Source organism: Trachypithecus francoisi, unplaced genomic scaffold (genome assembly GCF_009764315.1).
Source record: "Trachypithecus francoisi isolate TF-2019V2 unplaced genomic scaffold, Tfra_2.0 Lachesis_group9, whole genome shotgun sequence".
Lineage (NCBI taxonomy): Eukaryota > Metazoa > Chordata > Mammalia > Primates > Cercopithecidae > Trachypithecus > Trachypithecus francoisi.
Window position 1 is genome coordinate 14,222,091 of NW_022681474.1, and position 288,358 is coordinate 14,510,448.

The 288,358-nt window shown below is 43.0% G+C and overlaps 2 protein-coding genes, 1 long non-coding RNA gene and 1 pseudogene across 23 annotated transcripts in view; 1 reads left to right on the forward strand and 3 right to left on the reverse strand.

Annotated features, from left to right (window-relative positions):
• Positions 1 to 18,990: 18,990 nt before the first annotated feature.
• Positions 18,991 to 24,807, reverse strand: LOC117082808 (annotated as a pseudogene).
• Positions 24,808 to 68,240: 43,433 nt separating this feature from the next.
• Positions 68,241 to 187,565, forward strand: ZMYND11 (zinc finger MYND-type containing 11). 20 transcript variants are annotated; one of them, XM_033209653.1, is made up of 16 exons: positions 68,572 to 68,664; positions 112,144 to 112,278; positions 129,992 to 130,086; positions 140,235 to 140,394; positions 151,764 to 151,925; positions 168,220 to 168,297; positions 168,951 to 169,043; positions 170,510 to 170,597; positions 171,140 to 171,195; positions 173,050 to 173,127; positions 174,199 to 174,317; positions 179,403 to 179,610; positions 180,020 to 180,088; positions 180,948 to 181,220; positions 181,521 to 181,706; positions 185,282 to 187,551. In XM_033209653.1, the coding sequence occupies exons 3-16, from the start codon at positions 130,022 to 130,024 to the stop codon at positions 185,402 to 185,404; spliced, it is 1,758 nt and encodes a 585-aa protein (XP_033065544.1). In that variant the 5' UTR covers positions 68,572 to 68,664; positions 112,144 to 112,278; positions 129,992 to 130,021; the 3' UTR covers positions 185,405 to 187,551. The 20 variants fall into 20 exon arrangements, with proteins under 20 accessions (XP_033065541.1, XP_033065553.1, XP_033065543.1 ...); XM_033209654.1 differs by lacking the exon at positions 68,572 to 68,664 and adding an exon at positions 121,515 to 121,630 and having other exon boundaries at positions 112,143 to 112,278; XM_033209650.1 differs by lacking the exons at positions 68,572 to 68,664; positions 129,992 to 130,086 and adding an exon at positions 68,241 to 68,558.
• On the reverse strand, positions 169,752 to 181,512 carry LOC117082714. Its single transcript, XR_004436740.1, has 3 exons — positions 181,423 to 181,512; positions 178,456 to 178,576; positions 169,752 to 170,503 (listed from the first exon to the last, which is right to left on the reverse strand). It is a non-coding gene; the product is annotated as an uncharacterized LOC117082714 (long non-coding RNA).
• Positions 187,566 to 203,324: 15,759 nt separating the features above from the next.
• The window catches only part of DIP2C (disco interacting protein 2 homolog C), a 153,322-nt gene continuing 68,288 nt past the window's right edge, over positions 203,325 to 288,358 (reverse strand). The window contains exons 17-35 of one of the 2 annotated variants that reach the window (XM_033209869.1): positions 288,116 to 288,324; positions 286,941 to 287,055; positions 286,246 to 286,447; positions 281,668 to 281,777; positions 280,158 to 280,238; positions 272,826 to 272,949; positions 272,140 to 272,261; positions 270,908 to 271,019; positions 270,717 to 270,826; positions 266,929 to 267,059; positions 255,727 to 255,895; positions 252,701 to 252,871; positions 239,069 to 239,098; positions 237,585 to 237,646; positions 217,033 to 217,090; positions 214,944 to 215,018; positions 211,984 to 212,158; positions 209,757 to 209,880; positions 203,325 to 206,420 (exon numbers count right to left, since the gene is read on the reverse strand). In XM_033209869.1, the coding sequence (XP_033065760.1) occupies positions 206,168 to 206,420; positions 209,757 to 209,880; positions 211,984 to 212,158; positions 214,944 to 215,018; positions 217,033 to 217,090; positions 237,585 to 237,646; positions 239,069 to 239,098; positions 252,701 to 252,871; positions 255,727 to 255,895; positions 266,929 to 267,059; positions 270,717 to 270,826; positions 270,908 to 271,019; positions 272,140 to 272,261; positions 272,826 to 272,949; positions 280,158 to 280,238; positions 281,668 to 281,777; positions 286,246 to 286,447; positions 286,941 to 287,055; positions 288,116 to 288,324 (2,433 nt within the window). In that variant the 3' untranslated portion in view covers positions 203,325 to 206,167. The remainder of the gene's footprint in view (positions 206,421 to 209,756; positions 209,881 to 211,983; positions 212,159 to 214,943; positions 215,019 to 217,032; positions 217,091 to 237,584; positions 237,647 to 239,068; positions 239,099 to 252,700; positions 252,872 to 255,726; positions 255,896 to 266,928; positions 267,060 to 270,716; positions 270,827 to 270,907; positions 271,020 to 272,139; positions 272,262 to 272,825; positions 272,950 to 280,157; positions 280,239 to 281,667; positions 281,778 to 286,245; positions 286,448 to 286,940; positions 287,056 to 288,115; positions 288,325 to 288,358) is intronic. The other variant, XM_033209870.1, reaches the window with a different exon arrangement.

Below are 288,358 nucleotides of genomic sequence, written 5' to 3' on the forward strand. Positions count from 1 at the left end.
GTCCACTGCACTCCAGCCCAGGAGACAGAGTGAGACTCCGTCTCAAAAAAAAAAAAAAAAAGTTTAACCCTTACCTCTTTTTCTACCACCTCTTTAAGGCAAATAACTCTTAGATTTCTACTTTGAGGCTATTTTTTAGATTCTGTAGGCATGCTTTACTTTTTATTCTTTTCTGTCTCCTCTGACTTTGCCTTTTCAAATAGCCTGACTTCAAGTTCAATAAATCTATCTTCTCCTTGATCAATTCTTTTAAGTAACTCTGATGCATTCTTCAGTATGACAATTACATTTTAACTTCAGAATTTCTGCTTTATTCTTTTTATTTCAATCTCATCGCTAAATTTATCTGATAGAATTTTGAATTCCTTTTCTGTGTTATATTGCATTATTTAAATTACCTCAACCAACTATTTTGGATTTCCTGTATGAAAGGTCACATATCTCTGTTTCTCCACGATTGGTCCCTGGTGCCTTATTTAGCTTGTTTGGTGAAGTCATGTTTTCCTGGATGGTCTTAATACTTGCAGATGTTCATCTATATCTAGACATTGAAGAGTTCAGTCTTGATTGTAGTCTTCACAGTCTGGGCTTGTTTGTGCCTATTATTTGTGGGAACACTTTACAGGTATTCAAAGAGATTTAGGTCCCAAACACAATAATACATTATCTTATACAAACACGTAGAGGTACTGCCTTGGTGGCCTTGGATTAACATCAAAAAAATTCTCTTGATTTATCAAGTAGAGACTCTTGTTCTCTTCCCTTACTTCCTCTCAAACCAGGAGAGTCTCTCTTTCTGTGCTGAGGCATGTGAAGCTGGAGTTGGGGTAACATAAGCACCCCTGTGGTCATGATCACTGAGACTGTGCTGGTTCACACTTGAAATAGGCAAAGAACTTGGTCTCACCCGAGGCCCACTGTAAACACTACTTGACTACCATATGAGTTTATTCAAAGCACTAGCCCTAGCCCTAACCCTAACCCTAACTCTAACCCCAAACCCTAACCCTAACCCCAAACGCAAACCCTAACCCCAAACCCTAACACTAACCTGAGCCCTAGCACAAGCCCTAACCCTTACCGTAACCCCAACCCTTACCTTAACCCTTAACTCTGACCCCTAACCACTGACCCAACCCCCAACCCTAACCCTTAACTCTAACCCTTAATCCCTAACCCTAAAACCCTAACACCAACCCCAACACTAACCCCTAACCCTAACCCTCACCCTAACCCTCACTCTAACCCTTAACCCTTAACCCTAACACTAACCATCTAACCCTTCTCCATAACCTAAACCTAACCATTACTCCTAACCCTAAATCAAACTCTAAGCAAACCCTAACACACTAGGGACACAAGAACAGAGGTGTACATATTCATTCTGTCATACTTATGTTTGCACTTCCTCTCACACATACAAAACACACTCACATATGCATACTCCTACACATATTGAAATGTCATCTGATTTGTGACCCAAAGAACTCTCAACTAAGAAATAAATGAAAGGTTGCTTACACTGATTAATCCTGAAGGACGTGCCAATTAAAAGAACTTTAAAATATCTTTGCCTGCCTGTGTGCGGGCTGGGCGTGGTGGCTTATGCCTATAATCGCAGCACTTTGAGAGGCAGAAGTAAGCGGATCACTTGAGGCCAGGAGCTTGAGACCAGCCTGGTCAACATGGGGAAACCCCTATCTCCACTAAAAAAAAAAAAATTAGTCGGGCATGTTGACACCCCTGTGTCCCCAGCTACTTGGAAGGCTGAGGCCTAAAAATCATTTGAACCCGGGAGTCGGAGGTTGCTATAATCCAAGACTGCACCACTGCACTTCACCCTGGGAAACAGAACGAGAGCCTGTCTCAAGAAAAGGATTGATATTTACTGTTGGCAAAGGCTATAGTCATTCTCTTGCTAACCCTAAACCCTGGCTCTGACCCAGACTTCATCACATTCTTCCCCGCAATTCCTCAGGTATGTTTCCTTTCTGCTAATTTTTTTCCTCTAAACTTCTGACACTTAATACTCTAAATAGTAAACCAACCCATACCAATCCCATCCCCAATTTAATACTAAGCCACGCTAGGACTTGACATCACAAGAACAGAAAGGTACAGATCAACGTCTAGTATAATTATTCAATTAATAATGCTCAAGAGGCCGGGTGCAGTAGCTCACACCTGAAATCCCAGCACTTTGGGAAGCCAAGGCAGACAAATCACCGGGGTCAGGAGTTTGAGACCAGCCTGGCCAACATGGTGAAACCCTGTCTCTACTAAAAATACAAAAATTAGCCAGGCGCGGTGGTGGGAGCCTGTAATCCTAGCTACTCAGGTGGCTGAGGCAGGAGAATTGCTCGAACCTGGGAGCCAGAGATTGCAATGAGCTGAGATCGTGCCATTGCACTCCAGACTGGGCGACAAGAGTGAGACTCTGTCTCAAAAAAAAATTTTTTTTAAATAATGCTCAAGAAAATAATTGTCATTTCATACTGGCACGTATTTTGAGGATTATACAACATGATCACGACATCCTTTTCTCAGAAAATTAAGCTGGTTTGGTATACTAAAGTCATCACTGCAAATAAACATCAAATAAACAGAACAAAGAAGAAACCCACATAATAATTTCAATACATGCAGGAAGTACTTAAACAAAGTCAACACCATTTCATCATAAAAACACCCAACAAACCACGGATAGGAATTTTCTAAACACCGCAATAGGACTTTAGCACCATCTCTATTGTTAGGGCCCAGTGCTATACTCCTAAGATCAGGACCAAGGCATCAATGCTCATTTTCATCACTGTATTCAACACTGTATGGGAAGTTCCATCCACAACAAATAGGAGAGAAAAAGAAGTAAAGAGCACATATATGTGTTAGGCAGCAGTAAAAATGGCTACTCACAGATCACATGAGCTATCTTATGTACAGAAAAATCATGATGAACCCCCAAAATATTATTAAAACTGGTAAACTACAACACAAAATTACAACACAAAATGTCAATACATAGTAATCTGCTGTATTTCCAGACACTAGCAATAAAGAACATGAGAATGTAATTATGAAAACCATTCCACACTGGGGGTGGTAGCTCATACCTGTAATACCAACACTTTGAGAGCCTGACATGGGAAGATCTTTTGAACCCAGGAGTTTTGGGCCAGTCTGGCCAACACAGGAAAACACTCTCTCTACAAATAACTTAAAAATTAGCTAGGTGTGATGGTGCATGTCTGTAGTCCTAGTTACTCGGGAGACAGAGGAGGGAGGATAGATTGAGCCCAGGACGTTTAGGCTGCAATAAGCCACGTTCGCACCACTGCACTCCAACCTGACCAAGAGAGCAAAACTATGCCTTGAAAAAAAAAGAAAAAGAAATTACATTTTTAAAAATCAACAGGCTGGACATGGTAGCTGACACCTGTAATCCCAATGCTTTGGGAGGCCAAGAGAGGAGTACCACTTGAGAACAGGAGTTAGAGGCCAGTTTGGGCAGGACAGCAAGACCCTACCTGTACAAAAAATCAAAAAATTAGCCAGATGTGGTGGTGCACACCTGCAGTCCCAGCTGCTTGGGAGGCTGACGAGGGAGGATCACTTGAGCCCAGGAGACAGAGGTTGCAGTTGAAGGGGTGGCCTGCCCCTCCACACCTGTAGGCATTTCTCATTAGGTGGAACGAGAGACTTGAGAAAAGAAATGAGACACAGAGACAAAGTATAGAGAAAGAAAAAGTGGGCCCAGGGGATCTGCACTCAGCCTACAGAGGACCCACGCCGGCACCGGTCTCTGAGTTCCCTCAGTATTTATTGGTCATTATCTTTACCACCTTAGAAAAAGGGAAGTGGCAGGATAATAGGATCATCGTAGGGAGAAGGTCAGCGGTAAGACATAAGAATAAAGATCTCTGTGACATTAATAAGTTTAAGGAAAAGTGCTGTGCCTTGATGTGCATATGCAAACATCTCCATAAACCTTTTTAGTGCATAAAGAGAGCATTGCCGCTAGCACGTCTCACCTTCAGCCCTAAGGCGGTTTTCTCCTTTCTCAGTAAACAGAACATACAATCAGGTTTTACACTGAGATGTTCCATTGCCCAGGGACGGGCAGGAGACAGATGCTTTTCTCTATCTCAGCTGCCAAGAGGCCTTCTTTCCTCTTATACTAGACCTCCTCAGCACCGACCCTTCACGGGTGTCAGGCTGGGGGACGATCAGGTCTTTTCCTTCCCACGAGGCCATATTTCAGACTGTCACATGGGGATAAACCTTGGACAACACCTAGCTTTCCTAGGCAGAGGTCCCTGCAACCTTTGGCAGTGTACGTGTCCCTGGGTACTTAAGATTAAGAGAATGGTGATGACTTTTCACAAGCATGCTGCCTTCAGGCACTTGTTTAACAAAGCACACCCTGCACAGCCCAAAATCCGTTAAACCTTGAGTCACCACAGCCCATGTTTTTTGCAAGGACAAGGTTGGGGCTAGGGTCACAGATTAACAGCATCTCAAATACAGAAAAAAATGGAGTCTCTTTTTTTTTTTTTTTTTTTTTGAGACGGAGTCTCGCTCTGTCGCCCGGCTGGACTGCAGTGGCCGGATCTCAGCTCACTGCAAGCTCCGCCTCCCGGGCTTATGCCATTCTCCTGCCTCAGCCTCCCGAGTAGCTGGGACTACAGGCGCCAGCCACCTCGCCTGGCTAGCTTTTTGTATTTTTAGTAGAGACGGGGTTTCACCGTGTTAGCCAGGATAGTCTCGAACTCCTGACCTCGTGATCCGCCCGTCTCAGCCTCCCAAAGTGCTGGGATTACAGGCTTGAGCCACCGCGCCCGGCCAAAAAATGGAGTCTCTTATGTCTACTTCTTTCTACATAGACACAGTAACAATCTGATCTCTCTTTCTTTTCCCCACAGCAGTGAGCCATGATCGTGCCACAGCACTCTAGCCTGGGAGACAGAGTGAGACCCTGTCTCAAAAAAATAAAAATAAAGCAATTGCTCATAGAAATATGGGTTTATTTCTGAACTCAAAATTCAGTTCCATTGATCTATTCAATTGATTATACCAGAATCATGTTGATTTTATTACCTTTACTTTGTAGTAAGATTCGCAATTTGGAAATGTGAGCCTCTCAGTTTTTTTTGAGACTATTTTGGCTATTCTGTATCCCTTGAAATTTCATATAAATGGTAGGATCAGTCTATTGATTCCTGCCAAAAGGACATTGGGATTGTAACAGGAATCACAAAGAATCCGTAGGTGACTTTGTGTAGTACTGCCACCTTAAGAGTTATTAAGTCTTCTAGTTTATGAATATGAGGTGTCTTTAAATTTATGTATGCTTTCTTGAATTTACTTCAGCAATGTTTTGAAATTTTCCATTTACAAGTTATTCTGTTGTTTTTTGTTTTTTTCCAGAGACAGTCTCACTCCATCACCCAGGGTGGAGTGCAGTGGCGAGATCTCTGATCACTGCAACCTCTGCCTCCCAGGTTTAAGCAATTCTCCTGCCTCAGCTTCCCAAGTAGCTAGGATTACATGTGCATGCCACCATGCCCGGCTTGTTTTGTATTTTTAGTAGAGACGGGGTTTCACTGTGTTAGCCAGGATGGCATCGATCTCCTGATCTCATGGATCCACCCTCCTTGGCCTCCCAAAGTGCCGCAATTACAGGCACGAGCCACCATACCCAGCCTCATGTACAAGTCTTGTACCTTGGTTAAATTTATTCCAAAAAATATTTTATTTATTCCAAGGAATATTATTTATTTATATTTATTTATATATTTATATTATTTACAATAAATAAATAATATTTATTTATTCCAAAGAATATTATTACTGTTGACTGTTTTTTGAGAGAGTCTCACACTGTCATCCAGGCTGGAATGCAGTGCCACAATCCTAGTTCTTCAGCATCAATCTCCTGGCCTCAAAAGATCCTCCCACCTCAGCCTCTAGAGTAACTAGAACTACATATGTGTGCAAGCACAACCAGTTAACTTTTTAATATGTCTGTAGGGACAGTGTCTGGCTATGGTGCCCAGCTTTCATTCTAAAACTTTTAAAAACTCTAAAATTTTAGCCATGAATCAGACATAAATACTGTGGTGGTTAATTTTAGTGTCAACTTTACTAGATTAAGGGATACACAGAGAGCTGTTAAAGCACTATGTGTGGGCATGTCTGTGAAGGTGTCTGCAGAAGAGGTGTCATACCGGTATAACATATCATGGCATATCGTAATACTGACATGACACCCACAAGACTGCTGTGACACCCATAAGACTGATGTGACGTTCACAATGCAGATGACACCTGTAAGACTGTTGTGACACCCAGAAGACTGATGTGAAGCCCGCAAGAGTCATGACACTCCTAAGACTCATATGACACTTGTAATACTGACATGACACCTGTAAGGCTGATATGACACTCGTAAGACTGATGGGATACCTGCAATACTGATATGATGCACACAATACAGATATGACACCCTCAACACTGCTGTGACACCCCTAAGACTCACGTGACACCCTCAATACTGATATTTCAGTCGCAATACTGATACAGCATCCAGACTCTCACCAGGGTGTTTGGTACACAGCTTCCACTGACCTGAATTTGGATTGGGTTTGGCCTCTACAGTGAAGTTTGATGTCATCTCTGCTTTACTGACATGGTATTACTGTGGCTGCTTATAATTCACTTTACAGTAATTTCATACTTCTAGGAATCTTGCAATAGCAGTGTAAAGTGTAACTTATCCCTTCTCTTAGATTCCTCAGCAGTTACAGCAACTCCACACAAAACACTCCAGTGTATTTTACCAAAGCAAAGACAGCCTCCCAGCTAACCACCAAATAACTCCCATATCAGGAAATACAGGGTCTCTACCTGACAATCCAATCCACAGACCCATTTCACTTCACGGCCTGCCCCCTTTCCATTTGGATTGGGTTTTCCTTTTTCTGGAATGTTCCTGAGCTGTCCCTCAGTTTCACAACTTTGGCAGATAACTCCAAGCTGGCCCCATGTTTCCACCTGAGCAGATGCAGACCCTGCGTTCGCAGCGGAAACACCGCAGCCCGATGCTTGCTCTCCTCAGTGCAACCCACCAGAAAGAGCACAATCCACCTGCCACGACTGGTGATCTCAACTTCATAATGGCAAAATTCTCTTCTCCAAACCGAAGGTTCATCATGTCAGTCTCTCATTTAACTTTTACAATGGGTTCCCACTGGCCTTAGTACAAGGACCACAGGACTGACCATGACCTCTACACACCATATGCTCCTGCATGCTGCCCTTTCCAAGACATTCAACCACAGTGGCCTGCAGTCTCTCTCCTACCGGGACACAGCAGCCTTCTGGGTGTCTCGAGTATTTAATGCATGTTCCCTCAAGCCATTCACCCAATGTCCACCCTTAGCAAATTGTCTAAGACATTGTTCAGCAAAAACCTTAAAGTCACAGCAGTTGTGGTATCTAACAGTAGTAAAGTTAATAATGTGGTTTCTCTAAAAACAAAACATAATTATTTCTTAGATAATCTGCAAGAATCACCTGCAATTTGTAGATCAAGGAATAATAGTTTAATGGAACCAAAGTCCATGTATGAGATAATTAGGAAAGAAAATGAAATATCGGTGTTGAACGAAAGGCAAATGGCACGACTAATCACTGAAATTTAATAAGAACACACTGAGCCAGGCATGATGGCTCATGCCTGTAATCCCAGCACTTTGGTGGGGGTCTGAGGCCAGCCTAGGCAACATGGCAAAACCCATCTCTACAAAAAAAAATACAAAAATTAGCCCAGCACGGTTGTATATACTGTAGTCCCAGCTATTCGGGAGGCTGAAGTGGGAGGATGGCTTGAGCCCAGGAAGATGCAGTGAGCCGAGATGGTGCCAGAGCACTCCAGCCTGAGCAATCAGGCCAGAGCTTAGAAACACTCTCCTCCTGACTCTCTTCAGGCAGCCAGACAGAGAATTTTCTCTCTTCTGCTGCCTCCTTTGTGTTTGAATATAAAACACAAAAATAAAAGCTTTATGAAATAAATTTAACCAAGCTAAACAAAACACCTAAATAAAAGCTTTGCCTGGGAACCTTGCTCAGCCTCATGTCAACTTCTATTACTGGAGAGCTGAGGAACTCTGCTCAGTAACAACACCACTGACAGCTGGGTCCTGAAAAAGGTTTTGTGTTAAGCAGGAATTATTTTAAAATAATTAAAGCTTGTCATTGGGTCATGAGAAATTGTTGAATACAACAATTCCCTCAATTGAAAACAAGATAAACTAAGAAGCATATTTTAAAAATATTATTGATGGAAACAAATAGCAGAAATACATAGGATTAAGAATTCTGTTGAAAATTAGAAAGAGATAAATTAGAAGTCAAATAAGAGAAACTTATTGGCCAGGCACGGTGGCTCATGCCTGTAATCATAGTACTTTGGGAGGCAGAGGTCGGCAGATCAGTTGAGGTCAGGAGTTTGAGAACAGCATGGCCAACATGGCAAAACCCAGTCTCTACTAAAAATACAATAATCAGCAGGGCATGGTGGCGCAGGCCTGTAATCCCAGTTACTCAAGAGGCTGAGGCCAAACTGCTTGAACACAGGAGGCGGAGGCTGCAGTCAGCTGGGATCTCCAGTGCGCCACTGCATGTCAGCATGTGAGACAGAGCAAAACTCGTCTCAAAAGAAAAAAAGAAGAAACTTATTGAATCAAACTGGAAACTGAGAGAAAATGGGTGATTTCCCAGTAAAAATACACATTAACAAAATGGACTCTAAAATAAGGAAAATTTAAATACACCAATTAGCATAGAAAAGCTTGGAGTGACCCTTAAAGATCCCCCATTTAAAAAGGACCCCAGGGGCAGGGCGTGGTGGCTCACACCTGTAATCCCAACACTTTGGGAGGACAAGGCGGGCAGATCACTTGAGGCAAGGAGTTTGAGACTAGCCTTGCCAACATGGTGAAACCCCACCTCTACTAAAAACACACAAAAAATTACCTGGGCATCATGGCGCAAGCACACTTGTAGTCCCAGCTACTTCAGAGGCTGAGGCAGGAGAATCACTGGAGTCCAGGAAGGGGAGGTTGCACTGAGCCAAGATCACGCCACTACACCCTAGCCTGGACAACAGAGTGAGACTGCATCTCAAAAACAAAAAAAAAGAAAAAAGAAAAATACCACAGGGCTGGACGCAGTAGCTCACACCTGTAATCCCCAGCACTTTGGGGAGGCTGAGGTGGGGGGGAATCACCTGAGGTCAGGAGTTCAAGACAAGCCTGATCAATACGGTGAAACCCCATCTCTACTAAAAATACAGAATTAGCCACATGCCTATAATCCCAGCTACTTGGGAGGCTGAGGCAGCAGAATCATTTGAACCCAGGAGGCAGAGGTGTTATGCCCAGACCGTTTGTTCCCCGAAAAAGACCACCAGAGTCCAGAGTCAAAGCCAAGCGGCAAGGATCTTTAATGCAAGTTCGAACTTGGTCCCTCCGTTCCACAACATACAGGAGGGCCCAGAACAATGCGTGCGCTTGCCTTTTATAGCCTAATGTAAACAGGACTTGTAAAGTTGCAGAGGAACGAGGGAATTCTCTAGGTTACAGCATTACAATTGGTTAACATTTTAAGTTTATACATTTAGCAGTTTTTTTATTGGTTCCCGCGCTCTCACAAACGGCTGTGTTCTTATCGGGGATTTTCCAGGTGGTGTCCTTCTAAAGTTGAGATATATGGTAGTCTTTGAATTGAAAGATATATGGTAGGGAGACATATGGTGGGATGAGCCCAGGAAGTTGAGGGATATATGGAGGGGAGACATATGGTGGGATATGTTTATACTGGGCTCAGGAAGTTGAGAGATATATGGCAAGCACTAGTAATTAGAACAGAAAAAGAACAAGACAGGGACTTTCACATTGCTTGTCTATACAACATCTGAAATCTATAGATAACATTGTTGGTTAGGTCCGGCGTCAACTTTTAACTAGGCTCAAGGCGCCGCCCGGGCTGTCTGCCTGTAGGGTCAACTTCTAACTAGGCTCAAGGCGCCACCCGGGCTGCCTGCCTGTAGATTTCATTTGGTCTCTTTCAAGGTTGCAGTGAACCGAGATCTCACCATTGAACTCCAGCCTGGGAAAAAAGAGTGAAAATCTGTCTCAAAAAAAAAAAAAAAAAAAAAAAGGCAGGGGGTAATCCCCAGCACTTTGGGAGGCTGACGTGTAAGGATCACTTGAGCCCAGGAGTTCAAGACAAATATGAGTGACATAAAGATACTGCTTAAATTAGCAGTGCATGGTGGCTGGTGCCTATAGTCCAAGCTACTTGGGAGGCTGAGGCAGGAGGACTGCTGGAGCCCAGGAGGTCGAGGCTGCAGTGAGCCATGATCACACCATGGCACTCCAGACTGGGTGATAGAACAAGCCCTTCTCTCTTAAGAAAAAAAAAAAAATCAATCAATAAAAATGTAAACGCTGAGTGCAGTGGCTCATGCCTATAATCCCAATCATTTGGGAAGCAGAGGAGGGTGGATCACTTGAGGTCAGAAGTTAGAGATCAGCCTGACCAACATGGTGAAACCCCATCTCTACTAAAAATACAAAAAAATTAGCTGGGCTTTGTGGCAGGTGCCTGTAATCCCAGCTATTGGGGAGGCTGAGACAGATAATTGCTTCAACCCAGGAGGTGGAGGTTACAGGGAGCTGAGATGGCGCCACTGCACTCCAGCCTGGGGACAGAGCGAGACTCCAAAAACAAAAGAAAAAAAAAAAAAGATAAGAAAAGACACTGCAGGGCCATATGGGTTTACAGCTCAGTATAAAGTAACCCTAACGAAATCTGATTTTATTTAAAATGGTCAAGGTCAAGGAAAAAAGAGTAGTGACTTTCTTCAATTATTTTATGGTATAATGTCAAAGCTTGATATAGTTAATATATGTCAACTAACTTAGGATGAGAATGTTTATAAAACAGATGTCATTTTATGTACCATTACACATATACTGCAAATTAAACAGACTTTCTCAACAAAAGAAACTGTTGTTGACGACTTCACTTCCATTAGACGCACATAATGGTTTTTCTGGTTTTGTTTTCATGTTTTTCCTTTTTGAGACAAGGTCTGGCTCTGCTGCCTAGGCTGGAGTGCAATGGAGTGAGCATGATAATGTGCCTATTTTTCCATTTTCCTGTGTTGTTTCCACTATGATATCTAATAAACTTTAAAACACCCAGCACTGGCCAGGCGAAGTGGCTCACGCCTGTAATCCCAGCACTTTTGGAGGCCGAGGTGGGTGGATCACCTGATGAGGTCGGGAGTTCAAGACCGGCCTGACCAAAATTAGAGAAACCCCACTTCTACTAAAAATACAAAATTAGCTGGGCATGGAGGCGCATGCCAGTAATCCCAGCTATTGGCGGGGGCTGAGGCAGAAGAATCGCTTGAACCCAGGAGGCGGAGGCTGCAGTGAGCAGATCGCGCCACTGCAACCAGCCTCGGAAACAAGAGCGAAACTCCGTCTCAAAACAACAACAATAACAGCAACAAAAAACACGAGCACTGATCAGGGGCGCCTGTTCCCTCGGCCTCAGGCTGTGGCGCCTGCCAGTCCCCACCTCGGTGTTCCTCCTCTTCTCCCGGTACCAGGGTCTCTCCCAAGAAACAAACTCGCATTAGTAACCGGCATCTTGGCCTGCGCTGCGGGTGACCCGCTCAAGCCTCCATGAAGGGATGCTAGTTCAAAGTGAAGTCCGGAGACAAACAGCCCGAAGGGAAACGCGGGCACGCCTGCTCCGCTGTACTCACAGTGGAGCAGGAAGTCTTTTCTTCACTTTTGCCTTGGTGGTCCCAGGTGTCCTGGAGCTGCAGCAGCGTCTCCCTCTCCTCACGGCGGACGTCACCCGAGGTGCCCCCAAGTGTCCTGAAGCCGTGGCCCCTCCTGGGTAGGTCCTGAGGAGAGAAAGCTTCGTCTTCACAGTGGATGCCCGTGCATCCGCCGTGCCGATCGGTCACGGTTCAGGCGTGCAGCGCTCTGGGTTTGGCAGGGCTGGGCGCTCCCTCGCAGCAACTCTGGCGCATCTCTGAAAATCAGCGCCTGAATTTTTCCAGATAGCAAGCAAAGATGAGGACTAGTTCACACCTGTAATCCCAGCGCTTTGGGAGGCCGAGGCGGGAGGATCACTTGAGGTCAGGAGTTCGAGACCAACCTGGCCAATATGGTGAAACCCCTGGCTCTACTAAAAATACAAAAAAATTAGCAGGGCATCGTGGTGCACACTTGTATTCCCAGCTAATCAGGAGGCTGATGCAGGAGAATCGCTTGAACACGACAGGTGGAGGTTGCAGTGAGCTGAGTTCGCGCCATTGCACTCCAGCCTGGGCAACAAGAGCGAAACTCCCATTAAACAAACAAAAAAAAACCCATCAAGCACTGATCCGGGGGCGCCTGTTTCCTCAGTCTCAGGCTGTGGCGCCTGCCAGTCCCCAGCGTCCCAACCTCCGGACCGCCCGACGGCGTCTCCGCGTTCCCCCGGTACCGTTCTCCGGGTACCAGGGTCTCTGCCCAGAAACAAGCACGCATCTGTAACTCACATCTTGGCCTGCGCTGGGGGTAAGCCGCTCAAGCCTCCAAGAAGAGACCCTCGTACAAAGTGAGGTCCGGGTACAAACGGCCCGACAGGAAACGTGGCAGCTCTCGCCCCGCTGCACTCAAAGCGGGGGCGGGAGGCCTTTTCCTTCGCCTCGGCAGTCCCAGGTGTCTCAGAGCTGCAGCAGCGTCTCCCTGTCCTCACTGCGGATACAGACCCAGGTGTCCCCAGGTCTCCCGAAGCCGCCGCGGCCCTTCCTGGGTGGGTCCTGAGAGGAAGCTCTGTCCTCACAATGGACGCCTCAAGACGCCGCCATGCGGATCAGACGCGGTTCGCAGTGCCGGGCGCCCCCTCGCGTCAGCTCTGGGGAATCTCTGAAAATCAGCGCCCGGATTTTTCCAGGCCCTGATTTTGGAAATTTCAACTGAAATGGAGACCACCATCCTGTGCCTGACCCAAATGCATGGAGATAGCAATCAAAGAAGTTGGCCAGTTCACGCCTGTAATCCCAGCATTCTGGGAGGCCGAGGTGGGCAGATCACTTGAGGTCGGGAAATCGAGCCCATTCTGGCCAACGTGGTGAAAGCCCATCTCTACTAAAAATACAAAACTTATCTGGGTGTGGTGGCACACGCCTGTAGTCCCATCTATTCTGGAGGCTGAGGCAGGAGAATCCCTTGAACCCGGGAGGCAGAGGTTGCAGTGAGCTGAGATCGCGCCACTGCACACAAGCCTAGCGACAGAGCGAGACTCAGTATCAAAAAAAAAAAAAAAAAAAAAAGAAAGAAAGTAAAAAGAAAAGAAAGAAAAAGGAAGGAGAAAAGAAAAGGAAAAGAGAAGAGGAGAAGGAGACTCCAGGCTAGGTGCACTGGCTCACACCTGTAATGGAGTGGGATTTTTTTCTGGAGACAGAGTTTCGCTCGTATTGCCCAGGCTGGAGTGCAATGGCGCGATCTAGGCTCACTGCAACGTCCACCTTCCAGGTTCAAACGATTCTCCTGCTGCAGCCTCCCGAGTAGCTAGGATTACAGGCACGTGCCACCATGCACACCTAATTTCTGTATTTTTAGTAGAGAACGGGTTTCGCCATGTTGAACAGGCTGGTCTCGAACTCCTGACCTCAGGTGATCCCCACGCACCAAGGCCTCACAAAGTGCTGGGATGACAGGCGTGAACCATAGCGCCTGTCCAAGAAATTTTTTTTAAATTAGCTGTGCATGGTGGCTGATGCCTATACTCCTAACTACTTGGGAGGCGGAGATCGGAGGATTGCTGGAGCCCAGGAGGCCGAGGCTGCAGTGAGCTGTGATCACGCCACTGCACTTCAGCCTGGTGACAGAGTAAGACCTTCTCTCTTAAAACAAAACAATCACGCCTGTAATCCCAGCACTTTGGGAGGCTGAGACGGGTGGATCACGAGGTCAGGAGATCCAGACCATCCTGGCTAACACGGTGAAACCCTGTCTCTACTAAAAATACAAAAAAATTAGCTGGGCATGGTGGCGGGCGCCAGTAGTCCCAGGTACTCTGCAGGCTGAGGGAGGAGAATGGCGTGAACCTGAGAGGCAGAGCTTGCAGTGAGCCAAGGTCGCGCCACTGCACTCCAGCCTGGGCGACAGAACGAGACTCCCTCTCAAAAAAAAAAAAAAAAAAAGGCCCGTTGTGGTGGCTCACACCTGTAACCCCAGCACTTTGGGAGGCAGAGGCGGGTGGATCAACTGAGGTCAGGAGTTCGAGACCAGCCTGGCCCATATGAGGAAACCCTGTCTCCACTAAAAATACAAAAATTAGCTGGATGTGGTGGTGGGCGCCTGTAATCCTAGCTACTCAGGAGGCTGAGGCAGGAGAATCGCTTGAATCCGGGAGGCGGAGGTTGCAGTGAGCCAAGATCGCAGCACTACACTTCAGCCTGGGTGACAGGGCAAGACTCTGTCTCAAAAAAAAAAAGAAAAAGAAAAAAGAAGATGGCCAGTAGACAAAACTCAATTTATTTTCTTTCTTTCCTTTTTAAGAGACAGGGTCTTGCTCTGGCGCCCAGACTGGAGTGCAGTGGGCGTGAGCATGATAATGTGCTACTTTTCCATTTTCCTGTGTTGTTTCCACTACGTTAACAAATTAGCCTTAAAACACCGAGCACTGGCCAGGAGAGGTGGCTCACGCCTGTAATCCCAGCACTTTGGGAGGCTAAGGCAGGTGGATTGCCTGAGGTCAGGAGTTCGAGACCAGACTGGCCAATATGGTGAAACTCGTCTCTACTAAAAATAGAAAAAATTAGCTGGGCGTGGTGGCGGTTCCCTGTAATTCCAGCTACTCGGGAGGCTGAGGCGGGAGAATCGCTTGAACCCGGGAGGCAGAGGTTGCAGTGAGCCGAGATCGCGCCATTGCACTCCAGCCTGGGTAACAAGAGCGAAACTCTGTCTCAAAAAAAAGAAAAACACCAAGCACTGATCAGAGGGCGTCTGTTTCCTCCTCAGGCTGTGGCGCCTGCCAATCCCCAAACTCCCCACCGCCCGACGGCCCAACGGCGTCTCCCCATTCCTCCTCTTCTCCCGGTACTAAGGTCTCTCTCTAGAAACAAGCTCGCATCCGTAGGCGGCATCTTGGCCAGCGCTGCGGGTGACCCGCCCAAGCCTCCACGAAGGGACGCTTGTACAAAGTGAGGTCGGGGTACAAACGGCCCGACGGGAAATGCGGCCGCGCTCGCTCCGCTGCACTCACAGCGGGGACAGGAAGCCGTTTTCTCACCTTCTCCTCGGCGGTCCCAGGTGTTCGAGAGCTGCAGCAGCGTCTCCTCACAGAGGAAGCGGCCCCAGGTGTCCCGAAGCCGCGGCCCCTCCTGGGTGGTCCTGAGGAAAGGAAGCTCGGACCTCACTGTGGACGCCCCAGGACGCCGCCTTGAGGTTCGGACTCGGTTCGCGCGCGCGGCGCTCCGGGTTTGGCAGGGCCGGGCGCCCCCTCGCGGCAGCTCTGGAGAATCTCTGAAAATCACCCTCTGGATTTTTCCAGGGCTGAGATTTTGGGAATTTCAACTGAAATCGAGCCCGCCATCCCGTGCCTTGACCGGAACGCAATGAGCTAGTAATCAAAGAAAATGACCAGTTCACGCCTGTAATTCCAGCACTTTGGGAGGCTGAGGCGGGCGGATCACTTGAGGTCAGGAGTTCGAGGCCGGCCTGGCCAACATGGTGAACCCTTGTCTCTACTAAAAATACAAAAACAAGCAGGCGTGATGGCGTGTGCCTGTAGTGCCAGCTAATCGGGAGGCTGAGGCAGGAGAATCGCTTGAACTCGGGAGGCGGAGGTTGCAGTGAGCCCAGATTGTGCCACTGCACTCCAGCCTGAGCAACAGAGCAAGACTCCGTCTCAAAAAAAAAAAAAAAAAAAGGAAAACGAAAAAGAAGATGACCAGTAGACAAAACTCAATTTATTTTCTTTCTATTCTTTTTAAGAGACAGGGTCTCATTCTGTTACCCAGACTTGAGTGCAGTGGTGTACTCACGGCTCCTGGACTCAGCTTCCAGCTCCCGTGTTCAAGAGATTCTCCAACCTCAGCCTCCCAAAGCACTGGGATTACAGGTGTGAACCACTGTGCCCAGCCCCACCTGATTTTCTTGTATTTATTTATTTTAATTTTTAATTTAATTTAATTTTTTATTGGCAGGGGGTGGGTCTCATTACCCAGGCTGGTCTAGAACTCCCAAGCTCAAATGATCGTCCCAACTCAGCCTCCCAAAGTGCTAGGATTACAGGCGTGAGCCACCACGCACTGTCTGATTTTCTTTCTATCAGCAATAATGTATAGGACTAATTTGAACTTGAAATTAAAAAAAAAAATACCACTTACAATAGCACCCTCAAAATTGAATTTTTTAAGTATAGATTTAACAAAATACATTTCAATCCAAATACAATCCAAATATGCATTCAGAAAACCTTGGATCATGGTTGGGAAGAATAAAAAATATATAAATAAATGCAGATATTCCTTGTTTGGGAGCAGTACACTCATTACTGTTAGCTTTACCACAAAAGCTAAAGTAATAAAGAGAGTGATATTGGTGAAGGAACGGACAATAGATAAACAGAATAGAATACAGAACCCAAAAGACCCAAATAAATGCTGTCAACTGCTTTTGTCAAAGGGGCAAAAATACTCAATGGGGAAAGAAAAGTCTGTTCCACAGATGGTGACAGATCAATCAGAAACCATGGGGAAAAAAATGAATGTAGACAGAAACTTCACAGCTCACCCCCAAAAAAATCACTGAAGATATAGTCTGTAGACTTAAATTTTCACATATAAAATTGTAAAAGTTATAGAGGACAATCCACATGACTTTGGATTTGTGATGAGTCTTTAGATACAATACCAAAAGCCAATTCATAAAAGAAAAGAATGATAATGTGGACTTTATTAAAATTTAAAATGACTACTCTGTGAAATATCTTGTTAAGAGAATCAAAAAACAAGTCACAGACTGAGAGAAAATATTTACAAAACAAACCTGAAAAAAGACTTGTGTGCAAAATATACAAAGAAATCCTAATAACAAAAAGAAAAACAACCGAATTAAAATATAAAGTCACCTCACCAAAAAATATACACAGATGACATGCCCGGGTGCAGTGGCTCACGTCTGCAATTTCAGCACTTTGGGAAGGGGAAGCAGGCAATCACTTGAGGTCAGGAATTTGAGACCAGCCTGGCCAACATGGTAAAATCTTGTATCTACTAAAAATACAAAAATTAGCTGGGCATGGTGACTCGCGCCTGTAATCCCAGCTACTCGGGAGGTGGAGGCAAGAGAATCACTTGAACTGGGGAGGCAGAGGTTGCAGAGAGCTGAGATCACGCCACTGAACTTCAGCCTGGGCGACAGACCAAGACACTTAAAAAAAAAAAAAAAAATTGGAGTTTTGCTGTCACAAGCCAAACTAACAGAAGCTAAAGAGAGACCAGAAACAGATCCTTCCCTTGTGCCTTCAGAGGGAGCATGGCCCTGCTGAGAAAGAGTAGAAATGGGACTCGGCCCACCCCAACTAAGGCCTTGTTCCATATGTGCCCGCTGACCCCCAGACCTTGCAGCACCATGCTCGCTGCAGGTGCCATACTCGCTGGCCAGACCTTGCCACCTGTCTGAAATAAACTAAGATAAGCAGCATCCCGCCATAAGTCTTACTCAAGGGGGTTGACTCGATCACCCGCTTGTGCACGAGGCCAGGAGAATGACTGATCCCTACCCCTGGCCTCGTTGTAACTCTAAAGTCCCCACCCAGGTATGGGCTTTTCTGCCATTTTCCAGTCACACAGCGTTTGTGTTAGCATGAGTCTTCATGCAGCTGAGCACCCTTCACTCCACCCCATACATGTAATGACACTCACCTAACTCATAAATCACGCATGTCACCCTCCTTAAGACACCACAGTGCACTCCCCTTGGGGAGCCAGCCAAGAATCCTTCCTCCTGGCCAACCTTTAGGGCATAAGACTTAATATGTCTCTCTTCTGCCCAACCTTTAGGGGCATAAGACTTAATAAAGCACGTCTGGGAAACTTGCTTGGCCTCGTATCAACTTCTGTTTCATGGGAGCCTAAGAACATGTAGTCGGGAACACTGCCAACATCTTTATTGCCAACTTCTGAACTTTGGAACTGAGACAACAAATCTCTGTGGTTCTAAGCTACCCATTTTGTGGCACTTTGTTACGACAGCCCCAGGAAACAAATGCAGGCACATTCTGCTCCATCTGCCACTCTCTCCAGACCACAGCTGCTCCCCAAGCCCACCCCATGAGAGGCTGAGGACAGAAGCAGGACCCTTCACAGACCACCATCACTGCTGGATGGTCACTTCCAGCACTGACTGTCTGGGAGCTCCAGCCTCAGTTCTCAGTTTCCTGGAGCAAGTGGGAGGATGAGGACAAGGAGGAATGAGGGCGCTGGCCTCCCAGGAACTGTCCCTGAGCCTCCACCCTGCTGTCCCTGAGCTGTCCCTGAGCCTCCACCCTGCTGTCCCCGGAGCTGCCCCCGAGCTTCCACCCTGCTGTCCCCACAGCCTCCACCCTGCTGTCCCCAGAGCCTCCACCCTGCTGTCCCCAAAACTGTCATTGAGCATCCACCATGCTGTCCCTAGAGCCCAGAAAGCCTAGGGCTGGCCAAACCTCATCCCTCACTCCTCCTCTGGCCCCTCTTCCCAGCCATCAACACTTTGAAACAGCCATGAAGCCCCTTTTAATCTCTAAAAAGGTGCATCAGGAAGGCACAGAGAGCTCACACCAGGTGGTCATAGTGCCTTACCTGTGTCTACTGGGCCCTGGCTGGCCCTTTAAGGGCATGAGGACGGAACAGCTGAGAGACCACACCCCTCAGGGGCCAGGGATAAAGAAAAGGGACAGCAAAGGAACCTGTGGGCAGGATGCTGAGGGTAGAGGTTCCTCCCCACAGGCACTGAGCAGAGGGTTCCTTCCTCCCTGAAGCTGCCCCCAAGCTTCCATCCAGACAGGACCTCTGACCACTGCTAGGGGCCCGTTCTCAGGAGGTTCAGTCCCAGACAAGGGCTCCAGAGACTTAAGTCCACTTTCCCAAAACGGACGATTCATCTGGCAAGTCAGGGTCCTAGAACATCCAGGACTGAGCCTTGCTGAGGATGGAAGGGAGTAACATGGCCTGGTGGGGGACATGGGGGCCCAGTCCTCCTGTGACAGATAGGCAAGTGGCTGTGCCCTCCACTCCGTACACCCCGCTGACAGCACATCCTCTGAGCTCAGGTCCCAGTGCCTTCCTGCTCCTCCTCCAGGCCCACAGATTTCCAAGGATGCTCTGGGCCACAGGTGAGCAGCGCAGTGACCTCCTGACCCAGGGTTCTGAGGTCCTCATGGGGTGCCAGCACAGTCCTGGTTCAGCAGCACACTGGCTCTGTGGGCCCCCATGCAAGTCTGGAACAGAGTGCGGGAGGAGGGAAGGGCTCAGGCAGCATGTTCAGAACTCATCCTGGGAGGAGCTGCCTCCTTTATGGTAAGCCCAGCCTCCCTCCTCCTCCAGGAAGCCCTCCTGAGGTCCTCCAGAGACCAAGCAGTGCCTATGTCTTGGATATTCTGTCTTTCCTCCATGTGCCAGCCCAACCTCATCATGGGACCCTGAGTCCCTTCAGGCTCCTCACCGCTTGGCCAGCACAGGGCCTGGTGCTCACAGCAGCCTGAACCAAGGTACAGATGGTGATATCTGCCCAGGACAGAGCCAACTCCTGACAGCATGAGCCTCAAGTCCTTTCAGCAGCTACAGAGACTGGGCATTCCCACCACACACACACACACACACACACACACACACACGAGTCGTTGTCAGGACTGGTGACTTTCAAAGCACTGGGCTATAGCCAGCAGACCTGGATCTTTCCGTGGGGCCACAGGAGGCCCCCACCTCCAAAAGGAAGCTGTTCCCTTGGTGAGACCAGGAGCCTCCATCCCATGCACCACACACACCACACCCTCCATCACTGCACTGCTCCCTGGAGACCAACCTACAGCAACAGATCTCCCCCTGAGGGTCTAAATAACCTCTGGCAGGTGCCCTGATTCTCTAGGGAAGGGCTGGTGCCTGCAACAGGATGACAGTCCCGGGGACAATCACAATCTGTGCCCTGCTCAGCCTTGTCCTCGGCTGCCCAGGCTCTTGACAGTCACACTTATCACCCTGGGGAACGGGGGAGACTCTGCCAAGAGCCAGGTGCCCGGTTTATGGTTCAAATTGAATATTTGGACAAAAATCTTGAAAACTAGGCTCCTCACTGAGAGAGACAAGGATTTTTCTGCATAGTAAGCTGGAGCCACGGTGTGGAGGGGACATCCTTGCCGCACAGGGCCCAGGGATACCCTAGGGCACAGGGAGGGAAGATCCTGGAGAAGAGGGGTCAGTTTGGCCCAGAACCCAGGGAGGGGCCCTCACTGCTTCTTGTCTTTTGTCCAAAGTGAGGAGTCTGAGGGGAAAAACCAGAGACCACTCTCACTGGAGCCCTCCCTCTCCCCCTCCTCCCACCCAGGGGGCATGAACCGCCAGCCCAGCAGGGAGGGGAGGGCCTGATGCAACCCCCAAGTTGCTCACTGATTCCTGGGCTGTGGGAGCCCAACAAGGCCACAGAGGGGGAAGTGCAGAGCCCACTCCTCAGCTGTGGTGCCAGCATGAAATCTGCGGGGACCAGGGGACAAGGCAGAGCAGGAGCCCAGAGGCAGTGAGAGCCCCGCGGGCAGTGCACACACCACAGCCCCTTCCCCACGGCCACAGGACAGACACGTTCGCAGAAGGAAGAGGTGAGGCACATGGTGGGTGCAGACAGCTGCAAACCAGAGGAGACAGAGATAAGTCATGAGAAATTTACATTTTTCCATCAACAGTGGAACTGGAGACATGAGAACAAAAAGACATGAGAATAAAGCTAGTTTTTCCCCATTTGAGATACAGCGTATAGATTGAAATACACTGAATATACAAAAAAGGCTCCAAGCACTGACAAGGCTCCCATACTGGCCGCCAACCCTCATGAAAGCCAACATCTTGGGCAGGCCAGAGCTCTGGGCAACACCTGCCCCCGACGCCCTGCCGTGGTCTCTGCACACACCTGGAAGTTCCCATTGTGCACACTGTAGAGGGGCCGGAAGAACGCCGCTGGAGAGGACACATTCTGGTAGAAGGTTCTCTTCACCCTGAGGCCAGGAGAGGCCAGTCAGAGGCCTGTGGGGACCCAGGTGGCCTGAGGTCACTGCAGAGGCTGAGCTTCCTTCCATCAGCAGGAGGCCCGCCCACCTCGTCCCTGCCACTGCCTCTCTCCCGTCTCATCACATTCCAACCCACTCTCAGGGTAGGACCCAACTGGGCCTCCTTGCCTAGCAGCCTCACAGAACTGATTTCTACTGAGGCAGGTGTCCTTTGCAGCATGAGCGCCAATGGTAGGTTCAGAATGGGGAGTTACCAGCCGGGTCCTCAGCCCGCAGAGGGAGCCAGCACCTCCAGGAACCTCGTCTTTGACATCAGCAGGTCTGTGGCTCCCAACCTACCCAGTGTCTCCTTGAGCACCAGACTTTTTGCCAAAGATCCACTGACCCTCCCACAAGGATGTCACCTGGGGCTCCAACCCAACAGGAGCAAATAGACCTCCCAACCTCCCCGCAAGGGTGTCCCCCATTTCCCCACCTCAGGGGTCACCACTCGTATCTCATCCAGTCACATGTCCCCTCTATTTCTCCCGCTAAGACCCTGCAATTCCCTCCACTTTGCTCTATCTCCACTTCTTTCACTGGCTCCTGCCAAATCATCTCCCTGTGGGCACCCTGCTGTCCCCCATTCGTCCCCATCAGGTTCCCCCGTCCCCTTGTCCCAGCAATCCATTCCTCAAAACATAAACTAGGTCGTATCACACAGTTTCACACTTTCCTTTGCTCCAAGGAGAAGTCAAGCACCCTCCCGCTTAGCCCCACCGAGCACCCCTCTCCCCACATCCTCTTCCTCACATCTGCTGTCTGACATGGCCCCTGCACCCCCTCTTGTAACCTGATATGTGGTACACGAGGCATGACGGTTTATTGAAGGAGGGCCTTCGTCCCTCTTGTTCTCTAAGGCATCTGCCAGGGTGAGAACAGGGTCCTGTGCACACCAGATGCCTCAACTGTACTTTCATAGAACGTGTGAACAAAGGAACAAACCAAGTTTCTCCAGAGGCAGAAAACTAGGACCTCCGGCTCTTGATCTCAGTGACTCTGGGTCTGGTCGGGACCCAACTGCCCTTGTCTTCGGCCTCTGCCACAGATCCCCCTTACCTTCTCTCCCTGGCAACTTGAGAACCCTCTTCTGGCCCAGAGTGGAGACTTGAAAAGCCCACTCTATCCAGGACCAGACAGTGGAGAGAGGAGGGGAGGAACCAGACAAGGGTGGCCCTTGATGGCCTACCCACCCCACACTCACAGATGCACACAGTGACACATCTACACACATACACTAGCATGTACACTCTTACCCACTCACACATGTACACACACACACACATCAGCTACCTACCTGGGTGACGGCTTGAACAGGAGGTAGGTCAGGCCAGTCAGCAGGAGAAAGACAGACACAGCAACAAAGGTGCTGCCTGGCCGCCCCCAGGGTGGGATCAGGGGGCCTGTGGGCAGGAAGGGCCCAGGGGCTATGAGCAGCCTCAGTGCACACATGTGCACACATAAACACATGCACACTCACCACACTTATGTGCACACACACACAGAGACACAGGCACACTCACCCTACTCCCATACACACACATGAAGTACACACATGTTCATGTCAGCATGTGTGTTCACACACACACCTGGCTCCAGTTCCTCCCCTCCTCATCACTCCAAGTTGACATCTCCTTATTTAGAGTGGGGAGTCTGTCCTGGACTGCTGCTCCCAGGAGAGAGGACCCCAGGGGAAGCCAGTCAAAGTGTTACCTGCCAGGCCTCTTCCTGCCTCTTGAAGCCCAGCTCATAGCTCAGAAGTGTGGTCATCAGCTCCAAGGCAGGACTGATGCTCCAGGTCAAGATGCAGTGGCCAGAGCTGACATTGCTCTGCAAATCAGAGAGTGGGTCCAGCTTCACTGGAACAGAGATAATCCATGTAAGGCTGAAGCCCCATGGGTCTGGTGTGTCAGTCAGCACAGCCAAGACTGGGGATCTGAAAGATTTCCAAGGGGCATGGTCAAGGCCCTCTCAGACCAGGCACCTCAATGGGAGACTGGAACAGAAAAGCCCCAGGCGGGACAGGACAGCCATGACTTCCTCTGGCCTCTGCAGCTACAGTACGTGGTTTCTAAATATTGCTTTCCCTTTCCTTCACAGTCTGCTGCTGGAAGTTCTTCCCAGCATCTTACTGGAGTCCTTCCTGCTGTGACTGAAGTGCACTTCACATGACTCAAATGCCAGCCCCTGCCCCAACCAGCAGCCCTGCATCTCTATTTTCTGCCAAAACCCTGCCCCTGCAGTAACCACGTGGACCCTCCCCTCCCAGGGTCCAAGCCTGCCCCCAGCCCTGGATCTCACTTGGCAGGGACTGAGAACACTCACTGGGCCACAGGAGTCATAGGTTGCAGGGCCCTGATCCCAGCCCCCAAGCAGCCAGGATGTTCTTGGCAAGGGGCCCTGCCCCAGGTCTATAGCTGATACTCACCGTGTCTCCAGGGCAGGTACTGCAGCTCCACCAGGCTGACCTGCTCCCTCCCAGACACGCAGTGGTGGAAAGTGATGATGAAATTGTTGGATGGCAGGAGCACAGCCTCGGGTGGCAGCACTACAGTGCACTCACTGACCCACGATATGCACTTACGTGTGCCATCAGGAGCCCTATTGCTAGAAACAGCAAGTGTCAGCACCATGGGGCTGCTATACTGTCCTGGTGTAGCTGCTGCCATCCTGGGGACCTCACCCTCATCCCTGTCCAGGTGGGCATGGCCCTCCACCCTCACCTGGTGAAGAGGAGCCCGGGGCTGGAGCCCTGGCCCAGCTCTGGGACAGACCAGCGGCAATCGATCCTGAGAATGTTGTTGGTGAGGCAGGTGAAGTTTCCAGCCCTTGGTCCTGGAGACAGTGACGGTTGGGAGCCCACAATGAGTGCTTCAGGGCAGAGCTGAGTTGGAGGGTTGTGGGGGGATCTGACACCCTAGCAGGGCAGTCAGCAGTGAATCATCCCAGAATCTGTCCAGGGAACCACTGGGAGGCCTGGGAAGTGGTGGGCTCTGAACCATGGTACACAGGCAAGTCAGACCCAGAGAGGCATCAAGAGGGTGAAGGAAGGGAGACCAGGGTCAGTCCAGGGACTGGAGGTACGGAGGTAAAGGTAGGGAGAATAGAGACGGAGGTCCAGGCTGACCCCTAGAGGACGTGCCCCAGCACAGTTTGGGCCAAACCTTTCCCGAGGGCCTTGACGTCGGACAACCCAGTCCCCCAAACACGCCCTAGTTATCCACTCACCTCATGCAGACACTAGTGCCCAACCCTCACCTCATCCAACCCCTGAGACAGAGACTCCCGAGCGGACACAGGTGCAGATGCAGGTGCAGGCCAGGAGCCAGGTGCCACGTGTCGCCCCAGGGCCTCACTCTCCAAGGTCCAGCCTGCAAGGGGCTGGGCTGAGGGCCTGTGCGAGCCAGCCCTCTCTGGAGGGGTGCTCCCCATGAATTTCTCCCCAGCAGGTTGCTCAGTGGGTCTCCATCTGCACTCACATGGTGTCCTGTGAAAGATGCTGAGCACCACTGTCCAGGCTTTACCGATAAGGAACTGAAGCTCAGAAAGGCCACTTGACCTAGCCAAAGACTCATGGCTGCAGGGTCTAAGATGCACCCTCAAACTTAGGTCCTGGACTCTGACTCAGCTTGGTCTCCATGTCTGCCAAGAAGGCTCCTCTCTAGGATGGGCATCCTCTGCCAGCCCATCCCCTGTCCCTGGGCCCAGGCCCCATCCTGCAGGAGAGTAAGGATTGGGGGCACCAGTCACTACCAACAACCACCATAGGTGCATTTTCTACTGTAATTCTCACAGCAGCTCCATGAGGGAGAAGCGCTGTCCCTGTTCACAGGCAAGGAGCTGAGTCCCAAGGAGGGAAGGAGGGGAAATGACTTGCCCAGGGTCACACAAAAAACTTCTATGCATGCTTTTTTTTTTTTTTTTTTTTAAGACGGAGTCTCCCTCTGTCGCCCAGGCTAGAGTGCAGTAGTGTGATATTGGCTCACTGCAACCTCCGACTACTGGGTTCAAGTGATTCTCCTGCCTCAACCTCCCGAGTAGCTGGTATTACAGGCTCCCGCTGCCATAACAAGCTAATTTTTTTGTATTTTTAATAGAGACAGGGTTTCACTCTGTTGGCCAGGCTGGTCTCGAACTCCTGACCTCAAGTGATCCACCCACCTTGGCCTCCCAAAGTGCTGGGATGACAGGCGTGAGCCACTGCTCCCAGCCTCTACGCATTCTCTCTCCCTTTTGTCTTCTTCAATAAAGACCCATCCCAGGGTTCTGCGCCAGGAAGGTGGACGAGAGTGGCAGCGGGGTATCCATGCAACAGATGGCACTGCCTGAACTCTGTTGCACTCCTGTTCCAAGGTGCCTCCGAAGGAGAGCACCACCAGAAGTGCAAAGCCCTCCATGCTGGAGTGTGAGGCCTGAGTCCCAGGACCCTGGAGGAGCCAGAGGTTGGCTGGAGATGAGGGGCTGCATGTCAGGAAGCTCTTGGGGGTGGGAAAGCTGCTGATGCCCTATCACCCCATTTGCAGTTCCAGTGGTACACCCATAGCCCATAGGCAGGAAGCAGGGCCAACCTGATTATACAAGACTGATTAGTTTTAAGGAGGAGAAAAAAACAGACATGCACACAGACTACAGCACGCACACCCTTAAGGAATCCACACACCCTCAATGGGCAGCAGCCAGTACTCTAACCCCACTCCACCCCACTCCCGGCAGCCTGTCCAGGTGCCCACAGGACAGTCCCCTGTTAAGACTGATGATCAGGAATCCTCACTCTTCCCTAGAATGGAGCGTGCAGCCTGACCCCAATAGCCACAGCATGAAACACTGTGGCAAGTTCTCTGCAGCAGTGTCTGTCCCTTCTTGCAGCAGTTAATGGAAAGGTGGGAATGGGGAGGACAGTCAGCCTGCTCTTGGAATTTGTGAGAGCAGGGTTGGAGTGACCACCAGGACCTGGGGGAAGCACAGGCACAACAGTCACAGTTGAGAGCTGACCCAGGCGCCAGGATGGATGACCACTGCCCTAGCAGTGGAGAAACACCCACATCTGCGTAGAATCAGGCCAGGCCAGCCACAGGCTAACCCAGGAGCAGATGGCTTGAAAGCAGGGAGTGAGGTGGCTCCAAGCTCAGCAGGCCTCGTTTCTAGACAGGGAGAGGGGATGGTAGGGCAGGACCCACATGTGACACCTGAGAGCTATAAGGGAGGAGGCCAGGACACCCCCTGGAGGAGCACTGGAGGGTTGGATACTGCAACAAGGCAGTATGGCCATCTGAGGGGAAGGTCTTTGCTTTTCCTCTGCACTGAAAACTTACATCTGTACTTGGTAAGCTGAGCAGGGCAGTGTTACCACCCTCCTACAGGTGAGGAAACCGAGGCTCAGACACCTGGGACCTGCCCAATACCTGGCTCCTGACAGCTCTGTTCTTGGCACATTCCCACCAGCTTCTACACAAGCCTGGGAACTTCCTGAGGTCAGTGCCTGCGAGTCACCCCTCAGCGCATACCCCAGCAGAAGACACCTCAATATTTTATAAATGGGGTGGAGATGCAGGCAGAGCTGCCTTCCCCCATCCTCGACCACAGGGTCAGGCAGTCAGGGCAGGTGCACACACCCCTACCTGCAGGCTCCCTGCTCATGGATGTCACTAGGAGGCAGAGGTTGCAATGAGCCACGATGGTGAGATGATGCCACTGCACTCAAGCCTGGGTGACGAGCAGGACCCCTGTCTCAAAAAAAAAAAAGCCAACAGGTCTGGGCTAACCTTTAGTTTCTTCTTCCATGAAGTGAGGGAATTGGACGAGACATCTTTTACAGGCATCTCTAAAAGATGACAATGCTGGGATAACTGGGAAAGACCTACACTCTAGCGATCTGCCTGCTTGTTTGTTAAGTGATCTCCGATGACCTGTAACTCCTGATTAGAGTTGGATGTCATCATTAGTATGCCCTTACCCAAACTGTTATTAGTTTTGGATTTAGGAACTCTGGGAAATTCTGCTAACTACATTTCTCTGGCTTTCTCACATGGATCTAATCCAAAACTATTTCATAATTCTAAAGAAAATGAAATGGTCTTTTGAGCAAGGAGACTAAAAAAATCAAAGCAAACACATCCATCTTCCATTGCATATTGGTAAATGTATCACTCACTTCATTGAACCCCATCTAATCTTCCCAGCATAGAAGAAATTACCTCAGTGTATAAATAGTATTTCATCTTTATATTCATGATCTGTCATGCATGTTTAGATTGTGACAGCTTAATATGTAGTATTGCTATGTGCATAAGAATAATGTTATACAAAAATCCTAAATTTTATATGAACACCTTTTGAGTAATGCACAAACTTAGCACTGCTAATGCAATGTACCATGCTAAATGTTTTGTAACTGTAAGTTATACTAGTAAATTACAGTTTACCAATGTACTGATACACTATGGAGACTTTAATTTCCATATTTCATAATGTTTTCACTTAAATTTTTTATTACAGTGTGAACAAAGTTTTGGATTTGAGACAATCTTATCAATTCTTATTAGTCGGTTCTTAGGACAGAAATAAATGTAGAATATTGGAGAAGATATTTATACAATGAATGGATCCAGAGTCTGTTATATACCCAAATTATGTGACCCTATAGAAGGGCAAAGTGAGACTCTGCAAGATCTAAATGTTTGCTCAGGCTTCCTGCTTGCACAAATCAAGAGGAAGAGCTTAGCAGCCAAACTATTTAAACATTTTTTTAATTTTAAAAATAATTCATCACACACCAAAATGCCCCACATTTTACCTTAAGTCTCTAAATTGTTTCTAAGCTGTCTCAAATTCAAATTTCTATGCCATCTGCAGAAACCTGGTCTCTAGCATCAGACTTTTTTTAGCAGGTAAAAGTTGCTATTCTGGAACAAAGCAACAGTAAAAGGAATCAAGATGAGACAATGTGGATCACTGGGCTAGGACAGCACCCCTACTCAACCAGATGCACCTGCTTGTTCATATAGATTTCATCTAGAAAGATGCATTTCTTCATACAGTTTCAAATAACTTCTTCAGAGGCATGAGTCAGAGTTTCATTAACCACATTCCAGAGTGTTTTTCTTTATCAAAACACAAGGACATACATGTAGATACCTGATGGTCTTTTGCAGATGAATTTGCAAAAGAAGCTTCACGGTGAAAATATCATACATTAAATGTGTAATAAAACAGTGCTTGTTAAAATAGAAAGACTGACAGGTCATTATACCCTAAAGTAGATTCGACCTTTATTCTCTGAAGCATCGGATCATCTTTAGTTCTAAAAGACATTGGAATTTTAAGAGAAATGTTCACACTTCTGAAAGTCAAGAACATTTAAAAGTAAACAGAGGTAAGTCCTGCAGTTCTCTGATATGGTCATGTTCAGTTTGCGCTTAGAATGAGGTCCTTTCCATGCTGAAAGGAGCAGGCATAGAAATAATCATGTCTGTCGTGTGTGAACTAAACTTGTTTTGGAGGCCGGGAGCGGTGGCTCATGCCTGTAATCCCAACAATTTGAGGCCGAGGCAGGTGGATCACTTGACGCTGGAGCTTGACACCAGCCTGGCCAACATGGTGAAACCCCGCCTCTACTAAAAATACAAAAATTAGCCAGGCATGGTAGTGGGTACCTGTAATCCCAGCTACTTGGGAGGCTGAGGCAGGAGAATCGCTTGAACCCAGGAGGCGGAGGTTGCAGTGAGCCGAGATCATACCACTGCACTCCAGCCTGGGTGACAGCACAAGACTCTGTCCCAATCAATCAATCATTTAAAAATAAACTTATTTTGGAGAAAACCTTCTGGGTTGGGTGTCTAATAACAGTTCAGCATACAGACCTTGGCTTGGACACTACTGACATTTCCCATCTTCATCACCTTCTCCCAGGCCCACCACAGAATCTCTTGCCTTCATTTTATTCATGCCTTGTTAAGCCGATATCATTGTTTTGTCATAATCTAAGGTATAAGAAGGATCAAGTAAGTTCGTTTCAAGTTTTCTGCCTTTCTAGGAAGACTTCAACTATGTTGCATTTTTGCTAGTTTTTTCCTCATTCCATAAATCTCAATTTTCCTGGCTTCTTAGAAAGACTTGAGATAAATCTTATTAACTTTTCAAAGTCTTTCTCCAGGCTCTTTTCTAAGATTTAATAAATCCAGCTCACAGTGAAGACTTCCCTTCTTGAATTTTAGGTCAGTTTTTATCTAAATAAATACTTCCCTACGGCATGTCTGCATCTTTGCCTATAATATTTCACTCCTGAACGAGATTTTAAATCTCTTGAACACAAGAATCACACATTACATCTTTTAAAACAGCATCTAAGACCATTGATTCATAAAGTGCATCGCATGTAAGAAATACAGCTGGGATACACAATTTGGTTACAGTGTTTACAGTTCATCAAGTATTCACTGTAAATAGACTTTATACCTCTTTACTTTTGCAGCTACTGTGGGCTCCTCATGATTCATTGCATATAAACAACAACCATATAGCCATCCAGTTCTCAGACTCTAACTTCTTAGACTAATTAACTTCCAATGGGGGTGTCGGGGGCGGGGTACTGAGGGGCACTACAGCGTGACTCCAGCCACCCGGAACATTTAAAAATAACAAAGAGGATATTTCAGGAGCTGTTGCTCAGGCCCTTCCCTCCAGGAAATAGTGTGTCTGCATCTCCTCCCCCTTCACCCAGGGTGCCTGCCTCAGGCCAGATCCTCTACACATGAGATAAAACTCCTGAGTGGAATCCAGAGCGAGCGGGGAATGAAAGAAGAACTAGATGAAGAGGCTTCATTCAGAGCGGGGCATGGATTCACAAGCCCACTCAACAATCCACACCCTGGAGGGAATCCCCACTCTTTCCAGGGACAGCCCTGAGGTAGACAGGCTCTCTAGATGGTGGCCAGAGGGGCTGTTCTTCCTCTTCCTGGCCAGTCAGAACTCATCGCTGGTGTTTCTGGACTTGCCTCCCAAGATAAGATAACTCCAGAGCAAAGACCACTGTAAAGCTTTAGAGTAAATGATTCTACAACTAGCTTGATTTCTTGTTATTCATCACCAACTTGAAACAAAATCCTAACCGTGGGAAAACACACACACACACACGCACACGCGCACACACACACACCCCTTCTGGGAGGTGGGTGGCATAGGTTTTTCTTAAATAACTAAACAGTAGCAGGCCATTTGTGTAGAATGCTGATATATTGAAAATATCATTCATCCAAACTGTGACTGACAAAAAGAATAATACATACCTAAGACATACTTGTACTATGTCCTAGGGCTCTTTATATATTCAGAGCCAGCTAAAAATAAGACAGGGATGGAAACTGTCGCTTAAGAATCTTTCCCAGTAACGTTAACATATTAAGCTACTAGGAAAGGAGAGAGATTTTCCTATCTGGCAAGAAAATGATTGCATGGTCTGATTTATACAGAATAAATGTGTCTTCAAATTCAGTCTCTACCTCTTCACGCTGCTCTTTGAAACATTGGATTCACATGTGCAACATCATATGCAAATAAGTGTTTTCTGAAAATCTCATTGTAATTGCTTTTTTAAAAGAGACAAGGTCTATCTTGCCCAGGCCAGAGTGCTATTCACAAGCATGGTCATGCACTGTAGCCCCAAACTCCCGGGCTCAAGTAATCTTCCCACCTCAAACTCCCAAGCAGTGTAGATAGGACTACAGGCACATGCTCCCAGCCTCCTACTTTCTTATTTAGCAACCTCTTAATCTTCAAATGAGAGTGGAGTATCCCTTATCAACTGCTAGGAAATAAAGATGGTGTGTCATTTCATATTCAAATATAAAGAAGAAATACATTTCTATAAGGTTAGTAATTTAAATAAATCTAGCTAAATAAAATAACCTTCTATAAGGTTAGTAATTAAACAAAATAACACATCTAGCTAAATAAAATAAATTATTTGCACACAGGTCCAGGGCATTAAAACAACTAAAAAGGAGAGAAAAATATTCCAACTTTTTTTAGTGTTGCAAAATGATATTTTCAAAGCAACTAAACTTTTTTTTTTTTTTTTTGAGACGGAGTCTCGCCCTGTCGCCTGGACTGGAGTGCAGTGACCGGATCTCAGCTCACTGCAAGCTCCGCCTCCCGGGTTCACGCCATTCTCCTGCCTCAGCCTCCGGAGTAGCTGGGACTACAGGCGCCCGCCACCTCGCCCGGCTAGTTTTTTGTATTTTTTTTTTAGTAGAGACTGGGTTTCACCGTGTTAGCCAGGATGGTCTCGATCTCCTGACCTCGTGATCCGACCGTCTCGGCCTCCCAAAGTGCTGGGATTACAGGCTTGAGCCACCACGCCCGGCCGCAACTAAACTTTTAAAATTATCTTCAGTTACCAAAACTACTCAATTTTCCAAAATTCCAGATAAATGTTACTCATTAAAAGGCTATTTTCCTGGTTAATTCTCAGCACATACATGCTTTCTATTTGCACAATATTCTTAGGCACTCTTGGTGCGCTAACACTGCAATGCCCTTATTCTGTGTGCTCTGAAGTCTTTAGGCGCTGCCCTTGTAGACAAAATATATGCAGATGCAATCTCATCCCTGGTGTTTACCCTCTTTCCTGAACCTTGGCCATGATGTGCTTCCTGTAAGCATTCTCTTTTTAAAACTTCACAAGTGGGTAATGAATTTCTGATCATCAATGCATGGCCTGTAGTACTTCACAGGAAGTACGTAAACAACTACTATCCTCAAATTTTCATCTCCAACATCATTTACAAAGACCATCACTGTTTTACAACCTAGTGGTCTCACTCAAAATAAGTTTGCTATGTCTAAGTACTCTAAACAAGTGATTTTGTGTGTAGGCATTATATATGAATATTGATCTCACTCCTTTATTCACTTGGACATAAATGTTCTGTTTACTCTTTGTAAGGCATATACAGAGGTGAATAAAATACAGACTGTGCCTTGGTATTACGGACTCAACATAGAAACAGACATATAAACAATTTTAACACATGAATTTGAGTTGTGTTGTGTGCTCTTAAAGAATGCCTTCTAGCTGGGTGCAGTGGCTCACGCCTGTAATCCCAGCATTTTGGGAGGCCAAGACGGGTGGATCACTTGAGCTCAGGAGTCTGAGATCAACCTGGCAACATGACGAAACCCTGTCTGTACCAAAAATACAAGGCCAGGCATAGTGGCTCACATCTGTCATCCCAGCAATCTGGGAGGCCGAGGCAGGTGGATCACTGGAGGTCAGGAGTTTGAGACCAGCCTGCCCAACATGATGAGACCCTGTCTCTGCTAAAAATACAAAAAGTAGCCATGTGTGGTGGCACACACTTGTGATCCCACCTACTCAGGAGGCTGAGGCAGGATAGCTGCTTCAACCTGGGGGACAGAGGTTGCAGCAAGCCAAGATTGAACCACTGCATTCTAGTCTGGGCGACAGAGTGAGACTCTGATTCAAAAAAAAAAAAAAAAATTAGCCAGGCATTCTTACAGGATCCTTGGGGTGTCACTTTTCTGGCTGGAAACCTCTGTGGCCAGGGGCACCTTTCCCTGAGTTTTGCTCAGGCCCACTGGGCTCATTCTGCTCACTCGGCCTGGCAGGCTGCATTTGGCTCATGCTACTAGCCTGGATCTTATGTCTGCCAAGGGCGAGCCAAGCATGGAGTGGTGAGAGGTGTGTGAGTGAGTGAGCGTGGGTTCTGGCCATTGCACACAGTCAACCATGCTGCAGTGGGGCAAGCAGCTCCAGGTGCCAGCATGGGTGCTGGCTCTCTATGAGGCTGTGGCTGGACCAAGGGCACTGCCAGCAGCTTCCACAGCTGGCACTAGGGAATTCAGTGGCACCGTGAAGCTTGGAGACTTCAGGAACCACAGGGCCCCAAAGAGGGAGTCACAGCCCTGGCTTGTGGAGCTCCCAGGTCTGGGCACCCTGAAGGGCCACAGAATTTCTCTCCTTCTCTTTGCCTGCAATGTGGCAAGCAAGGGGCATATTTCAGCTCTGTTTGTCTTACAGCTCTTTCAGTCCTGCCATTTGAGAGGTCCTGAGTTCTTGTCCTGTGTCCAGGAAGAATGAGGTATGCAGACAATGGAGGGTGTGAAGAGGAGCTTAACTGAGTGACAGAATAGCTCAGAGGAGGCCCTGGAGTGGACAGTTCCTCTCTGCAGCTGGTTGTCCTAATTTCTGCTCAGCTTTAGCTGAGCCGGGAGCTTTTACGGGCCTCAGAGGGGAGGAAGAGCACACTGATTGGTCCATTCATGGCCATGGGTGGGCCAGGAAAAGGCACCACAAGTTCCCATTTTGATCCATGGGATTGGCAGCAGTCCCCAGCCTTAAGGTCCTCCCTGGCCTGAAGGTGGGGCTTCACTAGGGACCCACCCACTTCTGCCCAGGAACCTGTCTGCCTCCTGCTGCTGTTCATGACACCCATGTTGTAGGTGCCAAGGTGTGCCTGCAGGCCAGCACCAAGCTGCCCTCAGCTCCCCTTGGCTTCCTTCCATCGACACCCAAAGTCTAGAGTGGGCCAAGGCTGGGGGCTGGTGTGTCAGCACTGCCCTGAGTGTGTGCACACCTGGCTGGGCTGTGAGTGTCTGCTCTGAGACTGGAGCAGGCACTGACAGCAGGGAGAAGCCAGGTGGTGGGAGCAGGCACATCCAAGTCTGTGAGGGAAGGGGGGGCCTTCCTGAGGGCCCCCAAGAGTGCAGGGATGCCTGGGTCCACAGCCGTGGTTTGGGTGGCTGCAGCTGTGCCTTGGGGGACGAGGCTTTTGTCTGCTCCATGCAGTGGGAGGTACAGGTCTGCGGATATAATATCTGGATATGATACCCTTTTAAATTTGTCCTAACTTTTCTTTTTTTTTTTTTTTTTTTTTTTTTTGAGACAGAGTCTCACTCTGTCGCCGGGGCTGGAGTGCAGTGGCCGGATCTCAGCTCACTGCAAGCTCTGCCTCCTGGGTTCCCGCCATTCTCCTGCCTCAGCCTCCTGAGTAGCTGGGACTACAGGCGCCCGCCACCTCGCCCGGCTAGTTTTTTGTATTTTTTAGTAGAGACGGGGTTTCACCGTGTTAGCCAGGATGGTCTCGATCTCCTGACCTCGTGATCCGCCCGTCTCGGCCTCCCAAAGTGCTGGGATTACAGGCTTGAGCCACCGTGCCCGGCCTGTCCTAACTTTTCTATAACACTGTTTAAAGTGACCCATGTTGCATCATTAATGTCATTAATTAATTCATCGTAGAAAATATGAACCAGTGACCTATGACTCGCTGACATTTTAATAAATTTCTGATATCCACAGAATTCCTTGGACACTAGGAAGAAAAAGAAAATGAGAGCTTGTTAAAGTGACAGAAGCCAACCTCCCTCACACAGTCAATGATATTTTGACTCCTTGCTTCAGTGTTCCTCTTACACAAAGAAAGAAAAACACAAAGGAATAGAGTTGATGGTGTAGCCATTGTTAGGAAACTTAAAATTGTCAGTTTCAACCTTCACTGAACTTGAAAAATGTACTATTTTTAGTCACATTTCCTATATCAGTCAAACCGGTTTCACCAGTTTTTCCCCTACTCAGAATCCAGGTAGGCCCAAATCAAAAATACTTTGTTGTCAACACATATAAGAATACCCAAACACCCATCCAAATGTTCACCATGAAGTATGAATAACGCCTGAGAGAGCAAAAGCAAACAAATTGGTTCCTCCTAACAGTAAATTTAAAGTAATTGAGAAACATGGTCAGTTTTGTACACAAGAATCAGGGTAAAATGTTGAATGCAACAGGAGATAAAGTTGGAGCACTTCAAAGAAACACAGGAAAAAACAAACCAACTAAAGTAAAAATATATAAAAATGTAGTGAGATTGACCATGTGTTCGTAATTGTTAAACTTGGATAAGAGGTACATGAAAATGAGTCACTCCCTCTCTTCACTGACTTTTGCTTATGTTTGCAATTTTCCATAATTAAAACAGTGGAGAAAATAAATCTGAAAAATCCAATTTGTGTTTCTTTAAGGTCTTCTTTAAACAACTAAATACAAAAATAGAAAATGGTTAGAATATGTATAAAAACAAGATGCATTATAGTATAAGTTTTCTGGGGGAAATTAATACAGTACAGAATATTGAATTAATCTCGGGGAAAAAAGACCACCAATTAACCATGAAACTGTTGTGACTCTTTTTTTTTTTTTTTTTTTTGACACGGAGTCTCGCTCTGTCGCCCAGGCTGGAGTGCAGTGGCTGGATCTCAGCTCGCTGCAAGCTCCGCCTCCCGGGTTCACGCCATTCTCCTGCCGCAGCCTCCCGAGTAGCTGGGACTACAGGCGCCCGCCACCACATCCGGATAGTTTTAGTAATTTTAGTAGAGATGGGGTTTCACCATGTGGGCCAGGCTGGTTCCGAACTTCTGACCTCAGGTGATTCACCCGCCTTGGCCTCCCAAAGTGCTGGGATTACAGGTGTGAGCCATCGTGCCTGGCCAAATCATTACTTTTGAAGAAATAGTTAACAATGATAATTTCTTTTTGAATGATGATAACTTTTATTAATAAGTTAAACATATTTATATGTAATGTTGTAAATTTTTTATATTGGGTGCAGTGGTTCATGCCTGTAATCCTAGCACTTTGGGAGGCCAAGGTGTTGGATTGCTTGAGCACAGGAGTTTGAGACCAGTCTGGGAAACATGGAGAAACCTCTTATCTACAAAAAAATACAAAAATTAGCCAGGTGTCGTGGCATGTGCCTGTAGTCCCAGCTACTCGGGAGGCTAGATGGGGAGGTCAAGTCTACAGTGAGCCATGACTGTGCCACTACACTCTAACCTCAGTGACACAGTGAGATTGTGCCTCAAAACATTTTTATTTACAATAAAAGTAAACAAAATGTTTATAAATTCCTCTCCAATGACTTACTATTCAAGCTCTGGACTGATTATGTGATTTTCATGACAATGACATACTTGCTCTACTCTCAGACAAGCACAGTATAATGACTAGAAAAATTAGGAGTGCTATTGACTGAATTGTGTCTGCCCAAAATTCATATCTTGAAGCCCTAACTTCTTATGTGACTGTAATATGGCCTTCATAAGGATAGGGCCCTGATACAGTGACACAATGGAATTAGTGTCCTCATAAGAAACATCGAAAAACTCTCTTCCTCTCTCTCTCTCTTCTCCCACCATGCCAGGACACGGTGAGAAGGCAGCTGTCCGCTGGCCAGGAAGCAGGTGCTCACCAAAAACCAAATGGGCTAGAACATTAATTTTGAACTTTCCAGCCTTCAGAACTGTGAGAAAATAAATTCCTGTTGTTTGGCCTACCCCATCTATGAAATTTTTTAATGGTAGCCTGAATAGACTAATAAGAATAAATTAAAATTCCATATCCCTTGACTAAATTTTATTCATGTCTTATGCTTTGGCAATCTTTGGCCAGTACTGCTATCAGTTAATTTTATTTTTCATTCCTTTATTCCAGTTTAACAAAGCCACTGCAGTAACAGAGGAGAGAAAGGATAAGCAAGGAGTAGAGAGAATCTATATGCCAGGCAAGTGCCTCATTAAATGTTAACTTTTTATGATTCACGGTGCTTAAGTGTATTAGGACACCAAAATGTGTTTTATGAAAATTGAAGGTGAATCTGAATGGAAGACGTTGCCTTGATTTAGCCTCTGTCTTGTCCAACCAAGGTAAGGTTACAGAGGTGAAGTTTTATAGGTAAATGCAATGAGTACTTGCCTTGGATTCAGAGAAATTTGGGTATATGATCCTGGAAAACCCACTCAGACATTCTGAAATTTAGTTTCTCCCATGTAAAACAGGAACAATAATGACTACCTTACAGAGCATCCTGAGAATCGAGATAGCACACAGTACTATGCTTAATGACCGCTGTTATTGCTAAGAGAAAGAAGTTAACTCAGAGGAACTATGGTGTTTGAACTGACTAGCAATAAATGCTGAATGCAGTGCAAAATTTTGTCTCTAAGAACTACACACCTAAACTATGCACTACACATAGAAAGGCAGTATTTAAAAACTTAAGGCTAACTATATAGTTTTGTTTTAATGGAAAAAATCACAAGAAGCCTGCACTCCATTTGTAGAATTGTTACTTCCTCATATCTAGAGCTACTTGCGGCCTTAGACTTGGCTATTTCTATAGAGCTAAGCTCTTGTCCCAGCTTCTTGTTCCTAAACACACAGCTCTGCCTCTGGCAGTTTTAAACCAAAAACAAAATTTTAAGCTCCCCCGCCACCCCAACTATTTGAATGGACTTCCTCCTAGGCCAAGTCACTCTAAAATGCAACCTGAAAGAAGAGTTCAGGCCACAGCGGGAAGTGGGGATCAGACATGCCTCATTATACCCTCCAGCGTTAACATCAACACAGACCTCAAGTCTGATGAGAAACATTTACAACCTGTTCTCTCTGAAGCCTGCGACCTGAAGGCTTAATCTGGATGACAAAACTTTGGTCTCCACTACCTCTTACTGTAACCCAGACATTCCTTTCTATTGATGGTAACTTTTTCGACCCATTGACAATCACAAAATTTAAAATCTACCTATAAACTGGAAGCACCTCCACCCCCAGCCCCATGCTCAACTCGTGCACCATTCTGGACCAAACCAATGTACATCTGAAATGTATTTGATCGACGTTCGACTCTTTTCGTCCACAGAGTGGAGAATCTAACCCTGTGGTGTGATTCCTGAGACCTGTGCCTAGCTAGTGGTTTCAAGCCTTATTTACAACGATGAATTTTGATTCTTTTCAATTAAAAAATATTTCATTCGATTAATCTCATGTTAATGAATAGAATGGAATTGTATTCCAATGACCAAAAATAAGTCAGCAGTGATAGAAAAGAAAAATTGTTCCCAGACCAAGACCTATTTGTCAATAAGAAAGCACCAAGAAGTTATTACTTCCTGCAATATATAAATGGAAATGTCCAAAAAGAGTCAACTAAACCTGAGTTCAAAAAAAGGGAAATCACAGACTTCTGTACCCTGTTGACTGGAATTCATTATTAGACCTAAAAAATGTAAAATTATACAAAGTCACTTCTATGCATGTACAAGTGTGATACACATACTGTTACAGGATCCTTGAGGTGTCACTTTTCTGGCCAGTAGTGCCTTTGCCTGAGTTTTGCTTGGGCCCTCTGGGCTCGTTCCGCCCACTTGGCCTGGAAGGCTGGGCTTGGCTTATGCTACCAGCCTGGATCCCACGCCTGCCAAGGGTGAGCCGGACATGGGGCAGTGAGAGGTGTGTGAGCGAGCATTGGGTCTGGCCACAGCGCAGTTAGACATGCCGGCTGCTACAGTGGGGTGGGCAGTGTAAATACATAAATAGATCTTCAGATACTCTATTTTGTCAGACTTTGTCTAGAATAACTTAGAAAACTTCTGATATTCACTTGTAAAGTAAGAATGATTAATACATACATTAATATGGAAGAGATAATTATTAACCTTAAATACACAAGGACAAGGCAGAAATAGAATTTTACATCAGAAGATACTATTTCCCATTACTATAAGGTACTATTACCTAAGTTTCAAAAATAGTGATGAAAGGAGTCAAGTTCTGTAAAAATATTTAAAGAAGTTTATTCTGAGCCAAATATGAGTGACCAAGGTTCAAGGCCCAGTCTCACGTGGTTGTGAGAACATTTGCCCAAGGTCATTGAGCTACAGCTTGGTTTTATATGTTTTATGGAGACGTAAGACATCAATCAATACATTTGGAGCATGCGTTGGTTCGGTGTAGAAAGGAGGGACAACTTGAAGAGTTGGGACTTACAGGTCGTAGGCAGGTTCAAAGATTTTCTGATTGGCAATTGGTTGAAAGAGTTAAGTTATCTAAAGGCGTGGAATCAATAGAAAGGAGTGGTTGGGTCAAGATAAGGGGTTGTGGAGATCAGGATTCTTATTATGTAGATAAAGCCACCCTTTAGAGACAATCGATGGCAAATGTTTCTTATTCAGGCCTCTGAAGGGTGCTAGACTCTCAGTTTCTCTTCAGGATTGGAAGGGCCTGGACCAGCGAAATATCTACTTACATTATTAGAGGTTCTTTATAGATACAATTTCCCTCCACAAGAATGGCTTTGCAGGCCATTTCAAAATATGGTAGATAAACATATTTGGGGGTAAAATATTTTGATTTCCTTCTTTATCTGTCATGTGACATTATGCCAGGGTCAGATTGGAAAGTAAGCCATGTTATACAGGGTTACATAAAACCCATCTGATGAGATTTTATGGTTTGTAGGCATGACTCCCTAGGTGACCAGAAAGGGACCCCATCTAGAACCCAAGAGAGGGTTCTTGGACCTCACGGATTAAAGAATTATAGGCAAGTCCATAAAGTGAAAGCAATTTCATTAGGAAAGTAAAGTAATAAAGGGATGGCTACTCTATAGACAGAGCAGCAACATGGGCTGCTTGACTAAATATGCTTTTAGTTATTTCCTGATTATGTGCTAAGCAAGGTGTGAATTCATCATGAGGTTTCCAGGAAAGAGGTGGGCAATTCCTGGAATTGAGGGTTCTTTCGGTTCTTTCCCTTTTTAGACGATATAGGGTAACTTTCCGATGTTGCCATGGCATTTGTAAACTGTCGTGGTGCTGGTGGAAAGGTCTTTTAACATTAGTGCATTATCATCTGTGTGTGATGAGCAGTGAGGACAACCAGAGGTCACTTTTGTCGCCGTCTTGGTTTTGGTGAATTATGGCTTCTTTATTTACCACAACCTGTTTTATCAGCCAGGTCTTTGTGACCTGAATCTTGTGCTGACCTCCTATCTCATCCTTTGACTAAGAACACCTCACCTCCTGGGAATGTAGCCCAGCAGGTCTCAGCCTTATTTTACCCAGCCCCTATTCAAGATGGAATTGCTCTTGTTCACATGCCTCTGACACCCAGACCACTTAGATAGGAATTTGGACAAGAGAAGAAAAGGGTCAGTTTCATCTTCAATAGCAATAAATCACACTACATAAGTAAATATATGTGATAGTAATTAAATTTAGCCTCCCAGGCCGGGCGCGGTGGCTCAAGCCTGTAATCCTAGCACTTTGGGAGGCCAAGACGGGCGGATCGATCACGCGGTCAGGAGATCGAGACCATCCTGGCTAACACAGTGAAACCCCGTCTCTACTAAAAATACAAAAAACTAGCCGAGTGTGGTGGCGGCGCCTGTAGTCCCAGCTGCTCCGGAGGCTGAGGCAGGAGAATGGCGTAAACCCGGGAGGCGGAGCTTGCAGTGAGCTGAGATCTGGCCACTGCACTCCAGCCTGGGCGACAGAGCGAGACTCTACCTCAAAAAAAAAAAAAAAATTTAACCTCCCATAGTAAACCTTTCATGTGGATTCTTAAGTTTTTTAAAATTTTGTATACATATACATGAAACTTAACATCTGTGACTATTATGAAGACGAAGCAGATGTCTAGGAAATTAATGTACTTAATGGGGAAATGAAGAACACTGTGTAACTTAACATAATGACACAGGAGCCTGGAAGGAAAAATTCTGTTCTTTAATCCTTAGGGTTTTCTCAGTTGAAAAATAAAAAAGCAAAGCCATGGACAATGGAACCCATCCACTCCCAAAAGGAAGAAAAAAAAAATAGCAAAGCAAAGCTCAGGAGGAATGGAATACACTGAGATTTATACACCAGGCAGAAAAGCGGTTGTTCTTGATCCCTTTCTGATGAGATAAAGACCTCTAAAATCTTGGGATGCAGCTGAGATTGCTATTTAAGTGGACAGAGCATTATAGGCCAGCTCCTTGTGAGCTCCATGCCCCACAAGTGTGCGGCTTCCAGCATAACCTGCCTCTACTTGTTGCAGCGGGACTATGATGTGGGTTTCGATGGCAAAAGCTCCTGGAGTGATTCCCTAGGGGTCAAAGTTTCCTTCCGGGAGGAGTGGCTAAAACCAGTAAATTTTCCTTTCACAATCTTAACGCTCCCAAGCTTTCCCTCTCAAAGTTTCTTCTCCCCACCACGCGCCCACCCCCCCACCACAAAGTCTGTATATAGATTGAGCAGTTCAGTTGATTTTGTGAAAGAGAGAGGTTAACTTGGTGACATTGTTTGAAACATACATCAGTTCAGGGAATGAGAACGAAACCTAAGTTTTGACATTGTAAAGTTTTCTTTCAAGCATAGCAACTCTGCCTCATTTGTGTTTCAGACAATGTTCCATCATCAGTGTATTTAAAATATTGAAATGACAAAACTCAATGATTTTATGTCTCTTTGCAACGTAATACATAAGCTCTTTGTAGGGCAAAAGCTGAATATAATTGGTGGACTATTAAATGAGAATTGTATGTTTCACCAAACTGCTGAGCTAATAAATTCTAGAAGTTGTCTGTTAACTAAACAATAGGAGATTAGCTGGCACACTACTTTTTATTTATAATAAGTAATTTTTATGTATATTTTTATTCATAATAAATGTCAGCAATTTTAAGATATATCAACTCTATTATTTTACCACCATGATGATTATAGCACTTTTAATCTCAAACTATGTCTTACAGAATGTATGTTCCTTTGAATAAAAATTTCACCTTTTTTTTTTGAGACCAAGTCTAACTCTGTTGCCCAGGCTGGAGTGTAGTGGCATGATTTCGGCTCACTGCAACCTCTGCCTCCTGGGTTCAAGTGATTCTCCTGCCTCAGCCTCCTGAGTAGCTGAGATTACAGGCATGCACCACCATGCCTGGATAATTTTTGTGTTTTAGGTAGAAATAGGTTTTCACCATGTTGGCCAGGCTGGTCTTGAACTCCTGACCTCAAGTGATCTGCCCATCTTGGCCTCCCAAAGTGCTGGGATTACAGGTGTGAGCCACTGCTCCTGCCCTAAGAATTCCTTATAATCATGCTTAGGCATAAGAATAACTCAAAACACAAACAAAAATGGAGTTTCGTGCTTGTTGCCCAGGCTGTAGTGCAATGGCTCAAACTCGGCTCACTGCAAACTCTACCTCCTGATTTCAAGTCATTCTCCTGCCTCAGCCTCCTGAGTAGCTGAGATTACAAGGACCCGCCTCCACGCCCAGCTAATTTTTGTATTTTCAGTAGACAGGGTTTCACCATGCTGGCCAGGCTGGTCTTGAACTCCTGACCTCAGATGATCCACCTGTCTGGCATCCCAAAGTGCTAGGATTACAGGCAAGAGCCACTGTGCCCAGCCAAGAATAACTTTTAAAGTTCTTAAATCTCCATCAAATTGTTAAACTACAGAATGATTAAATATAAAATTTGTAATATTGTAATAACTGCTCAGATTATTCTTTGTTGTAGGAGGATTTAGCATCTTATAAAAATTAGGTCTCAGAAGAGCAGATGTTTCTTTAACCAGCCAGATGCAAATAACTATAAGGTCACACTACCGAATATGGTAGCCAGTGGTCACTAATAATTAAATTAGATGAAATAAAAAATACAGTCCATCAATTGCACTGGCCTTTCTGTCAAGTGCTAAACAGATCTGTGTGACCAGTGGCTACTCTATTGGATGGTGCAGATACAGGACATTCCCATTATCTCAGAGTTCTCCTGGGCATTGTTGCTCTAAGGAGAAGCCTCCAGAAAAAGAGACGCTAGGTCGATGAGGAGTGTAGGGGAAGGGAGATGAGCTCAAAGGCCATATTTCCTCAATGTGCAGCCGTTCTTCCTTTTTAGCAGTGTCATCTCATAATGGGAAGAAAGAGATGAAAGGTTTTCTGTCTTACAGGGTTTGAAATGCTGCTTGTCCTGGGATGAGCTCAATCAGGATTGATTGAATGATGCCTCCCTTTCACGTAGAGATGTAGCCCAACAAGATTTCAACAGATGTGGTATTAAGTTGTTTCAAATAACGAATCCTTTAGTATGAAGGCATAGTGAATCTAGTTATTACAGAAAAATATGCCCTTGACGAATTGGGGGAAGGTTATTTTTACATTCTAGCATTCTCTTAAGTATCAGTGGACTCTTCTAACAAAAGGTATCAATAAGCTTTATGAGTCTTCAAAGATGTCTGTATGGCAGATAAAGTGTCAGTCTTTAAAAGGCTACTGTGCTATTCCAGATAGGCACAACAATTTTGGAAAAGAGGGAAAACATGTTTTAGTTAAAAACTTCAGGACCCAAAGGAGGCAAATGTGTTTGGGCTAAAACAGCCAGAACAGAGAGAAAAATCACCTATTTTAAAGTAACTGATACATAATATTCAATGATTTTTATGGCAAATGATTTCAACATGGGCCAGAAAGCTGCACTTATTTTCCTGATGCTGCCAGATAAGCCATGGGTGTATATTTTTGTTACGATATTACTCCTTGAATTAAAAAGTATGCAAATACATTTATTTATTTATCTATTTTTATTTTTTATTTTTGAGACTCTATCGCCCAGGCTTGAGTGCAGTGGCACGATCTCGGCTCACTGCAAGTTCCACCTCTCGGGTTCAAGCAATTCTCCTGCCTCAGCCTCCCGAGTAGTTGGGATTACAGGTACCCACCACCATGCCTGGCCAATTTTTGTATTTTTAGTAGAGACGGGGTTTCACCATGTTGGCCAAGCTGACCCTGAACTCGTGACCTCAAGTGATCCACCCACCTCAACCTTTCAAAGTGCTGGGATTACAGGCGTGAGCCACTGTGCTCAGCCAAAATACATTTATTTAAATTAAAATTCCCCTAAGCACTTGTGTTTGCGTACATGTCTGTGTGTATAGGTATATGTATTAGTCCATTCTCACACTACTATAAAGAACTACCTGAGATTGGGTAGTTTATGAAGAAAAGAGGTGGAATTGGCTCACAGTTCTGGAGGCTCTACAGGAAACACGGATGGGTGGGCTCAGGAAACTTACAATCACGGTAGAAGGTGAAGGGGAGGCAAGCATGTCTTACCACGGTGGAATAGGAGGAAGAGAGCAAAGGAGAAAGTGCTACACACTTTTAAACAACCAGATCTCGTGAGAACTCACTCACTATCAAGAGAATAGCAGAGGCAGATCCACCCCCATGATCCAATCACCTCCCACCAAGTCCCTCTCCCAACACTGGAGATTACAATTAGACATGAGATTTGGGTGGGGACACAGAACCAAACTGTATCAGTATATTTTTTAGATATAACTGAAACTGTTGTGGGAAGGCAAATGTAGGTGATGTCTGTAGTTATTGATACATGCTCTGACTGGTGTCACTTCATCTCTCAAAAAGATTCAACAGCACAGAAAGGGTTCAGAACCACAGTTGCCAACTGGCTGTAAGAAGTGAAAGAACAAAACAGGTGCATATAACAATAAATAAATAAAACTTCATTTTCTTGGTGAAGAAGAAAAAGGAAAATAAAGAGGAAATTAGACTTCCCACCCTTTTGCTCTTAATAAAAATATAAGATTTGATCCTTTCAATCCCCACTGGAAATCAGCAGTTCTCTACATACAAGTTACTAATTTTCTTGGTTAAATTGATATAATCAGTACCGTATATATTGAGCATATATATGTAGACATGTGTATATATATATGTGTGTCCCTCTTAGCTTAAGAAATCTACCCCGCACTCCTCATCTCCATACAGTCATGAAAAAAATCAGCATCTTCAACAGAGTGAAACCGCCGCTCAGCTGCGGCCCTGTGGGGCTGCCAGGCACTGCTATGGGGGCCCCTCAAGGCAGGGTTTCGCCTGTGGTCACCCCCGGTCCTTTCTGTAGGGAGGGCTCTGGGCCACACAGCTGCTGTGAAAAGCCAGCCCCTGCCATGGGCTGGCTAGAGTCTTTTTTTTTTTTTTTGAGATAGAGTCTTGCTCTGTCGTCCAGGCTGGACTGCAGTGGTGCAATCTTGGCTCACTGCAACCTCTGCTCCCTGGGTTCAAGCAATTCTCGTGCCTCAGCCTCCCGAGTAGCTGGGACTACAGGTGTGTGCCACCACACCTGGATAATTTTTGTATTTTTAGTAGAGATGGGGCTTTACCATGTTGCCCAGACTGGTCTTGAAGTCCTGGGCTCAAATGCTCTGCCTGCCTTGGCCTCCCAAAGTGCTGGGATTACAGGTGTGAGCAACTGCACACAGCCTAGAGTAATTCTTTACCAGAATTGGTACTTTAGGAATTTTAGCTATGCCATTTAATTTTCCTCAATAGTTGTGGAGTAACTAATTTGATAAAAGTGTATTGCCTTGAAAGAGGTTGAATTCAAAATTATTTTCTTCTTCTAGGACATGTTTACAGATCTCTGGATATACATACCGCAACTCAAAGAGAAAGCTGTAACTGCTGTGATGTGTCACAGACCAAGTTGGAATCCACTCGCCACAGTCTAGGTGACCTCAGCTCACACCTGAGTGGACCGACTCCTCAGTGTTCTCATGATCTGCAGTGCTGGAATTCCCACTCCAGGAAGTGAACAGAAACCACACACTCATCCCTGACCACGTGCCTAAACATAAACTGGCCGCAGATTTGTTCAGGCAATATACTCATTTCTACTGGAGAAAATCAGGGAAGGCCACCCACTGAAGAAAAGCTTCAGGCAAACAATTTGCTCATGAGAAATATACCAAGCACAAAACTCTACATCAGCTGGTTTTACTGATTCTTAACTTCCTGATGTGGACAATTTGAATTAACTAATTGGTCTAATTTTCCTGGAGATGTGGTAGGAACAGAATAACGTAAAGGCATGTTGACATGTCCTTACATCTTTTCCTTCTTTGGAAAGACGGATAAAGATAATGAAGGAATGGCTGAAAGGAAATGAGATCGGAAATAAGAAAGACATGCAGGCAAAAATGTTGTGAGTTCCGTTCTTGTACTGGTGCATTTTTTGGCAAGCCAAGCCTAGCCCCACAGGTTCACAGGGTGTTGGTGAGAGTGTGCTACCAGTTCTATAAATGTGGTAATCGTGACACCTAAGAAACTATTTCGGCCACATGGCTTGCTGGGGGTATATTCATTCAAAATCAAAACAGGCATAGTTAATTCACTCTCCCAGCAACCACACAGCAGGCTGCATTGGCTGTGGGGTTATTATTCCCTCCAGCCAGGCATAAAAATCTAGGCTGCATACACAAGGAGGTTTGACTGTTACAATAGAAACCCATGTAACCAGGACCCACAGGGAATCGAAAGAGAGAATTCCTTACAGTACGTGGAGATGGTGTCTTCTGGGAAAGAAAACTCCTAATGAATTATCAATATAGGCAGAGGCTTTACTCCTTAGTCTTTGATTAACTCATTATTCAGTCTATTTCCAGATGTAAGCAGATCTGCTAAACTCTCCTTTAATAGCAATTCTTTCTTTACGCATTCTTTCTTTACACAGGTACATCAACATATATGACAAATGCACGCATGACAGCCACATTCCTCCTAAAAGACATTTTTTGAACAAGCATATGTATTAGCAGAGTAAAGCTTTCTGATTCTTCTTTGGGATACATTGCATCCTTGTAGGAAATGCCTGCCAAGAGCAGGAGTTGTAGAGATCCCTGCACCTGTATTCAGGATCCTTGCATGGAAAGAGAGTCCTCACTGGCCCTATGTGGAATCTAAGCTGTGCACGCTGCTAAAAGGGTTGCAATCCACCAACATCTTACAAAAGGAAGGAAGAAAATCCTCTGGCAAGGATGATGAAGTAGCAGGTAACTCATAATCATAAATACCTCTTAAAAGGCAGCAGCTTCTTTTATCTCTTCTGATAAAGACATTTAAAAATTCTTTTTTCGAATAGAGTCAGTTCAAATATGGGAATATATTTTTATTTTGTGTCATTACATTGTCAAGCATTTAGAAATAGTCCCTGGAGGCTGGGCACAGTGGCTCATGCCTGTAATCCCAGCACTTTGGGAGGCCAAGGTAGGTGGATAACCTGAGGTCAGGAGTTCGAGACCAGCCTGGCCAAGATGGTGAAAACCCGTTTCTACTAAAAATACAAAAATTACCGGGCGTGGTGGCGGGTGCCTGTAATGCAGGAGAATTGCTTGAACCTAGGAGGCAGAGGTTGCAACGAGCCAAGATTGCACCACTGCACCCTAGCCTGGGTGACACAGTGACACTCGTCTCAAAAAAAAAAATTATCTGGAAAAACAAAGATATTTATGTATTTCATAGCCAGTGGAGTGTATATCACCTTTGTCTATAGAGATGGCATAAGTAACAATGTTTCTTGACTGAACCAGGGTTATGTGTGTGCATATAGGGATGGGTTCGTTCTTTCTTTCTTTCTTTCTTTCTTTCTTTTCTTTTTGTCTTTCTTTTGTCTTTCTTTTTTTCTTTTTTCTTTTTTTTATGGAGTCTTGTTCTGTCACCCAGGCTGGAGTGCAGTGGCACAATTTCAGCTCACTGCAACCTCCGCCTCCAGGGTTCAAGTGATTCTCCTGCCTCAGCCTCCCCAGTAACTGGGACTACAGGTGTGTGCCACCACGCCTGGCTAATTTTTGTGTTTTCAGTAAAGATGGGGTTTCACCATGTTGGCCAGGCTGGTCTCGAACTCTTGATGTCGGATGATCCGCCCGCCTTGGCCTCCCAAAGGGCTGGGATTACAGGTATGAGCCTCCATGCCCAGCCTATCTTTCTGAAAGAGCAAAACATGCAGCATAAGCTTTCTATTAGTTTTAAGACTTCATCGGGCTTGCTATTCCAATCTAAGTATTTTAAGTTCAGTTATTAGAATTATTATTTTATAGAAAAATGTTATTTTATTTTTAAATCTGTAATTATCTTTGTACATTGAAATTTAAAATGTTTGTAATGTTTCATGCTGATACCACTTTATTTGAGTGCTAAGACCAATTCCTATTCTTTTTTCCATCAAAAATGATTGAAATTCTGCATTCTCCAAGGAAAGAAACGAGTGATAAAATATTACAGTAATGTCAGTGATCACATAAAATAAGGATTATACTCTTTTAAAGTACTTTTAAAATGATTCCTAAAAACCTATTACATTCTTTTAAACTTTGGAACTAATTTAAAAAATTACCAATACTTTGCCTTGTTACATACAAATTAACAGACATTTACCTCATCTCTGAGTGTGGATGTTATTTTTGTTAGATACCTTCAAGTCCAAAAGATGAAAAGGTGGCTTGTGCCATAGAGAAAGCTCCTTCTTGCCTGGAGCTGGGAGTGGCCACATGTTCTCAGTGGCACACCCCTCCTCCATGGTGATGTGGTGGTCGATCTGATTGACGCTGAGAATCTAGGTCTGAATGGGAGGACTGAAAGCAGGGCGGCCAAAGCAAATAACAGTGTCTGTGGAGCCAGATACTAGTCTCATTCTTGGGCAGATTCTGCCAGGTTTTTACATCTACAGCATAATTACAGGACTTTAACAAGCTGCAGTCATAAAAGTGGATTTACCTGCATGAGCAGTGTCTTTGTCACAATGAGGAAAGAGAAATGGGAAGATAGTCTGTAAGAAAAAATATTTTTCTCCTTACTCTCATTTTACATGAAGGATGCAATGGAGTTCTGTTTCATGTAAATGTGCTAATTTTCTTACTTAGGCTTTAATGGGAAACCTGGTGAGTAGCAGGGTCCTCTGCAGAGAGTAGGCTTCCCTGGGAGTGATGCCCAGAATGGGCTCTGGGCCTGCCTACCCTGGGCACAGCAGGGTCACGGGCACCATGCGTTTTGCCTCTGCCACACCCTCTCCACCCCCCTGCCCACCCTGTTGGAAGCCCCTCACAAAACCACTCCTTCTGGGCATTTCACATCTTGTCCTAAAGGAAAACAGCTGGAAGAGAATGAGAGAGCAAAAAAAGAAAAGAAATCATCTATTAAATCTCAGCCTTGTTTTGACAAAATCGTAAATTAATAACATGCACATTCTAAACATTTATCTTCCAGAAATTTTAGTACCTAGGTAAACGTTTAGAATTTAACTATATTACCTAAATTCTAAAAAGGCTTTCTGCTTTCCTATCAGTTTCTCTCCAAGATCACAGTGGACTTTATAGGTTGACACATGAAAGGTAGCAATTGTTGTTAATAATAATGAAGTCATAGATAATATACAGTTGAGAACTGAAAGGGCAAACGATTGTATAGAGTCTCATTCCTATGTGTTATGCCAAACCTTTTATTCATGCTTAAAAGTCCTGGCTAGTGTCCACAAAAACCTACTTTTCCAGCTCTCTCTATCCTCTCAAGCTGTTGCCCTAGCTGTTCAGTAACTAAATAGTCCTAAACTGTTGACATTGTTATCCTAAAATTCATGAATACAAGACCATTCAGTAAAAACTCCAGCAAACAGAAAAATCAGAAATACAAGTGGCTTGCTAATTTAAGACTTTACTTCAACCACTGGAAAGTAATAAATTAAAATGAATACATTAAAAACACACACTGTTTTCTTGTTTTCCTATCTGCAACCATGTCTGGGGACAAAGAAATTCCATGATGTAAGCCTTTGAAAGATAACAATGTTATTGATTTCGAATGTCACTGCAAAGAAATGAAAGAGTAATTCCAAAGGAAGGTAAACTCTAAAAGTTGAGAGGAAATCTCTTTTTATCTTGATTCCAATTATGAAATACAACATTATTAAATTATTTTTGTTACGTTTTATCCTACTTAAATTTAACATTAAGTTTGGAATAAAGTCTCTAAGACAGGATATTACAAGTAACAGAACACAAGAAAAATCCTTCATGAAGGGTCACTACCAATCGGTTGAAACATGAGTGGGTGTGAGCGCACTTCCAGACCTTCTGTCAGTGCTTGCAAGAAGACAGAATAAATAGCATTCCACACTCTACACTGACACATCTCCTGAAAACTACTGTTATCATTTAGGTCAATTTAACACACTGAAATACATCTTTCATGTTGATGACATTCTACTATATAATTTGAATTAAGGCCCTATCTGTGAGTTTAGAGTCACTAAAGCAGCAGACAAATATTTGTAAGTACTTATGTTGCTAGGCACGTGCATTTTATTTATATGTTAGTTTTCATTGAGACATAGGAGGAGTTTACCAACTGTATTAAGAACTTCAATCAGAAATCCAGAAGGAAAAACACCAGGGTGAGAGCATCTGGAAAACTATCCCCTCAGGCACATTTTCAGTTCAGCAGAAATGTGGCCCTGTGTCTTATAAACACTTCAGTGGCCTCTTTGCATGAGGGAAAAGGTAACTAGGAGATGATATTTATTAAGGTAAGAAACACTGAACACTGAAGACTCCTTCCTCATTTTCAACAAGGCAAAGAACTGGCAATCCCTGCTGAGCATTCATTTTATAGAGGAATAAAACCAGGATAGGAAAAAGATCATTTATGATGTGTTTTTAATTAATTTAAACAAGGTAAAAAATTATACTTTTGCACACGTTGCTGTATCTGGGATTTTGACATTTAAAAACACAAGTGTCAAGTATGCTACCACTTAATCTTTGATTTCATGTTAAGACTTTGCTTTTGTTTTAATTACATAGTGATGTGGAATTTAATGCAAAGGAATCCCAGTTTTTTCTATGTTCCATAAAGGTGGTTCCAACTAACAAGCTTAGTTACTTTAGTAAGAAATGGAATTTTAAATATTAATAGTCTAATTCTATTTATTTTATTTTCAAATGAACACATTTATTGAGCACTTACGGGTACCACAAAACCCCCGAATGCTAGTACTTATTTGGTACCTGCACATGCACATACATACATACATCATCATATCATATAGAAGATGTCCCTTACCCCAGGACAAACAATAAAGTGGCACGGTGGGTGCTGAATGGTCATTTGAGTTACAATCATCTAGGTGAGTGAGTGAAAGTCAAACTCAGATATTATATTTGAAAATCTATTTGAGCACACATTGGCATTCTTACCACCCCTAGGATTCTCCCATGTGCTTGATAATATTTAGGACTGTGAAAAATAAAGCCCGTTTCCCCCTAAATATTTTAAAATAAATTTATGAATATAATATATAATTTATATTTATATAATATATATATAAATATAAATATATCAGTGTTGATACCTAAATGTTGTATTAACATTTAGATATAATGTTTTTGTGAATAAATAATACATATTACTCAATATATATGTTGTCACCACTGTCTTAATTGTACTGTAGTGGACAGAAAGAGATATTACTTTTCATTGTTCATATTAATAGAGGGGAACAGATACAAGCATAAAACAAAATTGGATATTAAAAGTAACGATAAAATAAATGGGATGTTATTTTCACTTGACTAAGGTTCTAGCTGCAAAATAATAAAATCTTCACTTAATGTATCAGGAAGAGAGTTCTGAGTCCCCTTCACCAAGATGTTTCTCTGCAACCTAGTCTCTTTGCTGACAAAGACCATTCTCAAACATGAAACTTTTTCTCAAATTTCTTTTCTGAAGTATGGAAAGTAATCAGTAATCGAACACCAACATGGCTTCACCTCATTCCAACAGTGAAATTGCTCATATGAAGGTCACCAATATTCTCAAAAGGTCCCATCTGCCTTCATTATTTGACCTCTCAGCAAGTTTTAAAGTATCAGGTCATGCTCTATGATCAAGACATTTTCATTTCTCACTTCTTGACAACACCACACTGAACTAGTTTTCCTCCTTCTTCACAAGTCAACTTTTTGGGTTTGTATTTACACTTGAAACAGGGGCTCACCCTGTCACCCAGGCTGGAGTGCAATGGCACGATTATGGCTCACTGCAGCCTCAGACTCCCAGGATCAAGCAATCCTCCCACTTCAGCCTCCCAAAGTACTGGAATTATAGGCATAAGCCACTGGACCCAGTACAAGTCAGCTTCTTGTTCTTCTTCGCAGAGTCTTTCTAGTCCACGTAGGGATCTAACAGGGCTTTTATTTGGGTGTCTTTCTTTTCCCCATCTATAATGTCTAAAGACAGCCCCATCTAGTCCAATGATGTTAAGTAACAACTAAATGTTAATGATTCCCAAATGCATGTCCCCAGTCTTTACCTTTCTCTTAAGCTCCTGACTACTATATCTGTACCCATCTGCTTATCTGATATTTCTTCTTGTACGTCTTGAGCATAACTCAAAGTTAACATCAGGAACAGAATTCCTGATTCCACTCAAAACCTGTTCCTCCCCAAATATTCTCCATTTCCAAAAATCACACTATTCTTTCAGTTACTCAGTCCAAAAATTTGGGAGCTATATTTAACTTCTTCACTTCCTTCATTCCCCAATTTTATCCAACAAGACCTGTCAGTTCTAAACTCCTAAATATATAAAAAATGATTGACATCTGTCCAGCTTCAGTTTACATCCAACTCCTGGGATGGATATTTCAGACTCAAGTGATGTTATCAAAGACCCAGTTTCCTTCCATCCTTCCAAGAGGCAAAAGGCAGAATTCTAGACCAATGAATGTTTGGAGACCTCTTTCATCTCTATTATGCATGATGTCAATTGCTAGAGTATATGTTTTTGACTTTTAGTATTTTAGGAATACAGATTATGGGACGATCACAGTGATCTAGCTAATAAAGTTTAAAGGGAGGATGAACTCCACAGAGAGGAAGAAGGAATATATTTGTATGAGGTAAAGGAGACATGGAGGGAAGGAAGGAAGAAGGAAGGAAGGAAGGCAGGAGGGAGGGAGGGAGGGAGGGAGGAAGGAAGGAAGGAAGGAAGGAAGGAAGGAAGGAAGGAAGGAAGGACAAATGAACCTACAGTTCCAAAATATTCTGTAAAATCCACATATTGAAGGAAAACTCTCTTCATTCTTTTCTACCATATAGGAACAACACACTTACGTCAATATCTAAAAATAAATTTAGTAAGTTGAGTTTAATAGGTAAAAAATGATTTTAATTAATTTTCTTAGCTTGGTGATGCATGATGCAAGTATACTAAATTGCTTCTGACTTTACCTTTCATTTTAAAGTTAGCATATTTTGTTGCTTTTATTTTCACATTAAACAAATTTTTACATTATGTATATAACGTCACATAAGCAATTGGAAAACTAGGTAGACTCAAATTCTCTAGCATGGAAATTGGCTATGGCACACGGTCACATACTAACAAAAATTAATGTCATGTTGTAAGATTAACAATAACAAAAATATTTCAATTCAGATTATAACATAAAAGCATACACAAGCTGAATTTTAACGCAAATGCTTTGATGAAGAATTATAGGCAAGGCGCAGTGGCTCATGCCTGTAGCCCTGTTACTTCGGGAGACTGAGAAGGGCAGATCACTTGAGGTCGGGAGTTTGAGACCAACCTGGTCAACATGGCAAAACCCCATTTCTACCAAAAAAATAAAAAATTAGCTGGGTGTGGTGGCTCACACCTGTGATCCCTGCTATTTGGGGGACAACAGCATGAGAATCACTTGAACTTGGGAGGTGGAGGTTGCAGTGAACCAAGATCACGCCACTGCACTCCAGTTGGGGCGACAGAGAGAGACTTCATGTCAAAAAAATTATAACTAAAATAATATAGTAGTTGTAAGTCTCACATCTGACCATACTTTTGAATTCCTTCTCTTTATCTGTCCTCATCTACCAAGTCTTGCCATAAAAGAATCTGAGTAATTGGATCTCTTGGAGTAATTAATAGACATAAAAAGCACGATGGGCCTAGCTGTGAATTCCATACTCTTAAACACTAGACGGCCAAAGGGAAGATTTTTTTTTTTTCACTTTGAGTGACTCTTCTGAATATAATATTTTGGATTTATTTTTTGCTTGTTTTTAGAATTTTTCACATATCTAAAAGCCTTGGTTTAGTGCGTGCTTCTTTCTAAAATTTTCTAAATCGGTTGCTCTGATGGACAAAATATAAATTTTTAATACTAGGCAAGGAGATTTTCTGTGTGTGGCACTACAAGTAGTCTTTAAAACATGTGCTCCTAATTGGGTAACACATCTGAAATGACAGACTTGAACAGGAATAGTAATTAAAAGTCCAGACTTCAGATCTGTCAGTAGATAATCTTGGACTCCAGCCTGGGATAGGTCACTTGTCAGCTGGGAACCTAGGCCAGATATTTTATCTTTCTAATTCTGTTTCCTCATTAGTAAAATGTGGGTACTAGAGTTATCAGTTGGTAAGGATTAAATGAGCTGAAACGGTAAAAGTTTAGTCACAGTATATGGTTCTCAGAATATTTTATTTTAGTTTAATGAATACAGGTCCTTATTGTGCAAGGGATCTAATAATCAAATATAAATTTATAGAAGAGTTTCTAACTACAACTTCTCATCATCATATATAGAGTTTTTAATCCCCATGAGGAATAAGAGTTCAACATCACTATAACTCTTAATATAAAATATTGAACTGATGCTATGGTTTGGCTCCGTTTCCCCACCCAAATCTCATATCAAGTTTCAATCCCCACGTGTCAGGGGAGGGGCCTAGTGGGAGACACTGGGATCATGGGGGTGGATTTCCCCCCTTGCTGTTCTTGTGATGTGAGTTCTCCTGAGATCTGATGGTTTAAAAGTATATGGCACTTCCCCCTTGGCTCTCTCTCTTCTGCCGCCAGGAGAAGGTGCTGGCTTCCCTTTTGTCCTTCTGCCAGGATTGTAAGTTTCCTGAGGCTTCCCAGCCATGCTTCCAGTTAAGCCTGCTGAACTGTGAGTCAATTGGACCTCTCTTCTTCATAGACTCCCCAGTCTCAGATAGTTCTTGACAGCAGTGTGAGGGTGGACTAATACAACTGACTTCTGGAAGTTGATTGAATTTGAGGGGAAACCTACATGAAATGCTATCATGAGCATTTCTTCTGATTGGACTCCCACTTAGTCTATTGGATTACCATTTTCCTACTGAACACACTTATGTCTGGCTTCACTTTTGCTTTTATTTTTCCAAAATCCCAGTCAGAGAATGCTAAAACCAATGCTATGAGGTTGAACCATATGAAAATGCCAGTATCCAATTTCTTTGACCTATAAAAATGGCTTCAATTTGATATTACTATGAACGGTAGAGTTGTTCTTCATTTAACAGAATAAATGTATCCACAGGAATATAATATTTAATTAAAAATAAATTTTCTGGGCTGGGTGCAGTGGCCCAGCACACCTGAGTGTAAACGCAGCATTTTATGAGGCCGAGGTGGGTGGATCACTTGAGGTCGGTAGTTCAAGACCAGCCTGGTCAACATGGCAACACCCTGCCTCTACTAAAAATATAAAAATTAGCCAGGTGTGGTGGCACATGCTTGTAATCCCAGCTACTCAGGGGGCTGAGGCATGAGAATTGCTTGAACCCAGGAGGCAGAGTTTGCAGTGAGCTGAGATCACGCCTCTACACTCCAGCCTGGGCAACAGAGTGAGACTCTGTCTCAAAATAAATAAATAAATGAAATAAATGTTCTGTTACCTGCATTACATGGTACTTTTGCATTTAGTTGCTTGCTAAACAAATACCACTTAAAGTTGCACAGCAAGTCTGCTAAAATCCAACATTTCACTTTGTGAAAGGAAAATAAATATCAGGACCCCAAAATCACTAAGCCAAAGGTAAAAGTCAAGTTGGGGAACCGCGTCAGACAAACCTGCTTTCCATTTTATTTCCAAATAAGATAGCCACAAAGATTAAAAAAAAAAAAAAAAAAAAGCTATATACCTTATCACAATTTTGCTCACAAGGAAATTCCTTGGGGGGACTCAAGATCTTTACCCTAAAACCATTCTGTTGAATTTTACCCTGGCAAGGTAAATTGATAGCTTATTTTCACAGGCGTGGGACAAAGGACAGAACTCAAAGGCATCCTTCTGCTCACCTGAGACAAATGCATATCTGATTGCTTCCTCTGCCTTATCATTTATGTAAATGCAGAGTTGCGGAGCCAGACTAAGACATAAGTGACAATCTGTCTACCCCCATCTCACGTATAAATTGTGTATATCAGCGAAAGGCTGATAAAACACTCAAAAGAATACAACCGTTTGTCTCTTATCTATGACAAGAGGAAGCAAGGAAGCCCCTGCTTGAGTTGTCCTGCCTTTCCAGACCCAAGCAATGGACATCTCACATGGACTGACTGATGTCTCATGTCTCCCTAAAATGTATGAAACCAAGTTGTGTCCTGACCAACTTGGGCACATGTTGTCAGCACCTCCTGAGGCTGTGCCATGGCACGTCCTCAACCTCAGCAAAATAAACTTTCTAAATTGATTGAGACCTGTCTCAGATACTTTTGGTTCACAATTTCTAGAACAACACTTTTTAATAATTGAACAATGAATATGACACAAGAAAATAAAAATGCAAAAAAGAAAAAGTCAAACACAAATACTTTTGTTTTCCAGAGATTAATATAGTTAATATTTTTCATATCACTTTGTGGTCTTTTTCTACTAACATACACATTTATTTTTACAGTATATGATCCTTTTCTTTAACGTCTATCCTAATCCTAGTTTTGTACTTCACATTTAAAAAGACCTTTATAATTTCCTGGACACTTACACTCTCCCAAGACTAAACCAGGAAGAAGTTGAATCCCTGAATAGACCAATAACAGGCTCGGAAATTGAGGCAATAATTAATAGCCTACCAACCAAAAAAAGTCCAGGACCAGATGGATTCACAGCTGAATTCTACCAGAGGTACAAGGAGGAGCTGGTACCATTCCTTCTGAAACTATTCCAATCAATAGAAAAAGAGGGAATCCTCCCTAACTCATTTTATGAGGCCAACATCATCCTGATACCAAAGCCTGGCAGAGACACAACAAAAAAAGAGAATTTTAGACCAATATCCCTGATGAACATCGATGCAAAAATCCTCAATAAAATACTGGCAAACCGGATCCAGCAGCACATCAAAAAGCTTATCCACCATGATCAAGTGGGCTTCATCCCTGGGATGCAAGGCTGGTTCAACATATGCAAATCAATAAACGTAATCCAGCATATAAACAGAACCAAAGACAAAAACCACATGATTATCTCAATAGATGCAGAAAAGGCCTTTGACAAAATTCAACAGCCCTTCATGCTAAAAACGCTTAATAAATTCGGTATTGATGGAACATATCTCAAAATAATAAGAGCTATTCATGACAAACCCACAGCCAATATCATACTGAATGGGCAAAAACTGGAAAAATTCCCTTTGAAAACTGGCACAAGACAGGGATGCCCTCTCTCACCACTCCTATTCAACATAGTGTTGGAAGTTCTGGCTAGGGCAATCAGGCAAGAGAAAGAAATCAAGGGTATTCAGTTAGGAAAAGAAGAAGTCAAATTGTCCCTGTTTGCAGATGACATGATTGTATATTTAGAAAACCCCATTGTCTCAGCCCAAAATCTCCTTAAGCTGATAAGAAACTTCAGCAAAGTCTCAGGATACAAAATTAATGTGCAAAAATCACAAGCATTCTTATACACCAGTAACAGACAAACAGAGAGCCAAATCATGAATGAACTTCCATTCACAATTGCTTCAAAGAGAATAAAATACCTAGGAATCCAATTTACAAGGGATGTAAAGGACCTCTTCAAGGAGAACTACAAACCACTGCTCAGTGAAATAAAAGAGGACACAAACAAATGGAAGAATATACCATGCTCATGGATAGGAAGAATCAATATTGTGAAAATGGCCATACTGCCCAAGGTAATTTATAGATTCAATGCCATCCCCATCAAGCTACCAATGAGTTTCTTCACAGAATTGGAAAAAACTGCTTTAAAGTTCATATGGAACCAAAAAAGAGCCTGCATTGCCAAGACAATCCTAAGTCAAAAGAACAAAGCTGGAGGCATCACGCTACCTGACTTCAAACTATACCACAAGGCTACAGTAACCAAAACAGCATGGTACTGGTACCAAAACAGAGATATAGACCAATGGAACAGAACAGAGTCCTCAGAAATAATACCACACATCTACAGCCATCTGATCTTTGACAAACCTGACAAAAACAAGAAATGGGGAAAGGATTCCCTATTTAATAAATGGTGCTGGGAAAATTGGCTAACCATAAGTAGAAAGCTGAAACTGGATCCCTTCCTTACGAAAATTAACTCAAGATGGATTAGAGACTTAAATGTTAGACCTAATACCATAAAAACCCTAGAAGAAAACCTAGGGAATACCATTCAGGACATAGGCATGCGCAAGGACTTCATGTCTAAAACACCAAAAGCAACGGCAACAAAAGCCAAAATTGACAAACGGGATCTAATTAAACTAAAGAGCTTCTGCACAGCAAAAGAAACTACCATCAAAGTGAACAGGCAACCTACAGAATGGGAGAAAATTTTTGCAATCTACTCATCTGACAAAGGGCTAATATCCAGAACCTACAAAGAACTCAAACAAATTTACAAGAAAAAAACAAACAACCCCATCAAAAAGTGGGCAAAGGATATGAACAGACAGTTCTCAAAAGAAGACATGCATGCAGCCAATAGACACATGAAAAAATGCTCATCACTGGCCATCAGAGAAATGCAAATCAAAACCACAATGAGATACCATCTCACACCAGTTAGAATGGCAATCATTAAAAAGTCAGGAAACAACAGGTGCTGGAGAGGATGTGGAGAAATAGGAACACTTTTACACTGTTGGTGGGATTGTAAACTAGTTCAACCATTATGGAAAACAGTATGGCGATTCCTCAAGGATCTGGAACTAGAAGTACCATATGACCCAGCCATCCCATTACTGGGTATATACCCAAAGGATTATAAATCATGCTGCTATAAAGACACATGCACACGTATGTTTACTGTGGCACTATTCACAATAGCAAAGACTTGGAATCAACCCAAATGTCCATCAGTGACAGACTGGATTAAGAAAATGTGGCACATATACACCATGGAATACTATGCAGCCATAAAAAAGGATGAGTTTGTGTCCTTTGTAGGAACATGGATGCAGCTGGAAACCATCATTCTCAGCAAACTATCCCAAGAACAGAAAACCAAACACCACATGTTCTCACTCATAGGTAGGAACTGAACAATGAGATCACTTGGACTCGGGAAGGGGAACATCACACACTGGGGCCTATCATGGGGGGGGCGGGGGGAGGGATTGCACTGGGAATTATACCTGATGTAAATGACGAGTTGATGGGTGCTGATGAGTTGATGGGTGCAGCACACCAACATGGCACAAGTATACATATGTAACAAACCTGCACGTTATGCACATGTACCCTAGAACTTAAAGTATAATAATGAAAAAAAAAAAAGAGAAAGAAAAAAATAAATTATGCTGGCCAACTTCAAAAAATAAATAAATAAATAAATAAAACCATCAGATCTCTTGCAACTTACTATCACAAGAACAGCACTGGAAAGACCCACCTCCGTGATTCAATTACCTAGCACTGGGTCCCTCCCACAACACGTGGGGATTATTACAATTCAAGGTGAGATTTGGCTGGGAGCATAAGGCCAAACCATATCATCTAGTGAATGTATATCCCACATTTTGCTGATTCATTCATCTGCTGATGAATACTTGGGTTGTTTCCACCTCCTGGATATTGTGAATAATGCTACTATAAACATTGGCATATAGATTTAAAAAATAAAAAAATAAAAATAAAAATAAAAAGACCTTTATAAACAACTTCTTTAAAAAGTTACATAAATCCTATCATAGGAATAAATCACAATTTACTTAGCTGTCACGCTATCGTGTGCGTGTGTGTATATATATGTATATATACACATATATATATACACACACACACACACACAAATCTTGCTGGCATAATATGCCATTTACATAAAGGATAATTAGCATTCATTAGTAAATATACAAGAAATTCTATAATTGTTCCTAAATCTTGTTGTAATCTATATTCAATTACCTTCTCTTCCAGCAACTGTCCTTTTAAAAAAATGCAATAACTAATAAAAAATTAAAAATGTTCTCGCTGGGCGCGGTGGCTCACGCCTGTAATCCCAGCACTTTGGGAGGCCGAGGTGGGCGGATCACGAGGTCAGAAGATCGAGACCATCCTGGCTAACACGGTGAAACCCCGTCTCTACTAAAAATACAAAAAAACTAGCCGGGCGAGGTGGCGGCGCCTGTAGTCCCAGCTACTCCGGAGGCTGAGGCAGGAGAATGGCGGGAACCCGGGAGGCGGAGCTTGCAGGAGCGGAGATCCGGCCACTGCACTCCAGCCTGGGTGACAGAGCGAGACTCCGTCTCAAAAAAAAAAAAAAAAAAAAAAAGTTCCGAGTTTCACTTTTTCTTTTAGCTTCTTTGCCTATATTCTGTATGAATTTTCAAAATAGGTATTAAAAAAAGAAATGAATACAAATAAGGAAGGACAATCAGCCCCTGAATAACACTGTGTGTGGAAAATTACCACCAGGCTTCACTGTAGAAGAGGGACTGCGGATTGACTGATGGAAGGAGGAGGGCGAGGAAGTGGAAAGAAACCCATTGCTTTCTATGTTTTGCTTTCTACGCATGGTAGCTGAGGATGCAGAACTTCCTGTGCTTGAAATTCTCAGTGCAGTTACATTAAAAGAAAAAAGGAAGTTGTGCTCTCTGAAGCTTTTATTTTTTCTTCTTCTGTTTTTGGGGGGAGGTTTGTTTTTTGAGACCAGGTCTTGCTCTGTTGCCCAGGCTGGAGGGCAGTGGCACAATCAGGGCTCACTGCAGCCTTGAACCCCTGTGCTTGAGCAATCCTCCTGCCTCAGCCTCCAGAGTAGCTGGGATCACAGATGCGCACCACCATGCCTGGCCTCCAACTTTTCTTTGACTTTATCTCAATACTGCACATAAGCAAAATAAACCAATCAAACTGTAAATGCAGAGACAATGGCCAAATAACGTAGGAAATATTTTTGAATTTTAATATTTTGTAGAAAATATAATTTGGCATTATAATTATTTACATTTCATTTTATTGTTCTCCTAGATATTTACTTTCTACCATTTCCCCTGGGAGATGTAATGTGTTTACTATTTTTTCTTTTTTTTTTTTTTTTTTTTTTGAGACGGAGTCTCGTTCTGATGCCCAGGCTGGAATGCAGTGGCCGGATCTCAGCTCACTGCAAGCTCCGCCTCCTGGGTTCATGCCATTCTCCTGCCTCAGCCTCCCCAGTAGCTGGGACTACAGGCGCCCGCCACCTCGCCCGGCTAGTTTTTTTTTTTTTTGTATTTTTTAGTAGAGACGGGGTTTCACCGTGTTAGCCAGGATGGTCTCGATCTCCTGACCTCGTGATCCGCCCGCCTCGGCCTCCCAAAGTGCTGGGATTACAGGCTTGAGCCACCGCGCCCGGCCTACTATATTTTTCTTTAAGTATTTAAGGGATTTATCACCAGACAATTTATTGAGACATAGTTTCCTTTAAATAATAGAAGAATACAAATGGACGTTTTATACTTTACCACTTCTAGAAGACAGTTTCCTATGAACTATTCATTTATAAGTGTTTATAAATGTTTATTTATTTAAATGTTCCTATCCCATCAGTCTTTCTACAATTTCTCTCAGCTTTATTCATATTAAAAACCTAAAACATACATGAAGATAACATCAGTTTTAATTTTATGCCAATTATTCAAACCTAAAGAAAGCTTTTCTGAAAATTAACAAAAGGGAGAATGCTTTAGAACAACATAAAATTCCAAAGGCATCAATGGTAAATACTGTGATGATTTCTTAAACATTAGTTTGTATGGGAACATGAGTAATCACAACTGTGAGAAAGCTGAAGAAAGAGAATGAAAATCTTAAATGCTATGTACCACAGTACTGGGTTTTAAAGAAACTAAAAGGCCAGGCACGGTGGCTCACACCTGTAATCCCAGCACTTTGGGAGGCAAAGCTGGGCAGATCATGAGTTCAAAAGATAGAGACCGACCTGGTCAACATGATGAAACCCCATCTCTACTAAAAACACAAAAACTCGCTGGGCGTGGTGGCGGCGCCTGTAGTCCCAGCTGCTGGGGAGGCTGAGGCAGCAGAATTGCTTGAACCCAGGAGGTGTAGGTTGCAGTGAGCTGAGATTGCCCCACTGCACTCCAGCCTGGCGGCAGAGCGAGACTGTGTCCCAAAAAAGAAACTAAAAAAATTCCCACACAAATTCTCATTTGCTATTGCCACAAATAGGTGGCAATGAGAAGGGAATTTCTGTAAAATTTAACACTGAAAAGGCATGTTCACAGCTCTGTGTTCAGACATGATCATTGACATGTGTGTATAGACCTCAGTAATGATGGCCAAGTGCAGGTGCCTTTTGTTTTAATGTAAGTTCACTGCATGAAACTCCCCACAAGCTGACAGTGGAGCCTATGACTAAATTTTGTCATTCCTAAAAACTGAAAAGATGTTGGAAAGGTATCCCTGACAAGAGGCTGGAGGAAGTATGTAAACATGCAAGTGTGCATTTTCTGGTACTTTAAATGTTTAAATGAAGAAGAGAACAACTTCTTAAGATATTACAGCGATTATTCCCATGCCTCTGTATATTGTGAATCCAAGAATTAGTCTCTTAAAGAGTCCTGGCTTCCATCCCAGGGGAAGAAGTTTTCTACAGGGAAGCACCGGTGTGATAGTGCCTGCAGAGAGGCCAAGCATTATTAAGTGCAGTGGGGAAGAAAGGAAGCCAGAGATAAGAGAAACAGGACCAGAAAGTCTATCTGATAAGAGAGCTTTTGAAGGACAGAGCAGAAACAACAGGATTTCCAGGAACAGAGGCCGGTATAGCATTGGAATTCATAGAATTTTAGGACTGATGAGAACCTTGTGCGAATTGTAAACTTCCATCATTTACAGAGAAGGGAACTGAAGCTGGGAGAGGTTGCTACATGCCAAAAGTTACATAACTAGTCAGAAGCAGAGTCTGGGGAAGTGGCTGCTGGAACTGCAGTTCTGAAAAACAAACAACAAACAAACAAACAACCTGAAAGAGTCAACACAGGCTGCAATTGTTTCTTCTGTTCAGATAACGGCAATTCATCTGGAGCTAAAGATCAAAAGCCAGGAGGAAATCCCCAGGATCCAGCCTGGGTCGGGCTGTGGGTCTGTGGGGACCAATGAGGAGTTGGAGATACACCTGCAATCAATCACGCACATTCGGGTGTCCTTAGATGTCTTCACTTTGTTGTCCTGTGTGCTCGACTCCAGGACGTGGTAGAAGGGGAGCTCCTTTTGTGTCAGGCATTTCACAATATTTGGCCCGTTTAATATTCATCATTACCATTTTACAGATAATAATAATTGTAGATGCTAATACTGAACAGTTATTCCAATCAGGTAGTATTATAATTTTACATGTATTTTCTCATTTAATCCTCTCAACGACCACTATGAAATCATACAATTGTATTATTCCCATTTTACAGATGAGGAAAATGAGATATAAATTGGTAAATAACTTATCCAAGGTCAGCAGCTAGAGAATGGTGGAGTTAGGACTCTAACCCAAGCAATCTGATGTTAGAAAATCATACTCCTGAAAAACAGGGAAACCAAGGTTCAAAAAAGTGAAATCACTTCAATGTCTCACAGTGAGTTGGAATTCGGACTCAGGTGCACTAGTGCATATTCTTCTACATCATGCTACAGAAGAGAGACAGGGGCCAGGCACGGTGGCTCACTCCTGTAATTCCAGCACTTGGGAGGCCAAGACGGGCAGATCACTTGAGCTCAGGAGTTCGAGACCAGCGTGAGCAACATGGCGAAAGCCCATCTCTACCAAAAATACAAAAAATTAGCTGGGCGTGGTGGCATGCGCCTGTGGTCCCGGCTACTCGGGAGGCTGAAGTGGGAGGATCACTTGAGCCCAGAAGAGGACATTACAGTGAGCTAAGATGGTGCCACTGCACTCCAGCCTGGGTGACAGAGTGAGTCCAATCTCAAGAAAAGGAAAGCAGGGAAAGGGAGACAGGGAAAAGGTTGGAATCACAATTTTGAAGGAAAGAAGACACACACACACACACACACACACACACACACACATCCCTTTTTCATCTTGTGTGATGAGTTGCCCTTGAAAAGACAGGATCCTACTTTTCTTTAAATGTTCTGAAGCATATTAATCTGGGTGTGGGAGGACCTACTTCTAATAAATAGTGTACATTCGTGGACAGAAGTAGGGAACTGAATTTCAGGAGCCACAGCTTTGGAGCCCTGAAGAGATGCCTGGAGCCTGGGTTTCAAGGCCCACAGGCACTGGAACTAGGCCTGGCAAGCACTGTCAGCTCACCTCCTCGGTTGCTGCGTAGTAAAAAGTTGCCACTTAAGTATTGGAAGAATCATGGCTTTCAATGGAAATGGATTTCCTATACTGAGAGTTTCTTTTTCTCTTCTTTTGGAGACCGTCTTGTTCTGTCGTCCAGGCTGGAGTGCAGTGGTGCAGTCACAGCTCACTGCAGCCCTGACCTCTTGTGCTCAAGCAATCCTCCTCTCTCAGCTTCTCAAGTAGCTGGGACTACAGGAGTGAGCCACCACCTCCAGCTATTTTTCTTTTTTTTAATTTGGTAGAGATGGGGCCTCATTATGTTGCCCAGGCTGTTCTCGAACTCCTGGACTCAAGTGCCTCCCACCTCGGCCTCCCAAAGTGTTGGGGTTATAGATGTGAGCCATTACTCCTGGCTGAAAGTTTTTTAAAATTAAAATGTGGATAGTACCAGCTTCAGTCTGAGCCACAGAGGGTGGCAACAGCAATGAATGGTAACTACTGTTACAGAGTTTGGACCACAACTTTCTAGGTTCAAAAACATGATTTTTAAAAGCATCCACACGTGACTGGAAATCCTTAAGCAATATTAATAAACTTGTTATATACTAACTTATATGCCAGAATGTTAATCTAATAGAGAAGAAGGAGAAACCACAATCATATTCAGAACATCAATATCTAATACTAAAGACTATGGAAAACTGTAATCAGAAGTCAGAAAGGCATGGAATGAAATCAAAGAATATTGTATAGTCTTAGAAAATATTTTGGCCGGGCGCGGTGGCTCAAGCCTGTAATCCCAGCACTTTGGGAGGCCGAGACGGGCGGATCACGAGGTCAGGAGATCGAGACCATCCTGGCTAACACGGTGAAACCCCGTCTCTACTAAAAAAAAAAACACAAAAAATTAGCCGGGCGAGATGGCAGACGCCTGTAGTCCCAGCTACTTGGGAGGCTGAGGCAGGAGAATGGCGTAAACCCAGGAGGCGGAGCTTGCAGTGAGCTGAGATCCGGCCACTGCACTCCAGCCTGGGCGACAGAGCGAGACTCCGTCTCAAAAAAAAAAAAAAAAAAGAAAATATTTTATTAGGGCAACCCGCTTGAGTCCCCTTCCATGCTGTGGAAGCTTCATTCTTTCGCTCTTCACAATAAATCTTGCTGCTGCTCAAAATATATATATATGTGTGTGTGTGTGTGTGTATATATATGTGTATATATGTATATAATATATATAGGTCTCTGAGAGAGTCTCCCTTTGCAGTACGAACTAACCTTGTGGAGTGGCTAGATCATGACTGCTCACTTCAGCATCTTTTACTGAATGTTTCTTATCCTCTTGCTTTTTTGGAAGTCTGAGGATGGGGGGCTGTAGCATGTGTAAGAGATGACACTCACTAGGCACACATTTTTGAGGGCTGCCCCACATCAGGAAGTGGCTCTGGAGGCAATGGGCCAATAAAGGTGCTGTGACATTTACACTCACAGCCATCTGCAGCAGTCCACACTTTTTTATTTTATTTTATTTTTTTTGAGATGGAGTCTCGCTCTGTCACCCAGGCTGGAGTGCAGTGGTGCAGTCTCGGCTCACTGCAAGCTCTGCCTCCCGGGTTTATGCCATTCTCTTGCCTCAGCCTCCCGAGTAGCTGGGACTACAGGCGTCTGCCACCACGCCCGGCTAGTTTTTTGTATTTTTTTAGTAGAGACGGGGTTTCACCGTGTTAGCCAGGATGGTCTCGATCTCCTGACCTCGTGATCCGCCCGTCTCGGCCTCCCAAACTGCTGGGATTACAGGCTTGAGCCACCGCGCCCGGCCAGCAGTCCACACTTTATTACAGCTACAGTTACCATTTTCTTCCACAGTATTTCCTGATAATATTTAACAAAATAAATAATGAGACTAAACCCTAACTCATGTCAAATGAGTTTGAGCAATTATTACCTTACACACACCATACTGTACCAATAGGCAGGTAATGACATCTGATCTGGACACTCATTCTAGAAAATAGAGCAGTGCTGCTCTGATTGGGGGTGGAAGGGGTAGTCCCACATCTTGGTCCTGCAGAGACAGCTCCCTGACAGCTCTGAGAAGCCCCAGGGCTCACTGGCACCCACTTTGAAACTCACCAATCCAAAAAGGAGAATTAAGAAGTAAAGATCTGTCTGTATTCAATTCCATAAAGAGTATAGCTTCATCACGTAAGATACTAGCACAGCCATTAGTTACTGGTCTTCTGGGCTTCCTCCAAACCTCGAACCGTTGGCCCCCAGACCCACACACACACATGCATTCAGTTGAGGGGCAAATGAGACAAATTAAACTTTTAATGGCCTCTTGGTATGCATTTCAAGAGAGTTAAGATCAACCCAATTTTCTGCCAGCAGTGTATATAAGTGTTCATTTGGCTAACTCTCAGTAGCATTATCACGGGAAAAGAATTCTGTCATATGAAGCAATATTACATTGTTTGAATATGTCATTACTAGTGATTTGAATAGTTATCAGCATTTATTAATAGTTTTATTCCTTCTTTTGTAAATTACCCATGGCTTTTGTGTTTTATGTGGGGAGGGATATTCATATTCATCTTAGTGGATAAATACCACCTTACGTGGAAAATAGAGCCAAGGGTTAAATTCGAGGCAAAACCAACAGGAAAATCAGGTTAAGTTATCTAACTTACATTAGGATGAATGAGAGATGGTATCGGGGTATAAAATTTGAAATGATGCCTACAAAGTATAACTGGAGAAAAATGTGGAGTTATGCAGTCACTTCTTTCCTAAAAGGTAAGTTTCCTTTTATTGATACGATGTTGTCTTACTCGAGTGCCTTCTGTAAAATACACAGAACCATGCAGTCCTCTATTTTACAGATGAAGTAACAGACTTTTTAAAAAGGTGACTCACTGAAAGCTCTTCCTTGTTGGAATTCCCCGTCCAACATTCAAACCAGGCATGGCTTACTTTTCTTCTGACACGTTTTAATCCCTCTACTAAATTTTAACGATATATATTTATTCTTAAAACGAATTAAAATTATTCTGTGATGTTCTTTGAGATAACCAAAAACTCTCTGCGATGTATCAGAATGAGGGCTGTAAATGGTATGAAAGATTGTGTTTATTTGACTAGTGTATATCACAGACCTATTCAAGTACCACCCATTTCTAAATTCGAACAATCTCAGAAATCAGCTGTAGAAGCAGACTGATGTATTTTATCAGAATCCCCAAATTCCTACAACGGTCTCTTCCTAATGATTTTTCAGGTGGGGACACGTGTCAAGACGCCCAATAGACACCTGAAACGCGGGGTAGTGCTGAACCTTACTTACACTACGTTTGCTCCTACACACACCTGCCTATAATAAAGTTTAATTTATAAGTGAGGCACAATGAGAGATTAACAACACTAATAATAAACCAGAACAACTGTAACACTATACTGTACTAAAAGTTATGAGAATGTGGTCTCCCTGAAAACACCTTGCTGTCCTGTATTCACCGAGTTTCAGAGGACAGCACTCTGACTGACAGGTGTTCCCCGACTCCCAGAGGCGAAAGGTCCTTCGGGAAAACAGGTGAACACTATCAAAATATGCTTAGCTCCGAACCTTTCTTAAACCACAGTTTTAAGGGATCGTCTCTGATTAGGTCTAGAATGCCTCTCCATAGAAGATAACCTACTTCTCGCGCAAATCTGCAGCGTTCTTGCAGGGCTGCTGATGGGTGGTCCTGTTCTTTTCGCAGTCCTGTTTGCGCAGAGATGGAACGAGGAACTTAGCGCATACCACTCTTTTTGACGACAGGAGTAAAAGGCTGTTCAGACTACCTAAACAATGTTGTTAAGGGAAGCACTCGTACTTCTCAGACTTCGTCGTTCCGGACCCCGCGAGCCCGGGGCAGGCACCAGGTCCACCCGGGGCTGAGCTGCCGCGGCGCCTGACAATGCCCCCTCGCGCCCCGGCCTCGGCGCCCGCTCCCGGCTCCAGCGCGCCTGCACGTACGTAGCCTTCACGTGTGTGTGGATACGGAGTGCATGTGTGGAGACAGAGGAATATGCTCCAACAAATTTCGGATAGAAGCGCCGAGGACAGGACGTGGGGAAGGTAGGAGCCGCGTGCACGGCTCCGGCCCCGGGCGGGAGGCGGCCGCAAGCCGGGCCAGCAGCGCGCAAGTCCGGCGACAGCCGCTAGAGCCCCCAGTGCTCGGCCCGGCCGCGGGGCGCCTCGACCCGACACAATAAACTCCGAGGGCCGGTGGGGCCGAGCGGCCGCCGCGCGCAGCATCGCCATGTGAGCGGCTGCCGCGGCCTCGCGGGGACCCAACTTTCCCGGGCGGCGGCGCCCAACTTCCAGCCGCCCGCTCCGGCCCCGCAGGCCCGCGGCCCCCCGGGGAGACGCGACTCTGCGGGCGGCGGGGCCCTCCCGGCCCTCACCCCGCACGCGGCGCCCCGGCCGCCTCGCCTCTCTCGCTCTGGCGCGACCGCGGCGTTCTCTGAGGTGGAGTATTACAAACATGGCGCCCCTCGAGCCCGGAGCCCTTCGCGCGGAGCCGGCGGCGGGGTCCGGGCGGGGGGAGCCGGGGAGGAGGGAGGAGGCCGGCAGGGAGGGAGGAGGAGGCGGCCTGAGCGTCCCCCCCGCCCCCCGCGCCCGTCGCCGGCTCAGGCCCGAGAGGCGCCGGGCGGCGGGAAGGAGGCGGCACCGGAGGGGAGGGCCGGGCGCGGCGGCGGCGGCGGTGGAGGAGCCGGAGCATAATGGTGGGGAAAGCTCGGCGGCGGGGCGGGCGGGGGCGTCCGTGGAGATGGCGCGGCCCGCGCGGTGGAGCCTGCCTGGCCGCGGCCTCTGGGGCGGCGGCGGCACCAGCGGGTGCTGATGGTCGCTCGCCCGCTCGCGAAGGGCTCCGAGCTGCCGGGGAGCTTTGTGGATGGCGGGCCGGGCCGGCGGGGCCTGCGAGGGCGGCGGCGGGGCCTGCGGAGGCTGCGGGCCCGCGCCCCCTCGCCTTGGGCGGCCGCAGAGGAGGCCCCGGAGGACCGCGCGGGGCCTGCTTGGGCCGGGAAGCCGCGGAGTCGCGTGAGCACCGCCCGCCGGGCCCCGTGCCCCTCTTTCGGTCAGGCCTCCTGGGCCCGTGCGCAGTCGGGGCCGGCAGGGAACGCGGCCCCGGGCGTGTGGCGGGCGGAGAGGAAGCGTTTGTCGCGCGGCATGTCGTGTGCTAGCCCGGGAGCGGCGGGCAGGGCTGGCCCCGAGGCCCGGGGCGGAGATTCGTCGGTCCCCCGGGGCTGTAAGCGACCCCGGCAGCGACGCCGCCGCCTCAACAGGTCCTCGCGGACCTCCGGGACAGTCCTGCGGGGTCCGCCGCCCTCCTCCCACCCAGAGCTCCGGGGAGAAGCTGCTGAGGACGCGGCCGGGAAGGGGGGGGGGGTGCGCCGGGACCCGCACTTTCACTTGCAGTCTCCCCTCGCGCTTTTCTCCCGAGCCGGGAGGAGGAGGAGCTGGCGATGTGTGCGCCGTGCCTGATGTCTTCTGCAGAGTGACCGCCGTACCTGTTTTATTCGTGTGTAGCAGTGCTCGTTGTGCTGTGCGGTGTACTATGCGGTGGGTACGCAGTACCGGGGATCGTATATGGTGTGTACTCTGTGTCATAGGCAGTGTGCTCGAAGTACCCGGTGTCGTACCAGGTATCATACACGGTGTGTACATGTATCTTCCTCACTTAGGCTGTGCACTCAGTCCCCGGTATTTTGTGCATTATGTGCATGGTACCCTGCTGCCATATGAGGTGTGTGTGTGGTACTCCATGTCATATCCGAGTGTATATAGTATCTAGATAGTATTGAATGTATTTACCTTACCTGGTGTCACATACAGTGTGTATGTAATACCTGGTGTCGTATATGCTGTGTGTATAGTACCAGGTGTCATATACTGTGTGCACACAGTACTTGGGGTCATATATGGTGTGTAATACTATCCTTTCACACTGTGTATGCAGCACCCGGTGTCATATACAGCCCTTACGCAGTTCCGGTATTCTGTGCAGTATGTGCAAGGTACCGTGCTGCCATATGCGGTGTGTGTGCAGTATTCAATGTCATATACGTTAGGTATATAGTATCTGGTGTCATATACAATGTATATACACTACCTGGTGTTACCTATGTTTTGTATATCTGGTGGCATATACAGTATGTATACATTACCTGGTGTTATATATGGTGTGTAGGTAGTACCCAACGTCATATGCCATGCATATATAGTACCCAATGTCATATGCACCATGCATGCACTATCCTTGTCACAGAAGCTGTACCCAGTGTCAGATGCAGTGTGTGCCTAGTACCTAGTGTCATATGTACTGTGTACACAGTACCCACTGTCTTATCCAGGGTATGTAGTACCCTGGGTCATATACGGTGTGTACATGGTATCTGGTGTCATGAATGTCTGTGAGCCTGGAGGAGATACCCAGGTGGCCCATTCAGGGCCCTGCTGGTAGGAGGGAGTGGTGCAGGTTGGGTTTTTAGGGAGGTCTAGAACCCTTGGTCTGCCTCACTTAGGTGTTCTGCATCCCACAGTAAGCTGAGTCATATAGAGGCAAGAGCATTCTTAAAAATAATTTAATCTGTTTGTTCGAAAGCAGAAAGTAAATGTTTACTTGTTTTCCTCTAAACGGAGAAATATAGTAATTTTAGCTTAGTAATTATGGTGTGCACAACGTTTTCAGATGTTTGAGGTTATTGATTTTAATTAATGGTTGGGTGTTATCAGGGAGATAGTGTTGGTTGTACTTTGAAAGTTGGTAGGCAGAGTCATCTTTGTAGTTTTTCTGAATGTCTAATTTTTACACGCAGGAGAAAAAATATGAATGTAGAGGCATTTAATTTGCCTTGTTTTTGACTAACTGGCACAGGTTACATTATAGTTGTTATTTTTGGTTGACTCATCTTTATAAGATGACCAGGCTAGAGAATCAGAGAGGATATGGGATGTGATTATGACAGAATCAAAATATTTGTCTTGCTTAGCTCTGTGACTTAAATGATTTCTGTATTTCACATGGTGCTTTTTCCCCATAGAGATTGCTCATATGAAAACCAAATCTTCCTTTTACAGTCTCTAAATTGGACAATTTATTTTTGCAATTACCGTTTGTGAGGTGTTTAAATAAATGTACATGTACAAGCTTCCAGCTTCACAAAAAGAAATCAATTACAATGTTAAAATTTAGTTCTTTCATTCATACTGAATACCATTCTGTTGGTGTTTTTTTTTTTGTTTTTTTGAGACAGAGTCTTGCTCTGTTGCCCAGTCTGGAGTGCAGTGGTGCGATCTCAGCTCACTACAACCCCTACCTCCCAGGCTTAAGCAGTTCTCATGCCTCAGCCTCCTGAGTAGCTCGGACTACAGGCGTGTGCCACCACACCTGGATAATTTTTTGTATTTTTAGTAGGGATCAGGGTCGGGGGTGGTTTGCCATGTTGGCCAGGTCTCAAAACTCCTGGCCTCAAATGATCCACCTGCCTTGGCCTCCCAAAGTGCTGGGATTACAGATGAGAGCCACTGCACCCGGCCCTGTTGGCATTTTGAATGGATGTCATGCATGTTTCAATGAATGACATATGTTTATTTGGACTCTCGTCCTTCATCCTTCGGTAACCCTCCCAGTTTTTTCTTCTTAGGGTTGTTACAGTGGTGTATAATAGAGGCATTCATACCCTTTGGCATACCTTAATTGAGACACTACTTGGACCTAAGAATTTTAATACTTGCAATAAAAGTATCAAATGCTGCTGTAACTTGCTTACTTAAAGCCCTAACCTTCTGGTGTCAGATTTTCGGTAACTTTCTTGTCCTTCAGTTGAATTCCACATGGAGAAAAAAAAAGAGAAAGTAGAGTTAGCCTTATGATAGTTAAAACTTTTCACTGTTTGAAAACCTTAAATTGGATTTAACACTGAATTTTCTTTCTTCCTTTTTTTTTTTTTTCCTTTTGTTGAGACACTCTCACTCTGTCGCCCAGGCTGGAGTGCAGAGGCACAATCTTGGTTCACTGCAGCCTCCGCCTCCTGGGTTCAAGTGATTCTCCTGCCTCAGCTTCCTGAGTAGCTGGGATTACAGGTGTCCGCCACTATGCCCGGCTAATTTTTCTATTTCGCCATGCGAGTCTTAAACTCCTGGCCTCAAGTGATCCGCCTGCCTTGGCCTCCCAAAGTGCTGGGACTATAGGTATGAACCATTGTACCTGGCCTATCAATACTTTGATGAATGATATTATTATTCATTTATTTTAATTCATTTGAATAATACAAATAACTAAAATACACTGTGTGAGAGTTCTTATTTTAACCATTGGTTTTACGTAAATATGTTTCTTTTTTTCATTTCTGGCACTGTGTCCATAACTGCTTCAGTTTGCATTTTCTGTATTTCCTTGAAGCAGATAGACTTTCCGAATAAAGGAGAACTGGTGTTTTCTCTTCATTTGATCTTCATTAAAACCTCACCAACATTTCTACTAGGAATTCAGCATATGTGAGTTTAATTTCTACCAATATCTCTTATATACGTTCAGTTACTTGCAGTGCCATTATCAGGTTTTCAAAACAAACGTAAATCTGCTTTGATACAGTGATTTGTGCAGATATTAGTGACCTGGAGGTTGTTCTTCAGGTTTTCAGTGTTTTGCCTTCTCTTAGTCTCGACTTTTGAAATATTTAGTAGCTACAATTTTATAACATAAATGAGGACCATGATAATAATATATCATGTATGTCTGTCTACTGTATATCAGCCACTGTGCAAAGTTACTTACACGTACACTCTCCAACTTAAACTTACAAATAGTCCTTTTTTTTTTTTTTTTTTTTTTTTTTTTTTTGAGATAGAGTCTTGCTCTGTTGCCCAGGCTGGAGCGCAGTGGCGCCATCTCGGCTCACTACAACCTCCACCTCCTGGGTTCAAGTGATTCTCATGCCTTAGCCTGCCAAGTAGCTGTGACTGCAGGCAGGAGCCACCATGACTGACTAATTTTTGTATTTTTAGTAGAGTTGGGGTTTGCCATGTTGGCCAGACTGGTCTCAAACTCGTATATATCTGCCTGTCTTGACCTCCCAAAGTGCAGGGATTATAGGCATGAGCCACCACGCCGCCCAGCCACACATTGTCATCTTAAAAGCGTAGCAGTCAGTCTTCCTTTTAATTATGGAGGGTTCACCTTGTAGCACACCCTTAATCGCATCCTATCCCAGACACACACACACACACACACACACACACACATACAGAAACACACAAGAAGTGGATGAGATATTTTTTGAGACAATGTGATTTATATAACATAAAAGTTTGAGAGTCTCTGGGATAAGAGGTAAATGATAGAAATGAAGATAGTGTGAGGGAGATAAGAACCCAAATCAAAATACCCAATACAATAGTCTTTTTGAATAACCATGACTTAGCTACGGTTTTAAAAACATACGCAGACATGATTTATTGCTTAAGGAAAGATTTTGTGTGCACCTGTTGTTACTGTTTTTCCATTAGAAAATCCAGGGAGTTATTTAGTTTGTGTCATGGAAATGCTGTACAAGTTTTAGTATCAAAATTATTTGCAAATGCAAAGAAATCTGTAAAATAAGATTTTTTTTTTTAGTGTTTGTGTAATCCATTATTATGTCTTAGGACAGAACTTTGGCAAATTATTAGACATAGATATTTAACTCAATAAATAACCTAATTAGATATTTAATCTTTCATTGCATATATATTTTTCCTGTTCAGTAATTTCCTGATTTTTATCTCAGGTTTCTTTTAAAGAGAATTTAGCATATTGGAAAATATTTTCATAATTAAAGTGCTGGGTAAATTCTTTTAAAATGTGTTCAATCAGATAGCAGTAGAAATATCCTTAGTGCACATACTTAAGTTATTCACACTATTAAGTAATTGTACAGTTACAGTTGCATTGAGTATGTGGCACATTTCATTTAATGTTGGTAACATCCGCAAATGTCCAGAATGTTTGCTCCATAAATGTCTACAAGTTTGCCCACTTTTATGTAAAACTAAAGAAGTAAAAATGACAAAAGTAATAGAATACTGCTATATCAGAGTTTTAAAGGAATCATATAGACTCTTTGATCTGTTTGTTTTTCAGAGATGAGAGGGATATATTAACAGATCACATTAGCTTACACATTAATTGGAAAATGTGTTTTGCTGAAATACAGTATTTTCATTTTTCTGTAAACTTAATATTTAAGTATAGTGGGTAAACTAGTTTTACATCAGTGCGTTTATAGTTCAAGTTACTTCATAATTTGTTTTATAAGATCACTTTAAAATATTGTATTTTCATATAAGGAGAATATAAGCAATTTTAATATCTTGACCTCATTTATTAATACATTGTTATTTATCGAAACTCTGCTATGTGTCATACCCTTCTTAGACGCTGAGGCGAGAAAGATAAGATGGCTCTCGCCTTTGTAGAGTTTACAGTTCAGGGTAACACATTTATTGAAGCAAGCACAGTAAAATGTAAAGGCAAGAGGACTGCTTGAACTCAGGAGTTTGAGGCTACAGTGAGCTAAATCAGCCACTGCACTCCGACCTGGGTACTGTAGGACAGTGAATGAATTAAGATAAGTCGTATTTGAGTTAAGATTACTTGCAAAGTCTTAACACTGATGATTTAAAATTTATCCTGATTTGTAACTTTGAGATTTTACTATATTAACAACCTGAGGGTATTTAAAAGCAACTTTATTATAATTGGTAACTTTTAAAGTGCTCTGTTGAAAAGTAGAGCTGTATTAAATATCAAACATATATTGTGTTCTCCAGATGTTATCTGAGCATTTAAATGAAAGGTAGATCCAAATTACATTTGTAGTTTTTTATTCTCTGCTGTTTGGTCTGCACGTTATGTTAAGTAAATTTAAAATATAGGTTAAGAGCAAAGGATATTCATTTCTAATTTAAGCATTTATCATGTGAACATGAAAGATACTAAAAGATTCAAAGGATTTCTGTTGAGAGCTTGTCATATAATATTAGCTCTCATAACTAGGGTTAAAAAGCCTATTTTTAAAAATCAGGAAGATATTGTGGTTTATAGCAAGATAATCTGATTTATATACATTTTAATTTGGCTTGTATACATTAGGTCGCTTTACAAGTCTACTTTCTAAACAGTTTTTAGGAAGCTGGGTTTAATCATGGAAGTTGTTTGTGGCAGCACCATTTGTGTTATTTGTGTTTTGTTTCGCTTTTAGACAGGGTCTCAGTCTATAGGGAGTGCAGTGGTTAGACTCTGGTTACTGCAGCCTCCACTTCCTGGGCTCAAGTGATCCTCACAGCCTCCCCAGTAGCTGGAACTACAGGTGTGTGCCACCATGCCTGGCTAATTTTTTGTAGTGATGGGGTTTCACCGTGTTGCCCAGGATGGTCCCAAACTCCTGAGCTCAAGCGAACCACCTGACTCGATCTCCCAAAGTGCTAGGATTACAGGTGTGAGCCACCTTGCCCGGCCTGTTTTTTCAAAGGTGTCACTTTTTGAGTGTCTTAACATACCAGGCAATTTTCATATCCTGTTTCGTCCTCACAAAAGCATCATGAGGGATGTGTCATTATAACAATTTATAATAAGGGAATAGACTCAGAAGGATTAAGTTACTGGTGCTCAAGGTCGTAGAGACATAATTACATTGGTCTGAATTCAAATGTATGACTACCACACCTGTAATCTGCTATGCTGCTCTGTTTCCCAAAAACCCGTCAACTTCTTAAATCTTTATAGTGATATACCTTCATTTTCCCAATGCATTTTTATAAGTGTAAAAGTACGTAATATTAACAAAGTATAAAACTGTGTACCACTGCTTATAAAAGCAGGAGGTAGAAAGACAGGAGTATTAGGAAACTCCGGGCAATCAAAACATTCTATTTATGAAGTTCTGGTTAATGCCTACTCACTGGTAATGACAGCTAGTAATCTGAGAATAAGCATAGATAATTGGTTCATTTTCTTGCTTGTCACTGTGGTAGCTCACATTAGGAAGATAACTTGGTTCAGGGACAGGAGCACTGGAGGCAGGGCACCTGCAGGTCTTCATTTTAATACTTACGTAATGGAGAAAATTGTTGGAAAACATTTGGAATTAACTCAAGTATTCTTGCTGTCTTGGAAAGGGAAGTCATTGTCTTGAGGTTGTAACACTCCCCCTACTGGATAAGTTCAATTTGGATTCAGATAGCTAATTTCTTGAAAGCTGTATTAAATGCTAATTTCTTGAAAGCTGTATTAAATGCTAAGGCTTCAGCATTCCGTTGGGTGTGTTCTGTCATCTAACATAAAATAATACCATTTTGTGAGAAGCATATGGTTAAGAGAGAAATAATCAAGTGATAGCACCCACAGATTGAGATCATCCTGACACTCATCAGCAGTGATGCTGCAGTGGAATAATTGAGGGCTAAGCATGAGGAAAGCTCTCTCAACTCTTGAAAGCTATTATGAATTTTTTAGTTTTCTCTTCTTGTAGATTCTTGATTTATCTGCCTCTTGCTTGTTTTTCTGTCTCGAAAGTATATCTGACAAATGCTGTTTTAGAAAGCAGGTCCTTAATTTTCTATTGAATTTTGACATGGGGCCCTTCACCAATTAATGTAAAATATACCTACTTTCACTGCCTAGTTCTTGCAATACAAAAAAAAAAATTGAGAAAAATTTGTTTGGGCCTTCTTCCATTGATGTCAAATTTAATAGGTTTTGAGAGGAGGTTATTTGCCATTAGAGATGTTGTCTTTTTAAATTATAAATGATATAAGTCTACAGTATTTTTTCTACTGTACTTGTAATTTGGCATTTTCTTGTATGTTTAGAAATACCAAATTTAATATTAAAGTACCAGAGATCCTTTATTTCACAATACTTATTTTACCAGTCTGCACATGTATGTTCTACAATTATAACTTAATGAAGCCTTTTACTTGTGATCAATATTCATGTTGGATTATTTCGGGTAAGAAACTGCCATTTGAGGCAGGGTCAGGTGGCTCATGCCTGTAATCACAGCACTTTGGGAGGCCGAGGTGGGTGAATCACTTGAGCCCAGGAGACAGAGGTTGCAGCGAGCGGAGATCCTGCCACTGCACTCCAGCCTGGACAACAGAGCAAGACCCTGCCTCAAAAAAAAAAGAAAAAAAAAGAAACTGCCATTTCAATCATTTTAAAGTTAATTTTTTAATATTTTTAGGACTATTCAAATAAAAATAATATTAGTCTCAGTTATTTTCAAATGAATTAAAAGCTGAACAGCCAGCAGCCCAATTTAAAGTTAGACTTTCCACTCATGCTGAGGAAAAATTCACTGTCATTGCAGTCATATTTGTACCCCATTTATTTATTTTAATTTAATTTTGTTTTTTAACACAGAGTCTCGCTGTGTTGCCCAGGCTGGAGTGCAGTAGCACCATAACCACCATAACTGCTCACTGCAGCCTCAATCTCCTGGGGTTAGGGGATGCTCCTGCCTCAACTTCTCGAGTAGCTGGGACTATAGGCATATGCCACCACACCTGGCTGATTTTTGTACTTTTTTGGTAGTGGGGAGGGTTTTGCCATGTTGCCCAGGATCACCTCAAACACCTAGGCTCAAGTGTTCTGCCCATCTCGGCCTCCCGAAGTGTTAGGATTACAGATGTGAGCCACCTTGCCTGGCCTATTTTTTTTAAATAAACTGTTTAGAATTTTAGATGACAGTGTTACACAACTCACGTTAGGAACTAGGAGTGAGTTAGCGTAGTGGTTCTCAGTTATGGCTGGCTGAGCATCTGAATTCCTTTTTTTTTTTTTTTTTTTTTAACAAAAACATTAAATCAATCTCAGGGGTTGGGTTTGGGCTCTTAAAATGTATTTTATATATAATATATGCATAAATATTTCATTAGCTTTGGGTGCAAGTGGTTTTTGGTTACATGGATAAATTGAGTAGTGGTTAAGTCTGAGATTTTAGTGCGCCCATCACCTGAGTAGTGTACATTGTACCCAATATTTAAAAAATATTAAATATTAAAGAGATTTTTAAAATCTCTTACTCCTCTTCCACTCTTCCCCATTCTGAGTCTCCAGTGTCCATGATACTACTGTGTATGCCTTTGTGTACCCATAGCTTAGTTCCTACTTACAAGTGAGAACATGCAGTGTTTGGTTTTCCATTCCTGAGTTATTTCATTCAGAATAATGGCCTCTAGCTTCATTCAAGTTTCTGCAAAAGACATTATTTTATTGATTTTCTTTTATGGCTGAGAGTATTCCATATGCATATATCACTTTTCCTTTTTTCATTTATTGGTTGATGGGCACTTAGGTTGGTTCCATATCTTTGCAATTGTGAATTGTGCCACAAGAAACATATGCATGCAGGTGTCTTTTTGATGTAATGAGTTCTTTTCCTGTGGGTAGATGCCCAGCAGTGGGATTGCTGAATGAAATGGTAGATCTACTTTTCGTACTTTAAGGAACGTCCGTGCTGTTTTCCATAGAAGTTGTACTAATTTACATTCCTATACATTCCCATAAGCATTCTCTTTTCTCCACATCCATGCCAACACCTATTGGTTTTTGACTTTCCGATAATCACCATTCTGGCGGGGGTAAGGTGGTATCTCACTGTGGTTTTAATTTGCATTTCCCTGATGATTAGTCATATTTAGCATTTTCTTACGTGTTTGTTGGTTATTTGTATATCTTTCTTTGAGAAGTGTCTCTTCATGTCTTTTGTCCACTTTTTGTTGGGATTTTTTTTCTTGCTGTTTTGAGTTCCTTATAGATTCTGGATACCAGTCCTTTGTCAGATGCATAGTTTCCAAATATTTTCTCCCATTTTGTGGGTTGTTTACTCTGATGATTATTTTCTTTGCTGTGCGGAAGCTTTTTAGTTTAATTAGATCTTGTTTTTCTTTCTGTGGCATTTGCTTTTGGGGTCTTAGTCATAAATTCTTTATCTAGGCCACTGTCCAGAAGAATTTTTCCTATGGTTTCTTCTAGAATTTTTATGGTTTTTGGTTTTAGATTTAAGTCTTTAATCCATCTTGAGTTGATTTTTGTATAGGGTGAGAGATAGGGATCCGGTTTCATTCTTCTATATGTGACTATCCAGTTTTCCCAGTACCATTTATTGAATAATGTGTCCTTTCCCCAATTTTGTTTCTGTATGCTTTGTCAAGGATCAGTTGGTTGTAAATATTTGGCCTTATTTCTAGGTTTTCTATTCTTTTCCTTCCTATGTGTGTACTTTTATATCAGTACTATGCTGTTTTGCTTACTATAGCCTTGTAATATAAAGTCAGGTAATGCGATGCCTCCAGATAATAGTTATTTTGCATAGGATTGCTTTGGCCATTTGAGCCATTTTTTGGCTCCATATGAATTTTAGGATTTTTCTCTATTTCTATTAAAACAATGTTTGTATTTTGATAGGAATTGTGTTGAATCTATAGATTGTTTTGGGCAGCATGGTTGTTTTCATGATACTGATTTTTCCAATCCATGAACATGGGATGCATTTCCATTTGTTTGTATCATCTGTGATTTCTTTCAGTAGCGTTTTGTAGTTCTTCTTGTAGCGATCTTTCACCTCCTCTGTTAAGTATACTCCTAGAGTTGTGTTGTTGTGTTTTGTTTTTGCAGCTATCATGTAAAGGATTGAATTCTTGATTTGATTTCTCAGTGATACGGTTTGGCCATGTACCCCCTGTAAATCTCATCTTGATTTGTAGCTCCCATAATCCCCATGTATTGTGGGAGGGACCCAGTGGGAGGTAATTGAATCATGGTGGCAGGTTTTTTCCATGCTGTTCTCATCATAGTGAATAAGTCTCGTGAGATCTGATGGTAAAGGCAGTTCACCTGCACAGGTTCTCTTGCCTGCCAGCATGTAAGACGTGCCTTTGCTTCTCCTTTGGCTTCCGCCATGATTGTGAGGTCTCCCCAGTCATGTGGAACTGTGAGTTTATTAAACCTCTTTTTCTTTATAAATTACCCAGTCTCGGGTATGTCTTTCTAGCAGTGAGAATGGACTAATACACTCGGCTGGGTCGTTGTTGGTATATAGCAGTGCTACCAATTTGTGTACATTGATTTTGTAGCATGAGACTTTACTGAATTCATTTATCAAATCTAGGAGTCTTTTGGAAGAGTCTTTAGGGTTTTCTAGGTATATGAGCTTGTCATTGGCAAACAAATAGTTTGACTTTCTCTTTTCCAATTTGGATGCCTTTTATTTCTTTTTCTTGTCAGATTACTCTGAGTAGGACTTCCAGTACTATGTTGAATAGAAGTGGTGAAAGTAGGTATCCTTCCCTTGTTCCAGTTCTTAGGGGGAATACTTTCAACTTTTCCCCATTCAGTATGATGTTGGCTCTGGGTTTGTCATAGATGGCTTTTCGTATTTTGAGGTATGTTCCTCCTATTGAGCTGTAATTTTTAAAAGGAAACAATTTTATTTTAGCTTTTCAAGTTTCAAATTTTTATTTTTTGAAGTGGGCAGAGGTATATGTGCCTTTTTAAATATTTGTTTTTGGAGTAGCGCATATAAAATGTACCCTGGGACTTTTAGCTCCAAGCCTCAGGAATTCTCTTTCAAGAATCAGATCCATGAAGTTCCCTTAAAAAGATGATAATTAAAATAACCCGAAAAATAAATGCATCCTAGATGAAAGCCTTAAATCTTTTTGGATTCCTCAAACACGCTACTGTATTGCCAGAGAAAATGGATATCGAAGGTATCGTTTATTGATATTCCCTGATGGTCACAGATATAACTAGAATCACAGGTAAATGCACATCAGATCTTGAGATACGTTATAGTCAGGATATGGGCTGCCATCCAGTTTGAATGTCTGGGCATTCCGGTAATGTGAAAAGCAGCAATACAAAAGTGTTCCTGCCTGTCCTGTAGTCAGCTCTCCAGGATGTCTCCTAATCCTGATAGGCATCCCTGGGGCAGTCAGATCAATCATCTTGGGGTTATGTCTTCAGTCAAGTGAGACCCCCCGAGAAGGTTTCTCAGGCTCTGCCTAGGTCTCTGGCTAGCCTCTTCTTTTATCCCTGGTGTTGATCTGGATTTCAGGTGATTATTGAGATTCCTCCAGGCTAGGGGTATTATTTCCATGTACAGATGGTTCTACAGGTTTGTCCGTCTACAGGAGTAGATTAGAATCTTTGAACTAGTGTCGGAAGAGTGTGTCTTAACTTCCTCGGCTCTGGGAAGAAGTCCTTGAGGTGTAAGACTCACTGTGGCTCCAGCCCCTACTGTCCAACATTTGCATTCACTCCTTAGTAATTGTATTACTCACACTAGGGTTTCGAGGCTTCACAGGTATCCCGGGACCTAGGCAGTGCCTGATAATTTCCACAGGTGTCTTTATTTTCTCTTTAACATAGTGTTCATAATTCTTCACTGATTCCACAAAGCCAAGATGCATGGCAGGTGGAATTTTAGGGAGTGACCAGGTAAGCCTCCCTGGGCTTGGTGCCGACTGTTGACAGGGTGCTCGCCAGGGCCTCACCAGGGCTCTTCGTGTGCTCTTCTAATGGTACCGCACAGCCTTGTCCACCATTGGTTTTCCACTGGTGTCAGTGTCCTTACTGTCTTCCAGGTTAGACCTCAGGTGATAACACACAAAGTCTGTGTTTTTAAAGTGTGCTAAGTCAAATTTTCTTAAATATACATAATTTTGTGAGTTTTAGATTACCAGATACATTCAAGAATTATATTCTTAATTGCTGCTGTGTTAGAATTGCATTTTAAAGAGAATAATTTTATGAAATTTGAACTTGAAGAATAAAGTGGAAAATGTTAGATGGTTACACTAAACATTGTGAATAGGAAGGGAAGAGGGTCTGATGTCTGACTCATAGAAAGTAATTGACTTTGAAAAATACTAATTTTCTGAAAAGAAAGGCTGAACCGAAACTTGACCACTCCAGTCTCTGATCTCATTCTCCTCAGTTCAGTGAGACCACAGGCTCCCTTTGGATCTCCATCCATGCACTGTGACCTGAAAATTGCTGTGAGGCAGAACACTGAGGTGGTGGTAGTTATTATTACTGTTATTATTATTTGAGACGGAGTCTCTCGCTCTATCGCCCAGGCAGGAGTGCGGTGACGCTATCTCGGCTCACTGCAAGCTCCACCTCCCAGGTTCAAGTGATTCTTCTGCCTCAGCCTTCCGAGTAGCTGGGACTACAGGTACCCGCCACCATGCCCGGCTAATTTTTTGTATTTTTAGTAGAGACGGGGTTTCACCGTGTTAGCCAGAATGGTCTCGATCTCCTGACCTCGTGATCCGCCCACCTCAGCCTCCCAAAAGGTATTATTATTTTTAAAATATGGTTTACTTTTGAAAGAACAATACAGTAGTAAATAACTACTTAATACATGTACTGTTAGTAATGTTTTCATATTAAATTCTGGGTATGTTTTAGTATAAATGGGCACTAATTTTATACTTTATCAAGTCTCACACTTTAAATAGACATTGTATCACTTGAGAGAAGGGCAATTATTCTGTTGTGGGTGTGGGGAAGAAAGGCTGAAACAGAGTCTAATGAAGTACATTATTTCTGCACTTCTTTCTCTTCCTTTTTAATGGAACCCTGCCCCTCAGATAGACTGGCCACTAGTTGCTTTGACCACTCTATCTTCAGAGATAGCAAGGGAGAAAGTTTGAGAAATGGAGTCATAAGTGACGGGAATAGTTTGGCAGGATTCACCCCAGTTTAGCCTGAAAGTGTTAGGGATGGATGTGAGCTGGCCAGCACCAATTCTAAAACCTGGCAGGTTTTAGAGAATCTGTGGCTCAGGCTGTAGCCATTTTTAATGCTGATGAGATGGGATTATTCTAGAAAATATACCTTCAGAAGTCACAATAATTAAATATATTTATTTATATATTTTAGTTTCCTGGACACTGACTCTCCTCCCCCTTCTCCCCAAAACCTGTGTTTACTCCTAGACTTCAGAATCCTTCTTCACCCAGTGCCCTAGACAGTCATTACACATCCATTAAAAATGTGAAATGTGAGCAGACTTAATTGACACCTCTTTTCAAGATTACAGGAAACGTATTTTAACCAAATTAAAACTCCAAGTACTTTAGAAAGAGCTATTATATTGCAATAACCGAAGTATTTGGTTATTTAGCTATAGAAAGTGCCAGATTTATTGGCACACATTGTCAGTGTCCACTGTTGGCCATGTCTACTGTTGCCTGACACTTGACGATGTGTAAAGTAATTGTGAAATTTTAATTTTTATTTCACATTTAATGAAATATTTTATATATTTTCAAATATACACACTTTGAGAACTATATTCATTCAGTAAGACAGAGTCAAAAATAAGACAGAAATGTGTATTTTCCAAACCAGAATTCTGTTACTCAAAAGTTGGACATCAGCCTGAAGTATGTTGTGATTGTGGTGACATGTGGCATCAGAGTGAGTGCCAGGAGCTGTTCTTCCCGCACATGTCTTTGCTAGATTTGGTCTAAAAAGTGGCCGTATAATTCCCTAGTTCTTTTTCCTGTTGTTCATTCATTATAGTAATATGTATATAGTCAGGTAAAGTTTTCTCCTTCGTTGTGGTATAGTCTCTTTTGTATGGAATGGCAAATAGTTGAGGGTTTAAAAATTATGGTAATTCCCATGTAATCACAATGTAAATAATGGAAAAGTTCAGTGGCAAACCTTTTCTTTGGTCTAACTTCGTGAATTAATTAAAACATGATAATTTCAAAGATAAATGTATTAGGAAAAAAGAGAGGTCAGTAGAGGTTGAGATATCACCTGAATTGTTGTCTGCAGTATTATGCTATTATTAATGTGTATAACATATAAACTATTGCGTTATCCTACCTTTTAAATTCATTATTAAGCAAGATGTGTAACTTTTGGTGTAAGCTATTTGTATAGGAACAGATTGAAATTTCCTATTGTCTCTCTGCCCTTGAATACCTTTAGCCATGGTACTGATGTACTGATACGTTCTCTAGGTAATTCACATTCCACCAGTTTTGAAGTACAGAATTGTTACTTGCTATTTTTGTCAGATAGGAAGTTTACTGTTATACAATCTACAAATTATGACAAATCTCTCAAAAAATTTGAGAAATGAAACATTCTGGTTAAATTTAGCACAGACTAGTATGATTGCTATATAATAAGTGAATAGCCAATTAAAATGAATATTAATAAAAATGTTTACATATCCTGTTTCTTCAGTTTTCAGGTTCCTAGTAGACAGTGATTATGTCATAGTAATTAACTTGTTAGGAAATGTTCTAGCAGATGACAGGATCACAGTAATCCCTGATCTACCATGCTGGTAATTATTCAAAGTTGGGTGTCTCCCAGTTAGAATGGCAATCATTAAAAAGTCAGGAAACAACAGGTGTTGGAGAGGATGTGGAGAAATAGGAACACTTTTACACTGTTGGTGGGATTGTAAACTAGTTCAACCATTATGGAAAACAGTATGGCAATTCCTCAAGGATCTAGAACTAGATGTACCATATGACCCAGCCATCCCACCACTGGGTATATACCCAAAGGATTATAAATCATGCTGCTATAAAGACACATGCACACGTATGTTTATTGCGGCACTATTCACAATAGCAAAGACTTGGAATCAACCCAAATGTCCATCTGTGACAGACTGGATTAAGAAAATGTGGCACGTATACACCATGGAATACTATGCAGCCATAAAAAAGGATGAGTTTGCGTCCTTTGTAGGGACATGGATGCAGCTGGAAACCATCATTCTTAGCAAACTATCCCAAGAACAGAAAACCAAACACCACATGTTCTCACTCATAGGTGGGAACTGAACAATGAGATCACTTGGACTGGGGAAGGGGAACATCACACACCGGGGCCTATCATGGGGAGGGGGGAGGGATTGCATTGGGAGTTATACCTGATATAAATGACGAATTGATGGGTGCTGATGAGTTGATGGGTGCAGCACACCAACATGGCACAAGTATACATATGTAACAAACCTGCACGTTATGCACATGTACCCTAGAACTTAAAGTATAATAAAAAAAAAAAAAAGTTGGGTGTCTCAAACTAGAAATATCACAAAAAGTTTCCATTTTTTTATCTACCTCTTTTATTGGCATATATTCTATTTATATCAGTAACATCTACAGAATGTTTATTGTATGTTATAGAAATGGCGATTCAAAACATTTAGAAAGCAAAGATTACATACTTTATTATCATTGAGTCTCGTTATTCACCGTAGTTATGCACTGAATTGATGAATGCTGACCTGTTGCCCTAGGGGAAATAGAGTTTGGTTCCTGTGAGCCTCTAGTCCCATTTTTATAAACCAAAGTGCCATTTGCATTAGATGGGTTCATTTACCAATGTCCTTGTAAAACAAGCCAATTTCTTCCACATAACCCATTCCCTCTGTCACCTTTAGCAAATATTAAAAAATTTCTTTTGCAGCCTCCTGATCTGCAGAAACTGCCTTGCCTTCAAGTTTAATGGTTTCATGCCATACCACCTTTTGAACATGAGACAGCCAGCACTAGCCAAGAAGGGTTTCACATTTTCCTGACCCTGTGTAAAGAGATCATGAATTTCTTTGGCTTTCAGCTTTGCAACATTGCTGTTCACCACACTTGCTGTTTAATTGATCATCATCCCATGAATCCACAAAGTTAGCCACTTTTCTATAACTTCATCACATGCTATAGATGTTACTATAGCACTTTTGGGAATGGCCTCATACATAGATTAGCGCATTTTTCTTTTCATTTTTCTGGATGTATCATATTGTTGAATCATTGACATTGAACTCAAGGCCAGCAGCACTATAATTCGTACCTGAACAAAAGCTCATCTAATACATACATATGTGTGGTGTTACAGTGTCTCTGTAAGGCACATCACAGCCTTCTTGCACTTAGGTACACTAGCACTTCAGCATTACACTTGGGGGCCACCATAAACAGCAAAATCACAACAAAAAGCACAAAAAAGCGAAAAACCTGGCGTCATAGACCTCGAGACGGACGCCTGTTATTACAGTATGAGAACTGAAACAAGAAGGCAGAGCATGGTCGTGGGGGTCCCAGTTGGGAGTGTGCATGCTGGTGACTCAGTTTTCAGCTGCTCCATGCATTTCTATGGTCATATGATGTCAGAACACCATAAGGATTGATTTTGGGATTACAAATAATTTTAGCAAGTAGGAACATTTGCAAATACATAATCTGGAAATAATGAGAATCGATGTAGATAAAATAGCTACAGCTTTTCTATATGAGGATTTTATATCTTTTTAATAGATACAAAGATTTTAATAGATATAAAGATAAAAACATTTTCACATCTTTTAATATCTCATTTTATTAAAAAATCAATTTTGTACTGAAATTTCATGGCTACAAGTGAAATATAAGAAAATTTCTCTTATTTTGTCTCCCATCCAAGTACTAACCAGGTCCAATCCTGCTTAGCTTCCAAGATCAGATGAGATCAGGCGTGTTCAGGGTGATATGACCGTATTTTGTATTCTATTAGTTGGACAACTTTTTTTTCCATGTAATTTTATCTCTCTTTCCAACCTAGGCAGTAGTGGCTTAGTATATAATATGTTCTTGGTGTATATGACTTTAAAAGAAGAATCAGTGTTTGGCTTTTGGCTTTGGCTCCCCCCCCGCCCCCCGCCCCCACAAAGCATCTCATATGGTTAAAAAGAAAGAGATTTTTATGCTGAAAAACATACTTTTTTGGTATGTAGCTTTAAAATTTTACGTTGAGAAAAGTGTATGCAAAATCTTGAAGGAAAAGATGGACAAATTTGACTACATACAATTTAAAAATGAAAAACCCTGTTGTTAACAAAGAAGGGAACTGTATTGGCAACATAGATGATAACCCAAAGGATAATATTCTTACGGTATATAAAGAATTTTTAGCTGGGTATGGTGGCCCACACCTGTAATCCCAGCACTTTGGGAGACCAAAGCAGGAGGATCTCTTGAGGCCAGGAGTTTGAGACTAGCCTGGGCAATATAGTGAGACCCCATCTCTACCGAAACAGCAACAACAATGAGAAACAGAAAAAGGCATTTTGAAGAATCATTGAGAAAATAGCAAACAATACAGTGGGAACACAAGTGGTGCTTTTCTAAAGAAGAGCTACAAACAAAAAAAAAAGGTTTTGCTTGAAATGATGTTTGGCTTCACTAGTAATTTTTTAAAAAGCAAATTAAGACATGGTATGATTTTTGCACTTTTGGTTTTGGCCAAGATTAAACCAAGACCAAAAATCTAAAAAGATTAACTATTAGCCATAATATTTGTAATTTAAAAACTCACGCCCTTCTTCAGAGGGGAGCTTCCACCCTCTTTTACCGTAACCAAAGAGGTCCTCTTTGGGGGCCTGGCTGTCATCATGGTGATGTATTGACATTTTGGTGTACAAGAGACTTAACCCAGTTCTAAAAGGACAAGGGCATCCTTTGAGAAACCTATATACAGTTACTGGGCCATCAAGTGGCAAACCTTGAGGGAGGATATAGAAAACAACAAATTTCAAGCACAGGAGTGCAAAAGCCTGACCATTTAATTTATAGCAGGGATTTTTCAAGTCTGGTGGACTTGACTCTGCAGGGGCTATTTGGCTCTGTCTGGAGACAATTTTGATCATCATGCCTTGGAGGATACTATAGGCATCAACTGGGTAAAGACCAGGGAGGCCACTGAATGTATGATGCACAGGATGGCCTCACAACCAGGAACCACTGGCCTCATATGGCTCCAGGGTTGAGAGAACCTGCTGTGGAGAGAAGCAGCTCCTGTGCACCTGAGTCGATTTTTCTGTATTGTTGCATATGATGACCCTGGGGTGTTAGAAAACATGTTTGTTTATACTCTGTTTAAGCAGATATGGGCATTTCAAATATACGTTACAGTTGCAGTCACATCTTAAGAAATTTTTAATGCTTATAGAAATCACTTACTTGGAAAATTATAGAATGTATCTTTAGGATAAATCAAACCTTACTGTATTTTGGTGTTTTACTTAGACAAAGCACATAACTAAAACTTATGGACGGTAGATCCTTTTCCCTCTGTTCATGTGATTAATGTCTTAGCATAAATATGCTACATGCTTTAAAGTTCTAATCACAAAGATATTATATACTTTATCTTAAAAGCCCTTATTAAGTAAAAACAAAACAAAATAACTAGTTCCCTAACCTTCAGATAATGGGAGAACCATCAATTTGGAAGTAAACTAGTGGAATATATTCACTTGAGAAGTAACATATTTGTGGAGTGGAGAATTTCAGATCGTTTGGTCTGAGTTTTCATACATATCCAGGTCATGATTCCAAATACTTATTTAATAAAAACACAGAAAAAGAGCTATGTTAAAAATACAAACAAAAAATACCTTTGTATTACTTACCTATTTTCAATCATCTAGGCACAGATCTCCTTACTGGTATTTGAGGACTGGCAGTATAGGCTCTCTTACATTCTTTGATATTTCTGATGGCAGACAAGAGGGTATTAGAGTCAAGTTTGTTTTTTTAACTGAATTTTACAGTTAACACTTGTTATTTTTATTGATAAATTACTGTGTACCATAGTGAACTTTTGATGCCTAGGACTTGGCAATTTCAGGAAAATAATTTAGATTTAAAATATGATAAAATGTTAAATTGTACCATAAAAGGTTTATATTATTCTCTCTAGTATATTTGAAAATTTCCATAATAGCTTTTTTTATTTTTGTTTTTGGAGACAGAGTCTTGCTCTGTCGCCCAGGCTGGAATGCAGTGGTGCAATCTCGGCTCACTGCAACCTCCGCCTCCCAGATTCAAGCAGTTCTCCTGCCTCAGCCTCCCAAGTAGCTGGGATTATAGGTGCATGCCACCACACTTGGCTAATTTTTGTATTTTTTGTAGAGACAGGTTGTCACCATGTTGTCCAGGCTGGTCTCAAACCCCTGACCTCAAGTGATCCACCTGCCTCAGCCTCCCAAAGTGCTAGGATGACAGGCATGAGCCTTTGTGCCTGGCATAATAACTATTTTTAAAAGTTAATAATTAACAGTAATGAAAATGAAAGCACACATAAGCTACTTTCCTAGAGGGTGGGGGAGGCCTCAAGGAAAGGAAGGGCAGAAATCAGGAATCCTGGTTTGGAAATTCTTTATGATTCTTTGTAAGTTCATAATTTTAATAGACGCTATAAAAATAGTCCTCTGCTGACTCCTCGCTTGAACAAAGTAACAGGTAAATTGGCTCCAGTGACTTTTTAAAAAAGTATACAAATCAGTGATTTCTAGTGTATTTACAAGGTATTGTAGCCATTACCACCATCTAATTCCAGAGCATTTTCACCACTCCAAAAAGAAACCCCAGACCCAATAGCAGTCATTTCCCATTTTCTTTCACCACATCCCCTGGCACCTACCAGTCGTTCTGTGGATTTGTCTGTTCTGGATGTTTCATATAAACACAAAGCATATAATATGTGGCCTTTTGTTTCTGGCTTCTTTCACTTAGCAGAATGTTTTCAAGGTTCATCCATGTTGTAGCATGTGTCAGTATCTTACTCCTTTTTCTAGCCAAATAACATTTCATTATATGAATAATATTCCATTGGATATAACACATTTTGTTTCATTTTGTTTATCCATTTATCAGTTGATGGACATTTGGGTTTTTTCCACTTCTAGGCTAATATCAGTAATACTGCTGTGAATGTACATGTACATGTTTTTTGTGTGGACATATGTTTTCAGTTCTTTTGTGTATATGTGTAGGAGTGGAATTGCTAGGTCATTTGGGAACTCCATATTTTCTTTTTGAGGAACTGCCATACTGTTTTTGAAGGCAGCTGCACCATTTTACATTACCACCAGCAATGTATGAGAACACTGGTTTCTATTATTCTGTTATTCCTTTTCTTCTTCTTCTTCTTCTTCTTCTTTTTTTTTTTTTTTTTTTGAGACAAGGTCTTGCTATGTCACCCAGGTTGGAGTACAGTGGTGAGATCTTGGCTCACTGCAGCCTTAGTTCCTGGGCTCAAGTGATCCTCTGACTTCAGCCTCCTGAGTAGCTGGAACTATAGGTGTTTGCCACCATGCCCAGCTAATTTTTGTTTTTTTGTAGAGACAGGGTTTCACCATGTTGGCCAGGCTGGTCCTGAACTCCTGGGCTCAAGTCATCTGCCCTCTTCGGCCTCCTAAAGTGCTGGCATTACAGGCATGAGCCACCACACCCAGCCTATTGTATGGTTTCTTGATTGAAGCCATCCTCATGGTTATGAACTGGCATCTCATTGTGATTTTGATTGCATTTCTCTAATGACTAATGTTAAGCATCTTTTTATGTACTTACTGGCCATTTATGTATCTTTTTTGGAGAAACATCTGTTCACATCCTTTATCCATGTTTTACTTGGGTTATTTGTATTTCTATTGTTGTAATAATTTTTGTATATTCTGAATAGAACCTCTATCAAATATATGATTTGCAAGTTTTTAAACATTTTTTAATTTTTTTTACATTATATGGTTCTTTTCACTTAATGGTGTTCTTTGAAACACAGAACTTTTTAATGTTGATGAAGTCCATTTTATTTTTTCTTTAGTTGCATTTTGACATGATCCCTCTTATTTTTTTTTCAATAGGTGATTGTACTCCACTGTATGGATGCCCCATACCGTGTTCAACCAGTTCCTTATTGATTTACTATTACAGACAGTGCTGTGATAAATGATTTTATATATACATCATTTTGTGATTTTTGCCAGTGAGATTGGTGGGTCAAAGAGTAAATGCATATGTAACTTTGGTGATTATTGCCATATTCCCCTCTATAAAGACTGTGACGTTTTGTGTTCCCACCAGTAGTGTATGAGCATACCTACTTCCCTGCAGCCTGTAAAGCAGAGTACATTGCCAGGCTTTTAGAGTTTTGCTAGTCTAATATGTAGAAATGATATATTAAATGTAATCTAAAAATTGCTCTTCTCTAATAATGAGATAAATTAAGCATCTTTCGATAAATGTATAGGCCTTTTGCATTACTTTTTATGTTTTCGGTTTATCCGTATCTTGTGCTCATTTTTTTTCTATTGGATTTTGGGGTGTATTCCAAAATTTTAGAGGTTCTTTACATATTAGAGATATTAGCCCTGAATTTATAAGTTGCAAATATTTCTTACACTTTTGCCTATTCAATTTGTCACTTGTATTTTTACTTTGTGTGTGGTGTATTTGGGATGTGCAAAGGGTTTAATTTTGCTTGTTTTTGGGTTTTGTGTTTGTTTGCTTGTTTGTTTCTACTCTTTGGTTTTAAAGGAATTTACTCATATTTCCATCTAATACTTGATAGTTTTGATTTTCTGACTTTTGATTGTATTTTTCATTCATTCTTTTGAGTTTTCTGAATATATAGTCACATCATCGGTGCCATCTGCAAATAGAAGATGTTTTACCTTTTTCCGGTTCTGATTCCTCTGATTGCCTTCTCATGTGATTGCATTGGTAAATACCCCCAAAGCAGTATTTAATAAGAAGGGATATAGTGAGGATCCTTAACTGTTTCTTTATTTTAACACAAAATCTTCTAATGTTTCTCCATTAAGTAAGATGATAGCTTTGAAGCTAATATGTATACAAGCATACCTTGGATATACTGTGGGTTTGGTTCCAGACCACCACAACAAAGTGAGTATCACAACAAAGTGAGTTACACACATTTTTTGGCTTCCCAGTGTGGATAAAAGTTATGTTTACACTATACCATAGTCTGTTAAGTGTGCCACAGTGGTATGTCTAACAAGACAAATGTACAGACCTTAATTAAAAAATACTTTATTGCTAAAAATGCTAACAATCATCTGAGCCTTCAGGGAATTGTGGTCTTTTTGCTGGTGGAGGGTCTTGCCTTGATGTTGGTGGCTGCTGGCTGATTAGGGTGGTGGCTGCTGGAGGTTGGGATGTCTGTGGCAGTTCCTTAAAATAAGGACAGCAGTGAAGTTTGCCCCATCGATTGACTCTTTCTTTCATGAAAGATTTTTCTGTCTTTGTAACGCTGTTTGATAGCTTTTACCCACGGTGGAACCTCTTTCAAAATTGGAGTCACTGCTCTCCAACCCTGCTGCTGCTTTATCAACTAAGTTTATGGAATATTCTGAAACCTTTGTTGTCATTTCAGCAATGTTCACAACATCTTCATCAGGACTAGGTTCCATCTCAAGGAACTATTTTCTTTGCTTATCCGTAAGAAGCAACTCCTCATTCATTAAAGTTTTTCCTGAGATTATAGCAATTCAGTTACATCTTCAGGCTCGACTTCTAATTCTAGGTCTCTTCCCATTTCCACTACATCTGGAGTTAACATGCCCAGATCCATCAGAGGAATCACCGTATCAGCTTTAGGTTTAGGAAACGTATTCTTTAATAAGACTTGAAAGTTGAAATTACTTAATTACTTTTTTTTTTTTTTTTGAGACTGGGTTGTGCTCTGTCACCTGGGCTGGAGTGCAGTGGCACAAACAGGGCTCCCTGCAGCCTTGAACTCCTAAGCTCAAGTGATCCTCCTGCCTCAGCCTCCCAAAGTGCTGGGATTACAGGTGTGAGCCACTGTGCCCAGCTGAAATTCTTCTTGATCAGTGGGCTGCAGAAGGGAGGTCGTGTTAACCACGTGGAAATAACAGTCATCTCCCTGTACATCTCCATCAGAGCTCTTGGGTGACCAGGTAGATTGCCAGTGAGCAGTAATATTTTGAAAGGAATCTATTCTTCTGAGCAGTGGGATTAAAATATTCTGTAAACCATTCTGTAAACAGACATGCTGTCATCTAGGCTTTGTTGCTGCATCTACACAACATGGGCAGAGTAGATGTAGCATAATTCTTAAGGGCCCTAGGATTTTCAGAATGTAAATTAGCATTGGCTTCAAGTTAACGTCACCAGCTGCATTAAGAATCAGCCTGTCCTTTGACGATTTGAACCCAGGCATCATCACCTCTCCAGCTGTGAAAGTCCTAGATGGCATTTCTTCCAATGTGAGACGATTTTGTCTTCGTTGGAAATCTGTTGTTTCGTGTGGCCACCTTAATCAGTTATCTTAGCTAGGTCTTCCGGATGACTTGCTGTTTCCTCCTGTGCTTTTATCAGACAGCTTCTTTCCTCATGAATGACCTCATGAATCTATCTCTGCTAACTTCACACTTTTCTTCTGCAGCTTCCTCACCTCTCGCAGCCTTCATAGAACCGAAGAGAGTTAGGTCCTTGTTCTGGATTCAGTTTTGGCTTAAGGGAATATTGTGGCTGATCTGGTGTTCTATTCAGACCCCTAAAATATTTTCCAAAGCAGCAATAAGGCTGTTTTGCCTTCTTATCATTCATGTGTTCACTGAAAGAGCACTTTTGATTTCCTTCAAGAACTTTCCCTTTACATTTGTAGCTGGGGATAACTATTTGGCTTAAGAGGCTCAGCTTTCAGCCTGCCTTGGCTTTCGACATGCCTTGCACACTAAGCTTAATCATTTTTACTTTTTGACTTAAAGTGAGAGAGATGTGACTCTTCGTTCACTTGAACACTGTGAGGCAATTGTAGGGCTATTAATCCACCTGATTTCATTATTGTGTCTCAAGCAGGCCCGAGCAGAGGGAGAAAGATGGGAGAAGGAGCAGTTGGTGGGGTAGTCAGAACACACACGTTTAGTAGGTTCACTGTCTTACATAGGTGTAGTTTGTGGTACCCAAAATAATTAGTGACAGCAAAGATCACTGATCACAGATCACCATAACACATAGAATAACAATAATGGAAAAGGCTGAAATATTGTGACACTTAACAAAATGTTATCCAGAGACATGAACTGGGCACACGCTGTCAGATAAAGGGCAGTAGACTTGCTTGACTCAGGGTTGCCACATCAGATTTTTTTATTTTTTTTGAAAAAGCAATACTTGAGCACGATAAAGCAACTTGTAAACCAATGAGGTTTGCCTGTATGTTAAAGTGGTATCCCTCACTTCCTCGTTTCTGAGGGTTTTTTTATATGAATGAATGTTGAATTTTGTCAAGTGCTTTTTCAGTATCTCTAGAGGTGATCATATTCTTCTTAGTTCTTCTGATATCATTTATTATATTAATGTATTTCCTAATATTGAACCATCATTGCATTCCTGTAATGATACATTAAAAACGGTATTTTGATTCTGTTTACCAAAATTTATTTAAGATTTTTGCATGGATATTAATACATTTGTTTGTAGCATAAATTTATATGTTTATTGGTATATGTATGTGTTGAGTCCAAGGCATTTGCTCCGTTTCATGTTTGTTCCCTGGACCCCCTTTTCTAAGCCTGTCCTGCGCTTGTTCTGACAGTGACTGGACTTTTTTACAGGTCTGCTGTAAAGACAGTGACTGGACTTTTTTACAGGTCTGCTGTAAAGCTCTTGGTTTGGGAATTCTCGTTCCATCCCTTCTTCCTGTGTTGAGTCCTGTTTCCCGGACAAGGCAAGATTGCAGGTTTTTCTTTCTCCTGATTTATTTATTCATATTCGTAGCTTTCTGAGATAAAGTGCATACATTTTTTGAATATCTACGTGACTGAAATGTCTTTAGTTGGCCTTCACTCGTTGATCATTTAGAGGGATTAGACATTTAGGTTAAAAATAATTTTTCTGAAGAATTTAGAAGGCATTTATCTATCATTTTCTAGCTTCCATGTTGATACCAAGAAATGTGATAACATTTTGTTTTATGACCTCTCCCCATCACCCGTCACTACCTGGGAAGCAACTCTCAGTGTTTTGATATTCTAAGCTGATGTGCTTTGGCCTTCCTTCCATTCATATGTTGGACAGTTGATGGGCCCTTTCTGTTTGCAAATGGCTGTTTTTCAGTGCTAGGAACTCTTCTTGAATAATTTTTTCCTTCCATTTTACTATTCAGATATTATATCATGTATTTTTCTTGTCTCCTATTGTGCATTCCTTATTTTTTTGTTCTACTTTTTGGAAGATTGCCTCAAGTTTATTTTCTAACCCTTTAACTGAATTTGTTATTCCTCATATTTTAAATTTTCCTGAATATTCCTACTTACAGTATCCTATTTATGGTTTATAGATAAAATTCTATTTCCAACTCTTTCATATTAATTACATATATTTAAATAATCTTTACTATTTCTGCATTTTCTGTTTTGAATTCCTCCTTCTCCCCCAACCCTTACCCTCTTCTGTTTGTCTGATGTGGCCTCTTTCTTTATTGAGAAGCTAGTCTCAAATGCCTGGTTATCTGTGGCTGTCTGTCCACATTTAAGGGTGAGACACTAGAAAGCTGGTGTGAACAGTTGTTTTGGACTCAACAGATACCTGTACCTTTTCTGTGTGAGTTGGCTTTACTGTTGGGATGTCAGGTGGCCAGGTGGCTTTTTCTTTAGATACCTTCAAATGTCAGTGTCTAAAGAGTCTTTTCTCTGGGAACATTTAATTTCTCCAGAAAGGTATTGTTTGGTTTCTTGCCTGAGCCTGAGATCTGGAATTTGGCTGTAGAAAGGGAATGCCAACTATTTTTGATTGATTATGTAGCGTTTTGCTTAACACCGTGTTCCCCTCACACCCTACTCCAGCTTAAAATCCCTTCAGTTGCTGTGTATTGCTGTCATATTGCAATCCAAGCTACTTATTGTCAGCTTTACATTCTGCATGATTTAATCTCAGTATAGCTTTCTTCTGCTTTTCATAGTTCTGTTTACCACATTCCACTGTCCTTTCTGCTTCAAACATAGAGTTCTTTCTCACTTAATGGCTTTGCATGTGCTTCCCCTTTGCAAGGCTAGCTCTCTTTCACTATTTAAGTCTTTCCTCATGTATAATCTCCTTGACTTTCTAGGATAGGCAGGGTTGGTTAGGTTATGCTGTGATACCAAGCGACCTCAAAATCTCAGTAGTTTAAAACAGTGATTGTTGGTCGGGCGCGGTGGCTCAAGCCTGTAATCCCAGCACTTTGGGAGGCCGAGACGGGCGGATCACGAGGTCAGGAGATCGAGACCATCCTGGCTAAAACGGTGAAACCCCGTCTCTACTAAAAACTACAAAAAACTAGCCGGGCGAGGTGGCGGGCGCCTGTAGTCCCAGCTACTCTGGAGGCTGAGGCAGGAGAATGGCGTAAACCCGGGAGGCGGAGCTTGCAGTGAGCTGAGATCCGGCCACTGCACTCCAGCCCGGGAGATAGAGCGAGACTCCGTCTCAAAAAAATAAAAAATAAAAAAAAAACAGTGATTGTTGCTCATAATACATGTCCATCACAGATGAGCTGGGAGTTCTGCTGTCATTTGTCCTCATTCTAGTATGTAGGCTGACAGAGCAGCCACCAGTTTGGGATTGCCATTACCCATGGTATAAAGAAAAAGAAAGCATAGCAAGTCATAGTGAGCCTTCTTACATCATCCGTTGTACAAGTGGTGTAAATCCCTTTTACTCAGATTCTGTTTGTCAAATCCACACATGGCCTCGCCTAATTTCAGTGTGGTGGGGAAGTGCATTGTCCTAATTAACAGTGCATTTTGATTTAACTAGAAATTGGAGTATGACTTTCTCTAGAAGAAAAAAGGAAAAAGATAGTGTATGTGTGCTGGGGAGGTATGTGTGAAAGAGATTAATTGACTTAAGTAGGAAGATAATTACATAAGGGTAGGGTTTGTAAATACAGAGGTAAGACCCAAAAAAGAAAACTAAAATAGTTGACAGTGATTGCCTTAGGGTGGCAGGAAGAGGGGGTGGGGGTTTGGGACTATTTGATTTTTGAAAAATCATATATATATAGTGTTTTAATTAAAATGACAATAAAATTTAAATAATCCTAGACCATGTGACCTCTCATCTGTCTCTTTCCAGCTACTTTTCCATCTACCACCTTTACTTTTTTCAGTCATTCTTCTGGAAGGAGTTCTCTTCTCTATTTCAGTTTCTTCACCTGCCACTTCTTAACGCACTCCAATCCGGTTGGGGTGCTATTATTTCACTACGACAGCTCTTGCTGGAGTCATCAGTGACCAACATATTGCTAAATCTAGTGGATATTTTCAGTTCTTTCTGCTTTTTGACATCCTAGCATTATTCTGTACTTTCTGAAATCTTGCCTTCACCGGACTGCTGTAAGACAACTCTCCTAGATTTGCTCTTAGTTCTTAGGGGCCTAGGTCGCTTTCTACCATATTCTCTCCTGGGGCAGTCTAATCTACATTGATGGTTTCAGTTACCATGCTTAGGCGCCTCACAGATCTTCAGCATATATTCTCAGCTCACTAGCTCTATCTCCACATACCTACTTAACATCTCCCTTCGATGTCTAAAAGACGCCTGAACTTAGTCTGCCTAAAACCAAACTCAGCACACACATACATATACCACTGCCTTCTGCAAACTTAGTCTCTGTCCCAGATTTCTTTTTTTTTTTTTTTGAGGCGGAGTCTCGCTCTGCCGCCCAGGCTGGAGTGCAGTGGCCGGATCTCAGCTCACTGCAAGCTCCGCCTCCCGGGTTCACGCCATTCTCCTGCCTCAGCCTCCCAAGTAGCTGGGACTACAGGCGCCCGCCATCTCGCCCGGCTAGTTTTTTGTATTTTTTAGTAGAGACGGGGTTTCACCGTATTAGCCAGGATGGTCTCGATCTGCTGACCTCGTGATCCACCCGTCTCGGCCTCCCAAAGTGCTGGGATTACAGGCTTGAGCCACCGCGCCCGGCCCAGATTTCTTATCTCAATTGAAAACACCCCAGTGTAACACCCTGTGTAAACCGGAAATAGCATTATTCTTGACAGTCACCTCTCCCTTATTCCCAGTCCAAAATTAAGTTGTGATATCTTTTCCTCATTCTACACCCTGTAGCCAGAGGTAACTTTAAAAACCCATTATTTTCCAAAGCTCCCATTGGTCTTGCATTCTTTTTGCAGCTTTTCCTCAATTACTACTCTCCTCTTCCTCATTTCAAAACTTACTCCAAAGCTACAGTAATCAAAACAATGTGGTATTGGAATAATATAGATATGTAGTTTAGTAATAATATAGATTTATAGTCTGGTGGAATAGAATTTAGAGTTCAGAAATAAACCCATACATCTATGGCTGTTGAGTTTTGACAGGGATGCTAAGTCCACTCAATTGGGAAAGAATAGTCTCATCAACAGATGGTGCCAAGATAACTTGATTTCCACATGTACAGAATGAAATTGGACCACCTACCTCACATCACATATAAAAATTAACTCCAGATGGGTCAGTAACCTAAATATAAAAGCCAGAGCCCTAAAACTTTTCAAAGAAAACAGTTTAATCTTCATGACCTTTGATTTTGCAATGGATTCTTAGGTATGACACCAAAAGCATGAGCAACAGAAGAAAAAATAGTTAAGTTATATTTTATCAAAATTTGAAAGTTTTATGCATTAAAGGACCTTATCAAGAAAGTGTAAAGACAATCTACAGAAGGGAAGAATGTTTGCAAAGCTTGTATCTGTTAGTGGATTGGTATCTAGAATATTTAAAAAACACCTACAGCTCAACAGCAACAAAAAGACAGCCCAATTAAAAACGGGCAAAGGACTTGAGTCGACATTCCTCCAGACATATATACATATCCAATAAATACATGAAAAGGTGTTCAATATCATTAGTCATTAGAAAAATTCAGGTCAAACCCACAATGAGGTAATTCATCTACTTAGATGGTTATGGTTTTTTTAAAGTGAAAAATGGGAAATAATAAGTGTTGGTAATAATGTGGAGAAATTGGAACACTTGTACATTGCTGTCGGGATTGTAAAATGGTGCAGCTGCTTGTGAAAAAGAGTTTACTAATTCCTCAAAAGGTTACATGTAGAATTTATTACATGATCTGGCAATTCCACTTCCGGGTGTATGCTCCAAGGAGTTGAAGGCAGACCCACGCAGACACTTGTATTATGCTCCAAGGAGTTGAAGGCAGACCCACGCAGACACTTGTATGCCAGTGTTCACTGCAGTCTCATTCACACCATTTTTCAAAAGGTGGAAACCACCCAAGTGTCTATCAACAGATGAGCGGATAAACAAATTGTAATTTATCCACATGGTGGAATACTCTTCAGGCATAAGAAGAAATAAAGTACTGGCACGTGCAACAAAATGATGAACCTAGAAAACACACTAATTGAAATAAGACAGACACAAAAGGACAAATACTGTATGATTCCACTCATGAAATATCTAGGCATATTAATAGATACAGAAGGTGGATTTGAGGATGCCAGGGGCTTGGAAGAGCAGAGAATGGGGAATTATTACTTAATGGTCTGTGGTTTGGGGCGATAAAAAAGTTTTAGAAATAGGTAATGGTGATGGTTACAAAACACTGGGAATGTACAGTAATTAATGCTGCCAGATTGTGTACTCAAAAATGGTTAAGATGGCAAATCCTATATTAATATATGTTTTGCTACAGTTTTAAAAATAATGTAATGTTCCAAAAACCACTGAATTGTACACTTCACATGGGTGAATTGTATGTGAATTATACCTCAATAAAGCTTTTTAAAAAATAAAAAGGGTAGCAATTTTGTCACCCACCATTTTGTTTTATAGACTGTTTTGTCAAACTGAAAAGTCCTGAAATATCCTTTTGCGTTTACTAGTATAACTAAAAAAGTAATTAAAACATTTTTTAAAAGGTGAATAAAGGGTTCATAATGACCTGTTTTGCTATCAGGAACCTTGATCAATGTGTTGCATAGCAATATTTCCCCATTCTTAATCTAATGTACTTTGATCCAAACAAACAGAAAGCTACCAGGAGATCCATTCTGAGGGCTCTGTGTTGCCAGTTATCCATGTTCTGTGACTGCCACATGTGGAAAGTGTACAGCAGATTCATTGTCTGGGGGGCTCTTGGGGCAGTATTACTGATCTTTACTTAAGACCTGGTAGTTAACCATTTATTATTATAGACTAGATTTTTTTTCTCTTCCTATATTTTAAGTTTTTTTAATGTGGCAAAATACACATAACATAAAATTTATTATCTTTATCATTTTTAGGAGTACAGTTTAGTGTATTTAAATGCATTTATAATGTGCAATTCTCACCATCATCCATCTCTGTGATTCTTTTTGTTTTGTGAAACTTAAACTCTATACCTATTAAGCAATAACTCTTGATGCCCCCTGGCAACCAACAACTAATTTTTTAATATCTCAGGTTTGGCTGGGGAGAGTATTGAATCACTAAGTATTTAACATCTACTTTATGGTAAAAATTATTAGGGGCATGAAGAAGGTTTAAAATATGGGATGCTTTAAAAAACTGACAATACCGCTGGGCAGACAGTACTATATATGTAATAATTATATAAGAATCAGTGATAACATGGCATTTATTATAATTATACCTTGGATATATGTAGCTTATACATGCAAGTTATAATGAAAATTGTGGGGAACCAATAAAAGACCAAACACATTAAAAAAAAACTAATGCTAGGCTTGATAAGAATTTAATATATAATGCCAGGCATGGTGGTATGTGTACCTGTGTCCCTCGGGAGGCTGAGGTAGGAGGGATTACTTGAGCGCAGGAGAATGGAGTCCAGCCTGGGCAACATGGTAAGACCCTGTCTCTTAAAAGAAAGTTTAACGTATAATTAGGGAGGTGTCACATTTTGTTGGAGAAAAGAAAAACCCTTCAGTGCATCACACTAGCTCAGTGCTTGCTTCTTCAGGGAAACACTCTGTGTTTTCATTTAATGCCACATTCAAAAAGTAATTCCATGGTTTCCAGCCTGGCATGGAAGGAGCTGATAAGTAACCATGCTGTCCTAACCACAAGTAAAGAGCTGAACAAGCAAAAATAATAATAATAAACAAAAAAGCTCTGTTGGATCCATCAGGGAAGTGAAGCCATGGGGCATACTGCTGCACCGAAAACTGGAGACAGACAGGTAGATACACAGAATCACAACTTACCAGAGCAGAAACCCACAGGTGGAAACCTCTGTGGGGACCAGTGCTGGAGGAGGAAAGGCGGAACTGTAGTTGATGAATCGCTGGATGCACAGTATGGACAACTCTGAGAGTCAGAAACTTCAGAGGGACCCAGTCATGGGGGACGGCTGCCACAGGTGTGAGTTTTTACCTCCAGGAGCTTGACCTCACAGTGAATATTGGAGAAAAATCTCCTTGTGCTTCTTGCAGCCGGAGGGGGAAAGGGATCATTTTGAAATATGTAAGAGCTTTCTGTTCTTAACAAAGCCTACCCTCAGGAGACAGGATTTTACCGAAGCCTAGCAGCCTACCTGGGGGAAGGGAAATACCTAACTCCAGCCTACTGTAGCTTTCTACATGGGGAAAGGGAAATATACAACCTCAGCCCCCTCCAGTGTTCCCGTTTCACGTAAGGGGGGAAACTGCAGCCCTGGTGAAGTTCAAAGTCCGGTGGCACAGGCTGTCTAAAGATTAAATCTAATGGTAGGGCTAAGAAGGCTTCCCTTCCCCACACCTTACACTATGTTATTAAAGGCCTATTTAGCAGGGTTCCTTTTACCCAGTACATCACGTTCACCTTTCAGCAAAAATTACAAGAGGTCTGCTAAAGCAAATCCAGCAGTGTAAAGAAACTGAACAAGCATTAGAACTAGATTCAGATATGGCAGGAATGTTGGAATAATCAGACCACGGATTATTAAAAACTATGATTAAAATGCTAAGAGTTTTAATGCCAAAAAATAGGGAACAAGAATAAATGGACGATATAAGCATAGAGATAGAAATTCTAAGAAGGAACCAAAAAGAAGCGCTAGAGATCAAAAACACTGTAACAAAACATAAAAAGCCTGTGGTGGGCTTATCAGTAGACTGGACGTGACCAAGGAGAGAATCTCTGAATGTGAGGATATGACAACTAGTAATCTTCAGAACTGAAAAGCAGAGAGAGACAAGTCTGGGAAAAAACCAATTGAGAAAAGAATATTCAAGAACTACAGGAAAGCTACAAAAGATATAACATATGTATAATGGGAATACCAGAAGGGAAGAAGGAGAGAAAGGGACAGAAGAAATTTGAGTCAAGAATGCTTGACAATTTCACCAGTATCAGACACACCAACCATAGATCCAGGAAGTTCAGAAAACACCAAGCAGGCTAAATGCCAAAAATATTATACCTAAGCATACCATATTCAAATGTCAGAAAATTAAACTTGAAAGAAGCCAGAGAAATAAACACTTTACCGATAGAGGAGCACAGTTAAGAATTACATCTGACTTTTTCTCAGAAACCATGCAAGCAGGAGGAGGTGGAATGAAATAAAGTGTTGAAAGAAAAAATCCCACCAACCTAGGATTCTGTATCCAGTAAAACTATATCTTTCATAAAAAGTAAAAATACAGACTTTCTCAGACGAAATTAAGGGAATTTGTTGCCTTGTAATGTTAAAAGAAGTTCTTCAGAAAGAAGGCAAATTATTTCAGTTAGAAACCTGGATGTAGATGAGGAAAGGAAGATCATTCAAGAAGGAATAAGGAAAGATAAAATAAATTTTTTTTCTTTCTACTAACAGATAATTTGTTCAAAACAATAATAGTAACTGTGTATTTGATTGTGTGTGCGTATGTGTAAGTAAAATGAGTGACGGTTTATGTATAAGTGAAATGGCACAAGGGACTGGAGGGAAGAATTCAGAATATTTTGTTATTATAAGGTACTTGCACTGCCCATGAAGCAGTATAATGTTATTCGAGAGTGGAGTTGGGTTAATTGTAATGTGTGTTGCAAACTCTGGGGAAACCACTACAAGTAGTAAAGCAAGAAGTATAATTGATGTGATAGGAGAGAAAATTGAATTGCATAAAATGCTCAACTAAAACCACAAAAGGTAGGAAAAGTGTGGAAGACAGAAATAAGAGTAACAAAGTCAAACAATAGAACATAGTGACAAACATGGCAGATATTAATCTAATTATATTAATAATCACTTGAAATATGGCCTAAACACAGCCATTAAAAGACAGATGTGAGAGTGGATCAAAACACTCTACCCAACAATGTCTTGACTGCCAGAAATGTACTTTAAATATACAGATTGAAGAGATAAAGAATATAGCATGGTAACACTAATAAAAAGAAAATCAGAATAGCTGTATCAGTTTCAGACAAAGGACTTCAGAGGCAGGGAAGTTATCAGGGATAAAGGTGGGTGGTATATAATGATAAAGGAGTCAATACTCTAAGAAGGCATAACAGTGCCTAATGTGTATGCACCTAACAACCGAGCATCAGAATATGTGAGGCAAAAACTGATAGAACTCCTAGGAGAAATAAATGAATCCACTACTATAGTTGGAGATATCAGTACCCCTCTAGCAAAAATAGACTGATTAGCAGGCAGAAAGTTGGTAAGGACATAGTTGAACTCAAAAACACCAACTGGATATAATTGACATCTATAGATTACATTATTCAATAATAGCAAATCACACATTCTTTTGAAGGTCACACAGAACGTTCACCAACATAGACCACATTTGATGCCATAAAACAGACCTTAATAAACTTAAAATAATAGAAATAATATATCTGCTGTCAGACCACAATGGAATGAAGAGTGAAATTAATAACAGAAAGATAGCTGGAAAATCCCCAAATATATTGAGATTAAATGCACACTTCTGAATAACAGGGCTCAAAGAATAAATCTTGAGGAACTTTTAAGTATTTGGAACTAAGTGAGAATAAAAATGGTTTATCAAAATCAGGTGATCTTACCAATATACGGAAAGAGGATTTGACAAAACCCAACATTCTTTCATAAAACCTCCCAAGAAACTAGGAATAAAAGGGAGCTTCCTTGACTTGTTAAAGAGTATCTACACAAACCCTACAACTGACATCATACTTAATGGTAAGGAACTTGAACCTTTTCCATGAAGATCAGGAACAAGGCAAGAATGTCCCCTCACCACTGCCTTTCAACGTCATATGGGAAGTCCTAGTTGTCTTACTCTATTCCTGCTGCTATAACAAAATACCACAGACTGGGTAATTTATAAATCACGGAAGTTTATTTCTCACAGTTCTGCATGCTGGGAAGTCCAGGATCAAAGCACTGGCAGATTTGTGTCTGGTAAGGGTTGCTCTGTTTCCAGGATGATACTTGATTGCTGTGTCCTCACATGGCAGAAGAGATGGAATGGCCAGGCAGGTCTCTGAAGCCGCTTTTTTAAGGGCATTAATCCCATTCATGAGGGCAGAGCCCCCAGGGCCCAATCACCTCCCAACCTCTCCACATCTGAATGCCATCAATTGGGGTTTAATTTCCCACATAAATTTTGGATAAGCGAAAACATTCAAACTGTGGTACTAGCTAATGCAATAAGATAATAAACAGAAATAAGAAGCAAATAGATTGGGAAGGAAGAAATAAAACTGTCTTTGTTGGCAGATGACATGATCATTTATATAGCACATCCAAAAGAATTAACAAAAAAACTCCTGGAACTACTAAGTGGTTATAGCCAGGTTGCAAGATACAAGGGTAATATACAAAAATCCATCACTTTTCTATTTATCAGCAGTGAACAAGTGTAATATGAAATTGAAAGCATATTATTTACATTAGTACCCCTGAAATGAAATGCTTAGGTAGAAATCTAATAAATTGTGGGCAAGATGTATATCAGGAAGACTGCAGAGCTCTGATAATAGATATAAAAGATTAAATAAATGATGCGATATTCCATGTTCATGGATAGGAAAACAATATTGTCAAGATGTCTGTTCTTCCCACTTTTATGTACAAATTCATGTAGTCTCAATCAGAATACCAGCAAGTTATTTCGTGGATATCAACAAACTGATTCTAAAGTTTATATGCAGAGACAAAATACCCAAAATAGTCATCGTAATATTGAAGGACAAAGTCTGAGGACTGATACTTCCTGACTTCAACTTACTGTAAACTTTAGTGACCAAGACAATGTGGCATTGGTGACAGGACAGACAAATGGATGGATGGAACAGAATAGACAACCCAGAAATACATAAATACAGTCAGTTCAACTTTTACCAAGGAGCAGAGGCAATACCTTGGAGCAAAAAGCCCTTGAGGAAATGGTGCTGGAACAAATGGACATCCACTTTCAAAAAAAAAAGAGAAAAAGTTAAGAATCATCTAGGCACAGACCTTACATCCTTCACAAAAATTAACTGAAAATGAATCAGGGACCTAAGTGTAAAATACAAAACTGTAAAACTCTTAGGCAATAGCATAGGAGGAAACCTAGATTACCTTTTGTGTGGTGATCATGTTTTAGGTACAACACTAAAGGCATGATCCATGAAGGAAAGAATTGATAAGCTGGACTTCCTTAAAATTTAATACTTTTGTTCTGTGGAAGATAATGTCAAGAAAGCGAGATGACAGGCCACAGACTGGGAGAAAATAATTGCAAAAGACATATCTAATAAAGGACCATCGAACAAAACATACAAAGAACATCTAACATTAAATAATAAGAAAACGAAAAACATGTTCTAGAAATGGGCAGAAGGGCAAAGGTGGGAGGATCACTTGAGGCCCAGAGTTGGAGACCAACCTGGGCAACGTAGAGTAATCCTGCCTCTCCAAAACATTAAAAAATAAGAAATGAGCAGGGCATGGTGGTGCATGCCTGTAGTCCTAGCTACTCTAGAGTCTAAGGCAGGAGAATCACTTGAGCCCAGGAATTTGCGGGTGTAGTGAGCTATGACTGCACTGCAGACTGGGTGACAGAGTGAGACCCTCTTTCAAAAATATATTTAAAAAAAATTTTTTTTTAAGGGCAGAAGACCTGGCTGGACATCTCACCAAAGAAATACGGATGACAAATAAACATATGAAAATACATTCAGTATCATATATCATTAGGAAATTTAAAAAACATCAATAAGGTATCACCACACACTTATTAGAATGGCCCAGATCCAAAAGACCGACAGTCCCAAATGTTGATGAGGATGTGGAACAACAGAAGTGCTCAGGCATCGCTGGTGGAAGTGCAAAATGGTCCGGTCACTTGGGAAGACAGTTTGGCAGTTTCTTATACAACTGAACATTTTCCAGCCATACGAACCAGCAGTTACACTCCTTGGTATTTACCCAAATGAATGGAAAACTTATGTGCACATAAAAACATGCACATGGATGTTTATAGCAGCTTTGTTTTCATTGCCAAAACTTAGAAGCAACCTGTCCTCGAGTAGATGAATGGATGAACTGTTATATGCAGCCAGTGGAATATTATTCAGTACTAAAGAGTAACAGTCTATCAAGCCATAAAAAGCTATGGAGGAAACTTAATGCGTATTACTAAGTGAAGGAAGCCAACCTGAAAAGGCAACATATTGTATGATTCCAATTCTGTGACATCCTGGAAAAGGCAAAACTATGGAGACAGTAAAAAGACCAGTGATTGCCAAGGGTTAGGGGAAGGAAGGGATGAATACGTGAAGCACAGACGATTTTTAAGTCAGTGAAATCTTTCTGTATGGGTACTATAGTGGCACATACTTGTCATTCATACATTCACCAAAACCCATGGAATGTACAACACCAAGAGTGAACCCTAATGTATACTGTGGACTTTGGGTTGTAATGATACGTCATTGTGGGTTTGTGGATTTTTAACAAATGTATTGCTTTGGTGTGGGCTGTTGATAATAGGGGAGGCTGTGCATGTGTGGGGCCAGGGAGGATATGGGAACTCTGTATTTTCCATTCAGTTTTGCTGCAAACTTAAAATTGCTCTAAAAATAGTTTACTAATCATAATTTTAAAAAAGTAATTCTCTCCAGCACTTTGGGAGGCCTAGGTGGGCGGATCACCTGAGGTCAGGAATTCGAGACCCAGCCTGGCCAACATGGTGAAACCCCATCTCTACTAAAAATACAAAAATTCCCCAGGTGTGGTGGCACATGCCTGTAATCCTAGCTTAGCTACACGGGAGGCTGAGGCAGGAGAATCACTTGAACCTGGGAGGTGGAGCCGAAATCACACCATTGCACTCCAGCCTGGGTGACAAGAGCGAAACTCCACCTCAAAAACTAAAAAATAAAAATAAAAAACTACAAAATATAATTGCGTATTTTTCTGATTTGAGTGTAGAGGGACTTCTGATCACAAAAGCAATGATAAAGGAATACATAGCTAGATTTCGGTAAAATTTAATGTTTATTAAGAGGCAAAGAGGAAAGCATTTTATGGATGAACCTAATGTGAAAATTAATATATAAATGGGAAAATGGTATGAATAGACAATGAAAAATAATTTAGAAGTGCTAATAGACTTTGGGAAAAAGTAATAATATTTGATGCAAATATTTGAAAACATTTTATGCAATATACTGATAAAAAACCTGAACCTACCACCAGAAGTAAAAATCAGAACCTATTTGGTGTTTTGAATTCTCATACTGTGCTCCTCCATCTCTCTTCCCTGGTCCCTCAGCTGTTCTTGTTAACTATTGTGTTTATCATTTCCTTAAAGCAGTTTTCACAAATATATATATATCACCAAGCAACATCTTGTTTAATTTTGAATATTCCTAAGCTTTTTTCTGACATGCTTTCTCCTTTATTCTCCCTTTTGCCCTCACCCCAGTTTGTGTAGAAGTAGTATGGATATAAAATGACACTTCTGTAGACTGTGGAGATTGCAGTACATATGGATTTGTTGGGATAGAGAATATCAGTATCACCTAGGGGCTTATTCAAGTTACTCAGCAGTTTTTGCTATTTTTTATTTTTATTTTTTTAACTACAGGCTTCTTGAGAATCATGGTCTACTTTTACCAAAAGGGGCCTGTTCCATTCCTCAAATGTGTTGGAGCAGAACAAAGATTGAAGACTGTATTAATGATCTCCACAGAGTCTTCTGATCTTTCTTTTTGATGTCTCAATCTTTGATAAAACATAAAGGAAGATACACTCTGGGCTCTTGTTATTCACATAACAGCTGAAAAAATTGAATTTAATAATTTTATATTGAAGGGTTAGTATGTTCAAAACTGCTAGGTGAGTTGAAAAACGAGTTATAAAAATGAATAAGATGTATCTTGTCTTAGTTGAATTAAAACAATTATTTTGAGGAATTTGTAAGTATTTGTACAAGCAATACATTTGTAAGAGATGTATAAACAAATTGGTATTAGAATACAAAGGACAATTGAGTTTTATTTGGTTAGATTCCAGGAGAAAAGGCTGGTCAGGGAAAATTGCATTAAAGTAAATCCTAGAAAGGACAGAGAAATTTTTAATAATTGGTAAGGGGCAGGGGAGAACATTCCAGGGAGAGAGAACTGCATAAACAAAGGGATGGAGGTGTGACGTTTGGGAGCGTAATTGGGAGCTGTGAGCAGTAATGCAATATGTACTCAGATAAGGATGGACTGTAAGATTTGGTTTGGCCATATCAACAAGGACCCTAAATAATCAGCTCTCTGTACCCAGGATTCTAAGACTTTCTTTTTATTGATGAACACCCAAAGTGCTGTTCTTTTCTTATATATCTAGTCACATCATTAGTCATGTTTACTGGATGAGAGGAGGATTTTTGTCTGTTTTGCTTATTGCTGTATCCCTGGAACATAGGAGAGCACCTGGTGTGTAACAAGCATACACGAATTATATGTTAAATGAATGAATGAATTTAGATTTCATATGAAAGGATAATTTTATGGCTGCACTTTAAAGAGATCTTGCCTCCATAAGTCAAGTTGTTTTTGGTACCTTTATAATATGCCTCAAACTTCATTGTATTTCTCTCACTTGGATTTGTCTTTCCCTGGCATTTTTTGCAATGTTCTGCGTGGGCTCTTATAACTAATGATCATCCTCCTTATAGTGCACCTGTATTACAAGGTATGTTTATTTTCTGTGACTTGATTCAGGTAGTTCTCAAATCTTTGATTTTTAACTTTACACCTGCTTTTCTGAAATGCAGCATTGCTTCATTCTTTAATCTTGATTTTAATCATTTTGAGGAATCTGTGACATCACTTTTAGGGTTTCTGCTACTTAGTCCCCACTACATTCTTCTGGTTATGTTATATAAATAGTTATATTTACTATTTATTATGGTATTATTTTAAAATGTTAGCTTTGCTGTTAAATTTAACATTTTACGGCTTTGCTGTATTTTTTATAGTTCTGAATAAATTATTCATATTCTTACATATCATGAATTGTGAAAAAAAATTTACAAGTTGAATTGTTACCTGTACGTATTTGTATTATTCTTCAATGTTTGCTCTAGAAATTATATATACATCCTTAATTTATGATAGCCTCCCTTGAATTAACATAATACTACTTGCATAAAATGTAGGAGATTTATAATAATATATTTCTACTTACTCCCACTTCCCTTCCTGTGTGTTTTGGTTGTTATATATTTTATTTCTATGTGTGTTTAAGCCTAATGACACCTATCAATTATTTTTATCTTTGCTTTAAACTGCCAGTTATCTTTTAAAGAAATTAAGAAAGAGAAAAATTGGCTTTTACATTTTCCTACACATATTTACCATTTTGCAGAGCTCCTCATCTCTTTGCTCAAATTTTACTTAAGTGAGAAGTAGTGTCTCCCTTGTCTGAATTTTTATAGCACATATTGTGGACTATTTATATGTCATATATGACCTTACAGTTAGTTCCATGTGTATGTCAAATGTCCTCTGCCAGTTTTAGAGTATTTTTTGGCAAGGGTCGCTGTTTATACAGTTTTAACTACTTTATTGTGTCTAGCACAGTGCCTTAGATAAAGTGGACACCTGTATATATTTTTAACTGTGTAAGAATGACTGAAACTGTGTTCATTTATCTGAGTATTTGTATAATCTCACAGGATTGAGTTGTATTATTACAGTTCACCATTAGATGTCACTTTCTGACATATGGTAAATCGTTACCAATGAATTCCTTCCATTAAGGCATATCAAATTCTGAAAGTTGGTGCTCCAATACAAGTGCACTTCAACAGAGAAATTTTTGTACATTTTAAAGTGATTACTGTCTAAAATGGAAGTGTTCCTAAGTTACAATTGTTGTATTTTAGTTATGTATGCATTTATACAGAACCAACTGATATTCCTAAAGTTTTGTTTAGAACTTGAATACTGGTATTATTTTTGAATTATTTGCTCTGTGAAGCAGCTTGGAACTATTAGAAGTAATAGTGTGAGAATATTCAGGAATACCTTTAAACATGTTCAAAATGTATTCTGATGCTGGTGTAATTCTGAAAAACATCTTATTTTAGGAGCCTGACTGACTCAATTTTCTCAAGATAAGTTTTGGTAGCGACTATAGAGTTTGTTTGTGTTTGTCTGAGAAAGTGGGGGAACTGAGTGGGCTGTGAAGAAACACAGAGGTAGAGAAAAAGGAGACTCCTGCGGCTCTCTTGGCCAGCCATGGAACAGAGCACAGTGCTTCCCTCCCTCGTTCTCCAAACTTAAGATATAGGAAAGGGCAGATCAAGGAGATTTCAGCAATCTCAGAAGGCTTAATGTTCACTGTATATTTTAGAACCTAGATTTTAAAATCAGCATGATAGCATGTATGATCTAGAGAGATGTTTCAGTGGGTCCTCAATGCTAGGATTCATGACGAAGGCTTACCAGATTCCTACAGACGCGTCTCTCCATGCCGAGTTAAGAGAATCCTCTCTGTGATACTACTGTTCTCCGGACATCCAGGGTTTAACCTCTTTTCTCTCCCCATCTTGCCAGGAGACAGCAGGAAAATTATTGGGAGGTGTGGTAGCAATTTTCTTCAATTCATCTAGAATACTAAAATTTGAATAAAATAGCAATGCTGTTTCCTAATAGTGTAATAAATACCCTCCGAAACTTACACCTAAACCAAGAATGTTACCATTCTTCATAATTTGTGACCTTCTAGTGTTCTGTCCCTCAGCCTTTCACATCTCATCCCAGAAGTAACTTCCTTATATTTAATGTTCATGGTTTGATTTAAAAAAAGAATGTTGTTTTCGTGTATCTATATATGTATATAAAATTTGATTAAGCCATGATTATAATAAACCAAAGTACCAAACAATTAGAATATTTAAATTCCATTTTGTATTGATCAAATTACAAACAATGTAATGTCAGCAAAGGAAGTTTTATCTTGCAGTATTTCTGTGTTTTAGGATAAACTTAAATGCATTTTCTAAAAGTATATTGGTATGAAGTGACCACTTATCCTTCTTGGGATAACCTTTTTAACTTTTTGGCTTTTAGAATGTCATTCTTCATGATGTAGTGAAATGAATACTTTATATGAAGTAACTGGTGATGTGGATGGTAGAAAAAATAGAAAGTGGGCAATACTGCAAACTAAGTATTATCAATAGTTGGGAGGTCCTGATAATGTTATTCACTTATATTGATAAATCATTTTGTAATCTGTTTTTTGTTTCCCTTATGTTTTTATTACTGCAGCTAAAGAAGTAAACAGGTCATGGCACGTTTAACAAAAAGACGACAGGCGGATACAAAAGCTATCCAGCATCTTTGGGCAGCCATTGAGATTATACGGAACCAGAAGCAAATTGCCAACATTGACCGTATTACAAAGTAAGTAAATTTAACCAAAAATATCTCTGTAAAATTTCATAGAAGATTTTGGGGGAAAGGCCAAAAAATTTTTCATCTATTATGCTAATCGACATATATTACAAAGAACTGAAGACACTTTTTGCTTTGCAGGAATATTTACTTGTTAGAAAAAAACAGAAACATACAGAAGCAACGTGTGTTTAGAAGTTTCATAGAAAAATTAGATAAGGAAAATATCACTATGTACTATTTATAATAGTTTTTTAGTTAACAAAATTTTTAACTCTATTTATTGATTTATTTTGAGATAGAGTCTCACTCTGTCGCCCAGGCTGGAGTGCATGGGCTCACGACAACCTCTGCCTCCCGGGTTCAAGTGATTCTCCTGCCTCAGGCTCCCAAGTAGCTGGGATTACAGGCACGCACCACCACGCCCGGCTAATTTTTTGTATTTTTAGTAGAAGCAGGGTTTCACCATGTTGGCCAGGCTGATCTCAAACTCCTGACCTTGTGATTCTCCTGCGTTGGCCTCCCAAAGTGCTGGGATTTACAGGCATGAGCCACTGCACCCAGCCAGAGATTCTTTTATTAAAAACACCTTTAGTGAATCACTTTTGTGTAGTAAAGCTATCTAAAAACAGTCTACTGTTCATTACTAATTTTAATATAGGATAGGTGTGGTATGTCTATAACATCTTACTACTTTATAGCCCACTAACAGAATTTTCAACAATTTCCTTCTGTATTTTAGAAATCGTGTTAAATAAACATTCTGTTTTAAAGAAGAAAATTATCTACCCCCACCCCCTAGTTTCTCATGCTATTTATATGGGTAGACAGATTCAGGATACAAAAAAAAAAGAAAAATAAAAGTACTTTATGAAGCTTCTATTTACATGTTGTATACTAATTATAAGGGAGTCTTCAGTTAGGAACTTGGTTTTGTTTTGTTTCTCTGGGTATTCTTAAAGAAATAAAGCTGAATTTATCTTTTTTAAGTGTTTGGAATTTTAAAAATAATTTAGAGAAAACATCTTGATGCTTTAGAGAAAATGTCTCTTCACATTCTTTAGATGCTATGGGTAAAAATGGAGAATGGGAGTCATTTACAAAACTCACTTAAATAAGTGCCTTTTTTTGACCTTTATTAATAAGTAATAAAATTGAGTTCCATGTATTTTTGTCCTTTCCCTGTATGCTGGTAAAGATTACAAAGGCTACTTAGCGATGGGTGCAGTGGCTCACGCCTGTAATCCCAGCACTTTAGCAGGCCAAGGCTGGTGGATCGCCTGAGCTCAGGAGTTGGAGACTAGCCTGGCCAACATGGCGAAACCCCATCTCTGCCAAAAATACAAAAATTAGCCTGGTGTGGTGGTGTGCACCTGTGGTCCCAACCACTCAGGAAGCTGAGGTGGGAGAATCACTTGAGCCTGGAAGGCAGAGGTTGCAGTGAGCCGAGGTAAGGCCACTGCGCTCCAGCCTGGGTGACAGTGAGGCCCCCGTCTCAAAACAAAACAAAGAAACCCAAAGGCTAAGAGGGGAGAAAAAAGGATATAGAGAAGGGGTGAGGATATATGTGGCTCCAACTCTGTACTCACCCTTGGGGTATTTTAAAGCTGACTGTGTACAACTCCTTGCTCCTATAAGATAGTAGAAGAAGAAAAAAGATAATACTATGTGAACAATAAGAATAAAATAAATAGTACATTATTTTAATGATTATGTTTTTAAATAAAGCACATAATTTGAGGTATGATAACTAAATGCAAATGATGTTGATGTAAAACATTTAAAAAAAACAGTACAAAACAGTATTTCATTATGGTTGAGATTTTTTAAAAACCATCCTTTATATAAAAATTGCTTAGAGAAGAATGTTTAAATAAAATACTTTTCTTTGGATTCAGCTTTTTAAATTAAAATCATGTAAACATGACAACTATTTCAGTTTTTCAGATGACCTTTATTCATCTGTAGCATCTTTCTCTAGAAGCTTTAGGGACATTTCTCTAAGCAGCTATCAGAATCTCCCAGTGTGAATGTTGCTGTTAGATTGTGACCACCTTCTAATCTGGGAGTAAGAGAATTAACTCCCACAGTAATGGGTGGCAGATACCTGCTGGATTATTATAACGTGTGTGTGTACATGTATACACATGTTAAACTGTAGTAAAAGACATGGAGATTATTAACAGGATTGCCTACATCTCATTTTGCATTATGTATGATTGATAAGCATTCTTTTCTCTCCTTTCTTCATCAGCGTAGCTTCATCAGCGTAGCTTTAATTGATGCCAAGGCTTATTTTTCTTCATGTTGTAAGGTCCTTAGTTTTACAATTAAATATGAATACATTTATTTACCTACCAGATAGTCTTGGTTTTATTAGTTTCATCTAAAGATGAAAAGAAAGAAAAAGAAAGAATCAGAGGTTAAGTGCTTAAGACTGGGTCCCTGTGTTTCCTCTGCCTCATCTCATCTGAGAGGTATGCCATGTTTATTTTTATTATGTGGCTCAAATCAGAGCATCCTGTACTTCCTTCATAACATTAATCACATTTGTCATTATTTCCCTGCTAGACAGCTCCAAGAAAGAACTGTCTAGAAAATTGCCTAACCCGGCCAGTGCCTTTGCTTCTTGGCTGATATTAATTTCCCTGTTTGTTAAACTTGCCTAAGGTAAGTTAGGAAGTAGCAATGCACTATGACAGGAAGTCAGATCTTTTGCTCTAAAGCCTAATATTCCTATTCTGTACTCTCGAAAGGTAAATACTTTTCAAGCCTTAGATTCATTTTAAATCAAGTTGATCTACTTAGTCAAGTCCGAACATAAAGATACCTTTAAACTTTGCAAATATCTTAAGGTACTGAAGGCTGTAGTAGAGTCACTGTCAAGAATGCATATTAGTCATTAAGTTTCATTTCTGATTTTGACTGATGAGTGATGCCATTATAAAAAAAGCTACATAGGTTTTGTCAAGCATTAAAAGTTGTGGGCTTTGGGGTGACTGGCTCTTAGCCTGGTACACCCTAAACACTCTATTTACTTCTGTATAATGGTTTAGTTCTGCTTGCTTTTGTTCTTTTAATCTCTAGGTTTCTCTTCTTTTTTGTTGTTGTTGTTGTTTTTTTTGGAATTGATTGAAGAAACCCGACCATTGGTTGTGATTTTCCATAGTCTGGCTTTTGCCAATCGCATCCCTGTAGTCTAGTTCAACCTGTTGCTCGGTCCTTTTTATTTCATGGAGATTGACAGCGGCATCTGGTGGCTTGGGGGAGGGGGCAAGACTATTCCATGGGAGTGGTGTGTTCCATCAGGAGACACATGATGTCAGTTGTTTCTCATTTTGTGATGTACATAGCAGTTGATGCTAGATCCAGTAACTCTAATTAAGGACTGCCAAATGGTAATCATCCAATCTATCTTTCCTTTTTTAACTGGACTACTTCTATAAGGACATAGCTTCCCATCATCTGCTATTTGGTTACCATGTGGTATGGTTCATATGGGAAAAGTAGAATAATTCATTCTCTTTATGTATTTAGCAGTTTTTAAAATAGTATCCTTTAATGGTAACCAATTAGATTTAGAAACAAATTGCCCTTTGGAATTCATGCATTTAATTACATTTCGTGTATTTCAGTCCATTTTCAAAATACCCCTTATTGATGCTATCTTTGACCAGTTGGAGCCTCTGCATTGTTGGCTTCTGAACTTCTTTCTGTTTGTTATGGAACAAGATGTTTCGGGATCCTCTTGTACATATCCTGCCCCAGGTCTGGAACCATTGATTTCTCCCAGGTGCTCTGGTTTCTTTTAGTTTTAAAATGTATTTTAAGAGCACTTCCTGGCTACTCAGTGTCGCTACTGGGTTGGTCTCTTTCTAGGCCTTTGGACAGAATTATGAAATGCACATACTTTTAAAAGATAAAAACACCTCCTGAGTTCATGCTGATACTTTCCATTGAACTTTGTGGCTACTGGGTTTTATTTACTTAGCTCTTGAATCTAAAATCTTTATCTACTTTCTGACATGGTGAGAATCATGGTTCTCAGGGACATCATCTGGGATAAAATTGTAGAATTTCATGTAGTCAATTATTTTATGCAACATTAAATACACAGCTATTAGAGTAAGAAAATCTTAAATATTCTATATACCATGTATAGTTATGATTATGTTACTATTTTCTTATCTACACACATCCTTACTTAGTTTGGAGCCTCTCTTAGTGTGTTGGATCTTCTTTTCCTGTCTTCTGTATTTGTACTTTTCTATTTAATTCTTTTCATCTTTTTTCTTTTTGATTTTTAGTATTTTCCTTCATTGCAACCTCTTTTTATGTAACATTATCTGGTGTGTATTCATTTTTGTGGACCCTCTAGTTTAGACTTCACTTCTGAAGTGATGTTTTTTCCATTTACTTCAAATGTTTAACTCAGAATTCTGAGTTTTTCTTTTGATTTATAGCTTGTTTACCTTGTATCATTTTCTTCATGTCTTTTCTCATGTCTTGAGACAGTAGATTCTAGCTTCCTTCCGTTTTGTAGGCTAATCTTTCTGGCATGTTTCTAACCATCAGGATGTCATTCTGTTCCATGTGCCATGGTCATTCTCTGTTGGTCATTCTCACGTGAAATCACTTTTCCTAAACTTGTGTCAGGGCAGAGTGGTTCTGAATACTCTTTCCAGATTTATGGCTTTAAAGTTCTTCTTATGCCATTTTTACGAAGTGCTAAAAATAGAGCCTAATTTTTCCTGAGATTTCCCAGATTTTTCTCCATCTTTTCCCTGTTTTTTTGTGGAGTCACCTTTTCTTATACTGAGAGTCTTTTCAACTGATTGCAGTAGTATTTGTTACTTTTATTTGTAGCCTTTCTCTGTAATACTGGGCTTTGTCCTGGAAGGGAACTGTGACTGCTTAATTTTGAGTGTTTGTAGGCCCCATTAAGCTAGCTCCTTAAGAATTTACCACAAATTGGCTGGGCGCGGTGGCTCAAGCCTGTAATCCCAGCACTTTGGGAGGCTGAGACGGGCAGATCACAAGGTCAGGAGATCGAGACCATCCTGGCTAACACGGCGAAACCCCGTCTCTACTAAAAATACAAAAAAAATTAGCCGGGTGAGGTGGCGGGCGCCTATGGTCCCAACTACTCAGGAGGCTGAGGTGGGAGAATGGCGTGAACCCGGGAGGCGGAGGTTGCAGTGAGCTGAGATCCGGCCACTGCACTCCAGCCTGGGCGACAGAGCAAGGCTCCGTCTCAAAAAAAAAAAAAAAAAAAAAAAGAATTTACCACAAATTCATGAATTACCATGAATCATCTGCAAATGGGAGTGTGTAAAATCCAGTTTCAGTGCTATTATCAAGTGGGCCTACTGTGCTTTCCAGTGTGTCTCTGTTGGGTATTTTACCCTCTTATGCTCTGTTCCATTAGTATCTGTTGTGCCTCTCTTTCTCCTGTAAAGGTATCAGTACCAAGCAGGATCGTAGCTCTCAGAGATTTGTTCTCACCTGCTCAAATTTTGGGATGCATAGGAGTTCTCATGACCTAATTTTGTTCTGTGTATGCTGTCTGAGGGCATTTTGCTTTGTTTTATTTGATATTCTTCCAGTAACTCTGTCTAGTAGGTTTGGGGAGATTTAAAAACTATGTTGGCCGGGCGCGGTGGCTCAAGCCTGTAATCCTAGCACTTTGGGAGGCCGAGGCGGGCGGATCACTAGGTCAGGAGATTGAGACCACAGTGAAACCCCGTCTCTACTAAAAATACAAAAAATTAGCCGGGTGCAGTGGCGGGTGCCTATAGTCCCAGCTACTTGGGAGGCTGAGGCAGGAGAATGGTGTGAACTCGGGAGGCGGAGGTGTGCCACTGCACTCCAGCCTGGGCCACAGAGCAAGACGGTCTCAAAAACAAAAAACAACAACAACAAAAAACCACAAAAAACTATGTTACCATCATCATCATCCCATCTCACAACACTCTTGTGATTTTTCTTTAAAAAAAAAAAAAAGATGGGGGGAGCTGGGCAGTGGCTCATGCCTGTAGTATCAGCACTTTGGGAGGCTGAGGTGGATGGATTGCCTGAGGTCAGGGGTTCGAGACCAGCCTTGCCAACATAGTGAAACCCCGTCTCTATTAAAAATACAAAAAATTAGCTGGGCGTGGTGGAGGGCACATGTATTCCCAGCTACTGGGGAGGCTGAGGCAGGAGAATCACTTGAACCCGGGAGGCAGAGGTTGCAGTGAGCCAAGATTGCACCGTTGCACTCCAGCCTGGTTAACAAGAGTGAAACTTGGTCTCAAAAAGAAAAAAAAAAAAGTTTTTAAAGGCACAGGATATTTTCTGAAGTTCAAAAGCAGAGCCAAAAGCAATACATAATTCCTTCTGACAAAGGTAAATCAAAGGCATGTTCTCCGTGTTTGTATACTGCACTGGACACATCACAATAAATGGCATCATCGTATTCAAACACACGATCCTTTTTTTTTTTTTTTGAGACGGAGTCTCGCTCTGTCGCCCAGACTGGAGTGCAGTGGAGCAATCTCGGCTCACTGCAAACTCCACCTCCTGGGTTCATGCCATTCTCCTGCCTCAACCTCCCGAGTAGCTGGGACTACAGGTGCCCACCACCATGCCCGGCTAATTTTTTTGATATTTTTAGTAGATACGGGGTTTCACTGTGTTAGCGAGGATGGTCTCAATCTCCTAACATTGTGATCCTCCTGCCTCGGCCTCCCAAAGTTCTAGGATTACAGGCGTGAGCCACCGTGCCCGGCCAGGATTCTTAACATAGCAAGACTTGGGTTGCAGTTTAAAGAAGAAATTCCATTCGGGCGCCATGGCTAAGGCCTGTAATCCCAGCATTTAGGGAGATCGAGGCAGGCAGATCGCGAGGTCAGGAGTTCGAGACCAGCCTGGCCAACATAGTGAAACCCCGTCTCTACTGAAAATACAAAAATTAGCCAGGCATTGTGGCGCACGCCTGTAGTCCCAGCTACTTGGGAGGCTGAGGCAGGAGAATCGCTTGAACCTGGGAGGCGGAGGTTGTGGTGAGCTGAGATTGTGCCACTGCACTCCAGCCTGGGTGACAGAGCAAGACTCCGTCTCGGAAAAAAAAAAAAAAAGAAATCCCACGAGTGGAATTTGTGGCCATTTGAAGGATTTAAGTCTCAGATCCTCATAATTAATTGAATTGTTAGGGACTAATAATTTTCTTATCTCTGTAACAAAATAGGAAAACTTACCTGTTCTAAATGTTTGTTCCATCTAATTGTGATGGTATTTGACTTTGGAGTTCCTAACAGTAGTCACCCATTAGTTGTCACGATATCTCCCCAAGAAGGAGAGTTCTGAGTCTTTTTTCCCCCACATTCTTTTAATTTTCCTTTGAAAAAAACTGCTGGTGTCAGCTAGGTGCAGTGGCTCATGCCTGAAATGCCAGCATTTTGGGAGGCTGAGGATGGGGGATCGCTTGAGAGTAGGAGTTTGAGACCAGCCTGAGCAACATAGTGAGACTCTGTCTCTACAGAAAATCTAAAAAATTAGCCAAGTATGGTGGTGCGTGCCTGTAGTCTCAGCTTCTTGGGAGGCTGAGGGAGGATCGCTTCAGCCCAGGAGATCAAGGCTGCAGTGAGCTGTGATTGTGCCACTGCACTCCAGCCTGGGAGACAGAGTGAGACCCTGTCTCAAAACAAAAACAAAACAAAACAAACCTGCTAGTCTTGTATCCAAGAAGGTAGTAGGGAAGGTACTGTAAGTTAGATAATCACTGCTAAGATGTTTTGAATATTTCAGATATTTAAAAACCATACCCAAGATAAACTTCTTTAACAAGCTCCAACATTTTGGTGTGGAAAATATTAAAAGGGTCAGTCTGAAATCAAAATATGTAAATGTGGTCAAGTCTGATTTTTGATTAACAATGAAACTGTCCCTCTGATTTAAAGCTATATTTATAAATTTGATTTAGTGATAATATGAAATTCTATAGATGACCTCATTTGGGAGCTAAATAAGCACAAATAAATTTTGGCCTGTCAGAGAAAACATTTTACATTTTTAGAAACTGGAGGATATTTTGTGATGTTTAAGCATTATAAAATGGAAACAAATTAGTCATTTTATCACAAAGAAGAAAATGCAGTAGTAAGTTGAGGGTTATGTGTGAAGATAAGCACAGGCAATAGTAGCTTCTCTTTTCAGTTTAAATGTCTGTAAATGCTGAATTATAGCTAGCACATGTGAATTAATCAGTTTTGTGTAATTTGAATAGGTATCATGATAAACTTTTGAAAGTTATTTAACAGTAATATTAAATATTTATAAAATATTTTTATGCCTAAGATGTTAGCCCTCGTTTTACACATTATACATCAAGAAGTAAAGGATGAAGAACCATGTAACAACAAAATCAGTAACAGAAGTGACATTTAAACTTTTAATTACTGACTTTCCCAATATGAGGCCATGTGCTGTGGTTCACGCTTGTAATCCCGCTACTTTGGGAAGCTGAGGCGGGTGGATCCCTTGAGCTCAGGAGCTTCAAGACCAACCTGGGCAATGTAGTGAGACCCCATCTCTACAAAAAAATACAAAATTAGCCGGGTGTGGTGGTGTATGCCTGTAGTCCCAGCTACTTGGGAGGCTGAGGAGGGAGGATGGCTTGAGCCTGGAAGGTTGAGGTTACAGTGAGCCATGATTGTGCCACTGTGCTCCAGCCTGGGCAACAGAGTGAGACCTTGTCTCAAAAAAAAAAAAATTTCCCAGTATGATTCATAACTCATTGTCATGTTATTTCTCTAGATGCCATGTCCATTTTAATATCCATTAAAAACAAGTTACTTATATCATTTCCTTTTCTTCTTTAATCCAAACAAATTTTTCACATCTGATTTGGACTATTATGACTTGGCTTTAGAGGTTTATAATAATTTTAAGTAATGATTGTAAGACAGTTTAAAGACATACTTTTGAAATAAGTACAGATTTTATACTAGTCTCTACTGGCATTGTTGGCTAGACTGTGTGATTGAGGGAGGTTAGCTTGTTTATTATGGACTACTAGAAAAAGCAGTTGAAGTATTTGACCGACATGTTTCCTTCCTGTCTTGGGCAACTTTAATTTTGTGTTTCTAGCGGTGATTACACTGTGACTAGTATGATTAAACTAACATTGGATTGGTAGACTAGTCCCATTCAAGTGAATATTTCAGATTAGGGCAACAATTAATTACTTGTATTGCTTACTTTAGGGTCAAACCCCAGTTAGAAAATGTGACCTCTGACCTCTTGTGACATGTTTGGCATTGAAATTTCTGAGTTCTCCTGGAGTTCTTCCTGTCGCTACAGATATACATAAACCCAAACTGTAAGTCCTCTTCGTGTGTAGGTTGCGTTTGAAGTTTCAACTAGGTACACATTATTTCTTAAGTTAAATTTTGCTATGTCTCACTGTCAATTTCTGTTCCTTCACTGGAATTATTGGAGAGGAGGAGAATAGCCATTGCCTAAGTTACTTCTTTGGAAATAAGTTCATTTAAAAAATGATTGATTCGTATTATACTGTTTATGTAATCCCAAGGGTTCTCCACAGAATTGCTCATTGTATTCTCATTTCCATCTATATTGATTTAGTGTTTCTTACATATCTTATTATGAAACCAGATTGGCAGGTATACTGTTACTATTTTATTGTACTTTACACAATAATGGCCTTACAGAAGAAGTAACTGATTCTGAATAAGTATAGTCCACAGTGAGTTTTTTCCAGCATGCCAAATTCTTAGGACATTCACCTTGCCTTGGGTTGTTGTCTAGCTGTTTTCATGTATTTCACATTTCTTTATGTATCTATGAAGGAAACATACAAGGCACATAAAAGTATAAGACAGTAGTACAAAATAATAGGAGGGGGTCAGTAGCACAGATTGGAGTCTATCAGTTTACAACACTATAGGCCTTATTTGAGGGGACAGTCACTGTGAGAATGCTTGGGATGCCTCGTGAAGGGAACAGAAATAGTTAGGCCTTGATAGTTGGATGGGATTCGACAAGGCAGAGAGGAGAGTCAAAGCATAGACTCTCTGGATCAAGCAGAGGGACTGTAGGGCTTAAGGAAGAGTGGATAAAAAGGCAGAAAGAGTTAGACCAGCAGGATTTTTAATGCTAGCATTGAAATTTTTATCCTGTATTGAGAGGGGATTAGCAAATATTTTTTGAATGTAGAAATGGTAAAAGTAAAACATAGTCATTTTTTTCTGCCGCGGCTGGATTGACTCAAGTCTATCTGCTCTTCTCTGTTCTGGCCTGGGTTTCCATCCTTATGACTTCCTTGCCTGTTTTTCCAGTCCCCAGCTTTGCTAGTCTCTGTTTCTTCCCATCGTTGGTGTTAGAGATGCTTTTCAAAAACGTCATCAGGATAATGGACCAATAGGTCCACTGTTGCAAACGTTTTTCTGCTGCCCGTGAAGTCCACATTCCTGTGCAAAGGTGTTGCTGTCTCGGCCTGCCTCTTCTGCACACCCTCCTGCAACTGCCCACTCTCCTTATGCACTGGCTGGGCTCTCGCAGGCCCTCAGATCTGCGTTTCCCATGCTCCGCCTGGGACGCCCTTCCCAGACTCCTCCTTCAGGTGTTATCTCCTGACACCTTTAAGTCAACCTAATTCTAGCAGTTATTTTTCTAAATTTTAGGTCTGATTGTGCTCTTAAAATTCTGTTTTGATTTCCTCATTATTGATAAAGTCCAAATACCTGAGCAAGGCATTTGTACAAAGCTCTCTACAGTGAGACCCTGACTTTTCTTTCTTTTTTTCATACCCAGCATCTCCCTACTCAGTGTTCCATCTAATGAGACTGTTCTCAATTGCCTGAGCACTTTATGGATTCTTCATTTTGTGTTTTTCCTTCATCAGTGGACAAAATCATACCCATTCTTTTAGGATCCAGCTCAAATCTCCTTTGAGATTTTTGAGACATTCCTTATTCAGACCCATTTTCCTTTCTCTTTGTTTCCTTAGTGATATATATACACACACATATATATACACACACACATACATACATATATGTATACATATATATGATATATGTATGTGTATACATATATATGTATATACAATATATATCTAAAAGTAATATATATACACTATTTGATTTTATTATTAGTCTCTTAGGATCTTTGAAGAGCATTCTGCGTCCTTTCGATGGTGAGCACCTTGAGGGTAGGGTATATATATTTTCTCTCTTTGTAGCTTAGTGTGAGGCACAGTAATTGGGACTTTAGTAATAATATTCAGCTGTGTAAACTGTAGAATTGGTTTGAAGGAGGGTTATAATAATTGATAACATTAGTCATTTTGTGAAAAGCACTGGCTTTATATAATTATTTAATTTTCACAACAACTCTGTGAGGTATGTTGTCGTGAGTCTCATTTTGCTGAAAAGATAAAGCTTAGGAAGGTAAAATGGATGGCCCAAAGTCAGTGGCAGAACTAAAATTTTAATACAGGTCTATCTGATATTGGAGTCCAAGCTCTTAACCGTTAAATGTTTCCTTCTGGTATTTTAATGGATTTGTATTTATATCTTTGCAGACTTTGAAGTTTTCAAAACATGATCATCTACATGGAACTAACACGTTGTCTCATTTCATCCTCACAACATCTGTGAAGTTTAAGTTAGCCCCACCTTATAGGTAGGGAATGTGAGGCTATCAGGGTAAATTGTGTATCCCAGGTTACGTGTTAGAATTAGGAGGAACCTAGTGCTTCAGAATGTGTTCTGAAATATTAAAATGACTCCATTGATGAAGGAGCCATAACAATGCTGTTTTAGGTTTTCAAGTGTATTGCTCTTTGTTCCATGCAATTTTGAAATATTTGTTTGCCATGAATTATTTTGTTTTATTTCTAAAAGTAACATAAACGTATTACAAGATACTTGGAAAATAGAAAACAGAAAAATAACCCTCTATAATTTATCTATCAGAATTCAAATCAGATAGATACTCATTTTGATTTTCTTTTCCCCATTCATTTTCCTATATGTGGTTGTTGTCTCAGCAGCATTCAACCTTTTTCCATGTCATTGCTTGGCCACCATAAGTTATTATTTGTAGTGGTTGCACAACACACAGCGTTTCATCTGGTGAGACCGCACTGTAATATGAGCTGGGAAGGAGGAGAAACAAGATGAATGAATATTTGTTATATGACTTACGTTATCTTATTTACCCTCAAAACAACAGCATGGGGTTGACTTTACTAATTTTACTTCATAGATAAGCAAATCGAGATGCAGTGAGGGTAAGTGACTTGTCCAAAGTTACGCAACTAGTCAGTTGCAGGACAGGTGTCTGTACCTGGATCTGTGTGACTTTGCAGGCCATGCTTTTCCACTCTGCTTTCACGATGCCTCCGTGTGTCATCTGTTAAATTCTTATAGCAGCACTACATATTCCAGTTATACAGAAAAAGAATGAGGTGAGAGCTTAGAGGGGTAAAGTGTGAAGTATTAAATGTGAGGTACTGGACTACATTTTGCATCCATGATGTCATTTAGCTCCTACTGCAGCCCTGTAGTATTGCCTGCCTTCTGACCATCACGCTGCCAGTGTTACGGTCTAGAATAAGTTGGATGTTTTCACGTTTTTCAGTGTGCTATGTATCTCCTTGTTTCTTTCCCCATGTGTTGAATTATTTCCTTGCCGTGGACACTTAGGATGTCTTCACTTTCCTTCCACCATAAATTACCAGGCCTTGCCCTACTTTTCAGTACCACAGGTGACACTACAAGGAACTTGTTGGTCTGTCTGTCCAGAAGCAGAAATTCCTCCCTGATTTCAGGGTAGGCACATAGGTGCCTAATCTGACTGAGCTCTCGAGAAGGGCCACCTTCATCGTCACGCTGGGTAGTGCTGTGCACAAGAGGTTTTATTTTCCTACATATCTGCATTTGCTTAATGCTGTTCATTTGCCCACGTTTTGTCACTTGGATGTTTGAACTTGCATTTCTGTATCTGTTCGTGAGTTTAGGCAGCTCTTGGTGTCTTATAAGGTTTTGGGTTTCCTTTTCTGTGAGTCCCTATTATTCTCTGCCTGTTTTCCACTGGGAAATTATTATCTTTTTCTGTTGATTTACAAGTGCTCTTTATTCTAAATATTAATTCCCTTATAGGTTTTATGCTTTGCAAACATCTTATTCTGTCATCTGTTTATTTACCTTTTTCCGTAGTTTTATTTCTTGAGCAGAAATTTCAAATTTTGAAATGATCATATTCAATCTCTTCTGCCTAATGTTTTATGCTTTTGAAATTTTATTTTAAGAAGTCCTTCTCCTTAAGAAGGCCACAGAATATTCCCTACATTTTCTTTTACTAGTTGTATAGTTTTATCATTCTCAGATAGGTCTGCAGTCCATCTGTAGTTCCCTTTTTAGGTGGTAGGTAAGGATCTACTTTACCTTTTTATGTTTCACTCCATAGTCAGTCTGCCTTTTTCTTTAGGATTTAAACTTGAAAATCAAAAACTCTTTTGGGAGATGTTTTAGGGGCCCTTACAGCATTCCATATAGTTAAATTATTTATTAGCAGTACCATTATTTGTGTGCCCTCTGCCCCTGCAACTTCTGTATGGAGTAAGGATCTCGTTTGGGTATGGGGTATCCCAAACACCTAGAACTTAGTGACTGGCATGTGACAGTCACTCAACAGTCTGCAACGGTATTTGTTGAGTGCTAGGTGAATGTAGGCTTTTTTCCTGTAGCTAGTTAGTCATTCTAACAAAAACTTGAAATCTTTAATAAAACCAGACTAATAGCTCTGCTGTTAACCAGCTGTGTTTTCTTGAAGTCATTTTCTTTCCTTCCTCTGTAAACTAATGCCCTGTGTAACCACCATCTCAATTAAGATTATAGGAAGTTTTTATCACCCCAAAAGTTCTTTGTTCTCCTTTGTGCTGCCTTCTGCTCCCTTCCATCATTGATTTACCTGTGGTCACTGTGATTAGCTTCACCTGTTTTAGAATTTTATGTGAATGGAAACATATTATTTTCCATGATCAGCTTTTCTTGGTCAGCACTTTTTGTAATCCGTTTGCTACGTATATTAGTAGTTCATTTGTTTTCTTTGCTGAGTATATTTCATTGTGTGGATATACCACAATTTTAAACATTTGTTAATCTACTGGAGGAATATTTGAGGTGGTTTTTTAAAGGGGAGATAGGGTCTCACCTGTTAACCAGGATGGAGTGCAGTGGCACAATCTCGACTCACTACAACCTCAACCTCCTGGGCTCAAGCAGTCCTCCCAATTCAGCCTCTTGAGTAGCTGGGAGAACAAGTGTATGCCACCATGCCTGGCTAATTTTTTTTTTTTTTTTTTGTAGAGTTGGGGTTTCTCCACGTTGCCCAGGCTGGACTCGAACTCCTGGGCTCAGGCGATCTACCCACCTCAGCCTCCTAAAGTGCTGGGACTACAGGTGTGAGCCACCATGCCTGGTTGGTGTTTTCATTAGGAGGCAATTATGGCAAAAGCTACAATATCCTTTCATGTACAGGTGTAGGCATATGTTTTGAGAACTACCTAGGAGTGGAATTGCTAGGCTATGTGATAAGTGTATGTTTAACTTTATTAGAAATGGCAAAACTATTATCCAGAGTGACTATTTTACGTTTCCAACTGCAGTCTATGAGAATTCCAAATTTTCCACATTCTCTCCAACACCTGGTATTGTCAGTTTTTAAAAGTTCAAGTCAATCCCCCTGATTTATACTAGCATCTCATGGTGGTTGAAATTTGCATTTCCCTGATATAAGCATATTTTAATGTGCTTGTTGACCAGTTATAAATTCTTTTACATAGTATTCAAATCCTTTGCCTATTTTTTTTATGGAGTTACTTTATTTCAGTATTACTGAAGTGTTACAGAGCTCTATATATATTCCAGATACAAGGTCACTCACAGACCTGCATATCTAGAGTTCTGGAGGGATGTAATGGAGGAAATGAGGAACAATCAACATTTATAGAGATACTGGCTAAAAAGTTGCTGAAATTATTGAAAGGTACTAATACTCAATCCAGGAAGCCCATTGCAGACCAAATTTAAAATGATATCCACATTTAGCCGTATTGTAAAAACTGTAGTATTTACTATAGAGAAAGAGTAGATCTTAAGTGTAGCCAATAGATTTTTTAAGAGACATCATGTATACAGATGTGGTAGTTAGACTCACAAACTGACTTCTGAACTGCAGTACTGGAATCCAAATGACTGTGAAATAGTAGCTTCAGTGTGTGTTAAGAGACAATAACTCTCAGCCTAGATTTTTTTACATTTCAAGGAGGAGATTCAGATAAAGACTTTTGTAGACAAATACAATCTGAGAGAAGAGAAGTTCTCACTGGCTAACATCAGGCAGAAAAAAATGATCTCAAGTGAAAGTTCTGAAATGTAAGAATGAATAATGAGCAAAGACGATAAATATGTGTTTAAAGTTAAAACATTAACTATAAAAAAAATAATGTTCAAGTTGTGAAAAAGAATCAGGCTAGTGCCACCATAATAGTGATCATTGACAGTAGAATGGATAGTTGTATATTTCTATAACAGACTATTATACTACAGTAAAAATAAACTATAGCCTCACACATCAAGATGGGTTAATTTCAAATACATAATATTAAGAAAATAATCAGATTACAAAAGAATACATGCAGTATGATTCCATTTCTGTAAACTTCAAAAACAGACAACACTGAACAGCATGTTTTTAAGGGATAGGTATACATAGGGCCAACAGTATAAAGACATAAAAGGAGAAATGGCGAACACAAAATTAAGGACGGTGATAACCAGCTTTGGGGGTGAGTGCCACCAGGATGGGCACATTCTAGGAGCTTTTGTCAGAGTTGGTTTCTGCTTTCTTTCCTAACATAGGAGGTGATTTAACTGGTGTTTGTCTTGTTCTTCACACTACACATATTTTAAAATAATTTCTTATATGTGTAATTTCTGAATTGAAAAATTTAAACCAAGAAGAAGTCAATGGGAGGCATGGAAGTTTGCTGGGGAAAACAGGTGACACAGAAGGGTCAGGAAGGCGGGGCATGTAACTGAGAAGGATGAAGTGCTCGGCATTGGTTCATCACCGGTGTACTGTTCCCCAATACGTGTATCTCGGTCACATTCCGGTCTATTGATGACCCACTCCACTGTTTTAGGTAATTCATTTCATTCAGCAATAATTATCATAATTTAAGTCAACTGTTTCTTTTTGGCTGTTTCTCTGTTCTTCTACTGAAGACTTTGTGTGCCAGATTATCAAAATGCAAAGGATATCTTAATTACATGGAAATTACATTATTCACATGCTGTTTGCTTCTAAACATTTCTGGTAATACTATGGAAAATTTTTTCTGCTAAGTATTGTTGTAAGTAGAATTCTATTTAGTGTTATCAAGAAGAACTTTATATGGAACTGAAAGAGAAAACCTAGTTATTTAGCTTTTACTTCTTTTTCTCCAACAAACTGGATAAAGTATATAATTTTATTATGACCTTTTTTAATAATTGAGTTAAAAATGAAAATGGAGGTTTTTAAGATGTGTATGATCTGAAAAGACATGATATTATAATTTTTAACTTATTTTGAAGGAAAATCCGTCAACAAAATTAGTAGGTTATACATCATAAAATTTGGTAATCATTGACATTTTGTCTTAGAGTTGTGTTTATATAGGTTGTGTACTAATATACTAAGAAGCATTGTACAAATAAGGTTAGATTTAGTTTGGGGCTAGTAAATTAATATTAAAAAGAAAAGTATAATATATTTTAAATATTGGAATTCAATTTTAATATAAAGATTTGAAACATCCTGTTTCATTGTAAGACATTGATGAATTCATATTTTCAACTGCTCGGAAACAGAGAAAAAGGGAAGAGAATGTCTGAAACTGGAGTAAGAGTAAAAGGGGAACTATTAATAGTTCTGCCAGTACAACATGTAAACGTAGCGGTCCTATAAGCACGGTCCCCCTTTCGTCATGAAGAATGAGTGGAAGGTGGAGTGCTTTTAGTTCATGTGTGTGCCCCCAGGCGCATTGTATTCATGTATGTGTATCGATACGTATACACGGTATATTTCATTGGAAGTTCTTTTGTTTCAGAAATATTTTGGGGGCAGTTAGAAAAAAGATATAGAATAGAGTAAGGTTATATATATCAGAAGGGGATGAGCAGGATGAGGAAAAGGAAAACAAAGTTTAGTATATGAAATAGAGCCACAAGTAAGGCTAATATAATATAAGAAAGACTTCTATACCTCTGTAAAGCCCAACAGCCTGCCGAGGATGGGTTGCAGATTTGGCTTTCCGTTTTCTAGTAGCTAACGGGAAGGAGAAGCCTCAACATTTTAGTAATGTCCATGAAGCAAATCAGTTGCCTAGGTAAAGCGTAGCTATTTCTAATAGTACTAAAACCAGAAAGAAATCTTTAGGGTTTTCAGAAAGCTAACCATTTTCTAATAATTGCAAAGCTCGTGTCAGGTGGCAGAGTGTAGTCCTATGTCTTGAGAAGTCATGGTTGAGATTTCAGAGGCAATTTTAATTGAAATGTTATTGTTATATAATAAACAGTATGCCAAAACAGTACTCTGCTGTTACTTTTACTTTTTTCCAACTACAAAGGAAATTGACTATCAAACTTACAATATATTTCAATTTCAGATGTGAAACAACTACATTATTCTTGAACCTATGGTGATTTTTGCATCATTACACAGATATGTCATTTTCATTAGTTGTATCATTGTTATAAACTGGTAAGTAAGTTTTTAAAAAGTTGGTAAAATTTGGGGATAGGTCTAATTTAATAATGTAAAAAGATTCAAGCAAGCTGTAAAATATATAATTCATAATGACCAATATTGAAATTTTAAATTAAAAATATTTCCTTTTTATAAAATGGAACCAATGTTAATAAAATAAGTAGTTATATATGTCACAGTAAAAATGTTCTTTGCTCCCCAGATGAAAACTTTGCCTGTTATTTGAAGGGGTACCTAGGTCTCTACCTAGCTTTCATATAACTAAATGTTTGGCTTTGCCAGTTTAAATGTGGTCACTGAATAAATAATAGAGATCAAAATCAAAAGTAATTATTTACAGTGTAACATTTGGGGTAATCATAATGGATGGAGAAAAATTGTTAAAGAAAAAGTATAATACCTTTACTATTAACAAAAATATAATTGAAAGGAAGGACTTTTTTGGTTAATCCCCATAAAATCTCTGCAGTGTATCTATATTCAGCAAATATGGTAAATTATTTTTAATTCAGAAATAAATTAAGACTCAACAGTTTTGCTTAAGTAGAAATTATGAAAAGGGTTCATATTTTAGTGTTATGAAAACTAAAATATTTCACCTCTCCTTGTTAGCATTTTTCCTAGATAGTCACTGGAGGTCCATGATAAGTAGTTCTGTGCATGGTATTTAGACAGTGGGACAGAACTGAAAAGAAGGATTATTACACTCTAGCCTAGGACTTTACAAACAAATAGATACTTGCATATTGCATGTTCTTTCCACTCCCATATGAGTGTTTTTATTAACTGTGTGCCATATATCTGCTTGAAATACAGATTAGAGGGATACAGGCTCTAGGATGATGATGTCTGGTGGACCACCAATTTCGAATCACCTTTATCAAATCAGGAATTGACATGATTGAAACTGGGCTTTTAGTGCGTATGCGGACCAAGCTCTTTCTAGGTTAGCTTTAAGCATAGTCTTTCAGTGTCACAACCTAGTCTGTGTGTTCTTGCCAAGGCTCCCTTTCTTGGTGTTCCTGAATTACAGTTTTTGTCTCCGTGTCTCCATGTGATTGTCAAAAGCTTTCACTTGCCTTTTCCAGAATTGGCAGATACTCCTAAATGAATTCTTTTCTTTGGTTTTTCTGGTTTTCGATGAAAGGATTGATCTGAACAACCCAATAAATTACTATTGGTAGCAGAACTGTCTCTCTCTCTCTCTCTCTCTCTCTCTCTCTCTCTCTCTCTCTCGCCCCCTCCCCACTTCCCCTCCCTCCCTCCTTCCCTTCCCTCCCTCCCTCCTTCTCTCTCTCCCTCCGTCTCTTTCTCTTGCTTTCTCTGTATGCATGTAAGTATGTATTTGCATATATAATTTTAAATCTTATCCTTGTTATATACACTGTGAGCATTTTCTCACACCATTGTTGTTTTTCTTGGAGACAGTGTCGCCTAGGCAGAAATGCAGTGGTGCAATCACAGCTCTCTTGCAGCCTTGACTTTCTGGGCTTAAGTGGTCCTCCCGCATCAGCCTCCTTCTTTTTTTTTTTTTTTTTTGAGATGGAGTCTCGCTCTGTCGCCCAGGCTGGAGTGCAGTGGCTGGATCTCAGCTCACTGCAAGCTCCGCCTCCTGGGTTTACGCCATTCTCCTGCTTCAGCCTCCTGAGTAGCTGGGACTGCAGGTGCCGTCACCACGCCCGGCTAGTTTTTTGTATTTTTTTAGTAGAGTCGGCGTTTCACCGTGTTAGCCAGGATGGTCTTGATCTCCTGACCTCGTGATCTGCCCATCTCAGCCTCCCAAAGTGCTGGGATTACAGGCCTGAGCCACCGGCCTCCTTCTTAACTGGGACCACAGGTGCATGCCACTATGGTTGGCTAATGTTTTAAATTTTTTTGTAGAGATGGGGTCTTACTATGCTGCCCAGCTGGTGTCAAAATCCCGGGCTCAAGTGACCCTCCTGTCTCAGCCTCCTGAAGTGCTGGGATTATAGGCCTGAGCCACTGTGGCCTGCCACAACATTGTTTTTTGGAACATTAATTTTATTAACTGCATAGTATTCTATAAAGTGGATATACTTTAACTTATTTTACTAGTATTAACATTTAGTACCTTTTTTTAACTATAAAATTTTATGATGTGGGGAACATTTTTTCTTTCTTTTGAGACAAGGTCTTGTTTTGTCATCCAGGCTGGAATGCAGTGGTGTGATCACAGCTCACTGCAGCCTCGACCTTCTGGGCTCAAGCAGTCCTCCCACCTCAGCCTCCTGAGTAGTTGAGACTACAGGTGTACACTACCGTGCCTGGCTAATTAAGAAAATACCTCAGATTTTCTAAAAGGGTCACCACTTCCCTGGCCCATAGGAATGATGAATACACACCATTTCCTTTTCTAAAACACTCTAACAGAGGTTTTGGCAGGGAGGGGAGGGTTCAAGTTAGGGTTAGCTGAGACTGCAGACATGTGCTGCCATGGCTGGCTAGTGTGTGTGTGTGTCTGTGTGTGTCTGTGTATATATTTTTAGAGACAGGGTCTTGCTGTATTGCCCAGGCTGATCTTGAACTGCTGAGCTCAAGTGATCTCCTCACCTTGGCCTCCCAAAGTGCTGAGATTACAGGCATGAGCCACCACTTCTGGCTGGAAACATTTTTCTATTAATACATAAGTCTTGCTCCATCTCAAGTCATTTACTTAGAAATGGAATGGCTCTCAAGTGATAGGATTATCTGTAAGGCTGTTCATGTGTAATGCTGGACTGCTTTCTAGAAAGTGCTTTCAATAGCGATGTGTTGAGGGTGACTGTCTTGATGCCTCTTTACCAGCATTGAGAATAATTATTTTAATTATCTTGCTGATTTAAGAGGGAAAAATTGTTTTCCTGTTGTTTTAGTTTCACATTTTTAGAATATAAACTGTCATATTTGTCATAAATGCTTTTCCTTTTTATTGTTTTCTTTTAATTTACAGAAAGGAAATTAGTGATAATTGCTTCAGAGGCAAGAAAAAATGAGTTTCAGATGTTTGTGTCATAAAGAAATTCAACATTTCTAATCTAGTCAGGTATTTTGGATCTCCTCCTGTTATACTTCCATAGCTTTTATGCTCATAAAGTCTTTTGACATCAAGATACTAGATCAATATTCATTTAAATTTCTATGTCAAATTTTATGATTCTGAAGTTTTCAGTCCCCTGAGCTAGTACACTGAGCCAGTAGGGGGCCATAAGGTACTGAAATTGGGGAAGCAGTCCTAAGTCTTAAGGTATTTATCCAGATTACCTAGAATACACTTAAAATAAGTTTATGATACCATCAACATTGTAAACAGTGGTGTGAACCTGTTTATGAGGGACGAGAAGACATCACAGGCATTTGTTATGTTTTTCGTTGACAGAAAACACATCACTGCATTCTGTGGTGATTCGTTCTTCCATTGGTTGTGGCTGTGTTTATACTGTTTTTATTGTGCTCATTTTCCAATATATTAATTTCAAATGAGATGGCAGAAGTTTCTGAGACTGAATCATTGTTAGAAGGCTTAAAGATAGGTAATTACTTTCTGCAAATTATGACTCATGAGATTCCTTACTTTTGTAAAAATGTTAAATCATTGGCTGTTACCATGAAATACACAAACACACACACACACATTATATATATTTTATATATATGTATGTATTTGTCTTGGAACTTTCAGAATGATCTTGGGGAGGGGAAACAGTGTAGGCTTCTATGGCCTGTGGCTTGGAGGCTCTTGAGTGCTCAGCAACCCACGGAAGCTCATACCCTGGGAGAGAAGGGAGCGCTCTGTGGCGCCAGATGGTGGAAAGTTGTGGGAATGGAGTGGGGTGGGAGAAAATGAGGAAGTTATTGAAAAAGTTCAGATAAATTGAGTGTATACTTAAATATTAGACATTTATATGCCATTTTGTGACTTATGGTATTAAGTGAAATTAGTATAGCAGACTAGAAGGCCACTTACCAGTGTATCTCAAACCCAAATTGCTATGTTTTCTTTTTATTGGAAGAAGAAAAGTTCTCGTTATAGATTAAGTAGTTGATAAGAAAACGAGAGACCTGGAGTATCCTTTACCTGAATACTAGCAAATGGGTTTTCACATGATACAAACCTGACTGAGTGATGATCTAAGAAAATGAATAATGAATTTGACCATTGTTATATTTGAGGTGTCATATAAATCAACCTTCAGAGTTTATTATTAATTCCAGAAAATCTTAAGCCTTATCAAATATATTTGGCCTGTAATGCGTAGTAGGACCCCAGTGCTCCTCTGTTATTTACAGGTTCTGGCTCAGTTCTAACCTTCGCTTTACTTTTGAAGAAAAATAGGTGTGAATCTCTTTGAACTTATTTCTTAAGAACATAACAATATATATATTTTTAAAGAATAGAGTGAGCAGGAAAAAATAAATTCATCAAGTTTAGACAGTACTTTATGAGCTTGTATTTCTTGACACAACCGTTATAAATAACACATGTTCTTACTCTTAGATGACACTTTTAATATATACTAGATCAGTTCTTCTTTATTCTAATTTGCCTAAACTCAAAACTTTCCATCCAGAAAACAAAGTTATTAACTCCTTTGTTATATTCTCAAGATGCATCAGTATAGGGGGAAGCACCTAGTTTTGCATTGTTGTCATTCATGTGTTCCAGTTGCCACTAATCCTTCAGCCATACCCTTTCCCGACCTTTGTCTCTATGAAAGGCCTCCCTGATTCCAACCTGCTCTTTGCGGCAGACATCTTTTTTAGTCCCTCAAAGACCAGCGATAGAGAACGAAATGACCAGAATGTATCATTTTAACTGACTTCATTTCACTTTGAATTAAGAAAGTTGAGCCCAACATGCTATGACTAACAACAAAGCAGATCTTTTCTTGTGTTGTGTGTTAATCCATGCTCTACCGTTGTTTCTTAGTGGCTAAGAAAACCCACTGTGTGGTGACAGTCTGTGGATAAAAATATATCAAGGAATAATAAAATGCAGTGCCATTAAAAAAAAACACTTAGCAAACTGGAAAGAAATGTCCTCAATCAAAGTTATGCACCATAATCCTGTAGCAAGCATCATATTTGCATTTATATTTATCATTTTATATTTATAAGCTATGTCTACCAGTAAGCATCCTCAAGAGCCATGTTGAATGGTGAACTATTATAAGAATCCCTACAAAATCTAAAACAAGATGAGGATGCCCACCATTACTACCTGTGGTGTGTACTTTGCTAGAAGTCCTAATCAGCTTGATAAGAAACAAGTCCAATAGAATTTACAGACAAACCTGAAACTAGTAAGAGAGGTAAGCAGATGGCCCAATAAAGACCAGCAGCCACCAACCAGGAAATACTATATAAAATAAAATTCCATTTTCAAAAGAAACATTAAAATATCTAGGAAAAACCCAAAAGATAGGTAAGAATCTTATGGATAAAAATTATAAAACCATATTAAAGACATAGAAAAATATATAAATAAATGAGCATATGTGCCAATTTCGTCAGTGGATATTCTTACATTGGTTGTGGAGCTTTAACTATTTTTGTGGATTTTGGCAAACTAACTTTAAAATTACTGTGGATGAATATGGGACCAAGAAGAGCCATAATGAGTCTGAAAAAGAGAGGAACTCCCTAAGGCTGGCAAGCTTACGTGGGAGCAGGAAACTTGTATGTTGCTGGAAGAATGGTAAATGGTAGCTACTTTTTTAAAAGTTAAAATAGTCTAGCTAATAGATGCAAACGAAATTCCAAAGGGCATACTGTGGAGAAAAGTCTTTTCCCATCCCTTGTTCCCTGAGCCCCTCTTAGCAGCAGTTTCTGGAAGGAATCAAGCTCTAGAACTCTTTTGTGCATATCAGTTATACAGTGTTTTGAGAAATAGTAGTGTCTTATACCACGATTTTTTAAAAGATGTAATATATTATAGAGCTTATGTCATCTTAACACCTATAACATTGCTTCATTTCTTGTGAAAACTGTATAATAATCCTTGGTACAATTATCACTTATTTAACCAGTCCCCTAAGATGTATGTTTACATTATTTCTCATTGTTTCTTGCTGCCAGCAATACTAAAATGAATTTCCTTCCTTGTATGTGTGTATTTCACACATGCTGAACAATTGTGTGGTTTTGTTGTCGATATTTAATTCTGATCTATCTATAATTTATAGGTACAATCTAAGGGAGTGCTCCATCTGCTTTCCCAGGTTAGATAACCAGTTGTCCCAGTGTCCTGCATTGATTAATCAGTCTTTCCACCAATAATGTGAAATGCCACTTTTATTGTAATGAAAATTCCGATTTGTTCATCTTTTTTCTTTGCATCAGTAGCATTTCAGAATTTTCTTTACACAAATTTTGTCATTCTATTTCTTCCTGGAAATTTTATTTTTCTTATTGTTGTAAATAATTGAGGTTTGGTCTTTTCAGTCATCTGTCTTTTTGGTTTCTGTATATGAATGCTTTTAATCTTAGTAAATCAGTTTGTACCCAAAGAATTTATTGAACTATATACTTAATTAAAATTACTTAAAAAAGCATATCAGCTGATATTTTTGGGTTTTCTAGATACATGATTTGAAAACTCCTTATCAACTTTTATGACAATTTCAATTATGTTGGTTATTACCTTTTCAGAGTGTTAAGGAAATGTGACAGCCACAGACATCTTTGAATATTCTTGATTAGGTTAAGGATGTATTTACTCATTCTTGTTTTGTTAGGGGCTAGGTGTTGAATTTTACTAAATGCCTTTCAACATGTATCAAAATCTTCATGATAATTTATTTTTGACCTATTAATGGAGTAAATCATATTTTTACATTTCTTCATATGAAATCTTTCTTCAGTTCCTAGAATTAGTATATTATTTTGACATTTGAATATATTAATATTTATATATAATATTAGATTATATTCAAATATTTTATGTAGGATTTTTGTATCAGTATTTCTACGGGTCACTGATTTTCTTTGTGCTATTTTGTGGGGTTTTCTGATTACACGCTAGATTCCTTGCTTTCCTATGACTGTGCACTGGAAGAGTTTGAGTCTCATTGGAGTGACCTGGTCATTGTAAGTTTGACAGAAGTAACTTATGAATATGTCCGTAGCTGATGTTTTTCTGGGTAAGCTCTTTGCAAACTTCCTCTATTTATTTCTTTGGAAATTGACCTTTTAAAGGTTCTGTTTTATTCTGTGTTCAGGTTTTGGTCATTTATATTTTCTTATAAAATCATAGTGTTTATATTTTTTCACAGAACTGAACAAAGTAGTTGCTTGTATTTTAATTTCCTTTTTATATGTAGGTGTCTCCCTGTAGCATTTTTTTGTATGTTTGTGCTTTGCATCTTCATTATTGATTAGATTAAGTAATGATACCTCTTTTATTTTTCCCTAAAGAAGGAGTTCTTGGGCCAGGCATGGTAGCTCATGCCTGTAATCCTAGCACTTTGAGAGGCTGAGGTGGGAGGATCACTTGAGGCTGGGAGTTTGAGACCAGCCTGGGCAACATAGTGAGACCCTGTCTCTACAAAAAATTAAAAAGTCACCCAGGTGTGATGGTGTGTGGCTGTAGTCCCAGCTTCTCAGGAGGCTGAGGTGGGAGGAGCACTTGAGCACAGGAGGTCAAGGCTGTAGTGAACCATGATTGTGCTATTGTACTCCAGCCTGGGTGGCAGAGTGAGACCCTGTATCCAAAAAAAAAAAAAAAAAGGAGTTCCTGGATCCTGGATTCTACAAATTTTCTTTTTTAAGAGCATTGCTGTAGCTTTTCATTTAGATCTTTTGTAATTTTTCAGTAACTTTTTTTTGACTCAGTGGTTGTTTATGAGGGTTTTCTGGTTTTGTATTAGTATCTGGTTTAATTTCACCGTGATTAACAATGGCGTGTATCACTTTTGGAATCTCTTCAAGTCATCTTTGTGGTGATTTTGTGGTTAGTTATGTATGTCTTCTGGACCTATTAAAGGTATTTTTTTGGTGTCAGGATAAATCAATATACCTGTCTTGAGGTGTTTGTTTGTTTGTTTCGGAATAAGTCAACTAGATAAATAATCAATAAATAAAAAATCAGGCTGGGCGTGGTGGCTCACGCCTGTGATCCCAGCACTTTGGGAGGCCGAGGTGGGCAGATCAGCTGAGGTCAGGAGTTCAAGACTAGCCTGACCAACATGGTGAAACCCCATCTCTACTAAAAATACAAAAATCGCCAGCACCTGTAGTCCCAGTTTGGGAGTCAGAGGCAGGAGAATCACTTGAACCTAGGAGGCAGAGGTTGCAGTGAGCTGAGATTACGCCACTGCGCTCCAGCCTGGGCAACAGAGTGAGATTACATCTCAAAAATAATAAATCAATAGCTCTGTCTTACTAGTTAGTTCTTCTATAGCCATACTTAATTTTTTGTCCAATTGATTTTTTTTTGTGAACTGAGAGAAGTGAATTAAAATCTCACAATTTTATATTTCTGTCAATATTTCTTTTATTTCCTATAGTTGTTTGCATTATAACTGTGCTCTGTTTGTCTTTTTTAAGAATGATTTTTCCCTTGTTTTCCAAATCCTATACATTTCCATCTTGACCCCTGCTTCATTTAGATAGCATTTTTATGATATGCCTTTGCCCATTTGTTTACACTCTTTCTGAGTCACTATTTTTAAATTGTTGAGTTTAGCCCATTTGTATTTATTAAAAAGAGAAACATGTCTGGTTTTGGTCTTCTCATATATAATATGCCTTCTGTTTTTATCATTTTGTTTTATCACTACGTAATACATTTTCTATGTGTTTCTTCGGGTAGCTTAGAAATGTTTTTTGTTTTAAGGGTGATGTTTATATATTTGGATAGTGCACTCAGTCCCTGAGATAGTTATTCCTGACTCTGCACTGTGAGCGTCGAGGACATTAGCACATTTTCCCCTTCAACATTGCTTTTCTGTCAGTGCAGTTCATCGAAGGACTAAGACACAAAGAGAGGTGGGAATGATGATCTGACCGCAAAATGCTGGCCCTGACAATGGCAACGTCTGTAGCAATGAGGTGGGGAAGGGAGAAGGTGGGAGTTAATCCAAACATACTGGTTTTGTCATCTTTATTTCCTTGAGGACTTATGAGGCATTACTCCGCTGACTTCTAGCATGGAATGTTTCTCTGGAGAAGTCTGAGGCCAGTCTGATTTAGCTCATGCTATGTTTTTTATCTGGATATCCAAAGACCTCTTTGAAGTTTAGTGGTTCACTGGAGATACAGATAGATACATTGACATTGATGTGTGTGTGTGTGTGTGTGTGTGTGTGTGTGTGTGTGTGTGTAAAGAGAGAGCGATCAGTGTTGAGGTTTGGAGGAGAATGGAAAATGGCACAAATCCAACTTTATAAAACTTATTTCTGTATTAAACAAAAAAGATACAAAGCAAATATGCCAAGTATTAACATCAGTTGAATGTAGTTGGTGAATACAAGGGAATCTGCAATATTATTCTCTGTGATCCAGGGTGTGTTGGAAATATTTCACTTTTTTGTTTTAAAAAATATTTTGTAACTATAAATCAGGGAATGTTTGCGTGCTTCAGTGACTCAAAATATATTTCACTGAAAATCACATTTTTGCTTGATTGATCACAACACGCTTCCATGTTTTCCTTGTATGTTGACAAGCACTCGTGTGATTTCTAAATTTTCTCTGGTGTCATTTCCTACATTTTGGGTAAAAGTATTACAAAATACGTTTGTGATTCTAAAGTCCTATGGTTGGGGATTATAAAATTCTAAATGTAGAATCTGCAGAGTAGAAGTTAGTGGTAATTGCTCCAGAGGCTAAAACTAAATGGGATGTTTGACTACAATCTCTTAAGGGATTTATATTTGCTGATTTGGAACTATTTTGAACATATCTTGGTCTAATCATTACAGAATAGAATTTGAGTTTAAAATAGCATGATAATTAGAAGAGTTGTGTATTGAAGACTTTTCCTTTTCTGTTTATCATGTTAGTTCTTTATCTTGTTCTTTATCTCAACAGGACTCTCATAAATACAAGTCATAATGAAAGAAATGACCTCCATTTTCTTATTTTCATTCATTTTTAGTTTTCAGTACTGAAAGATTTTTAAATGTGTTTTTCCTTTGTGTTAGGTATATGTCTCGAGTCCACGGTATGCATCCTAAAGAGACCACCCGTCAGCTGAGCTTAGCTGTGAAAGATGGTCTTATTGTCGAAACTCTAACAGTGGGCTGCAAAGGTTCAAAAGCTGGTATTGAACAAGAAGGATATTGGTTGCCAGGAGATGAGATTGTAAGTACATTTTATTTGATAACCATAGAGATATGAACTTTTAGCTTTTAAACATTATTTAGATACAACCTATAGAAAATCATTTTCAGAAGTTTAATATTTCATTTTAACGTTTTTATCAACATTAAGGCTCTACATTGGTAATATGGTTACTTTCCTTACTAATTATTTAGGAGATGACTCGCTTTTACAAAGAGCCTGCTTCTCTGTGTATTACCTTGAATCTAAAAACTAAAGCAAACCAAAGCTCTTTTGATGTACCCACACTTCATGGCATTCCTGTTGTCTTGAACAAATATTAGCAAAAATGTTTCCCTGCCAGATGATACTGACGCCATCCACACAGATAGAAGGAGATGAACTGTCTTCCTAGGGAAACAGTCTCAGTTCAGGTGGGATGAACAGGCTTCAGTAGAGATTTTGCGGCAGCGTACAGGTTCCAAACGTTAAATTCCCCTGGCCAGTGCCTACATTGACTAATGACAATTGCAGGTTTTGTGTACTGGAACAGAAATCAAACAGGAAAGACAGAACATTAATTCTCTTTACATTTTTACCTAGTTCTCACTTTGACTGCTCTTTTAAATGTTGATATTGTAATCTTCTAATTCCTTCCATTATGTACCTTTAAACTGAGGGGCACATCTCGAAGTACATTTTTTTCTTACGTAAAGATTGATTTCATGTGTAATATTTCTATCTTCCTACCTTATTTTATTTTGCTATTTCTAATACCTTGATTTAAAATGTCTTAATTTTTACAAGGGAACATCGTTTAAGATGATAGGTTTCAAATGTAGCAGCTGTGGCCAGGTGGCTCATGCTGTAGTCCTCGCACTTGGAAGGCTAAAGCAGGAGGGTCACTTGAGCCCAGGAGTTACACACCAGCCTGGGCAACATAGCCCCCATCTCTGTAAAATAAAATAAAATAGAATAAAATAGAATAAACTAAGTAAAGTAAAGTAAAAAAAAAATAAAATACACAACCCCATCTCTACAAAAAAATAATAAAAAATTAGCTGGATGTGGTGTCACATGCCTGTAGTACCAGATGCCCAGGAGGCTGAGTTGGGAGGATCACTTGAGCCCAGGAGTTTAGGACTGCAGTGAGCTATGGTCATGCCACTACTGTACTGTAGCCTGGGCGGCAGACCAAGACCCTGTCTCTTAAAAAGAAAAAAAAAATCTATCTATAGATATAGATAGACATACCCCTTTTAGCCCCTTTCAAAAATCTATCTCTTTCTATAGATTTACTTTTTGAAAGGAATAGATTTAGTAATTGAATACTTTGAGAGTGTTTTATCATAAATTCTCTAAAATCTAAAATTATAAAAATGATATAGAATCTTATAATTGGTTCTTTGTGGAAAAATTTTCCAAAAAGTTTAAGTTTATTTTCTTTTCTGGCTCTACAGCAGATGAGCCAACAAACATACTAACGTGTGAAGCCTGACAGCAGTAAACTAACTAGCACAGTGCTTGTGGGGAGGTGGTTTACAGCAACAGCTGTGATAAGTTATAAACTTAGAAAAGCTGTTCACTTTTTTAACTTTGTTTTTGTCAATTTAATCTGCACCTTCAAAGCTTCAGGAAAGAAAATTCACATTTTCCAGCAACAGAAAACATGGAAGAAAAAATCTTTACTTTCACTGGTGTAATTTCATTTGTGCGCTGGAAGTATTCTTGAAAAGTTAAGTGGAAATCTTTATATAAGAACAATTTTTCTATTGAGTTTCCTTACAGAAAAGTAAAGCTTTGCTGCCAGTGAAGAAACTTAGGGTGCCAAGACATAATAAAAATAATGTCAAGTGGTATCAATCTGTTGCCTCAGGTATTTAAGGGAGGGCCATTAATTGTTGATACTTTATTATATACTCAGAATAATCCAGATAATGTAAAATTTCTAATCTTAAAACACTTAGGAATTTATAGACAGTATAGAAGACTATACTGATAATTCCAAGATTTGTATAGTAATTAGCTAACAGTAAGTGCAACTTAATCTGTAGGATTTTGGTTTATGGATCATGTGTACATTTTTTCATAAAAGCGATTTTATTTCTCTTTCCTGTTTAGATTGGTACTTTTCCACATGCTTTCTTCCTCCTCAAGTTGAAGTTTTTTTGTTTAATTCAACAAGTCGTTAATGAGCACATTATATTTTTACCACTATATTAGGTCCTATGTTCTAATTTTTATTTTTATATGTTGTTCTTGCATATATTTATAGAATCATCCTTTTTTCTTCTGTCTAGATGAAATATTATATGTAAACCAAACATATAGTATGCAGGTTTAATTCTGGATCTTTCTCACAAACATTTTTATTCTAAATATGGCTGTATAATATAAGCACAACGGAATATATCAAAACTGTGCCTGGTTTATAAAATATGTAAATATTTAAAATTCAGAGGTAATGTAGTTTATTAGAAAGAGGTAAGATCTCATATGTCACAAACAAACAGGGGTTTCAGATCCAATTCAAGCCTTTATTTAGTTATGCAACCTTGAGGAAATTTCTTAGCCTCTGCTCCTCAGCCCTCAGCTGTCATATGGGCATATTAAGATCTATTTTGTTTGATTGTTTGAAGGATTAAAGGAGATTATCTACATAAATTATATAACCAGGTACTCAAAGCAGGTATTTGACCAGTGAATAAATTCGCTTACAACAAAAAAATGCCTGTGTGTAATATAGTGAAAGCACATTAGTTTCTTACTAATCATACAAAAATTCTAATCAGGGTCTTTTTACTTTTCAACCTGTATTCTCAAACACAAGACTTGTAAAGAGGTTTTCCATGAGAACACTGGATCTTTATTTAAAGTGTAACTCTAAAATAATGAGACAAATTATATATGTATTTTGTTACCTTGGCTGGGGTCCCACTTGGCTGCTCAGCAGCTGTCCGTGTGCCACAGTTTTCATGCTCTGATGACACTCTAGGAGGACATGTAATTGTTTCCCACTGGGCACAGCACATGCATCTTGTCCTGACCAGCTTTGTGTACTTTTTTTAATGTATGGCCAGTGTGTGGAGGCCATTGCTTATTGGGGTGCCAGATGTGAACTGTGATCCACATCACAGACATTGTGTTTTGCCTATTTATTCAACAGTCGCCAGTGCATTTGTTCTAATAAACGAACATACAACAACAAGAGTGTCTTGTAGAAGGGCCATCTTTTCTAGTTTGCACTTGGTGTTCTGTGGGCTAGTGATTGTCCTGCATGCCAGCATTTGAGTCTGGGGCCCATGCTTTATCGTTTTACCACCTTGTATATAGGATGAATCACCTTGATGTCTCTCAAAACTTAACTTTTTAAATTGAAAGATGTATGTTATTATTTATCCATCAAGAAAGGAACACAACAAGTAGATGTATATGACCTTAGGAAGGGAAGGCATAGGATGTTTTTGGTTATCTATTTTTAAACCTTTAAGTCACAGTTACAAATGTTCTTAACTTAGGCAGTTCTGTTATTTTTAAAATGGGTGGTAAAGCTCTTTTTTTTCCTTTTGTTATCTCTAAAAATTGCTGTAAACAGGTGGGGAAAAGGTGTATTTATCTTGCTAAGTCCCACAAGTTATATCTCCTGAGATACTTTGTATCAGCAAAGAGTCTGGACTCTTGTCTTCAGTTCCACAATTCTGTTGATAAAGAGAAGGTAGACAAAAGTGTAGTTTTCTCTATGCTGCCTATTATTGATGGAATTTAAAAGTCAGAGTTTGTTGATGTTACATTTTTATTTCACCTCTGCTACTTTTTTTCAGTGCTTATTTTTAAAAATTTGAAACAATTGAGAAATATGCATATATTGAACAAGATTATTTTTATCAAATCTAGCACTCATGTAACAAAAGCCTAACTGTAATATGTCAGGATATAGTTATAATAATCCAAGTGCAAGCCTGTATATTTAAGGCCAAGATAGTGACCTCATGGTGCTGAGATTCATTCTTCTAGACCGCAGTTAATTTAGGCATTTTGGGATGCTGATCTCAGCCACCGTTTGAAACCCTCCACATAAGTGATCATTCATTTGGAGAAACTGTGGTAAAATTAGGTAATAGATAAGCATCTTCGTGGTAATGTTTTAAATAATGACCACATGAAATGGTAGAATGAAAAAAGTAATTATTTAAAGTATATCCACTCCCAATTTTAAACGGTTTGCTCAAATATTAGTCAAGCAAACAGAAGTATATGTACCGAGGAGCCAGGTGTGATGGCACACACCTATAGTCCCAGCTACTTGGGAGGCTGTGGCAGGAGGATTGCTTGAGCACAAGAGTTTGAGTCTAGCCTGGGCAGCATAGCAAGACTTGTCTCTTAAGAAAGTAAATGCATAAAAAAGTGTGTGTGACAACTAGTTTTTAAAATGACAAACTACACTCTTGTAAGTTTTCTATGGTCATCTCACACTTCCAGATTGGTCTGTCATTACCATTTACTCATAGGGTCCACATAATTCATTTAAAGGTATTTTCATAAGCTTTTAAAATTATATTGGAAAAAGACTGTAAGACCAGGGCACTGAGTGAAATTTTGTGATTTCTGGTCATTCAATGTTTTGTTATTTCAAGACTTTTTTCTTTTGCTTGTTTAAAAGAAATGCTGTATGTCCTTGTAGGCTCATAGCTTACTTACTTCATCTGCTTGCTCTAGAAAAAGACACGTGAATGGCTACACTAAACCCATATTTCTTCACAGTATTTCACCACCTTTATTCGTAAAATGTGAGAAGTGTATTTCTTGGACAGAATTTTACCATTTGCTGAGCTAAGTTACATTTGGTATTTAGTAGCTTTCTGTGATAAATATAACTTAATATCTTACAAATTACACTCTTAAGCAATAAGATACTCATAAAGATGAGACAGTCTTACCAAAGTCTTTAATGTAATAGAGTAAGGCAGGTCACCTTAAATTATGAATCATTTGCAGATAAAGCATATCAAATATGTTATTTGAAATTGAGGCAGTTAGTGTTAATTTTGTGACTTCCAACTTTATATACAGCCCTCAGCACAAAGCTAGGATGTTGACAGATACTTTTGATCTCACATTTAATAGTTTAGTCAAAAGTGTTGAGGATGACTTAAAAATATTAAAAAGTGATGTTTGCTGTAAAACTGCTTCTCCCTTTACTTATCTGCCAGATTTGGTCTCACAGTTTCATTTCCTTGTCATAGTTAATGCCAGGACAAAGCTAATGTATGAGTTTAGGAACTGCAGTTGACACTTTTGGTTAAAGTCCTTCTGCCAGTATGTTTTGCTGCTTGTGACTCCAGCAGCTGCACACAGGAACTCCGGTGTTGGTTCTGTGTCCTGCTTCTATTTGAGAACCTTCTTTTCACATGCTCCAGTTGGTACTGCCTATGAGCAGGATCTTATACTACTTTTAAATAGGCCTAGGGGGCATCTTTTTTTTTTTTTTTTTTTTTTTTGAGACAGGGTCTCCCTTTGTCACCCAGGCTGGAGTGCAGGGGCGCAGTCATGGTTCACTACAGCCTTGACCTCCTGGCCTCAAGCAATCCTCCTGCCTCAGCCTCCGAAGTAGCTGGGACTACAGGCATGCGCTACCACACCCAGCTAATTTTTTCATTTTTTTGTGGAGACAGGATCTTGCTATGTTGCCTAGGGTGGTCTCCAACTCCTGGCTTCAAGTGATCCCCCTGCCTCAGTGACCCAAAGTGCTGGGATTGCAGGCATGAGCCACCATGCCTATATCTTTTTAAATGAAAAGGTAGAATTCTGTATCTTTTGCTTTTTCTCATTTAAGGCTTTTGACACATATTTAAAAACATAATTAATGAAAATACATATTTTCTGGCTTCTTAAAGAGATTAACCTATTATGTTGGGGATAAACAAATCTTAATTTACAGAGGGGCAAGATAGACACTTCTTTTCTGTCATCATCTGTTCCTCCCACCTCAAAATGCCCAGTCTAAAAAAAGTTTCGGGTTATATTTCTCGTGAAATTTAGCTTAGCTCACATCTTTTAGATAAGAGATAGGATTGGAATTTATGGCTTTATTCTTCGGAACTACCACCATCAGCAGCCGTGGCAAGCAGGGGCTCCCTTGCATTGTTCTTGAGAAAAATATTAAGTGAGGCTGTATTCAAACTGAGCCTGACTCCCCCAACCCCTGCAACCCTTTTTTATATATATGGCATATTACAGTAAGAATTCCTTTTTAAAGTTTTAGGTCTTTATCTTTTTCTTGATATAATTACAGTTATAATAGTTGTCATAAATTAATCATATGTTTTAAGTGCCCTTAGTGCCAAATTTGATACCCCTTGGATACTGTTGATTTGTTTAATATGAAATATAACTTTTGTTAATTTTTAATTTTTATGGATAGGTGTATATGTTTATGGGGTGTGAGATATAACTTACTCTGTTACTTACATGCAGAACCACATATTTCTTCCAAATGTCCATTCCCTATCTTAGTTACAAAAATATAATCATTTACCAAGTTAAGTATTGGTGATTATTAGAAATCATTTATACTGTGGTTCTATGTGCATTTAAACTATAATATACTTAGCAATTATTCTTGCTTTGGTAAAAGAATTTCCTTCTTATTCAATAGAGTTTTTTGGGTCATGCTGTCTTATTATACTCTTTTAGGTTTATTATGATTGTGTGTATATATGTTTATTTTTCTTTTTCCTTCTGTCTAAGTTCTGTTGCACTGAGCAACATTGTAATATTTTTATTTTAAATATAAGTAATATTTAAAAGTACTGGAAATATGTAATCATCAGATTCATATCTCCTAATGATTAACAGAATTCGTTAATTAAGCTAAACCTAGAATTGTAGAGAATTATTTTTACATTGCATCTACATTAAAATGCTATCTCAAACACACATACTTGGTTGTGTAATATTTATCTACTCATTAAGTAGAAAGAGGAAATTACTTTAAAAATTGCTTTTGGATTATTGATGAGAGTGGATTATACTTTAGAACACTTTATTCGAACAGTTCTTCCACATATCTCCCTTCTGACTTGACTGAGCAACTCTTTCTGTGTTTCGGTTTGGTCTCTAAACCAGAGTTAATATTTCTTGGTCTGTCTAGCATATAGAAGTGTTGTGGGCTGGGCGCAGTAGCTCACACCTGTAATCCTAGCACTTTGGGCAGATTGCCCAAGCTCAGGAGTTTGAGATCAGCCTGGGCAACATGGCGAAATCTTGTCTGTACTAAAAATACAAAAAATTATCTGGGTATGGTGGCACATGCCTGTAATTCCAGCTACTCGGGAAGCTGAGACTCGAGAATTGCTGGAACCCGGGAGGCAGAGGTTGCAGTGAGCCAAGATTTCACCACTGCACTCCAGCCTGGACGACAGAGCGACATTCTGTCTAAAAAAAAAAAAAAAAAGGCCGGGTGCGGTGGCTCAAGCCTGTAATCCCAGCACTTTGGGAGGCCGAGACGGGCGGATCACAAGGTCAGGGGATCGAGACCATCCTGGCTAACAGGGTGAAACCCCGTCTCTACTAAAAATACAAAAAACTAGCCCGGCGAGGTGGCGGCGCCTGTAGTCCCAGCTACTCGGGAGGCTGAGGCAGGAGAATGGCGTGAACCCGGGAGGCGGAGCTTGTAGTGAGCTGAGATCCGGCCACTGCACTCCAGCCTGGGCGACAGAGCGAGACTCCATCTCAAAAAAAAAAAAAAAAAAAAAGTGTGAAATACAGATGTAATAATGAATTTTAAAATGCCTAGCAAAGAAATGTGCACATATATATATAAAATTATAAGCATGTTATATCATTTTGTGACTTGGTCAGTTCTTGTTCTGTGCACTAAGTAGATAATAATAATAAGAACACTTTCTGGGTGCTCACATTGTGCCAGGCACTCCTGTAAGGACTGTCTGTGTATTAACTCATTTGATTCACAGAAAAACGGTGTAGACTGGGTACTATCATTTTGTTAATTATACAGGTAGAAAATGACACACAGAGAAGATAAGCATTCTGCCCGAGATTATACAACTGCGAATGCCAGGGCCAGGATTTGAACCTATCTATCTCTAGAGTCTTAACCAAACGCTATATGAATGACAGAGACTTAGATCAAGAGGCTACTGTTAGAGGTGGATTTTTCTACTAGATTCTGAGGACAGCCTGTATAAATTTCATGTTCTGGTGAGGTATTGACCACACTCACATTCATCATTTCCGATTTTTAAAGAATCCAGTGTGAACCAGTTTTAAATCAATAAGACATTCATGTCTTGTGCAAGTTTATAATGGCACTGAATTTATTAGCAAAATATTTTTCTAATATCATTATAGTTTTCATGGTACATTGGGGAGAGATTTTCTCTATGTCCATTTGTAGCTTTTGTGTTTGTTAGTTGAAAAATTTCCTCTACAACTAGTAATGACTCTTATGTTTGCATGCTTCTGTCTTTTCATTATTGATTAGCACATTGATAGATTATGAGTTAATATCATCTGTACAATAGTGTACGTCATATAGGAAATAATAACCAGTGTGGCCCTGTGTGAAATCCCTTTAGTCCTGTGTATTGCCTGGTATTTAGCAAAGTTAAGTAGTGAGACCAAGATGATTTTGTTTTTATTTTGAAAGGCCTACAGTATGCAGCCTTTCTCCAGGACAGCAGCCCCAAACAAGGTGAACTAATTTTGCACTATGTTATTTTACTATAATTCTGCTTTATTTTTTGTATTATATTTCTCTTTTACCTTAGGCTAGCTTAGTTAACTCTTGCTAGATTTGTTTGGTAAAACCATACTATCTTTACATGGCTTCTAGTTTTGAATTTCGTGCTAGTAGGTTTGCTATTTAAAAGCTTTCATGTTTTGAATTGGCATTTCACATATGCTGTTACTCAGGCTATCTCTAGAGTAGCTGATGACATCTGGGGGAATCCAGTGAAAATGTAAACCTAGGGTTTTTGACATACATGTCTGAGTGCTAGTCAAAAAGCATTATGTAAAGGATTTCTATTTACCAAAAGACAAATTGTAGGCAGCCTGTCCTGTAATAAACATGCCTGTATGATTCATACCTCAGGAAAATATTTCCTGTATTCAGAGTCTAATAACTTTTGAACTTGATTTTGCATGTTTTGCATATTCTGAACAGCTATTGCCATGATTAAAAGAATGGACAGCACTGCTTTCCCAGCCCATACTTTCTGTCTGAGAATGGGGTTGGTTATATGCCAGGGTATAAACATGTCCAGATGTTTTTCTTTTACTTCATTTGAGTTATGCTTTCATTTCTATAATTGGTTATGAAAAACTAGGTCAAGAATTAAACACCCTATCAAAGAAAGACCCATCTTTATCTTCATTTCATGGGTGGATGGGGAAAGAGTAGGGATGCAAAGAGGTAAAGGTAATGTGGAGAGGCCGGAGGTATGCACAGGAATTACACTCTTGCTTCCTTTTGTTAATTAACCTAGTGAGTACTATAGTATTTTGCCCAGCACATGAAGATGAATTAATGTAAAAAATTCAAGTGATGAAAGACGCCAATTTCTCTTTTTAATATTGAGTAAAATATAAGCCACCAAAATCCCTGAAGAAGTTTTTAAAACAGCTATGAGTATGAAGAAAATACCCTGAAATATTTTGTCCTAAATTTGGAAAGAGTACTGTTAATTAAAAGTCGAATATGTTATTTCCACCAAAACCTAATTTGTCAATGATTTTTAATATAATAATTGATAAATTGAAATAGCTAAAATGCAGCTTACATATGAGCCCATCTCAAATGGATACACCAAGGATGACTGTTTTAATACAGCCAAGCACCATACACATATATTGTCGGTGTGATGCCATTGTGCCCAGCTTTGTGGAGTACATTATTTCCTGCCATGTGCAATCAGGGTTTTATGTAAAAATCAGTATTTTAAGATTCCAGCCCAACTGAAATTACCCTACCAAAGGAAGTTTGCGGAGTGTATACATCTGTAGCAAATAACTAAAAATGGTCTTTGTCTTTTTCTTTATTACTTTGGTGAACACAGACTGCCAATTTCTTAATAAAAAGCAAACCAGAAAGTTTACATCTCTGCAGGATTTACTACTGCACTGTAGCCATGACTCTGGATGTGGGTTGGAAGACATGAATTTTTGAACATTCATATACCGCTTCTCTTTTGAAGGACTGGGTAGTCCTTCATATCTGGCACTCAGATATGGTCAAGCAGTAACATGTTTGAACCTAGTTTCCAAAGAAGTTGCTGCTTATGGAGTGAGTGCTACATGGAAGCCCATTTATTGGGGGAGTATTGACATCAGAGAAAACAGTAAAGCTGTTCCACCTTGGAAACAGTATTGATAACAATTTATAGAAATAAAATTGATGGTGGAACCCAAATTTGGAATGTCACAGTCCCTACTGGAAGTGGCCCTGTTTATACTAACTGTGGACTTTACCCTTGTTCATTCGGTTACCACATCTACAAATAAAGTTGAAAATTAACCCATCACTCTTAGCATAAATATATTTTAAGAAAAGCTAAGAGTAATATTTATAAATAATGAATTCTAAATTAAGAGAACTTCTAACACTCTTGTTGTGTATATTTAAAGGGTATTAGCTGTACAAAAAAAAGGTATCAAAAATAAGAATATGTTGAAGAATGCCTGTGTACGTGCAGTTGTGTTCTTTTATTTCTAGGAATAGCCCCAGTCAGGAAATAAGCCTACTTCCTTTTTTGTTTTCTGTGGTAATCTCCTTTGGATAATGTGATTAAACCTTTAGTTTCACAGTTTCAATTTATTTTTCTAAATTCAACAGCTCTGAAAATCTGACATCCTATCAGAACACGGACATTCTGATTAATGGTTCTTTTCAATAAAACATCCAATGCCACAGATGAGAAGATAAGAATAGTGAGCATCACCACCCATTACTGTTCTCTCTGTCCCACAGTGTGTCAAGGACTGTTATATACATATATTTAAAGCAGAGCAAAACAAAGGTTTGTTTATTTGAAATACAAAGCTATAGGTTGGTTTGGGATTCTCAGTTTACTAAAGAAATTATTCCTTAGATTATATTTCAAAATGAAAAATAATATTAGAACTGGAGTTGGCTTTGGACTTATTTCATTTTGGACTGGTTTTGCTATCAGATTATCTTAAGATATTTCTGAATATTACCACTGTTTAGGAAAGATTTTAAAATTTAAAGCAGCAACTTTCTAGGTATTTTCCCTCTTGTTTTAACACAGTAAATGTCTTTAAATTGTTTATGATGCCTAACTTCTGATGGACATTTAGTTTCAATTTTGTTCTTAGTCATTGCAGATATTGACAAAATGTCATACAAAACTATTTTGTATTTTTTGTAGGACTGGGAAACAGAAAATCATGACTGGTATTGTTTTGAATGCCATTTGCCTGGAGAGGTGTTGATATGTGACCTGTGTTTTCGTGTGTATCATTCCAAGTGTTTGTCTGATGAGTTCAGGCTTAGAGACAGCAGTAGTCCCTGGCAGTGCCCAGTTTGCAGGGTGAGTACCTATGAGCTTTCCTGTGCTGGTGAGAGGGTTGGAATTAATTCATAATAGCTTCAAAAAGATATCCCCGGTGGTCTTGCCAGGTGAATGGATAAAGGACTGGAGGGTGGGGGTTATCTAATGAAATAATGATACTCATAAATGGACATCACAGAACACATATACCGTATTTCTGGGTGTGGATTTAGAAAGTTTTAATCATGTAAAAATATATCGTCTCCCCTTCCCTTACCTGCCTCTGGCTTATGTGACTACTTTAATGGATGGCCTTTGGACATCAGAAATACGAAACCTACTAACATCTGTTGAATAACTGTTTTTTTTTTTTTTTTTTACTTATATTTTATTTGGAGGGTGGAGGGATGAGACATCGTGTATAAAGAATTCTAATTATTTTTTTAAAGTAAAATGAAATTGCCCTGTAGGTAAACTAGGTACTTTCCACAGTTACTTTTATTCATTGATCCCACTGAGGAATATACATACTGTGATTGTTAGTTGCAGAATGTGGCATGTATGTGTATACGAGCGATATGTGGTGACTGAATATTACATATGGCATTGATGGTAATAAGGAATTATTTGATTGCAACCTCTATTATTTTATACGTAACTATTAAAATACTTATTTGAAACCATGCACATTGTCAGGATTACTCATGATGATTTCCAGTTTGTGAATATGCTTTATAATAACTTGTGTAATTTAAATATTTCTTTGCTTTTTCAAAACACATTTTTTCATAATATTTTCCCTCTTTGGCATCAGTCAAAATTTTCCTATTAGCATGATGAGCAAACCACAGTCTATGTTCTAGTCTTCTAACTGTGGCTTTGTATTGCCTCAGTGTACTTAACCTTGCTATGTACGTATTCAGCAGGCAGTTGGGATAGCATTTTAAAAAATGTTTAATGATGACTTGCCACTCGAATGCCTAAGTGCCAAATAAGTAATGTCAGTTCCCTAAGTCTGACTAAATCAGTGTCAATATGTAGACCTTCTCTTTGAAGTCTACAAGAATGTCTGTAAGAAATTAGTGTAAGTGGTGCTCGGAGTTTCACAATTTTGAGCAAAGGAGCTGTATTAATATTCATATTTTATTCTCTTGTGGATTTGGATTGTGAATTTTAAAAGCAAATGTACATCTTCTGTTTTCTGGTAAAAGTTTACCCTAGGGGAAGTAAAAAATTAGTGAGATTAAAAAAAAGAGGCAATGTTACTGGTCAAATGGGGATCCTAATATGGATGCAGGAATTAGGAAATACAGCTCGGAGGAGTCTGTCTGTGTCTCTACAGCCATTGTCTTTTGTATTTAATTTTCTTATTTTCATAGTAAATAGCTTAAACGAAAATACTGGGACTTCTAAGGACAGGTTAAGCTTCTTTGTAGATATTTTATATTTCTTATGGTAAGAATGGGAATTGAACAATTATCATACCCTTGAAGAAAATGTTTAATACTTCTTCCGTCAGAATTCATTATCAAGTTGTCTGATTCCATATTGTGTTTCCTTTACTCTTTTTTTTTTTTTTTTGAGACGGGGTCTCTCTCTGTCATCCAGGCTGGAGTGCAGTGGCGCTATCTCGGCTCAGTGCGACCTCCACTTCCCAGGTTCAAGCGATTCTTCTGCCTCGGCCTCCTGAGTACCTGGGATTACAGGCACGTGCCACCATGCCTGGCTAATTTTTGCATTTTTAGTAGAGACGGCGTTTTGCCATGTTGGCCAGGCTGGTCTTGAACTCCTGACCTCAAGTGATCCGCCCACCTTGGCCTCCCAAACTGCTGAGATTACTGTTGTAAGCCATGGTCCCCAGCCTGGGTTTCCTCTACTCTTTGCTGATTAGATGAAATTTTTACAGTGTTAACTGGCTTACACAGAAACATGATTACCCTATTCTGTTCTTTTCTTCTCCTTTCTTGTTGCCTTAGTCAGTCTAGATATTTTTATACTGCTATATAATTGTGCTTACTGAAATGATGCTGTCAATAGAAAATCTTGAATATTTCATTCATTTTATGGTCTGTGAGCTACTCCCTGCTAAGGCTCAAAAAGCCTGTTTTCTAGGGTGAGGATGGAGAGTTGTATCTTGAGCTTTAAATTTTCCAAAGAAATAGTTATTCGTTTTAGATCTATTCTATTATTTTATGGTATTCAAGTAAAAGATAAGTGCTAACAATTCCTTTCCTTTGAGAAGGGGTAATAATAATCTTGAAATTGTAATGGAATTTTTAATATCTTTAAGGTGAAGTTATTGGTTGATTTGTTTTAAATTTTAAAGTGTCAAAACTTTGAGTAAAGCCGTTTTTAATAATCTAAGAAGACAGTGACCAGATTTAAGTAATCATGGACTAAGAGAACTTAGAGTCTATAGACAGAAACTCAAGAACTGTGGTTCTGAATCAGAATAACTGTCTGCTGTGGTTTTATTTTTTTTTAATGTTTGGAAATAATATGGATTAATTAGATATGTTGATAAAGAATGTTGAAGAGAAGGTGCCATAGCCAGATTTTCATATGGTAAAAATAATAAATGGAAGCTAACCATTACTATCTAAAACTGACAGTGAAAAGAAGCCCTTTTCTAACAGTTTGCGGTGATTGGAATACTGTTCAGTCTTACATTCCTGTCTCTCCCTTACAGTGTTGGAAAAGCCACTGAGAACAGGTGTTCTGTCTCCTAGCTGTCACCTGTGTTACCAGATTTAATTCAGCTCAAGCAGCTTTATCTTATGTATCTATTTCTGAAGTATTTTAACAGGACAGTAATAGGCAGTTTTCTCAAAATTAGTTTTGTGACTTTCCGTAATAAGTCTCTAGAATCTTATAACCCTGAGAATAGTTCTTTGGAATGTCTGCCTTTCTAAAAAATAAACTTTTGCTTTATGGACACAGTAGATGAATATTGAAAAGTAGCTTATTAATATCAGATTAGATTTTACTTTGAGAAAGATTTAAATACTGTCCAGTTTCACACTTTTACTGAGATCTCATTAAGTTTTAGAAAAGAGATTTTAAATTTTTCTATAAAAATTCAAATAATTTAGAATAGGATAAGAAAAAATTCCCAGAAACCGTATTCCATAGTAGGTAATATTCTCACAGACTTCTTCCTGTGTTTGTGTGTCATTTTGTTTGTATCTATATCCACGTGACTTTACGTACATTACTGGATGTGGCTTGTGTGTGTGTACTCGACAATATCCCAGAATGACCTTGTTTTGGGCACCTGTTATGATTGGAGAGGGCATGCTGTAACTTACCTGACCAGTTCCCCATGCAGCAGGCGTTCGTCATTTCTACTGTTCTGTATGGAAACGCCTGTCAAATGTCAAAGGTGACATGCAAATGCTATCCTGGAAATCATGCCCCATTTCCAACTTCTGAGGAGGAGTCTTCTCATTATTATTTCTGAATGAAACTGAAGTTTATATTTTGTTTTCTTTTATTTGAATTTTATTTTCCTGAAATAGCCATGAATTTTCCAGGAAAAAAAATGAGAAAAGCATACTATTTTGTGAAACTTGCTTTTAAGATTTTGTTTACGGGCCGGGCGCGGTGGCTCAAGCCTGTAATCCCAGCACTTTGGGAGGCCGAGACGGGTGGATCGCGAGGTCAGGAGATCGAGACCATCCTGGCTAACACGGCGAAACCCCGTCTCTACTAAAAAATACAAAAAACTAGCTGGGCGAGGTGGCTGACGCCTGTAGTCCCAGCTACTCGGGAGGCTGAGGCAGGAGAATGGCGTAAACCCGGGAGGCGGAGCTTGAAGTGAGCTGAGATTTGGCCACTGCACTCCAGCCTGGGCGACAGAGCGAGACTCCGTCTCAAAAAAAAAAAAAAAAAGGATTTTGTTTACAAAAAAGAAAGACCTTTAAAACACAATATAGTCCATTGCATTTTTTTAAGATAGAAAATTATATACATTTATGTAATTCTGCCTGAACACCTTTGGTAGGATAAGTTTATTAACATGGGATATTTAGGTTTAAAGGATAGTGTACACGTTTAAATTTTTGATAAAAATCACTAGCTTGTTATTGAGAATATTATACCCATGTACATCAACAGCACATGAAACTACTTTTCAATTTTTTATTGCCTATTTGATAAGATGAATTTTTTTATTTTTTATTTATTTTTTTTAAGGCAGGGTCTTTTTCTGTCACCCAGGTTGGAGTGCAGTGGCACAGTCATGGCTCACTGCAGCCTCAACCTCCTGGGCTCAAGCCAGCCTTCTGCCTCAGCTTCTGAGTAGCTCGGACTATAGGCGCACACCACTATGTATGGCTCATTTTTAATTTTTTTCTGGAGACAGGGTCTCACTGTATTGCCCAGGCTGGTCTTGAACTCCAGAGTTCAAGCAGTCCTCCTGCCTTGGCCTCCCAAAGTGCTGGGATTACAGGCATGTGCCACCACACTGGCTGTCTCATTTTAATTTTGCTTCATTTTCATATATATAGTTCCCAAATTACAAAGTCATTTTATACTTTGAAGGCATGGTTAGAGACAGACATGTGCTTGGATGTGTGTGTGTGTCCGTGTGCTCCATGCTTGCTGGATTGCAAGCCTGCTGGTGAAAATCATGATACTGTAATTCATGGGCAAGGCAGTCTGTCATAAGAAGCCCTGGGCAGCCAGCCTGCTGGGCTGGCAGACTGCCTTGTAGAGCAGGGCTGTTCGAGAGCCTCTCTGGTGGTGGAAAGGGTCTCTGTGCTGTGCAGTGTGAACCGCTGACCTTGTGTATCTGTGGAGCCCTTGAATGTGACTTGTAGACCGAAGAACTGGACTTCAGTTTGCCACATGTGGCTTGTAGCTACCATATTAAATAGTGCAGTTTTGGATCATTCATGTTCTAAATGCCTAGACCACTCCAAGGGAAGCATCTTTAGGTATAAAATATTGACATCTTGAGAGGGGCCTAGCATTTGTCTCCCCATCACGCCAGAGTTACAACTCGGAGAGTTCTTAAAGAAGCATATAACTACTTGACTCCCCACCCTTCCTCTCCCTTGTATACACAGCAGGTTCTATAGCAAACACTGCCCTGCACAGATTAGTGGCTATCACTTCTGATAGTGTTGCTTTTGCTCAAATGCCTCACAAAAAGTCAGCAGATTAGCTTTTTAAAAAACTATATAGCAAAACAAAGTGTAGGTTTTTTCCCCAAAATAATTGGCACTGTTTAGGTTAAGAATTTGGAGACATGGTTTGAAAGTGGCCCCTATTTCTTCCTCTTTAATATACGCATGTTTCTTACATAAATGAATTTTGATTTCATAACATAGAGGAGTTGTAGATTCATGTTATTTTCCCTATTTAAATTCAGATAAATGCAGTTTTCATATGTGGACTAAATGTATCATTCGGAAATAGAATTTAGGGCTTTAAATTTTGTATGATGTGCTTTTACAGTAAGTGAGTTAACACAGAAAGTGAGTAAATGGGAAAATCACAGTGAGCTACCTGTTTTCTTTTCCATACTTGGCCTGCTGAAATGGAATACCGCTCCACTGAAATCCCTTCAAAGACTTTTGTCTTGGAATTTTACAACTGCTTTATAATATTAAATTTTTATATTACTATTCTTTATATCATCTAACACACTTGGTGTACATCCCACTTTGAAATAAAAGGATCAAATTAAGTCAAAAAAGGCAAGTCAAGGTAATACAGAGGGGACATATTATTCCAGTGTGTCTTTAAAAACTGGAAAAGACCCATCCCCTACAAATGTTTCAGAAGGCATTTTTCTCTGTTTAAGGATCACAAGTTTTAAATTTTATGTTAATGTAGGGTGAATCAAAATCAGCCCACTTAACAAAATGTAGAAACACAAGAAAATGCAGATGAGGAAATAAAGAAGAATCTATGTGGAAGAATTTTATTACTAATTTCAAAATACTTTGGTTCTACATCTAATCCAAAAAGCTCTCCCAAATTTGCAGCACTTGATTCTCTGACTCATGTTCTTGACCATGAGGCGCTTACTGAGATCCGACGAAGGGAGCTGTTGGGTGGTACTTCCACATTAGTAGGAACTATTCCTAAAATTTATTTGCTCCTGCCCTTTTAAAAATACTCAGAATAATATGTGTTTTGCAGGACAGTTAATACCTTAAAAATAGACTCATAGAAGTCTATAGAAAGCATTTAAAGTTAAATTTTAACTTGGAATGTTAAGCCTCATGTACTTTTTACAACTCCCCATTGGGAGTTCACCTAGAGCTTTATCCGCTGGGTACGCACTGGCATGCCAGTGTTGACTTAGGTCTGGGTAGGTTATGTTTGAGGCATTTGTACTATAACTTCCTGTTGTTGAGATGGTTAAAGAAAAAAAATCATGATGAAATCTCTGTTGAAATTAGAGAAATTTGTTTCTGAATATAGTTTTCATGCTTTTGGGTATGTAGGCAGTACAGTCTTTTTAAATTCCAGAAGTAAAGAGAATGCACATATAATGTTTAGAATGAAAAATGGGATCAAATGCTGAATGAAAATACTTTGAACATAAATTCCTTATTATGTATCTATGAAGCTATGAGTGCTCTTGCTTTCTGATAAACCATCTTTTAGTGTGGGAAATTTATTAATATTTTCACCCCAAATGTAAGTACCTTTACACCTTCAAGATACATATTAACAAATCTAGAATGGAGATTTGATTTTTAAATAAGTAGAAATTGAAGCCATTGTTTTCTTAAATAGTAGACATAGTATGGAAAAACAGCTGATGAATATTAATCAAATATTTTTACAATTTTTAAGACAACTGGGTCTTATAATTTTATACTAACAAAAGTAGAAAGTTAATTTTAGAAAGATTGTGTCTGAGCCAGGCACTTTTACAAGGCAGATTTGCAGTTCACCACAGGCTTAATCAGAGGAAAAAATAATGGGAACAATGATAAAGCCAGAGGATTTAAAAATTGGATCTATAATACAAAACTGTAAAATCTTATGTATTGTTATCGAATCTAGGCCCAAACAAGAAGAAAAAAAGCTCACATAATTTTCCATATTACCTTCCTGTGGTGAATTTAACAATGGTTATGATGAGAAAGGATATGACTGTGAAATGTTTTGGATGTTGGTGTATTTGACCTTTGTGATATATCTTTTGGTGGTTTGTTTAGAATCTTACTTGAAGTTTATCTTTTAACTCGAAGGTATTGAGCAGGTGATACTGGGCTGGTTCCTATATCAGGATGCTTACAACTTAATGTAGATTAAATAGAAAGCTCACTCAGTGTTTCCAAAGTTGATGAACTAAAAATATTTACAAAGTACACACAGTTTCCTTGTGTTGCCTCTGCAGTGCAGAAGGGATGAGAGGGAATGGAAAGTAGGTAGTACTTACATTGACTGGATGTCAACCCCGTTCATCAAAGAACAAGTAATATTCATGCCTCGACCTGAAGACAGAGACATTTAACTTATTTTCTGAAAAGAGTGGAAAGATTTACTCCGCTGAGGAATGCATTCTGCCTCTGCCGTTCAGTCTTGTTCTTCCTTTAGAGACTAGTGTTATGTAGAAGGGGAACAAGTAGATACAAAACCTGTGTTCCATAAAATTTTTCTCACTTCCCTTTCCTATTTCTAAGTCATATAGCACACCACCGAGGGGTAAAGTTACCAGAAAAAGTGCATTAATACTGAATGATAAAATTTCTGACATGCATAGCACCCTTGGCTCTGTAGATAAATGCTATTTTAGCAGTTTGTGTGTGTGTGTGTGAACCTGTGGGCATAGTGGATTTAGAAATACTACATGTTTTTTCTATCGCAGTTTGTTTTGTAGACTATATTTGAGAGCTGCTTTCATGGTTACTAAGTCAGCCCAGTAGTAGATGGCTGCTACAAAGCTGCTGATACCATGTGAACTCTTGATCTTAGTGAAAATTTATCTTCCATTAGAGAAGAAAGAGTTGGCCTTGGCTCAAGCCTGTAATCCCAGCACTTTGGGAGGCCGAGATGGGTGGATCACGAGGTCAGGAGATCGAGACCATCCTGGTCTACACGGTGAAACCCCGTCTCTACTAAAAAATACAAAAAACTAGCCGGGAGAGATGGCGGGCGCCTGTAGTCCCAGCTACTCGGGAGGCTGAGGCAGGAGAATGGCGTAAACCCGGGAGGCGGAGCTTACAGTGAGCCGAGATCGCGCCACTGCACTCCAGCCTGGGCGACAGAGCGAGACTCCGTCTCAAAAAAAAATAAAAATAAAAAAAAATAAAAATTAATAAAGATAGATACAGCCACAGTGGTATTCAGTGGCATTTTGTAAATCTGGATGAACAATTCTTGTGCGTCAGTAATTCTACAGGACTAACTTATTGATTGACTAGGGAGTGGCCCGTGACTGGAGTCTTCTTTGCCAGGATGCTCTAATAATCCACCTCGAGACATTCTTAGTAGTTTGAATTCTCTTGAGGTCCTACTTTTACCTATAATAAGGCATATTTGTGATAGCTTAGAGGAGGTTTTTAAACTTGAATTCTTACAAGTTAAAAAAACTACTCTCAGAAGCTCAAGTGCAAATACCTGTTGGGACAGTCTGTGGGAGAGTTAGGGTGCGGCTCTGTGGAATCCTGCGTAGTTCAGTGTGATTCGTTCCAGAGAAGTGGGTAGGTCAAGTTTTCTACCATTAACACTAGCAATTGGTGTGATGTAGTGTTCTTCTGGTCTAATAGGTAGGCGATTTCAGTGTCAGTACTGGGAGTGAAAAAACTGAACAGGAGTATATTTTTAGAAAATAGTTTTAGCCGGGCGCGGTGGCTCAAGCCTGTAATCCCAGCACTTTGGGAGGCCGAGACGGGCGGATCACGAGGTCAGGAGATCGAGACCATCCTGGCTAACACGGTGAAACCCCGTCTCTACTAAAAATACAAAAACTAGCCGGGCGAGGTGGCGGGCGCCTGTAGTCCCAGCTACTCGGGAGGCTGAGGCAGGAGAATGGCGTAAACCCGGGAGGCGGAGCTTGCAGTGAGCTGAGATCCGGCCACTGCACTCCAGTCCGGGCGACAGAGCGAGACTCCGCCTCAAAAAAAAAAAAAAAAAAAAAAAAAAAAGAAAATAGTTTTAAAAAATGATTTTCATTGATGGACTACTTGAGTCTTAGTGGTTTGAAGGGAGAAGGGGCAGGATAGGGTAACTCATCACCACTTACGCTGGACCAGCTTCACTTTTAAAGTCTCAATTATTGGAGCTTCTTAAAAATTCTGTGTAATTTCCTTTATATTCCATTGTTGCAAGTGGGTCTAGAGGATATTGCAGAGTGTCTTGACTTCTGTAACAACATAGAATCAAAATAAATTTAAAAACAGCTCCTAGATCTCCTCTATAAGTCTGATTGCAGAACACAAAAGAACCAAAATAAATTTTATCTAAGAGGATTTTATCTAAGAGAATTTATTTTGATTCTTTTGTGTTCTGCGATTAGAATTATGAAGGAGATTGAGGAGCTGTTTAATCCCTAAAATGATATAGGTAATTTATATGTAGATTAGTATTTCTACAAATAAGATCTAGAGGCCACTTGTACAGGAATCACCTTCTGTGCTTGTTTAGAACACAGCCTCCCACCGGGCGTGGGGGCTCACGCCTGTAATCCGAGCACTTTGGGAGGCCAAGGCGGGTGGATCACGAGGTCAGGAGTTCAAGACCAACCTGGCCAATGTGACGAAACTCCATCTCTACTAAAAATACAAAAATTAGCCAGGTGTGGTGGTACCTGCCTATAGTCCCAGCTACTCAGGAGGCTGAAGCAGAAAAATCGCTTGAACCCCAGAGGCGGAGGTTGCTGTGAGCCGAGATCTCACCCCTGCACTCCAGCCTGGGTGACAGAGTGAGACTCTGTCTCCAAACAAACAACCAAACAAACAAAAACAGCCTCCAGGGTTCCACCCCAGACAGGCTCTGGGGATAAGGCTCAAGAATCTACATTTCCAGTCAGTACTGTAGGTGGCTGTGCTCACTAATACTTCAGTGAGCTCTTGGTGACATTATTCTTGATTGTTAGAAGTCCACAATTGATATTTCAGTGTCCTCTGGCAATGAAATGATTCATACATCAGAAATAAAATGATTTATGTTGGTCAGAATATGCTGACACAGACTTGGGTGTAACTGCTTCCCGTTTTAGATGGGTCCTCATATTCTTGAGTTTAACTGCATGGAACAGTTTCTGCAGTAGGCAATGAACACAGTAATGAGTGGCACCAGTTCAATCCCACTGATACGTATTGAACATTTACTGTGTGCCAGGTCCTATGCACGGCTGTTGCAAAAGAACGCTGAAATTGACATTAGGGACCCTGCTTTCACAAAACGTAGTCCCTCTAGGGGTCAGCCTGTGTTTTTGTACTGCCTGTGAGCTAAGAATGGCTTTTATGTTTTTAGATTGTTGAAGAAAAATGACAAGAGAAATAATTTGTGATGTGAAAATTATTTTAAAAATTCAAATTTTAGTATCCAAAAGTTTTCTCTGAACACAGCCACATTCGTGATGTGTGCATTATTCATGATTGCTTTGTCACTACAACAGCAGAACTAAGTAGTCAAGACAGAGACCAACCACATGGTCGCAGAGCCTAAAATATTTGCTTTCTGGCCCTTTCCACAAAATGTTTCCTGACTTTTGGCCTAGTTTGCTGTGGAAAGAATATTCTGGATATTGGGAATGCCCAAGGAAGTTTGAAGCCCTCGTCTCGTTTAATCACAGACGTGGGGACTTGGCTGAGGTGAACTCTAGCTGCATAGATAAGTATGTCTGAAAAAAGAAGTCTGGAGTTCCAGTTTTGCACTTCTTTCCTGCTTTTGGATACTCAGTGAACCAAAATGACCAAGATCTCCACAGGTTCATTTTCTGCCAAAATAGGTTTCTATGACTGAAAAAGTGGATCTCTATAAAGAACTGAAAATTCTGTACTAATAAAGGTATTTAGTCCTGAATGCTCCTTTAAGTAATGATCCTTGGGCATCATTATCAATAGTCAGCTATGGATAAACTTTGACAAGATCAGGAGTGGCCAGTAGTGTCTTCCAAGCAGAAACACCAAGGGGCACCAAGTGTGTCTGTGACTTGATTCATGCTTTGTCTGTTTTCTACCTAGAGGCATCTGGTTCAGTGTAGCCCAGCAGTTACTTACAGCTGGCTTAAGAATCCCTTGTTCAAAATGTTCACATTTTCTGTTATTTTTTTCTTAAAGGAGGGCAGCCTCAACATGTACTTTAGTTCTTCCATAAACATGTACAGCACTGCTTCAGATCTGTGATTACTGTCACTTCTAAGTAGTTACAACAACTTTGCCATGCCATAGAATGTTTCTTTCTTGATTACTTGTAAAAGTTAACCACAGTCACTCCCACGTGCCAGCAGGTGATGTGAACTCTGGATTCTGACCTGAACCCTGTTACAGGGAGGCCTTGGTTGAAGAATCCTCAGGCCTGCAAATTGAGAATAGGAGTAATTTTTCAAAGCCTGAGAAAGATTTGGATCAGAAATAATCTGTACATATTATAAAGCATTGTTTTTATGTTTTTCTGACCTTGTTGTCAAGAGCTATCTGCTTAGTTTACTTCAGAAGCTACCTCTTTCTTAGTTGCAGCTTTTTCTCAAGTCATTGACAATGTTTTGGTCTGGCTGACAGGTGCCAGCTGAAGCCCTTCAGTGTGAATGCCACAGAAAGCGGCTCCACAGCTTGTTACCTTAAAAACCCCCAGAAATCTCCTTGTACAGCTCTGGGACAGAATGTGCAATGTCCTGTTGATTTCTTTTGTGAAATGCCGTCTCTAAATTATAACTAGAAAGTCTTGGAAAGAAAACCCTCAAGTTTATCAAATGTGAAAGCATCTTACAGCAAATGTTTTGTTCCCACAAATCACTGGGAGGGATTTTGGTTCTGTCGAGAGTCCTCTTTTTGGTTTGTGTCAGTTCACCGAGAAAGCGCCTCAGCCTGTGAATCTGGGAGCAGTTTCTATCAGCCTCTGTGGCCTTCCCTTGGGTGGCGTGAGGCCCATCACAGAGCAGTGCTTGAGAAGGGCTTCATGGTGTCTGGAATAGGATTCCTCATTTATCACCGAAAAGGTGGGTGGGCAACAAGTAAATAAAAGGAACATAGAAGCTTTCAACAAAATAATCCCCTTTGTGAAATTCCTTTTGGCCAATCCTTCTATACAGCCCAAATCCTTGAAGTTTCTAACTATAACAACTGAAAAAAAAAAAAAAACAAAAACCCAGATACTTAAAGCATAACCCCCACAGCTCCCTTAGCATAAAATGAGAGAAGTATTCCTCTTAGTGCGGTTCAGCAGATTGAGACCATCCTAGGGCTGGTAAGTTAGGGTCCAAATAAAACTCAGATTAGCCTCAAGATCCCGTTAAAAGAGCATGTGAAGACGCACCACTTTACGTCTTCTCAGAAGACCAGCAAAGGTTAAAATCACCAGTGTGTGCTTGTCCGTGTTTCTGTGATGAGGTCTCTCAGGAAGTTGGGGCAGTGCTCTTAATCACACCTATCGGAAACCCCTGGGGGCTTTCAGGACTATGAATGCCTAGACCCCATCCTGCAACCAGTTGTATCAGAATTTCTGGGGTGGCACCCAAGACATTGGTGGGTTTTTTCCTTTGAGGTAAAATGCACATATACACTGACATGCACAAGTCTTAGGTGTACCATACGAAGAATAGACAGCGGCGCGCACTGGTGCAACCCAAGTCCCATCAAGCTACGGGGAAGCTCGCTCTTGTCCTGGGCCAGTAGATCCCCACTCCCACGCCCCCTCCCCAGACAACCATTGTTCTGCTTATTTTCCATGAGGGGTAAGTTTGGCCTCTTCTAGAACTTTATAGAAGTAGATATTGATGTTTCTTAAAGGCTTCCCAGGTGGTTCTACTGTAATAGACACTTAAGTAGGATATCTGAATCTGAATGGTGCTTTGTTAAAATGAGGTATAAGACACTCCTGGGGTAGTTATGAAGGCAGTATCTTCAAAGAATTCTGGAAGTTTCATCAGAGTTGAGAAGATGGGGTGGGCCCTATCCAGGTGACCTTGTTTCCTTTCATGCTTTACTCAGTCATTTTCCAGGCCCAGATTACCATTTTTAATTGCACTCAGAAGGAGAGAGATACTCTAGCAAACTAGTTCTAAGCAAATTTAAACAGACAAAATCAGACTTTCATCCTCTATTATACCACTTAGTTTTGTGAAATTAAGGCACTCAGCATGCACTGCATGCATTCTGTCTTTCCAAAAATAAGGAAATGTTGCTTGCACATGGTTACACCAAATTAGCAATTGATTTAAAAATGTTTAAACAGATAGAACCAAGTTTGTGAGAGCGTGTAATATCCACAATTTATGTTAATTCTCTATTTAAAAAGAGTGGGAACTGAATATAGACCTTTATTTAAACTGGGTAATTACATGAACAGGTGTTACCTAAACTTCTGTACTACCGTTTCAAAGTAAGAACAATCTAGTTAAGATGTTTTAGCTATAGTGATATTAATTCTGATATAAAATTCTGATTCTAGCAGTGCATAATCTTTGCCCATATAGAAACAATGGATTGCTTTATTTTCTAAAGAGTTAGAAACAAGAGAGGTGAACGTGCAGAAAGGAAAAAACAACAAGAAACTCCTGCACATAATGCAGTGCACAGTACCTTGAGACAGAAGCAAGAGGTCTTGGCTGGATGGAGCAAGGCTGGTCAGCAGGGCTCAGGCCTCCTCTCCCAGCTGTCACTACTCAAGGGACCACAGAGCCTAGAGCTAAGATCCAGAGGGGAAGGGATTCCTGCCCTGTTGAATTGATGGAAGGCTGTGCATGATAGTTAGTGGAATATTAAAATTATATTTCAGCGCTACATAACAGTGTTGGTTGTATCTTTCCTTTGAATAATGTTTCCTATTAAAGGAACCAGAACCCCACTGATAGTATTACAAGACTTCTAACCTGGTGTAGATTGCTATTATGTCTGAATTTAGATAAATTCATACTTTAATGATATTGATATTTGAAATCAGTTTTAATAGTGCACCCAAAGTTTGAGTTGGCGTGAGAGAAGGCCATGTAGCTAGAAGCATGAGTTTTTATTCTCCTTTCTTTTAAGAAGAATGTAGATTTTATAAGCGCCAAGAACAACGTAGCAATCTCTGACCTTCTTAGCTTTTCTCTTCCCTGTATCTGACAGTTCATCACACTGCTTATTTAGTACAGAAAGCAGTGCACTGAAGGATGTCCATTCTAGTAAGTAGCTGACTGTGCTTCAGATCCAGGGCACACCTTCTGCATTCCTGTGTGAGATGCAGAATGCAAAACGGAGGATCATTTTTTATTGTAGTCTAGGGTACAAGTGTACGAGAGGTGCCCGCTAGTATTTCACAAATGTGTGTGTGTGTGTGTGAAAAGCACTGGGGATCTTGTTAAAAATGAGAGTGGTTTTCAGTGTTCTCACTACAAAAACCAATTAGCTCTATTTCGCCATTGCACATATTTCAAAACATCACACTGTACCCACAAGTATATATAATTTCATTTTGCCAATTAAAATTTCAAAAAAGTTTTTTAAAGAGTTGCTAACCAATGCTGCTGATTAAACAAACTTAATAACTATAGAGTTCAGTGTTTGTGTCAAGTTTTGTCTCTAAACAGTGCATATGGCCAAATACTGTGCTAATAAATTACTTGAGTGAGTTCTTCATATCCTCCTTCATGTGGCTGTGTTCAACTCATTTTAATTTCAGTTAAGTTCTTTTGTTAGTTTTCAAAAAGAGAATTCTCAAGTTACATCAATTCCCGCCCCTAACCAAAAAAAAAAAAAAAACAACCAAGATTATAAACCCTGGGTTCAGGAAATTTTACTGCACTTTATATTCCATATCTGTGCCATGGGTACTGTCTTGGCCATGCATCGCAGTCACCTGAGGAATAAACAAATAAACAAGCAATACAAATCACAGGCCCTGCCCCCAGAAATCACAGCCCAGATGCTCAGCGAGTGATGCCAGCTGCGTTTTATAGAAGTTCAGTCCATATCTCTGATGTGAGGCCAGGCATGAGAAGAGCGTTTTATAAAAGTTCAGTCCGTATCTCTGATGCCAGGCCAGGCTTGAGAAGAACTGCTCTGTAATCGGTGTAAACAGAGCCGCTGTAGGCACTGGGCACAGGCCACAAAGCGGCCTGAGGAGACAGCACTGACTGTACTGCCAGAGCACCTAGGTGAGAAGTGCAGTCAGGAAGGTGCAGTGCAGACATCAGGTAAATGAAGTCAAGTTTAGTTTCTCACTAATAAAATGTGTTTCCACTTGTTATTTAGATATTTGATGTGTATCTAAACAGTGTATGTAAGTATAATCAATTCACTTAAGCCCTAGCTAAAAGTTCTGAGTTATGTGAGAAATATTTGTCCTTTCCTCTACTGTGTTTAGTATACTGGAGTGACTTCCTATGTTTACAGTTCTTTTAGGAAGAATTATACCATTGGGCAGAGAATCGTCATCTAGTGAGTGGAAAAGTTAAAGCATCTATGAAACTAGCGGCCACACCCACTCACTTCCTCCGCAGTGTGAACCGATGACATTTGCGTGCCTGGTGTTTTGCCTTTGCTTCCTTTAGGCTGTTGTAACATCAGGGACTTTGACTGAGGAAGTAGGCACACTTGTCCTCGTTTCCTAGCTGTTTAGAAATAACATGCGTAGAATCCTATTTTTTCTTCATGTGAAAGTAGACTTTTCTGGTGCAATAAATTGAGGAACCTAATTAGCTTGCAGGCTAGACTAAGAATTGGAGTTATTACTGAGTAGATCCATGATGCTAAGAAATGGAGATGTTAGTGTGCAGCTGTGCTGTACACAGTGAGTGACACAGATTTTCAGAATCGCCTTTTAAACATGTTATATTGAAATTCACCATTCATTATTGCTAATTTAAGATGTTCCCTCAAAGGACTTTAGCCACTGATATTGTTTGTAAAATAAGCGATTCTCCCTTATGCCTATTATTTGTTAATCTAAAAATTAAGTTTTAAAATACCAAGAAAAGAAAAAATATATACTCCTCTAAGGATATTATATCAGGTACAACATAATATTTTAAAATTCTTACCTTGTTCCATTAGATGCTGTTTTTCTTTGCAAATATCCAAGATTTCTCTTTGTCAAATATGTTAGAAAAAGTGCATCTTTTAATAAACTCTTTGCATACTGTTTCATATATGTCTTTTACATGAATATAGACATGAATTGTCAGATTTTGTACCATTTTTTATTCTTTTATTTTCAATAGAGCATTAAGAAGAAGAATACAAACAAACAGGAGATGGGCACATACCTGAGATTCATTGTCTCCCGCATGAAGGAGAGGGTGAGTCCTGCTCAGGGAATCCTTCAAAATATCCCAAAACATATTTTACTGTGGTTCATTCTTTCAAAGTTGAAAGAGCGAGAAGTAACAAATATGTACATAGCAATATGAAGTGTGGAGAGCACCCTGTCATATTTCTTTTCTGCAGTCAGCAGTTCTATAACAGGCAGATTTTTTTGTCTGTTTTTGACATGGACATTTTGACATAAGCTACATGAGATTAGAAACGTTTACATTTTTGAATGTCATTCATCAGAATGAACGTTTTCATTGATGACTCTTTAAAAATGAAAGGTAGTTTTTCCAAATAACTATTCTATCACAACTTTAAGGAATGTCATATTAAACTATATAGTAGTATATGTACATTTTTTCTGTTAAGTTTTAAAGTACTTCCTCTGAGATTTTGCTTTAAAGGTAGAAAATCCTGGCCGGGCGCCATGGCTCCCGCCTGTAATCCCAGCACTTTGGGAGGCCGAGGCAGGAGGATTGCTTGAGCCCAGGAGCTCAAGATCAGCCTGGGTAAGATGGCGAGACCCTGTCTCTACAAAAATAAAAAATAAAAAGATAGAAAGTATTTTGAGCTTTAGGAATTGATGTCTTACCTGCCTTCCTTTAACCACATTTAAATTGATGTACTAACACCCTCTTAGGCTATAGATCTTAATAAAAAGGGGAAGGACAGTAAACACCCGATGTACAGGAGGCTGGTGCACTCAGCTGTGGACGTTCCCACCATTCAAGAGGTAAAGTCGGTTTCTTTTATTTCCATTTCAAATAAATTTTCCTAACTAACAAGTTAAAGAATAATGTAGCAATTAAGCAGATTTTGGTTCTTCTTCTTTCCTTGAAAGTATACTTTTTTCCACTTCCTAAAACAAAAGACAAGCATAACTACCAAATGAAGCATTATTAATTTGTAAATTTCATGTGCTTACTGTAATACAAATTAGGTGTCATCTTTAAAAGGCCTGGTTCTAAAGATGAGCAACTTATAGCTTCTTGGTCCTTGTTGATTTAAGGAAATGCCTTACAGCCTGGGCAATTTAGTATTTCAGATGTAAAGAATGTTTTCCAGGTTTAGCAGTGGGACCTGAGAGTTCCTCTCAGAAAAAAAAAGTAAAGCATAGAACTGATCTGCAGTCTTGGGAAACAATAAAATGAACAACAACAACAACAAAATATGGTTAGAAAAGTTAATTATTCTTAAAGGTCTTAATTTTACTGACTGTAGCTGAGGATTGTTTTAGTTTGTTCATGTCCAGTAACAAATTGCAACAAAATCCAGTAGAACACATAGACATATTTGCAGTCAGGGTTACTGAATTACTAATTTTGCACCTCATGTGTCATGTTGGAAATTTAAAATCTTACACTGGGTCATTATAGCCTATAGGGAGACCACAGGAATGATTTTAAATCATCCTACAAGTTTCCTTAGTCCCTGAGAAAGACTATAGCTGTATTATTTCAATATAAGATAAGGGTAAATGAAGGTTTTTCCCTTAAAGTAACTGGTAAATCCTGGAACAAAACCAAGTAGTTTTAATTTTACCTCCTACCCCCAGCCATAGCCCCTTCTCCTAAACTGTAAGACCTCTACGGAATACGTAGGAACCCAGACGTCCCTTCCTCCCCCACTGCCTTTACTCATGCAGGTTCCTTCCTGTTGAAATCCTCTAAGATTTGGCACAGAGAGGGACACCTGAGATATTATTTTAAAATTATTTATAAACCAATTCCTAGCCCCAATTCAGAATTATAAATATATCTTAGTAGTTACGGTAAACTGTCACAGAGGCTAACAGTTCTGGTTTTCAATCTTGATCTTCCTGTGTTGTAAAGAATGACAGGTGTGTGCTTAGGGTCTCATCACCCACACTGGCCCAGGCATTCATGCATTACAAAGCTCAGCAGCAGCTTTCTACATTGTTGTCAAATGAGATGTTCAAGCCATTAGAGTTCACTCTGATAAATTAATGTAGTGTCTGTGTGGCTGCAGGATGTCTGACCTGTCGTGCTTCGTTATACTGCATTATGAAAACCGCAGGTGGAGTTGTTGGCTTCTTTTACACACATTCTCTGTCAATACTGTGGGATGGCAGTAGTCATCCTGTGTCATCCTAGAAAAGTCTGCTTGTCCTCTGAACTTAGTCCAGACAAGTGTTTTCACTGGTGACTCTTTTCGTCGTTCTGTTTTTGCTCCCTGCAGAAAGTGAATGAAGGGAAATACCGAAGTTATGAAGAGTTCAAAGCTGATGCTCAACTGCTTCTCCACAACACCGTGATTTTCTATGGAGGTTGAATATTTTTGTGTTTTTTTGTATGCATTTTTAAACACACCATTTACATTCCATGTTGAACACTATATTTCATAAAACATTACATTCAAAGAATTAATACCTTAATGATCTACAGTAAGTGATAATGTTAGAGTATAAGGTTAGGAATATCTGGTGATACAGATTATAGAATGGACTGGCCAAACACAAAATCATAGTATAAAAATGATGAAAACACAATTGTTCTTTCCAGTTTTATATGTATTTGTTTTAGCTGAGAGGTTTTTTATAAGCACTATGATTAATTCTGATCATTTCCCCAGAAGTATGACATCATCCAAAGGTAAGTAAGGTCACTCTCTATACCTAGAGAATTAGTGGTTGTGTTGGATGGAAAGCAAAGGCTGCCTGTGTAATTTTATTTTGCTATTGTTATTTTAAATGGACATTTTGGTTTGAAATGGTAGATGTCTCCTTTTGCAGACTGAAGGAAAAGGATACTAACTTTGAATCTTGTATTTGCAGACTCTTGCTTATAGGTAATATGTTTTTAATTACAGCAGACAGCGAACAAGCTGACATTGCAAGGATGCTGTATAAAGACACGTGTCATGAGGTACTGTTCATTGCCCAATAATTGTACTCTTTCTATAATTGAAATTAATTTATTTCAGGATTCCACTCTTATCTACGTTTTAATTGTGCCATTTCCTTTAAATGTTTTTTATTGCCGGGCGCGGTGGCTCAAGCCCTGTAATCCCAGCACTTTGGGAGGCCAAGTTGGGCAGATCACGAGGTCAAGAGATCGAGACCATCCTGGCCAACATGGTGAAACTCCGTCTCTACTAATAATACAAAAATCAGCTGGGTGTGGTGGCACATGCTTATAGTCCCAGCTACTCGGGAGGCTGAGGCAGGAGAATTGCTTGAACCTGGGAGGTGGAGGTTGCAGTGAGCCAAGATAGTGCCACTGCACTCCAGCCTGGTGACAAAATGAGATTCTGTCTCCAAAAAACAACAACAACAAAAAAAGTCTTTTATTTTCATGTTTGATGTAGATGGGAAATAATGCAAATAGAAAAATAATTCTCGCAAAACTGGGAGTCAGATTTAGTAACTAATTAACTTCTACAAGGGAACTCTCAGCCACCTTCAGGACTGTTGCATTAGCTACGTGCTGCATGCAAACGTGTCTTGCTGGGCAGATGTGCAGTAAACATTACCCTCTTATAATGAAGGATCCAAATTTGCATCCCTTCTAAACTACATAGGCAAAAAGCAAACCCAACCAAACAACGAAGTACATATTCATACAAAAAATGAAGGCCGGGCGCGGTGGCTCACGCCTGTAATCCTAGCACTTTGGGAGGCCGAGGCGGGCGGATCACGAGGTCAGGAGATCAAGACCATCCTGGCTAACACAGCGAAACCCCGTCTCTACTAAAAAAATACAAAAAATTAGCTGGGCGTGGTGGCGGGCGCCTGTAGTCCCAGCTACTCAGGAGGCTGAGGCAGGAGAATGGCGTGATCCCGGGAGGCGGAGCTTGCAGTGAGCCGACTTTGCACCACTGCACTCCAGCCTGGGCGACAGAGTGAGACTCTGTCTCAAAAAAAAAAAAAAAAAAAAAAAAATGAAGTACATTTAAGGAAGTATATTTTTTGGTGGTCTTACTTAAAACACTCACCTGTAGCCTAGCCATATTATCTTTGCAAAAGTTCCTCAGTTTATACAAAAAGTTTTGTTTCTTGAATTCATTTCAAATTTTACTTTTGTTTTTATTTGTTTAATAAGCATTTACTGGGTGCCTCGTATGTGCCAGGCAGTATGTGAGGAGGAGTAAAAGGTGATCACAGCAATAAGCATTTACTGGGTGCCTCCTGTATGCCAGACAGTATGTGAGGAGGAGTAAAAGGTGATCACAGCAATAAGCATTTACTGGGTGCCTCCTGTATGCCAGGCAGTATGTGAGGAGGAGTAAAAGGTGATCACAGTGCAGGCCTCCTGCTCATAGAGCCACATTCTGAAGAGGGAGACTGGGAAAAAGGAAAAAGAAACAGATAAAATATGTCTGTTTACAAGTTGTAAAAGAATGTTGTGAAAGAAAACAAGGAACTAAAATAGAGAATGAGGCACAGGTAAGGACTGCTGTGATTGGTAGCAGATGTTGTTACCTTCCTGAGGAATATTCAGTCTGAAGTGCTAACCAGTGAGGTCTGGGCAGGGCCCAGTCAGACCAGCCTCGGCTTCTGTTCCAACTGGGGCCTGAGACCAGCGACATGGTTCTAAGAGGACAGTGACAGGGTCTTCAGTGCCATTTATTGAAAACTTTAAAATTTAAGCTTAAAAGATTAAGGAACAAAATTCAACACTATTTATGTATGTGAATGTTAATTGACATGGATACATTTTACATAGTTTAATGTGTATGTATGTTTTCTGTAGGCTAAAGTAGTTTCTTTTCTTTTTCAGCTGGATGAACTGCAGCTTTGCAAGAATTGCTTTTACTTGTCAAATGCTCGTCCTGACAACTGGTTCTGTTATCCTTGTGTATGTGAAATTTTGTGATTTTTGTTTTTTACCTCTTAAGTGTGTAACATACAGCTCTAAGGAAGTTTACTTCCGGTTTGGTTAAAGATTATAATTTTCTTCCTAAATTTCTAAAATATCATAGTATATATGGGTTTAATGAGTATAAACAACTGAAACGAAAAAAAAAAAACAGGGCTTGTTACCCATTTCTGATTTTAAAATGAGATATTGAATAAAAATAAATCTTGGGTCCTTTTTCTTTCTGAGACAGGGTCTCACTCTGTTACTCAGGCTTGAGTACAGCAGTGTGATCTCGGCTCACCATAGCCTCGACCTCCCCCAGACTCAAGTGATTCTCCCACCTCAACCTCCAGAGTAGCTGGGACCACAGGCACGTGCCACCACATCTGGCTAATTTTTGTATTTTTTGTAGAGATGGGGTTTCACCATGTTGCCCAGGCTGGTCTCAAATTCCTGAGTTCAAGCAGTCCTCCCGCCTCAGCCTCCCAAAGTGCTGGGATTACGGGCATGAGCCACCACGCCCAGCATCTGGATCCTTTAATAAAGTGAATTTTTGTTTCTCTTTTCATTCTTTCACAAGAGACCTAAGGCTTTGCATTTGTCTGTAGCCGTAAAATTTCCCCAAAATGATACGGCTTCAAGCCGGGCACTGACAAAGGGAATTCTGAGCATTCTTGGCCAGCAGCCTTGGCTGCCTGAGAGAAGCCAGCCCTGTGAGACAGTGCTGTGCCAGCCTAAAATGTCCCCATTTCTAACAAATTCCCAGGGGTGCTGATGCTGCTGGCCCCCCTGGCTGCACCTGGCAAAGCGGGTGCTCTTGTCTGCCACCGTCATGCATGTGGATGGCCTTGGCTTCAGGGGCAGCCATGCTCCAGTCCCAGCCTCTTACGAGGAACTCTGATGCAAATAGAAAATCAGTCAATCCCAGAAAAAAAAATCTCGTGTTTAAGAGTCATGAAATAAATGTTTTAGAAATAATAGATTATACGTGGCTAGTTTAATATTAATGGTACACTTGCATTTAATACTTTAAAAGTAATATAACAAGGTAAAACATTTCATTTCCAGATACCTAATCATGAGCTGGTTTGGGCTAAAATGAAAGGTTTTGGGTTTTGGCCAGCCAAAGTCATGCAGAAAGAGGACAATCAAGTCGATGTTCGCTTCTTTGGCCACCACCACCAGAGGTAATTCGCGACCCCATGTTCAGTGTCACCGCCGTGCTTATGAAGTCTTAAGAAAGTCTGATGATTTCTCCATCAGAGATGCATGAAGTTTATTTTAAATTGGAAAAAAAAAAAGCACATTATGCAGCCAAGAATATGTTCCAAGATAAATTGTTTCCAGATATTTTTCAGATACTTTTACTAAACAGGACATTTTTAATAACTGACACTGTTGAACTTCAGAAGCACATTAGTGCTAAGACTGAATTTATAGTACAGTGGGCAGGAGGGCCTCAGGCTGTGTCCCTTCCATAAGACGGGAATGACATCACAGTTGCTCTGGCCATCTTCAAGGCTCAGTTAAAGACATGGACTAAAATCATCGATCTTGTGATCTCAGAATGTGTGTAAATACCTGAAGTGTGCATAAAAATAAGCCACAATAGGAATAAAGAATTAACATGCAATTTATTTGGTTCATTTAACACAGATATTGAGATAAGGTGAAAAAGTGACAGTAGTCAGCTACGTGATCTAAAAGTGATACTTTCCAAGGATTTAAATGAACAGCCCATGAGGCATCTCCTGTCGTGCCAGGAGGCTACTAGTGCGTAGAGAAGCTGCACAATGAGGGGCCTTACTCCTCCCTGTGGTAAAGTTTTACTTGGTCTTTATTTAATTTAAACAGAAGTGTAGTTATAAGAAACCTATAAATACCATAAATTTCCCAAAAAGTAGTTCTGTTCTTTCATAAGTAGATACTTGCCTGATACTGTCATGTCAAGAAACATTAAATGATGATCCAATAAAATAACTCAATACAAAATGAATGTTTTATTTACATTATTATTAAGTGGTAATTTTTAACATATGCTTAATACCTCATACTCAGATGGTTTTAGTTTCTTATCAGAACAGGCAAGGAGGTGATGTATTTTTGGTAGGTTAGGTACAGGCAAGGAGGTGATGTATTTTTGGTAGGTTAGGGACAGGCAAGGAAGTGATGTATTTTTGGTAGGTTAGGGACAGGCAAGGAGGTGATGTAGTTTTGGTAGGTTAGGGACAGGCAAGGAGGTGATGTAGTTTTGGTAGGTTAGGGACAGGCAAGGAGGTGATGTAGTTTTGGTAGGTTAGGGACAGGCAAGGAGGTGATGTAGTTTTGGTAGGTTAGGGACAGGCAAGGAGGTGATGTAGTTTTGGTAGGTTAGGGACAGGCAAGGAGGTGATGTAGTTTTGGTAGGTTAGGGACAGGCAAGGAGGTGATGTAGTTTTGGTAGGTTAGGGACAGGCAAGGAGGTGATGTAGTTTTGGTAGGTTAGGGACAGGCAAGGAGGTGATGTAGTTTTGGTAGGTTAGGGACAGGCAAGGAGGTGATGTAGTTTTGGTAGGTTAGGGTAAGTCTTTATGTGAGATTGTGTCCTTGCTTCACCGTCTTCTACCCTAATCTTGACACATTAGTCAGTTTCTCTGAGCCTTAGCAAAATAAGGGCCTCTTACAAGAGTTGTTGTAAGGTTTAAAGAAATGTTTAGAGACTGAGCACAGTACCTAACACATAGTGAATACTCAATAAAGGTCAGCTTTTATAATACAACAAATACTCAGGGAATAACGGGGGACAGTTTGCTTCCATGTTTTTCACGTTAAGTAAAACACAGTTAACTTAGAAAAACAAGAATTCAGTTATTTTATAGCGATACTAATAGGAAAGAATAGGCTGATAATTAGAACTTTTTATCTATATATTTTTCTTTTTCATCAACTTGCAAGTAGCTTTATAGTGTCTTCAACCGTGAGTGATATTAATGAGTTAACTGGTTAGATGTCATTTAGTACACTATGCAGAAAATAGTTTTAAAGAATATTTGGGCTAATCTGCAGCAGTCCTAGTCTGTCACCTGAAGAGAGAATCAAAACATCAGATTACATTTTTAGAGGTATTTTTTTTCCCTCAAGCTTCTTAGGTCCTAGAAGATTTTACCTAAATAATTCTAGACCGATGGGACTCTTAAGGACTTTATTTTAGTAAATAAGAGAGGTTGACAAACTATGTAAAATCATTTTCCTTTTTCCTGGATACAATGTGAACAATTCGAAATGAAGGATTGGTTAGGATATACTTTATAGAATGTTTAAAAAATTTGATTAAATTATAATCATGAATTTTTAATTAAGCAACATATGCTCAAAAGTTCTAGTTGATGAGGAGCCTCTGGTTGCAAGTTTTGGCTGATAATTATTCTTTGCTAGTCCATCATATCATTACATGTAAGTGGGAGGAAAAAAAATGGTTTTGTACCGTTCGTTTCCTCCCATACGCACCAACAGAATACGCTGCTCCTTCGTAGACAATGAGCACATTGTAAATTTCCAGGAAAAGGGTCGAGTATGATTGTGTTTACATGTGAGAGCTGCTTCAGTGAGGTTTTTGTAGGATTTGCAAGATTTTGCCTGCCAAAGAAAGTAGCCGGTAAGACCTGTCTTAAGGAGGCTGAATCTTTTTGCTGCAAGTCGCTGGTGGATGGCCCAGGCCAGGAAACCAGGTACAGACAAAAAAGAGCTAGAGCACTTTGGGTTCATTGACATCAGATCACAGAACCATTTTATTCTGCACGTATAGTCCGAGCATTGACAGACATAGAGCCAGATTAGACTTTTCTGCTTTTTATTAGGCTTCCCTTAAATTGCAGGGTGTTTGTTTGCTTTTTTATTTTTTTGTAGATCAGAGAGCATGCCCTGGGATAGTTTTTTAAACGGAAACCTGATTATCTGCAGTACTGGAGCTGATTAAAAGAGAATAGAAGCACATCGTGAACTGTGTTGGGGCTTTTTAAAGAACAGATGTGGGCCGGGCGCAGTGGCTCAACCCTGTATTCCCAGCACTTTGGGAGGCCGAGACGGGCGGATCACGAGGTCAGGAGATCGAGACCATCCTGGCCAAAATGGTGAAACCCCGTCTCTACTAAAAAAATACAAAACCTAGCCGGGCGAGGTGGCGGGCGCCTGTAGTCCCAGCTACTCAGGAGGCTGAGGCAGGAGAATGGCGTAAAGCCGGGAGGCGGAGCTTGCAGTGAGCTGAGATCCGGCCACTGCACTCCAGCCTGGGTGACAGAGCGAGAGACTCCGTCTCAAAAAAAAAAGAACAGATGTGAATCCATTTTATTTAAGTTAAATAAGGAAAATACCCCTGTAGATACAAGTTCCTTCCAGGTAGTCAGCACTGCTTGTAACAGAATTCTCTCTCAAAAGCAAACTACTTTGAAAAAGTCAACAAACCACTTGTATTGAATTCCTACTACATAATAGGAAATCAATAAACATCTGTTGACTGGAAGAGTAAATATATTCAAAATCTAATGACAAGAAACTCTTCCACAAGCATAATTTCATTTGTACTCTGCATTGGAGTTTAGTTTTTCAAAGTTCAGTTTACTTTGATATGGTTTTTAACAAAGTACTTATGCCAGATGAGACATAATTGATATAATATTCACCAATGTATTTATAAATAATGTTGTAGAAGTTCAAATCTAACAGTTATAGCTATTGTTAGCATCTAATGATACAGATTACTATGTATTTAAAATGTGCTTCTAGATTGTAAAGTTTGGCTTGTACAAGGAAGTAGAAATCATTATTTATGGCTGAGCCACATGTGTGATTCTCTAAGAGATTCCTTCAAAACAGTCACAGGCCCAGCATTTCTGGAGCTCTATAATTACAGGCCAGGGATGAAAACTGAGATACATATGCTTGTAGCAGGAAAAAAAATCTTTAACAGAAAACTGAAAAGCATAACTGTGTGTGTTTCTAGTAGCATATCGCAACATGTACTCTGCCGTAGAAAATGTCTGTTACTCATGCATCCGTATAGTTTCCTACCTCATTTATGATGTTCCCTCTGCCTGGAGTCCCTCCACTCACATTGTCTGCTGTCTAAATCTTTCTTATCTTCCAAGACCAGGGCCGAATAAAATGTTCTGACCACTCACAACCAAATGTAAACTTTTCCTCTCCATAGCACCCTCGAGTACCTTTACTACCTGCTGCATTGCATTATAATTATTCCTTAGTTCTTTCTGACAAAATTGTAAGTCCATCACAGGCAGAGGCATCCTAATAATCAGAAGACCCGAGAGATTCCAGCCACTAATAGTTTACCTTAACCCCTGTGGGCAGCGTCTGTTGCTGCCGTCAAACAAGGCAATGAAACTCAGGACCACGTAGACCCCATTCACTTTTCCATTCTTTGTAGTGCCTTCCCCTGGTACACAGCAAACATCTGTTGAATACAACATTTGGGATGGGTACGAATTTAAATCCAGAAAGAGACCAATGCCCAGGAAAAATGTTCTTGAATTTTTAGCATTCTTTCCAACAGAACCAAATACAGTTTTCATTTGCTAGTTTTAGATATGTATTGCACTTATGTTCACAGCTAACTACATTGTGGCTAAATAATAAATGGCTCTGCTTGTTAATCTGGTTTCTCTAATGAATAGAGGCATGATGCAAATATGACTTACTGGATAATATTTTTAGATGTTCCCATTTTATATGAATACATGTATGTGTCTTGTGAAAATTTCTGGGCATTTTCACGTGATTCTTTAGTGCTAACTGCAAATAGCTAGATAGGTTATATTAGTTTACAGTATTCAGAACAACAAATAACTTTAAAAGGACTTAGGAAGAATACAGATGTGAACTGTGACATAACTTTAAAAGGACTTAGGAAGAATACAGATGTGAACTGTGACATAACTTTAAAAGGACTTAGGAAGAATACAGATGTGAACTGTGACAAGCTAAGCTGATTAAATTGTGAACAATTGGGAGGCATTTGTGAATCGAATTCTGAGAACTTTTGTTGACTGAAAAACAAAACAAATCTCATTTATTTTCCACTTGGTAACTGTTTATTCAAGCCATGACGAAGCCTAAGTGATTGCGGTTTTTGCAATTGGTTACAGTTACTTTTGCACCAAGCTAACAGCTGAGAACTGCCACAGGTCACACTTTATGGCAGGCAGGGTCCACTGAAGCCCTCGACCACCTTTCCTGCCATTTGGGGTGTTTCTAACTACACCTTTACGTGTTTTTCCTAGGGCCTGGATTCCTTCTGAAAACATTCAAGATATCACCGTCAACATTCATCGGCTGCACGTGAAGCGCAGTATGGGTTGGAAAAAGGCCTGTGATGAGCTGGAGCTGCATCAGCGTTTCCTACGAGAAGGGAGATTTTGGAAATCTAAGAATGAGGACCGAGGTGAGGAAGAGGCAGAATCCAGTATCTCCTCCACCAGTAATGAGCAGGTGAGTGTGTCTCAGGAAGGAAGTGCCTATTCGTTCTTACTTTTAAATGCAGAAATCTTAGTGTACACTCCTCACTGTAATGAACAGATTTTGACATTTTCCTTCCCTTTTTCACATTTGTAAAGTGCTCTGCAAAAGTAAACCAAAACCAATTCAAATGAATACATAGATGTAACAGTGACCTTGACCCTGCCAGTACCAAGAGAGTTAAGTACAACTGCTCCTCCCTGAAGGTGCGCTAGCTCTTTCAAGCCAGAATAGTCATTAAGTCAGTGGTAACTGAGTGGATGGAAGGATGCAAAAGGTAGAAATGTATTCACTTCTCACCTGTGGGTCCACTATGAGTGTTTTCGGCAGAGAAGTATTTCCTAGTGTCTGAAATAATATATTACTTTTATAATGCCCACAGCTAAAGGTCACTCAAGAACCAAGAGCAAAGAAAGGACGACGTAATCAAAGTGTGGAGCCCAAAAAGGAAGTAAGTTGCCCACCTTGCAGTATCCAGGTGGCAAATGAAACAGGAAATATTTTCAGAGTATTTTGTATTTTCAAAGTATTTCAAAGACAATCACTCTTGGTGGATACTTGTGACATTCAGTTGCTGTCAATCGAATAATATCCATCAAGCTGAAAGCAGTCTTCTGACTTCCCTGTCATTATCTGTTACCCTGGAATAGCATACCTGCTCCAAGTCTCCATCTTAATTCAGCAGCCACTGACCAAAGCTTGGCTAAGTGGGAAGGGCACGTTGCTATTAATACATTTCCTGGGAGCTCTGATATTTTTCCTAAGTATTATTAAAAACAACACATTTATCCAGTATATCGGTTGTGCCAACATTTGAAAACTTGGAGACTGTGGTTGAGCTCAGCCGTTTTAAGTGATATAAGCACTGCATGTTTTAAAACTGTAAATCTGGACACATTTCAAACATATATTCAGTGAGAAGTGGTTTAGGCTTTTAGGAAATTTGTTAATGAATCTAGTCCAATGAAGTGATTATAAGTTGACAATACTTTTTATATTCTATAAATTTTTATGTTTATTTTAAAAACAAAACTTACAGTATTAAGTAAAATTATAAATGAAGCTTATGTTTGTAATTGTAGCTGCTGTTAACTGCATGTCCTTTTCATTCACTGATTGGGGGAGATTTGTTTATTTTTAAATTGTGGCAAAATATACATTAAATCTACCACCCTAACCATGTTTTTTAACAGAAGTGTATGGTATGGCTGTTTACGTATATCACTGTATTTTTAGCCTAATAGAGTAGTTCTTGAACTAGTGAATTATATTGCTTTGTTTTGCATCTAAACTCTTGTCTTACATTTTAGGAACCAGAGCCTGAAACAGAAGCAGTAAGTTCTAGCCAGGAAATACCCACGATGCCTCAGCCAATCGAAAAAGTCTCCGTGTCAACTCAGACCAAGAAGTTAAGTGCCTCTTCACCAAGAATGCTGCATCGGAGCACCCAGACCACCAGTGATGGCGTGTGTCAGAGCATGTGCCATGACAAATACACGAAGATCTTCAATGACTTCAAAGACCGGATGAAGTCGGACCACAAGCGGGAGACAGAGCGTGTGGTCCGAGAAGCTCTGGAGAAGGTAATGCTTGTCGCCACCGTGGGTGCCCAGCTGCGGCCGGCACTCCTGTTGTGGTTAGGCTCCTTTTCCTCATGCATCAACCCAGTAGCAGCTTTTAAATGGAGCAATAGAATGACACCAGTATCTTTTATAGCATTTCAAGTAATAATGATACTTTTCTCACCTAAATTTTTTACACAGGTACTAAAGGGGAAAATGGTACCTCATGCAGGTAGAAGCAGTGTGTTAAGTTTCTGCTTCGTCGTAGACGGTCTGTGTAAGTTGTACGCTGACTTACTGTGGGTTGTCTTTTCATTCCAGCTGCGTTCTGAAATGGAAGAAGAAAAGAGACAAGCTGTAAATAAAGCTGTGGCCAACATGCAGGGTGAGATGGACAGAAAATGTAAGCAAGTAAAGGAAAAGTGTAAGGAGGAATTCGTAGAAGAAATCAAGAAGCTGGCAACACAGCACAAGCAACTGATTTCTCAGACCAAGAAGAAGCAGTGGGTAAATGCCAGTCTATTTTAGACTGTTATTTGTGAAAACGTACCACAGGTATGATGCCAGTTAATTCAGAAGGTAGCTGTGGCACATGCAGAAGATGTTTCTGAAATAAGATCAAATGTGAAATGGTCAGCTTTAGTTTTTAAAATTTTATTAACAGTCCTATGATCTCTCAACCCCAGATCCCATATTACTGTGTACTGCTCAGGATTATTTTGTTAAATTGAGATTATAATACCTTAGTACATATTTATTACAATTAACTTATATAATTTCTCCATCTATGCAAATATTTTATTTGGGCAAATTGGCTGGCCCTAACTTTTACCTGGTGATTTCAGATAGGTAACATCCAAATGGTGAAATTATAAATGTAATTATCACAATAAATTAAAGAGTTTCAGATTTCCCTGCACTTAACATTTATACATTAGATTTTGTTAAAGAAATCAATTACTTTTACTTTACAGTAGTGACATTTCATTGGTCTCTAACTACCCTCCCTTATACCTGACCAGCTAGTGTCATTTGTCGTCATGTCCGGCTCGCGAGTCTCATCCTCCCCACCAAAGCGGGAGCAGATTCTGAGTACACAGTATCCAGGTGCTCATCTTACAGCCGCCACAGTGCTCAGTGAATTAGGGAAAAGTCTTGCTCCCGAAAGCTCATAACTTGGTTTCAGTTGACTATATAAAGTTCTGTGATAAACTTTAATTCTTCATTTTATCCAGCCTATATTATATAAATACACATAAACTCTTCATGAAAGAAATATTTTTAAATCTGTGACAAAGATTTGGCAAGAAGGAAAAGAGAAACTTAACATATAATTTAGAAGAATACATGAAGATAACTTGGTAGGAAGAGGTGGTGAATAACAAAATAAATACTGTTAACAAAAGACCAGGCGATCTGTGGAGGGAAAAAGAGAGCTTTATTTTCTGTTAAAAAAAAAAACAGCCTGCACATTGGATGGCATAGCCTTCAGTACAAGTGAAAGTGTTCTCTCCAAAGAAGAAAATTTCCATATTCTTTAAGAAATTTCATTGGTGCTAGTAAGGTTTTGAGGAGCTGACAAGCTCTGATTGGTGAGGGATGGCAGTCGGCAAAACTAGTCTGAGAGTTGCAGCCAACATTTTGTGTTCCAAGTGCTTTTCCCCCCAGCTTCTCAACTCAGTTTTAGTTGGGTATGACAAGAATGACTGAATTTGTGTGATCAACTCTCACAATATCATTAGATAGGAATGAAGGTAGCTCAAGATAACAGAAGCACAACACCCAAAGACGCTCATGCCTGTAGTCCCAGTGCTTTGGGAGGCCAAGGCAGAAGGAGTGCTTGAGCCCAGGAGTTCAAGGTTGCAGAGAGCTGTGATCGCACCACTGCACTCCAGCCTAGGCGATGGAACAAGACCCTGTCTCTTAAAAAATGTTTGAGTAGAAATCTCTTAAGTTTCCTTAAGTTTCCTAATAAAGAATCAAGAAAATGGGAAGAAGAGGCTATAATTATAAAACTGTCTTTTATACCACTTTACCATTTGTGAAATAGCTGAAGATGGATATTTTTGTACTCTTCTTTAAGATGAGGAATTTGAGACTTATTAAAAACCCAGTTGGAGCCGGGCGCGGTGGCTCACGCCTGTAATCCCAGCACTTTGGGAGGCCGAGGCGGGCGGATCACAAGGTCAGGAGATCGAGACCATGGTGAAACCCCGTCTCTACTAAAAAAAATACAAAAATTAGCCGGGCGCGGTTGCGGGCGCCTGTAGTCCCAGCTACTCAGGAGGCTGAGGCAGGAGAATGGCGTGAACCCGGGAGGCGGAGCTTGCAGTGAGCCGAGATCCGGCCACAGCACTCCAGCCTGGGCGGCAGAGCGAGACTCCGCCTCAAAAAAAAAAAAAAAAAAAAAAAAAAAACCCAGTTGGCAGAGCTGAGCTTTGTGTGCGCATCACATTGGGTCTAGTAGACTAGTAAAAGGGTTAGAATTCTTTCTTCTTGGCCGGGCTCGGTGCTCACGTCTGTAATCCCAGCACTTGGGGAGGCCGAGGTGGGCAGATCACTTGAGACCATGAAACTCCATCTCTGCAAAAAATACAAAAATTAGCCGGGTGTGGTGGCACGTGCCTGAAACCCCAGCTACTTGGGAGGCTCAGGCAGGAGAATCTCTTGAACCCAGGAGGTAGAGATTGAAATGAGCTGAGATTGTGCCACTGCACTCCAGCCTGGGCAACAGAGCGAGACTCTGTCTCAAAGAAAAAAAGAATTCTTTTTTCCCAATTACATCTTTCATTGTTGTAAGACATAGAATAGCATTACAGGAAAGCATGTAGGCATGCCAGATGCCGGATAATGGATGTCACGAGAAACACAGAAAGATGCATCTATTAAGTATATCCATAGAAAGGGGGAAATTGAAAACGGATGAATACACAAAGAGTAGGTCCTTGGGGGAAGGGATGGTGGTGCTGTGTAAAGTCTTAAAGATGAGGAAACTAAGAAGTTAAATAGCTCAATCTGAAGCCGTGTGACCAGTGGGTGGCACAGACCGCAGATGTCAATCCCGACACGCCTCACTCAAGCTGTTTCCAAAATTCACTCTGCACCTTTCTAATGGGGATTTTACTGAAGGCGCAGGTGCTGAAATAATTGATAATAATGCATACGATACACAAGCAGGAAGAAAATTGGAATTTTTAGCATCAAATGTAGGCTGTTCTCCCTCCAGGGCTCTCACCAGCCATCAAATCTGCATGTGTCTATCTACAGAACTTTCACATTTATACTGATCTGTTGTCAAGTGTTTACATTCAAAACAGTCTCTCGTCTTCCTTGCCTCACTGTGGGTGTCTGTTCATGATACTACCATTAGTTCACCAAGCCAGCTTGGAACTTTAGCTTTACTTTTTTCACTCTTCTCTTCTCCCATGACCGGAGTTCAACCACGGTACTATGGACCCTTGCACTAGAACATTCTTCGGGGGAGGTGTACATTGTGGGACGTTTAACAGCATCCCAGGCCTCTGTCCGCCAGTAGTACCTTCTGCCCCAAAGTTGTGACAGTCAAAAATATCTCCAGATGTTGCCAAATAAGATGAAGACTGAGACTTGGCCACTAGATTTGAGGTTGTAGGTGACCTTGCTAACAGCATATTAGTGGCATGGGATGAGTAAAGACTGCAGCGTATGTTAACAATGATGGGGAGAGAAGAGAAGAATTTGAAATAGGGAATTTAGGCAAGTCATTCAAGGAGCTTGTGGAGAGCAGAGAAGTGGTAGCTGCAAAGGGATGTGAAGTCAAGGGCATTTTAAGAAAAGAAACGGGAATGACCCGCATAGAGATGGAAAACACAGGGGCGTCAGGTAGCACCTGGCGGCAGCTTGAGTTTGCTGACAGCCAGGCATGAGCTACAGTCACCCCCAGCACTCCCTCTCCATCTGCTGTGCATAAGACGTATTCAGATTCCACAAAAGGTTGAGCCAGAAAGATCTGTTAAAAGCAGCACCTCAAGAGTCTGCCGTTGTAACCCATCTCTCAGACATCCACCCCCAAGTCTAAAGACTGCCCGATTTCTTCCCCGCAGTGCTACAACTGTGAGGAGGAGGCCATGTACCACTGCTGCTGGAACACGTCCTACTGCTCTATCAAGTGCCAGCAGGAGCACTGGCACGCGGAGCACAAGCGCACCTGCCGCCGGAAAAGATGAAGCTGGCCCTTCCCGGAGTCACCCCGACGATCACTCTTTTCAGACACAGCGGTTTTTGTTTCCAAGAAGCCAAAATTGTTTAGAATTTGCTTCCCATTTTGCACCAGCCTTTAAACACTTTTCGTGAAGAAATTTTGCACAGTAGTTTAAATCTTTTGTTAATGCTCCTCCGAAGTTTTTCAGGGGGTAAAAGTAACATCAGTGGAGGGTATTATTTTAAATAAATTTTAATTGAGAATTTGTTGCATTTTCAGCAAATTTTAAAACATTTTTAGGTTTTACAGAGATTTTAACCTTTAAACAACAGATCTTTAAAAAACAGGTGAATACAAGTGAGTTTAACAAAGAAACATTTAGAATAGATCTGAATGTAAGAACTACAGAACTGTTTCAGAAATAAAACATACTACCTTGATGTGACATTTTTTTCTTAACCTTATTGAGCTGGTTTTGTTCAGCTTAATTTACTGTTCAAAGGCATTATCTGTTGGTCACACCAGTGGGTATATGATTGAATTTAGGGAACAGGGTTGACACAGCAGGGCTAGTCCTGCGTATTTTTTCTTAAATATTTCCCAATTGTGTTTTTCATTATTTCTTTTCAATATATAACTTTTATAACAAATTATTAGCTTTGATCTTGTAGTTTAAAATTGCAGGGAACTGGGGTAATCTTTTACTGAGCTGGATCTTAGAGAAAATGAATATTTAAATTTTAAAGTTTGCACATTTCATCTTTGTCCTAACATGAGTGCTTGTAACAAAATAAACAACAAAAACGAAGAGCCAAAAACTACCTTTATCCATATGTGAAATTACAGATGAGGCATACAAATTTATTTAATGCTTCCCTTCCCTTCCCACATATCATCTCACTGCCTATTATCTGGTGTCACCTCATGTATTGTAAGTTAATACTAAAAGAAGAGAAAGCACTTAAGTTTCACAGAAGCCGTTATGTTTGTAGTAATGGGTCATTGCCTAATGAACTCCATCACTGTACACAGAATGAAGAATAATGCATGTTAATTTTCTTGTATTAAAGATGCCGTGATTTGTAAAAAGTCTGTATTTTGCGGAATGTCTGGATTAAGAAGCATTACCAATAGGAATGGATCGATAGTTGAATGATTTTTTATACATAGATATATAAAATACAGCCAGGAAAACTTAAATTACTTTTCTTTTAAAATAATCTCACAATTTATGTGTTTTTTTTTTAAGACTGATCTTAGAACAAGTCAAATTCCCATTTATCATTTAGTTATTTTTTGAGGTTAGAGAAATAATTTGTAAATATTTATTTAGACCTTTGATATTTATTAAAGCAATTACTCACAATGGAAGTGAAAGAATCAGGAGAAAAGCCTTTTAAAAAGTTTTCTCCAGGTTTGTCAGGGTCACTCTAAAGATAAAAATGTAACTAAGTCTTCTGTGAAATGTCCATCTAATCTTGATGCTGTTGCAGATGGTGGTGACACAAGTTAATTGACAAACTACTGCCAAATGGTGCACAATATTTTGTAAAAAGTACCCAGTAGCCCCATTTCATACAATGTTCCTAAATTACGCAGTAACTTGGCGTCATCGCTCCCTCCTTGTTGCTGCGTAGAGTTGCCACAGCGTGTGGCGCTGATGGACGTGTCAGAACCGAGAACACTTAACCTTCTTTGATTGTTTTTCAAGTTTTAAGACTTCGATCCACCCCTATGAGAGCAAGTAATTGTGGAAATATTTTTGGTGTAAAATCATTCCAGAGTATGTAATATTTAACTGATAGCTGCATGAAAGTGAGATTCGTGTTACTTTGGCTTTTTTGTCTCTGTTGACACGGTTGCACATTTCCAAGTTACTACAGCGTGAAAACTGTGTGTTTAAAAAAAAAAAAAAACAAAATTAAAAAAAGAGATTGTGGCCTGGTTTTGTAAAAGTTTTAGGTAAAATTACAATTGATTGTTTTAGGAATCATTATTAAAAATTTTCTGCAAATCATAAAGCTATATCGAGGTGTTGAGCTTAGCCACTATGCACATTGTAATTACTCATTGTGGCTGTCCAGTTCTATGATGCATTCTGGCATTTTGTAAGCTGCTCTGACTAGCAATATATAGATTCATTTAATGTGTTAACATTGGTTAATAAATGTATTTAAAAAAAAAAACTAGCTTTAGAAATTTATTTAGTCTAGCCCCTATATCCAACCAAATACTACTGTCGCTAAATGTTGGTCATATGCTGCGGCTCACTCTTTGGTGACTATTTAACTTTATATAAAATCAGTGTGTGAAACATCATTCATTCACCCAAACATATAAATTGAATTTACTTTCACCAGATCTCAAAAAGACCATACATGATATAAAAAGGAGAGGATGATGATTGTATCAGCTGCATATCAATTATTGCAAATCAGCCTGAAAAACAGACAACTCAGAATGGAGCAGATTCTTAATTGGAAGCCAGCTGAGGCTGACCTTTTGCTGTTTTCATCTCCTTGTTGGTATGGTGGTTGCAGGTAGTTAACCAGCCCCAGTTCTTAGTGCCAACATTAACCCAGCCTTAGTCGGTACTCTGGTTTTCATCATTCATGCCCTGTAGATGCATCACAACTGAGATCAGATGGTTTAGGTCTGAATATTAAAGTCCCAGTTACTGTAGGATTGTAAAGTTTCCAACAGTAGTAGTAGTATTCTATTCAAGCTCATTTCGTCTTTGTTCTTCTAGATACATTTTGCTAAGCAACAGGCTTACTGGTCCTCACTTAAAAATAAGGTGTCGGCCGGGCACAGTGGCTCATGCCTGTAATCCCAGCACTTTGGAAGGCCAAGGTGGGCAGATCACCTGAGGTCAGGAGTTTGAGAACAGCCTGGCCAACATGGTGAAACCCTCTCTCTACAAAAATACAAAAAAAAAATTAGCCAGGCATGATGACAGGTGCCTGCAATCCCAGGTACTCGGGAGGCTGAGGTGGGAGAATCGCTTGAACCCGGGAGGCTGAGGTGGGAGAATCGCTTGAACCCAGGAGGCAGAGGTTGCAGTGAGCCGAGATCGCCCCACTGCACTCCAGCCTGGCGACACAGCGATGTGTGTGGGATGTGGGGAAACAGCAATGAGCACAGCAGAGCAGACCTCTCTGGTCTCTTGAAAGCTTATACTCTAGTGAGCAAGGTGCCATGAAGACAGATGCAGGACTGCAGGATACAGAGGAAGCATAAAATCTCAGGAGGGGAGAGAACTAGTGGGCTGAACCTTTCAGGGTGAGCAGGGGTTAGCTGGAGATGAAACAGGACAGAGGCACCATATCGATTTTGGATGATTTGTTTTCCACCTTCATATTTTTACAATGAACATTAATACTTTTGAAAGTGGGGGGAAGTTAGAAAAAGGCTTGCTAGAGAGGTGTGTAGGAAGACTTATAGGAGCGTAATGGGAGATGTGGCGTGGTTACACACAGCGACGGGGGCAGAAGGAAGGAGGGCACTGGCTTTAGAGGACGAGCAGGGACAACAGCACAGCGAGGGCAGCAGGCCAAGACGTGAAGATGAGAGAAGACAATCCAAGAAACACGGCAAAAGGGGGAACGAAACAGACGGAGGGAAATCCTGTTTGGGACAACACGAGGGACCTATTTCTTTTTTTTTTTTTTTGAGACAGAGTCTGGCTCTGTCGCCCAGGCTGGAGTGCAGTGGCCGGATCTCAGCTCACTGCAAGCTCCGCCTCCCGGGTTTACGCCATTCTCCTGCCTCAGCCTCCTGAGTAGCTGGGACTACAGGCGCCTGCCACCTCGCCCGGCTAGTTTTTTTTTGTATTTTTAGTAGAGACGGGGTTTCACTATGTTAGCCAGGATGGTCTCGATCTCCTGACCTCGTGATCCGCCCGTCTCGGCCTCCCAAAGTGCTGGGATTACAGGCTTGAGCCACCGCGGACCTATTTCTTTTTTGAGACGGAGTCTCGCTGTCTCCCAGGCTGATTAGCAGTGGCGCGATCTCGGCTCACTGCAAGCTCCGCCTTCCAGAAGAGAAACCTATTTTTATCTAACCAGGAGCCCCTGGAGAGAGAAGGTGCAAGTATTCTCCAACGTTGGAATTTTTAAAAATTATCTTAGTTTAAAAATTGATACAAAAGTCAAAGGTTGGAAAAGTTACAAAGTGAAAATGTTTCGGCCGATTTAGTTCTCTTGTTCAGAGGCCATCACGGACCCCGCCAGTTTCCTACGCATCCTCCCAAAGACAGACACACACACGCTAGTGCTATCCTAGCACTGAGAACAGTCAAAGTCCGTTATCTGTAAACGTGAATTTAGACACATATGCATATACATACACGTGTGTGTATATGTGTCTGTATGTATGTCAAAGTGCACTCAAAGTTTCATTAAAGTATAACCAGAAAGTATAATACATTGTCAAGGATGAGCATGGTGGCTCACACTTCTACTCACAGCACTTTGAGAGGCCAGGGCAGGAGGATCACTTGAGGTCAGGAGTTTGAGACCAGCTTTGGCGACACAGTGAGACCCCACCTCTACCAAAACAAAATTTTTTTAAACATTATAAAAAGTGCCAATCCACTGTCTTCTATCTCACTTTAGAGAGGATCATAAACATTAGGAAAGACTAAGCTCTGAATTTTTAGACTCTTTCAATAATTCTAGCAACTGAACACCTGCGAACGGGAGGGTGAAGAGAGGTGGGACTGAGGACCACGCATTTTAGGATTTGTCTCCAGTGAAGATGCTGTTATTTGTATTCAGTTTCTTACTGCTCTTGATCCTTAGGCCAAAGAGAGCTCAGAACAAAGGAGCTGAAAACAATCAGTTCTCGCCAGAATGTAAGCCTCCCCGAGGGTAGGCTCTTATCTGTAAATGTGAGTTTATACACAGATGTACACATTTATACACATAGGTACTCTTTTCATAAATCATTTCCAAACATTTTTACTCCGATTTCACTAGTGTTTCTGGGAAGCCTTCGGAGTCCCAGCAACACACTTCCACTTCCACATGCCCTCCCAAAGATGCCAGTGGGAAGGAGCCCAGCTCAGACTGCAGCCCCTGAGTCCTATGCTCTGGCCTGGAGACCCAGTTCCAGTTCTCAAGCCCAACCCTGTGGCCGTGAGGGAGGGGCATCCTCCTTCACACCTGTCTTGTTGAGAGGTGTCCTCACCCCCAGCCTCTAGCAGAGACAGCATAAACCTGCCTGACCAACAGTCCCAGGCACAATGTCTCAATTAAACCCTGAAGATGTTTCTGCTTCACCAACAATTTAAAAACTCTCCAAGATTACTAAAATCACATGAACCTGAAAAGCCCTGGGGCTTATTTGCTTAATTTACAAGTACTCATTTATTTATAAGCCAGTTTGGTACCATGAACAATAGACAGACAGACATGTACACGTGCATATACAAAAACACAGACATAAAGAAAGATCTTATAGCTTTAGTTTTAAAATGTTAGCCATGAGTCAGGTGAAAATCACTAGTATCAAAGAACAGTTGGTTTTAAACTGTGTCTCTGTGAATGGAACAGGCTGAGATTTATCTGTCCCACAGGGCCCAAGCCATCATGGAGTTCTAGAGAAAACGGGGTAGCAAATTTATTTCCCAAAGCACACACAGAGAATTTAAGCCTTGCTAAGGAGGAGCTGACGTGTGGTAGTCAGAGGAAAATTAAAAAGGGATGCCAAGGTAACTTACCATAGGATTTTATGGGGAGGCCAATTTCATTTAGATAGGTAGCTTTCAGTTTAGTCTGTTTTCCAACTGGACCAATGGACTCAGGGCAGAGCCCATTAAGAAACAGGGCCAAGGCCAGGCACGGGGGCTCACACCTGTAACCCCAGCACTTTGGGAGGCCAGGGTGGGTGGATCACGAGGTCAGGAGTTTGAGACCACCCTGGCTAACATGGCGAAACCCCGTCTCTACTAAAAATACAGAAACAAAATTAGCCGGGCGAGGTGGCGGGCGCCTGTAGTCCCAGCTACTTGGGAGGCTGAGGCGGGAGAATGGCGTGAACCCGGGAAGCGGAGCTTGCAGTGAGCTGAGATCTTGCCACTGCACTCCAGCCTGGGCAACAGAGTGAGACTCCATCTCAAAAAAAAAAAAAAAAGAAAAAAGAAAAGTAAGAAACGGCCACAAAACTGTGAAAACCAGGCAGTTAGAAGGCATAGCAGTTTAAAAATCAAGGATTTTACTTTTTTTTTTTTTTTTGAGACAGAGTCTTGCTCTGTCATCTAGGCTGGAGTGCAGTGGTGTGATCTCAGCTCACTGCAGCCTCCACCTCCCGGGTTCAAGCGATTTTTCTGTCTCAGCCTCCCAAGTAGCTGGGACTATAGGCGACTGCAACCATGCCTGGCTAGTTTTTGTATTTTTTGTAGAGACGGGGTTTCACCATGTTGGCTAGGCTGGTCTCGAACTCCTGACCTTGTGATCTGCCCACCTCAGCCTCCCAAAGTGCTGGAATGACAGGTGGGAGCCATTGCGCCCAGCCAGGATTTTACTTTTCTACTGAATCCCAGATCCCCTCCAAAAGGGGACTGTCATGGGACTGGGCCATACAACACCTCCACAGTACACTTCATCACAAAGACATTTCTCTACGTGTTTAAACTGCACCTTTTTAATCTAAACATGGAAAGAAATGAGTAGCTCCCTGTAGTAATAACCATTTACTGTAAAGAACTGCCTTCAGACACCCCCAAAACTGCAGCTCTCACCAGTGACGCCGGACATCGCACACACCGAGGTTAAGTCCTGTCCCACAGTACAGTGTCATCTCCAGTGCCCCAAAGCCAGGAGATCAATCCGGTCACGCAGCACATAATGTGGTTTCAGACCTGAGAGGACCCTGCCCGTGACTCTCTAGACTGCACAGGAAGACAGAAGACCCCGAAAAGCAGTGAGTGGTGCCTTTTCCTGCGTTCATTAAGGTGTCTGAGTCATGAGATGTCCCCTCCAGATCCTTTCACGTGGAACCAAAGACAACAAAGAGTAAGGGGGAGCAGGAAGAACAGGGAGAGCCGTTCTTGAGAAAGGAAGTGAACACAGAGGAACCAAACACATAATTTTTTTTAAAACGGGTTTCCATTTACTGAAAAAAAATTTCCACAAGACCCAATGAGCGATAGCAGAAAGGCCCTAAACACACCCACATAGAGCTTGAATATCAGTTTTAATTAAGCTGACCATAGAGCTTAAAAAAAAAAAATATTGCCCGGGCGCAGTGGATCATGCCTATAATCCCAGCACTTTGGGAGGCTGAGGCGGCGGATCATGAGGTCAAGAGATCAAGACCATCCTAGTCAACATGGTGAAACCCTATCTCTACTAAAAATACAAAAATTAGCTGGGCGTGGTGGCACGCACCTGTAATCCCAGCTACTTAGGAGGCTGAAGCAGGAGATTCGCTTGAACCCAGGAGGTGGAGGTTGCAGTGAGCTGAGATCGCACCACTGCACTGCACTCCAGCACTGGCAACAGAGTGGGACTCTGTCTCAAAAAAAAAAGAAAAGAAAACTCAAACCTCTTTATCCGATTTTAGCCAGGACAAACAGATGGTATTTCTGTGTTTTGAATCATTTTTACCAAAGGTACCTTCCTGAGTGGCAAAGCAGTATCCCACAAAGTTGGAAGTTATCACAAATACCAAACCAAAAGGGACTGGCTCCCTGACAAGGAAGGGAGCCGGCTGTGGCAGTGAAAGCACGAACCCTAGTCATTAGGCCACAGGCTGGACATGCTTTTGTTTTTTCCCTTTTTTCCTTTCTGTGTGTCAATCTTGCAGGGGATCCAAAGCAGGTAGTTTGAACATTTAAAGGGTTTAAAATTGTTTTTTATCTGATTTCAGCTGGAACCCTGCTTAGCTGATTCCCTGGATGTCAGCACTTCATCAGAGTCAGCCATTAGAGTCCTAATGTAGAAAAGATTTGTTGGATCTGCATTTTAAAGATCTCAGTAATTTTATTTTTGTCCACTCTCCTCTTTTAGACTATTAGTCTTCTAGTTATTTACTGCCCTAAGCAATTGTCAGCTAGGCAACCAAGGTGTGTTTTGGAGACCCATCTTGCCCGCTGGGTGGTCTGTCTGATTGAGCAGAGAATAGGTGAAGAATACTGGGCAGCCCCCAGAACCAGAGGCTTCAGAGTGACTCTGGGGCTGCCACAGTAGGAGTCTCAGGGAGGAGGTCAGAGACCTGGGAGTTTCCTCAGGTGGTCGTGACAGACATGTCTTTGGTCACCTCCTGAATGGAGGTGATTTTCTCAGAATTTATTTTAGAAGTTTTTTAGGTGCGACTGGAAGTCTTCCATTTAATTTGTTTCTAAAACTGGCTTTTTCCAATTGTGTATACAAATAAACGATTTTAGGTATTTCAAAAGACCTCCATTTTTGGTCATTGCTGTCTAGGATCACCCTGGGTTAGGCGGATTCCCTTTCCTAGATATCTATAACGTATGTAAAACCTGCTGGTATTTAATAGGAGTTTGCCACAGATGAAACATCAGGTCCAAATTTCAAAAACAGAAAAACAGCTGCAATTTTTAAAAGCATACTATGTATAAAGAGATCACAAATGCCTAACTGCAAATCTGTTGATCTGAACCTCTGCTGTGAGACGGGGGCAGAACAACTTGGACCCAAACCCCTTGTCCTGAGACAGAAGTGGGAAATATTTCTCTATGGAGCTCTGTACCTGAATCTCCTACACAAAGACAGAGAGCAAAGCCCTTGCTCTTAAAAGAAAAGAGAGTTTGAAAAACAGCCCAAATAAGTCAGGACTTTCAACCAAAGAGAGGTGTTACCAAATGCTAGGGGTTTGAGCTAGGTCTTGCTGCTTTCTGCACAGAAAGCCAGTCACTGAGACAAGTACGGCCAGGGAAGAAGGCTTTAATCGGGTGCTGCCGCTGAGGAGACGGGAGATCAGTCTCAAATCCATCTCCCTGACCCACTACAATTAGGAGTCTACAGAGCAGGGAAGAAATGTAACTACGTGCAGGAAAACGGGAACTAGGGAGGGATGAGGAAGAGGAGTCAGTCGACGGGCAGCAGGTGAGCGGTCTGGCCTCTCATTGTCCAGATGTGGTGACTGATGAGTTTGAGCTCCTCGACACCATCTGGTAGGCCTGATAGTTGGTGTCCTGAGAAAGAAACTCAGGTAAGACAAATGTAAGGTTCTCAAGTTTTAAGACTGGGAAGGTCAATTTCTATGTTTATCCTAAAGCGACCACGAATGTCAGTTTTATAGGGCAATTGGCCTAGTTTGAGTGGGAGGCCCAGTTTCAGGAGAACTCACCCAAAACACCTGGTGGGACTTCTGAAGACAGAGTTCGTGCTGGCACCAAGTGCTGCTTTCAGAGAGAAGCACCATGTGGTCAGGGGCCGACACTCTAAATCCTGCAGACGATACCAGATAGTCAAACTAAAAGGAAGAATCTGAGGCAAAGTTAATATAAGCAGGGAGTTGATTTGGGCCAAGCTTGAGGATTGTAGCTGGGAGCATAGATTCAAGTTGCCCTGGGTATATGCTCTGATAATATATGCTCTGAGAAGCAGCAGTTACAGGTGGGTTTTATTTTGTTGTTGCTGTTGTTGTTGTTGTTTGAAATGGAGTCTCGCTCTGTCACCTGGGCTAGAATGCAGTGGTGCAGTCTCGGCTCACAGAACCTCCACTTCCTGGGTTCATGCAATTCTCCTGCCTCAGCCTCTCAAGTAACTGGGATTACAGGCGCACGCCAGTATGCCTGGCTAACGTTCCAGAGTTTCACCATGTTGGCCAAGCTGGCTTTGAACTCCTGACCTCAGGTGATCTGCCCAATTCGGCCTCCCAAAATGCTGGGATTACAGGTGTGAGCCACTGCGCCCAGTCACAAGTGGGTTTTTAAAGGCAAAAGAGGAGGACAGGGAGCTGGCTGACAGCAAGTTGGCTGTCAGGACTTCCTGTTGGTCTATAGAAACAACAGTGCTGAGTGATTGGCTGTACATTGTTAAGCTATAGGATGCCAGTTACAGCATCTGGTGTGGCATCACTAGGTTGACTCATGACTGTAGGGTACAGGGCATGGGGTACGGTGTCTGATGTGGCGTCACTAGGTTGATTCACAGTTACTTGCAGCAGCAGCAAGCAGTTTCAAGAGATGCAGGCATAAGGTCAAGGGGTGTGTGTGATGACTGCTGCCTCATTTTACTGTGTCTCTGGACTTGATAGTTTAAAAGGACTCATACTCCTGAGATAAAAGTTCTTTTCTCACATTTCTATGGACAGGAATAATTCGTATTATCATAAGTTCTCTACAATGTATAGAGCTGTAAAGTAGCTCAAAGACAATAAAATGCAGAGACAACCTGGATGGATAAGCTAGTCAGGACATTCAAAAAAATAAATATTTTGGCCCATGTAAAAATCTTTCACAGTATTTCCTGACAAGTTCAACAATTCAATAGTCCAAGGGATACAAAGAAAACAGTCTATAGAAAGAGAAACAGAAACGGCTTTAAAGATATTTTTAAATACACTCACTTATGACAAGAGAAATGCAAATTAAAACCACCGTTTCTGACATGGGATACTGGCAAACGTATAAAGACACCACAATGTCTGTCAGTGAAGCGTTGCTGGTAAAAGTGAGACATGAAACTGAGGCCACCATGGAACACTTTCTGGGAAAATCTGACCAGATTACAGGTGTGTTGACTCTTTGGTGCTGCAATCCCACTTCGGGAAATCTGTCCATCAGACATGCTTGGCCAATTATGAAATAAACTGTTGTCATGACAAAAATCGATGACTCCTAATAGCAGAAGACGGGAAAAAGACTAAGTGCCCATTAATAGGGATTGTGGTGCAACCAAACAATGGAATATGAGGCTCCTTATAAAAAAAAAGTAATCAGGATGAACTTTACAGAAAGCAATGTACAGAATACATAGTACATGTCCTTTCTGATTAGAAGGAGGGGTGGTAGGAATACACATTCGTGATTGGCCTGTATTCCCATAAACACTGAAAAGACAGCAGGAACTAGTAAAAACGGTTCTCTCTCAAGATGAGCTGCGGGGACCGGGGCACAGGAACAAGATTGCAAGCACAACTTCACCATGAACACCCTCTCATGTAGTGTCCACATGTGGACCATGTGATCGGATTATCTACTTAAAACACTACATTTTGTGTGTTAAAAAAAAAAAAAAGATTTTTCTTAACAGCTCAGGCAGTAAATGTTGAGATGCTGACACCAGGTAATAGTGACATTTTTCTCTTTTTTTCCTAATTGTGCCATTACTAACCTCAGGGGCTGTGGCCCCTCCACACGTGCTGTGGCGTCCGCTTACGAAGGGATGCTTTGTTTCCATGTAGCTCCTCAAACCCTAGTCCCATCCCAAATCAAGTGATTTAAACATAGTAGAAACTCCTTAAAATGCCAGTGGCCTGACTGCTGTCCTTATTCTCTGAACTTCAAGAAGCCTTCGAAGGCACGACTGAGTTGAGTGGGCTGCATCCAGCACTGCACTTGGGTGGTGATGGGGAAGACGGGTTTTTCTGTAGAAACATAACCCCAAAAGTCATCCTTTTACATAATTTAACAAAATACTTCACATGGTAATACCTACATACTCGATCTTTAAACCGATGGAGGGATTATTTACGCCATACAGGATCACAGGGTCTCTTAAAATTGCTCCTTCTCAAGTGTGTCTTCACTTTTCTTGAAGCATGGTAGGTGTTAGAAACTTGTAGCAGACCTGTTCACTTCTGTTGATGGACTGTCAATCAGCATTAAGATGGAGTAATTCTGAACTTTGGTGTTGAAAAGGAATTCTTATATTTTGGAGACCTCATTGTTGTTTCCAGGAAATTAAAGCCCTGGACACCCAGCACCCTTCCTCCTAAATTAAGAAAGGAGAGGTGTTGGCTGAGAAAGGGGGCAGATATGGGTGCTCCTGCCCCGCCTCTACCTGCCACGATCCCATCAGGCTGGCAAGGGTGTTGCATCGCACCTGAGTCCAGAGGCTAATCAGGACCAGCAGTTTGAAGGCAGGAAAAATATGTTTAGACAGAGGAAGCATCAGGGTGGTCATATTTTGGGTAGATCCACTTAAAGAACGCTGTGTGTTGGGAAAAATAAGATCTTCACCGTCATCTACTCTTATCCCTCATCTTAGAGACAGAAAAGACAATACATGATCTGCACTTTGTGGCTGAGCTGAGATACTGGTGTGACTGCAGAGGGTGGGCACCTCCCTCAGAGCTCACGCCTCAGAGCTGCCAGATTTGGGGAGCTGTGGGATCCTTAGCACCAGTGGTTGGAATTCAAATATTTGCTGGCTGAAGAAATGAATGAGGCAGAAGTTGAAAAATGAAACTCCTTTGAGGGCTGCTTCCAGCTGTCAGTTATTTCTGTAGGACCCACAGGCTAAGAATAGCCTTTATACTTTTAAATGGCAGAAAAAAGATCAATAAGATACTTCATGATGGGAAAATCATTGGAAATTCAATTGGTGTCTCCCAAAAAAGCTCCATGGGACTAGAGCCACAGTACTTTTGGGAGGGCTATCTGTGGCTGCATTTGTGCTACAGCTCAGAATCGAGTAATTGAGGTAGAAACCATCTGCCCACAAAGCCTAAAATATTTTCTAGCTGGCCCTTTACAGAAAAAGTTTGCTTTCCCCATCTTATAAGGTTAGCAGTGAGCTGGAGCCGACACCAAGCATGGCCAGCATGCCTGTTCCCTTCCGGGGCAACTGCCCACTAAAGGCAAATGGCCTAATCTTAACCCACAGAATCCCTAAAACCCATTAATATCACTCAAGCCCATCTTTGCAGCCCAGTTCTGCCTCCGGGAAACAGCTGGTGGCTGATACAGGCGGCAGAGTGTCACCTGTCTGTGGTTTAGGAGCCCCCAAAATGATCATCTGCTGATGGCAACCTGATGCAGCCCAGGACATGCCTGCGACACGCTCACTAGCAGCTGGGAACCCCTCTGTGAGGATGAGAATGCTTTACATTAAGAATCCCCATTTCATTTTGCAGCAGAGACTGCTCAGGCCGCACATGTCTGGCCTCTCAATTCTCTGAGCCATTTGAAGTTCTCTATCCCTGCCAGGAGGCTGAGTTCTCCATGGAAACCGGGTCCGACAGCGAGAGGCCTGAGGAGCAGACCCTGTGGAAATTCACCTTTTTACACCTGACCAAAGCAGCCAGTCATGGGCCAGTGATGCAAGGTCAACCGGTGCATTCTGGCCCCTCAGAAAAGCAGCCGCCGGGAAGGTCAGGAGGAGGTTGCTGACTCCAGCTTCCCCTGCAGCTGCCCCAAGCACGCCCAGGAGCCCTGCAGGTTTGGGTTCACCAGGTCCCACCAGGTCCCACAATGCTGCGTTTCTTACAAGCTCCTGGAGGATACAGATGGTCCCGGTCAGAGGCTGCATTCTGAGTATCAGGAGCCGTGGGACAACGCTTCTGCGATTGAGGAAGGCATTTCTGGGGTGGGCGGAAGAAAGGTCTTTGGCTGAACTGGAGCATCTGCCTCCATCAGTGTTTTCCGGTAACTGTACTATCCACCGTCTTCCCACAGCTGACCATGGCTTTGGAAAATGCTCTGAAACTTTCCTTTCAGAGGAGTTGACTCCCAACTCCACACTTAGGGGAAGTCAAGCCTACTTCTCAGAATTCAGAGAAGGAATAAAAAGGAATTCGTTTCTAAAGGCCCTTTAGAAGTAACTTCACGTCTGACAGCGGCCAGCTAATCTCTGGTCACCTTCCAGGAATCTTCTGGCTGCAATAAAAGCATTTACTACCTGACTATAAACCCAATTACAGATAGAAAAACATAGTCATTTAAATTGAATATAAGCATCTGGCATCTGCCCATCATAATGGAATAACATAAAAATCTATTTTCAAAAGGAAACTAAATATTGACCAAGACATGAATGGGAGACCTCCGAGTAACACAGCTCTTGCCTGGATGGAACCTGTAATCGAGAGGAGGCAGGATTGTAACTTGTGCCCGCGTGAAACGGTTTGCTCAGGTATCACTGATTCTGCTTAAACGCAGGAGTAATTTCCAAAGCTCTTTGAAGCTGAATTTCACTATTTAATTTAGTGCAGGTCCTGGGGAGCCCACCTTGACTTATCTCACAGTACGATGCCGTGATGTGGCCACAACGCTGGGCCAGAGAAGCCAAGGTCAACAGCCCAGGAGTGGTTGGGTCCTTACTAGGCTCCCAGGCACACTTCATGGTGGGCCCTGGGCCAGGAGGAACACCTTTGCCTGGTCCATGAGTATCTGGGTCAAACTCTCCTATGGACACAGAAGGCCGTGGCGACGGGCATTTGCAGGAAAAGAAAAGGGCAGCAGCTGAGACCGTCAGGCTGAGAAGGCAGTCACACTCGCACAGTCGCCTCCAGCCAGGCTCCCTCCTCAGCTTCAGGGTGAAACTCTCCTAAGCTGTGTCTTTGGTATCTGATGGGCACTGGGGGCTGGTGAAAAACCTGGAGGGTCCTTTGGGATATTATAGAAGCCCAATCTAGCCTCATATTCAATATGTAGGCACTCTCACCCCTGAAATTCTGCGTTTCCAGATTTCTGAAAACATGGGAAAGCATACGTACGATGTCTGAGGTCCCGCTCAGCCTCTGGTGTAGGGTTAGGAGGGCTCTACAGGACGGCAGCTCCAGTGTCCCAGTGGGGGCTGAGGTTGGTCCCTTCCCTTCCCAGCTCCCACTGTGCTTTAGCCCAATCCCTTCCGTCCCTAAGAGTACTGCACACGGGTGTTTCATGCAGAGGCTCTGCTCCATTCCCAGGAAATGGGATCTGCACAGTCGGGGCTGAATCGCTGTTAAAGACCAGACCGATGAAATGAGCATTCTAACATCATTTCCTGCAGAAGCACATTTTTAAATAGCTCCGATTCTTGTCCCAGTACTGGAGCCTCGGTGTTGCTGGGGTTCCTGGGATGAAAAGGTCCCTAAAGGCGGGGTTCTCCTACAGTTTAGCTCAGAGCAGAGACATCAGGATGCACTGTCGTGGGGGTTATCTGTCCTGTGAGGTCAGGCTTGTGGCTCAGGATATTCCATGCATTCTGGAAAAAATTAGGACCCCTTTCCCTCCACTCTGTTCTATCCCAGACCTGCAGCAGCTGAAGAGTGGCCAGGCCCATCCAGATATCCACTTGGACCTGGCTACTTCTGCACCTCCTGAAAAAGGGATAGCTCCCTGGGGCCTCCCGGGAGGGGCACACGCACCTCCAGGTGCTTCTCACACACTCTTCTCGAATAGGGCTGCAAAATATGTTTTCCACCGAACTATGCTGTCACCAAACTTCCTAAGGGTCTCAGCCTTTTTGCCTCCTGCACCCGCCCTCCCCTGGCGGGGCTTCTAAGAAACACTGGGATCCTCATCTGACTGGGGCCAGCTGGTTTGCAGAAGTTATTTGCTAGAAGTCTTTGTAGTGGGTGTAGTTAAAAAACTCAGGCTGGGTGCGGTGGCTCACGCCTGTAATCCCCGCACTTTGGGAGGCTGAGGCAAGCGGATCATGAGGTTGAGAGATCGAGACCATCCTGGCCAACTTGGTGAAACTCCGTCTCTACTAAAAATACAACAATTAGCCAGGCGTGCTGGCGGGCACCTGTAGTCCCAGCTACTCAGGAGGCTGAGGCAGAAAAATAGGCGGAGGTTGCAGTGAGCCGAGATCGCGCCACTGCACTCCAGCCAGGCAACAGAGCAAGACTCTCTCAAAAAAATAAGAAATAAACTCAAGTGTGAGAGACAGTCACAGAAGCCCTTTCTATTTCTATTTCTACCCATTTCTGCCTTAAATGCAGTTTCTAAATGGGGCTGAACTGGCTACCGCGCCACAGAGCTCAGGCACAAACTCACTATGCCCACGAAAGCCCGAGTCCCATTTAGAGATGGGATAAAGACAGGCATGCGATCTGGGGAGCGCAGAGCAGAAACACCACTGGACCCCAGGAGCAAGCTGGGCGGGCTCGTGTTCCCCACACCGCACGATGCCCTCATCACAAAATGACAAGCCACATTGGCACCGGGGCCAACCCAAATCACTTGCTAAGGTATCAGTTTGGTCTTGCCCAGTTGTTTCGTTCATAGAATTAACATTACAGATTAACCAACAGCAAGAGCTACATCTGAGAGGATGCACTAGACTTGAGTCGCATGTGCCTGCAGTATGTTTTGCCAGAGGGACATGACAATGACACCAGCCGACGCTCTCATTCTACTAAGAAAACCCAGGGATTACAGGATAGGTTGTATGGGATCTCCGCATGACTTTCTGGAATCTCGTAGAAAGAAACGTTTAGTATGTCAGTAGGGATCATGAATGGCAAGTTCTACTGAGACAGCACAGAGCTGAGCATCCCAGCAAACACAGCAGTGAGGAAATGAACCCTTTTGCTAAGCGATCTCCACTGAGAAGCAGTGTGACTGCTTCTGTCCAGGCGGACAGACCATTGTGAGTGCACCAAGATGTTTCGTGGAGGATTCACAAGACAAAACAGGGACCGGCCAGCCAACAAAACTGCTCTTGGTTGCGTCCCAAGAACCCAGCCTTGTGCGAGGGGCCATGGAGAACGCAGAGCACAGCTTCACAGTAGCAAATCCTACACTCACACACCGGTGCTGGAACGCATGCACAGTCCAAAGAAGGACCCCACGGGAGTTCCCCTGGTTACCTGGTTTGTACTTGACGGGCCATGGTGAGGGCCCCACGGGAGTAGTTCTCCTGGTTACCTGGTTTGTACTTGACGGGCCATGGTGAGGGCTCCCCGGAAGCAGTTCTCCTGGTTACCTGGTTTGTACTTGACGGGCCATGGTAAGGGCTGCCATCTGAGAAGCGGCAGCCTGTGGAGAAGCATCTCTCCCTTGCTATCGTCTGCTTCATCCAGTGCAGCCCTGCAGGTCTCACACCAGCTGTTCACTTTCACACACCCAAAGCCTCATTCTCAGTCAGCGTGGGATTGTCCTGAATGAAAGTTAGGGGTCAGGGAAGGCAAGTGAAATTTGAACACAAAGGCACTCAGATTACACCTGGTGCTCTGTGTGAAAATTTTAGTTCCATTGATTTTTTTTTTTTTTTCGAGGTGGAGTCTCGCTCTGTCGCCCAGGCTGGAGTGCAGTGGTGCGATCTCAGCTCACTGCAACCTCCGCCTCCGGGGTTCACGCCATTCTCCTGCCTCAACACCCCGAGTGGCCGAGACTACAGGTGCCCACCACCATGCCCAGCTAATTTTTTGTATTTTTAGTAGAGAGGGGATTTCACCGAGTTAGCCAGGATGGTCTCCATCTCCTGACCTTGTGACCCGCCCGCATCGGCCTCCCAAAGTGTTGGGATTACAGTCGTGAGCCACCACGCCCGGCCCTAGTTCCACCGATTTTCTTGTGAACCAACATTTATCTTCATGGAACCACTAGTCTGAAGGGCAGTTGACCTGCTACTGCTTTCCCAAAGACAAAGCCATAAGAATTCTAAGATCTTGGGCAAAAGACGCAGCTTTTGGTTGTCAAATGGATGAAGACAATTTGGGGTGGAACAGTCAAGTACTCCTACTCCTTGACACACTTGTGACCCTGCGACACAGCTGACATAAAGCAGGACTCACGCTGTTTGTCCCCAAATTACCAATAATCTGTACACTTACAGCAAATGTGAACAAATATATTTCGATATATTTAAAAGAATTAAAAAGAAAAACATTTCACAAAACATTTGTTGCCATAGGAATTATTTTTAGCAATAAATGCCCCCATCAAAATTTAAACATTGTTCAAAGTATGATTATCTGTACTAAGTAATGCAACAAATTCTGTAAACAGAGTCAGACACATTTGCCTGTAGGAGTCACTTCCTTCCTGGGATTAAAGCTGTCCCAGACATCTTTCCAGGGGACCAATTAAGAAACTGCTATTTTCAGAGCAACAAAAATAAAAGCTTTTATTTGTTCATTTGAATATAAAACAGGCGTTATCACAGATGTACAAAGCGTACTGGTGGTTTAACATACAAGAAGGTTGCTGTCCTTTGCACATAAAAATTTTGTTTGAAACTGTGATTGGTTGAGTACATGAATTTCTCTAACCAGTCACCACACTCTGAAATAACGCTGCTAACATTCAACTGATAAAAGGGACCATCTCCCTTGGGTAAAGTGTCAAGCAGGATTAAATATATATAATAAACAAGCACCATGAGGAATCTGCTCCTGTTTGATTAGGTCTGTGTTTATATGTTCATTGTGTACCCTCTTTTTGTGCAAGTTGATTACACGGTTTTGTCTGACTTCAAAAGCACAAGGTCACAAGACAAACATTTTTTACATTCTCATGAATGATTTATCTACAGTACAATTTCGAATACGGAATGACCCTTCTTTATTGCTGAAACTGGTGGTACTGTCTCCTTTCCTCCTTCTTGCACAACCAGACTTTGATCTCAGTCCACCAACTCTTTTGAGCCTAAACTCTAACAATCAGAGTTGACAGGATGCAGAAGAGACGGCTGCTAACTGCCCTCGCAACTACATTGCAGCGTCCACACTCCTCGAACATAGAGTTGATTTGGTGACAGTTAAAATTATGTTTGAAGTGACATCTAAATTTGTTTTGCTTCCTGACTTCAGCTGGACCTCAAAGCTGTCCTGCACACTGCAGCTCATGTTTCACAGTCAGTGTCTGACCTGAAGCCCCAAACCTACTTCCCTTCAGACAAGGGGGGTGAGTATAGGAAAGTGTCTTTTTCCCCCGATGTGTGGTGGGTCCCCCCTTAGGAAGCAGAGGCTAGGAATGTGTATCTGAAGCATGTGGAGAAATATTCACACACAGCAATGAGGCCAAACAATATCTCAAGAATCAAATGGTTTGTGGAGATGGAAGGATGCACCACATATGCAAATTTTTTTAAATGTGCCACTTTTTTTTTTTACAACAATCAGCCTTGGATCTCAGAAGTCAAACAAAACTCTTTTAGCAAAAGGCTTACTGCTGACTGCATATAGCAAAGGCAGACAAAGACACTGCCCATAACATAATGAAAGTTAATCTAAATTTTGCCCAGCATCAATCTTAGTCATGCATATCTAGCACCGAGAGCCACTGCAGGGTCACATGGGGCAGGTACAGAACACATCTTTCTCGGAGTGCAGATGCTCCTTCTTGGTTGGACTCCGTGGGCCAATTCAATTTAGAAGTGCACAGGTGAGCTCTGAGAAGGTGTGGCCAGGAGCTGCCAGGGCAGAAACTGGGGCGCACTCATCCACAGGTGGCAAACGACGCAGCTGGAGGACTTCTTGCTTCAGCCAGAGCTCTGGCATGAACCCCCGGGGAACTGTGCTCACCGAGTGAGGGAGCCCCAGAGGCTCACACAGAGCTGGCTGAGTCTTAAGACGAGGGGACGATCACCGATGTGAGTTCCGGACACTTTGTCCACTCCACATTGGCCATCGGGGGGAATCAATGCAACCCAGTGCAAATGACCACAGAATCGCATTCCTTTCCACAGCAAGGACCAACAAAAGATGACACTAACAAAAATGATGAAAAACATTGTGCAACAAATTCTTGCAGCTAAGAAAACAGTGCTATTTGCCAACCTAAAGCCCCTCAGTATCATCAGCACACGCTGGCATAAACACATTCACTGTTGTCCCACAGCAAAGAAAAAAATAGTGCACACTGAGCTTTGAATTCTTTCACCATCCTTGAGATGGCAGTAATTTCACTTGCTGGTCTCTGGTTCTAGAAGAAACTTTTAGACAGGGCTCCTGCGGTCTGTGACTGCTGGCCACAGCAGAGTGGATGTGAGTACGGGGGGCACACCATGCAAGTGACAAGTTCTGCGTCTTAAACTTTAAAATCTCCTTTGTTCATTAGTGAATTTATATTTCATATATATATATTTGTTGTGATACTATCCACGCAAGATAATACAACACTTTTTTATATTAGCAAACATTACAAGACTTTAATATTCTTGAATGTTTTTCTCTTTTATAGTTCTAAAGAGATCAAAATAAATTAAACGTTTTGTACATAATTACATATTGAGGAAGTTAACTTATTTTATCTTTTTAGTTTAGTACAAAGATATTTGCAAGATAATTGCCGAAATACACCTTATTTATAATTTCTTCTCATTCTACACTAACTTCAAAGGCCATATATCAGCCTTTGTTTCTTCAGCACATTTCTGACAAAGAAAGCTGCTATAATCTAATTGGAAGGTGCTATTTGGAAGGTTTTCTCGTACCTCAAACTTCCCTAAAAGGATGAGATCTAGCAATGGCTTAAATTAGTAACAGATCCATGTCATTAAGATTTCATGACACATTAAAACAGAGAAAACAATTCTTTGTCACACTACATAAATTGTTTAAAAGAACCCATCTGGAGGGCAGGATATTTTTTTAATTGCTATTTCGGCTTAACAAAATACCACATTTACGAAGAAAGCACTTATTATCCAATAATTAAAAAAGAAAGAAAAGAAAAGAAAGTTTTTGAAATGGGCTTTTCCAACGAACTGAAGGCAGTAATCCAAAGTCCTTCTGAGCGAAATTCAGTGGTAAATTCACATTTCACCCCCATGCCGATCGTGGCTGCTGTGAGAAGTCCTCTTCCTCCTCTTCTTCCTCCTCCACTCTCACCACAAAAGGCTGCATTCTGGTGAGTGTTGCCCTGTGTCTGCACGCTTCAGTGGACACGGAGAACAATGTCTACATCTCTAGAAAAGTCCATGGAAGCCAAGAGACGAGACTACATGTTGTAGGCCACATAGATGGGGTCTAGCTGGTCTGCCAAAAACCCGTCTCGCAGGTGCATGCGCTGCTTCTCCCCACGGGAGTTGATGGGGATGACGCCGATGTCCACCACGACCACCACTCCGACGATCAGGTAGTGTTCCTCCAGGACCACGTTGGTCACCAAGGGAACCAGGTCCAAGGCTTCTTGCTCCGACCCATCCAGCTCAACCACAACCACCAACAAATTTGTCCAGGTAAACACAGCACTAAAAGACAGAAAAGAAAGCCAACATTACACGTTTATTAATGCTTTGTTTAATAGCCGTGGTTTCTTTTCAAAGTTCCACTTGGCTGTCTCCAACCTGCCTGAGCACTCCCGACAGTCTCCTCTGGCCTCTTCATGTCCTCCGTCTGCCGCCCACTAATCGTTCCCCACACAGATTTCCTGGCGACAGCATGGATCGGTGTTTCCTACCAGCCTTCTCTCTCGGTGGCTTCTGTGAGGGTTTCACCATCTTCCTGAGTTCCCATTTCGCTAGATATCCCAGGGTCACTCCACCTGGCTAGTGGCATCTGTGTTCCAGTGCTGCCTCTTTGCTGCTGCCTGGAGGATCAATGCCCCCACTGCCGAGTGCAGTGTGCCACCAGCCTCTGCCCTCAAGGCAGCCCTGTGCCTCCTGCTTCCAGACCCCAGCTCTGCGGCTGAGAGGCGTGCGTGCCGAGGCCTAGGGCGTGGGTGTCTACCCCTCTCTGTCTGTGTGGTGCGCCTGAGTGGGAGGTGTGTTTCCCAGTCCTGGGGCTTGTGCTCAGCATGGAACCTGGTCAGCCTGTGTTAGGGAGGGGAATGCCGGCGGAGGCCCCAGAAGGGCTGCATGTGGGGGCTCTTCCTGGCGTGCCTGTGTCATTGCAAGGACGGGGACACACCTGGGCTGGCCCTTGGGTCCAGAGGATAAGAAACACATGGAGAGGAGCCACCAGTCCCGGGCCCAGCCGAGCTGCTCGCCCCAGCTGAGCCAGCCCCTGGCATGCAGATGTGGGGACATTGTAACAACTCTGTCTAAAGCACGGAGCAAGGCCCGGCTGCCATACAGCCGTGGCTAACCCATGTGCAGGGGTAAGTCGTCTGGAATGTGGAAGATTCACTCAGAAATGTTTTATTTGGAATCGAGTCATCTTTCGGCAGGACGGGCACCAGAGTATGTAGTCTACCCAACTGGCGGAAGCAAAAACCCAGTGCTTTCCATTTTAAAGGATATAGGGCTGGCTTTTGGAACCAGCTGTTTAAGGGCCCCGATATTCACAGAGCCTGGTACTTGAGGTCTGCTTGGCTGAGGCGGCCAGAAGGTTCCCAGGCAGAGGGGGCTGGATGGAGACCAGGCTCCAGGGCTGCTGGTATCTGCTTTCATGCGCCTAACGCGTTCTATCGCAGCTTGAGGCAGGAGGTATTTTGGGAAACTCACTATTGTTCTAAGTGTGAGAGTAAATCAATCAGGAAAAACACATATTTTATTCAGTATGGCCAATCTATGTTAAATTGACAGGGAAAATTGGAGAATTTTCCTGGAAATTCTCAATAGTTCTCCTGGATTTTGCTTTGTGACTGCCGCACGCCTATGGAGCATGCTAAGAACTGTTTCTGAGAAGACGTGCTGGTGCTGAATTCCTGTCATACTGCTCCTGGTGATGCCCATGTGAGCCCACACTGTGTATCTGTGATATCAGACACACACATCTCAGGAACATTTGGTATACTTTTATTATGGCATTTGGAATGTATGGAATAGTCCTGGAGTATCCGAATCAGCTTGGCTCTCCGGAGGCAACAGAGCTGGCCGAGGGTGTGCTTGATCTGCTATCTCCTCTGGGCTGCCAGGGACCTACGGGGCGGTGCCAGCGACTCTCAGAGCCTTTCCAGGAGCTGTGCACGCTACTCTATGCTGAGAACAACTGATGAGAAATGAGAAAGTTTGGCTTGAATTTGGCAACACGGAGAGTCCCGTTCTGCAACGCTGCGTGACACAAGCGCGCTTCCCAGCATGGAGCAGCCCGCGGCGGCCGGAAGGGCAGTGCAGGGAGGCTGGGAGACAGGCGGTGGAGCAAAGCAGTTTGTATCTGGACCATCTCAAACATTCAAAAGTCCACTCAAAGGACACCGTGTGGGCAAGGGGCATGTGAGCCCCTGACCAGGTGAGGGACAGACCCAGTTCGGTGGCCACATGGCGGGTAATAGCAGCGACACTTTCAGAACAAGGCCCAGCACCATGGTCTAGAAGCCACAGAGGGCACCAGCGAGGCCCTCGAGGCACACCTTTTAGCGGCAAACCAGACAGAAATGCCTGAGGGAGGTAATACAAGCCAATTAGAATTGTTGTCTTAAAAATAAAAAAACGGAGGGGCTGTTAACTGATATTCGTAGCTATTTAGATGGAAAATAAGGTAGGCCCCGGTCGAGTTTCAGTGCCAGAGTCTTCCTAGAGTTTCTGTCTTCTCTGTATACTCAAGGAGAGAACTGTCAAGGAAATCAACAATTTAAGGAATTTCGTTTGAGAGTAGGGGCTTAGCCAATCTGAACCACAGGATCACTGACAGGCAAGCAAACTGGATCTTGTGAATTCTGCCAAGTCCTCCATGTTCAAATTCAGCGAATGGCAGTAAGTACCAGCCTTTACTGCACCTCAGCCAGCTAGGAGGAGGAAGGAACAATCTCAGAACCCATCCTTTCAGCCCAGAAAGCTGTTCATGAGAGAGGAGAATGCACCTGCCTCAGGGTCTCTGACCTGAGACGAGACCAGTGTCACCAGGCGCCCTCAGTTAGCACCCTGTCTGTTATCAAGGGAATGAACAAGTCTGAAGTCAATGGTATTGAGTCACTTTTCAGCCTAACTGCAAATATAAAGGCACTGAACAAGCCTGTGACACTCCCCGGCCCTGGCTGACTTAACTCACGGCACTCCAGCATCCAATCCACTCCCACACATCAGAAGGAAATGCTGCTGTATCGCCGGCGGCACCATGGACAGACTCAGCACGTCACGACAGATTAAACGGGCCAGAGAGAAAGACAAAGTCCCAGCCTCCAAGTCCTCACCTGGCCCAGAGCAGAGTCTGCCCCAGGCAGCAGGTGCGACGCCTTGGTTTAACTCAAGCAGTTCTTCCTTTGGAAGTCTCTTCTGGGGTCTGGACAAACGCTGCTTCTCCTTCTCACCGGAAGTTTTCCCATGTCTCATGTTACTTACAGCTCCCAAGTCAACAGTCATAAAAGTATTTTCTGTGCCTACATATGTGTGAGGTTCATTTTTTTCCTACATCATGCTTTTGTAAATTAAAAACCAAACAATTTGGCTTCCTGGAAAACCTTATCAAGTAGTTTTCATGGCAATAGAAGTCTATCGTTTTCAGATAATATATGGTACATTAACTCTACATGTGGAGTGTTCTTTTGTTACTTTAACCCCAAAAGATAAAGGTTTATAGTCAAATGCTGAATTGCACTCCCTTCCCTACCTTAGCAAAACTCTCCTCTGCTGCCCTGCCCTCCACATCCTCAGTGCTTCACAAACTCGGCTCCTGATTTGGGTACAAGCTGCAAGCTCACGACTTACCATTCCGTAACGCTTTTATGGGCTCTGATGACGGAAGTCTCAATGTCGATCGGGTGGTACCGCATGCCCCGCAGCTCCATGGCTTCGTCCAGTGCCCCGACCACGTAGAGGGCATCATGGCGCTCTGTGGAGGAACGAAAGCCTGTGTGAGCTTCCCCATAATGCTGCTCAAGTCACTTTCCTTCTTTTCTGAAAAAAGATTAAAAACTACCCACAAGTGAGACAGGGACCCAAAGGAAGGGCCTCATGGATCCAGGGACAGTTTGCTTCTTCTGCCAGGGAGCTCCTTGGCAAGTGCCCGGCTTGTGTGTCGGTGCCCCACAGCTGGCTGCAGAGCCGCCATGCTCCCTCTACACTTGTGCTTTGGGAGAAGGCCTTTCTTGGCTCAGCTTCGATATCCAGTCAACTGCCTGATCACATGTTCACCGGGAGCAACTGAGGGGCGAAGTGAGCACCCCGTGGTCTGAGTCCCATGGACCCACCGGCTGAGGCCTCATCTGCCCAAGGTCACACAGGATGCAGCGCAGTCACAGACCAGCTCCCTGACTCCAACCCACACGTGCTCCTCTGCGCTATTAATCCTGTGTCTAAGTGGGAAAAGAATGCGTAGCTCCTGGTCATGTTCACGAAGGTTTCCTTAGCTCACAGAGCCATGAAATTTATTTCTATCCTTCATGCAAACCTCGGAATAATGACAAAGACAACCAGTGGCTCCGCCTCCCGGGTTTACGCCATTCTCCTGCCTCAGCCTCCAGAGTAGCTGGGACTACAGGCGCCCGCCATCTCGCCCGGCTAATTTTTTTGTATTTTTTTTAGTAGAGACGGGGTTTCACCGTGTTAGCCAGGATGGTCTCGATCTCCTGACCTCGTGATCCGCCGTCTCGGCCTCCCAAAGTGCTGGGATTACAGGCTTGAGCCACCGCGCCCGGCCCATGAAATTTATTTCTATCCTTCATGCAAACCTCGGAATAATGACAAAGACAACCAGTGGTCAGGTCCTATCTTTCCTTAATAAGGAAATGTCCTATATTTTTATAAGGTAGTAAGCATATTAGGGAAAATTTGAAAGGCATGATTGACATATAAAATAGTATCAGAGATAAGTATTTTCTAATTTAAGTCAGACAAAGAAAGATGGAGACCCTGACTCGGCCTCTGCCCCTACAGCAGCTTCGCCTCTTCTCCAGGGGCAGGGACACGTCCTTCAGGGTAACCCTGCTCCCAGCACTCAGCGGGAAGTGGCTTTCCTGGCCTTTCTCTAGGATTATAAATTGCCACCAGCTTTTGCATCTTCCAGGAACCTCAGACAGCACCCTCACACTAGTCTACAATTTCCCACAATGCAAATGTCATGCCGGGATATTTTTGTATGATTCCTAAACGTAGCCCTTTGGGCCAGGCCATCGCAGGTATGTGAGAGAGGCATGTAAGGAAGCCTTGCTGATGTCTAGAAACTCATCTCCCCGGGGTTTTGGTCAGGCAAGATCTCACCAGGAACCTCAACTGCCATTGCTGTGAAACAGCCAAGTCCTGCCTCTATTTTTAGCAGCACTAAGGAGGTGAGAAAGGATTCCGGAATAAGCAAAGAATTAACTATGCAAGTGCACTTTTACTCCTCCGTGTCATGAAATACACCTGGCCTCACCCCGCTGTCCTCTGATGGGGCAGAGGCAACGCTGTCCACACTAGGCACCAGCATCAGCAGCACCAGGCCCTGCACTCTGATGAACGCATGGGCAGAGACGGCCAGCCACCAGGGCCCAAGAGCTTCACGGCCTCCTCTTCCCAGACAGGGGCAGATCCAGTCCTAGAAGCAGCAGCGTGCACGTTCCTGCAGCCACTGGGCCAGCTTCTGTCTCGGACGGACCCCGTGGGAGCAGGCAGCCTTCAGGCTTGCTGAGGAGACTCTGTGGGCTGAGACGTTGGGCACTTTGCTGTGGGCGACACTGCAGCCCGTGCTCAGCAGCTGCACCCCTCCCCGATTTTCAGTCCACACTTGGTTCTCGGGACTGGACAGGGTATGTGATGTGCGGCGCAGCTTGTTGGACACATTTGCATTTTGCCTTCCTCTCTTCTCTGAAACTCGGCTCTTTTCGCACTAGGTTGCAGCCAGCACACGTTTCCTCCTGGGTTTGGCTGCCATAAACCTTGGGAGTAGCTTCTGTATCTAGGGGAGCCTAACTTCTCTGCCCATCTGTGTGGGGGACCAGCCAGCCTGGACTCTCACCTCCATTTGCATCTGTGAGCTCAGTTCTCCGCAGGAACCCCAAGTAGCCTGTGCGTGCCCAGATGGTCTGGGTGTCTCCAAAACTTAGTCTTGAGTTGAAGTGATCCGACTGGAGGGATTCATCTCCGTAAATAGTAAAATAACCGCTGGCATTGTGGGCACTGTGAACCCAAATCTGCAAATGGAGGGAAATTTCACTGTGGGTGACATTATTTTATCTCCAGGGAAATGAGGCTACAACTACTTTGACAATTCAATAAGTTATATTCAGTGATATTAAAAGTTTCCTTGGACTGAATAACCAAGATGTTAATCTCATTCAGGTTTCTGGAGACACGCACAGAGGGTACTGAAATAAAGGCAGTCTACCAAGTTTGTGGCCAAGCAACCAATCAAGCCATCCACCTATGGGGAACTTATTAAAGCAGATTAGATGAAGATTTAACAAATAGCTTTTAAAAATACACACATCAAATGAACAAAGTCACACTAGATTCCTTCGCTTTTCCAAACGATTGTTTCTAAAGAGCAAGAACAATGTTGAAAAGCTTTGAGATTCGTTTTCTCACTTCACCTGGTGAGCATTCTTCTGGACACACAATGCAAGAAAACCATACATCAAAAAACCAAACCTAAGGGATGAAGGCACAAAACACCAAAAAACGGCAACAAAAATGCCTGATGTCTGACATTTGGGGAAATAGGTAAGCAAAGACTGATAGGGTGAGTCAAAGCCATAGCCACGTGGATTACGTAGAACCATGGACAGGGCTGGATAAAAGCAAAACCAGGTAAGTTCCCCAGATGCCCACGCAGCTGCATGCAGCTGTGCCCACACAGCAAGGGTCAGGAGAGGAGGCCTTTTGGGCTCTGGAGTGTTGGCTGTGGAGACATTCTGGGCTTGGCTGTTTCCATTATTTTACTGACAATGAAAAGTGGTCAAGTTCCGGGAAGTCAGAAACGAGTTCAGTATTGCACCCACGTCCCCAGAGCAGTGCCTCACAAATGAAAAAGTGAAACTGAGAAAAAGAGAGTGCACCATCAGATCAGGGAAACGACAGCTGTCCTCTGTTCCTTAACACAAAGAAAATTCTCATTAAGGCAACTGAGTATTACTCAGTCATAAAAAAGGAGGAAATCCTGCCATGTGCAACAGCATGGATGAACCTGGAAGACGTTACACTGAGTGAGAAGCCAGAACAGATGACAAATACTGCACTACCTCACTCATGTGGAATCTCAAAAGCTGAGTTCACAGAAGCGGGGGGTAAACAGTGGTTACCAGGGGCTTCAGAGTGGCAAGGGGGAGATGACGGGCAAAGGTGCCAACCTTCAGTTAGAGGGCGAACAGGTTCTGGGGAGAAAATGTAGTGTGGTGACTACAGTTAATAATACTGTATTATTTACTTGAAATTTGATAACAGAATAGATCCTAAATGTTCGCATCACACACACGCAAAATGTGAGGTGACGGATAATAGAACTAACTCGGTCGTGGTAACTGTTTCAAAATATGTATATACATCAAAGCATCACAGTGCATTCCTTAATTTATACAACTTTCTCAATTAATCTCATAAAGCCGAAAAAACACACATTCCCAATAAGAAAGTCATCCTGGAAATTTCGCCAGTTCTGGCCACCCTCAGAGGGAAGAGAATTCTGACCTTGGCCTAGCGCACGTCTCGGGCAGTACCTGTGAGGACCCCCTCCAGGTGCTGGAGAAGCAGGCTCTGCTTCCAGCTTGTTTCTAGGAATGCATTTAAAGGAAACTCCTAAGTGAGAGCAGCACAGAATTTCATCTTCACAATTCTGATCTTTCATGTGACTGAGAGAGGCCAAGTGAGGGGCAAAAAAAAAAAAAAAAAAAAAAGCAAAGCCCAAGAAGCAAAGCAAGGTGGGACCTGAGAACCAGTGAAGGCTTGCTCATTCGCCAGGCGTTCACCCACGTACGTGTAGAAACGTGTTCCTGCATGTGCCCGAGATGTGGCCGGGGATGCAGCCGGGGCTGGGGAGGAGGGCTGGTGCTGTTCATAAGAAGATGCCAGTTCTTAGCACGTCTCCCACATGTGATGCTGGGAGCCATTCAGGAATGCGGGCACCTAATGAGACAGCACAGGTGACAAGGGGAGCGAGGGTGTCCTTGGCTGGACACGGGGCTTGGTCCAGTGGCACGGCAGGCCTGGGGTAAGCGGAGGGAGGGCATGTGTGCTGCCTCCGTGGGAGGAGGCTGGCTCCAGACACGCTCTTCTCCAGTGCCCTCTGCTTCCCTGTAGAAGCAGCAAGTTCATCGCCAGAGAGAAGAATGGGGCAGGAGGAGGACGCATGAGACACGTGGCCTCTCAGACTGGGGACGCCCAGCAGTGCCAGGGCCTGCTTGAGATGAGGTGTCAAGAATGGAGACCAAGGCCAGACAGCTACACGAGGCAGCCTTCTCCAGCTGCATCCTGCCAGCAGCGCGGAAGGGCGCGGAAGGGCACAGTGGCAGGGAGTTAAGAGCCAGCCAGGGTGGGTTCATCCTGAACAAAATGAGGCAAAGGTGTCAAGTTCCACTGTTTGCCTTCTGATCTGAAATAAACACATGATCTCTTGGCTACTGTGTCCTGATGGTGTTGTTTGCACATTACTCCCTGTGGAGGCCTCTGCCATTTTCCTGGTGAAGGACTTCTCAGTAATAAAAGCAGGAACATAGGAAGCAAACTCAAGAACTAAGAAATAAAGAAACTCAGTCCGTACACATTATGTGTTTAAATATTTTCTGAATTATTTGAGGAGAATCTATTATGGTTCCCTAAGGAAGTGCCATTTTGTAATTGTGAGCTTTCATGGACTCATCTGAGCCACAAAGCTCACCTCACGCTATTTCCCTGGCAATCGTGTGAGCAGTTCTGACGGTGTCAAGGCAAGCCGAGGATACATCACAGAAAAGTAACCTGGATCTCGGAGGACACTCAACTCACCTCTCCAAGGTGTGAGTCCCCCAGCGGTCCTTTTGTTTCTGGGTTGGCAATTATAATCCGAACCCCTGGAAGTATCTATTTGGGAGAGGAAAAGTCTCTTGTCAATGGAAGGAATACAGGGAGAGGCTACACACAAGCCAACCTCAATTTCGTCTTTATGTAATTTCCTTTCATATGCCATGTCTCTTGGTCTCCATTCTGTTTAGAAAGCAATTAAATCAAAATTATATGCCACAAAGTTATGACCCATTAGACAATCACAGCATGACAATCACATTCTCACTGTAGCTGTTACAATATTGTATGCTGTTATGGTGACCTTAAAATTAAACATTTTGATTGTCATACCTCAATAAAGCTAAAAGAAATCTATTGAAAATCATGAAAACAATTTTTGGAAAAAAAAACATGGTAAATGATGTAACGTTTAACAGAGCCTGACCCTTGCAAAATGGGAATTTTCAGTTGTTTCAATGAAGTTATTTAAGATATTTACGTAGATTCAATATTACATCTCACATCATGGCACACGCATGGATGGAGGGTGATGCTTGCAGTCATCGCTGAAGGAAGGGAGTCACAGAGTGACATTTTCAGGGGTAAGCATGGACTCGAAGATAACCCAAAATGCTCTTGGCAAGACGACAGAGTAGGGAGCTGCTTTGGTGGTGCCAGAAGGGAAAGATTCTGTGTCAACTGCTAGTGAAGTCTGCGGGTTTTAATTAGAACATCCATGTGGATCTCCAGCTCATCTCCACCGAATTTTCAACTCAAGATACTGGGGAATCTTTTCCTGCAGGTAAACATCTTTTACTGTGATGGATGTCAGTATTAAGCATTTTTCTTTCTTTTTTTTTTTGAGACATAGTCTAGCTCTGTCATCCAGGCTGGAGTGGCATGATCACAGCTTACTGTAGCCTTAAGCAACCCTCCAGTCTCAGCCCCACAAAGTGCTGGGATTACAGGCATGAGACACTGGGTCTGGCCAGAATTTCCTTCTTAAAGTTTAGCTTAGAAATATCTCACATTCCACTGATACCACTTATATAAGGAATCAAAAGTTTATTCTGGAAATCCTGAATATAGCCTGTCTCAGATCAGCTCATCTAACATTTATGATTGAGATAAAGGCAAAACATTTTATGGTAAAAACACAGAACGTCTTGGAATAGTCATACTGTTAAATCTCACTTAAGTTGGAAGTGAGATTTCAGGGCTCTGGTCTCTGCTGCCGACTATGGTCTGCCAGACTGTTAAGATGCATGGTGAGCACATTCCTACTGTTGGAACCAACTCTGTAAAGAATTCTAAGTTGCAGCCATGCAGGCAATTTTATAATAGGTCCAGAAGCAACATGAGATGCTTTTAGAATTATGTCAGCGGAGAAGGAATCTGACAACTGGGGCCAAAAAGGGAAAAAAAAAAAAAAAAAGGTTTAAATATGTTTTAGGTTTAAATATGTTTCTTGCCCTTTAATGCTAGGAAAAAACAAAACAAAACAAAACAAAAAACAGCCACTGTGGCAGAAACTACTAGTTGTCTCTTGATAACCATTCTTTTCTACTTCCATAGTAACAGATACCCTGATTTTTAGGTAGGCCTATATATATTCAGAATTTATATCTCAATAGTTTCCAACCTTTAGCTACGTGTGGCCATGTGACCATGTTCTGATCAATGGAATTTCAGTGTAGGACAGCTTGGGAACCTTCCCTATGGTCTGCATGCTTTGTTCTTTTCTTTTTCTCCTCCTGCTGGCTGGAACGCGGAAATGATGGCTGGAGCAGCAGCAGCCGCCTCAGCTCCTCAGGTGCCCCTGGGAATTGGGCTCCAACATGCAGAAAGAGGCCAAAGGCATCAGGGCCTGTGCTGACTTCATGGAGCAGGAGATGCCTATTTCCTAACTTTTACCTGAGGAAAAAAGTCTAACGTGTTTAAAACACTGTTATTTTGAGTTTCTATACTCATGGATATGTTACTTTCAAGTTAGGAAAAAACATTCTAAAAAAGACATTTCTGAAAACTTCAAAGCTCCTACACTCAGAAGCAAACTGATAGAGAAATGCAGGCTTCTTCCTATAATACTTACCTTTCCCGATTCCATCAGGGGCAGGCTATGAGGGGATCCTCTTTCCACTAAGCGAACTCTGTAAACAGAAAGAGAAAATGTTCCTAAAATATTCCTAGATGTGTTTTCTGTCCAGTTTTCCCCTTCACCAATTCACACGAGGTCACAAGCCCGGCAGCTGTCCGGGAAAGTTGATTCTGAGCATCATCCAATGGCAAAGACAGAAGTTGCAAAAAGAACCACCCAGCAGCAGAGGAAACTGTACCCAAAGTAAGGGCCACAGAGAAGACAGATGAAGCCACATCTCTCAAACCTGCAAAATAACTGGAAAAATGACTCTGACTTAAAGTCCACTTAGCATTTTCAGAAAAGGAAAAGAACACGGATTACAGAGCATCCTTGAAAGAGCTGTGGGTCACCCATGACAGTGTCGCCTGGTCCTGAAGCACCGATGGCTGTCCTGTGGGTGGAAGGCAGGGCTAGGTGTGCAGCAGGCGAGAGCCCTCCCAAGAAGGTGCGGGCACCGAAGGCAGGGCTAGGTGTGCTGTGGCCGAGAGCACTCCCAAGACAGCACGTGCATCACGGCCAAAGGAGCAGAGAGAATTGCTGGGCCCTGATGGCAAAAGTACTCAGAAATTAAACTCTTTTACTTCAAAGAATACGTAATGATAATTTAATCTTAAGAACTGCCAAGGAAATCGCAGCGGGTCACAACCAGAGCTTCGCTAACGGTCCTCCCAGGTGCATTATTTCCGTATTTTGAGGCCTTATACTACTGGTTTTGCATTTTTACCAAGTGCCTAGTAGACCATGACACTCTTCATTCACCTAAGGGGCAATTTTTTTTTTTTTTTTTTTTGAGGCGGAGACTCGCTCTGTCGCCCGGGCTGGAGTGCAGTGGCCAGATCTCAGCTCACTGCAAGCTCCGCCTCCCGGGTTCACACCATTCTCCTGCCTCAGCCTCCCGAGTAGCTGGGACTACAGGTGCCGCCACGTCGCCCGGCTAGTTTTTGTATTTTTAGTAGAGACGGGGTTTCACCGTGTTAGCCAGGATGGTCTCGATCTCCTGATCTCGTGGTCTGCCCATCTCGGCCTCCCAAAGTGCTGGGATTACAGGCTTGAGCCACCGCGCCCGGCGGGGCAATTTTTATTTAAACAAAATAAAGCAAAGGAGAAAGTGCTTGAAGGCTTGAAGACAGCGGATCAGAGGACCTGCCTCCCACCTGGGGACAGGCTGCGGGCAGGGGGCCTGCTGGCTCCTGAGACACCCTGCTTACCATCCCCTACGGACGTGTTTTTTGTTTTTTAAAGAGACAGGGTCTCACTCTGTCACACAAGCTGGGGCACAGTGGCACAATCATGGCTCATCGCAGTCTTGACCTCCTGGCCTCAAACAATCCTTCTACCTCAGCCTCCTGAGTTGCTGGGGCTACAGGTGGGTACTACCACATCTGGCTAACTTTTACGTTTTTGTAGAGAGGAGATCTCACTGTGTTGCTCAGGCTGGTCTCAAGCTCCTGGTCTCAGGTGATCCTCCTGTCTTTCAGCCTCCGAAAGTGCTGAGATTACCATGACCAGCCCTCACTGAGATTTGACACACACCAGGGACCCACTCTCAGGCACTCGGCACAGCAGTCTTCCTCTGTAACTGACAGATGTGCCAAGGAAGGAGGATGAAGGGTAGGGAAGGGGCAGGAGGTACCAAGAAAGAAAGCTGAGTGCCACGGGGCCCTGAGGGGCCAGTCCAGCGCAGCCCTCTGCGTGGCATGAGGGTGGCCGCGGAGGGTACACACACCTCCGGGCATGGGGGTGTTCCTGCCCCCACAGGGGGAGGCACCCAGCAGTGTGGAAGGTGGCACCGGCCTGACATCCTGCATGTGCCAGACATGTGGTGTCAATAAACCAGGGAGCAGCGCGAAGGGCTTGACAGGGCCTTGACCGGCTGCACTGCTCCTGCTGGACCTAGGGCTGTCTGCAGTCAGGGGCACCATCTCCTCTGGCTCTTCAGTGGCTGAGGCCACAGGACAATTTCCTTGCACCCAGCCTGGCGTGACTTCTCTGGTTGCTGCAGACAGGAGCAGCCTGTGCCGGGGAGGATCATCTGTGGCGGAATAGGGAAGGCTGGCAGCACTTTCTCTTCTGCAGGAGACGGGAGAGGAGACGCTGGGGAGGGCGCCTGTGTGCGTCAGCAGGAGTCTGATGAGGGAGGAGGACTCACTAGAGCCATTTCAGATCAGATGAGAACCCTTAACTCTGCGGTGTCTGTCTCAAAGGGAAACCTTGATGCCAGCAGCTGATGAGGACTGCCGAAGAGCCCACACGATTCAAGCTCTTATGGACTATGCCGACAGGCTTAATGATGCTAACCTCCAAAAATGCCTTACTGGCTGCTTTCACACACAACTGCACGAAACTAAAGAACTTTTAGGACCCAGGTTGCTAATTCAGGACTTGCCATGAGAGAATACCTAGAATTTGTGGTGCAACACAAACGTGCTCCTTTAGACACTGACCACGGAGCAGCTCACAGCCAGAGGCAGCACGCGCACACTTGGGACATCGGCAGGACGTGGCCATGCCAGGACAATGCTGCTGACTCCCTCCTGCCGTGCCAGGAGGCCTGCACACATGCCCTGATCGGAGCGGCCAAGTGGAGTCAAAGCCAGCGAACTGTGGGTTCCAGATAGGGGCTATCTGCTCCAGATGAAGACAGAAGTAGAGAAGCCAAGCCATTCAGGCTGGGGCAGCGTCGAGAAAGGGGCACCTGAAGATGGTGAGGAGAAAGAACGAACGAGAGGAAGGTCAGATGCCCCCACCTCAGCACTACAAAAGCCAGATGACCAGCCAGGCAGTGAAACTCAGCCAAAACCGAGGGCTGTTTGGGACACACACCATCTCCGTTTCTGCGCCAGTCCTCAGTCATCTCTACTTCAGAGTCCTCAGTCATCTCTACTTCAGGACGTTCGAGATCCTGTCGCTGGCCGGAGTCAGGTGCACAAGGCAGCTCTGGGAGCTGTTGCTATAGGGATGACTGCAGACAGGGTAAGGGGGTCACTCAGGAAACAAGGCTCTTGAGTTACAAAAGCGAAGGGCAAATGCCCCAGGGCTCCGCCAGGGAGGGCCCAGGCTCTGCAGCATTCCCAGATCTTCCTTATCTCCATCCCTGTGGGTTTTACCTTGGCCTGTGCTCACCCACTTAGGGGGCGTGCAGGAAAACCAGACAGGTGAGGCTCCGGGCAGGTGTGTGCTGGCCAGCGCCTCGCTCTCCGGCCTCTGCCCCCATATTGACCCTCAGCCTCCGGAAAGGAAGCAAGACAGAATCTCAGCTGATAACCTTGTCTGAAGTGTTGAAAACACAGAAGATCTTCAAGAATTCCCTCTCTGGTTCATGTGAAAAAGGTGTCCTTAAACAGGCACAGGATGCTAAATCACTCAGGACGGTCCTGGATGAAAAAGCTACATATCCTGCTAGCAAGTGCCACACAGGAATTCCTTCTTCTACGCCAAGGGGAACAATATCCACACAGCCAAGAAAGGAAAAAAGGTACCCTCTATCTAAAGGCAGAAGAGATGTCTTCCTAAAGAACCAGCAGATGTATCTGTAACAGACACATCAAAAGGCTGATTCCCTCCATGTGCAAAGAACTCACAGAAATCAAACCAGGTGATCTTGGTTGTTCTCAAAAGCAGTGTTCTCCATAGTTACACAGTGGGCTGAGTTAAGACCCGGGTCAAACTGTGCTGCTCGGTGCCGACTTTCTCAGACTGGGGATCACAGGCAGGTACCACCAGGTTTGGGCAAATTCAATGAGCTATGGATCTGAAGTGCTTGTTTTCGATGAGTTATGAGTAGCGGTGATTATTAACACTTCTCGGTTAGAACCAGGTTGTAAGGTTAAAACCAAGGTGTTGCCTGGCACACGAGAGCAGGGCTGCTGGAGGGAGATGCAGAGGTCTGTGGACTCCGGGAGCCAGAGCAGAGCAGGAGGACTCCATGAGGGAGGGAGGAATACAGGCTCAGCCAGGCTGGCCCTCTCCCGCGGGAAGTGTGACTGAGCCAGCAAAAGGACCAAGTGATGCTGTAAGAAGACTCTCATCTTCCCAGAGCCATCGTGCTGAGGCTGGCGTCCAGCAGAGCTCACCTTCTGTGAGGGCACCTTCCACTCAGGTCACGCTGCAAAGTCAGCTTTAGACAACTCAGGGCTGAGGAAACCCGTCAGCTCCAGATCTGGAACTTTGTGCCACTTTTCTTGCTGCCTCCAACGTGCATTACTGCTGCCCAAATTGGCTCCAGGAACCATTACCAGGTGAAAGTCAGTTTTAAACAGTGCACCTACTTTCACATCAAGGCTACAATGTAACCGAGTGTCTGAATAAACTTTTCCAGCCTGGCCTCTGTCTCACCCCTTATTTCTTCTCAACTCCAGTATGAATCTTGGACTTGTGGGGAATAAACTGTCTTTTCATCCTATGCTGTCAAGTGGACTTGAAGTTAAACTTTTGCTAGAAAAGCAAAGAGAGAGAGTTGACATGAGGGGACTTGCTACTAGCCTCTAACTTGCCCTGTCCTTGAACTGCCCTCAGATGGACTCGAACTTAGCAACCTGTTTTGCTGGAAGCAACATCTCAGAAGGCTGAAGCCCCGATGGCGCCGTGCAACCCTGAGTGGGGCATGGCTGTCACGACAGGTCTGTGAGGTCTTCATTCTTCACTCGTGCCTCCCAGCATCACACGCCTGGCCTCCTGGGAACGGGCAGGAAGGTGCTGCTGAGATAACCAGGTTTTTCATCATTTGTCTAAGGAGAGCCATGGTTGAACTTCTCGCTAATCCTTCCCCACAAAGCTACAGAAGGGACTCTTTCTTCATCCAACTGAGATTCTCACCAAGGAGCAAGGAGCCTTGTCTGAGCCATGCAAAGGGGGATGAGCACACCTGCCCTCTGCCCAGGACCACCACCCCCTGGCAGCACCCGCGGGCTGGCAGAGCATCCGTCAGCACACCAGCTCCGGAGACGTCACAACCACTAAGAAACAAATACCACGCTCTGCCCCAACAGAAGTGCGCCAGCAGATGGCAGCACTGCTCCCGCCAGAAAGACGACTGCTTCAGAGCAGGGCAGCCGGAGCCCCTGACCAATGCCCCAACGTGGGGCGCCTGATGCAGATGTCAGCAGAGCACCCACCAGAAGCCCACCCTGCCCGCCCACGCCACTGCTCAGCACTGGCCTGATGGTCACTCATGACCCGAAGGGTCCAGCACCCTCTGCACCTTCAGTCTCAAAAACTGGCTTGACAGACCAGATACAGATGGAGCTGGTGCTGTCCTCAGTGCCAACTCTGTGGCATTTCAAGGGGAGCAGACAGGACATAGGGTAACCCGGTCATGGAAAGCTGAGCTGCAGCACAGTCACACTCGCAGTTTGAGGATGGCATTTATGCATGTGCCACTGAAAAAACAACCAAAACTTTTACTTAAGATTTTAAACTACACCTTCTTCCAAAATTAATTTGAAGCATTTAAAACACCCAGTATAATAAGACCATCTGAAAAATAAGCTTTGAAAAATCCCCAAAGATAGAGGGGAAATTAAATACTCAAAAACTTTAGAATAATTAACAGGCTGTGACTGAGTCTAGTCTGCAGCTTCCTGGCAGCTAAGGCGCACAGAGGATGAGGCAAGCGTTACTGTCAAAGTTGGGATTTTAATATCTTGCCATTTCCTTTGCAACCAGTGGAGCACATAAGAGTATTAAAATCACAAGGAACAACAACAGTGCTTAAAAATAAAAAGGCATGTTCACACATCCAAAACCACAAACAAAACCAAAAACAAATGCACTATTATTTCCACAGGAGGTCCTCCCGGGACTCAAGCCCTAACGAAACCTACAGATGACCACAAGAGACGGCCCACGGTGGCCACTACAAAAGGCTAAGGGCAAGCAGATCTTGATAATGGCAGTCCAGAAACAGATACCAATCACCCTAAAAATGGGCAACAAAAGAAAACAGAGGAATGTTTTCATCTAATCTAACCGCATTGAACAAATGAAGTACCAAGGCATACTTTGTGTACTTTTTTCATTTATAAAATTATAAATGTAACTTCCTCCAATCCAGACTCTTCTGTCCTTCCTTTTCCCTTTTCTCTCCCTCGGGGAGGAGAGAGCTCTGTGTTTTCTTCCCATAAAAGACACCATTTGGAGGCATGGACTGAGCCGATCTTGCAGCCCAAACTGCCCTCTTCCATCTTCTTCCAAGGCCAGATGGGTTTCAAGTTTCAGAAGTGCTCAATTTCTGAATACTAATCCCGAGCACAGACCCCTGCTTCCTAAGATCCTAATCACATGCATCAATATGCTAGATGCAGTGGCTCAAGCATGTAACCTTAGCACTTTGGGAGGCTGAGGCAGGAAGTTCACTTGAGCCCAGGAGTTTGAGACCAGCCTAGGCAATGTAGTGAGACCCCATCTCTACAAAAAATGCAAAAATCAGCAAGGTGTGGTGGTGTGCACCTGTAGTCCCAACTACTGGGAAGGTTGAGGTGAGAGGATCACTTGAGGCAGATGTCACAGTCAACTGTGATCATGCCACTGCACTCCAGCCTGGGTGACAGAGTGATACTCCGTCTTAAAAAAAAAAGAAAAAAAGAAAAAGAAAAAAGTGCATCAATATTTCTGTGGCAAAGACTGGGATAAGTTTTTTATCACTTTATGTCCATTCATAAGGTTTTCATGACATTCTTTCGCATTGAATTAAAAAAAAATCTTTTTTGGGAACTCCTTGGTTTTTAAAAAAATACTTTCTGAATAAGACCTCAAAAGCACAGGCCACAAAAGCAAAAACAAGCAAATAGGATTATATATAACTTAAAAGCTTCTGCACAGCAAAGAAAACACAGTGAAAAAACCACCTACAGAATAAAAGAATACATTTGCAAACTACTCACCAGACAGGGGATTAATATTCAGGATATATAAGGAACTCAAACATCTCAACAGCAAAAAAACAAACAAAAAACTGATTTAAAAATGGGCAAATGATCCAAACAGACATTTCTCAAAAGACATAAATGGCCAGAAAATACATGAAAATTGCTCAACATCACAAATCATCAGAGAAGTGGAAGTCTTTTTTTTTTTTTTCAAGTGAAAGCAAGATTATTAGGAAAGTAAAGAAATAAAAAAACGGCTACTCCACAGGCAGAGCGGCAACAAAGACTGCTCAGCTGCTTATACTTATTGTTACTTGGGAGGTGGAAGTCAAAACCACAATGAGATATCACCTCACTCCAATTAAGATGACCATTATCAAAATGACAAAAAATATCAAATGCTGGTGAGGATACAGAGAAAGGGGGACTCTTACACACTGCTGGTAGGAATGTAAACTAATACAGCCACCATGGAGAGCAGTATGAAGGCTCCTTAAAACACACACACCCTTGGGAAGCCGAAGCAGGCTGATCACAAGGTGAGGAGTTGGAGACTAGCCTGGCCTATATGGTGAAACCCCATCTCTATTAAAAAAACACAAAAAATAGCTGGGCATAGTGACACACGCCTGTAGTCCCAGCTACTCAGGAGGCTGAGGCAGGAGAATCGCTTGAACCGGGGAGGCGGAGGTTGCAGTGAGCCGAGATCGTGCCACTGTACTGCAGCCTGGGTTACAGAGTGAGACTGTCTCAAAAACAAAACAAAACAACCCTCCCCACCCCCACCGCCCCACCACATACACACACACATACCAAACTACCAACAGAACTACCATGTGATCCAACAATCCCACTACTGGGTGTTTATCCAAAGGAAAGGAAATCATCAGTGTACTGGAGAGACATCTGCACTCCTCTGTTTACTACGCCCGATTCACAATAGCCAAGATATGAATCCACCCAGGAGTACAACAGCAGATGAATGGATATGGAAGGTGTGGTATGTAACACTGAATAGGATTCAGCCACAAGAGAGAATGAAATCCTATCATCTGCAACAAGATGGATGGAAGCACAGTACATTAAGTAAAGGGAAATAAGCCAGGAATAGAAAATTAAATACTACACGTTCTCACTCATATGTGGAAGCTTAAGAAAGTTGATTTCATAGAAGTACAAAGTATAACAGGGCATAGTGGAGGCTGGGAAGGGAGGGATGGGGAGAGATTTGTTAAAGGAAACAAAATCACAGCTGGATGGGAGGAAGAAGTTCCAATGTTCTGTACCACTGCAGGATGACTATAACTAACAGTAATTTATTATTCAAATAGCTCGGAGGAAGATACCAAACATTTCCAAAGAAATGATGCACGTTCCTGATCTAATACCCTGATCTGCTCACTACGCGTTATATGTATCGAAACATCACTATGTACCCTATGAGTTGTACAATTATGTGTTAATTAAAATAAAAAAGTTAAAACTACACTTTTTAGGAGTTTCAGATTTAAGAAAAATTGAGCAGAAGTAGAGCTCCCACATTGCCCTACAATACAACCCAGTCTCAGAATGTGCGCACATCCAACATTAGTTAGAATTAGTGAGCCAACACTGAGATGATTTAAATCTATCCTTTACTCAGGCTTCCTCATTTCCCCCTAAAATCCCTTTCCTGTCCCAGGATCCTATCCAGGATTCCACATGACAATTGGCCATCACGTCTCCTTGGGCTCCTATGGGCTGTGACAGTCTCTTAGAAATGTCCCTGTTTTGCTGACCTTGACGGTTTTGAGGGGACTGGTGAGGTGTTTTGTAGGCTACCCTTTGGTTGGGACTTGTCTAACATTGTTCATGGGTAGACACGGATCACAGGCATTTTGGAGAAAGGCCTCAGAGATGAGCGCCCTTCCCATGGCATCACATCAAAGCCCCCCTGCTCATCACCGCTGACAGTGACCTCGCACTTAGCTGGGTCACGTGTGCAGGTTTTCCCCATCCCTTCCACATGCCCTCTCTGGAGGCATCACTCTGCACAGCCCATGCTGGAGAGGAGAGGGTGTGTGCTCTCTTCTTGGCTTTTGAGATGTGAGACTGCTGGCCTCATGGAGGGCACAGCCTCCCACCTCTGGGTGACCAAGCCCACGCCCCAGGCCCAGTAGCTTGGGGATGGGCAGCCGTCTGACAGAGGAAGTCTAATGACCGTGGGGCTGCAGCATTCTCCTAGGTGGAATGAGCACAGAGAGCTGATCCATTTGCACAGAAGTGTGCACAGAGCAGAGAAGTAAGGTGACAAGGGGACTCCTGAGGGTCTTCTGGGCTTTGCTTCCAGGCCCTCCCTGTCACTGGGCTGCACCTCCACCCCACCTGCCAGTTCCTCAGGCACCTCCTACCTCAATCTTCACTTGCTGAAATGGTCCAACTTGGTTTCCGTCACTGAAGTCTTGACTAACGTGGAGCAACTTTCCCTTTTTGAGTAAGACTAGAAAGACTTGAAAAACAATTCTAGATTTGATGTTTATGAGCATGTGTAAAAGTTTTTTCAAAATAATTTCAAAATTATAGTAAACTTGTAAGAATGAAAACAGTATAAAGAATATTTTTAACACCCAGGTTCATTGCTTGTTAATATTATGTTCCATCTGCTTTATAATTTGCGCTGCCCACCCCATCTTACCCAATATGCACATACAGTTTTTTCCTGAGCCATTTGAGGGTAAGTTAAATACATCAAGGCCCCTTTATTCCTAAGTATTTAAAGGTGGATTTCCTGAGAATAGGGATATTATCTTACTTACTCACAGAACAGTTATCAGTTTCAATTATTTTAATATTGATCCAATATTTAATCTATAGCCTCTTTCCAATTCTTCCCATTACTCCAGTAACATCCCTACAGTTCCCACCTTGAGTGCAGGGCTCACCCTAGCATCAGGTTTTGTATTTTGTTGTCATTTCTTCAGCTTGCCTTAAATGGGAAGATTTCCAAAGTCTTTTTTGTTTTTATGACATTGACATTTTTGCCAACGTCATGTTCCTGCCTTTAAAAAATATTTAAAATTATTTAACTCAAAGTGGATCAATGACATAAATGTAAGAGATAAAACTGTAGATTGTTAACGGAAAAGCCTCATGACATTGGATGTGTCAATTATTTCTTGGCTACGACACCAAAAGTATATGCAGAAAACAAAGAGGATAAACTGGACATCAAAATTAAAAGCTTCTGTTCATCAAAGGACACAATCAACAGAATGAGCAGAGTGAGAACACAACCCAGGAAATGGGAGCAAGATTTGCAAATCACGTATCTGTTAAGGGGCTAATATCGAGAATCTGTAAAGGACTCTTACAACTCAATACCCAAAAAAAACCCAAAAAACAAACCAAGCAAAAAAACCACTCCAGTTAAAAAGTGTGGAAAAACTTGAATAGACATTTCTCTAAAGAAGGTATACAAACAGCAGTTGAGCACGATATGCTCAACAAGACCATCACTAGGAAAATGCACACCAAAGCCACAACAAGATAGCATCTCACACCCATTAGGGTGGCTACTCTCAAAAAAAAAAATAGAAAACAGTTACTGTTGGTGAGCATATGGAGAAACCAGACCCATGTGCACTGCTGGTGGGAGAGTAAAACGATGCAGCAGCTGTGGAAAACAGTATGGCAGTTCCTCCAGAAATTAAAAATAGAACTATTGTATGGTTCAGCAGTTCCACTTCTGGGTATATACCAAGAAGAACTGAGACCAGGTCTTCAGCAATATCTATAAACCATGTTCATAGCAGCATCAGTTACAACAGCCCAAAGGTGGAAGCAACCCAAGTGAACCTAGGCAGACAACAGATGAGCCAAGTGTGGTGTATGCGTACAAGGAAATATTATTCAACCTTAAAAAGGAAGGAGAATTTGACACATGCTACAACATCGATGAACCCTGAGGACATGCTAAGTAACATCAGCCAGTCACAAAAAGACAAATACCATAGGACTGGACTTATATGAGGTACCTACCTAGGTAGTCAAATTCATTGACAAAGTAGAATGGCGGGTGCCAGGGGCTGAGGGAAGAGGGATGGAGAGTAGAGGTTTAATCAACACAATATTGAGTGTGTGGAGACACCGGAACCAGGTGCGGCCCTGAGCGTGTGGAGAAACCGGAATCAAAGGCGGCCCTGAGCGTGTGGAGAAATCGGAATCAGAGGCAGTGGAAACCGGAACCAATCGCGGCCCTGAGCGTGTGGAGAAACCGGAATCAGAGGCAGCCCTGAGCAGCCCTGAGCCTGTGAAGAAACAGGAATCAGAGGCAGCCCTGAGCGTATGGAGAAACTGGAATCAGAGGCACAGCCCTAGGTGTGGAGAAACAGGAACCAGGAGCGGCCCTGAGTGTGTGGAGACACCAGAACCCAGGCACAGCCCTGAGCGTGTGGAGAAACCAGAACCGAGGCACAGCCCTGGGTGTAGAGAAACAGGAACTAGGAGCGGCCCTGAGTGTGTGGAGAAACTGGAACCCAGGAGCGGCCCTGAGCATGTGGAGAAACCGGAACCAGGAGCGGCCCTGAGCGTGTGGAGAAACCGGAACCAGGAGCGGCCCTGAGCGTGTGGAGAAACTGGAACCCAGGCGCGGCCCTGAGCGTGTGGAGAAACCGGAACCAGGAGCGGCCCTGAGCGTGTGGAGAAACCGGAACCAGGAGCGGCCCTGAGCGTGTGGAGAAACGGGAACCCAGGCGCGGCCCTGAGCGTGTGGAGAAACCGGAACCAGGAGCGGCCCTGAGCGTGTGGAGAAACCGGAACCAGGAGCGGCCCTGAGCGTGTGGAGAAACCGGAACCAGGAGAGGCCCTGAGCGTGTGGAGAAACTGGAACCCAGGAGCCGCCCTGAGCGTGTGGAGAAACCGGAACCAGTCGTGGCCCTGAGCGTGTGGAGAAACCGGGAGAAACCGGAATCAGAGGCGGCCCTGAGCGTGTGGAGAAACCGGAATCAAGCGTGGCCCTGAGCCTGTGGAGAAACTGGAATCAGGAGCGGCCCTGAGTGTCTGGAGAAACGAATCAGAGGCGGCCCTGAGCGTGTGGAGAAACTGGAATCAGGAGCGGCCCTGAGCGTGTGGAGAAACGAATCAGAGGCGGCCCTTAGCATGTGGAGAAACCGGAACTCACCCTGAGCAGCCAGGCAACGCCTTCTCCACAGAAAGGACTTGAAAAGCATCTTTTTGTTTATTAAATCATAAGACATCTTTTGTTTACTAAACAGAAAAATAAGCTTTTTCTGTTTATGTCAACAAAAGAACTATCAGTGTGTAGTCCCTAAACCCAAAGAGAAGAGCGAGTTTCCAGCAGGAGGGTAGGCTCAGCAGCATCCACTGGCACTCAGCGTGGAACATTAGGGTGGGGTCGTAGGTGGCCTTGCTGGGTGCCACCAGGGAACTGTGGGGACATGGGGCTTTGTCTCTCATGAGCCAGCAGATGAACCCAGACCCTCTGAGGTGTTCAGCTGTTGGGGGAGAGGGCTGTGTGGTGGCCACAGGTGAAAAGGGTCAAAGGAGGATTTTTGTTTTTAGACGGCATTTGTCACGTCATGTTTACATTCAGATAGATGACTTCGAAGATAAGGAAACACTGGCGATGTCAGAGGGAGGGGATGCTGGTCAGCCCCAGGACCTTGCGCAGACAGTAGAGGGCTGGGGTCTGGGGAAGGTGGAGGGGGTCAGGAGAAAAGGCAGCTGCAGGGGGTCATAGCGGGTGGGAGCTGCTCATTGCTGCTTAATTGCCTCATTTAGGAGATAAACTGAGGCCCTCAAAGGTTTAAAGTTACACTGATATGGCAAAGTGAAAGAAAAAATTAGAGAATGGGATGTAAAGACTAAAAATATTAATGAGTTTAAACATGGACACAGTCTCTCTGGGATACGGATGGTAATTCTAAAAAAGCAGAGACAAAAATATTTTGGCGATAAGACTGCCTCTTCCATCTCCTGAAAACATGCCTTAGAGGGGCAGGACCTGGGAGCCCGCCTCTGGGATCCGTGTCTTCACCCACTTGCGGGGTGGCCACACGGTGCTCCGTGACTGCTCTCCTTCCACACACACCTGGCCAGGGGATTTTTGGAGAGTGGGGAGCAAGAGAAGTGGGAGCTGCAAACCAGGCACCAGGAGGACGACAAAGCCTCGCAGGACATTGTGTCCAAATACCACAAGTGACATAGTGTGAATGTGAATTCTTTATTTTTCATTCAGTTTTCCCCACTGGTTTGTCATCTGTTTTCAAGCAGACTGCAAGTTCTGTTTAAGGAATCATGAAAGCCCTACTGTCCCTTACCCGATGATCATCTCAAGTTGGGCAAGACGATGGATTAGGAGGCTGTTCATGCCTGAAGACAGCCAGAGCAGAAAGAAAGGAAAAAAATATAAACTAATAAGAAAAAGGCATTTGCATGAGTACATACACATAATCGTATATCCATGTAAAGGTATAACTATATCAGATAATTGTACTGAGAGAGCTGGCCAGCATTGTCCCAAGCACCTGACACATACCAAGAATCCTCCTAATGACTCTAGGAGTGGTACTGCTTCTGCCATTTCACAGGCAGAGAAAGTAAAATACAGGAAGGCAACGTATGCAGGATCACATGGCCAGAAAGTGATAGATCTGAGGCCAGACAATGGGTCCTGAGCCTAATCCAAGCACCTGTTAAATTCACTGCAGCCAGACAAACCACCCTGAGGGCTCAGCTCTGGTACCCAAGGGATGGGGACCTACATACTCAGGGATGGGGTAGCCTCCTATGCTCCTATGCTGTATGGTACGGCCAAGTGCTCCCAGGCTGCACACCTGGACAGCAGGTGACTATACACAATTGCAATACAACAGTATTTGTGTATCTAAACATAGAAAAGGCACAGTAAAACATGCTATAAAAAGATAAAAAATGGCTCACCCATACAGGGAACTTACCCATAAACAGAGCTTTTAGAACTGGAAGCTGCTCTGGGTGAGTGAGTGGTAAGTGCACACAAAGGGCTACGACATCACCATACGTAGCTGTAGACTTCGTAAACACTGTACTTGTAAGCTAAGACATCACCTCACACAGCTGTAGATTTGTAAACACCATACCCGTGGGCTAAGACAACACCACACACGACTGTAGATTCTTAAACACTGTACTCGTAAGCTAAGACATTACTGCATGTGGCTGTAGACTTCGTAAACACCATACTTGTGAGCTAAGACAACACCACACGCAGCTGTAGATTTGTAAACACCGTACTTGTAAGCAGACATCACCGCACACAGCTGTAGACTTCGTAAACACTGTACTCGTGAGCTAAGACATCACCGCATGTGGCTGTAGATTCTTAACACTGTACTCGTAAGCTAAGACATCAGATCCACATGTGGCTATAGATTTCGACTACTTGCGAGCTAAGACATCACCGCACGCAGCTGTAGATTCATAAACACTGCACTCGTGAGCTAAGACATCACTGCATGTGGCTGTAGATTCATAAACACTGTCCTCATAAGCTACACTAAATCTGTAAGAAAATTCCTTTGTTAAATAATCTCCATTTACTGTAACTTTCTATGTTGTAAATTCCTTAAAGGTTTTTGACTCACTTATAAAAACAAAGTAAAACATATTGTACAGCTGTACGAAAATAATTTATCCTTATATCATTTTCAATTAAAAGTTTTTGACTTTTTAAACTTTGTTAAAAACTAATACACAGACACACATTAATCTGGGCCTCCACAGGGTCAGGATCACCGAAATCATTGCCTTCCACCTCCACATCTAGTCCCACTGGAAGGTCTTTAGGGCAATGACTTGCACAGAGCTGTCATCTGTGTGAACAATGCTTTCTGCTGGATTCCTCCTGAAGGACGTGCTGAGGCTGTCTTACAGTTAACTTTTTTATTGTAAGCAGAGAGAATATACTCTAAGATAATGACATTAAAGGTAAGTACATAAACTGGTTACACAGGTTATCTTATCACAATCCAGTATTATGCATGTACTGTGTATGATCCTACATGCTATACGTTCATACAACTGGCAGCACAGGTTTACGCTAGCATAGCCACAAACAGGTGACATATTGCATTATGATGGCCACAACATCAATAGACTCCATTTTCACAGGAATTTTTCAGCTTCATTACAGTCTTATGGAACCACTGTCATTTAGGGAACACTGTCTTGGAGACCACTGTGGTCTGTCATTGACAGAAACGGCACTACACAGCACATAACTAATTCAGTAAAGGTGCAGGAGCTCCACTGAGAGCCCAACTCTCAGTCTGCTAAGACCACAGGCCATGATGAGTGGACTCAAGACCACCTGGAGAACTGTGGCCCCCTCCCAGCGAATCCTTCTCATGTACACATGTATGCACGTGAATGCACACATTTCCACATGCATGCACACGTGTGCATACTTTTAACACAACTCCACATACAAAATACAAAGCAATACTAAGACTCAATGTGCATGTGCACATGCACATACATGCAACACACACAATACTCACATAGCCCACACATCAGCACAAACTCATCTGCATGCACACATGTAACATACTTGCACACACATAAAACACTCGGTACACTACACTCACACATGCAAACTCACACTTGAACACACATGCACATGGGAGTGCACTTGCATTCTTGCAAACCCTCATACACTTGTACCACACACAGGCACCCACCCATGCAACACACACGTGCATACTCATACTTGCATGTACTCGTGTTTGCACAAATATATGCTGCATATTTGTATGCACACACACACGTGCAAAGTCATAAATGTGTACACATTTGAAACAGTCACACAATTGTAACATACTTGCAACACATGACACACACATGCACGTGTCTACACTTGCAGCACACACTACACTCATGCACATGCACGTGCAGTTGAAACATGCAATATTGGACACACATGCACACTTGTAACACAACAGCATATATACACAACACACTTGTACAAACATACTGTCATGCATATATACACTCGTACTTATATCACTCACCCACACAACACATGACACAGGCAAGCTTGCATATACACAAACTCATTCACATGTGCAGACACTATTCACATACTTGCAACACACACATGCACGTATTCACAGCACACTCACATGCACTGAAACACACACACACACAAGGACCTGACCGAGTGAAAGGCTCTTGTTAAGCTATTTGTCTTTATCTCTATCTTCACTCCCTCCATTCTGCTCGTAAGTCTCAAGTTTATTGATGCACTTTTATTCTGCGCCCCCTGCTCTCAGGATCTTGATACTTGGACTAACACTGAGCAGGAATTAATTTAATATCTATGCTTTTCTGGTAATACCCTTTAATTATGACTTCAGGTTACAAGCCCTGAGGAAGCTAAGAAAGTTTTCATCCTAGGACTTTACACCAATGTAATGTTCTTAAGATATAAAAAATTGCTAAAACTGTTTCTTTTTCTTTTGAGACAAGGTCTTGCTCCATTGCCCAGGCTGGAGTGCAGCGGTGTGATCATGGCTCACTGTAGCCTCTAACTCTTAGACTCAAGCACTCATCCCACCTCAGCTTTTTGAGTAGCTAGGACTATAGGCACATGCCACCACACCTAGCTCATTTTTTAAAAATGTAGAGATGGAGTCTTGCTATGTTGCCCAGGCTGCTCTCAAAACTCTTGGGCTCCAGTGATTCTCCTGCCTTGGCCTCCCAAAGCACTGGGATTACAGGTGTGAGCCTGTTCCCCAGCCTTAAAAACCCCATCTTCAAACGCAGACAAAAATATATATATATTTCCTATCTAAAGTCTGAAAAACTAAAGTGTTCATGGAAAGACCAAATTGGAAGTCATTGAGAGACTTATGAATTCATTTTAAATGAATTACATTGTAAAAATATTTTTAAAGTGAACAATCACTTTCAAATAGTATTAACACAATTTCATCATTTCCTTCCTGCACATGTGGGACTGTAATCTGTTCCAGAAGCAGGGAGAGTGTGTCTCCTCACTCTGTGATGCAGAAATGCTCTCCATGGTGACCTGTCACAGATGCAGGCAGGTCCCACCCACCATGGCTCCAAGAATAAAAAGGGCATCAGAAACAGAGGCAGAAAACCAAGTAGAAATGGCTAATACACCTGTTTAACCACTGACTTCCACAATGGTCGTCTTCCTCTGCAGGCCGTCTTTCTTGTGCGCGTGCACATTCATATTCTCTCTCAAGGAAATTACATGTGCATACCAATAAGCTAACCTTCTCCAGAGTAATTAGACGATCCATGGGCAGGTGCCTTGGAGCTCCCGAGTGAGTGTGCCATTAAAGCAACAGGAACAGTAATTAATCCTGTGACAGACCCTAATGCAGATCAAGTGAGAAAACCACCATCCCATTTTTATAGGAAGAGTAACAAGAAAGGAAAGGGTCAATGCTTTTAGTGGCTCTCATTTCACTGCCTCCCGACTGCTGGCCTTGGACTGTCGACTTTCTCACCCTCTGTGGTCAGCAGCCCTAGGCCAGTGGAACAGAAGAGGTGAGTCCTCTGTCATCATCCAGCTGCTGGAGCTCACAGTGACAGCATCGGCCCCGGTCCAGCTCTCCACAGCATTCCTTTACTTTGTCCTCACAGGTGCCCGGGAAGACAGGTTTTACTGCACCTGTTCTGAGCGCCTCACCCCCCCCACTCCCCAAGCTCCTGCTGAAATGTGATCCCCAGGGTTGGAGGTGGGGCCTAATGGGAGGAGTCAGAGTCATGGGGGCAGATACCTCCTAATAGATGCAGGCCCTCCCTGCGGGTGAGCAGGTTCTTGCTCTACCTGCTCCCAGGAAAGCCGGTGGCTAAAGACAGTCTGTCCCCTCCTCCTACCATGGATCTCTTCACTTGCGGCTCCTCTTTCCCTCCACCATGAGTGAAGCTCCCTGAAACCTGACCAGAGGCAGATGCAGGCACCACACTTCCTGTACAGCCTGCAGAACCCTGTGCCAAAACACTTCTTTTCTTTATAAATCACCCAGTCTCAGGTGTTCCTTTATAGAAATGGAAACAGACTAAGGCAAGAGGGAAACAGGTTACAGAGCGTAATACCTCATTCCCAGAGGAGCTGACTTCTTACCTGTGTGACCCAGAGCCCCCTCTGCCAGTGGCTGCAGCACGAGGTGTGTTACATGCTGGTAAAGGTTGAAAGTGATGCTGGAGATTAAAGCTGGATGTATTTTTACTTGGGAATGTTTAAGGGAGGTTTAAGGAAGGAGAGGGCTTTGGAGCTGAGCTTGGAGGACTGGAGGAAAGGCCCCTGGGGCCAGACTCCTTGGAGGTGGGCTGGGGGTTGCGGACTGTGAGTAGGTGGTGGGGGCATCAGAGAGCAAGGCTGGGATGCCACTGAGGTTCTCTGCACTGAGGGTAAGGGAGAAGGGGCCCAGCCAGACGGAGGGGGCCACAGACAGACCCAGTCAGAAAGGTCAGAGAGAGAACATCATGGAGAAAAAAACTGAAAGGAATGAGAAGAGTGAGAGCAGCCCCAGAAGCTGGCAGGGAAGGGCAGCGTCTCCCACCCGAGGGCATGGAAGGAAGAGTGGCACACGGTCCATCTAGAGAGCAGCAGGGAGGGTTCAGGGGTGCCTGGGCAGGGCCCAGCGAAAGGAAGTTGCTCTGCAATGTAGAGCCAGACTCTGCTTTTCTTCTTTGTATGTAAAATGCTGAGGATGGGGGTCGGGTCTGAGTCTCATGAAGATGTCTGGCACCCGAGGAACTCCGCTCGGCACTGCTCAAAGGTGAGAGCCTAGGCCAGCGAGCAGCAAGAGTCAGCGGCGTGGGTGCCAACCAGACCCACGCAGTGGTGTGTGGGAAAGTGGACTGCACCGCAAGCTCCTGTTCCCTACGCGCTCTCACTTCCATTTCAGACGCTTTCCAAAGCAGCTAGCAGCCCAGTCAGGGAAAAGGTTACTCTTTGAGGGCCAGGCCACAGACAGAACTGCATACATGTGTTATTTGACGAGATATTGCTCACTTCTTCAGGAAGTCATACAATTACGAGATATTTTCCAAAGAATTCTTATGGGGAGTTAAGTAGACATGCTTTAAAGCCCAGAAGTGATTATTTAGAAAACCGTATGCCCAGAAACAAGTTATCTAATCTAAAACTACATTTCTGATTTTTCTAAGTGTTCCAGACTGAACTTTGTCCCTGGCAGCTGGTGGCCTTGGGGGCAGGCGTTGCCTCTGGTCCTCAGCCTGCAGGGCCTCCCGAGGGCTCCTAGGTGGCCACCACTCTTCTGTGATTTCATAGCTGTGCAGCCAGTGGTTCTGTCGACTGGAGGGCCTGATGCAAGAGCCACAGGGCCAGGCATGCATCTACGCGTGTGAACCGTCAGGGCGGTTGTGGCTCCTGGCCCTGGCACGTGAGCTCTCAGCCACTGGTCAGGGCAGGCATGGCACCTGGCCTTGGCACTCGAGCTCTCAGCCACTGGCTGTCCCATGCAGGCTGTTGGGACATCCCTGGCATCCCCCCACCCAATGCCAGCTGAGCCACTGCCCAACTTGTGCTGATCGAAAATGCCTCCAGGCATGCCAGACACCCTGAGGCACAGGCACACACAGCAACAGTCATGGAGCGGCCGCTGACGGCGGTAAGGGAAGACACCTAAGTGTCCCACACACTTCACCTAAGCAACAATGAACGGGCACCTCCACAGTCACCAAGCGGAAAATGATCTGTTTCAACGGGTGAAGTCTGCAGTAAAAATCACGCCTTCTTTCCTTCCTCTTTGGCGTCTTAGTGGGTCCTCCCTGGTGGGCAGAGATTCCTCTGAAGGGCTTCTCACCCTGCTCAACCCCACCCCTGCCTTCTGGAGTCCTCACACACTCACCAAGAACTCCACTTTTCTTCTCAGGGGGCGCTTAGGAGGCCACATAGAGAAGGTAACCTGAACCCTAACCCCTATTTTAAGCACCTTCACAAAACATCATGCAAATAAATGTGGGCAGGATGCTGACATTCTACGAGGGGGGCAAAATGGTGCCTCAAATAGGAAGGAAAAGAACCAAGTACCTGCCTTCCGGTGAGATGGTCAGATAGAGCGGCTCTGGCCACACTCCTGCCATCACACTGGCCACTGCCATCCTGCAACAGAGTTGCTTTCTTTCTTTTCTTTTTTTTTTTTTTTGAGACAGAGTCTTGCTCTGTCTCCCAGGCTGGAATGCAGAGGTGTAATCTCAGCTCACTGTAACCTCTGCCTCCCAGTTTTAAGCAATTCTCCTGACTCAGCCTCCCAAGTAGCTGGGAGTACGAGTGCCTGCCACCAAACCTGGGTAATTTTTAGTGGAGACGGGATTTCGCCACGTTGCCCAGGCTGGCCTCGAACTCCTGACCTCAGGTGATCCGCCTACCTCAGCCTCCCAAAGTCCTGGGATTACAGGCATGAGCCACCGTGCCTGGCCAGAGTCTTCAGTTGCAAAGTTCAAGCCAATGCCTAACTCCACCACTTCACTCATGAGACAGTCACACTCTGAGCAGATAAACATCGCGTACACCCCTTCTTCTAGATGGACACCTGCATGCAAGGCCACAGAACAAAACATAAAAAGGAAAAGAAAAAACCCAGAAGCGTACAGTACCTGTCATGTCTCAGGGCTCTCATGTCCACATAGACAGTGGTTGGGTCAGGTCCTGAGGTTCCCTGCAAGCAACAACACAGAGTGGTTAACTCAAGTTGACGTGGAAGGAGACTGGGGTCTGTGCTTCTAGTAGCTAGGAAACATTTCTTTGGTAAAATGTTGAAGTGAAAAATAAAACTAAAAGCACTTAGACCAGCAATCTCTGCAAGGCACTGCTAGCTTTCAGTTTGATAACCTAACTTATTAGGATAATACTGGATTCACACAGCTTGACCGCCAATATATAAAAATAGGAAAGAAAAGAGACAAGCCACGCACTGTGCCAAAAAAAGGGAAGGCTGAAACTGCCAAGATGGCGGCTGCGAAAGCAGGTTGGAAGGATATGAAGCATCTGTGCAGAGAAATTTTTACTACATGCATCCACCTTTAACAACAAAAGGTGTACTTTGAGGGCCCAGGACAGTGAAGCAGATGCATGATGTGGATGGACAGGCCAGGGAGGAAGAGGTGAGCGGAGCATCTTGCTCCTCCGGGCTCTGCTTGTGCTCTGGCTCTCTGGCCTGAGGAGGGCATTTTCTGCTGAGACATAGGTCAGAGAAGGGGTATTTTATCCTGGTAAGCTGGGCAGGATTTGGTGGTCTGAGCCACTGGGCTGTTGATTTTACACAGGGGTCCAGAAATCTTTTCTTGGCACCATAAATTGCTTGAAAAATTACACCATGCTGACTTCTGACCAGTGACCTCTGTCCACAGAATAGCAGTATCATGAAGGCTGTGTTACAAACCAAAATTGTACAACCATTTTTGGGGAAGGCAATACAATACCTTGGTTGGAAAAAGACAACCTACAATAAATTTGCCAAAAAATAAGGGAGCCCTTCAGAATTCATTTGAAGAATTACACTAAAATTCTTCAGGAGAGAATTCCCAATTTTGTACTAAAGGCACACAATTTTCTTATATTGCTTATATATAAGAAAAAAAGACAATGTCATTAAAACATACCATAGTACTCAATAACCCTGGGCCCTGGTATCTCACCACCGAGACAGGGAAAAAGAACAGCACATGCGAGTCAGCCTCCCGATGGACACTCCCAGTGACAGCTCTATCCCCGCTGCTCAGCAAAGCCACGCCACAGACCAGCGCCCAGCGGAGAACCGGCCCACAGTGAGTAACGCAAAATACAGCCATGGAGGGTCAATTAAAAGTAAGTAAATGGAAAACAGGTGGAGAATTAAGTAAAACAGAGATGAACCAAACTGGCAAAGGAACCACTGACCGCGCACCCCGGGAAGACAGCGTCGGCTACGCGTGAGGCCTGAACGTGACACTGCCCGGCAGGCAGCACCCATGATCACAGGGTCCGCAGACCCCCGGCCAATCTCTGCACTCAACTGCTAGTCTGTCCCATGGCTGGATGCGGGCAAGGCAGCGGGGCTGGGCAGGGAGGCATGGGTGTGACGGACAGGAAAGTCCCCTACCTGCTCGGCCAGGGTCCACAGCCTGTGAGGCTACAGCAGCAGAAGGGTGAGGATGAGAAGAGAGGAGAGAATACCAGACAACAGAAACCAACACACACAACACACATGACCCGACAGTGAAAAATGGGATGGAGAAGAGGGAGGGGTGGGGAGGAAAATGCGAAAAGCAGGAAACAAAATGAAAAGAAGATCAAAAACAACATCAAATATGGAAATCATTAAAATTAACCACTGTACAAGACTAAAAGAAATGTTTTAAAGATGTCAACATATCCACGGAGCAACAGAAGAGGGCGAAGCAGGTGACTAACCACGGCGCAGGGACCTCAGTCGCTTTGAAACACAGAAGGTAAATGGTGGCGCTGCGCCGTCTCACTTACAGCACTCTTCTGAGGGACGTGGGAGTGCAAGTTTCATTCGCTAAATCGGTTGAGGTAGTTCTGAGGTTCTGATTCCAGTAACAATGGAGAGCCTGTAAGCTTTTACACCTGAAATTAGGGTACTAGCCCTCTCCACCTAAACAATGAGGCAAAAGGAAAGGCCAACGTGCATCTGAAGCCTGAAAGAATCCAGCGCTAGGCTCTCACACGGTCTGCTCAGCCGCCTCAGGAGGAGTTTCCACCCCAGCAAATGTGCTCTGTTGCTGTTCCCCAAACAGAGACACCAATTTCTGTTTTCTCCTCCTCATCATCCATGGCTGTGGTCCCTGCCTGCTACCTGTATTAAATCATCTACCCCAGCTGCTGGACAATTCCAGAAAGCAACTTGGGCAAGCTCCTTGGATGCAAGGTATTTTTCCCTATGTGACTTAGCTGTCTTTTCCAAACATTCCCCAAAAGTACAAAGAGTAGAAGATTTTTCACAGGTGCCTGGACTGATGCACACCTGTTCTTTGTGTGTACGGCCCAGCACCCACCCACACCCCCATGACGACAAGAGGCAGACACTAGAGACAGCAGCCGCAGCCGTGGAAAGGGAGTTCAGTGGTTTTCTTCTGGCTGAAATTTGGTCACAAAGCCAGATGGAGAAACTGCCACCACTTACAACAGAGCCAAGTCTATGAAAATAAGCAACGGCTCAAGATTTTAAAAGAAAATAATGACTCCACTCTTTTCTGTTAATTCACTAGGGTAACTATGGCTACTGCTCTCTCTCAGCATCCTTATGTTTAAAAAAGAGAGGAAGGGCATGAAGAAAGAAAATAGCCAATAAAGGTGTGTACGCTCCAAACACATAGTGGACTTACTGAATATATTCGAGCTGAAGCAATGATTTAAATAATTTCCTTCCTTCATGATTCCTTGAAACCTAAATATTAACTGGAATGAAAATAAGTCAGCATTCTCTCTAAATGATCCAAGTTCAGAAATTGTTATAATGGCTCAAGGTGGTATCTCAGGAAAAAATGTGCATGGCTAGTACCTCCTTTCCTATCTTGTACCACGTGGAGGAGGCAACACTGCGCCTGAAGCCAAATAGGCCTGAGCATTAATAGAGAAGAATACGTGAAGGAGAGAAAGAGGTAAGACACAGCTGCTTCCAAATTATAAAACCTCTGAGGTAAAAAGTCTGAAATTTCAAGATACATATTGAGGGAGTATTTAACAAAATCTTCATATTGCCAAAGAATGCTAGCCAGTGTTCCCTTAAATACAGAGATCCCTAATGCCCCTCAGTATTTAAGGATCAAATACTTGCAAAAAGAACCCACAGAAAAACAGCATTATCCATTCCAACTAAAGCTCATTCAGAAACAAAGATAAAGCATTTTTGAAATTGCAAGTTATATTAATGAGAAAAAAAGATTCACATAAAAATCCAGTTATATAATAAAAATGTTAAGCAGTCAGCCTTCCATATCCGTGAGTTTTGCATCTTTAGATTTAACCAACCTTGAATCACAAATATTTGAAAAAATTGCACCTGTACTGAACAGGCACAGACTTTTTCTTCTCATAATTCCCTGAACGATACAGTACAACTGTTTACACAGCATTTACATCATATTCAGCATCACAAGTCATTAGAAATGATTTAAAGTACACGGAGGATGTGCATGGGTTCTATGCAAATGCTGAGCCATTTTCCAGCAGGGACCTGAGCATCTGCGGACTTAGGTATCCATAGGGAGTCCGGAAACCTGTCCCCCACTGAGGGACAAATGTATATACCAAAAAGTAAGTTTCTTACTGACATGGAAGTATTATATCAATTAGGTATTAAGTGCTTATTGCACAAATGAGTCATATTTAAATCTCAGGTGAAGATATACAGACTCACATCCCAAATATCAGCACAGAAAACACAAAACAGGACTAATTTTAGCATTTAAGCTGACTGGTGATTTTATTCAGCAATTCACACACCATAATATTAGCACAACCTAGTACTTGCACACAGGGCTACAATAAGTAGAAATGTGTGAAAGAATGAACAAACTCCAAAGACCTGATACTGGGCTTATGTAGTACGCTGGGTACGTCTAAGATGAGAAAAAGCTTAGGTTGTATGTCTCCAGGCAAATGACACTCTTCAAATTTAAAGGGAAAATGACACAAAATTTGACTACCTCTTTGTACTCCTATTTCCAAAAGAATTTCTCTATTTGCATTAAAATGTGGGGGCTGTGGAAATGTCACCGGCTTAGAGAAGCCTTCATGATGTACTCCAAGTGATCATTTCAAAACGATTAGCTAAATATGACAGGTCCCTGCCCTAAGTCCTCTAACAATTTCCCACTGATCTTGGGAAAAGGACTGGCGCTTGGTGCAGCCTTCTGTCGTCCTCCCTCTCTGGCCACCCTGGCCTCTTCCCATCTTTCCTGACCCCTCCAAAGTTGCAGGGGCTTCAGTTCAGCTTCCCTGGCCAGAGTGCTCTTCCCTCCCCACTCTCGTCACCGCTAACTCATCTTTCTCAACTCGGCACCAGCCAGCATTCCCTTAAAGAAGCCTGACACGGAGGTTGGCCTTCCTGTGCTGCACCGGATCAACCAGCAGCTTGACCCCATCCTTCACACGGTCTGTGGCCAATGTCCGCCTCTCCTGGGCCTGGGAAGGCACCAGGGCAAGGCTGGGTCTGTGCTCATCTGCTACCCCCTGCTGTGAAATACCTTAGGTTAGGTAACAGGCTGTTCACAGCTCTGGAGTCTAGCAAGTCCCAGATCGAGGCACCTGCAGAGTGGATGAAGATGCTCCTTTAGGGAGGAAGTCTCATTTGTGAGGGCTCCATCCTCATAATCTAATCACCTTCTAAAGGCCTCATGTCTTATATTACTGCGTTAGGGATTATAGTTCAACATACACGGTTTGGAGGGGGGACACAGACATTCCAACCTCAGCAATCACGTCATCCACAGTTCATTTACTTTTCACGTCCTTATTGGTGCGATTGCTGTTGGTTCTTTACTCGTCCCTTTTGTTCTTTGTTCCTCCCTTCCTGCCTCCTTTTCTCATGAATAGAAAGAATATTTGTGGTATTTCATTTTACCCTCTGTGTATTTTTTGCATGATTTATTGCATTCTATCTTCGCATAGTGTTATGCATTATGAAAATGAAGATTCTTGCAATGGTGCATTTCCAGGGCCCGACTTCCTGTTGTCTCATCTGTTATTCCTACACACGTTATGAACACCTCAGCAGTTCATATTTTTAAATGATCAATACTTTTAAAACAAACTAAAAAATATTTACATGTCTACATATTGATAGATTCTAAAACATTTTCTTGTATTTACTCTTTTCAGTGTTCTTCATTTCTTCTTAAAAATTTGGGCTTCGTTTTGCTATCATTTGTTTTCATCCTGAGACATTCTTACTATTTCTTGTGATGCGTATTTGCCGATGGATTCTCTAGGTTGGCTAAGTATCTGCTTTTCTCTTCCATTCTGAAGGATCTCCTGCTTCCAGCATTTCTGATGAGAACTCAGTGTTGTTTTTATTACTTCCCCCTACTTAGCTTTATTTCTGCAGGGGCTTTAAGATCGACTCTGCCATCGACTTTCAGTGTTTGGACAACAATGTGTCTGGGTGTGGTTCTTCTCATTTACTCTGCCTGGAGTTCACTGAGCTTCCTGAATCTTTGCGTTGATTCTTCCCTTCGCTCCTGGCCATAGTTCTTCAAATTGTTCTCTTGCCCCATTTTCTCTCACCCGCTCCTGCTGGGGCTCCGATCACTACAGGTATGTTAGACCCACGGGCCTCAGATGCTCTGTTCCACTGTATTTTCATGCCTTTTCTCCTTGTTTTATGCTTAGGTCATCTCTATTGATCAGACTTCAAGTTCGTTCAGTAAGTCTTTCCTCTGCTGTATCTAGTCTCCTATTAAGCCATGGGAATTTTATTTCTAATACTAATTTTCATTTCCAGCATTTCCATTTTGTTTTTTTCATAGTTTTTATCCTTCTGCAATACCCCTCACCTCTTCATAGATGTTGTAGACCTTTTCAACAAATTCCTGGCCTCACCTATCACAGCTATTCCAAAGTCTCTGATAATTCCAGCATGTCTCTTCTACTGACTCTTTTAGGGACCGTCTCCTCTCATGAACATGAGTCCAATTCTCTTGCTTCTTTGCAGGTCTTTAAAATTTGATTATACAACACAATGTTTTAGGAACAACGAAGACTGTTAAGAACAGTAAATATTAAATAACATTTATCCCCAGAAAAGAATTTACAAGTCTATGGGCAGGACCCGAATGCTGGGCCTGACACTGACCCTGGAAGTCTTCTGTGCTTCACGGCCAGGACCTGCTTTCCAAATGGCGGGAGACTTTCCGCCCACCGCTTCGCTGTTGGCGGAAAGTAACCGGGTGATTCTCTCTTCAGTCTCACCCCCAGCTTCCTCTATTCCACTGCCACACCCCCAGACTTTGGAAGGCAAATATATTACACACGGTGAAGGGCAAGGGCGCTGCAGAGGGATGTGCTTTGCCCTCATCCCACCTCCATTGTTGAAGTATGAGTGGAGTTCCCACAGTGATCTGGGCCACCCTGGAGGGGGTAAGCCAGGGCTCTGCTGGGTGATCCGGGCCACCCTGGAGGGGTAGCCAGGGCTCTGCTGGGTGATCCAGGCCGCCCTGGAGGGGTAGCCAGGGCTCTGCTGCTCACCTCCCAGCCTTCAGGAGCCCCTGCCTTTTGCACACTAAAGGTCCAGAATGCCTCAGAGAAAATGGATCCACTTTTAGGGCTCCCCTGGGATTCTCATCCACCTTGCTAACCAGATACTGCCATTTATGTTTTTTAAAAAGTTCAGAAACCTTTTGCTTTATCATTTTTTATGGTAAATTCTTTCTCCTGGTTCCTCTGCCATGGGAAAACCACATACAGGTCTCTTTTCTCCTCGGAAGAAATTTAATTCATTTACATTTGAGTCTTCAACTCTCTGATGGATCTTAAAAACGATGAATCTGTGTATTAACCAGATTGTTCTGATGGTTATGGTCGGAACAAGAGTCTCTTGTGACTTCTACATCTCAATAAAAAATGGAATTCCGAAACCTTTAAAAAATTTGCAAAAATCAAATTGAGCTTGTTTCTATGTTTGGCATCAAATGGATGGATCTGGATGTTGTCATCAGGTGTTGATGCAGATGATAGACTGTCAGGAAATGGGGGACTCTGGAATGGATTACTGGTGGGGTGGGGGCCACAGATAGTGTGAACCCAGCTCGGGCCACCCACCAGCAAACTGGTCATCAGGAGCACCACACACTGGCTTTCATAAAGTTTGACTGAAGCACGGTGATGTCTGCTCATTTACATATTGCCTATTTCTGCTTTGAGTGGCACAGCAGAGCTGAGCAGCTGTGCAGAAAGCACCATGAGGCTGGCAGCCTGGACGCCGTGCTCTGACACTTTAGAGAGAGGGCCTGGAAAGGCTTTAGCTTAGGGGCTGCCGAGTCACAGAGCAGATGAAAGCACCCAGACGGATGCAGCACGACTGTTTTGTTGTACTGACTGAATGATGAACTCAGATTCTTGTTTTTTGGTTCAAGACACAGACTAAAAGCCAGGAATGTTCTGTGACTGTAACAGAGAATCCCTCGCTGAAAGCCAGGCGAACACTTGAGGCTGTGGAGTTAATCCCTCAGACCCTCTTCACGATCTCCTGGGTCCCTAAGACTCTTCTGGTGGTGATTCCAACATTCCTGGAGACAGATGAAAAGACTCACTTAGCAACTTGCAGATCCAACATGATTATCTGTTCAGTGCAGTGTCCACCAGCGCCTAGGGCACGTGAGACATCCAAAAACACTGGTAAAAGAATTTGAATGTTCCTCCTCTTCTCTCTCTTCATCCCTCAATTGTAAATTTTACAATTCCATCTGTAGGTCACAGAATGCCAGTGATGGAACTGGAGGAAGAGGAGGCATCACCTAGAAAGCCGTGGGTTTGACACTGGTCATGGTAATTCCAGAGGCTTTGGCTTGTTCCCCCTTTGCATGAAGGGCGAGTGCCTGAGTAGATGTAAAAGCAGCAGCTGCATCACGGTGGTTTCCTGGGGCTGTGGAGAGCGTGAGGGCAGGACGAGAATGCAGCGATGCTGGGCAGCGAAAGGGAGAGGCGGGAGCAGCTGCCGACTGTCACAGTTTAGTCACCGTACATCTCAACCTTCCTCCTGTATCGGGAGAACTCCACTTTTTGAGTCCTGTTTGGATACAGAGCCCTTGTGGCTCTACAGGAAGTAAAAATACCAGAATTCCGTCCCCTTCCCAGCCTTCCTGGAAGCTAGGGTGTGGGGAGATGACTAACCAGTTGCATTTACAGGACAAAGCAATTGGGCTCTTGCTGTCGGCAGTGAAGGTGTCCTGACATGATCCAGGTTTGGGGAATGCCATGCTGGTGGGGAAGTCTCGTGTTCAGGAGCAAGGTCAGCAGTGCAGACTTCATGTTCTCCTCACAAGAACATGCTACTGCACAAGCGGTTCCTAGATGCAGGGTCCCAGTGCTGGTCCTACTGCCTTGGTGGTTCTGAGAGCCACCTATTGGTGCCTCAAATTGCCAAAGGAGGTTTCCATTGCTTACAGGTCAGAAAGCTGACTGATGTGCAGGGTACCTGGAAGACGGTTTCCATGATCCCAGCGCTGGCTGGGACGCCGTGTAGCAGGAGAGGGCGTGCAGTTCCTGCTGACGGTGGCTCATTCCCTGAGGCTTTCAAAATCCCCAACAGCACCTTATTTATTTCTTTCACCTAAAAGCAGTGTAGGGGGACAAGGAAACTGAGAGCTCAAGTTAATGCAAGTCTTATTTATAACTATTTATTTTGAGAATTACTTAAGATTTACATCATCTCCTGAGCTTTCCACATTTCTTTTTTCTTTTTTTTTATACAGTCTTGCTCCGTCACCCAGGCTGGAGTACAGTGGCACGATCTCAGCTCACTGCAACCTACACCTCCCAGGTTCAGGCGATTCCCCTGCCTCAGCCTCCCGAGTAGCTTGGATTACAGATGCGTGCCACTGAACCTGGCTAATTTTTGTATTTTTAGTAGAGACAGGGTCTTACCATGTTGAGCAAGCTGGTCTTGAACTCTTGACCTCAAATGATCCACCCGCCTCAGCTGCCCGAAGTGCTGGGATTACAGGTGTGAGCCACCATGCCCGGCTCACTTCTTTCAACAATCCATGACTCTTTCTATTACCAGGGTGGCTGTATTTCTCTTTCGTTGTGTGAGTTTCAAGAGTTAAGGGTCACTGCAATAGTTACTGTCGATTTAATCCCACAAAGCTACTTACAATAAAGCTGCCCTCTTAGATAAATCAGGTATTTTTCTATATAATAAAAATCAAAGTTTCTGTTGATGTTTTTCTCCTAGTAAATAAACAACCGAGGTCTCTTTTGGAAAACAGAAGACCTCATGTTTTTCTTCCCTTCTACTAGAAGGAGGATGCTAATTTTTCTGTTACAGTGAACAATATCTCTAAATCTAATGCAATAAGAGACCTTCCAGCTTACATTTTTGAAGAGTAATTGTGGCTGTGAGAAATATATTTCCAAATAATAAATGACACCTTCTAATAATACTAAAAGAAATTTATGTGAAAGCTAATTAAACACAGAAGTCATCATTTGATCTTTCTAATGTCCACTTTTATCATAAATTCAATAAATTCAAATTGTTTTAAAGTCATTTTTACAGCTAAAGATTCTGGGAAATGTTACTCCTAAGAGTAACAAATAGCTTTTACTTCTAAATTTTGTTCTGTTTTTACCTCCTAGCTTTGTCAATTAGGAAAGTTCACTTCTCAGGGCCTCCATCTCTCATCATCAAATGACTGAAAGGGCCCTTAAGGAGCATAGGAAGATCTAACTAGAGGCTGTCTGAATCCAACGGTCAGACCTAACTAGAGGCTGTCTGAATCCAACGGTCCAATGCAATGACTAAAGAATGTATTTTTCCAGCGTGAATGTCTCTTAAGGTGCAAGCCCCAGACTTCCTATTTGAGATGAAAATGCTGTTAGAAGGTTGAAGAATAGTAAACCCTGGGTTTTCACTTGCAAGGAACAGTTACAGATGTCGTATGAGCTTTTAGCTGGTGAAGATTCACACCAGGGGTTCATTTTAGAGAAAATTCATCATGCCAAGTCATTTTCCATGGGAGACTACACTCTAGTCAAATAAGTATACGCTTAATTTCTCTAATGTAAATTGTATTTATTACACGCACCGATTGGCAGTTAAAAGAATCAACTTTGGGAGGCCAAGGCAGGAGGATCACGAAGTCAGGAGTTTGAGACCAGCCTGGCCAACATGGCAAAACTCCGTCTCTACTAAAAATACAAAAATTAGCTGGGCGAGGTGGCAGGTGCCTGTAATCCCAGCTACTTGGGAGGCTGAGGCAGGAGAATTGCTTGAACCCAAGAGACAGAGGTTGCAGTGAGCTGAGATCATGCCATTGCACTCCAGCCTGAGTGACAAGAGCAAGATTCCGTCTCCCAAAACAAACAAACAAAAAACCCCAGAATCAAGTATCAGTGCTTTCACAAAATGTATACAACATCAAGAAGTGACTGTGATGATGTGAGATGGCAGTGGACACTCAGGGAGGGAAATTCTTTTGTAAAAATGTGCTCTTGGTTGATTGTAGTGGCTCACGCCTGTAATCCCAGTGCTTTGGGAGGCTGAGGTGGGAGGGTCACTTGAGGCCAGGAGTTCAAGACCAGCCTAGGCAACACAGTGAGACCCTGTCTCTACAAACAGTAACTACAACAACAAAGAAAAAACTGTGTTCTGTAACACAGCTACTCACAGAGCAGAAGAGACATGCATATGTTGATAAATAACTATAAAGCAGGTGGAAAGTGCAAAGGAGGAAGAACAAAGTATGCTGGCAATTCAGAGGAAAGAGAGCACTGCAGCTGACAGAGTTCGAGAAGGCCCCATGGAGGGGACCCGGGCGGAGAAGCAGGACAAGGGCAGAGGAGAGTCCATCCAGGCCGAGCACAGTGTCCGGGTTATGAAGCAGAAGCAGGGAAGACTGCATGAGAAAGTGGCTTAGGAAAAACTGCACGAAGGGGAGGCAGATGCTTGGGGCTGGATGGTGGGAGGACCAGAGCGCCACTGATGGAGCCGATTTTTGCAAAGTAAAAACAAACGCCCAGTGTGTCTCTGTACACCTGTAACGTTTCGTGTGTCAGGTATGTTTTAAAAAGTGCCTGTCCAGGTGCCAGGTCAGCACTGGTAAAACTGCACACGGCTTCCCCCTTGAGGATGCAGCACTGCTCAGTAGCACCGGAAAGGCCTTTAAATCCTGCAGTAATAATACTCGTGAACTGCGCAGCTCAGCCTTTCCTGAAGACCAGGACCCCCTCTGACAGTGATGACCCTGACACCTCCTAAGCCCTGTTGCACACGGGTGAGGCTCCCTCTCTCTTTTGGACAATGTTCTTTGCTGAGTGTGCTCCCTATCTCCTGGAGACAAAACTCTTTCCTCGCTCCATCAGGCTTCCTCCACCAGAGCACACCGTCAGGGAAGGCCTGCAGGGGCTCCAGCAAAGAAGCCAGGAGAAACCAGCGCTGTTAGAACACAGTCAGTCAGGGGCACGGGGGCTCTAGTCGGGAAACCAGCGCTGTTAGAATGCAGTCAGTCTGAGAACAGATACCCCCCTGCTTCCATACTCACTCACAATGCTGCTGCTTCAAACTGAAAACTACATTTTTCAACATCTTTAAATATTTAGGTACGAGGTTTGGAATTTTGGGAGTATCTTAATTTTTTGTGTTTTTTATTTTTTACATCAAATGATTAATTGTGATTATCTCAGGGTAGATGGGTTTATGAGTGCTATTTATAAGCTAAAGTATATTTTCTGATTTTGTTTTCTAAAATATTCTTGTATAAAGAAAAAGAAATTCAATGTACACAAAACTCAGAAACATTTCAGGCTTTCCTTACTACCACTCATAAGCACTCAGTGTACATTTAATGTATCAGGCATGTCCTGTGTGCTGGGCCCTGTGGAGAGCCAGGCAGTGAGAGGTGGTTTCTGCCTCTGGATTCTGGATTCTGGGCTTCTCCCGCTCTGCTTGTTGGCTATCACCAACATGTTTTAATTTTGCAAAAATTCCAGAAAATGAGTGTTTCCAAAGACCAGCTCTGCCTGAAGCCTTTTCACTTACAGTTGCCTTCACTGGACTTTTGCACAGCTCCGCCCTTCCAGTGTGCTCTGCTGAAGTGTTCCTGACCGCCCTCCCCCGAATGCCTCCCCATGCCCATGGCACTCTAGCCTCTCACTGCTCACTTACTAAGAATGAGTCGCTTCCTGAAAAAATTACCTACATGCCTACTGTCCATCTCACTATGAGAAATGTTTGATGATGGCACAAACTTTGTCTTAAGTTTCTTTGTAGTAAAATTTGACCTAGGCTGACATGAGCCCCTTTAAGTCTGCCCTTCCCTGCTGCAGGAACACTGGCACATGTGATACTGAACTGTGGCGTCATGCATGGCATCTGTGCCACGTCACCTCTCACAAAGCCAGAAACCTAATTCTGAAGCGCACCTGCCCTCAAAGCTTCGGGCAAGGGGAGGTGAGCCTGCATTGCTTTGTACATAAATTCAATTTCTCTCTGCTAGTAGACACTTGGATACTTCCAACTATTTTCCAATACTATTCAGATAAGGAAATGCTGACTGAAAGGAGTTACGAATAGGTCAAGCAGAAAACTGAACATGGACAAAAATGCTTAAAGATGCTGCCAAGATTGCAAAATAGTGCCATGACCCATGATTAGCAATACTGAATTTTGACTCAGCGTTCATACTGATGAACTTGTCTTCTGTACAAGAACATATTGCTATTTCCTATTAAGAATACAGAACCGGGCTCAGCACTCTCACAGGGCACATTCATTCAACATCCAGCACGTGTCCGGCCCTGCCCCGGTGCTGAGGTAAGGACGGTGGCACACTTCAGAGCCTCGCGGAAAACACCAGCATGCCAATTGTTCTTCAGGCTGTCACTTTCCTGCAATTTTTTTCTTTCACCTCCATGTTTTGATTCGTTTTTAGTGTATTTTATCTTCTCCTACTGAGTGTACTCCTTCCTTGTAAACCATCTTAAAACATTCTGGGGCCGGGCGCAGTGGCTCACGCCTGTAATCCCAGCACTTTGGGAGGCCTAGGCGGGGATCACGAGGTCAGGAGATCGAGACCATCCTGGCTAACATGGCAAAACCCCATCTCTACTAAAAATACAAAAAATTAGCCAGTCCTGGTGGCGGATGCCTGTAGTCCCAGCTGCTGGGGAAGCTGAGGCAGGAGAATGGCATGAACCCGGGAGGTGGAGCTTGCAGCAAGCCGAGATCGCACCACTGCACTGCAGCCTGGGTGACAGAGACTCCGTCTCAAAAAATAAAAATAAAAAAATAAACATTTTGGATCCAGGTGGATAGAAATAAATAATAAATGAAAAAGTAAAGAAGAAAATAAATGTACGTACTCTACAAGAGGCCAATTTTGCAACACAGGTTGAACTCTGTCACCTGTTGGAGGGCACAGTGCTAAGTGTTACTCTCTGCTCTTCTCTCTTCGGCCCCACCCCGACATTTTAAGAGACAAAGCCAGAAGCAGCAGCCTCGCCATGGCCAGTGCCGTCTCTCACAAATCACTGATTTGCTCTTGCCCGGGGGTCCCTGTCACCGGTGGGCAGAGACAAGTGGGACATCACACTATTGCTGAACTGATTTAAGAGGCAGACTTCTGCATTTCCTATTTCTCCTAATGGGATCGATGGTGATAAGCATTTATGAGGAACAGAAAAAGGTGAATAGGGAGAGAAAACTTCAATATTTTAAGAACTAGGTTGGTGAGATAAACCTAATTCTTCAGATGACCTCTTAGAAAAGGGTATTAATTTTAATCATAGGACAAGGTTTACCTGACTCTTGAGAGAAATTTGGTAATATATAATTTCTTAAAAACGAAGCTATTGTAATAATTAAGAGAAGGAAGACAGAAGCAAGGAACATCCCGTGTATGAAAAAAAAAAAAAAAGGCCAGGTGCGGTGACTCATGTCTGTAATCCCAGCACTTTGGGAGGCCAAGCCAGACAGATCATGAAGTTGACGAGATCAAGACCAGCCTGGGCAACATGGTGAAACCCTGTCTCTACAAAAAATACAAAAATTAGCCAGGTGTGGTGGTGGGCACCTGCGGTCCCAGCTACTCGGGAGGCTGAGGTGGGAGGGTTGCTTGAGCCTGCCTGGGAGCGGGAGCGGGAGTGGGGGCTGGGGGGTCGAGGCTGCAGTGAGCCGCGATTATGCGTGATTATGCCACTGCACTCCAGCCTGGGTGACAGAGTGATACCCTGTCTCCAAAAAGAAAAAGAAAAAAGAAAATCAAGAAAAGCTTTCTGCAGCTACTTTTTCTGAAATGATCCTGGGAAGAGAGGAGGTTCCCTCCTCTGACCTAGTGGCTAACTCCAAGCACCTCGACAGGCATGAAAAAGGCAGACAGAGCCTTCAGAGGCTCACCCAGCAGCAACCTTAAGCAATCACCCTGGGATCACAAGTAGGACAGCAGGTGGGCAGAGAGGGAGGTGGAGGTGATGCCCGCCAACCATTTGCCTCACCAGCACCTGCTGAGAGGGGAGCCCTTACTCTTCCAGGAACCAGATCTGCACCTCTGCCTGGGGCTTGTCAGCCACTGTTAATGCAAGGCTGTCTTGCCAGAGCCCCTTCACGTATGCCCCTTTCGCACAAGTGCAGCTGTGCTGTTTCTACACTGCCACTGCAGCAGCAAATCCCAGAACCTGCTCAGTGTAATTAAGTTCTTCCTACAGCGATCGTCTGCACACATGAGACTAAGTACTTCGAGGGACTGGTTTCTTGATCTGTCTAGTATCTAATCTTTAAAAAGTCCGACAGCAGAGGTCTGGACAAACTGCTCCTCCTGTCACAAAAGTTAAAATGTTCCAGGACACAGTAAGTGCTATGAATGCTTGTTATGAATATGGATACGAACGCAGACTGTAGTGTAAAAAAACAGAGATCTGCACCAACAGCATGCGTGTGACGGAAAGATCTCTTCTGAAGGTAGCCGAGCACCAGCCCAGGGAGACGCCTGGAGCCAGTCGGCTGCGCCCACCCCGGGAGCTTCCGGCTCAGCGCCGTGATGTCGGCGAATCTCACCTGCAAGCAAATCGCCAGGTTCACCCTGCAACCGAACGAGGTGCTGACAGCCCGCGGGTGAAGGCCCAGGTCCTTAAACAGCTTTGAGAACGACTGTGTGAGCGCGATCCGCGGCCGCTCTTCCGCCACGACCACGCAGGTCCTCACTCGGGACAAGTCCAGCCCTCGCGCCTGGAGATAACGACAGAGAAACCAAGTCAGCCCTCACGGGCCGAGCTCGGAGTGAGCCGGAGACGCCTTCCCTCGGATCCCCACATAAACATTGGAAAACTCAACACAGCGATGCCTTTCCAGGGTCGCCTGGGTCCACTTCCTTAACGTAACAAACCCTGCAGTGGTGAAAAAGCACTCACACAGCTATTCAAATGATGAACAAACAGCCGCCTGGAGCCACAGCAAGAACTGTGATGAGGAGACAGGTTGAGGAAAAGCAATTTCCTGGATGAGACGATTAAAGGCAGTTCGGGAAAGGAGAGGCATTTGATATATTCTTCTGGGCATGGATGTACCAGAACACACACTGGAGAGGAATGGGAAAAATCTACATATTTTAAAGAGATGGGGTCTTGCTATGCTGCCCAGGGGAGCTGAACTCCTGGGCTCAGGTGACCATCCCACCTTGTGGTCTCCCAAGTAGCTGGGACTACAGGCATGTACCACCACACCCAGCCTGAAAATCTGCATTTTAATAGACAGGAATATAAACCTAAATTTTTAGACTTCATAGACAGTGCTCCATTTATGCCCCATTACACCAAGAATTTATTCTCACTCTCAAGCGTGTCTGTTTCTACAGTAAGCATAAGATTAAGAACATCTCAGTTTCCACACCAAATTCAGTCAGCTGAGCACAACAGCAAACGTCATACAAGGATTTCAAGGAGTTAAGCACAGCTCACTCAGTGGCACTGCCCGGGCCAAGAGGGAAAATAAGGGAGTGATAGGAACGGCTTGTGAATGTGAAGGCGAACCGTGAATGACTGTGTCTTGGAGTGGAAGCCAGAGCTGCTAAGAGGGCGGCCACCAAAACCCCAGCCATCAGGTCCTTTGAGCCCTTTCCAGGCAGCCTCAGCACACGTGGACAACTGACAAGGGTCCTGAGCAAGGAGGACACACAGCTCTAGCTGACTTCGACATTCGTGCTGAGCATACAGACACGACTGCACACACACAGCTAAACAGGAAAAACTCAAGTCTGGGGAATACAAATTATGTATTCACACGTGCGCATGTCTGAGAGGTAAAGCACATGTAGCTGCAATAGCAGGTCTGAAGCCAAAGATTATAAATTTGGCTCTAGGTTCGTTCAACCTAAGAACCTGGAGAGGTCGCTTAATTTCTCTGTGATATAAGTTTCCTCAGCTTTAAAATGGAGACAATAACGGCTCCTATTTCAGAGAGCTATTGTAAGGATGAAATGAATATGTAGTGACCCTCAACTACGTCATTATTTATTCTGGTTATTTATGTATGTGCCAACAGGAAGGTCATGAAAATGTACTCACTTTTTTTTTTTTTTTTTTTTGAGACGGAGTCTCGCTGTGTCGCCTGTGCTGGAGTGCAGTGGCCAGATCTCAGCTCACTGCAAGCTCCGCTGCCTCCCTGGTTCACGCCATTCTCTCGCCTCAGCCTCCCAAGTAGCTGGGACTACAGGCGCCCGCCACCTCACCCGGCTAGTTTTTTGTATTTTTTAGTAGAGACGGGGTTTCACCGTGTTAGCCAGGATGGTCTCGATCTCCTGACCTTGTGATCTGCCCGTCTCGGCCTCCCAAAGTGCTGGGATTACAGGCTTGAGCCACCGCGCCCGGCCATGTACTCACTTTTTTTTTTTTTTTTTTTTTGAGGCAGAGTCTCGCTCTGTCGCCCGGACTGGAGTGCAGTGGCCGGATCTCAGCTCACTGCAAGCTCCGCCTCCCGGGTTTACGCCATTCTCCTGCCTCAGCCTCCCGAGTAGCTGGGACTACAGGCGCCCGCCACCTCGCCCGGCTAGTTTTTTTTTTTTTTTTTTTTGTATTTTTAGTAGAGACGGGGTTTCACCGTGTTCGCCAGGATGGTCTCGATCTCCTGACCTCGTGATCCGCCCGTCTCGGCCTCCCAAAGTGCTGGGATTACAGGCTTGAGCCACCGCGCCCGGCCTGTACTCACTTTTTAATACAATATAGGTGAACATGAATAATGCTGTGTAACTGTTTCCTATATAAATATAAAACTCAAAATGATTGCACAATTACTTATATTACATAACATTATCTTGCATTTTGCTTTCCTGTTGAAGCTTTATGCATTAGGAAAACAAGGCAGGACAGATAAATGTACTGTTGCACTATTGATCTGTGTGTGGATGCCACAAACAAACACAATCCATGTATATACGAAGACAGACACACATCCAAACAGTACAAAGTCGGTTGAAATTTAATCAAAACTGGTCATATGATTATTCCCTCCTCGTTACTTGGAGCTAAGTACTACTTAATTTACCATGAAGATATACCTATCAAAAAATCCTTGGTTTAAATGGAGGGAAATACCATTATTCTTACATAATGGCAGTTATTTAAAAATAAAACACAACACTGTTAATTGTAAAATGAATTGAGCTTAGGGTCCAGACCCACAAATCAGGGTCTCCAGGAAAAACAAAAGTGAGTGGCTAAATTCACACCTACCTTCTTAAATACCAATATCAGAACAAGTTAACATCGCCTCAGAGCTTCTGAACACCGAATACTTCAGAACACTGAATCCACCCAACAAAAAAATCAAATTTAGGATCTTTCAAGTAGACCCAGAGGAATGATAGGCATTGAAAATATTTTACATTCTGGTTTGTTACTGTCTGTGAGTCATGGGGAAATATTCACGTTAAAAACATTTTCATATAAAGGCAGTTTGCAAGCTTCAGGTGACGTCAGATTAAACCCAGGCTTTTTTTTGGAGGACTGTTTTAACTTCACCCAGTCACAGACGTGCCTTCTTAGAAACGAGTCCCAGCAGGGCGCTGAGCTGCCAAGGGAGCTGCTTACCTTAAGGGACTCTGTTTGCGAGCCCAACCCCTTGGTGCACAGCTCCATCACGGAGTAGGAGCAAAACGTGTCTCGGACTTTGTACTGACTCACGGCGAGAAGCCACAAGGCGGGGTTGGTTTCAAGCTCGGAGGGTGGGATCAGGATGGACTGGTGCCCAGAATACACACTGCAGAGAAAGAAGAGGCTGTCAGGGCAGGAGCTCAGCAAGGCTGGAGGGCTCAGGGCAGCACTGACTCCGAGGACAAGGAGGACTTGGAACAGCCTGTGCTGCCATCTGTAGAAGGGGACAGTAAAACCAATGCTGCAAACTGCAACCATGTTCACGCGGAAGCCTTCTGAAAAGCAAATATGTACTACAGAATCATGAGGCAGTTACTATCACTTCGAACACACACTTAAGACTACTAAATGCTGTGATGCTCTGACGTCTCTCAGAACTGTGACGTCTCTCAGACCTGCGACATCAGCAAACTGGATCCTCTTTCTTGTAGAAAACACAGGGATCAAATTTTGGTCCAAAAAAAAAAAAAAGTCTAGCTTCAGAACAGGAGCTGGCAAACCACAGACACGTCCTGTTTTTGTAAATAAAGTTTTATTGGAACAGGGCCAGCCACCACCACTCATTTGTTTGTCTCTAGCAGCTTTGAGCTGAGTGATAGTACAGAGACCACAGAACCTAAAATATTTACCAAACAGCAATTTAAGAAAGAGTAGGCCTATACCTGGTTTAGAAAACTGACAGCCAGGGTGAAAAAAAGACAATTATGGTAAGTAAAGTTAGTCACTCCATCTTTTCAAGTTCAGATTTTTATTTTTAAATGATCCCAACAAATCACCAAACAGAAGAGAGAAAATATAATCATTCTTTAATTTTACCTTCATATGAGAGAATAGATTTAGAGAAATGAAGCAGTGACAGGTTACATATTTTATCATCAATTGATGGGGTAAGTGTGGATTTAATAAACAACTTGTCAAAACTACATTTTTTTTTTTTTTTTTTTTTTTTTTTTTTTTTAGACGGAGTCTTGCTCTTTCGCCCGGGCTGGAGTGCAGTGGCCGGATCTCAGCTCACTGCAAGCTCCGCCTCCCGGGTTTTTACGCCATTCTCCTGCCTCAGCCTCCCGAGTAGCTGGGATTACAGGCGCCCGCCACCTCGCCCGGCTAGTTTTTTGTATTTTTAGTAGAGACGGGGTTTCACCCTGTTAGCCAGGATGGTCTCGATCTCCTGACCTCGTGATCCGCCCGTCTCGGCCTCCCAAAGTGCTGGGATTACAGGCTTGAGCCACCGCGCCCGGCCAAAACTACATTTTTAATGGTTTTTTTTTTTACTACTATGAATTCACATTAATAGACGCCATGCATTAAAATAACATATCCTAGATAAATCACGTTCTAAGATTTAAAAATTAGCAAGAACGTTCTGTTGCGCAGGCTAGAGTACAGTGGTATAATCATAGCTCGCTGTCACCTCAAACTCCTGGGCTCCAGCGATCCTCCTGCCTCTCCTAAGTCGGCAGGACCACAGGTGCACACCACCATGCTTGTTTTTTTCAGGGGTAGGGTCTATGTTGTCCAGGCTCGTCTTGAACTTCTGGGCTCAAGCAATCCTCTCTTGTTCCTGCTGTGGCCATGTAAGATGTGCCTGGGCCTCCCAAAGTGCTGGGATTACAGGCGTGAGCCACCATGCCCAACCTACACAATTTTTTTTTTTATTTTGAGATGGGGTCTCACTGTCACCCAGACTGGAGTGCGGTGGTGTGATCTGGGCTCACTGTAACCTCCATATTCCAAGCTGAGGCCATCGTCCCACCTCAGCCCCCGAGTAGCTGGGGCTACAGGTGCACAACACTACGCCTAATTTTTTTTTTTTTTTTGGTAGAGAGAGGGTTTTGTCATGTTGCCCAGGCTGGTCTCAAACTCCTGGATTCAAGCGCTCCTCCTGTCTTGGCCTCCCACAGTGCTAGGATTACAGGCATGAGCCGCCACAAGAGGCCTACACAAAATTTTATCAGTGAAATAGCACTATGATTAACGAGTTAGGCCTTGTTAACTACTATGCTATAATACTAAAGCCAGTTCTCTAATGTGGCCAATCTCATTTAGAAATCTTCATAATTGTTTATAAGAGAATCCGACTAAATACATGTAAGGAAATTAAGTTGGCTAACAAAATTTATTTCAAACAGGACCCTTAGTATGAAAAACTCCTCTTTGGCAAATGTGACAAAAGTGTTTTTGGGCAATTTTCCATTTCTTTCCTCATTCTCTTTTCCAAAGCTTGATTTATTCTTTTCAAAAGGACACAGAGCCCTCTGTGTCTGTGGGTTCCTCACCCCTGGCTTCAACCATGAATCAAAGATGTTCATGAGAAAATCTGCGTCTATACCTAACTCGTAGACTTTCTTGTCACTATTGAATAAACAACATAGTACAACTATTTACATAGCATTTACATTGTCTTAGGTATTACAAGTAATCCAGAAATTATTTAAATTATGAGGGGGAAGTGCACAGGTGATGCGCACATACAACGCCATTGAGGGGAAGTGCACAGGTGATGCGCACATACAACACCATTGAGGGGAAGTGCACAGGTGATGCGCACATACAATGCCATTTTATGTCAGCATCCTCGCTTTTCGGTATCTACGGGGTCCCGGAACCCATCTCCTCTGTGGACACTGAGGGATGACTTTATAGCAGATAGTGACCTGTTCAAGGGTTGAATCCTTTGAGAACAGGGTTAGGCACATAAGGGGTGAATATCAGGCCTCGAATTATTACTCTGCTGTAAATTGGCCATTTAGTCTTAGTTTTAAAATTTTATTGTGGTAAAACATATGTAACATAAAATTTACCATATTCACCACTTCTTTTCTTAGACAGTCTTCCTTTGTCACCCAGGCTAGAGTGCAGTGGTGCGATCACAGCTCACTGCAGCCCTGACCTCATGGGCTTCAGTGACCCTCCCACCTCCCAAGTATCCGGGGCTACAGGCACGTGCCACTATGATGGGCTAATTTAAAACTTTTTTGTGGAGATGGGGGTCTATGTTGCCCAGGCTGGTCTTGAACTCCTAGGTTTAAGCAATCCTCCTGCCTCAGATGCCCAAAGTCATTTTAACCATTTCAAAGTGTCCCTGGAAGTGGCTTCCTCAAAAATACACATCAGCATTAATGATTTGCTCTGTCAGAACTGCCAGCAGACAAACAGGCTTGGGTACCCAATGTGAATTCCTGGCTAGAGAATTTCAAATATACTTGTGAAAACAAAATATAGTTTCACCTCCCTCCTCATCCCCATAAATAAGATGTCAACATTAAGAAAAAACAAATCTTGACAGCAGAAACAAATAGAAAACTCAACTCATGATTTCCTACTTGCCCTTACTCAATACGACAAATGTTAATTAATTGTTGTATTAGCCAAAATTGATTTTTGGCACTGGCAATTTAAGAGCAGGTTGCTTATTCTGAAGACATTATTCTCTGAGAATGTTGGGAACTTGAGCTGTTCTTTAGATCTTAACTTCAAAAAGAATAAAAATGGACATTTGGTAAGTAACATACATTTGTACATTAGCAATTTGATGATTTCGGATTACTAACCTGACAAAACATACCAACAACTGAAAACTCTCCCAACTTAGGAATTCAACAAGACAGGTTCACCTCACCCAGGGGTCCTGGGTGGTGCCCTCTGCCAGCAGGCATGCCATCCAGCCCAGGGTCTCCCTACGCACTTCAATTACTGCAGTGAAGCACTTTATTATTTTTTGTTGTTGAGACACAGTCTCACTCTGTCACCCAGGCTGGAGCGTCCTGGTACATTCTCAGCTCAGTGTAACCTCCGTTTCCTGGGTTCAAGTGATTCTCCAGCCTAATGCTCCTGAGTAGCTGGGATTACAGGCTCCCACCACCACGCCCAGCTAATTTTTTTATTTTTAGTAGAGACAAGGTTTCATCATGTTGGCCAGGCTGGTCTTGAACTCCTGACCTCAAGTGATCCACCCACCTCGGACTCCCAAGGTGCTGGGATTACAGGCATGAGCCACCGTGCCTGGCCTATTCTTTCTAAGAAACCCATCAGCTTTATTCAGGTAAACTTTGCATACCCTAAATTTCATTCATTTTAAGCACAGAATTAAATGGCTTTTAGTAAAATTGAGGAGTTGTAACATTGTCACCACTCTAGAACATTCCCACCTCCTGAAAGGGATCCCGTGTCCATCTGCAGTCAGTCCCATTTCCAGCCCTACCCACTGTCATCACTCTACTTTGTTTTTACAAATTTGCCTTTTCTGGACACTGCCTACCACACAGCCACACTTCCTTCCCTCAGCAGGTGCTTCTGGGCTGATCCTGCACAGAAGCACCCACCACATGGATGTGGCAGGCATCCCTTGTTCGTTCACCTGTTGGCGGACACCTGGATTGCTTCCTTGTGTTGACCGAGGTTCCAGGGAACTTACACCAAGTCTTTGAGTGGACGTTCGCTTTTCCTCCTCCTAGGAGGGCAGCTGCTGCGTCATGCAGCAAGTCTGCTTAATTAAGATCATGCCAAACAGTGGCTCCCCATTTTACATTCCCATTATCAACGTATGAGAATTTGTTTTTCCACCTTCTTGGCTACTGTTGCTTTGCAGTGTAAGTTTTGAAGTCAGAAAACACGAGCTCTCCAACTTTATTTTCCTGTGTTTGCGGTGACAGCATTCTAGTGGGTGTGAAGTGGCATCTCACTGTGGTTTTAATTTACATTTCCCTAATTAATGCTGGGTATCTTTTCATGTCCTTATCGCTTATTTGTATGTCTTCTTTTGGCGAGATCTATTCAGATCTCTTGCCCGTGTTTAAATTATGTTGCTTGTTTCTGAGTTTTGAGAGTTTATCACATAGGCTGAGTGCAGTGGCTCACACCTGTAATCCCCAGCACTTTGGGAGTTGGAGGCGGGCAGATCACTTGAGGTCAGGAGTTCGAGACCAGCCTGGTCAACATGGCAAAACCCTTTCTCTACTAAAAAAACAAAAAAATTAGCCAGGTGTGGTGGTGCATGCCTGTAGCTCCAGCTACTTGGGAGGCTGAGGCAGAAGAATCACTTGAACCTTGGAGACAGAGGTTGCAGTGAGCTGAAATCATACCAGTAAGCTCCAGCCTGGGCAACAGAGCAAGGTTGTCTCAAAAAAAAATAAAAATAAAAAAAGGGAAAAAGTTTATTACATAGGCGCTTTGAAGTACTTCATGAGATTTATAATTTGCAAATGTTTTTTCCCAGACTGTGGCTTGTTTTTCTAGTCATGTCTTTTGATATACAAAAGTTTTAAATTTTGTTCAAGTCCAATTTATCAGTATTTATGTAGCGTACCTTTAGTGAACTCTGTGCCTAACCCAAGATTATGAAAATTTACTCGTGTTTTCTAAAATTTTTATAATTTTTGCTCTTACATTCAGATCTATGATCCACTTGAACTAACTTATGATGTTGAGTCAAGGTTTATCTTTTTTCATTTTCATGTGAATGTCCAAATTTCCCAGCATCTATTGTTGAAAAACTCTTTTCTTCATTGAATTGCTCAGGTAACTCTGTTAAAAAATTATTTGACCATAAATATAAGGGTTTATTTCTGGACTCTCAATTCTGTTTGTCATATATAATCAGTCTATCTCAGTCTGTCTCTATGCCAGTACCATGTTGTTTTGGTTACTGTAGCTTTGCAGCATTTCTGAAATCAGGAATGAGAAGTTCTAAATTCTCCAATTTAGTTATCTTATTTTAAAACTGCTTTGACTATTGTGGGTCCTTTATATTCACTTTAGGATATTATCAATTTCTGCTCCAAAAAACCCCCAAAAAATAGCCTGCCAAGATTTCGATAGGAATTACATTAAACCTATAAAACAATGTGGGGAGAACTACCATTTTAATAATATTGAATCTTCCAATACATGAATATGGGCTATCTGACACAATTTTTAAAAACAGGTGTAATCTTAAAAAGTATTTTGAAACAATCCCATTATATTCATAATTCTCAGATAAACAATCCTCTACTTTATGACAGAAGAAAGCTTTAGGATGAGGACACAAATTATTTGTGTTACTTAACTTTTGAATAATCACAAAGTCATAGTAAACTTACAAGTACATTTAAAATAATTTTATCTCCCTTGGATTATCTGATGGTGAGTCACTGACTTGATGCCTAATCCCAGACACCTCAGGGGGGAGTTCCAACAAACAAGTCTATTTTCCTCCATAAACAACTAAGCCATCAAAATCAGAAACCAACACATTCCTTCTGTCCCAGCTCAGACCCTATTCAAGTCTCTCCAGCTGTCCCCGATTACATCCTCTGTAGCAAAAGGGTCCAGTTTGTGCAGGCACATTGCAAGTAAGTGGTCGGCTCTCAGCCTCCCTCTGCTCAGAGCGAGTTTCTGGATGTTTCCATGATTCTCACGACACCAGGCTTTGGGAAGATTCTAGGCGGGTGCATTGTCCAGTCAGTCCCCTAACTTGGGGGGCTGATGCTTCCACATGGGGAGACACAGGGCAGGCATCCTTGGCGGGAGTATCGCGGATGCTGTTCTCCTCATCCCACCCGCCATGTGCTGCAGGCTTCACCACTAATGAGGTTTGCCTGGACCACCTGGTTCATGCTTTTCCACTGTGAAGCCTCTCTTTCCTCTAACTACTTCGTGGATGGCTACTATAGAAATCCTCACTTCTCATCAAGCTTTCCATTTGTTCATCTATGTATCTAAATAGTTGGAAAATTTCCTATATTACTCAAAGTGTTATAATCTGTTGCAATCTTTATTTCTTGAGACAGGGTCTTGCTCTGTCACCCAGGCTAGAGTGTAGTGGTGTGATCTCAGCTCACTGCAACCTCAACCTTCCAGGCTCAAGTGATCCTCCACCTCAGCCTCCCAAGTAGTCGGGGCCATAGGCACACACTACTACAGGCTGCTAATTAAAAAAAAATGTTTTTGTAAGCTGGGTGTGGTGGTTCATGCCTATCATCCCAACACTTTGGGAGGCTGAGGTGGGAGGATGGCTTGAGCCCAGGAGTTCAAGACCAGCCTGGGCAACATGGCAAGACCCCATCTCTACAAAAAATTTAAAAATTAGTATGCCTGAGGTCCCAGGATAGTGATGCTTTGGTCGAGGATGGGTCCATGTACAACAGTGGTCTCATGATTCTATAACAAAGCTGAAAAATTTCTACTGCCTAGAGACGTGGCAGCACACCACATTACTTGTGTTGGTGGTGGTAACTGGTCTAAACAAACCTGTGCTGCCAGTCATATAAAAGCACAGCACATACAATCACGTCTTCAGTTCTGTTTACATGATGCATCACATTTTTTGATTTGCGTATGACACAACCTTGCATCTTGGGGACGAAGCCTACTTGGGCACGGTGGATCAGCTTTTTGATGAGCACATACAGTTATGTACACAACCTAATACTTAACCATGATGATAAACAACTGTGCTACCGGTTTATGAAGTTACTGTACTTTGTTATTTTACAGCATCCTCCTACTTATATAAAAAAATAAATTGTATCCCAGCACTTTGGGAGGCCGAGGCGGGCAGATCACGAGGTCAGGAGATCGAGACCATCCTGGCTAACACAGTGAAACCCTGTCTCTACTAAAAAAATACAAAAAACTAGCCGGGCGAGGTGGCGGGCCCCTGTAGTCCCAGCTACTCGGGAGGCTGAGGCAGGAGAATGGCATAAACCTGGGAGGCGGAGCATGCAGTGAGCTGAGATCCGGCCACTGCACTCCAGCCTGGGCGACAGAGCAAGACTCCATCTCAACAAAAAAATAAATAAATAGTAAAACAGCCTCGGCAGGTCCTTCAGGAGGGTCCTCCAGGAGAAGCTATTGTTATCCTAGGAGGTGACGGCTCCGTGCGCGTATTGTCCCTGAAGATCCTCCAGTGGGACAAGAGGTGGAAGGGAAGACAGTGACACTGAACACTCTGGCCCTGTGGAGTCCTAGGCAGCTGTGTGTGTGTGTGTGTTGTGGAGGCCTGGGCAGCTGTGTGTGTGTGTGTGTTGTGGAGGCCTAGGCAGCTGTGTGTGTGTTGTGGAGGCCTGGGCAGCTGTGTGTGTGCGCGCTGTGGAGGCCTAGGCAGCTGTGTGTGTGTGCGCGCGTGTGTGTGTTGTGGAGGCCTAGGCTGGTGTGTGTGTTGTGGAGGCCTAGGCTGGTGTGTGTGTGTGTATGTGTGTGTGCATGTGTGTTGTAGAGGCCTAGGCTGATGTGTGTGCCTATTAGTTTTTAACAAAAGCATAAAATGTTTTTAAAAATTTAATAGAAAGCAGTTTACAGAGTAAGAAGATAAATTATTTTTGTATAGTTGTATGTTTGTGTTTTAAGCTAAGTGTTTTTATAGATAAGTCAAAAAGTTGAAAAAATTAAAACGTTGTTAAGGTTAAAAAGTTACAGTAAGCGAAGGTTAATTTATTATTGAAGACCTAAGAACATATTTGATAAACTTGGTACAGCCGAAGCGTCTGGTATTTACAGAGGCCACAACAGTGCGCAGTTATGTCCTGGCCTCACATCCAGGTGCCACTTACTCACCAACTCGCCGACTCACCTGGGCAACCTCCACTCCTGCCAGCTCCAGTCATGGGAAATGCCCTACACAGCTTTTTTTTTTTTTTTTTTTTTTTTTTACCTTCCATACCATCTTTTTACTGTACCTTTTCTGTGTTTAAATATGTCTAGATACACAAATACTTACCATTGCATTACCACTGTCTGCAGCATTCACTGCACTAACACACTGCACTAACACGCTGCACAGGACTGCGGACTGGGTGTGTCAGGCTGTACCAGCCAGGTCTGTGTAAGCAAACTCGATGTTTACACAATGAACCTATCCCCATCACTTATTTCTAATCCCCCACACGAAGCTGATTCTCCCTCTGCTGCTGTTGATTCCTGGAACAAGCTGACTTCCCCACACTGCACCCTGCCTGGCTCCCACAGCCCATGCCAGGACACCCCCTGTGGACTCCCCTCTCCGACCTGGGCTTGGGCACCCTGTGCGGCTGCCCCCGACCAAGACGCCCTCCCCACCCTGCTGCGCTATCTTAGAATCACAGCCTGAAGATGAGGCCTCAAATTTTACACCCCCAGGGCCTCTCCTGCCTGATTCCCTTCCCAGACCTGCTGAGAACTGCATGGGAAAGGGAAGTCATTATTATTTTTAACTTCTGTATTAGTCATTGTGCATCTAGGATCCAAGTGATTTTTTGGTTTGTTTTTTAAAGCAAGTCCATTGGGATCTGTTTCTATAGAGAATGTTTTTTTAATGGAAAGGTTTATGGCTATATTTACTGTTGCAAGGGCCATCAACAGAATACTGTGATCTTGTGACTTGAGTTATTAATATTTTGCAGGAAAGATGCTTGTTAAAGTCCACTGCAACCTGGACAATCTATTGTTATCGTGGGTTCACATGGAAAACTTACTTTCCCTGCCACAAACACCGTCTCGCTGCTTTCCGCGGGGAGCCAGGCACGGTGAGCCTGCAGGCCGGCGGCTTCCACCGGCTGGCTTCAGTTTGACTGGTATACTTTGCCGAATGAAATACGGTCTCCCTATAAGGGCGGTTGTTCGGAACAGGCCTCTGCCCTTCCACTTGGCATGTGTAGCTAAGGCCATGTTCTGAGCGATTTCCCACAAAAAAAAAATTTACAATGTTATTGCATTTTGGACTGAGGCAAAAATCATTATTTCATTTATTCACTTTTATCTGCTTTCTCAAAAAGCCGAATTGTCCTAATTAGAACATCGGTATTTTTCAAAAATACAAGATTACATTTTAATCCAACTTAATACTATTAAATATTAGTAATACATTAAAAATATTTGTTCCAGAAGAGTGCTGACAGGAGAAAAACATCTGACTGGGTACAGTGGCTCACGAGGGTGAGGCAGGCAGATCACTTGAGGTCAGGAGTTCGAGACCAGACTGGCCAACATGGTGAAACCCCATCTCTACTAAAAATACAAAAATTAGCTAGGCGTGGTGGCAGGTGCCTGTAATCTCAGCTACTCAGGAGGCTGAGACATGAGAACTGCTTGAACCCAGGAGGCAGAGGTTGCAGTGAGCTGAGATTGTGGCACTGCACTTCAGCCTGGGTGACAGAGCGAGACAGTCTCGAAAAAAAAAAAAAGAAAAAAGATCCACTATAAAGAAAATCATAACCAATTTCATGCTGTAGCATCTCAGTTTTATAAATATATTAATGTCTATTATTCATAAAATAATATGTGTAAAGATTTATGAGTGAAATTATTTTTATGTTTGTGTTAGCTTTAAAATACCCATTTTAAAAAAAAGGGGGAAAGCAGGCGGATACTACAAAACCACTAAAATGCTGACATGTGAAGCCGGATGATGGTCATGGGTGTTTATTACTGAACACGCCCTATGCTTACATGTTTAAAAATGCTCCACTGGAAAATGAACTCTGAAAAACTATACGTCCAATGCTAAGACTGGATTTTACTGGTAACACCCTTTATCAGGTGGTACGATTGTTGATGGCTTTATTTTATTCCTTATATTACTTTGTATTTTCTAAAATTTCTACAATGAACATGTATGCATAATCAGACAAAAAAGCCAAGAAACATCCATTTGTTTTTCTGGTCCTTCATTTATCCCATAAATACTTGCCGAGTACCTGCTGTGGGCCAGGCTCCGAGCCGGCTGCTGGGTAGCGTGCCGCACCCTGGAGAATGCTCAGCCCTCGGGGACTCACCTCTGGGCCTGCCCAGCCTGAGCCCTGCAGTAACAGCTGGGGTGAAGCCGGTGGGAGGTAAGAGCCTGCAATGCCTGCTGGCCCAGCACCATCGCCAGGCTTTATATGCGTAAGAACCAAGCCTGGAGCCTGGGAGTCTTCCGATTGTCAGAAATAAAGGTCCTCAACAGACAGTTCTCTGAAATGTTCCTCCACTGCTGCAGAAAGTCAAAATCACCCCAGGCACTGCTCTGTCCCCGAGAGCCAAGTCCACCAGGAAAGGCAGAGGGGACAGGGGTCAGCCCAGGCATCCTCCGGCAGGGGTTGGGGTGCGGGGACAGTGCTTAGGCTGCCTGGCTGGGTCTAAGGTCTGGAGAGGAAGGTGCACGATTTTTTTTTTTTAATGTAAAGATACAGAGAGGAATCTCACCTGCAGAGGCACCAGAGGACAAACCCCAGTCCACAGTAAGGGTCCAGGCAGATGGCCACTTCTCTAGAGGGGTAAAGTTCACACTGCAGCTTAATGGAACGGCAGAAGGCACTGGTGGCTGCGTGAGACATCTGCAAAACACAAGCCTGCGTTAAACGCATCGGACCTGACACCGTAAGACACCCGTGAGAAAACAGGGCTGCATTAAATGCATCGGACCTGACACCCTAAGACACCTGTGGGAAAACAGGGCTGCGTTAAACGCATCGGACTTGACACCGTAAGACACCCGTGAGAAAACAGGGCTGCATTAAATGCATCGGACCTGACACCCTAAGACACCTGTGGGGAAACAGGGCTGCGTTAAACGCATCGGACTTGACACCCTAAGACGCCTGTGGGAAAACAGGGCTGCGTTAAACGCATCGGACCTGACACCCTAAGACACCTGTGGGAAAACAGGGCTGCGTTAAACGCATCGGACTTGACACCGTAAGACACCCGTGAGAAAACAGGGCTGCATTAAATGCATCGGACCTGACACCCTAAGACGCCTGTGGGAAAACAGGGCTGCGTTAAACGCATCGGACTTGACACCCTAAGACGCCTGTGGGAAAACAGGGCTGCGTTAAACGCATCGGACCTGACACCCTAAGACGCCTGTGGGAAAACAGGGCTGCATTAAACGCATCGGACCTGACACCCTAAGACACCTGTGGGAAAACAGGGCTGCGTTAATGACACCCTAAGACGCCTGTGGGAAAACAGGGCTGCATTAAATGCATCGGACCTAACACCCTAAGACACCTGTGGGAAAACAGGGCTGCGTTAAGCGCATCGGACTTGACACCCTAAGACGCCTGTGGGAAAAACAGGGCTGCGTTAAACGCATCGGACCTGACACCCTAAGACGCCTGTGGGAAAACAGGGCTGCACTGAACGCAGGGGACTTCATACCCAAGGGTACCTACAAGACAATAAAACCGCATTAAATGCATGGGGCCTGATACCCAAGACATCTTTAAGACAGAAAGGCCACACGAAACGTGTGCTGGCCTGGCGCAGTGGCTCATACCTGTAATCAAAACACCTCGGGAGGCCAAGGTGGAACGGTCCCTTGAGACCAGGCATTCCGGGCTGCAGTGAGCTCGGATCACCACTGCACTCCAGCCCAGACAGCAGGGTGAGACCCTGTCTCTCCAATACATTTTAGAGAACAAAACCCAGAAAACAACAAATGACACTGGCCCCAAATGCCCAAAGCTGTTTTCAGGACCGGGGACGACTGTCGCCAAGCTGGGGCTATGTTGTGTCTGGGGAATGTGAGTGGCTGACATCTTCACTGGAGTTCTCATTTTCAATGAGTAAACCTCACTCAGAACTGCTGGTCCTCCAGGACCTGGCAACGCTAGCTATTCAAAGAGTGCATTTGAACAGCAAGTCTTGCAGGAAGTGGTTCTCGTGTGATCCACTCTCCAACACACTGTCCCACAGGTAGGGCAGGCACATGGCGGCTCCCACCTCTGCTGGTCGAGGCCCCGCCTTGTTCATGGCTATCTGCAGGGCTGGACACAGCCTCTGCTGTGCAGAACGTGGCCAGCGAGACCTGCTGGGTGGCTCACCCATCTTAATGATCAGAAAGTGAAGGCTCACAGAAGTTAAAGATTGTGCTGCCTGTGACATAAGTTAGCGCTGGGAGTTAGAGCTCAGGTCCTCCTACACTCCAACGCCCTTCACCATCTTCCACCATCCTGCAGGGAGATGGTGGCCAAAATCCAATCATCCCATCGTGACCAGACAGTGAAGAGCTTCTGCATCTTCCCCTTCCCTAATCCCTGTAATAGTCCCCGACAGTCCGTGTGTAATGTCAATTACTTTGAAATACAATAAAATACATTAACAAGATCCATTTTCTCACAGAAGCTCTCTAGCCAAACCTCAGGAAAAAGGAAGCCAAAGCAGCAAAGAAAATGGTCTGATTTTTGCAGTTTTAAAACATGTCACAGCCGGGCGCAGTGGCTCACGCCTGTAATCCCAGCACTTAGGGAGGCCAAGGCAGGCAGATCACAAGGTCAAGAGATCGAGAACATTCTGGCCAACACAGTGAAACCTCATCTCCACTAAACATACAAAAAATGAGCCGGGGGTGGTGGTGTGTGCCTGTAGTTCCAGCTACTCAGGAGGCAGAGGCAGGAGAATCACTTGAACCAGGAGGGTGGAGGTTGCAGTGAGCCAAGATCGTGCCACTGCACTCCAGCCTGGGCAACAGAGCAAGATTCCATCTCAAAAAAAAAAGTCACACGTTGATCTGAAGTAGAATGTCACCAGAGCTAAACTGTAAAGGGACCAGCACGGAGCCTTGTAATAACTGGGGAAATCCAAATGCCTGGCTCCCCATCATTCGTTCATCACTCCAGCAAGAGGTGAGAGAACTTGGGGTGGGCGTCCTCCCACTGTAAAATGTTCCACCACTATTGGAAGTTCTGCCCAGGAGGTTTCGTAACTCTCTTACTATATTCAAACTGGGGAACGTAGAATTATCATAGAATGTAAAATGTAAGTAATTCTTTTTAGCTTGCTTTTAAGGCAAATTTTTGTTTAAAGGAGAAATGAGACTGAATTTATAAAACATCCATCCAGACTCCTGCCTCCCTGGATTAGTAGTAAAATCCTGCCTCCTAAAATTACCCACTCATTCAGCTCAGCAACTAGAGCAAGCCTGCCCTGAACTGCTGCTCTGTGCAAAGCACTATTTCTAGGTGGAGAATTGAGTTCTTCAGCTCAGCAAATACTAAAGTATCGAGACCTTGTTATCAGGCACCGTGTTAAGCACTGGAGATGAACAGAAGAGTAAGAGACGGCCCTGCCCTCAGGATCCAGGGGGAATTCAGAGACGAGTGCATGGACAACCGTGTATGGAGGGTAAGAGAAAGGGTACACGGTGCTCCCATCACCCTGGCTGTGGGTCACAGAGCCAGCGGGGCCTTTGCGGGACTTCAGCAGAGAAACAGGAGTCGACACCGGCTACAGAAAAGCAGCCAAGAGAGTTCTGATGATCTACTCTACGCCAGATGCTGAGATGGTAAGTGGGCCATGAAAATGGTACGGCTGGAAGCAGGTGCTTCTCTTTTGGCTATGACAGTAGGAGGGTCACAGCTAACTTCAGACTACAGTAACTAAATCATCTTGATCTGAAAACATTTTTTCAAAAGCTTTTGAAAAATTATTTTATTTCATATTGTAGCTATTTTGGTATTCCACCTCAGTTCTACTAAGAGGTGGATGGAGAGTGAGAACTGTGCGAGGCAAAGCCAGCTCACCAGTCAGACCCACAGACGGGGGCAGAGGGCGTGCAAGGCTGCGAAGTCCCCAACGGCGGGGAGGTTTGCATGGCACCTCGACGAGGGTGGCGTCTGAGATGAGAGGATCATGATGATTTCTAATACAGCCCAGGTTAAAACGCTAGAAAGTGCAGTGTGCAGAGATTTATCACAGAGCATTCGGATTTGAGAACCAGTAAGAGAGAAAAACATTCACAGTGTTTGTCTGTCGGCTACTGAGACCATGTTCACATAAAAACATACTTGGGACATTTGGACAGAATCAGCCTGGTTAAGGATGGAAATGGTCATACGTGTCATACTGTGATGAAACACGTATGTACAGCTCTTTCCACATCTCAAAGTCTGACTACACGAGAGGCACTGAGAGTCAGCACGCAGCCTGTCACCTCCAGCATGCTCTGTGGTCGCCTCCCGTGGTCGCCTCCCGCAGCCGGCCCCACTCACCTTTACGCCAGCTAGCATCCCAGTTGTGGATACGCTGAAGTCGAGATACGCGAGGGTGTCTGGGTTGCAAGGTTTGCAGATCTGGGCAGGCCGCTTCTTTGGCAAATCATCTGGAGAGGAACACGGCTTATCAGCAGATCCAGCCTGAGCAAGGCCATGAGCAAACCACCTTCTCCAGCCAAAGCACTGACCTGTGTCCAGGATGAGGGGCCACGTCCGGACGTCTACAGCCGCCGCCGCCTCCCTGGACCGCAGCAACTTACAGATCAGCTGTGTCGTCATCAGACAGGCAGAGCGACTCACCTGGCATCAGAGAACGGAGCCATGAATGTGGACCCAGATGAAAGCGTGCTCGCTTCACACGGGTCTCCTGCTCACTATGCACGCTAAAACCATGTCGCTTTAACGGGCAGATTAGGTTACCGAGCCCACTGTTTCCTGCTGCTGGCTGAGTAAGAACAGAGCTAGGAGTCTGGTTGTGGAGGCACAGGGGCTGGGGGTGGGGCCTGCAGCTGCTGCATCTGCACTTCCTGGGCCCAGTGCACCCACAGCCTCAGCGTCATGACACGTGCAGAAAAGAGCTCACCACTCACAGCATTAGCTCTGTTCTCCTGGAAACATCACATACACCCAGACGCACCACGCATAGTTCTCCTGGAAACGTCTCACACACCCACATCGCGCATAGTTCTCCTGGAAATGCCACACACACCCACGTCGCGCATAGTTCTCCTGGAAACGTCTCACACACCCACGTCGTGCATAGTTCTCCTGGAAATGCCACACACACCCACGTCGTGCATAGTTCTCCTAGAAACGCCACACACACCCAGACACATCACGCATACTTTCTAGCAGGAGTGGCCACTGTGGGAGTCTCCAGCACCACGCTAAAAGGGACTCAGGTGTGGGCGGGACAGGTGCATTCTCTGCCCAAACTGTTTTCCCCTGTAGTTCCTCCTTCAACAGGGATAATATAGCTGAATCCTGTCAAACTCCTTCAGCTGTATACGAAGAAAAACAGATCTATACTTTCAAAAAGGAGCAGAAAACTTCTACATCTTGAGGAGAGGGCTTCTGAAAAAGCCCTGTCTCTTCCCGTGGTCGGTCTGCTAGGCTGGGTTTGTGGGGAAGCCCAAGGAATGGTGGCGATGCCCTCTTTTGGGAGCCATTTTCTCCAGGGTAGACACTGCAGAGGCTACCATCCAGCCTCTGCCTCCATGCACACCTTTAGATCCTGCTTCTAGACCTAGACTGTAGGCTCCCTACAGGTAGAGATCCTGTCCTGTCCTGACCATTTGACTCCAGACACACACCGGCTCCCACAGCCAGCAGCTGCCCTGGGAGATGTCAGAGTCTGCGCTCTGCGAGCTCCACACTAAGCTCCAGGCAGTGGAGGCCCCGACACTCCCAGGCACGTTACCTCTACAATCATCTTGACGGTAGGCAACGTCGTTGCGATGTTCTGTGGGTGCGGGGGACGGACGGTTATGGGCACACAGCCTGCGTACAGGCAACCATAAAACGCTGCTATCAGGTCTATTCCTACACAAGGAGAAAAACATCATTATTGAGGCAGACCACGCTACTGAATGCCCACTGTCCCTGTCGGCATAAATGCTAGTCTGCAACAAGTTCAACGGGTAAACAAGCAGCTGAACTTCTCGCAGCCTCTGTCCTCTCGGCAGGTTTTGTCAGCTTTGGCGGTCACTGTCATCTACCCGTCCTTTCAGATGGGAGGTGACAAGGCAGCCTGGAGGTTTCATTTTACACCGTTTTGCTAAGGAATTACCCACCTTTGTAACTGAATTTAGTCAAGATTTAGGTACTATTAAGTAAATTACCTGAGGTATCTAATAACACAAATTTGGATATAAAAGTCTTTGAAAACATCACTTTATTGAAGCCTCTAACAGCAGCACATATGGCTGGTGCCCATGAGTGGTTGTAGCCAGACACAAAGGGACCAGTTCACAAGCAGCTGGATACCGCGCAGACTCCCGGCCATCACGCTGCCCTCGGCTCAGGCACCAGCAGGTGTAAGGGACCTCCTCACACTGCGGTTGACCCGTGGCCATCTCTCAGGGGAAGCCCGCCCTGCGCCCCTACCTGGGGGGTAGACCAAGGCCACGTGGTCGCCGTCCTGAAGGTGGCCCCTCTCCATGAGCATCACGGCGATCTTCTCGGCTCTCTTGTGCAGCTGCACGCAGGTCAGCGAGTTCGCGATCGCACCCTGCGGGCCGATCACAGGGACAAGTGCGTAAGATTCCTTCAGCAGAGCAGCTTGCGGAGAGCGCGCACGCGTCCTACGACTCACTGACACAAAGCGAACGTCAGTGGTTTTTAGAACAAGCACAGACCTGTGCAACCAACATGACAGTCAAGTTTAGAATGTTTTCAGCTTCCCCCAAAACTACATACGTTAGAGGTCAACCCCATTTTCTTCCAACTAGGTGAGGAGTGCAGACCAAAGAAGCATCTAGATATATTTAGGGTAACAAGAAATATTTTGAAAAATGATTACGTCAATTAAAAAACAGAACAGGCCGGGTGCGGTGGCTCAAGCCTGTAATCCCAGCACTTTGGGAGGCCGAGACGGGCGGATCACGAGGTCAGGAGATCGAGACCATCCTGGCTAACACGGTGAAACCCCGTCTCTACTAAAAATACAAAAAACTAGCCGGGCTAGGTGGCAGGCGCCTGTAGTCCCAGCTACTTGGGAGGCTGAGGCAGGAGAATGGCGTGAACCCGGGAGGTGGAGCTTGCAGTGAGCTGAGATCCGGCCACTGCACCCCAGCCTGGGCGACAGAGCAAGACTTCGTCTCCAAAAAAAAAAAAAAAAAACAGAACAAAAAACCCTAACAATTCTGGGACTTGTGTCACTGTCATGGGCAGTGGGAATTCTTAGTACACCGGAAGGGCCTGCACACTGGAAGTTAAGACTAATTAAAAATTTTAATTTAGTAAGACCACATCAAAAATCAAGAAAGTCAGAAAGCGAAAAACAAAAGCAAATAGTGAAAAACACCCTGAAGGAATGAAAAGAACTGTGAAATGCATTTTCACATAGACTTTAATGTAGAAATAAATAGAAAACATTTGTGCTGGAAAATAGCTTACAAAAGGGTTGTGAGGGAAGGTGAATTGCAAGATATATACTAAGCAACATCGCAAGACTGTGGGAGTCACTATTTATTTATTTATTGAGACAGGGTCTCTGTCTCCCAAGCTGGGGTGCATGGCATGATCACTGCTCACTGCAGCCTGGGCCTGCTGGGCTCAAGCAATTCTGCCTCAGCTCCCTGAGTAGCTGGGACTACAGGTGCCACCAGCATGCCTGGCTAATTTCTATAAAAATTTTCCTCATAGAGATGGGGTCTCCCTATGTTGCCCAGGCTGGTCTCAAACTCGTGGCCTCAAGTGATGTTCCCATCTTGGCCTATTTAAAAGCCATAAAGAAAAATGTGAATAAATTGCAAATTATAAGCATGTAACTAACCAAAACAAGCTTCTCCTGCTGACACACTTCACAGTTCTAGCTCCTCTGCAATATTCTCAGATATGAAGACTGCTTCTACGTCATTTAAAAACCTCTTGGGATCGGATTCTGTCTCACAGCTATTAACACAGTGAGGATCTTCCCTCAAGCAGTAGCAACTGGACTGCAGTCCACGGGGCCAGGAAGACTCCAGAGCCGAAGAGTGACTGAACACCTGGGCTCAGGAATTTTTTGTTTTTTTTGGAGACGGGGTCTTGCTCTGTCACCAGGCTGGAGTGCAGTGGCATAATCTCAGCTCACTGCAACCTGCGCCTCCTGGGTTCAAGCGATTCTCCTGTTCTCCTGCCTCAGCCTCCTGAGCAGCTGGAACTACAGCCACCCACCACCGCGCCCAACTCATTTTTGTATTTTAGTAGAGACAGGGTTTCACCATGTTGGCCAGCATGGTCTTGATCTCCTGACCTCATGATCCGCCCGTCTTGGCCTCCCAGAGCGCTAGGATTACAGGCGTGAGCCACCACGCCTGGCCCAGGAATTCTTATGTGAGTTACAGCTACAAAGATGAATGCATGAGTGTGGGGACGGAGCATGGAGCGTGCAGCCAGCCCGAGAAGGCTGTCAGGGAGCCGACTTCGTGCAACAAGGAGGACGCTGCATGGACGAACAGTGTCTGGGGCTATTCAGCGGCCATGCTGGGAAAAGCACGTCAGCCTCCCAGCTCGAAGGGCCCGGGTCAGAAACGTGGTCGGGACAAGGTGGGAGTGAAGAGAATGTCTCAGGAAGCATCAAGATGTGAACGCCAGACCCTGACCTCTACCAAAACGTCCACAAGGCAGCCAATGAGCCCCGCTAGGTCTGCGGGGAAAGTGCCTTCTCCCTGAGGACCTCTGCACCAGGCCAGGGCTGTGGGGAGGCTGCCCACATGACTGCCCGGTGGTCTTCAGACCCTTCCTGCTGACTGGCTGGTGTCCTCCATGGAGAATAGAGTTAGCTTACATTTCTCTGAACTCAGCCTTCTCATCCCATACATTTTCCTCAATTATTTCCCCACTTAGAGGACACCTAAAAAGTAAGAAAACAGAAACTGATGTAAAGTGGAAGAGCCCAAGAGCAGAAGGTGGCAGAGAGGGGCAAAGACAACAAGGAAGGCAGGGCTGGAGTCCAGGCAATCCCCCTAAGAAGGTAGATCTGGGGGCCTTTGAAACTGGACTGTTTCTCTGAGCATTCACTCTGGGGGTCTCCTTGCCACCTGTTCACAGCAACCAGCCCACCGGGACAGAGACACTCCGCACGGCCAGGCTGGGCGCTGATGGGACCCATTCAGATCCACCCCGACTCCAGGGGCAGGTCTCCCAACAAGGAAAACCAGCACACCACCCATCGCCGTGAGCATGGCCGCGTCTGGGGCTGGCGGGGGCCGCAGATCTCAGAGAAGAGCCCGGGCAGAATCGGCTCAGCCCCCGCCCCGCTGAGGGAGGCCCCGCCCCGCTGAGGGAGGCCCCGCGCGCTGAGGGAGGCCCCGTCCCACCCCGCCTCGCTGAGGGAGGCCCCGCCACCGCACTGCCCATTCTCATGCCAGGCCTGCCTGCAGCAGCAGCGCCCAGTCTGGCTTGTTTGGCTTGTGGAACAGCTTCTTCCCTGTCTCTGGAGAGCTGAAGCTGATCCCCTATCAAACAGCCGCTTTGCTGTCAGATGACAAAGCCTGTGGTTTGCCCACTTTCTGGTCCTGAGATTTGAGAGGCTCAGATGAGACACAGCCAGCAGCCAAGAGTGTCTTTGAAAACGTTTTGATTCCGGTGCACAGAAATCCCCACCTATGGGTACTTGGAAAACATGAAGTGTAACGTGCACTGTCCTTTATCTTTGATGACCTTGTGAAACGCCATTTTCTCAATGCTGGTTGACCCCTTTCAGGGCTGACATAAAAACAAACAGCAAAGCTTCCAGTCACGCTCCACGAGGACAGCGTCCCTTCTCGGTGTTAGGTCCTGAAGCCAGCTCGCAGGGTGATTTAAAATAAGTTCCTCAAAAGCCCCTTGAGATGGTGCTGTGCTGGAGACAGGCACACAATTTCACAGCCGGTAGACGTGAGCAGGCACCTCTCGCTCCATGGCCAGGCGGGGCTCTGCCACGGGTGACACGGGGTGGGTGCCTTTCTTGCCCGGAAAGGACGAGGTGAGCAAACACTGGACCCTGCCATTAGCGGGGAGGGACAGTCGCTCCTGGCTCACACTGCAGGCTGGCAGCCCCAGGCATCTACAGCAGCTGAGCAGTTTCCCTGCTTCCTCGCTACCTTTCCCCACCCCATGTGGCTGAACGGGACACCGCTACACCACATGGCAACTCCACACACGTGACACCGTTCTCACCCTCACTCCCCAGGAATCCTAATGCAGCGTCTACCTCAGGAGAAATGCCGCTGGCTTTGGCTTGAACTTTCCATTTCCCACATACTCGATGTTAAGAATGTGATGCATTCTCGGCGAGTGTCCCATAAAGCAACAGCCATTCACCGCAGGTAACAGTCATCATTCTCTGGCATCCTCATCAACATTCACTGGGGTTTCCGTCCTGAAACCCACCAGCTAAGAAGAAGGTTCCAGGTAAAATCATTTCACCAGAGAAATGAGGGCTGGCTTTTCCCCCAAAGAAGTGCTGGGAGGCAGCGTGACGGAAGGGGCACACAGGGAAACCAAGAGCCTGCCCATGTCTAAGCAGACACAGTCAGTGTCAGTTACTGTAAACTTGGGACCATTTTAACGTTTCACATTAAATCAAATAACTGAAAAACAAACAAAAACTGAGAAATAAAAAGCCAAACTAAATTTGCATTTTAAAATTCTAAAGAAGGTACAAGTTACAAAAGGTCAAAAGAGTTGGCTACAAACCCATTGATTCAACCATTTTATTTTTTTTTTGAGAGTCTTGCTCTGTCGCCCAGGCTGGAGTGCAGGGACGCGATCTTGGCTCACTGCAACGTCCACCTCCCGGGTTCAAATAATTCTCGTGCTTCAGCCTCCCAAGTAGCTGGGACTAGAGGTATGTGCCAAGACACCCAGCGTTTTTTTTTTTTTTTTTGTATTTTAGTAGAGACGGGGTTTCACCATGTTGGCCAGGCTGGTCTCAAACTCCTGACCTCAAGTGATCCACCCGCCTCCGCCTCCCAGTGTTGGGATTGCAGGCATGAGCCTCCACCATTTTAAATGAGCTGGTGACTACACGGCCAGCAAGATGGGGCCAAATTCATCATCAGCAGAAACATGTGTCCTGGATGGAAACAGCGGCTGGCGTACACACTGAACGGACTGGGCGGCTGGTGTACATGCTGAACAGACACTTAGGGAGTGTGGACTGATCCACCACTGGAATGAATTTCATTTGTTTCTTCTTTTTAAAATCTTGCTTTTAGAAAATGTGTGATTCTGTAAGTGGTGTGCAATGTGTTTCTGTTGGGTGGTGCTGAACAGGGAAGCTAGTTAGGTGAGGATGACACTATGAACACTGTGAAGATGATGCTGCCGCCTCGGTCCAGGCCAAGCATCTCTGAACGTACATACGAGGCAGCAGAGGGGAGATGGACACAGGCCTGATCTGATGCCTGTCGGAAAATAACACAAGCGATAGGCTCAAGCGTGCCTGCCTCTATGTCCAGCAAGCCTTGGAAACAGGCCACACCTCCAGGGAAAAGACATCCTCAGGCCATGCCTTCCACACAGTCCTAAGGTAAACCACTCATGGCTCTGATCCCTATATCTCGCCCCCATTGGATTTGCAGTTGATCCTGATAAAGCCCTTTTTAGAGAACCTGAATCATTTCCAGGAAACACATTTTCCCAGAAGATCCAGCATCCAGCTACGCAGGTGACCACAGGGGTTCAGGAGCACAGGGCTGTCCACAAGGCCAGACAGACCAGATGCCGAGCCCAGGACTGTGGTGCCACCCAGCAAACAATCCGAGGGATCGTCCCCAAATCAGGCACAGCTGGAACAACTCTATTTTCCTCCTCCTGATGGCACATGTTGCCCACGAACGTACCCAGATCATTTCTGAATCTTTGCGTATATGGAGGTTTCTGCTACTTCTTGAGCCGCCCGTCAATACCTCTAGATTACTGGACACAGACACGCGTGCAACCCACACACATGGGAGCAATGTGTCAGGCAACATCGGGGCAGGGATTCAGGGAGACTCAGAGCTGACTCCGCTTGCAGCTTGCAGAGGGGTAGCCGCCTCTGTGAGGAAATCAGGGGAGGGAAGGAGGACTTGCAGCAGAAGGGATCTGAGGTGCCGAACGAGGCTGGAGTTAGTGCTGCAGATTTAGGTCACCACGTTGGAGGTGACACTGGAAGTCTCTAGAGAACCGCGAAGACCACAGGGAACGAGGAACGAGAAGCCACCGCAGTTTACAGGAGAAACACTACTTGGAGAGGACAAAGAATCAGACAAGCGGAGATGGGCAGGAAATCAAGACAGCACCCAAGGCCGGCGAACCTGACGATCGGGTTAGCAAAGGGGTATCATCCATATTCACAGGCTGAGGAAGGGTGCAGTGGAGAAAGATGAAAAGCGGAAGGCGGCATTTCAGATACAGGGACCCACAGCAACTCTGGTCCTCGAGGTCTCCGGCCCCCACGCCTGCGCTGTCGACGCGGGGCAGGGGCTCCATCACGGTGCCAGTGAACGAGGGCCTGAAGGAGGTGGCAGAAACGGGCCTTCCTGGTTTTAAAGGCTCTTCCTGGGAAACGGTCTTGAGCAGATATGGTGAGCGACCGACTGCTGGGATCAACTCAGCAGCCATGACAATGTCAAGATGACGAGTACTTCTCTGGCAGAGGAGGAGGAGAGGGTGTTCCTATGAACTAAAGCACGTGCAGAGAATGGTCTGATAACTGAAACTCAAACCAGAGAGTCGGGGAATAATTTCGTGATGCTGCTGGCATTTCCTTTTGTCTTCAATCCGCAGCTTCGCACGCTAAGATTTTGAATTGAGCAATTCTAAGCAGCCATGACTTTTTGAAGAGTTGCAAAAGTGCCTATACTTGTCAAGAAGACTTACATTTTTCATCTGTTTTCAAGTTTTATGTCCATGGCAAAAAGAAGTTACAAACATATTAAGATTTCTGCATTTAATTTTTACTGTTAATAGTATTAGCTTAATGCCTTACTCTTAAGTACTACTGTGGAACAGTATTTGATGAGTGTGGTTTTCTTATGTCAAGTGTCAACGGGAACTTAAATTACAAAGTGGAAATGATTTTCATTCCTGAGTCTGCAATAAACATAACTTCTGATGTATAAAAAAGTGGTTTAGGGCTGGGTGTGGTGACTCATGTCTGTAATCTCAGCACTTTGGGAGGCCAAGGCAGGTGGATCACTCAAGGCCAGGAGTTCTAGACCAGCCTGGCCAACATGGCAAAACCCCATCTCTCCTAAAAATACAAAAATTAGCCAGATGTGGTGGTGCGCGCCTGTAGTCCCAGCTACTCGGAGGCTGAGGCATGAGAATCACTTAAACCAGGGAGGTGGAGCTTGCAGTGAGTGGAGATCGTGACACTCAACTCCAGCCTGGGCAACAGAGCAGGACTGTCTCAAAAAACAAAACAAAAACTGGTTTAGTAATCAAAATAAAAACGCAAATATCTCATAGACTTGCGATTTCTCTCTGGTAGATACCATTAATTACTCATTTTGTGGGAGAAATATTGTAAACAGGGTGCTAAAATATCTGATACACAAGTAGGTGTGAGTAACTGCACAAATGGTTACGCTTAAAAGCAATCCCTAGGTACAAAAGTCTCATTAGTCAGAAGAGCAAAACATAAAAAGGATTCGCATAAGACTGAAGTGAAAGGACTTAGTCAGAAAGAAAGCGGGAGCGCTCCCACGAGCCAGGCTGGGCCCCTTGAGGCCAGCAGCCAGGGAAGCCAGCCCCGCGCCTCACCCGACAGTTGAGTAGCGTGTAGAGGACGTGGTCCGGGGTGGTCTGTGCTCTCCACTGCAGGACCTCCGAGAGGAACAGGAACTGGAACAGAGTTCGGGGGTGAGGGTCAGGCTGTGTGGTCAGATCAGGCTGTGCAGTCTGAGGTGGGGCAGCCTGGATACTCAAACCCATAGAGGCCGAGTGCTTTGGGTCTTAAAACCGCGTGCTTCTCCGCGGAGTCGAAGACATGCATGCTGGGAAAATCCCCATCACACACGACCACAGGACGAGCAAGTGCCCACAGCTTTGTTCCTGCAGGGCTTAGCTTCACAGTGCCCGAGTCAGGCACAAGCAAAGGGCTGGTGCTGTACCCTGGTGTGAAGTTGTCTGAAAGTCTGCCCAAGGATGGGAACCATTTCCCTCACAGGCAGGAGCAGCCTGCACAGAAACCCCTTCTCCTGGGGCTTCCAGAAGATGCAACGTGGATTTTGGTGGCTACAACGAGAGAATCAGATCTATCTGGTTTGAAAAAGCAGGCTCTAAAAAATTTAGGTTTCTAGAATGGCAATACCCTGATGGCATGAAGCCGCAAATTACACAAACCACACGTGTGCCACTGACCTGCTCCACAGTACAAGGGGCAGCCTTATTTCACGTCAGGGACAGAAACCACAGATACGGCTTCACCCCTTTCATCAACATTTCACGGGGCTGATTTTGTCCCATTTCCTAATGGGTCACACAGAAGGGGACACCTGTTGGCTGCGGGAAACAGGACCTCTGGGTGAGCCCTGAGCATTCTCAAGGCCGAACAGTTCTAATGGGGACCGTGGACATATATGGTGCACGGTCAAGGCCAAACGGTTCTAACGGGGATGGTGGATACACATGGTGCACTGTCAAGGCCGAATGGTTCTAACGGGGACCGTGGATGCACATGGTGCACGGTCAAGGCCGAATGGTTCTAGCGGGGACCGTGGACGCACATGGTGCACTGTGCGAAGTCTGGGCCTCGGGAGCTTCTCCTACGGCTTTTAGCGCCATTGTCAGGAGGCCTGGCCCCCAAACCTGGGTTTCGAACTGCTTCTTAGAGTCCAGAGAGCACAGGACAGAAGCTTTGGCTGCAAGCTGCTGTGGGCAGGGCGGGCTTTGAATCTGGGCTGGTGGGGAAGCTGGAAAGGAAGGAGTTCGGGGAACCGTGGGCCGGACAAGGACTGCCAGACATTTGCCTCGGTCCTGCCAGTCGTGGGATCGGACACCCCTCACCCACTTCTGCGTCGCTGTGACATTTTTTGAAACTTTGTATCTCCTATAAACACATAGTTTCTTATGAAATTATATGGTCTCTTGCAGGAGAAGACAGATGGAATAAAGGAAGATTGGCAGTGGTGGACCACCACCAGCGCGGGAAGTCGGGGAAAGTCGGGGACGGCCGGGGAAGGTTGGGGACTGTGGGGGAAAGTCGGGGAAGGCTGGGGAAGGTCGGGGAAAGTCGGGGAAGGCTGGGGAAGGTCGGGGACCCAGTTCCTACCTTCCGGGCCTGGTCGTTATCTTCGATCTGACCCAGGTCTCTGCCGCTGGCCTGCGCGATTCTCTTCCCAGAGACCAGGTTCCCCACCATCACAGAGGCGGGGCCGATTTCTGGAAAGAAACAGAGACACGGCCATGAGGAAACAAAAGAGAAATTCCTTAAGACTTGACCTCCCACCTTGGTAAAGACCTTACTCTCGGAAAACTTCTGGAAAGAACTAGCTTTGAATAAGCCTTCTAAGAACAGGGATTCAACGAAATCAAAGGATTGTGAAGGGGAGTGTGACAGGCCTTGGTCGGGTTCTTCAGAAACGATGTTTTTATCATCCCTCAAGCTCCCTGGAGGCCCTCCAAGCCCACGCCTGACTTTCCAGTTAGTGTGAGAGCCCCGGGTACCAGCACTCACAGCCTTGATTGTAAAAAATAAGACGGAAGACAAACACAGAATTAAAAGCCAGGATTTGTTTCACTGCAGAGACCTGTGGCTCCCATCTGTTCGAGTTCTCTGGGGTCCACACACCTGAGATCTGATTGTGGACAAACAGACAGTGGACATTTCACATACGGATGTCGCGGCGTGGAGTTGAGGGTGACACTGTGGACAGGACAGGATACAGAGTCACTTCTCAGTATGTTTTATACACTGAAAAGGTCTTAGGTTCTGTCAGGCCCACAGTGAGGTGTGGAAGAATAAACCAAGGGCTGTCATAAAGTCAAGTTCCTTTTTAGTTCACCATGAGTGATGAGGTGACTATCATCTGGGCAAAGGGGGGAGGAAGGAGGAGGAAAAGGGAAGGGGTGAGGAGGAAAAGGGAAGGGGTGAGAAGAGGGGAAGGGGTGGGATGGGTGAGAAGGGGGGAAGGGCTGGGAGGGGTGAGAAGGGGTGAGAAGGGATGGGAGTAGGGGGAGGGAAGAGGGGAGCAACAGGGAGGGGTGAGGAGAGGGGGCAGGGGAGGGGCGAGGGGAGGGGGGATGGGAGAAGAGGCAGAGGAAGCAGGGAGAGAAAAAGAATGTTTACCAAAAGAATTGCATGTAAAATGATGATGACATTATCAATTTGTGCCTAATCCTTGGCTTGCAGGCTACTATTAAGTCCAAGTCTTAAATTCCCAATAAAGGTCAAGTGACAGGTTTATAAACCAGGCCACACGGGCATTCGTTACCACACAAGCAGAGCTGTAGCTAAGAAGATTGTTCATTGCCCTGTCAAAAACACACACGTGCCCAGATGCAGTTGACTGGGCGGTGGCACCGAACAAGGCTTAGGATGAGCCCGTCATCGTGACAACCACCACCAGAGTCCCTCGGCTTCCCGAAAAGCTCACGGAAATGCTGGCACCAGAACAAGGCGGTCAGGGCCTGACATCCTCTGGCCGGCTCCCAGGGAGAGGAGAGCCACCGGGGTCTCCACAGATGCGCAGCCATCCTTTTCAATTGTGGGCTGCCAGAAACGCTTCCACTTATCACAGCTACGCAGGAGAAGGTAGGGCACTTCAGCCAGGACTGAAATCTGGAGAACAGCAGACGTCTGGGCTTCCGCCTGCTGGTGCCTCGGGTTCTAGGTGACGTGTAGGAGCCTCGAGTCTGGACTCCGTGTAACAGTAAAATGCCTTCTACACTCAGCAAATCATTTCTGAATTTTCACATCGCAGTTGTGAACAGACTGAATTTCTTTTCTTAGTTCTGAATGAAATATGGAAGAGGAATAGCCTTTTCACATGTAGCTAAAGAATTTGGTCAGGCGCCGGAAGGAAGGGAGCTGCCCCCGTGGTGGGAACAGTTGCTCGTGTGTGATCTCCGAACACCTGGGAGCCCTTCACTCACCCGCCGCGCATCCTCTCTATCAGATAGAAGCATCTTCTGAATGAAGCATCTTTAACATTTTTTTTTTTTTGAGACAGAGTTTCACTATGTTTTCCAGGCTGGTCTCGAAGTCCTGGGCTCCAGCGATCCTCCCACCCCGGCCTCCCGCATCGCTGGGACCACAGGCGTGAGCCACCGCGCCTGGCTGAAGTTCTTAGCCTTCTCCTTGGTGACCGATGCTGGGCAAGATGACATGGCTCTTCTAAGAAGCCAACTTGGAAACTGGCCTAAATGGGTTCCAAGGTTTCCCATAATGTTTTGAAGAATTCATACTAGGGTAGGGAAAGCGAGCTTTTGAGGAGAGATCAGGCTTTTGTGGAGCCTTATTTTGTGCCCCTCTGCTATGTCTTCCCTCATCTCCACGTGCATCCTCTGAACGGAATTCTGGGGCCTTGATGCCTCCCCACGCAGCCTCAGGGACGCAGTTTTCCCGACAGCTCCTGGGAGGCAGAGGCCTTCTAGCTGCACCTCACTCTCAAAGTCCGTTCTTGGCAGCTGCTGACGGTCTCCCCTGCTGAAGAGAGGTGTGTGTGTCCCAAATGCTCCCAGGGTATAGCACAGCCTCGCCATTTAAGCTACAGAGTTGAGAGGAATCCCAAAACGTGTGTATTTGAGGCTCAAGTCTCTTCTCTCTGCTCCCATTAATGGACTCACCCATCTGCAAGTCAGCAGCTGCCTCGCTGGTATTATCAAATATCCTGCCATGCAATGCTTGGCAAATTTGCTCAGGGCACAGGGCGGGAGTTTTATCTCAAAGACAGCAGCAAGACACACGGAATCCCAAGCGGGAGACAAGCCCTTCCTGGGTGCCAGGCTCTGGCCATTCCTCAGCAGATTCCTCCTGCTATTCTGGGGCAATATTCCCAGGAACCTTTAAAGCTGAGGAATTGGACCTTGTTTTGTAACTCTCTAATAATTAGTTGTACCAGCTCAGCTGGTAAGTTAAAGGTCTTTTAATACTTTTGTGCTCAAATAAGATAATCTGAGGGCACACAGTACCATTCACTGAGTAAATATGAATTCATCCAGTAAGAAAGGCCATTTGGTTGTCAACCGGCTGTCTGTTTCCAGCATCTCAGTACACTGTCACCCATAAAAGGGCTCAAGGAATATTTGCTTTGGCTTCCGATAATGGCTACTCACTTGTCAGGGTCATTTTAAATGTTTATCCAAAGGGGCCTCAGAAATCATCCAGCCCAACTCCGTCTCTGTGGTTTGAAGCTGAGGCCCAAGCTGCGTTTCAGGCCCTCCGCAGAGACAGATGAGTCTGTGGGTAACTCATGGGGCCTCAGCTCTGCCAGTTACTATTTGTTAAAAAGCTTTTTAAAGACACAAAATCAGGTAACCTCTCAGGTTCGCAAACACAGATGAGACACTAAATATATATATATTATTTTCTTTCTTTAAAGTTATCAATCACGTGAAGCTTCATTTAATGAAGTACTGTATTAGAGTAAAAAGATTTCCAATCTCCTGCGCCACCATTCCCCAGCTAAACCCCTAACGAAGAGGGCTTTCTGCAGGCCCCCTGACCGCACTGCGCGGCTGCTGGCTCTGTCTCCCCACTGGGTTTTCCTGACCTTGGCGCGAGGCTGCCGGCTGCTCTCTCTCCCTGGGTTTTCCCAGTCGCATCTCGACACTTGGCTCAGGTGAGCCAAGCCCTGTAGCTATGGAGTCATTACAACTCTGTATTTGCAAAGGATCCTCCCTTCCATAAACACCTGTCTGAACCCTTTCTCCAACTGCTGAACTGCTTCCCAGCTGGGACCACGGGTCTCTGGGTCGAGTGTCTGACAATGAACCAATCAGTGGGGAGAGAGGATCAGGTCGCTTCAGAGTTTACAATGAGGATACCCTGGAGAGTGCCGACACCTGCTGTAAATCTTCATACTGCAGAGACAGCCTGGGGAGAGCAACAGCCTGTGTCCTTCACGAGGCTGTTTACTTCCCGAGGCGGCTTTCCCACCCTTTCAGGGCACTCCGAGGGAGGATGCCCATGGTTTGAGTGGCTCCCAACAGAAGGCCATGCACCCACAGAATGTAATGAAATGGATACTGCCCCCTGCAACTCCACATTCCCCGTGCCAATCATGAAAACCAGGGACCACGAGAACAGCGGTTTGGAAAAAAAAACTGTCAATCATAAAAACCAGACACCACGAGAACAATGGTGCGGAGGAAAAAAAAAGAAGAAATGGAGGAAGAATATTTAAGGAAATCTACAAGATAAGAAAAAAATAAGAAGCAGGTCAGAAATGAAAGAGCAACAATACACGTGAACCCGATGTGCTTAGAAAGGGAGCGCACCACGGCCGTGCCCTTCAGGAGAATGAGCTTTTGCTACAAGAGAACAGAGCCAGCCAGTTATGTGCTGACGACCACACTAACACCCCTGTGCCTACAGAGAACAAAAGCAAGGCATTTACAGACAGAAGACCAGAATCCAAGTTGCCCCTGCCCCGCGTTCTATTCTTGGGGTAACCACTTCTTTCCCACAAGCATCAGCTTCCTGCAAGCAGCCCTGTGTGAACTCCCACACCTCTCCGTGCCATGCGGCCCTGTGTGAACTCCCGCACCTCTCCGTGCCATGCGGCCCTGTGTGAACTCCCGCACCTCTCCGTGCCATGCGGCCCTGTGTGAACTCCCGCGCCTCTCCGTGCCATGAGGCCCTGAGGGAACTCCCACACCTCACAAGCTGCCCAGGTGGTGCACATACCTGGCTGCTTCTGTCGAGGCTTAGGCAAGTTTGTGACGCAGGTGTGGGGGCACATTAGGACGTTGCAGGGGTGCAGAGAGCCCTCCAGAAAAAGCTGTTTTGTTTCTGACAAATGGATCCCACCAAGCGGGGTTTTGGGGAGGGTGTTTGCTGGCACCAAGGCCAGGCAATAAACTCCAACTTGATGTATACTGTCAATCGCCTAGAAAGTTAGGAAAGAGGAAGTCATATTATGATAGGAAGCATAAACACTCAGTACATAGTTATATTATGCAAAATATGATCCACAATACACAGAAGTCTGTGCAGTACAAGCACTGTTCCCAGTGCAAAAATGCCAAGGTAAGAGAAAGGGTTTTCCTACTAAACTCACCAAAGCTGAATAATGTTACCCAGGGCTTGTGGAACACCAAACACAGTAAAAAAGGAACTTTGGAGAAAAGACATGGTCTCAAGATCAAACAAAAAGCTTCCTTTGGCCTCCCCAAGGTGACCAGTAGGAACGAGCTGTGCCAATTCCTGGTCCCTACACCCCCGAGTTTCTGGACACTTGATGTAATTCCTGATCAAATGAAGGGAAGGGAAAAAGGGCCACCCCATGGGCAAAGCCACAGCTGGTCACGCCGTGATCTGAAGGAAGGAAGGAACCAGAAACAAGACAGAGGGGACCCGTGCCCAGGGCGAGGGAGGGCAACCTGCAGCACACGGCTCATCCACTGGAAGCTGTCCTCCTCCGTGGAGTCGGGCCTCTGCTCTGCCACGATCACAATCCTCTCGTCGTGCAGCACAGTCACCGAGAACACGGCTATCCTGCGGGGACACAGGAGCACGGTGAGCCTGCACCGGGACGCTCATGCAGCCCTCCCTCCGCGATCGCGGCTCCATCACCATCACGAGCGCGTGACACAGCTCCAACTACGACTTCAAAACGGCAGCCGTGCTTCCGAATTTCCCCACACTCATCATTACGGGAAGAGCTGCGGGAGGCGCCCAGGGATGCTGCCGAGGCAAGGTCACCCTGATCCCCAGGAGGCCACACACAGCACCTGTGGGCTCTGGTGACCAGGTTACGCCTTTCGGCACAGAGGAGCAAATGTGATCAGACCTGCTGAAATTGGAGCCACACCCTTCACAGCTGAGTTCGCACCTGTGAAGTTAATGGTCTCCAAATCAGTAGGAATTTCCCGTTCCAGAACTAGTGATTTTCTGCTAAGTGTATGTGCCTTATACCGTCAGCACAGCACAGTCACCTCTAGTAAACTCTTTTTTACAAAGAGGTTGTAGCTTTAAAAATAATTCAAAGGTGGCAACATCATATCCAGGTATCTACTTCCTGCTCCTGTCAGCTTCCAAACTGAAAAAAGGCTCTAAAACACTTGATGACTTCCTCCAGATTGGCAAAAACTCAGGAACCGTGGCAACTCATTTCATCACGGGGCCTCCAGTGTGCGCCAGGCCAGGCAGGGAAGAAAACTGCGGCAGAGCGCAGAAGTGGCGAGCGTCTGCGCGCACGCAAGTCTGTGACTCAACCGTCACCCTTGGGTCTCTCCAACCCGCTCTATGATGAATAGCTGGATCTTTAATTTGTGCTGTTATTTATCGGAGGTTTTCTACTGCATATTCCTATTATACTTAGAGGAGAAGTTCAATGGAAATATATTTATGGGGTTCAGGGAATTTCTATAAAATCTCGGACATTCAGAACTAGGTTAAATCTCGGAGGTCAGAGTCCAGTTGCTTCAATTATACAGAAGAGGAAACTGAGACACAATACATTTAAGGAATCTGTGCAACATTCAACCCTTCAAAACCACATAAAAAGTGTGGCCGACTGGAAACTATATGCTTAAATTTGCAGAACGCCACTGACCTTCCCCTGTAGACAAACTTCATGGGTTCGACGGCCAGCGCGGTGGCCACGATGTCATCGGCGTTGTGCCTGCGCCCGCTGACCACCATGAGGCCATCCATCTTGCCCACCACGAAGACGAGACCCCCAGGACCCACGAACCCCAGCAGGCCTGTCCTTATGAACGGGTATTCACTGATCGGAGCCCCGGAGCTGGTCATGGGAAACACCTGGGGGAAACAGCATCCATCAGGCCACCGTTCA

What these genes read in the sequence shown, in the direction of transcription:
- ZMYND11 (XM_033209650.1), top strand. Translation starts at nt 112,163, where the DNA reads ATGGCACGTTTAACAAAAAGACGACAGGCGGATACAAAAGCTATCCAG. An exon ending in GGTTGCCAGGAGATGAGATT is followed by an intron (nt 140,395 to 151,763) that starts GTAAGTACATTT and finishes TATTTTTTGTAG; the next exon opens with GACTGGGAAACAGAAAATCA. An exon ending in GTGTGGAGCCCAAAAAGGAA is followed by an intron (nt 180,089 to 180,947) that starts GTAAGTTGCCCA and finishes CTTACATTTTAG; the next exon opens with GAACCAGAGCCTGAAACAGA.